The sequence below is a fragment of the Delphinus delphis genome, chromosome 1, assembly GCF_949987515.2.
Source record: "Delphinus delphis chromosome 1, mDelDel1.2, whole genome shotgun sequence".
NCBI lineage: Eukaryota > Metazoa > Chordata > Mammalia > Artiodactyla > Delphinidae > Delphinus > Delphinus delphis.
Genome location: NC_082683.1, coordinates 57,855,896 through 58,144,253, shown reverse-complemented (window position 1 = coordinate 58,144,253; position 288,358 = coordinate 57,855,896). Strand labels below are relative to the sequence as shown.

At 43.1% G+C, this 288,358-nt stretch overlaps 2 protein-coding genes across 3 annotated transcripts; one reads left to right on the top strand and one right to left on the bottom strand.

Moving 5' to 3' along the window:
• The first annotated feature begins 106,889 nt into the window (after positions 1-106,889).
• GNG12 (G protein subunit gamma 12) lies at positions 106,890-231,377 on the top strand. 2 transcript variants are annotated; one of them, XM_060023716.1, is made up of 4 exons: positions 106,890-107,251; positions 156,669-156,722; positions 224,755-224,872; positions 227,311-231,377. In XM_060023716.1, the coding sequence occupies exons 3-4, from the start codon at positions 224,780-224,782 to the stop codon at positions 227,434-227,436; spliced, it is 219 nt and encodes a 72-aa protein (XP_059879699.1). In that variant the 5' UTR covers positions 106,890-107,251; positions 156,669-156,722; positions 224,755-224,779; the 3' UTR covers positions 227,437-231,377. The 2 variants fall into 2 exon arrangements, with proteins under 2 accessions (XP_059879699.1, XP_059879694.1); XM_060023711.1 differs by having other exon boundaries at positions 106,892-107,247.
• Positions 231,378-245,567: 14,190 nt separating this feature from the next.
• GADD45A (growth arrest and DNA damage inducible alpha) lies at positions 245,568-248,745 on the bottom strand. The gene is made up of 4 exons (XM_060023701.1): positions 248,488-248,745; positions 247,856-247,957; positions 247,369-247,606; positions 245,568-246,253 (listed from the first exon to the last, which is right to left on the bottom strand). Exons 1-4 carry the CDS (start codon positions 248,529-248,531, stop codon positions 246,140-246,142), a joined length of 498 nt encoding a protein of 165 aa, XP_059879684.1. The 5' UTR covers positions 248,532-248,745; the 3' UTR covers positions 245,568-246,139.
• Between the last annotated feature and the right edge of the window lie 39,613 nt (positions 248,746-288,358).

The following is a 288,358-nucleotide window of genomic DNA, read 5'->3' as shown; positions in this document are numbered from 1 at the left end:
AGCTCTGTCAGCGTAGGACATTAGGAGGAGTTCCAGGTCAGGAGTGTCCAGGCCTGAAGAAGGGCAGAATTAGATCAAAGGAGCCTGTACACCATTGGGAACTACTGGACTGTTTGTTGCCTTTCTTTCTTACCCACTTGAAAACATACTTTGGTGTTCTTCTTTGTACCAGGCACTGTGCGAAGTGCTGCACACACAGATAACTAAAACGCTATCTGTGTTTTGCTTGGGGGAAGCACAAAGTCTAGTGAAGGAGACAGATGTTAAGAGAGAAATTATAAAACACAGTGAGAAGTGCTTCAACAGGACCCTGAATGCAGCGTTAGAAAGACAGAGCACAGACAAAAATAACGGCAATTAACATTTACGGAGCTCTCCCCATAAGCTCAGCACTGTGCTAAGCACTTTATGCATATATCTGATTTTTAATGATAATAACAACACTAATAGGGTTTGAGCCAGGCAATCTTCAAAATACTTTGCATGCATTAATTTAGTTATTTGTATGATGATAGCCCTAAAAGGTAAGTAATATTATTATCTCCATTTCTCAGATGAGAAAACTCAGGCCCCGAGAGGTTAAACAGCTTGCCCAAGGTCATGTGGCTGGGGAGTGGCACAGCCAGGATGTGAACTTGGGCCCTAACTCTGTACTCTCAGCCACTCCAGTGAGGCTGCCTCCAGAGAGCACCTGGCCACATGTGGGCAAAAGGGAAGGCTTTGGGGGAGATGAAATGATATGGACCTCTGCTGAAGCAGAGCAATAGGAGTAGAGAAGAGACGGTAGTTATCTGAGGCCGATCTGATTATTAGATATTGGTGAGAGGTGGAGGGGAGGCAGAGAGAACCAGGGAGCTGATGAGGGACCATGGAAGGTCTAGCATAGGAGGATAGGAGGACGGCAACGCCATTGATCGAAAAGATGAAAAAACAGACGTCGTACGGGAAAGACGAAGAAACTTCTTTGATCATGTTCCCTTTGAAAGTCTTGGTGGATATCCAATTGCATTTTAGGAGCTGGAGCTCAGGAAAGAGGATAAGGCCAGAAATAGAGATTGCTCTGTCATCAGCAAGGTGTGGCAGGTCCTAGAAGACGTGGGATGAGATCATACATGGAGTGATGTGTGAGGCAAGAATAGAAGAGAACCAAGAATGGAGCCAGGAGAAACCCTAACATTTAAGGGTAGACTGAGTTGGTGAGACCATAAAAGAGATGGTGTCAGGTAAAAGATTTCTCCTTATTGCCGTGAACATGGAAATAAATTCTGGGACATCAGCAGCCATCCTATAACCATGAGGTAACAAGAGGAGGGAAAGACCAAGAGAATCACAGATATATTGATCCTAACATAGTTAGGTTACCAAATCACACTAGTATTTGGCCTTCTACAGACTTTCCTTTCCTTTTTAATTGAAGTTTTGTTGACATACAATACGATATTAGTTTCAGGTATACAACATAGTGGTTTGACATTTATGTACATTATAAATTGATCACCACGATCATTCTAATAACCATCTAAAACGGTATAAAGTTATTACAATGTTACTGACTATATTCCCTATGCTGTACATTACATTCCCATGATTTGTTTATGATATAACTGGAGGCTTGAAACTGTTAATCCCCTTCACCTATTTCCCCCACACTCCCACCCCCCTCCCTTTCAGCAACCACCTGCTTGTTCTCTGTATCTATATCTGTCTGTATTTTGTTTTGTTTGTTTCGTTTGTTAGATTCCACATGTAAGTGAAATCATCAGTACTTTCTCTGATTTATTTCACTTAGCATAATATCTTCTAAGTCCATCAGTGTTGTCACAAATGGCAAGACTTTATTCTTTTTTAATGGCCGAGTAATATTCCATTCCATTGTGTGTGTGTGTGTGTGTGTGTGTGTGTGTGTGTGTGTGTGTGTGTAAAACACATCTTCTTTATCCATTCAACTATCAAAGGACAGTTAGGTTGCTTCCATTACTTTTATTGTAAATAATGCTGCAATGGCTATAGGGGTGTATATATCTTTTCAAACTAGTGTTTTTGTTTCCTTCAGACAAATACTCAGAGGTAGAATTGCTGGATCATATCGTACTTCTTTATTTTTTAAATACATCTTTATTGGAGTATAATTGCTTTACAATGTTGTGTTAGTTTCTGCTGTACAACAAAATGAATCCGCTATATGCATACATATGTCCCCATATCCCTTCCCTCTTGAGCCTCCCTCCCACCCTCCCTATCCTGCCCCTCTAGGTGGTCACAAAGCGCCGAGCTGATCTCCCTGTGCTATGCAGCATCTTCCCACTAGCTATCTATTTTACATTTAGTAGTGTATATATGTCAGTGCTACTCTCTCACTACATCCCAGTCTCCCATTCCCCCCATGTCCTCAAGTCCGTTCTCAACGTCTGCATCTTTATTCCTGCCCTACCACTAGGTTCATCAGTACCATTTTTCTGGATTCCATATATATATGTTAGCATACAGTAGTTGTTTTTCTGACTTACTTCACTCTGTATGACAGACTCTGTTCCATCCACCATGCTACAAATAACTCAGTTTCGTTCCTTTGTATGGCTGACTAATATTCCATTGTATATATGTGCCACATCTTCTTTGTCCATTCATCTGTTGATGGACATTTAGGTTATTTCCATGTCCTGGCTATTGTAAATAGTGCTGCAATGAACATTGTGGTACATGACTCTTTTTGAATTATGGTTTTCTCAGGTTATACGCCCAGTAGTGGGATTCATATGGTACTTCTACTTTCAGTTTTTTGAGGAATCTCCATACCATTTTCCATAGTGGCTGCACAAATTTACATTCCCACCAACAGTGTAAAAGTGTTCCCTTTCCGTCACATCCTCGCCAACACTTGTAATTTGTTGTCTTTTTGATAATAGCCATTCTGACAGCTGTGAAGTGATATCTCATTGTGGTTTTGACTTGCATTTCCTTGATGATTAGGGATATCGAGCATTTTTCATGTATCTGTTGGTCATCTATATGTCTTCTTTAGAAATATGTCTATTCAGGTCCTCTGCCATTTTTTAATCAGATTGTTTGTATTTTTGATGTTGAATTGTGTGAGTTCTTTATGTATTTTAGATATTAACCCCATATTGGATATATCATTTGCAAATATCTTCTCCCATTCAGTACGTTGACTTTTTGTTTTGTTGATGGTTTTCTTCACTGTGCAAAAGCTTTATAATTTGGATGTACTCCCATATTTTTCCTTTTGTTTCTCTTGCCTGAGGAGACATGTTCAAAAAAATATTGCTAAGACTGATGACAAAGAGCTTAATGCCTATGTTATCTTCTGGGAGTTTTATGGTTTCAGGTCTTATACTTAACACCTTTAATCCATTTTGAGTTTATTTTTGTACCTAGTGTAAGAATGTGGTCGTTTCATTCTTTTGAATGTAGCTGTCCAGTTTTCCCAACACTATTTATCGAAGAATCTGTCTTTTCCCATATATTCTTGGCTCCTTTGTTGTAAATTAATTGACCATCTAAGCATGGGTTTACTTCTGGGTCCTCTGTGCTGTTCCATTGATCCATGTGTCTGTTTTTGTGCCAGTACCATACGATTTTGATTACTCTAGTTTGTAATATAGTTCTTTCTTAAGATTGCTTTGGCTATTTGGGGTCTTTTGTGAATCTTTACAAATTTTAGGTTTATTTGTTCCAGTTTTATGGACTTTTCTTAGTAGGTAGTTATTAAACATAGAGATTATTCTTAGCTATAAAGTGAGAATAGCTGTCACAGAGGATGGCTGTCCTTTCACAACTCTCCTTTGTGACAGCTAAACCTAGAACAGTGCTGTGTATTCAATACTCCATAAACAGATGTGGCATCAAAATACATGGTAGTAAGATTTTCTTAAGCATTATCTGACAATCTGGGAACAGTACCAAAAAAAGCAAATGGTTGGATATCTCTTAAGTTGGGGACCAATTGCAAGGGGTAAAGAGAATCAGTTATACAGAAGAATTGGTAAAAATACAAGTTTTCCTTGACCATTGGGTCCAAACTGGGTAGGGAAGAAGGTGGATCCGGGTGGATGCTGACATCTTGGATCTTCCCATCTTGTGGAGAGGTTGAGTCCTCAATGAGGACAAACTATAAGACTAGTAGTTAAAAGGGGATAGAGGGCTACATCTTGTGATTAGAGAAAGGGATTCCCATAATTTAAGATTTCGGAGGTAAAATGGGTTCAAATAGTGACAAGTATTGGTTGGCCAAAAAAGTTCGTTGGGATTTTCTGTAACATCTTATGGAGAATCCCAAACGACCTTTTTTGGCCAACCCAATACAAAAGTAAATGGTTGCAATGGAGTGGAAGTGAAGTCTACCATCAGAATAATTAAAATTAATAGTCAACATTTTATCTCAGTTCTTTTCTACCAGATTCCAGATATACTGGAAATACTGTTCAGGCTGCTATAGCAAAGTATCACAGTCTGGGTGGCTTAAACAACAGACATTTATTTTACGATTCTGGAGGCCAGAAGTCCAAGATCATAGTGTCAGCAGGTTCAGTCTCTTCTGAAGCCTCTTTCCTTGGCTTATAGGTATTTGTCTTCTCCCTGTGTCTTTACATGGCCTTCCTTCTGTACCTCTGTGTCCTAATCTCCTCTGTTAATAAGGACACCAATCATATTGGATTAGATCCCACACTGCTGATCTCATTTTACCTTAATTACTTCTTTAAGACCCTATCTCCAAACACAGTCACATTTGGAGGTATTGGGGGTTGGCACTTCAACATGTGAATGTGGCATGAGGCAGGGAGTGGGACACAATTTTGCCCATAACCCCCAGGCAATGTGCTATTATTTTCTATACATGAGTGCTAAGTTACTCTATGCAACATTTAATTCTCACACAGACTTTTGAGAACAAAGGTACTATTTTTCAATTTTACATATAAAAAAACTAATATGTACTCAGGTTAAGTAACCTGCCCAATGTCTTATTCAGTTTGGGCTGCTATAACCAAATACTGTAGACTGGGGGCTTAAACAACAATTTATTTCTCACAGTTCTGGAGGCCTGGAAAGTCGAAGATCCAGGTGCCTGGAGATTCAGTGTCAGTGAGAGCTTTCTTTCTGGTTTGCAGATGGCCATCTTCTTGCTTTGTCCTCACATGGCAGAGAGGGAGAGATTTCACTTTTCTTCCTTTTTTATAAGGACATTTATACTGTCATGAGAGCCCACTGTCATGACCCTCATCTAACCCAAGTTACCTCCCAATGGCACCACCTTCAAATACCACCACAAAGGGGATTAGGGCTTCAACATATGAATTTGGGAGGAATGCATTCAGCCCACAGCACCCGAGCACGCACTGCCGTTGCCTGGTAGTGCTTTTAATCAAGCTCAGATCTGATTCCCAAGCCCATGTGACTTTTTTTTTAACCTTGTTTCTTCCTCTAACTTAAATTTTATACCCTATCTTCTTCCAAACCAGGTTAGAGGAGGCATCCTACTTTTATTTCTAACATGAATTTAAAGTAGTTTTTAATCCCCAAGTTCTGTGTTTTAATAGGTAATATGAAGTATAGAGGAGGATTCATCAGTCATGAAAGGGAACAAATAAGAAAGTTTTAAAGGAGACCAGTATAGGGAGAAGAAATAAGTGATCTCCTAAGGAGAGCCATGAATGAAGCATAACTGCAGGATGCTGCATTTCTGTTTGCCTACAGTATTAGTTTCCTATTTGTGCTGTATCAAATTACCACAAACTTAGTGGCTAAAAACACCACGAATTTCTGAGAGCTCTTGAGGTGTGTAGTCTGAAATAAGTCTTATGGATCTAAATCAAGGTGGTAGTAGGACTGTATTCCTTTTGGAGGCTCCAGGGGAGAATCAATTTCCTTGACTTTTCCATCTTTGAAAGGCTGCCTCTACTCCTTGACTCATGGGCCCTTCCTCCATCTCTAAAATGTATTCTGTCATATCTCCTTTTTCTCACTGTGGCCCTCCTTCCTCTCTCTTATAGGGACCATTGTGATTACATTGGACCTACCCAGATAATCCAGAATAATCTCCCCAAGTTAAGATGCTTAATCACATCTGCAAAATCCATTTTTCATAGGTTCCTGGGTATTAGAACATGGACATCTTTGTGGGGGCCATTATTCAGACTGCTGCCCCTACTAATGGTTGTCCATTAGTGAATAGTTGAACTAGGAGGGACAGTACCATGGATGTTATTAAAGCAGGTTGCAATCTCAGCATTTAAAAACTTTTGAAAGAAGAATTTGGGAGGAGAGTAGCACTGATAAATCAGTTGAATAATGTTCCTCTATATATTGAAGTATGCAATATGTATGGTGTGGCCAATTGTAGCTGATGATGATTGCTCTGAATAATGAACATCTCCAGGCATAAGATGTATGACTCTTATTATGTTAATGTTTGGGAGCTTAAAAGCAGAGCGTGAATTATGCTCATGATTCACTCTTCTATGTGAGTTGTGAAAGGGACAATAAAACACTGCTATTGTCAAGCACAGGACTTGATTTCTTTCTCTGCCCCTTATAGCAAAAGCCATCTTAGGCAAGGGAGATGTGCTTTCTCATCTAGAGAAATGAAATAATAATAACTTCTTTGTAGGGCTGCTTGGAACTTACACAGAGGTGGAGGAGGTAGTACATGAGAACACTTTGTAGTGTTTACTTTTGTTCGACTACCTATGGCCATGCCACCATTTTCAGGTATTTGGTACCCACTCCTTCCAAACCCACAGGAAAATTGTCCTTCTTGAAGTTAGAAGGAGTCATATAATTTGCTTTAGCCAACAAAGATGATTGAAGACTCTCAAGCTACACTTCCTCTGCAGCAGTGATTGTGAGAGCAAGTCTTGACATCCAGTATCACATACACAAAATACCTGAAATTCTGAGCCTGCACATGGAGGAAAATTGCACTGAAAAGCAGCCCAGACTCAAGCAAGATGGATACAAACAAGAAATAGACTCTTGCTTAAAGCCACTAAAGTTCTTGGTTGGGGGTGGTTTTGTATAATTAAACAAGCTTAATCTGGCTAACTCAGAGTTACAGAGATAAACCTTTGAAAGTGGGAGAGGCTGCTTCAATGAGATTTTGATGCTAAACTGCTTCAGAGCTTTAAGGCTTTCAGGTTAATAAGTAGTAGTAACGTTAATAGTAATATCATTGTTACTGGTGCCGATGAGACTGAAGGCACCATGTCAAGCACTTTAGATTCGTTGTACATACATGTCTGTATTGCTCATAGTGGCATCTGCAGTGCCAATAACAGTGTAAAAACACACAGTGGGCACTTAATAAATATTTGCTGAACTAGTAAATTTCTGTTTTCTATTAGGAAGAGATTTTAGCATTAAGTTAAAGAAAGCTAGAGTTTGATTATGTTGTAATTGGTAGATGTTCACGTTAAATGAAGAAGTTTACTCACTGCATGTAGGCATTCATTTGCTTTTCAGACTTTCCTCTTTACTACTGTCATCATCAACCAGTGAATTGAATGTTTGCTATGAATATATCTGCTTAAATCTTTAATGGCTTTCCTAGGGGTTTTAAGACTGTTATAACAGAGGTAAGGTGAACAAGCAAAAGACAATAGGCATCATTGGAGGACAGAGTAGAATCTTTTTTATAATTATTAAGAAATATATCCTACATTCAAAATAGTACATATGTGTATTTGTCTAGTTTCATAATAAAACACACATGCCAGGTACCCTCCCAGAGTTTCAAAGAAATTCCAGTACCTCTTAAGTCCTCTGTGTGCCCCAGCCTGATGGACTTCCCCTTCTCCATGCATACGGTCACCCTCCTGAACTTTGTGTTAATCATTCCTTTTTTCTCTTAAACTTGTACTTTCTATGTGTATACAGTATCCCTAAAGCATATATTTTTAAACTTTATATTATACTTCATGTCATACTGTATGCATTCTTCTGAGTCATTTTATTGTGCTTAATAATATGTTTTGGAGATTCAGTATTGACGCTGTATAGTTGTTTAATCACTTTCATTACTGCAAAGTATATTTTATGACTTTACAGAAAAAAAATGTATCCATACACTTTTTGATGGATTTAGGCATTTACCTGCTTCTTTCTATAATGAAAACTTGTGCTATGGATATTCTTGTACATATGCAAGATTTTCTCCAAGTATTGTTTCAATTAGGCTTGCTTTCAGCCATGAGTGATAGAAACCCAAAATAGCAATGGGTTAAACCAGATAGAAATGTATTTCTTACTTAAGTGAAGCCTGGGTGGATGTGGTGCATGACTAGTATTGTAGTGCTGCTCTCCTAAGTCCGCAGAGACCCAGGTTCCTTCTAGCTCATAGTGCTGCCATTTCTAGTGTGTGGCTCTCATTCTCACAGTCCAAGATGATGACATTCTGTATTGCAGCCAGTGAGATGAAGGAAGAATGAAAAAGCGGTACAAAGCACACAAATCACACATTAAGGAAGTTTCCTGGAAAATGTCACAAATATTTCTACTTATACCCCACTGGACAGAAATTGTGTGGCCACACCTAGCTGCAATGGAGGGTGAGAAATAAAGTCTTTATTCTGGGAAGGCATATGACCAGCTAGAAATTCTACTTCCATGGTGTAAGAAGAGAATGAATATTGGGAAAGAAATGAAAGGCTTTACCACAGGTACATACCTAGGAGTAAGACTGTTGATTGACAAGCTGTGCATATGTTAATTTGTGCAAGGCAATGCCAAATCATTCTCCCAAGTGTTTGTACCAGAGGGTAAAATCTGAATATATTCATTCATTAAACAAGTATTTACTGAGCACCTACTATGCATCAGCATTATTCTAAGAGCTGGGCTGTAACACTAAGCTCACATTCCAGTGGAGACAATCAATAAACAGGTAAATAAATAAATGTTATAATTTTGGTATAAAGTGAGTAGCAGTGAAGTAGAGTAGCAGGTAGAGATTGTGGGAGTGCTAGGTTTTAGAGAATGGTCAAGAAAGACCAGTCTCCAGAGGCTGGAAAAATAGAGCTGACAGAGCACAAGTGGACTAAATTCAGATCCTTTTGTGTCTTTCCTTGGCATATAAGAACAAACTTGTCTTTTCTAACAAGTGGCCTTCTTGTTTAGCACATCAAAAGAATTGAGCATGATGTTACTGATAATGCATTCAAATAATGACTATTCTGGTGAGGATCTCTTACCTGGAATACAATAGAGATGTCAAGTTCAGAGTCCCGTCTCTCATTTTCCATTTATTCGTCAAGTACATCACATGGCAAAGCATTGTACTGACTAAAGGGATATTAAAAATGCGCAGAACAAGAATGAAAATGCTAGCTTTCAGGCACAAAAACAATGCAGTTACACTGCCATTAAAGTGGGTACAGGAGGACAGGTAACCTGCCTGGAAATGTGCAAGGCTGGGGTGCATACTCCAGGAAGCAAGTCCCAGGTGCAGATGCTCATATTTAATTTTCCCAAAATATGCTAAGAGGGCTTCTTCAGATCAGCAGCCAAGCTGAGGGCTTTTTCTTTCCTACTGTAGTTATAATTCTACTACCACTAATCCAGCTCCCATTGACTAGGAAAATTATATAAGAATCAGCACAATTTGAACATTATATAGACACATTCCCTCTCTCTTTTTTTTAAATCAATCGTGTGTGAGCTATGTGGTATTATAAAAACACACATTGAAGCATAGAAAATTCTATTTATACCCTCATTGCATATTTCACACTTGACTATCCAGTCCCTGAATGTAAAACTTTTCTTGATATAACTCAACATCCCTGTCCCTATCGCACTATTTGACCATTGGTTGCTGGCTAAGCCTTTTCCTGAAGGGTCAAGGAACAGCACGATGCCAATCTACCCAAACGTGACTTGAACTTGTAGCCTTGTGATAAATAGGTCTCAGCTTCAGGCAACCGAGTGAACCAACCTTGAACAGCAGGGAAGCCAGAATGAAGAAAGCAGCCGCCATTCAATAAACAAACACCACAAGTGAGTGTAAAAAGCATTCTTTTTGTGAACACTGTTGACCTAAAAGAAATAAACTTCTAGATATTGCTCCAGCAATGATGGATTGACTTGGGATTAGCAGGGAAATACAATTCAGATTCTGCAATCACGGCAAACCACATGCAAGTCCCCGAGGCAAGGGAAGAAAACAAAGAGACCATGGCTTTTCATTGGCTGACTTGCTGCCAGGAACGAAGAGGGGTCTTTGATCTTGCTGGGCTCTGCTATCATTCCAGGACCTGAGAGCTCCTCCCCCTTTTTGTCTCTCAACTCTATTTAATTGAAGTTTCTGTTTATTATTTTTTTACATTTCCCTCTTTTGATCAAGATCTTTCTCTGAAAGCATTACTGATCAAGAGTTGGGTTTTCTAGTTTCAGTGGCTTTTGTCCCCCAGTGCCAGGAAGGACCTTTCCTGGGAGTAGTGTCTCACTTCAGAAGGAAAGTTCACAGATTGGAAACCTATTGAGGTCACATTTGAGTAACAAGGAGAAGTAGGAGTGAGAGCTCTTGGGCACTTTTTATCTGAAGTCCATATGTTATCAAGATCATAGACACTGGAGATCATCTGAAGCATTATATCATCATCAAAGGTCTGGCAACAACCTTCCAACAGGCCTGATCTAGATATCTTGGGAAGCTGTCTCATCAGATATCACCTGCTTCAATTCTGGGAAATCTTTATTTTCAGGTCACCAGATGATATGAAGGATCCAGTCAGTGTTTGATGCTTTCTTTATGTGTGTCGTGTGAATCCAAGAGTCTAGTCCTTGGAGTTTGGCAGCACAAACGTTGGTTAGCAGTGCCTGATAGGGGCCTCTTCAGTGAGGTTGAAGGGAATTCTTTGGGAGGTGTCTCTTTCCCATAGATGAAATCTCCAGATTACAAGAGCACACAGTGAAAATATTGCTCTACCAAAACATAGTTATTTTAATAGAAGTGATTAGGCCTTTGCAATATTGGAGTAACTCTCCTTTTATCAGTTGTGGGTCAAAAGACACAGAAGTCAAGTGCATTGGGCTTCCTGTGACCATCTAAAGGGTGAGAGTTTATGAGTTCTGAAAGAGGTGACTCTGAGATTTAGATGAATGGCTGGCAATCCTTTTGGCCAAGGTATTTGGAGGACCTCTACAAAGTTTGCCAGTTGAGTCCTAATAATGCTATTAGTACATTTAACTAAACCAGAGGATTGAGGATGGTAAACACAGTGAAAGTGTTGTAAAACCATCCACACATCACAGACTTGTCAAAGTGCCTGGCCAGTAAAATGGGTCCCTTGATCATTATGAAGTTTGAGAGGAGTTCCCCGGGTAGGAATAATCTTTTCCAAAAGAGCTTTAGCCTCAGAAGAGGCAATAGCCTGTCTACAAGAAGAGACTTCAGTCCAGTGTGAAAACATACAGACCATGACTAAAGCATTTATATACATGAGACAAAGGAAGTTGTATGAAATCTACTTGCCAGACCTCAAGTGATCCATTAGACAGTTAAAAATGTCCAGAGGCAATAAAACAGGCTTCCCCGGTTGTACTTCAAACAAACGGGACAAATGATGTAGGCACTTTTTGCAGCCTTGCTAACGTTTCCAAACCAATATTGACCATGAATACTATCATTTTGTCAGTAGACCAATGGTTTAATGCATATACAGTGGTGAGGAGAGGGACCTTTAGAATCTCAGATAGGACTATGTTGTTATTTGGTCCAAATCACAGCTTTCTCTTTTTATCAAACCAGCAATTGTTGGATTTCCAATTCTGTTTTTCCTTTTCTGACGCCAATTGTTGGGCTTCTCTAGCTAATTTTTCCAAGTTATCATTTGGGGAAATGTCCCTTTGAACCATGACAGAGTTTTGGCTGCTGTTCGTCTCTTTAAGGGCAGCATTCCTTGCAGCAATATCAGCAAGGTAATTTCCCTTAGCTTCCATAGAGTCAAGTGTATAATGCCCCAGAATCTTAATAAAAGCTAGAGCAGCAAGTAAGAGTATCACATCCAATAATTCCTGACTATAGGGGCCATTTTAAATTTCATTTCTGCTAGGAGTAAGGAACCCACTTTGCTTCTGCAACATTCCAAAATCATGAGATACTTTGAAAGCATATCTGCTATCAGTAAAATATTGGCAGTTTTGTCCTTGGCTAAAGTATAAGATTATGTAAGAACATATAATTCAGCCTGTATCAAGCCTTAGGGAAAGATGTTGCCTCAATAACATCGAAAGGAGTAGCAATAGCAAACCCAGAACAATATTTGCCACTGGCACCTTTTAAAAAAGAACCATCAATGAACCATGAGGACTCAGTGTTACATGGAGGAATTTCTTATAGATTGTCACAAGGAGTAAGAGGTGATCCATCAGCATCAAGCAGTCATGAAGGACTTCATCGTGATGGAGGGAAGAAGAGTAGCAGGGTTAAGGTTATTATAACGTAAAAGAGTTATGTGAGGAGCAGTTAACGAAAGGACTTCATAGGAGGTAAGGCAGCTGACTGAGAAATGTTGAGTGTGATAAGAACTCAGGAAAGCTTCTACCGCCTGAGGTACAAAAATGGTTAAATGGGATCCCACAACAATTTTCTTAGTGGCCTTAACCAAAAGGACAATGGCGCTAAGGCAAGGAGGGAATCTCTGTGCCCCAGTTTCTGGCTATAATACCCTGTGGGTTGCTGGTGGTCCTGTGATCTGGGGTGACTACTCCAAGAGCATTTCCTTCCTTTTTATATAGAAAAAGGAAAAAGGGAATCTGATAATTGGCATGCTTAAGAATAAGTGGGTTCATCAAACTGTCCTTTTAGGCCTTAAAAGCTATGTTCTTCCCATAAAATTGGGTCAGGGTTATTATTGTTTGGTAAAACATACAGAGGTTTGGCCATCAGAGGGAAATTTTGGATCCAATTTTGGCAATAACCAGCTGGCTGGAGAAAACTTTGCAGTCGGCACTTAGTGTTGGGTTTGGGGAAACTTAGAACACCATGAAGACCATCTGGATCTAGGTGTAGCCCTTGTTTTGATATCAGATGCCCTAAATATCAAACTTGGGTTTGGGCAAACTACAATTTTTCTTTGACAACCTTATGTCCTTTAAGGCTAAGAGCTTTAGCAAATGGATGTTTTCTTCCTTTGAGGAAGCTTAAGGAGGGTAAAGAAGCAAATCATCCACATATGGCAACAAAGTAGAACCTTCAGAGAACTGTATATCATTCCGATGAGCCTTCAGGATTTGCGAGAAATAAGAAGGACTCTCAGTAAAATCCTGAGGCCTTACCGTCCAGGTGAATTGTTTTTCTTCCCAAGAAAAGGCAAGAAGGTATTTGGCTAACTTCATCAACTGGAACTAAAGAATTCCCTGCATGAATCAATTACAGTAAAGAATTTGCTTCCAGTGGGAACGGAGGTTAGTAATGTATTACATGAGGGTTAGAAACAACAGGGTGTTGAGGAATAACAATGTGTTTATTGCTCAGGGGTCATGAACAAACCTCCACCCTCAGTCCTTAGGTTTTCTCACCAGTAAAATGGGAGTGTCACAGGAGCTAGTACAAGGCCTTGAGCCTTGTCATTTTCCATTATGGGCTTTATGCCTTAAAGGGTTTCTTTACTTATAAGGGTATTCATTAATTCTGGGAAGAGATTTTGAGACATCTATTTGAATTTTGATGGGAGGTGTGCTGTGAGTTTTGCCAATATCAGTTGGAGATTTTGCCCATAAGGAAGATGGCAATCGATTCGATAGGGACAAATGATCAGTGTTTCCAGAATCACCTCTAGCACTGTCAGAGACAGAACAAATAAAAGATGTCAAAGGGTCGTTTAATTCAGCTGGTTGGTTACTCTGATGACTACTGTCAAATTCTAGAATTATTTCCCCCTTTTGAGAGGAAGAAATTCTGACACAATAGTTCACTAAGAAGTCTCAACCTAACAACTGGGTAGGAGCAGAGGAACTAAGGTGAAAAGAGTATGTATCTTTCAAAGGGCCTAATCAAAATGGAATATATTCAGAAACAGGAACCTTTTGGGGTTCACTGGAGATTCCCACAATTTAAACTCTTTTAGTAACCCAAGTCAGGGGCTGGCTGCTTTATAGTAGTGGGGTTGAGCACCAAGAGTGTGTCTCCAGTATTAATTAGGACTGGAATAGATTCATACCCAATCTGGAGAAATGTTTCTCCAAGCTGATTAAGAGGGAGGATTAGGAATAGCCCCTGCAGTTTCTTAGAGCTCCATCATTAAGCATTGGGAGGACACTGGAAAGGCTGGTTAGAGGCTGAAGGCACTTAAAGTGCTTTCATTTGTAACAATCTCTTTTCCAGTGTCTTGGCTCTTTGCAATAATAGCAGAAACTAGGATGGTTTTGTTTTTCGTTTTGGAGCCTTCATTTGCTGAAGTTGAAGATTCAGAATTTTGACAGTCTTCATTTCTGGTGACTCATCTAGAGTGTGAGAGAGCTGGTTTTCCAGATTAACTAAATCTGAAGGAGACATAGTTTCTCACTCCATCCTGGTCCTTTATACTAGAAGGGAAAGGTCCCAGTACAGCCCATTAATAAACATAGAATTAAAAGTTGCCTGGTAGAATCAGCATCTAAAGGAAGACAAGAATTTTCTTTAGAAATAATCTGAAGTCAACTGTAATAGTCATGAACACGTTCATCAGATTTTTGTGTGCAAGCTTGAATTTTGTTCCAGTCAGCAGGCTTTGGAAAAGCCCTAGGTGTTGCATGATGAAGTCACCTAACAATTGCTTGAGTCTGATCATATAAGTTAGCAGGCTGGTCTCCCGGTTGGAATTCTAGAGATCTTTCAGGATTTTCCCAATTAGCGGTTTTCATCCAGTACTGGCCTGGCCTTTACCAACAAGCATACAAACTAGCTGATAAAACTCAGAGAAACCAGGTTGATAAGTTTGAATTACTACATTAAATTCCTCAGCAAATCTGTGAGGATCTTTAGCTAACTTTGGGAAAACTTTTGACTACGGCTTGCAGTTCAGGTTTAGTCCAGAGAATATGAGAAATCAAGGGTATAGACTCTGATCCTCAGAATGCTTAAAGGGACAGGTTCTGACACGTTCACAGGTAAAGGGGGTGGGGAGAGTTTAAGAGAAAAGGGAAAGTTTGATGGGAGAATTAGTATGAGAGATAAGGGTACAGAAGAAGTGTAGGTGGTACAGAAGCAAAGGAGGAAGATTATGCTGAAGGCAGAGTCTGGCCATTAGAAGCCAAAGGAGACAGAGACAAGATGGTGCTGGAGGAGAAGCCTGTGACAAAGAAGCCAGGGAAGAAGAGCCTGAGGCGTTGAGAGCCATCTTACCTTTCTTTAATCATTTGTTTACCTCAGTTAATCTTAAAATCTTATTTTGCAGGGAGGTAGCTTTAGCCTCCTGATAACATTTAGAAGACTCAAAATACTAATCAGAATAGGCATTCCACTCAGTTCTGGAAATTTCTGAGCTATTGTAATCCAACTTAGTTTTAAGAAAATTGAGTTCAGGGATTTTAGAAGTTCCCCACAATGGCCATTGATATTCTAAATTGCCTTTGGTCAGGTTGATTCATTTAGTTAGCAATGCACATGAGGAAGGACTGTGGTTTTTAAACATAAAATCAGCTGGAGTCCCTGTTGGGGGGGTACCCTCAAAATATTTAGATAACTAGGATTCCATTTCTCAGTGGGTTTTCTCTAGAGTAAAAGAGTAATTTTCAAACCGTTCAAACAGCTCAATTTAAACAGCTTGCAAGCTAGTACAAGCCAGTTCTAAGGAAACAGCTAGGTCTCAGAGGAGCCAGGCCAAATGCTTTTCAGCCAATTTCCAGAGAGTAACCCATTTTCCAAAGGAATGGGCTGCCAGCTGAACTGGCACAGTTTCAATGTAGTGGCTCCTGTTCCCAAAGGAATGGGCCAATGGCTTCTCATCCAGCTTCAGTTGAATTAGTTTGATCTCAAAATCAGACCAAAGTGTCAAATGAATACTCACATACAAAACAAGGTCTTAACCAGAAAGATGAAACCTTAAAATAGATTCTGAATAAACCCTGGAGAGCTTCAGATGCAAAGAGGGCATGAGCTTGGATCCAGGAGAAAGATGTATCTTCAAATTCCAGGGTTGGAGAGAAAAGCAGTGAGTGACAATGGACTCAATTGTGGGTACTGCACCTGTTTGCTCACCAGCCCCAGAGCCATCAGGGGTCTTCTCTGGTCCCTGTACAGGCCACCAAAATTGACCTAAAACAAATAGACTACCAGATATTTCTCCATCAAAGATAGGTTGATTCAGGATCAGCAGAGAATTACAATTTGGAGTCTGCAACCTTGGGTAGTCATGCACAAGTCCCCGCAGGCAAGGGAAGGAGAATGCTATTATAGAGGAAAAAAGGAAATTGGGAAGGTTATAGGAAAAAAAGAGTTCATGGATTTTCGCTAGCTGAGCCCTTGGGAGGAGAGAAGAGGGGTCTTTAACCTTCTTGTTGGGCTCTGCCTTTGTCACAGAGCCTGAGAGCTCCCCCTTCTGGTCACCTGACTCTGTTTAATTAAGGTTTCTGGTTTTTTTTTTTTTTTTTTTTTTTACAACACCACAGTGGATCTTACAGGGTGCCTGTCCTTGAAGAGCATAGAGTCTAATGGGGCACCAAATCTACACAGAACTAATATTATAAAGCACAACATGGGATGAAGTAAGTGCTGTGCAACCTGGTGATGAATCGCACTTACTTCTTCTGGAGCCCCATAGAGATGCTAGTGCAAGCCCCATTTTGCTAGTTTTGTAAGGTGGCTGGGACCATCTATTACATTGAGCCAGGCAGGGCTCCTTTACACTCCCTGCTCCCCCCTCTCCCCGCAGAACATCTTGGAAGCAATTTTGGCACACAGTTTTATTATAAAATGTTATCACCCTAAAATAATCTAAAGACATTGTCAGGAAACAGATTAAGACACTTGGCAAGCCCCTTTCCCAGGCTGCCAAATTTCTGATCTTCAGAGTACCCTTCACTTCACCTATGAGATACAGGCCTGGAGTTGAATTCCCAGTTTTCAGCTAGCAAACCATCATGCTGTCAGGGACACATCCTCAACTGAGTGGGTTACTGGAACCCAGGGGTCCAGACTATCTGTGAACGTCAAGAAAAGGAAATAGAGGCTTTCTTAGCCATCTTGTCATCTTCTGTCCCCTGCATTTGTCCCCCATCTATCTCTACCCAGAATACTCTTCACCACCCCACAAAAAGGGAGGATCACTTCCCATCTCTTCTGCAGGCCTTCACAATTCACCAATCCGCAGATCTTCATTTCCTGTCCAACCCACACCCCATAAAACCCCTGCATTGCAATAGCCAACAGCTGATACATCCTATAAAATCAGGCTTTTAACAATTATATGTTAAATTGAAGTGACATGCATTGGACTTGTTTAAAGCCCTACTGCAGCTACAGGATTACTGAAGAATAATTTAGTAATTTCTATGAGGAACTGGGGAAGGCCTCTGAGAGAAGCGGGCATTAGGACCATATCCTGGAAGATAGAGTTAGTCTTCTTAGGCAAAAAGGGGGGTCAAGGGCTTCCCTGGTGGCACAGTGGTTGAGAGTCCGCCTGCCGATGCAGGGGACGCGGGTTCGTGCCCCAGTCCAGGAAGATCCCACATGTCATGGAGCGGCTGGGCCCGTGAGCCATGGCCGCTGAGCCTGTGTGTCTGGAGCCTGTGCTCCGCAGCGGGAGAGGCCGCAACAGTGAGAGGCCTGCGTAATGCAAAAAAACAAAAAACAAAACAAAACAAAAAGGAGGGGGGGGGTCAAGGCATCCAGGTCGATGGAATAGCATGAGTAAAGGTATGTTCAGGAAACACTGAGACAGTGGTGACAGCACAGATTGTATGAAGTTGATGGGAAACAAACTGGAAGAATGGGCTGGAGCTTGGTCATGGAGATCTACATACCAGTTTAAGAATTTGGATTTGATTCAGTAAACAACTAGAAGCCATCAAAAACTTTTGTGGAAAGAACTTCACCTGTCCTTTAGAAAGTCAGAGCAGTTAGAGGTTACTGCAGCACTCCAGGTAAAAGATAATGGGGGTTTATCATAGAAGGTAATAGAATTAAATGGACGGGACCAGATTAGCAAGTCACTGGGGAAGCTAGGACTCAGCTGCTGACTTCCTAACTACTAAATTGAGATGGATTGTTTAACCTAAGGATAACTAGAAAAATCATGAGTCTGCCCACATTTTTATCCAGAGGCAGGGAAAGAACAAAGCCTAATGAATAAATGTATGGAGACATTGGGAGAAATAAATAAAATTGATTTGTAGTTAAATCCCATGAGTCACGCACCATCAGCGTACTGGTTACTTTAGGGTCTTTCTTATACACTCACCAGGGAACAGTGTTATCCTAAAGGCAGCTAAGCGTCCTTACTAAGTGGGAACAGCTTCATTTATTCACCCATCAAACATTTATTGATCACTTACTATATGCTAAGTGCTCTGTACATAATGAACAAGACACAGCCCTTGCCCTTGAGTTGTTTATCGTCTGGGGTGATGCAGGGAGTCACACAAATAAGGCAATTCCAGTGGAGGGGGAAGCAGTTAAGACAGAGGCAAGCACGGGACACCCACAGAACACCAAGGAGGCAGCTAACTGGATCCTGAAGGAATAAAGAAGCATCGGCCAGAAAAGCAGGAAGGCAGTAAAGGGAAGGATACTCACGTTAAGGAGAACAGTGGAAATAAAAGCCCCAAGGTGAGAGAGGGCTTGGTAGGTGTGAGGTGAGAATAGTGGGCACCAGGCTGCGTCCAGACTGCGCAGCCTCCCAAAGCGTCCCAGGGCCTTGGGACTATATCCCAAGGCCATGGGAGCCACTGAAACCTTTAAGCTACGAAATGACAGCCTCATGTTTTAGAACGCTCACTCTGGCTGCCGGGAGGAGGACAGATCAGAGGGGTATGAGGCTGCAGCTTGGGCGCCTACGATTCATCATGTGGCTGTCCCTGCCAGCGCTGCCTTCCACCTGTAGAAATCCACCTCATCCATCAACACTTAGCTCCTGGGACACCCTCTCTGTGTCTGCCAATCACAGTTAATTGCTCCTTCTTCAGCATTTCCATCATCCGGTTGAGTGTGCCTATGTTTCCCTTAATAAGCCCAGCTCTACAACACCTCTTGGGATATTGAAATCCTGAGAACGCCCTTTGTAAATTATAAAGTGTTGGACAAATGTTTGCGGTGTGATGACAGTAGCAATGAGGTTGTTTGTCTTCTCAGCTAGACTGAAAGACCTCTGAGAACAGTGATTGTGTACTAAATCTCCCAAGTCCTTGCTGGAGCAAGTCCTTATTTCAGAGAGTCTTTCGTGCTGAAGAGGCACTGAGATATATATCAGAGATCACTGCGAATCCAGACAGACCTGGGTTTGAATCCCAGCTCCTGACTGGAAGTGTAGTCTTAAGTGCATTTTACCTCTCTGAGCTTCAATTTCTGTATCTGTGAATAGAAACAAAAATACTTAACCTATGAGGTTGTTGTGAGGATCAAGAGTACATATAGAAAGTGCCAGGCACAGTAGCTGGCCCTCCACAGTAGTGGCCATCGTCTCCATTTGTATACCCATCCTGGAGAAACCAAGTCCCAATTTAGAAAATGATACTCTGAAGAAACTAGTAGATGAGCAGGAAAAGCTACAATCGGGCGAGATAAATTAGGAGTTTGGGACTAACATATACACACTACTATGTATAAAACAGATGACTAACAAGGACCTACTGCATAGCACAGGGAACTATATTCAATGTCTTGTAATAACCTATAATGGAAAAGAAGCTGAAAAAGAATATATATATATATATATATAAAAAAACTGAATCACTTTGCTCTATACCTGAAACTAACACAGCAGTGTAAATAACTATACTTCTATTTTTAAAAGTTACTGAAAAAAACTAAAATGAAAAATCATTTTACTAAGATAAAAATTCATAAACAAGTCCTAGAAAGACAAGTCGCTCATAGTGACAGTATATTCAAATAGAATTTTCCGTGATGATGGAAATGTTCTAAATCTGCACTGACCAACATGTAGCCACGAGCCACGTGTGGCACCTGAGCACTTGGAATGTGGCTAGTATGAATTTTTAACTTCAATTAATTTACGTTTAAATAATGACCTCGGGCTTGTGGGTACCATGTTGGACAGTGCAGGTAGATGCTACGTTCTCAAAGCCGGTGTGATGGCGAGGATGTACCAGGGCAGGCGGAATGGAAGGGGATATCTATTTTCAATGCTGTCCAGAAAGGTTGAGTCTTCATACAGCGGTTATAAGAAGTTATAATAAGGAAGGGCCAAGTGGCCAGGCAGCAAGAGAATAGGGGCTATGGAGGGCAGATACCACACCCCAGCATAAGGATGGAGATGATCATTACTATGTGCAAGGAAGGGAGAACCATCCCCAGAAGCCTGTGCTAAGTGCAGGCCCTACCTAGGTTATCTAGTATAACGTCCTTGTGGTGTCCTTGCAAGTGAGCTACATCAGCAGGATGGACGGTTTGGTGCATAAGAGTTTTATGATCTTGCTTCACAACCTTTGGCTGAACCTTAGATTCTACCCCAAAGGCAATCAGTTCTGGAGAGCAGTGAGCAACTGTCGGAGACTGCAGGGACAGATGAAATGCTAGAGCAGTATCCTGAATTCCAGAGGAGGAACCCCCTGCTCTGAGTTATCTCCTCTCACAGTGTCACATGTGAATTTCACTACAGAACAAGAGGGAAAAGGGGGCCGGAAAACCTGCTTCACTCTCCCATTCCTTCACCCACCTGCAGCTGGACGACTGTCCATGACATTCCAGGTCACCAAGGAGAGAGTCCCAGGGAGGCTCACCTTCCTCCCTCCTTCTTTGTGGGCCTATCAAACAAACCAGAGGGGGAAGGAGGCTGATCCCACACCCACTTGGTCATGTAGATGAGGTGACAGCAAGCCAGAGACTGGGAGGGAAGGGAAGAAAGAAACGGACAGAACAAGGGTCACATGTGGAAGGGGTTTCAGCTTGGTGGGATCTGAAATATTTTAAAATTCTGGGGAATCAAGAGAACATAATTCTATGGAATTATTATACCCACTTCCTCTCCTAATTTTTCTCCCTTGGTGATATAACCAACTATTGAGCTTGCATAGAAAAGTTTAGCTCAATTCAACAAATATTTATTGAATATCAGTTGAACCAAGCCCCGAAGGATACATTCAAATTAGGCAAAATCCCAGCCTTCTAGGAAGGAGCCAGGAGGAGAGTAACAGTTGTCAGAGAGAAATAAACAAAACACAGCAGGAACAAAGAGAGAGGGGCCCCGATAGGTGTTCAGGGAAGTCTGCAGAGATGAAAGATGCTGGAGTGTTCCTGGAAGGATAAGAAGAATTCCAATTAGCTTAAAAAATAAATCAAAAACATTCTTAGAAGAGAGATTAAATGAATAAAGGCCCAGAGACATGGAGGTGCCATGGGTGATAAGGGACAGAGTAATGCAGGGTGGCTGTGTTGTAGGCGACTACAGGATATGAGAGGAAAAGACAGTGGTAGGGAACGGAGCAGGAAGTGTTGATTACGCAAAATTCAGAAGGCACTTTGGATACCATGCCAAGATTTTCAGACATCAGCAAAGGGGGCCAATGAAGATTTTTGTGCAAATAAGTGACATGTTCACTAACGTTTTCTTTTAACAAACTTTGCTGAGGACAAATATTCATAAAGATGAAAAAGACTTAAACCCTTTTGTGGGGTTCTCAGGGCATGAATGACAAGATGCAGGCATTTTGGGAAGGACACTGGGGCAGCAGTGAATGCAGAGGTGGAAATGGAATATTAAACGACTGCAGCAAGAAAATGAGTCAGGAGGCAGCTGATGATGAAGGCCTAAACCAGGGGAGCAGTGACAGGGGAGTGGTGATGGAAACGGCAGGAAGATGTGGTTGGGTGGGAGATACCCAGCTGGCCAAGACTCAGTGGTCCATAGGATGGGGGTGTGGGGGAAGGGATCAAAGGGAGAGGCTGTATGAGGAAATAGGAGAATTTCTTAATCTGTTCGGAGAGAAATGAAAGGATCAACTCTACTCTCTCTCCCATTTACCCAGTGAAGTGAATTAAAAAAAAATAGTAAATTGAACCCCAAGGCAATCATCCACATACACCCAATACTGATCACCATCCCAGGGAAGACCACCAGTCATTATCCCAACATGTCCCAATAGCTCTGCATCTAAACGTATGTGCACATACATGTGCACACATGCATACACGTGCAACATGCTATGTGCACGTGTGCTACACAAATATACCCAAACTGCTACTTGTTTTCTCCTACTAACCACTCTTAAATTGCTGTCAGCTAGGGGCAGTCATTCTGTATTCCTTATGTGTCTATATAAGACAATGAGTTGAGGAAGAAAGGACCAGCTCAGGATTACCAACACTGTGGTATGTCACTATGCATCCAAGGTAAGCTTTGGCTAAAATTTGCCAAATTTACCAACTGAAGGCTGAAGAAAAGAGGACACAAGCAAACCAGGACAACACAAAAACAGTTTAAAAAATTGTTTTTGAATTTGGTATTCCATGGTTCCAAAAAAAAAAATATCTGGATACTATCAAGGAAGTGAAAAGACAGCCCAAAGGATGGGAGAAAATATTTGCAAACCATGTATCTCATAAGAATCTAGTATCAAGAATATATAAAGAACTCTCATAACTCAATGATACAAAGACAATCGAGTTTTTAAAATGAGCAAAGAATTTGATAGACATTTCTCCAAAGGAGATATATGAATGGACAGTAAACATATAAAAGCATACTCAGTGTCATTACTCATTAGGAGATGCTAATCAAAATAACAATGGAATACCCCTTCACACTCATTACAACAGCTATAATCAAAAACATGGACAATAACAAGTGTTGGTGAGGATGTAGAAAAATTGGAAACCTCATACAGTGCTGGGGGGATGTAAAATGGTGCAGCCACTTTTGGAAAGAAGTTTGGCAGTGCATTAAAAAGCTAAACATAGTTACCATATGGCCCAGCAATGCTACTCCTATGTATGTACCAAGAGAAGTGAAAACACATGTTCACACAAAAACTTGTACATGAGTGTTCATATCAGTATTATTTATAACAGCCAAAAAGTGGAAACAACCCAAATGTTCATCAACTGATGAATGGATAAACAAAATATGGTGTATCCGTTCAGTGGAATATTATTCAGAGACCAAAAAAAAATAAACCGGTACTGATACATGCTACAACACAGAAGAACCTTGAAAACATGATGCTAAGTGAAAGAAGCCAGACATGAAAGGCCACATATTGTATGATTCCATTTATATAAAATGTCAAAAAAAAAAGTAAATCCATAGAGACAGAAATTAGATTGTTGGATGCCAGGAGCTGAAGGAAGGGAGTGGAAGGAAGAGTAACTGTTAATGGGTATGAGATTTCTTTTGGGGGTGACAAACATGTTCTGGAACTAGGAGCTGCTAATGGTTATACAACTTTGTGAAGATACTTACAATCACTGAATTGTACACTTTAAAAGGGTGAATTTTATGGCATGTGAAATATATCTCAATTTTTCAAAATCATTTGACTCCTTGGTCTAGTACTCTAGGTGTTTTTTTGAGGATAATATGTCTTTCTCACTTGTTGATTTAATACACACTGTGATGTACCTAGGAGTGTATGTCTTTTAACTTAACCTGCTTGGAATTCATTGCCCTTTTGAAATTGGAGGATTAGAGTTTTTCATCAATTCTGGAGCCATTATTCTTCAAAAATTGCCTCTCCATTATCTCTCTTTTCTCCCTTTGGGACTCCAGTTAGACTCACGATAAATTGCTTCACTCTCCTTTCCATATCTATTAACATTTTTTTTTTGGTATATTTCAACTTTTTGTCTTTCCATGCTGCATACTGGTTGATTTCTTTAGATTTATTTTCCAGTTCTGTCTTCAGCTATACCTCATCAGTGTTAAATCATCAATTAAGTATCTAATTTAATTTAGTATTACCATCCAGGTGATGGGAATTCAGTCTAAATGAGGCCATATTGTGCTTGAATGTTCAAGCAGATATTTCCCCCCTTCTAATATGCATCTAAGCTCACACTAGGCAGTTTCCTTATGTGTCCTTGGTCAGGAAGCAGGTGACTATTTTCGTGTTTGTATATGAGCAAATATTTTTGGCAAAGAATAAGTGAATGGCAAGCATTAGTTAAAGATGGTGTATAACCCTGAAGAAATCTGCAAGTTTATCTCCCTTGGAGCTATTTGTCCAAATTTCAAAGGGTTTTGAAGAACTAGGGACTTTCCCCTTTCTTCCCAGAGAGGATCTGTTCACATCAGAGAGCAAATATTTCCCTCCCTCTCTGCAGGGGGGAGGGTGGCCACTGTGCAGCAATTCCTATATAAACTTGGAGAGTCATAATTTCAGGGCTCCTCTCCTGTAGGATAGACCCCTTGTACATGCAGAGTGAACACCTGCTCTTATCACATCACCCCAAGAGGGAAAATGGAGTCTGGGAAGCCAGCACTGTATTGGCTATACATAAATATTGGTCTGATCCCTGATCCAGAAAACTGGTGTTTGCTATCAAGATAAAATAACTATACAGAGACATAAAAAAACATTATCCCCTGAGTGGCCAGAGAGTGAGAGGCTGGTTTGTTTTCTGGTCACCTCTACATTAAAGGTGTAGGACTTTGCAGTGCAGCTCTGTACAGGTGCTCTCCTACTCACCAGTTTGAGCGTTTTCTCCATTTCCCATCACCCTGTGAAACTGAAAGGGAAAAATCAAGATCACTAGAGTTGAATGTATGTCCTCAGAGTAAAGACCCACCTCACAGCTGAAGTTTAAGTTTGAGTTCCTGGTATCACTTTGCTTTTTGTCAGTTAGTTGTTTTTGTTTTCTTTTTACAACCTTATTGCTGCATAATTGAAGTACCATAAACTGCACGTATTTGATCAATTTCAGCAGTTTACACTCATGAAGCCATCCCTATAATCAAGATAATGGACATCTCCATCCCCCCCAAAGGTTTCCTCCTGCCCCTTTGTAGCACATCCCTCCATCTACCCTCATCCCCAGGCAACCACTTTCTATCACTGCACTGTCAACTATCACCATAGGCTTACTTTCTATCACTGTACATTCATTTGAAGTTCCGAGACATTTATAGAAATGAAATCATGCCGTATGTACTGTTTTTTGCCTGGCTTCTTTCACTCAGCATAATGGTGCTGAGATTAATCTATTTTGCATGTATCAATAGTTTGCTCCTTTTTATTCACTTTAGTCTTGGACTCCAAGTATTCTCTATTCACTTTTTTTAAAAATATTTTATTCAGATGTTTCAATTAGTTTTGGTAGGAGGGTCAGCCAGAACATCTAGTTTGTTGTACTTCCAGACACAGAATTTCATCTTAATGTCCTGTGGAAAGAAATATCTTCTGAGACCTCTTGATGGCCATTGTGGGGGAAATGAATGAGGCATGCATAACAGATCCACTCCAGGATTCCTATCTCCCCTAAGTGTTTCATTTTTGCTATATTATACCAATGCATTTCTGGCATCTCAGTTTCATTTAGGTTACAGAAAGCATAGGGCTTTATTTAGAGAGTTACAGGTAGTTTGAGGCAGGCTTTATCTTCCCCCCAAATCTCCATTAGCCCTTTACATTTTGCAGGGACAATTGGTATTTTTTCAATCTTATGTAAAGTTCTAGGCAAATGAAGTTTGCCATGTATCCTTTCCCTACCAATTTGATTACCCCTCACAATTTCTTCCCATGTTAACCCTCTGAATTACAGTAGTATGTAGAGGAAACTTATGGGACCGTTTTTTTTCCATCAGTGTGTATTGTGCCAACAGGCAGGATCCAAGACACTGCAAGTTAAGGACATCCCAGGAGGGGTTTCAGAAATGCCAGAAGGCAGTGAGTAGCTCCAAGGCAATAGAATGACTATAAACAGGGGCATTCCTAAGGGACAGCAGACCTGGAATTTATCCCATATCTATAGCTCCATCAACACCCAACAGGTTTAAGCAGATAAAATAAGGTTAAAATGAAGCACTATGGGGCTTCCCTGGTGGTGCAGTGGTTGAGAGTCTGCCTGCCGATGCAGGGGACACGGGTTCGTGCCCCGGTCCGGGAAGATCCCACATGCCGCAGAGCGGCTGGGCCCGTGAGCCATGGCCGCTGAGCCTGCGCGTCCGGAGCCTGTGCTCTGCAACGGGAGAGGCCACAACAGTGAGAGGCCCGCGTACCGCAAAAACAAACAAACAAACAAACAAAACCACAAAATGAAGCACTATGACAGCCCAGAGGTGGGAAAAGAAGTCAAAAGTCATCCTATGTCAACTTTCTTCTACTCTTTGTGTATCCACAGAGCCAAGCCCTAGTCTTGGCATATAGTAAATGCTTAAGAAAAAATCAAATTTGGTGACTTAATATAGGGATAAATACCTCAAGCACTGGAGAGATCCTCCTTCCTTATGGTTGAGGTATAGACTTGTTTGCAAATGTTTGCCGAATTCAATACAAATGCAAAATAAATAATTTCATTGTTTAGCATGGGTCAGAGAAGAAGAAATTGTCAATATGGGTATTGTGGAAAGAATGGACATGGTGTCAGAAAACCTGAGTTCATATCCAAGCTCTGTCACTTATTAACCGTGTAGACAAGTCACTTTGGAGGGAGGGAAGAAGTATTTGATTCTTCATATTTAAATGAAAAACAAAACAAAACAAAAACAATCTGCCCTGATTATCTTATTACTTTGCCAATTGTTACAATCAACAAGTGAGAGAATAGAGATGGAATCTCTTTGAAAAGAATATGGTGGTAAATCAGTGTAAGGAATAATAATTATTATTATTGCTGCTGATAATAGTACTAAGCACTCAATATACTCTCTCATTTGAATGGGTGCTTTAGCATAGGAAACCCAGGCAGGAAAATCTATTTGTTGCTTTGGCCAGAACATACTCATTGACAAGGTATGTCTGAGTCATGGCCTTGGCTCCTTCTTGTCAACTTTATGAAAGATTGGAAAAGACCTCAAATTAGATAAGACAAAAAAAAAAAATTAACTGGCAACCTCATGGGCCAGATACTTTGAAGGAGAGTTTGCATGGATTGGAGCATGAAGGAGATGGTTCCCCTGATGCCGAGTTATTTTAATCCCCTTTAAGATGGAAGGTCACAGGCTTTTTAGAGCCAGGAAGCTCCAAACATAGGCAACTATCTCATTCTGACTCACAAAGATAATTTTCCACTCAACAGTTATTTTCCCATTCTCCTGGCAAACAGGGGTTACATTTTATTCTGGTGTTTAATCCCTTCCTTGCATGACTCAGAAGGAAAATCCTAATTAGTTTGTCATTCCTGATCCCCATTTCCCTCTCAACATATATTTATTGAGCATCTACTATGTGTCAGACACTGCTTGAGGTTCTGAAGAATCAGCAGCAACAAAACACAGTCCCTTCCCTCAGACTAGAGGGTAGATAGATAACAAACAAATAAAAATACATAACGTTGTATCATATGGAAAGAAGTACTTTAAACAAAAATGAAGGAGAATAAGGGCTCAAAGAGTCATGGAGGGTATGATTTTTAAGTCGTCAGTACGATTTTCAGAGAAGGTAACACTTCAGCAGAGACTTAAATAAAGACAGGTTAAAAAATAATTATAAACACACCTTGGTACAGCAGTACCTAAAGCACTTCCGGAATAGGTGTGCCTTCTATTTACACTTTTTATTAATACTAGTATTCAGAGTTTATTATTTCAATTTTTTTTTTAAATAAAGGAAGAACATACTAAAGGCAGTCTTCACAGATATTACTTCTGAGGCAGTAGAGGAGGCCAACCCACCATCTCATCATCGCCAAAACTGTGATTACGTGATTCGTCTGACCATCCCCCAGTGGGCTTGTTACAGGCAGCCATGTGACTTGGTTCTGCCCAGTGAGATATGCGCCAGAGTCTGCAGAAGGTATCTGGTCATGTTGGGAAGGGGGAAGCTGGGGTGAAGTGAGAGTAGCATCGACATACATACACTACCAAATGTAAAATAGCGACCTAGTGGGAAGCAGCCACCTAGCCCAGGGAGATCAGCTCCATGCTTTGTGACCACCTAGAGGGGTGGGATAGGGAGGGTGGGAGGGAGACGCAAGAGGGAGGAGATATGGGGACATGTGTATGCATATGGCTGATTCACTTTGTTGTACAACAGAAAGGAACACCGCATTGTAAAGTAAAGAGGTATTAAAAAAAAAGAGACACATATCTGAAAAGTTTACATACTGTACGACATTCCAATCATGACATTCTAGAAAAGGCAAAATTATGGAGACAGTAAAAAGTTATTGCCAGAGGTAAGAGGGGAGTCAAGGATGAATAAGTGGAGTACAGAGAATTTTTAGGCCAGTCAAACTACTCTGTATGATACTATAGTGGTGGATGCCTGCCATTATTCATTCTTCCAAACCTATAGAATGTACAACACCAAGAGTGAACCCTAACTTAAACTACAGACTCTGGATGGTTATGATGTGTCAGTGTAGGTTCATCAGTTGTAACAAATGTACCCCTGTGGAGTGGGATGTTGATGGAGACGGAGGCTGTGCCCTTATAGGGGAAGGAGGTATACGGGAACTTTCTACTTTCCATTCAACTTTGCTGTGAACCTAAAATTGCTCTAAAAAGTCCATTGAAAATAAAAAGGTAGAGAGGGAGAGACACATGAACAGAAATAGTACCTCTTCCTCCATTAAGCCATGCTGTGGTGGCAAGCTATCTTGGAAAACACAAAGACAGCCAGGCGAGGATGGACGAATAGAAACTTAGATTGTTACATTTCTCCATTAACCAACCCTAGTGCCACCCTAAATTTCCCTATAGTTTAAGCCTGTTGGGATTTTCTATAACTTGCAACCAAAGCACGCTAATTAATATAAGGCTAATTAATACAAATAATGCTAATTAATATGAATATAAATGTCCCAGAGTGAGAGGAAAGGAAGGGCCAGTGGCTGGGGAAAGCCAGGGCACAAGCCAGCCTCCTGTGTGGTCATTGTCACTCAGGACAACGCCCACTGGGCCACGCTCTCTTCCCAAGATCCCCTCCATGCCTGAGGAAGCCGAGATGAGTCACTGACCCTGTGGAGTCACTGTTCTTGTTCCCAAGAAGACTCTGACACTCTGATTTTTTTAAAGGTCCCCAGAGGGCAGAATCATAGAGCACTTAAGGGGAGACCATTCTCAGACAACACTGTGCCTCCCCTGATTGCCAGCACCTACCCAAGCCACCTCCAATGCGCATTTCTCTACCCATGCTCTGACCGTTCTCACATGTGTATGACACATGCCTGGTGCACCCATACTTACATGTGGTCCCATAGAACCACGTGTGCAACTGCGTAGGTATATTCATCGGACAAATATGTATTTGTGCCACGTGCTGTTGTGGCTCCATGGTTTGAGGAGTGAAAGGATTAACCAGACAGAACGTTTTTCCTTTCTCCTATCTCTTAAATGTTGCTTTATCAAGGATCTTCTCCTTAGCCTTCAGCCCTCATATTTCCCTCTTCAGGCATTGTTCTTCCCCTGATCTCAGCCTCGCTTGGGCTTCTGCTCCCTCCTGGGCTCTGAAAACCTCTAAGTCTCTATTCTCCAGCCTAGATGTTTTTCCAGTTTTATTGAAATATAGTTGACATACAGCACTTTATAAGTTTAACATGTATAGTGTAATGATTTGACTTACATATATTGTGAAATGGTTACCACAATAAGTAATTAACATCTATCATCTCATATAGATACAAAAAAAAACGAAAAGGAAAAAAAAATTTTTTTTCATGATGAGAACTCCTAGGATTTACACTTTTAACAACTTTCATATATACCGAACAGCAGTCACCATGCTGTACATTACATGCCTGGTACTTATTTTGTACCTTTTGACCGCCTTCCTGCAATTCCCGCTTTCCCATCCCCCACCTCTGGTAACCACAAATGTGCACAAATCTTCTCTCTTCTAGGAGTTTGGATTTTTAAATTTTCTTAATTTTCAATTTTTTTTGCCTTTGTGTTTTCCTTTTTTCCCCAGTTTTATTGCAGTATAATTGACATATAACATTTTATAAGTTTAAGGTGTACAATGTTATGATTTTATACATGTATGTATTGAGAAATGTTTACCACATAAGGTTAGTTAACACAACCTTCACCTCTCAAAATTACAATTATTATTGTTATGGTGAGACCATTAAAGCTCTACTTTTTGGGCAACTTTTTTTTTTTTTTTTTTTTTTTTGCGGTACGTGGTTCTCTCAGTGTTGTGGCCTCTCCCGTTGCGGAGCGCAGGCTCAGCGGCCATGGCTCACGGGCCCAGCCGCTCCGCGGCATGCGGGATCTTCCCGGATCGGGGCACGAACCCATGTGCCCTGCATCGGCAGGCGGACTCTCAACCACTGCGCCACCAGGGAAGCCCTGGGCAACTTTTAAGTATACAATATAGTATTGTTAACTGTAGTTACCATGCTGTACATTAGATCTCCAGAACTTTTTCATCTTATAGATGAAAGTTTATACCCTTTGACAACATCTCCCCTTTTACTCCATTCTTGAGGCCCTGGAAATCATCATTCTCTGTTTCTATGAGGCCAATGTTTTTAGATACCACATATAAGTGAGATCATACACTATTTGTCTTTCTCTATTTGACTTATTTCACTTAACATAATGCCCTCAAGGCCCATCCATGTTGTCTCAAATGACAGGATTTCCTTCTTTCTTAGGGCTGAATAATATTCCATTGTGTGTGTGTGTGTGTGTGTGTGTGTGTGTGTGTGTGTGTATCACATCTTCTTTATCCATTCACTCCTAGATGGACACTTAGATTGTTTCCATATCTTGGCTATTGTGAATAATGTTTCAGTGAACATGGGAGTGCAAATATCTCTTCAAGACAGTGATTTCATCTCCTTCAGATATATACCCCAAAGTGAGATTGCTGGATCATATGGTAGTTCTACTAATATTTTGCAGAACCTCTATACTGTTTTCCGTAGTGGCTGCACCAATTTACGTTCCCACCCACAATGCATGAGGGTTCCCTTTTCTCCATAGCCTCTCCAGCATGTTATCTCTTGCTTTTGATGACAGACATTCTAACAGGTGTAAGGTCTTACGTGGCTTTTTTTAATTTTAATATTTATATTTCATGTATAAGTCAGATCATACAGTATTTGTCTATCTCTGTCTTATTTCACGTATCCAGCCTAGATCTCTTTCCACCCTTTCACATGCAGTTAAAAGAACCAACTCCACTTCTGTGGCTACTACTGCACTCACAGTCACCCGTCAGTCCCAGAGTTTGCTTTTTTTTTTTTTTTTTTGCCTCACCTACAGTGACTAACTCATCCTGGTTTGCCTAGAACTCTCCTGGCTTTATCACTGCACGTCCCACGTCCTGGGACCCCTCTCAGTCCCAAGCAATGGGAACAGTTGGTCGACTTAGTCACACCTTCACAGGATCTTTTTTTGCAAAGGTCATCATATCTTCTCCATTTGTAAATCCAATGGACACTTTTTAAACATCATCTTATTCGAGCTCTCTGAATTTTGACACCGTTCACCACATCCTGCAGCTCCTATGACTCCACTCTATCCTGATTCTCCTTCTGCATCTCAGTTATTCCCTCTCAGAGGCTCCTCTTTTTCTTTCCTCGCTTTAAATGTTGTTTGCCCAAGGTTTGGTCCTCAGCCTGCTTCACTTCTTACTAACCCTCACAGTCTCTCTGCGAGCAAGTGACCTCATTTGCTCTATTGACATCAACTCCCGTCTCTGTGACTGCGATTCATCAATCTTTACCTTAGAACCTCTCAGGAGCCCCAAACCCCTATATTCAACTCTTCTGGAGCCTCACATCAATATTGGGTGTTCAGACTGGCAGGCCTGATAAATAGTCCCTCTTTGCAGACTATTAACAAGGCTTGTTTACATCAGAGTGTAAGACAGGTTACACTGGGAGATACACCAAGATAAATAACACATGTTATCTGGCCTTAAGGTACTGTTTTCACAGTCTAGTAGGAAAGAGTGATTGTTTTGCAATTACCACTAATTCAAAAAGAAAGTACCACAGTGAAGTCCAACTACAGTGATAGGGAATTCACAAGAGGAAAAGTTTGCACCTAGCTGGAAAAATCAAGAGTGCTTCAAAGAGTTAGGTATTTAAGCTGGGACATGAGGTTGAGTAAGACATGCAGTGACAACATGAAGGGCAATGCAGATGACAGGATTTATGTGCACAAATGCACAGAAGAAAGACAGCATGGAGAGTGTTTGGTATAGAGGGCTGCCTGGGGTGTATATGTGTCCTCACGTGTGCACAAGCCCTTATAAATAAAAGTGGTAAATTAGAAATTGCCACAGCTACTATTTATCCCCATTAACGATGATCACCAACAGCTTATAAATTATTTTGATCCTTCAGACCAGCATAGTCCATTCAGAAGCAAACTCCAGTCTAGGGGAAGCAAATATCCCATTGGTCTGAAGCCTCAGACCTAATTCTCTCTCATTTGCCCCTTTTAACTATTGTTAAACAATTTATATTTTAGTTCCTTATACATACATGTTAGTGAGATATTTCCTTATCTTTAAAATGTATCTTTCTACTCTGCAAAGGGGTTCCAGGAGTTAATAAGGTATTGAAGACAAATGTAAACATACAGCTGCATTGCTTTGCCTCTTCATAATTGAGGTATAATGAATTATGCAAGATAAAAATCTGCATTTAGAAAACAACTGCCACGTGCTTAGCCCTGTCCTAGACCCACTATGTAGTATGCAAAAGAAGTAAATGACTGTGTTTCACATCCTTCAGTCTTGTTAAGAATACAAGATGTACAAAATAAATCATGTAGAAAAGTAAAGGGTAGCCTGGTTCGGATCATATAGAATTCCTGGGTAACATTAAAATCAGTGCCAGGTGAAGTAAGTTAAGAAGAGCTCTTGATCATCAGAGCTTAGAGTAGGACTCTTTTACAAATAGTCTAGGTCATGGTCATTAAAGACACTGACCCTATCTCTTGTCCCTGGAAGCCATCACAAAATAATCACTGCACTCTTCCTGCTGAGCTCAGATTCAATAGAAAAATCCTTGTCAACACAGAGCTCTTGGCAGCCACAGCTGGCCAGTTGAGACGGAATCTGCTCACCATCCTATTTACGGACTAGGAGTCCAAGATGCAGAGAGATTAAATTACTTGGACAAACTTAAGAACATGCCAGGCCAAAGCTCAAGTTTCACAACTCCTAGAATCACAGGGAAGTAGCTAGCGGAGCTATTTGGCATGGATGTTGGAATGAAAACTGTCCTGGATTCTATCATTTTCTGTATCATATTAGACAAGTGAGTTAACACTCCCCTACCTCAATGGCACATCAAAAGCAGAAAATACTACATACTTTATATAACTGTTGTGAGGATTAAATAAGGAAAAACATGCAAAAAGCCTGGCCATCAATAAATATTGTTATTATTGCAGACTTACAGGGTCAACAAGCATCTTGGAAGAAATCTAGCTCAATAGCACAATCACTTTCAGAAAAGATAGGAGGGAAGGAACCACGATATACATGGTAGAAAGAGCGCTGGCCTGGGGGGCACAACATGTGGGTTCAGCCTCAGCCCTGCTATTTATAATAATAATACTTATAAATAAAGTATTACAAGCTGCAGCTGTGTGATTGGGGGAAGTTACTTCTCTGACACTATTTCTTCCTCTCTTCTATGGGGATATACTCAACATTTTATGGGTTTGGTCTGAAGATTTAATAAGGAAACAAATGTAAAAGGCATCTGCAAACCAAAAACTGTTATACGTTATAGGATTCCTATTGCTACTCTTTTATTTTCCTTTTTAATATAAACTTGTCTATACAGATTGTGACCATTTGAAAGGCATTCACCCCCAAGGAAAGGAAAAGTATGAACCTATATAACTAATTATAGATTTTAGCCAAGCCCCAAACAACTGAGGTAGCATCTGCTTGTGATTCTAATACCAGCAGCAGAATGCCTCGCTGGGAGAACAGATGTATCACACCTATCCATGGCTAGCGTGATCTGGCCCCTGCCTGTATCCCCATCTGCATCTGTTCATCTGCCATGTTCCTCCTCACTCTCTCCTCCAGCCGCGCTGGTCTTCCTCGACTTCCTTGGACATGCCAAATTTGTCACCCCTGTGTCCTTTATACATGCTGTTCCCTCTGTTTGAAATGCTCCTTTCTCACCCATCAGGCTCCTGACCATCTTCAATAAAACAGATGCCTACCCCCAACCCCATCCATCCATCTCTTTCCAGCCCTTCCTTCATAATGCTGTAAAATTAGATTCTTTTTTCATTAACTTGCTTTTTGTCCATACCCTCTATGCAGTGTATTCTCCACAAACACAGGGGTGGGGTCTGTATGTTCACCATTGTGTTCCAGCATCTACTGTGTAATATTTTGAATTAATTATGAATGGCACACACTGCGGTTGTGAGGCAGGGGCTACAGCTGAAGGGAAAGCCTGTGGTGATGTTTATGCCACCATCAGACTCCTCCATCTCTAGTTCCTTCTGTGGCTAAGCAGGTAGCAGGTCTCCCAGCACATGGCCTCCCGCAGGCCGGTTTTCCAGATTCCTGCCGAACCTTAAATGTTTCCAAAGCCTCTTCAGGAAAGCATGACAGTTTCATGATGCTCTAGGCAAGCCACAGAGCAACTGCTTTTTTGTAGCAAGAGTGAGGCCTCTCTTTCAGGCACCTGGATGCCTCCTCCTTTGCCTGCAGCTTCTCTTTAGCTCTCTCCATTTGTCCTGTCTCTCTGGACCCTGACAATTATCCTCTACATTAGGGGAGAGCCCAGGGAAAAAGACACCCCCAGCATGACCACCACAGGGTACACTACTTTATTAAGTCAGAGATTATTGAACACAGCATGCAAAATTATACAAATGTTCATGCATATGCATGTGAATGTTAATTATATGGAATTTATGTTCTGACCGCCTGGGGCTGGAAATATGGTAACTTTAATCAAGGGTTCCCTGAGGGAGGTAATGCTGACAACTTGCCTGGGACCTGAGGGATTCCAGGTGTGTGTGTGAAGGAACTGTTCTGTAAGCAGCTGCTTTTTATTTCTACCATCAATCACTGTTAACCAACAGCTCCCGAACCCCTTTCGTGAACTGGGTACTGTGTCAGGCACTACTATCTGCCTGCTTGCATCACTCTCATTTGTACAATGTACATGTTTCAAAACACTTTGGAATGAGGTAGTATGAATTAGCTCATTCAGTTCTCAGACTAAGTCTGAGGTGAGGAAGAAGGGGTATTATTACGCCCCTTTGATAGATAAGGAAACTGAGGCTGTTCAGATGCAACGGCACTATAAGGAAGCATATGATATACACCAAAGCTGATGCCTGTAACGTATGCTCCAGGTTGGACCCTACACACCTAGTGCTGTGTTGGTAGCATAGTGTAGAGGGAAAGGCCAGGCCTAGGGTTCCAAACATCTGTGTCCAGTCCCAGCTATTCCCAAACTAGCTTGTGAAACTTCACCACCCTTCAAATGTTTGTTTCCCTGACTATTACATGAAGCCATTGGACGAAGCAGTGGTTCGCCGCCTGGGCTGCATATTAGAATCCCCAAGGGAGCTTTTAAAAATTCCTGTGCCCAAACTGCACCCTGCACCAGTAAAATCCAGTCTCTGGGCCTGCAAGATTCAGACCCACCCATGTTTGTTTAAAGCTCCCTTGGCTATTCGAAAATGTAGCCAAGATTGAGAATATTGGCTCTGAACTAAATGATCCCTTAGATTTTTCAAAACACTGTAAACTCCCATCTGAAGACAACTTGCAGCCTCTGATCAATATAAATGTTTACTGAGTGAGCCATCCCCAAAGAAACCCATTTAACATTGTTTAACCAAGCCTCTCCCGATCAGGTGTGGCCACAAAAACCTCTCCTCCTGTGATAGTTATAAAGATCCTATTAATATCCCAGAGTACTGATGTATTCTGGAAAACACTCCATTCAGAGTCCACCTTGACAAAAACAATTTTGAAGAATTTGATTCCCTAAGCTGTTTGGGGATGTCGATTTATGCCTTAGGAAACACTCTCTTGCAAAGTTCCAGCACCTGCCAGCACATCCCCAGATGAGATGATGGACACTGCTGCTTACCTCTCCTGGGTTTGGGTGTAGCTAAATAATTAGAATTCTCTTCAGATGTTCTGCGTCTAGAGTAAAGAAGAGAGAACCTTGTTCTCATATTAAACATATGTTTAATATGTTTCAAATGTTTTAAAGACCATGAAAGTAAAAGCATAAAAGTATAAATTACAGCAGAATACACAAAGGCACAACATGCAAAAGCAAGAAAGGCAAATACACTTGAATACATCCGACTTTTAAGTGGCAAAAGACCCCACAGACCACAAATATAAGAAAGTATAGACTGGGAGGAAATATCTATCATATATACAAAACAGAAATGCGGACTATGTAAAAAAGTCTAATAAATCAACAAAACAAAGACACGTAGCACCAAATAAAAGCAAATGAAGACATGAGGAGGTAATTTGTAGAAGAAAGCCAACTAGCCAATGAGAAAAGATGCACAGCCTCACTAGTAATCAAGTGAAAACAAATTAAATAACAACAAGGCATCATTTTTCACACAAGATTGGCACAAAATGTAAAAAGATTGATAACAGCAGGTCTTTCTGAGGAATAGCGAAAGGTGTATTCTTGCACACGATTGGTGAGGAAATAAATTGAAAAAGCCTTTTTGGAGGACAATTTGGAGTAGCTAATCATTTTTTTTTAAATTTACATTCCCTCCCACCAGCAATTCCACTTCCCGGTCTCTACCTTGAAGAACGACTTGCAATGCCGTGCTGTTTACAACGGAAAAAAACTGGGCCAATTCTAAATAGCCATCAGATGCCCATATGTAAATGCATAGAGAAACATTTGGAACTCCAAGGGCACTGGTATGTGGTGGTCAAAGTGGACTGCTTTGGGAGTTCCCTGGAGGTCCAGTGGTTAGGACTCCGGGCTTCCACTGTAGGGGGCACGAGTTCGATCCCTGGTCGGGGAACTAAGATCTCACGTGGCCATGACCAAAAAAAAGTGGACTGCTTTATCTGCATTATTTCCTTTTTTTCCCCCTCTTTTTGCATAAAATTGTCTTAATGACAGTGCCCAACTCATACAGTTGCAAGTTTTAGATGAGTGAATATACGTAAAGCATTCAGTGCCTGTCCCACAGTAAGTATTCAAACACATGTCACTGGTAGTATTTTTGTCATCTCTAGCCACAGAGATTTAATAACTGCCTGTTACCCAGGCATGTCTTCTTGCTTCAGCTCTGGCGTTGCTGTGGAGGGCCTCTGTTACCTACCCTGGCTTCTGGGAAGTCCTTTAAAAGTCCCTTCCTTCTCCATTCATGCAGTGATCACTGCAGTCCTCTTCCTGGGTCAACATGACACAGCACATGTGCTTTCTCAAGCCTCTGAGGCGCAGCGTCGTGGGAAATCTGCAAACCTCCGTCTTCAGGCTTAGTAATGGTGCTTTGCCGACTAGCAGGTCGCTTCTTCCAGAAAACCTGTTTTCCTCTTCTTCAGGGAAGATCCCCAAGCCCTGCTGAATGTGGGATGGGGGCCAGAAGTGGGGAAGGCAAAGAGTGAAGGAGCATCACATTTTGTTTCAGACAAATGCTTAGTGAGACTTCGGAGACCGTCTTTCTCAGCCTCTTCTCCGAAACGCATGGACAGTTTAGCCCTGGAAGAATTTAACCGGCAACCACAAAGAAAGTGCTGTTCAATAAATTAATTTTTCTCACAGCACTAATGAGGCAATGGCCTAGGATGGGGGAAGGACTGTTAGAGCTTGGTAAATTGGCGCCGCCCCGACAAGGAAATTACACCGAGGACTCCCGCGGTGAATCGTTGCTCAGGAAACGGGGAGGAAAGTGAAGAGCCGCAGGCTCTAGGAAATGTGCAGCGCCTTACTGGAGATCTGTTTATTTCTTTTTATCTCCAGTTGCTTCCTCTAACATACTTTGTTTTTTTAAACTTTAGCTTTGCAAGTAGGAAGACCAGACATTTCAAATCAAGCCTATAAACTTTTCCTCCCTGCTCACTTGAAACCCTGCTTCCTTTTTACCTCCTTTACCAGGAGCTGCTCTGACCTGTATGAGGGCTTTATCCCATTCACCTTTTGCTGAATTTGACTTAGTGGACTTCTCATCCCCTGAGGGAGGTTTTACCCAGAGATCTGTGCCTACTCCCTGCCTTTCTTCTCTTCCTCTCCATTAGGGAATCTCTCCATGCTCAAATTTTCATTTCTATTGGGAGGCAAGTGGTCTCAGATTCCTTGCAGACTATCAATACAATTCTGAGGCAAGGCTATCACTTCCAAAGCTCTGTTTCTCTAGCTCCATCTCTCTGGGTTCCTGCCAAAGTCCCAGCTGTCCTCTGGGCACTGAAGTGTTCGGGAATATCCCCCTTGTTTCCCCTTGCCAATGTAAATCTCACTAGGTCTTACCTTGTCTAAGAAGCCTTTTGGGGCCCTCCCCACCGAAGGGATTTCTCCTAGTCTGAATTCCTATGGCACTTAATGTCTGTATCTCTTAAACACCCCACCATCTATGTAATCTTTGAAAAACTACAAGGAATATATGAGGTGCTGACAGATGAAGTTGTATGCATGTGTTCAGGGAAACAGCTCTACCTTCTAGGTGTAGTGCTAGGCATAGGGAATGCAGAGATGATCAAAAAGGGTCCCTCCCTTCGTGGGTTCTTTATAGTCTAGGAAAACACAAATTTAGCCACATTTTCTCCCTTGGGTGAATTGAATGGTTGGAAGTATTATCATTTGGTCCTTTTGGGGTCACTTGCACCTAATGCCTGAACTAGTCAGTATGACTCAGGCCCTTTGATGAGATAACATGTACAGAATACCTTTATCCAGACAATTTTTAGATTAATTCCTCGAGGCAGTTAGTTTCATGGCCTAATAATAATTTCTCATTGGTATATTTCCCTAATTTCTTTTCTTACCACTATAGGAAATATTAGATATACAGGGCAAATAGCTGTCACAAAATCATACTAAAATGTATATTTAAGAGAAAATGCTATATAACATACACATTTCATATTAAATATGCAGATCACATCTAGACACTGAGAATCCCTTTGTGATCCCAGCTTCTAAACCTGATTCACTTTGCCTGCCAAACTGCTACCCTAACAGTCCTAACAGACTCATTTCCAAAATCTTAGATTTCCAATTTTCTTAGCTGTCCTAACTCTGCTATATTTGTTGATTTAGATTCTACCCAAACCTGCGCTGGAAGCACGTATATCAGATTTTTATGTTGCCCTTGCCCGTGAGATACTCCAAATATTCAGACTGAGCAGAAAATGCTCCCTGAGTTTAGAAGTACTATTTCTCTATACCACCTAGATGTTAGTGGCCACTTTTCAGGCTCTTTTCCTTTGGCTCAGAACTTTCAAATCTATACACATTCTTTTTTTTAATCCCTTTAAAATTTTTATTTGTTTTTTAATTGAAGTATAGTTGCTGTACAATATTATATGTTACAGGTGTACAATATTGTGGTTCACACTTTTTAAGTATTATACTCCATTTACAGTTATTATAAAATATATTCCCCATGTTGTACAATATAGCCTTGTAGCTTATTTTATATCTAATAGTTTGTACCACTCAATCCCCTACCCTTATATTGCCCCTCCTCCCTTCCCACTCCCCACTGGTAACCACTAGTTTGTTCTCCATATCTATAAGTCTGTTTCTTTTTTGTTATATTCACTAGTTTGTTGTATTTTTTAGATTCCACATATAAGAGATATCATAAAGTATTTGTTTTTCTCTGTCTGACCTATTTCATTTGGCAAAATACCCTCCAAGTCCATCCATGTTGCTGCAAATGGCAACATTTCCTTCTTTTTTGTGGCTGAGTAGTATTCCATTATGTATATGTGTGTATATATGTATATCTCACATCTTCTTTATCCATTCATCTGTTGACAGATACTTAGGTTGCTTCCATACTATATACATTCTTTTAAAATGATCATTTCAGGGCTTCCCTGGTGGCACAGTGGTTAGGAATCCGCCTGCCAGTGCAGGGGACATGGGTTCAAGTCCTGGTCCAGGAAGATCCCACATGCCGCAGAGCATCTAAGCCTGTGAGCCACAACTACTGAGCCTGTGTGCCACAACTACTGAAGCCCGCACGCCTAGAGCCTGTGCTCCGCAACAAGAGAAGCCACCTCAATGAGAAGCCCACGCACCACGATGAAGAGTAGCCCCGCTCATGGCAACTAGAGAAAGCTCATGTGCGGCAACAAAGACCCAACACAGCCAAAAATAAATAAATAAACAAACAAACAAAAGATCATTTCACTGGTTGGAACTCTTCCACTTCTGTTCCCCCTTAGATATGTTCTCTCTCTCTTTTCTCTCTATTTGCTCCCCTAAGTGATTTCAGGTTTTCCTTGGACTGTTCTCATAGCCAATCAATTTCAAAAGGTTTTTCTCTACACATAGCATTCCCATACTATGGCCTCCTTCCAAATATGTCATGTCATGTTCCATCTCTTATTCCTCTGTCTAGCAGCTCTAAGTTATCCCTCCTGCATTAGAACTCCTGTAGAACATTTTGATTCTCTTGTACTTACCACTTTCTGCCTCAGTGTGGAATTACTCAGCTCCGTAGCTGGTATCTCTAGTGTATTGGAAATTCCTTGAGAACAGGATCTGTGGCTGCCTCATATTTCTATTTGCCACAGCACCTAGTACAATGCCCCGCTCATGAGAGGCACTCAGATATTTTCGTTGAATTAATTAAGGATTAATTGGTGGCTGGGTGGGTGGATGGATGGATGGATGGTCAGGTAGAGAACATGAGATGAAGTGGAAAAACTCTGGACTTAAATTCCAAAGAATGGAGCTCAGATCCAGTTCTTCTACTTCTCCTACTTGTGACCCTGGACATGCCATTATGCCTCTTCGGGTCTCAGTTTCTCCAAAAGAAAAATGAGGATAATAGAAGCTGCCTTACCTAAGGTTGTTCTGAAGATCAGTTGAGATATCTTATGTGAGAGTGCTTTATGAACTCTCTTTAGAGTAAAGAACCTAAAAAAAAAAAATAGAAGGAATCAAATGGTGACTTGGAAGCTTTCCATGTAAATTGTATTTAAAAGCATTCAAAGAATTTCTTTATCTGGTACCACGACAAGAACACTCTCATCCTCGGCAAGCTAGGTCAAAGACTAAAAACATAAAAACAGTTCAGTATATTAGTATCCATCACCCTCTAAGTTGTCCTTCCAGTAGCAAGTAGGAGTGAATTTTGATAATTAGGTGAGTTTACAGCACTGTTATCTTATATTACAAATCAGTTACAATATATTATAAATTTGTGTTGAAAAGCATAAAAAATCTTCCATGTGTTTTACAAACACAATGTTGTTTTTATCCTTCTACCTTTGGGGACAGTTGGGTGCTCTGCTTGTCATAGAAATGCAACATACACACCATATTTCTCAGGCCTTAGCAGCCTAGAGGGAAGGTCGGGGCACGTAACCGAGCTGTAGGCCTCTGGCTCTGCCTGGATTTCTGAGCTGAGAAAACTCCAGCAGACACCCCTCCCTGCTCAGACCCCAGGTCTCTGGGTCACTGTGATTCTCCTCCACTGCTGCTTGGGCACCGTTGTTCTTGTGGGGTGTGCAAATGGAATCTAGAGTGATGTGTCCTTCACATGGCTACCAGTGATCTTGAGGAACCCTGGGGCCTATGTTGTGGCTCATGGGAGGTGATCTGGGAGGTGTGGCTCCCTGACCAGTCTTCCATGGTTCTCACCCTTTGTGATGTGGCCAAATGGGGAAATACTTCTCACCTACAGAGTAATTCTATTCTTGTTTCCGCTCCCCTTTCCAGGTCTTGGGCAAAAAGACCTGGTGCAAAGGGTAGAACCAACAGAAGTGTGAGTAGGATACCTCCTATCATATTCCGCCCCCAGTAATGATCCTTTGTCCACAACCCAGGCATGCCTCTTTCAGTAGCCTCTCCTCTTATACTGAATTCCTTCTCATGAGGATCCTTGGACCAATGAACCCATCCCTCCCATTGATAAGTTTGCATAACCAGCTCCCATCATAAGACCCTGAAAACAAGTTCATCGTGTTTCACCTGTGCTAAGTACAGGCTGTCATTCGGAACAAATATCATAAGATATCAGATATAGGACCTTTTATAGAGTCTGCCTTTTTTTCCTCTTGTGGGTGGAGTCATTATAACATGGTGGTTAAGAGGATGGACTTAAGAACCAAGATGCCTGCATTCAAATTTCAAGTCAACCTTGAGTAAGTTTTTTTAGCCTCTCCAGTGCCAGTTTCCTTACTGTAAAATGGAGGGATGACAATATCTGTCTCATAGTGTGGCTGTGAGGATTATCAAAATTGTTCATAAGCTAGATCATAAACCAAGCCTCAACTAATTTTGAAGTATTGAAATTATTCAAAGTATGTCCCCTGGGGGTTTCCCTGGTGGTGCAGTGGTTGAGAGTCTGCCAGCCGAAGCAGGGGACATGGGTTCGTGCCCCGGTCCGGGAAGATCCCACATGCCGCGGAGCGGCTGGGCCCATGAACCATGGCCGCTGAGCCTGTGTGTCCGGAACCTGTGCTCTGCAATGGGAGAGGCCACAACAGTAAGAGGCCTGCGTACCACCAAAAAATAAATAAATAATAAAAAAAAAAGTATGTCCCCTGGAATTAAGTTAGAAATTGATAATAAAAAGACTACTAGAGGACTTCCCTGGCAGTGCAGTGGTTAAGAATCCACCTGCCAATGCAGGGGACATGGGTTCGAGCCCTGGTCCAGGAAGATCCCACATGCCGCAGAGCAACTAAGCCCGTGAGCCACAACTACTGAGCCCACGTGCCACAACTACCGAAGCCCGCGACCTAGAGCCTGTGCTCTGCAACAAGAGACGCCAGCACAATGAGAAGCCCACGCACCACAATGAAGAGTAGCCCCCGCTGACCACAACAAGAGAAAGCCCATGTGCAGAAACGAGGACCCAATGCAGCCAAAAATAAATACATAATTTTATCAAAAAAAAATACACTATAGAAAATCCCCAACTGACTGGAAATTAGGCAACCCATGGCTCAAATAGGGTACTCAAGCTTTGTCTGCCTGGTTTTCCTATGTGCACTGTATACCTCAATTATCAATAAAAGTAAATAAAAGCTGCCTAAGCAGAGAGCCTAACTAAGTGCTACCTAATGGATGCCTCCCTCAGCCATCACATGTAGACAACTGGGCGATGTAGGACTCTCAGAATCGTGGGCTTTTGCTTCCTTCTTCACGTGGGAGCATATGTTCACACTAAACAGGAGAGTGTCACCCCTTCTTAATACACACATTTGCACAAACACACAGCTAGGTGAATTTCTGTAATCATTTTCCAAGGAAACAAGTACATTTTTCTAAGCAGTGCACAATTTACCCAGTTCATCTTTCTGCTCAATAAATACAGGAAGCACAGGAAGACAGAACTGGAGATTAAAGACACTGTTTCTGAGTAGAATTCATAGACTGGAGGCCTTGTGGGCCAGGAGGGGTGCTAGCTGATTCACTGGTGTGATAACTGTAGGGTAGTGCAAATGTTTCCAACTTGCTAAACAATTTGCACTTGGCTGGGGCCAGGACATTTTGTATTTGCACCCATGCCCAGTATTTCCGTTAGCACATATGCTAAGGATATATCTCCTAGGAAACATGAGGAACTAATGATAAAAATGTGAATCATCATCCAGGGTTAGGAATTAACCAATCCTATTCCACTCAGCAAACATTTATAGAACAACTATATTTAGACACTGGGCTAGGGTAACAGTGCCACTAAATGCAAACATCCAGATGGACTTGTTATAGAGAAAGCATTGAGTCTCAGATCAATTTCACAGGTAGGCTGGTCTAAGAAATGAACAATGGATGTGGTGTTGGAAGTTTTGTGTCCTGGCTCAAGCTCCGAAACTTTCGCACTGTGTGTCAGCAGGCAAGTTTATTAACCCTGCTTCTTGTTGCACAACAAGGAAAGAGTAAACCAGTCATTTCCAAATACGATAACGAATGTGAAAGCTGTTTTAATACAGTTGAGGAGGCTCTTTGTGTAACGCTTGGAATGAGCTCTAAGAAAGTGTTGTTAGTTTTTTTTGGAAAAGGGTACAGAAAAGTGCTTTTCCATTTTTGTAAAAAAGAGAGAAAATGAATACACCTGTGGACTGTTAAGTACATAGAATATCTTCAGAGGTATACACCAAAAACAGTGATATTGCTGACCTCTGGGGAGGGTTACAGTGTGGATGGTTAAAATGACAAGAAGGCGAATTTTTAAAATAGGGGAATTGAAACATGCAGAGGTTAAATAACTTGCCAGAGGACACCTGGTGAATACCTCAAAAAGCAGGGATTCAGAATTAGGGAGTCTATTCATAGAACTCAGCCTTACCACCATGCCCTGCTGCCTCCTGCTGTTCAGACAAGGGGGTAACTCCATGTTGGAAAGGTTAATAGCCTCTGCTCTAAAAGCACTGCCGTCATCTGTAGAATTCAATCTACCAACAATTTCCCCCTCATTTCCAGACTGATGTGCTACCCTGGCTGAGAACATTATGTGTTTCATTAAATTACACTTTATTTCTCTGGTACAAATCAATACAAAATCACAATGATTTCTCTAAAATCATACACAACATTCCTGTCCCTGGTCTGTTCTTCAACATCATATCCCTGAGAGCTAGAGAAGAATCACTTATTTTAACAGAAATGATCCTCCCTGAATGACACTGATTGAAGTGTTGTTCATGTTCAGAAGATGTCTGAACAGAAAATATGTCTAATTTGTTGATGACTTTCCAAAAGCCACCGTCCACCCCAGGGATCTTTGACCAGACATCCCTTGGCTCCTTTCACTTAACTGGAGATGTTTGCAATGTATTTTGGTTGTGCCGGTGGTTCCTGCATTCTTCTTGTCTCTCTAGCTGCCCTGTTTAAAGTACCCATCAGCCCAGTTGGAGTTCTTTCCAGAAATTTTCAATGTGACCTGCCTGTTTTAAGATTGGAGCTAAAACTGCTGTTCCTCTTGGTTTCAGTTATCTTAGCAGACTTCAAATTGATATCCTACTGGGTCACTTCAGTGATCAGAGTCACTCCCACCCCCCTTCAAACAAAGCCTACATTTTCTGGCCCTTCTTTGTGCCAATAATTTCGTTTCCATCTTATTACAGGAATCTCCTCACTCCCATGGCCACACCCAGGCCTTAGCATTACCATTCTCTTGATTCCCACCTCAGAAATACAAGATTTAGAAAGCCCACTGTCTGATCACAGCTTCTTGAGCCTCTACCTGTAGAGCTATAAAACCATCCCAAAGTACTCTTCAAGAATCCAGTACCCTCAAGTCATCAGTCCTCATCTGCCTTCACTTTCCTGTTCAACCTGGATCCCAAGGTCAAAGGCTGCAAACCCAATAACTGCACCATCACTTCTTCACTGGACTATTGTTTAGCTGCCTCTGCTAGAATGGCTCCCAAGTCTTGGAGAATTCATCAAGTCTGTGCCTCCACTTCTGCTTCCAGGCTGCCTATAGTAGAGAAAAGATTGATGACTCCCTCCACTGAGGCCTCAGCTCATGAATCACTTTCCCACTCACCATAGAGAATGTACTAAAGCTTTAATAAGCTCCTGTTTCAGTTAGGATTGTATTTAGGTACATATAACTGAAACACAAAATAACAGTGGTCTAAACTTGATCTAAGTTTATTTCTTAACTAGGTAAAAGAAAATCAGAGATTGGCAATCCACATGTGCTATGGAGACACCACCACAAAGTCATCAGAACCTAGCTATCTATCTTTCTGCTCTGCCATCCTCAGCAGATGGCTCTATCCTGAAGATCACCTCATGACAAAAATGGCTGCTGGAGCACCAGTCATCATGTCCTAAACAGCCAGAAAGTGAAAGGCCAGAAGAACAAAAGGGTTCCCTTCAAAGCTGAGTTATCTCCCTTTAAGAAGTCTTCCTAGAAGTTCCATATAATTTATGTATACACACATATACATACACACACACACACACACACATATATGTAAACACTATAGTCACACAATCACATTTAGTTGTAAGGGAAACTGGGAAATGAAGTCTTTTAGCTGTCTATGTCACTTACCTAAACAAAATCAAGACTCTATTACTAAGGAGGAAGAGGAGAATGGATTGGGGGTAAGCATCTAATTGCCTCTATCACATCTCCTTAATACCTCAACTCTCACACTACCATTCTCATTTCAATCAGATAACTCTTACTGAGAAATGAGACCATCAGATGTCAAAACCCTTAATACCTCTCCCCTCTACTTCTAACTTATCTATTTATAGAGCCCACCCTTAGTTTATTTCTATCTCAGAGGAAGAAGTGCCTATACTCTTCCCCAAGGCTAAATAAAACCTGTGCTTTTAATACGTGCAGTTTAGCATACGTCAAGTATACATCAATAAAGCTGTTTAAAAATTTTAAATTTTTCTCCCGTTGCGGAGCACAGGCTCCGGACGCGCAGGCTCAGCGGCCATGGCTCACGGGTCCAGCCACTCCGCGGAACCTGGGATCCTCCTGGACCGGGGCATGAACCCATGTCCCCTGCATCGGCAGGCGGACTCTCGACCACTGCGCCACCAGGGAAGCCCAAATTAAAAAAATTTTAAACTCATTTACTTCTTAATCCCTTACCATCCGTTTTCCAGTCATTATTCTCCTGAAACTCTTCTAGCTAGGATCAACAATTAATATCAAATTGCTAAATCTGAAGTAAGTTTTCAGAAAACAATTTGGTAGTTCCTCAAAAAGTTAAACGTAGAATTGTCATGTAACCCCACTATTCCACTCCTACAGGTATACTCTAAAAAAGTACATGTTCGTGCATATCCATAGCAACACTATTCACAATGGTCAATAGATAGAAGCAGCCCAAACCTCCATCAATCTACTTCCCAAATTCTTCCTTCCCTTGATTTCTTGAGCATCAGTTTTTTCTGTTTTTTCACCTGTTCCTCTGACCATTCTCACTGTTTCTTAGGCTGCTCTAACTTTTTTTTTAAATCATTGATTTTGGAGAATTCTTTAGACTCTTTATTTTGGTCCTCTTTTATTCTTGTTCTCCCAAGTTTCTAACATCCATTATTTCAGTTCTATTAGAGAAAACTTTACTCTCCTATCCTCATGTTTCTGGATAAACATCTTTCTATTCAGGGAAGAAACAATATTGGAAAACCCCACGTGAAAGGAACCTTTTCTTCCCATGGAAGGAGAATTGATGTATGTAATTGAAGAGTGACAAAAATCTGACACCCATTTTTATACAGACCTTTATTAGGGAGAGGTTAAGATGTTGAAGCCCGTGGTTCCCATGTGGCCTGTCCTCTCTCTTTTTGTACCAGCCTCTGTGTGGAAAGCAAAAGTCCTGCTTTCCTCCATGTGCTAAGCTTAACTTTTGAAGTTGCAAAGTATACAACCCTCTGGAGAATCAAAATTATTAAACATCAGAGCATTATACAATTGATGACACAAAATTGAGGAATCAAGGATGGCAGGATCTAAGGAGTCATTTTTTCCATATTCTTGATCTTGAAAAATGGCCCAGCATCCACCCAGTCTCAAGAACAGAAGATGAATGGCAAAATCTCACAGGAGCCTGAAACAGAAATCGGGAAGCCATTAAGAACCAAGACAGCTGACCTTGTCCTTTAAAACTCTTCTCATTATTCCAGGAGCTACTGCAGTGTTCTTTTCACAAGTGTTTTTCTGTTACTTCCAGTTAGAAACCCTCTGAAGGGTTTCTCCTACTTGCAACCAATATCCGATGTTTATTATGTTATTTATACTTTTCATTTTTCTTCCAGGAAAACCTTGAGCATGTAATACTTACTTAAAGCATGTTTTTAAGTATAAAGTAACACACCCCCATATCTTAATCTGTTTGGGTTGCTGTAACAAAATACCATAAACTGGGTGGCTTATAAACAAAAGAAATTTATTTCTCACAGTGAAGACTCCAGTCTTCTGGAGACTGGAAGTCCAAGATCAGAGCACCTGCATGGTTGGGTTCGGGTGAGAAGTCTCTTCTGGATGGCAGACTGTTGTCTTCTCATATCTTCACATGGCAGAAAGCAGAGAGAGGAAGGAAGCTGTCTCGTGTCTTCTTATAAGGGCACTAGTCCTATTCATAAGAGCGCCACCCTCATGACCAAATCACCTCCCAAAGGCCCTACCTCCTAATGCCATCACTTCAGGGGTTAGGATTTCAACACATGAATTTGGGGGGCCACCAACATTCAGTCCGTAACACCACACTACACTTCATTTGCTCCCTGTGATGAACTGATAGACTGACTCCCTGTTCAGCCTGCTTTCCTCCCTCCTGCTGCCAGGCCTGTCTGTACTGCAGAAATTGGAAGCCTGCATTTCCAGACTCCTTTGCAGCTAGGGTGTGGACACAAATTGTGTCTCACCAATTAGAAGCACTTGTGCAAAATACAGAAGGCATAAATTGGGCAAAGCCCTTCTCCTTGCCCCTTTCAGACTGCTTTTCTTCTGGCAAACACTATCTCAGAGACGGGAGATTTTGCTATAGCAGGGTCCCAGTGTCTGTATGAGAGGCAGGGGGGTGGGTAGCCTCTTGACTTTGGCTTCCTGATCCTTGGAAGTGCCTCTCAGATCATGCAATGCAGGGTCCTGGCTCCAGGATGGGGAGTTTTTCCACTCAAAATTTCTGGGGGTGGCCTCAGAGGTGGTAAGTATCCAGGGATTGGTCCTGCTGTTCTGTAAGAAGGATTTTGCTCCCCCTATCCTCCCAGTGACTTTTACTAGCACCTAATTTCCTTCATTAAATTCCTTCTTGAATAAATAGCTAAAGTGGCTTCTCTTTCCTGCACTGACCCCTAACCAATACACTATACTACTTTCTAGCCCCAGGAGCAGCAAGGAGTTAAAGTGAGGTATTAATGATCTTATGGCCAGGGACTCAGGAATGCCCAAATCCTGCTCCACACATCTCCCCCCTTCCACTGGAGTTCCTGAGGGAGCCATCTAAAAAAGGAATAATAAGTAAAAACCAAAGTACCACTTCATTAATTGTTGTTCCCAAGCCTAAAACCCAAGTGCAAGGGCTTGATAAAGGTTACAGTGGGGCCTGGGACCTCCTGCCCTACATTTCCATCTTGATATCTTATCATTTTGGCTGAACACGGGCAGGAAAGAAGTTGAAGAGAGAGTGAACCAACAGAATTATCTAGAATTCACTTACTCATCTAGAGCTGTGAGAAGTAGGAGAGTAAGAGAAGGGGTTCATGCATTTTAAGGTGTAGTAGCCTCACCCACTAGTCACCATGGCCCAATCAGATGTCCTGGACCCTGACCACGCAAACAAAAAGCTCTCCCCATGGGGGAATTAGGCAAGGCACTGAGATAACTGGGTCAGCAGTGGGAAAAGCGGGGGATGTACGAAAAGGGAGTGGCCCGACAGAGCAGAGGGGCAAGGACTAGTGAATCTCCCTCAATGAGTGTATGGTCTCCTGCCCCATGTGAATGCTCTAAAGTAGGTTTACATCTGCTCTGTCCCTGCAAAGTCACTTGCAGAGCTAAGTCCTTCAGTTTTCATGAGCTTGTAACAAATGAGAGTGTGTGTGTGTGTGTGTGTGTGTGTGTGTGTGTGTGTGTGTGTGTGAAGGAAAGGAAGATAAGAGTGGTGGGGAAGCTGACCTGTGGGTAGTGGTATTAATAAAACAGGACAGGGCTTCCCTGGTGGTGCAGTGGTTGAGAGTCCGCCTGCCGATGCAGGGGACACGGGTTCGTGCCCCGGTCCGGGAAGATCCCACATGCCGCAGAGCGGCTGGGCCCGTGAGCCATGGCCGCTGAGCCTGCCCGTCCGGAGCCTGTGCTCCGCAATGGGAGAGGCCACAACAGTGAGAGGCCCGCGTACCACAAAATAAATAAATAAATAAATAAAATAAGAAAAAATAAAACAGGAGGTATTGCTCATCATCATCAAATGTGTATGAATTTTTAAGATTGATTTGCCTTAGTGAAAATACTAGTAGAGACACTGCTAAAATACACTGATTTTTCTGGGAGGGAGAGACTAAAAAGAGAAATCTTGGATGTACCTATAATAGGATGTTTGACTTAACCTATCCAGGAGGGTAATATGAACTTTAAAAAGTCCCTTTTAAAGTTTTGCACTTCTACTCTGTACTCCAAACTGGAAGCACCTCAGAGTTTTTGCAGTCTCTTAAAAGCTTCCTGAGTCAAATAAATCAACAAACACTACCCTCTATACAGGTAATAACTACCTCCTTAAAGACACCCCTGTCGATTCCCCTCATCTTTGCCTGTGCTAAAGAAAAGGATACATCTTTCTGAAAACAAAGAAGGTAGACTTTGGAATTTCTTTTTTAATTCAAATTGATCCTTTGTGAAAAGAGGCAGGAGAAAATCAGAAAAGTTATATTTGCCAGAAAATAAAATTCTATTTTGTCTATATTGTTGAAAATATTGTTTATATTGTTGAATGGTCTGATCATGAATGACTCAAGTTTACAGCCAAGCCCTTAACTATCATCACTCTGACAATATTTAAGGCTTTACTTCAATACTATCCTTGAGAATTTATCTCAAGAATTGTGTCATCTCCACCAGAGATGAAATTTCTTGGGGGCAAAAACTGTCTCATTAACACCTACATCCTTCACAGCATCTGCGTGCCATAGTAGATTCTAGGAACCATTGGATGAATGAAGAGATGGTGGGGTGGAAGATTAAACAGATGGTTGCGCAGATGGCTGGGTGGATGAATACGATAAGTTATTTTTGTTATCTCAATCAATACACTCCTTTGGAAGGGCTTCAAGAGAAATCTGTCTAATATTAAACTCTGTTGAAAGAGAGACAGGAGGAGCCAGGGATGATAGTAGAACCCAGACAAAACACAACAAAACATACTAGTATTGAAAGTTTTTTTAAAATTTACATGCTGAAGTCAATAACCCTGATTCAAAGTTTTTCTTATAATACTTTTAAATTTTATTTTTCATTTCTTATTTTTCAGTACGCTTAAATAATACCATGTCAATATGTGTTCTGAGGAGGGTGTTTGAATACAGCTATGCTCTAGTCTGGAACTCAGCTACTCAAAGTATGGTCCACTAAACGGCAGCATCCCCATGTCCTGGCACCATGTTAGTGTGGACAGGGAATGTTGCCTACCATTCCAGAAAACAAGAATCAAGCTGTCAGCCACCGCAGCTGCCCTCCTCCACCATGGTGCACCCAGAAGGGAATTCAGGGTAGAGAAACACAGGAAATGTTATGTGCTATGGATACTGGCCCTAGACAGTTAAGATGCATATCTAAGGAATAATTTCAATGAGCCTGGATTCTTGCATCTTTCTGTACATAGAAGAGCACTAAAATCATTAACTTGAGATGTCTGGTTTTTGTGATTCGCTTTAATCTTTTGATGTTTGACCACATGTTTGGTTTTTTTTCCCCAGCAAAAAAACTTCTGTAAATCTTGGTTCCTCCCTTACCTCTCCAGAACAGTTCTTCAGAGATATCTGAGAGGCTATGCTCCCAGGCTAAAGTCCTCAATAAGGTCCCAGAATAAAACTTAACTCACAACTTTTAGATTGTGTGTTTTTCTTCAGTAGACATTAGAAATGCCGAATCTCGGGCTCCTCCCTAGACCCACTAAGCCAAAATCTGCATCTTAACAAGTACCCCAGATGATTCCCATACATAGTAAAATCTTAGAAACACTGGTCTAGATTCAAGATAATAATGAATGAAAAGCCAGGGCCTCTGGCATCAGAGACTTAGTCCAAGCAAAGTATGATAAATCCCAAGTACTGTCCTGCTGGCGTAGAAGAATGAGGTGCTGCGGAAGAGAGTTTGATATGGTGGAACATAAAATGTGAGCTTTGGAGGTGGAGAATGGAGGATGTGGGGAGGGGGGACAGTGTGTATGTGTATGGGGTGGAGGGAACAGTAGTAAAATTCATCTCCTGGAATAACAGGAACCACAGGAAATGCAGGAGGCAACAGTCAATGCACTGAGATACAATGCAAGGCCTCCCCTAGGTTGTACTGCACTAAAAGAGGATGGAAAATCCTATGGTACTCAAGTTGCCCCAAAGCGCCCTGACTTCTCTGACGTCACTGCTGAGCCCTTCAGCCTCAGGGAGGGCAGCCAAGTCCATGGCCTGCTTGGGGAGGGGGACAATTGAGAATGAACAGCCCAGCCACAGCAGATTTTCTAATTTGGGCTAGAGGCCAAGTGTTACTGAACCAAACTTAGGTCTGCTGGCTGGCATGCAGTAAAGTCATCTACTGACACCGGCTTATGGTGATGGAGAGTGCGGTGTTTATTGTAAGGCACCAGACAAGGAGTCCGGGACAGCTAATGCTCAAAAAACCTGAACTCCCGATGGGTTTCATGAAAGCAATTTTAAAGGCTAGTTGAGGGAGAGGAGTCACAGGGTATGTGATTAGCTCATGCACAGTTCTCTGATTGGTTGATGGTGAGGTAACAGGGCGGTGTCACAGGGGTTAACATTATCAATCCTTGGGCTTCAGGAGGCCTGGGTGCTATGGGCTCATGGTCATTAAGGAGTTTACAGCTCCCATTTGGTGGGGGTTTTAGTATCTGTAAAAAGGCTCAGGAAATGTACATCAGGTACTATTAACTAGGTACTTCAGAGAGGAGCTAAAGCAGAGGATATGGGGAGGGGTCTGTCCTGCTCATTACACAAGTAGCCTGCAGTATACTGGGTGCTCCAAAGAAGTAAGTCAGATGTAAGATGGGAGATCAGAGCCTAACAGTGAGGATGTGTGGCTGGTATTAATATCCTGAACTGACATATGAAGAAACTAAGGCAGATAGGTGAAATGTCTCGTCATTCCCACTAGCTGGTTAGGTGATGCTGTTCAAATCAATTCACTTCTTAACTCTAGTTTTTGAGTTATTTTCTTAATGATTGCTCTAGGGATTACAATATACATCTTATTACAATTCATGTCATGTTAATGCTGGCTTAATCCTGGTAACATATAGCAGCTTTGTTCCAGTGCCTTCTTCGTTCTTGGTGCTATTATTGTCATTATGTGTACGCAGGTTGGTTTCAAGGCTGTCCCAGCTTTCACTTTCTACTAGGCACCCCCAGGACTTCTTGTGTGTGCACATCCTCTCAGTCAGCCAGTGATATGTAGAGAGCTTGTCTAATTTCCAAGGTCTCTCTGTTGGATTTCTGGCCACAGCCTCAGGCAGGCAAGGCTATAGACGTTTCCTATTTGTTTTCCAATGAGTTTTCTAATTTTACGGACAGTGCCCTCCACCCCAAATCAAGTCAGTCCCCTCTGGCAGCTAAGCTGCAGGTTTTCACAGGCAGCCCCGCCGTAGCAACACTTTTGTTCCAACAGATCCGGGGCAGGGGTATGGATCAGTCCCAGGCAAGCAAGCTACAGACTCCCGTTGTTCTTACCCAAAGTTCAGCAGCGTCTCATGAATAAATGTTTATCAATTTGTTATTTGCCTTTGTCAACTTTCAGAGCCCTGCAGTGGTTGTTGGGGATCATTGTTTCCAGTTGTTTTCGAGGGATAGAATTTGTCATCTTCTTTACTCTGCATTTCTGGAAATCCTGCCTCTCATTCATTTTAATGAGCCTTCAGTCTCTCATCAATAAAATTAGGTCTCTTCCTTCCTAGCCTTGTGCTAGGGACCAGAAAACCAAAGGTTTTGAGGAACTAGAGGAGTATTAAAATATGGCATGAGATGTATTACCTAAGGTTCAGATATGAGCAACCTCGCCTGTATCTGGCTGACATATTTTAGAAGGATATGGGGCAGCTCAGAGACAAGGCTGCAATTAGTACAAATGAAAAAGGATGCTCCTTCAAATAAAAAAAATTGCTGTTAGTTTATTATTGTACAAATAAACACCATACCACCCAGGGAAAGTAGAAACCAGGCATGTAACTGTCTCATCGGTAAAGGAAGGAGAAGAGCAGGGGAAGGGAAAGGAGTGAATAGGTAAAAAGGAGGGGCAGGATTCTATCAATCAAACTTATTTTTTAAATTGGCCCAAATATATATGTCCACTCAAAATAAAGTAAAATTAAAGCCTCTTGCTTGGACACTGCTATAGTCTGAATGCTTGTGCCCCACAAAATTCACATATTGAAATCCTAATGCTATTAGGAAGTGAGTCCTCTGGGAGATGACTAGGTCATAAGGATGGAGTTCTCATAAATGGAATTTGTGCCCTTATTAAAAATGCCTCACAGAAATCCCTAATTTCTTCTACCATGTGAGGGCACACAGAAAAGTTGGCAGTCTGCAGGTTGGAAGAGGACTTTCACCAGGACCCAGCCATGCTAGCCCCCTGACCTTGGACTTCAATCCTCCAGAACTGTGATAAATATATTTATGTTGTTTATAAGCTACCCAGTCTGTGGTAGTTTGTTCTATCAGCTCAAACAGACTAATACAGACACATACCATTGGTTTTCCAGACCCTCCTAAAGGAAGTCTGCAAGGTCCCTGGCAAGCAGAAGCGGTAATGGCATGCACACATGTACGTGCTCATAGTTCTAGCTGCTCAGCCACATCCTGATACGGGAGCATACACACCCTGGCAGTAGGCACACTCCATGCCCTCAGGACTGCTCCCCAGCCAAGGGGACTGTGTTTAGATGGGTAGTCTCTCAGATGTGTCAGTGCATCTGAAGGCAGTGGGGGAATAGGAGAAGCAACCTCAGGGAATACCCAGAGTTGCATAGGAATAAGACCTGTTGTGCATGTGCAGGCATCAACAAATGGACATACGGGTCTCCAAAGTGAATGTACATTCCTGGATGCCAGTGCAAGTTTGTTGTATTGAGAGCTTTCCTCTGCTTCAAGATGCAGCCAGAAGTCCCAGACTCTCCATAATCCACCCCCATTCTCACAGGAGTTAAAATAAATCCATAAGTTGAATGCTTTCCTTCTCTTAGAAATAGTGCCCTTATACAGTGCACAACATGAACAATCATACAAGGGAAAGCTGAATAACCAAATATTGAAAGCACAAGAAAAACAGCCATTTGAAAAATCCCAGAAGCAGGACACCACCACTGGGATAAATGAACTTCAACTATATTTAATTACTACATTGCTCTACTCAAGATACAAATTCCAGAGAGAAAGCATCTGATTGGCTTTTCTTGGGCCATATGTCCATACATTGGCCAGGGCAGAACAATCTGATTAACAGCACTCCAGCACTGTATCCAAGCAAGAGGAATAGTTCCCCAGAACAAAATTAGGGTGCTGTTCCCAGAAATGACAACACATACTAAACATGTAAAAATAACGGATGGCTAACTCAGAACAATTAATTCGGGATCAGATTCTTTACTGTAGGACTTCTCAGAGCCTTTAATTAGCAAATTTTGTTTTTATTAACTTTTAATAGGAGATAAAATACGGAACATTTCTCAATTATTTTACCAAAGAACTTTTTTTTTTCAACAGAATATTTCAGGAGACTAATAAGTGATTAAGACAGCAGAATAGGAAGACCCCGAACTTACCTATTCCCACAGGCACACCAAAATTACAACTGCTTACAGAGCAACTATCTATGAAAATGACCTGAAGACTAGAAGAAAAAAAATTTCCACAACAAAAGATATAAAGAAGGAGCCATAATGAGATGGGTAGGGGGGTGGAGATGTAGGCTAGTCAGGACCCATATCTCCATGTTGGTGACCTACGAACAAGAGGAGGGATATTGTTATATAATCACAAAGGTCCTCCCCAAGGAGCAAAGGCCTTGAACCCCACGTCAGGCTCCCCAGGCCAGGGGTCCTGCATTAGGAAGATGAGCAACCAGACTGTCTAGCTTAGAAAACCAGCAAGGCTTACATTCAGGAGAGCCAGAGGGCTGTAGGAAACAGAGAGTCCACTCTTAAAGGGCACTTGCAAAATTTCACAAGCTCTGAGTCCCAGCACAGAGGCAGTGCTTTGAAACGTTCCTGGATAGACCCACTTGCTGATCTTAGAGAGCTACCAGGAGGCAAGAGGCAGATGGGACTCACCCTGAGAACAGGAATGCAGGCAGCAGCCATTTTGGGGATCTCATCTTACCATGCTGACACTGGCACTGGCAAGAGCCATTTTGGAATCCTCCTTCTAAGCTATTAGAGCCAGGGACCTACCCCACACACACAACCAGGCCCACAGCAGTTGCACGTCACCAGGCATTGCAAACCACCAAGCTGAGGCAAAGCCTCTAAGCTACTGGGCCAGGAGCCGGCCCCACTTACCAGCATGCCCACAATAGTTGACTGCACTACAACAGAAAGACACAGGCAACTCACATAGGGGATAGCTCTGGAACATCTAGCTCTGATACCCAGAGAGGAGCATAGAATGGCCTCCATAGGTTGTCCCCTACATAAGGCTACTTCTCCAAGACAGGGAAATGTAACCAACTTACCCGTTGCATAGAAATGAGCATAGAGAATTAAGCAAAATGAGGACACAGGAAAATATGTTCCAAAATGAAGGAACAAGACAAAACCTCAGAAAAAAACTAAATGAAACAGAGGTAAGCAATCTACCCAATAAAGAGTTTAACATGATGATCATAAAAATGCACACCAAACTCAGAAGAAGAATGGACAAATACAGTGAGAATTTCAACAAAGAGAAAATATTAAAAAGAAACAACCAAAGCTGAAGAATATAATAATTGAAATGAATGCATCTTTATTCCCATCTTGCCCCTACATTCTTCTGACCATTTTCTTTTTTTTTAGATTCCATATATATGTGTTAGCATATGGTATTTGTTTTTCTCTTTCTGAATTACTTCACTCTGTATGACAGCTTCTAGGTCCATCCACCTCACTACAAATAACTCAGTTTCGTTCTTTTTTATGGCTGAGTAATATTCCATTGTATGTATGTGCCACATCTTCTTTATCCATTCATCTGTTGATGGGCACTTAGGTAGCTTCCATGTCCTGGCCATTGTAAGTATAGCTGCAATAAACATTTTGGTACATGACTGGTTTTGAATTATGGTTTTCTCAGGGTACATGCCTAGTAGTGGGATTGCTGGGTCATATGGTAGTTCTATTTGTAGTTTTTTAAGAAACCTCCATACTGTGCTCCATAGTGGCTGTATCAATTTACATTCCCACCAACAGTGCAGGAGTGTTCCATTTCCTCCACACCCTCTCCCGCATTTATTATTTGTAGATTTTCTGATGATGGCCAGTCTGACCGGTGTGAGATGATATCTCATTGTAGTTTTGATTTGCATTTCTCTAATGATTAATGATGTTGAGCATTCTTTCATGTGTTTGTTGGAAACCTGTATATCTTCTTTGGAGAAATGTCTATTTAGGTCTTCTGCCCATTTTTGGATTCGGTTGTTTGTTTTTTTGTTATCGAGCTGCATGAGCTGCTTGTATGTTTTGGAGATTAATCCTTTGTGAGTTGCTTCACTTGCAAATATTTTCTCCCATTCTGAAGGCTGTCTTTTCATTTTGTTTATGGTTTCCTTTGCTGTGCAAAAGCTTTGAAGTTTCATTAGGTCCCATTTGTTTATTTTTGTTTTTATTTCCATTTCTCTAGGAGGAGGGTCAAAAAGGATCTTGCTGTGGTTTATGTCATAGAGTGTTCTGCCTATGTTTTCCTCTAAGAGTTTGAAGGTGTCTGGCCTTACATTTAGGTCTTTAATCCATTTTGAGTTTATTTTTGTGTATGGTGTTAGGGAGTGTTCTAATTTCATTCTTTTACATGTAGCTGTCCAGTTTTCCTAGCACCACTTATTGAAGAGGCTGTCTTTTCTCCACTGTATATTCTTGCCTCCTTTATCAAAGATAAGGTGACCATATGTGCATGGGTTTATCTCTGGGCTTTCTATCCTGTTCCATTGATCTATCTTTCTGTTTTTGTGCCAGTACCATACTATCTTTACTACTGTAGCTTTGCAGTATAGTCTGAAGTAAGGGAGCCTGATTCCTCCAGTTCCATTTTTCTTTCTCAAGATTGCATTGGCTATTCGGGGTCTTTTGTGTTTCCATACAAATTGTGAAATTTTTTGTTCTACTTCTGTGAAAAATGTCAGTGGTAGTTTGATAGGGATTGCATTGAATCTGTAGATTTCTTTGGGTAGTAGAGTCATTTTCACACTGTTGATTCTTCCAATCCACAAACATTGTATATCTCTCCATCTATTTGTATCATCTTTAATTTCTTTCACCAGTGTCTTATAATTTTCTGCATACAGGTCTTTTGTCTCCTTAAGTAGATTTATTCCTAGATATTTTATTCTTTTTGTTGCAATGGTAAATGGGAGTGTTTTCTTAATTTCACTTTCAGATTTTCATCATTAGTGTATAGGAATGCCAGAGATTTCTGTGCATTAATTTTGTATCCTGCTACTTTACCAAATTCATTGATTAGCTCTCGTGGTTTTCTGGTAGCATCTTTAGGATTCTCTATGTATAGTATCATGTCATCTGAAAAAAGTGACAGCTTTACGTCTTCTTTTCCAACTTGTATTCCTTTGATTTCCTTTTCTTCTCTGATTGCTGTGGCTAAAACTTCCAAATCTATGTTGAATAATAGTGGTGAGAGTGGGCAAACTTGTCTTGTTCCTGATCTTAGCAGAAATGCTTTCAGTTTTTCACCATTGAGGATGATGTTGGCTATGGGTTTGTCATATATGGCCTTTATTATGTTGAGGAAAGTTCCCTCTATGCCTACTTTCTGCAGGGTTTTTATCATAAATGGGTATTGAATTTTGTCAAAAGCTTTCCCTGCATCTATTGAGATGACCATATGGTTTTTCTCCTTCAATTTGTTAATATGGTGCATCACATTGATTGATTTGCATATATTGAAGAATCCTTGAATTCCTGCGATAAACCCCACTTGATCATGGTGTATGATCCTTTTAATGTGCTGTTGGATTCTGTTTGCTAGTATTTTGTTGAGGATTTCTGCATCTATGTTCATCAGTGATATTGGCCTGTAGTTTTGTTTCTTTGTGACATCCTTGTCTGGTTTTGGTATCAGGGTGATGGTGGCCTCATAGAATGAGTTTGGGAGTGTTCCTCCCTCTGCTATATTTTGGAAGAGTTTGAGAAGGATAGGTGTTAGCTCTTCTCTAAATGTTTGATAGAATTCACCTGTGAAGCCATCTGGTCCTGGGCTTTTGTTTGTTGGAAGATTTTTAATCACAGTTTCAATTTCAGGGTTTGTGATTGGTCTGTTCATATTTTCTGTTTCTTCCTGGTTCAGTCTCAGAAGGTTGTGCATTTCTAAGAATTTATCCATTTCTTTCAGGTTGTCCATTTTATTGGCATATAGTTGCTTGTAGTAATCTCTCATGATCCTTTGTATTTCTGCAGTGTCAGTTGTTACTTCTCCTTTTCATTTATAATTGTATTGATTTGAGTCTTCTCCCTTTTTTCCTTGATGAGTTTGGCTAATGGTTTTTCTATTTGTTTATCTTCTCAAAGAACCAGCTTTTAGTTTTATTGATCTTTGCTATTGTTTCCTTCATTTCTTTTTCATTTATTTCTGATCTGATCTTTATGATTTCTTTCTTTCTGCTAACTTTGGCGTTTTTTTGTTCTTCTTTCTCTAATTGCTTTAGGTGTAAGCTTAGGTTATTTATTTGAGATGTTTCATTTCTTAAGGTAGGCTTGTATAGCTATAAACTTCCCTCTTAGAACTGTTTTTGCTGCATCCCATAGGTTTTGGGTCATTGTGTTTTCATTGTTGTTTGTTTCTAGGTATTTTTTAATTTCCTCTTTGATTTCTTCAGTGATCTCTTGGTTTTTAAGTAGTATGTTGTTTAGCCTCCATGTGTTTGTATTTCTTACAGATTTTTTTCTGTAATTGATATCTAGTCTCATAGCGTTGTGGTCGGAAAAGATACTTGATACAATTTCAATTTTCTTAAATTTACTAAGGCTTGATTTGTGACCCAAGATATGATCTCTCCTGGAGAATGTTCCATGAGCACTTGAGAAGAATGTGTATTCTGTTCTTGTTGGATGGAATGTCCTATAAATATCAATTAAGTCCATCTTGTTTAATGTATCATTTAAAGCTTGTGTTTCCTTATTTATTTTCATTTTGGATGATCTGTCCATCTGTGAAAGTGGGGTGTGAAAGTTCCCTACTATGATTGTGTTACTGTCAATTTCCCCTTTATGGCTGTTAGTATTTGCCTTATGTATTGAGGTGCTCCTATGTTGGGTGCATAAATATTTACAATTGTTATATCTTCTTCTTGGATTGATCCCTTGATCATTCTGTAGTGTCCTTCTTTGTCTCTTGTAATAGTTTTTGTTTTAAAGTCTATTTTGTCTGATATGAGAATTGCTACTCCAGCTTTCTTTTGGTTTCCATTTGCATGGAATATCTTTTTCCATCCCTTCACTTTCAGTCTGTTTGTGTCCCTAGGTCTGAAGTGGGTGTCTTGTAGACAGTGTATATATGGGTCTTGTTTTGGTATCTATTCAGCCAGTCTATGACATCTGGTTGGAGCATTTAATCCATTTACATTTAAGGTAATTATCGATATGTATGTGCCTATTACCATTTTCTTAATTGTTTGGGTTTATTATTGTAGGTCTTTTCCTTTTCTTGTGTTTCCTGCCTAGAGAAGTTCCTTTAGCATTTGTTGTAAAGCTGGTTTGGTGGTGCTGAATTCTCTTAGCTTTTGCTTGTCTGTAAAGCTTTTAATTTCTCCATCAAATCTGAATGAGATCCTTGCTGGGTAGGGTAATCTTGGTTGTAGGTTTTTCTCCTTCATCACTTTAAATATGTCCTGCCACTCCCTTCTAGCTTTCAGAGTTTCTGCTGAAAGATCAGCTGTTAACCTTATGGGGATTCTCTTATGTGTTACTTGTTGTTTTTCCCTTGCTGCTTTTAATATTTGTTCTTTGTATTTCATTTTTGATAGTTTGATTAATGTGTCGTGGCGTGTTTCTCGTTGGATTTATCCTATATGGGACTCTCTGTGCTTCCTGGACTTGATTAAGTATTTCCTTTCCCATATTAGGGAAGTTTTCAACTGTAATCTCTTCAAATATTTTCTCGGTCCCTTTCTTTTTCTCTTCTTCTTCTGGGACCCGTATAATTCGAATGTTGGTGCATTTAATGTTGTCCCAGAGGTCTCTGAGACTGTTCTCAATTCTTTTCATTCTTTTTTCTTTATTCTGCTCTGCAGTAGTTATTTTCACTATTTTATCTTCCAGGTCACTTTTCTGTTCTTCTGCCTCAGTTATTCTGCTATTGATCCCTTCTAAAGAATTTTTAATTTCATTTATTGTGTTGTTCATCACTGTTTGTTTGCTCTTCAGTTCTTCTAGGTCCTTGTGAAATGTTTTTTGTATTTTATCCATTCTATTTCCACGATTTTGGATCATCTTTACTATCACTATTCTGAGTTCTTTTTCAGGTAGACTGCCTATTTCGTCTTTATTTGTTAGGTCTGGTGGGTTTTTGCCTTGCTCCTTCATCTGCTGTGTGTTTCTCTGTCTTCTCATTTTTCTTATCTTACTGTGTTTGGGGTCTCCTTTTCGCAGGCTGCACATTCGTAGTTTCCGTTATTTTTGGTGTCTGTCCCCAGTGGCTAAGGTTGGTTCAGTGGGTTGTGTAGGCATTCTGGTGGATGAGGCTGGACTTGTCTTTCTGGTGGACAGGTCTGCATCTGGTGGTGTGTTTTGGGGTGTCTGTGGCCTTATTATGATTTTAGGCAGCCTCTGTGCTAATGGATGGGGTTGTGTTCCTGTCTTGCTAGTTGTTTGGCATAGGGTGTCCTTCACTGTAGCTTGCTGGTCATTGAGTGGAGCTGGGTCTTGGCGTTGAGATGGAGATCTCTGGGAGATTTTCACCGTTTGATATTACATAGGGCTGTGAGGTCTCTTGTGGACCAGTGTCCTGAACTTGGCTCTCGCACCTCAGTGGCACAGCCCTCACGCCTGGCTGGGGCACCAAGAGCCTGTCCTCCACACGGCTCAGCATAAAAGGGAGAAAAAAAAGAAAGAAAGAAAGAAGAAGATAAAATAAAATAGTTATTAAAATAAAAAATAATTATTAAGAAAAAAAATTTTTAAGTAATAAAACAAAAACAGAGAGAAAGAATCCTAGGACAAATGGTAAAAGCAAAGCTATACAGACAAAATCACACACAAAAGCATACACATACACACTCACAAAAAGAGAAAAAGGAGAAAAAAAATATATATCATTGCTCCCAAAGTCCACCTCCTCAATTTGGGATGATTCGTTGTCTATTCAGGTATTCCACAGATGCAAGGTTACATCAAGTTGATTGTGGAGATTTAATCTGCTGCTCCTGAGGCTGCTGGGAGAAATTTCCCTTTCTCTTCTTTGTTCGCACAGCTCCCGGGGTTTAGCTTTGGATTTGGACCCGCCTCTGTGTGTAGGTCGCCTGAGGGCATCTGTACTTCACTCAGATAGGAAGGGTGGGACGGAGGGGTACAGATGCGGGGCGAGCCTGTGGCGGCAGAGGCCGGCGTGACGTTGCACCAGGCTGAGGCATGCCGTGAATTCTCCTGGGGAACTTGTCCCTGGATCACGGACCCCTGGCAGTGGCGGGCTGCACAGGCTCCCGGGAGGGGTGGTGTGGATAGTGATATATGCTTGCACACAGGCTTGTTGGTGGCTGCAGCAGCAGCCTTAGCGTCCCATGCACGTCTCTGGGGTTCGCGCTGATAGCCGTGGCTCACACCCATCTCTGGATATCCTTTAAGTGGCACTCTGAATCCCCTCTCCTCACGCACCACGAAACAAAGAGGCAAGAAAGAGTCTCTTGTCTCTTTGGCAGCTCCAGACATTTTCCTGGACTCCCTCCCGGCTAGCCGTGGCACACTAGTTGCCTTCAGGCTGTGTTCACTCAGCCAACCCCAGTCCTCTCCCTGGGATCTGACCTCTGAAGCCCGAGCCTCAGCTCCCAGCCCCGCCCGCCCCAGCGGGTGAGCGGACAAGCTTCTCAGGCTGGTGAGTGCCGGTCGGCACCGATCCTCCATGCGGGAATCTCTCCGCTTTGCCCTCTGCACCCCTGTGGCTGCGCCCTCCTCCGTGGCTCCAAAGCTCCCCCCGACTCCCTGCCACCTGCAGTCTCCACCCGCAAAGGGGCTTCCTAGTGTGTGGAAACCTTTCCTCCTTCACAGCTCCCTCCCACTTGTGCAGGTCCCGTCCCTATTCTTTGTCTCTGTTTCTTCTTTTTTCTTTTGCCCTACCCAGGTAGGGGAGTTTCTTGCCTTTTGGGAGGTCTGAGGTCTTCTGCCAGCGTTCAGTAGGTGTTCTGTAGGAGTTGTTCCACTTGTAGATGTATTTCTGTTGTATTTGTGGGGAGGAAGGTGATCTCCGTGTCTTACTCTTCCGCCATCTTGAAGCTCCTCGCAAGCATCTTTTCTGACCACAAGCGTAAGAAAGTAAAAATCAACTACAAGAAAAAAACTGGAAAAAACACAAACATGCGAAGTCTAAACAATATGATACTAAACAACCAATGAGTCATAGAAGAAATAAAAGAAGAAATTAAGAAAATATTTTGAGACAAATGAAAATGGAAATACAATGTTCCAAAATCTATGAGATGCAACAAAAGAAGTTCTAAAAAGGAAGTTTATAGCAATACAGGGCTAGCTCAGGAAATAAGAAAATCTCAAACAGTCTAACCTTACACCTAATGGAACTAGGGGAAAAAGCATTAGTAGAAGGAGGCAAATAAAAATCAGAGCATAAATAAAATACAGGCCAAAAAACAATAGAGAAGATTAATGAAACCAAGAGCTGCTGCTTTGAAAAGATAAACAAAACAGACAAACTTTTAACCAGACTCATCAAAAAAGAGAGAGAGAGAGGGCCCAAATAAATAAAATCAGAAATGAAACAAGTTACAACCAGCACCACAGATACTGCATTTTTACAACTTGAAGGTGTGTGGCAACCCTGCATTGTCAGTTGATGGTTAGCATTTTTTGGTGATAAAGTATTTTTTAATTAAAGTATGTTGCACCCTTAACTACAGCATAGTGTAAACATAACTTTTATATATCCTGGGAAACCAAAAACTTTGTGTGACTTGTTCTATGGCAATATTTGCTTTATTGTGGTGGTATATAACCAAACCTGCAATATCTTTGAGGTATGCCTGTAAATAAGTCAAGGGGATATATTGTACATCATAGGTAATATAGTCAACAATATTGTAGTAACTTTGTATAGGGACAGATGGTTGCTAGACGTATCATGGTGGTCATTTTGTAATGTATTTAAATGTTGAATCACTGTTTTGTATACCTGAAACTAACATAATATTTTATGTCAATTGTATTTCAATTAAAAAATAAATGACTTCATCAAATCTCAAAAAAAAAGAAAAAAAAAGAGAGAAAGAGAAAGTATTAAGTGTCCCCAAAACACCTTTAGGGTAATTAGACCACGTCACCTCTGTGCCCATATGTATTATAGCCCCTGAGGGCAAGAAATTGCCTGTCTTATTTACCATTCAATCTCCTATGCCTAGAATAGGCCTGGCACAGAGAAGGCACTCAATAAATGGAGGCATTGAAGGAATATGTTTATATTATCTGTGTATTTCATCCCTGAAAGTCTGAATTGCATGAGGCATTGCAAGAACCATGCTCATCAAAGGGAAATTTAGTTAGGTTGATTTTATTGTGCTCAATAAGGCCTGAGCAAACTGTTCATCCTCTACAGAGCCCCAGAGTTATATCACTAAAGGGAAAACCCTACAGTCCCTCCTACACCTTAAACTCTCTAATACTTGTCTCAGGCCTACAAGCATAAACTCTGGAGCATTATACACACAGCTTTCCTGCGCCCCTGTGCCCCTGTGCCCCTTCTGATCACATATCCTGCATCTCCCCAACCCTCACATTAGGTTCCAGAAAAATGGCTTATGAGTCCCTAAATATGGAGGTTGTTTTACTCCTCTGTAACTTTGCAAGTACTGTTCCTATGTCTGAAATGCCATTTGCTCCTCCCCTTAGCCACTTAAAAATTTCATCTTCAAAATCCAGCTTAACTGTTAACTCCCCTGTGAAGTTTTCCCTGATCTCACCCAGCTGCTAGCCCAGTCCTTCAAATAATCTCTCTCCTCTGAACTGTGCACATTTGTGAGTTGCTGCATTCATCACATGTTGCTGTTTTTTCTTTTCTTTTTTTTGGAGTATAGCTGACTTACAATGTTGTGTTAGTTTCAGGTGTAGAGCAAAGTGATTCAGTTATACATAGACATATATCTATTCTTGTTCAGATTCTTTCCCCATATAGGTTATTACAGAATATTGAATAGAGCTCCCTGTGCTATGCAGTAGGTCCTTTTTGATTATCTGTTTTATATAGTAGTGTGTATATGTTAATCCCAAACTCCTAATTTGTCCCGCCCCCGACCTTTCTCTTTTGGTACCCATAAATTTGTTTTCTAAGTCTGTGAGTCTGTTTCTGTTTTGTAAGTAAATTCATTTTTATCATTTTTTTAAGATTCCACATGTAAGTGATATCATATGATATTTGTCTTTCTCTGACTTACTTCACTTAGTATGATAATCTCTAGGTCCTTTCATGTTGCTGCAAATGGCATTATTTCATTCTTTTTTATGGCTGAGTAATATTCCATTGTGGGTGCCCCCACTATTATTGCATTACTGTTGATTTCTCCTTTTATGGCTGTTAGTATTTGCCTTGTTTATTGAGGTGCTCCTATGTTGGGTGCATATGTAATTACAATTGTTATATCTTCTTCTTGGATTGATCCCTTGATCATTATGTAGTGTCCTTCTTTGCCTCTTCTAACAGTCTTTATTTTAAAGTCTATTTTGTATGATATGACTATTGCTACTCTAGCTTCTTTTGATTTGCATTTGCATGGAATATCTTTTTCCATCCCCTCACTTTCAGTCTGTATGTGTCCCTAGATCCGAAGTGGGTTTCTTGTAGACAGCATATATATGGGTCTTGTTTTTGTATCCATTCAGCCAGTCTGTGTCTTTTGGTTGGAGCATTTAATCTGTTTACATTTAAGGTAGTTACCAATATGTATGTTCTTATTGCCATTTTGTTAATTGCTTTGGATTTGTTTTTGTAGGACTTTATTCTTCCCTTCCTCTTTTGTTCTCTTCTCTTATAATTTGATGACTATTTTTAGTGTTGTGTTTGGATTTCTTTTTCTTTTTTGTATGTATATCTAGGGTAGATTTTTGTTTCAGTTACCATGTGGTTTTGATATAGTAGTCTATATATAAAAAAGATTGTTTTAAGTTGCTGGTCTCTTAATTTCAAATGCATTTCCAATATCCTGCATTTGTACTCTCCTCTTCTCATGATTGCTGGTTTTGATATCATATTTGTATGTAGATTATTTCCTACCTTTACTGTATGTTTGCCTTTACTGGTGAGCTTTCCCATTTGTAATTTTCTTCTTTCTAGTCGGGACCTTTTCTTGTCCACCTAGAGAAGTTCCTTTAGAATTTGTTGTAAAGCTGGTTTGGTGGTGCTGAATTCTCTTAGCTTTTGCTTGTCTGTAAAGCTTTTGATTTCTCTGTCAAATCTGAACAAGAGCCTTGCTGGGTAGAGTATTCTTGGTTGTAGGTTTTTCCCTTCCATCACTTTAAATATATTGTGCCATTCCCTTCTTACCTGCAGAGTTTCTGATGAAAAATCAGCTGATAACCTTATGGGGATTTCCTTGTATGTTATTTGTTGCTTTTCCCTTGTTGCTTTTAATATTTTCTCTTTGTCTTTAATTTTTGTCAATTTGATTAATATGTGTCTTGGTGTGCTCCTCCTTGGTTTTATCCTGTATGGGATTCTCTGTGCTTCCTGAACTTGGGTGACTATTTCCTTTCCCATGTTAGGAAAGTTTTCAGCTATTATCTCTTCAAGTATTTTCTCAGGCCCTTTCTCTCTCTCTCTTCTCTTTCTGGGACCCCTATAATGTGAATGTTGGTGAGTTTAACGTTGTCCCAGAGGTCTCTAAGACTGTCCTCATTTCTTTTCATTCTTTTTTCTTTACCATGTTTCACAGAAGTGATTTCCACCATTCTGCCTTCCAGCTCACTTATGCATTTTTCTGCCTCAGTTATTCTGCTATTGACTCCTTCAAGTGTATTTTTCATTTCAGTTTACTTATTGTTCAACTCTGTGTTTTCGTTCTTTATATCCTCTAGCTCTTTGTTAAATATTTCTTGGGTCTTCTTGGTCTGTACCTCTATTCTTTTTCTGAGATCTTGGATCATTTTTACTGTCATTACTCTGAATTCTTTTTTGGGTAGATACCCTATCTCCACATCACTTAGTTGTTCTTCCGGAGTTTTATCTTGTTCCTTCATCTGGAACATATTCCTCTGCTGTCTCAGTTTGTCTAACTTTCTGTTGCGTTCTCCATTTCACAGGCTGTAGGACTGTAGTTCCTCTTGCTTCTGGTGTCTGCCCCCCTGGTGGGTGAGGCTGGTCTAGAGGCTTGTGCAGGCTTCCTTGTGGGAGGGACTGGTGCCTGGCCCCTGTTGGGTGGAGCTGGGCCTTTTCCCTCTGGTGGGCAGGGTTGTGTCAAGTGGTGTGTTTAGAGGTAGCCGTGGGTTTAGGAAGACTTTAGGCAGCCTGCCTGCTGATTGGTGGGGCTGTGTTCCTGATTGGTAGTGGCCTGAGGCATCCTAGCACTGGAGCCTACAGGCTGTTTGGTGGGGCCAGGTCTTCGTGTCAAAATGGCAGCCTCCAGGAGAACTCATGCCAATGAGTACTCCCTGGTACCTCCACCACCAGTGTCCTCGTCTCAACAGTGAGTCACCTCTGCAGGAGACCCTCTAAGACCAGCAGGTGGGTCTGGTCCAGGCTCCTACAAAGTCACTGCTTTTTCCCTGGGTCCTGGTGTGCATGAGACCTTGTATGTGCTCTCCAAGAGTGGAGTTTCTGTTTCCCCCAGTCCTGTGGAGTTCCTGCAATCAAGCCCCACTGGCCTTCAAAGCCAAATGCTCTGGGGGCTCCTGCTCCTGATTCCAGACCCCAAGACTAGGGAGGCTGATGCAGGGCTAGAACTCTCACTCCTGTGGGAGAACGTCTGCAATATAATTATTTTCCAGTGTGTGGATCACCCACTTGGTGGGTATGGGATTTGAATATATCATGAATGCACTTCTCCTAGTGACTCCTTGTGGCTTCTTCTTTGTCTTTGAATGTAGAATATCTTTTTAGGTAGGTTCCAGTCTTTTTTTGTTGATCGTTGTTCAGCAGTTAGTTGTGATTTTGGTGTTTTTGTGAGAGAAGGTGAGCTCAAGTCCTTCTGTTCTGCCATCTTGTCTCCAACCTCTCTTCACACGTTGCTGTTCTATAAGCTTGTTTGTCTTCCCTTTTAGCAGATGAGCCACTTGGGGATAAAGGTCATGCTTGTTCATCTGAATAGTTGTGGTAACTAGTACCTAGTTTCATCTAACCAGGATAAGAAAAATCCCTCTAGGAGTTTCAAACAAAAGGACTGTAATGCCAGGAACTGGATATATGAGTGATAGAAGAAGCTGAGAAGCCAACCAGGAACAGTGAGCATCTTAGTTTGGATTTCCAAGAAGCAGCCTCTGAGACAATATTCAAATGCAGGCAATTTATCAGAAAATGCAAGGAATATAGGTAGATGGGGAGAAGTGCTACAGGAAAGGAAGGCAAGGCAACTTGCCCACAAGGGCATCTATTTAGCCAGATACCAAAGTGGGCAGCTGGAACTTAATTCCACATGGACACTCTAGAAAATAGCACAAAATACACATCTCAGAATTATCCTCACCAAGGGGTAAGGGAGCTGGGGTATTTACCCTAGTCAGTCATTGGTTAAGGGCTATCTCCTGAGGAAATGTTAATAATTCTTAGGCACTTACAGCCTGCTATACACACCAAGGGGGTGTCAGCTGCTTGGGGGTAGCTCTCCAACAAAGATGCAGGCAGGAGATTACCTTTGGAAGTCAGGCTGGCTGACTAAAATGGTAAGTGGATTCTTAGAGATGTGGACAGAGCATTGATAACATCAGCTATAGTGAGGCAACTCAGAAGTTAACAGAATCAATAGCTGACCTTGATGTCCAGAGTCTGGGGCTGGAGTACTGGGTCCCAGAAGCCAGGAATACATGTAGAAGCTGGAATGCTCATTGTGGGCTTGTTCTTGTTTGGCAGACACTAGAGCCATAGAGGGCATTTAGCCTCTCCCAAAGACTCCCACAGGAGGCAAGCAGAGGCTTCTTCCTTCCTCCTGTCCTGCAGTCCCCACCAGTGCCTCCCTTGGCCAGAACCAGCTGGAAACCACTTGACAGGAGCTTGGGAAACCAGCCTGCTCTCCAGGATGCAGAGCAGAGTGGATCAGAGTAAGAGCAAACTGGCCCCAGGACTGGCAGGCTACCGTGACACTGTGACATACAGAGCTGTGTTCCCCCCCAAACCACCAGCGTCACAATTACCTGGGCAGTTTGTTTAAAAGGCAGATTCCTGGGCCCTAGTCTTGGCCTGATGAATCCGAACCTCACTGATGAGGTTGGGGTCCCAGGAGTCTATTTTTAACAGGTCTCTGAAGAGGTTCTTATACATAACTAAATTTGGGAACTACTGTAGAAGTGACTCAACAAAAATGTTTTGGGGATGTAAAAAAATTAAAGTGAATGAAATAGGTAACAAGCTGAAAATTCGATTTCTTGCCAATCCAAAAAAATCAATTAACAAAAATGGTCCTTTCCAGTTAATCTAAGTTTAACGGCTTAAAAGTAAGTCTTTGATTTTCATTTTACAAAAAAGTAATCAAAGTCAAAGGATACTAGAAAATATATCCGTAAAAGCCTGAGGTAGCACCAGGGAGCAGGATCCGAACTGTAGATGCTTTTGTTGACACACTTATACTATATTGCTATTATCGTTGTTGTTGTTATTGTTGTTGTGTTGTCATGCCACCTACCCTCTACTAGACTCTGAGTTGAAGGGGTGTGTCTTGCTACTTTCTGCACACCCAGCACAAAACATGGCTAATTACACAGGAGGGGTCTGAAAAATGCATGTAGAGTTGAGTTCAGAATCTAAAGCTTCCCCTTAGCCACTAACGTCTCTGAAGCTGGCTCTTTCAGCTACAGGTCAACTCAGAATGTGGCCAAAGGATTTCTTTTTTTCTTTAAATTTCCAAAACCCTTTCAGGTTTTCCATAAAATTGGTCTTTATAAATTTTTCTCTTGGTTTCAAACATTCATGTGGTAAATTTGTTCAGTGATGCATTACACATGATATATTGTGTTTATTTTGGAATAATTAAGCAATTGTTATCATAGAAATTGCATTACTCAGTTTTATTAAGAAAAAGCTCCCCTTTCCTAAAACGGTAATATATTCGATTAAAAAATATTCCAAGGCAAGAATCAGACAAAATAAGCATTCAAAAGCACAAATCCAAAATAAGAAAAAGATTAACTGTGTTCCAAAATGAGATGAACAAAAACAACTTATCAATTTTACTGTTTCAAGGGAGTGGACAAGAGGATGAAAACTGCATTAAAAAAAATTCCATTACCATAAAAACTCATATAGGGACAATTTATTTACAAGGAAATAAAATAGAAACACAATGCTGCATGTAAAATAGGAAGCCTGTGAGCATCAAACTAGATTCACTTAGGAGACAGTTCCCAGAAAGTAAGAGGACACACTGAAATCAGTCAGACATGGGTTGAAATCTAGGATCCAGCATAAAACACCTACATGAAATTATAAGATCTGTACCTTAATCTTTTCAAAAATAGTAACAATAACACCTACTTTTTAGGGCCGGTTAACCAGTGAGCTGTCTCTCTATTAACTGCTTTCTCAGTATCTATAAAGTCTGGAGCTAAATAAAAATACAAATTTCCCCCATAGAATTGGCTTCTGGCCATCTAACATACCTAATGAAATAATCTGGCATGGAAAAGGAACTTCAGGGACACATGACAGTGAAGGAGCATGGGTTTGGGGTCCACCACAGAGAGACATCAACTAAGGGGCAGAAGGGACATAGGAAGGGAAGTTATTCCCAGATCAAGCAAGCTAGGGGGCTTGAGTTTGTGTATTGGTCTATACTGGGCAGTTACAGGATAGTGATGGGGATCAGGGACTTTTAAGTTACTCTGGGTCTTAATCCTCGCTCCATCATCCACTAACTAGCTGTAGGAAGTAGAAAAAGTTATATATTCTCTCTGTGCTTCAGCTTCATCATTAAAATAAAATAACGTAACTCATTGGATAGCTGTCAGAATTGTGTGATCATGTGTGTAATGTGTTTATCACAATGCTTGGCACATAATAAATGTTCAGAACATGCTAGCTAGTAGTAAGAGATGTAGTAGAGTTTGTTTCCTTGGTTCAGGAATAGAATGCCTGCTCCAACATGATGAGAACTGAAAAGGAAAAATTACAGTCACAATTCTACATAGACCGTGTTATCAAGGTATGCACTCCACAGATACAGAAACAAGGTACATGTGGGAGATCAGGTCATAATAACAGGGTAGAAATGCAGTAACTAAAACTGGGACAGATAATCAGCTTTGAACTAGCAGCAAGTGTGACACAATGGTTGGACCAAACCTACTCACAGAGATCAAGTTTTCAGCTGGTGGTAGAGAAGACATCTGGGAAAGGCAGACAGGCAACTCATAAACATATCAAAACTGAAGTCAGTAACTCCGTATCTATCCAGAGTAGTCTCATTCAGTAGCCTCTTTGGCTCCATAAGTAAGCAGACAAGCCTTCTGAGCAATCTTATTCATTGTCATGAAGCCCGTGGAAAAAATACTTATCTTTTACTCATAGAAAGCTTTTCATCCCCTCATTCAGACCGTGTTTACTCTTTTTGAAACTTCTTAAACTGAAGTATAGTTGATTTTCAATATTGTTTTAGTTTCTGGTGTAGAGCAAAGTGATGTAAAACAGACCCTATTTACTCTTATTTTACATGCAATTTTTTTTTAAGAATCAATTTTATTGATTTATTTATTTTTGGCTGCGTTGGGTCTCCATTGCTGTACTCAGGCTTTCTCTAGTTGTGGCGAGCAGTGCCTTCTCTTGTTGCAGAGCACGGGCTCTAGGCACGCAGGCTTCAGTAGCTGTGGCATGTGGGCTCCGTGGTTGTGGCTCATGGGCTCTAGAGCACAGACTCAGTAGTTGTGGCGCACGGGCTTAGTTGCTCCACGGCATGTGGGATCTTCCCAGACCAGGGCTTGAACCCATGTCCCCTGCATTGGCAGGTGGATTCTTAACTACTGTGCCACAAGGGAAGTCCCTTTACATGTGATTTTAATGAACAGTTGTATTTGGTTTCCTAGCCCATGACAGGTTTTGGGAGAAAGGGGAAATTTCTTTGGTGGGAATCCTGTCCAAAAAAAAGTACTATAAAATTATGTAAACTAGAAATAGCCTTATTTTTAATTTTGTTTTATAGTTTATTTATAGCTTAAAAACTTTGAATTTGTCCCACTTAGAGTATTTTGACTAAATACTGTTTTTTTTTTTACATCTTTATTGGAGTATAATTGCTTTACAATGGTGTTTAGTTTCTGCTTTATAACAAAGTGAATCAGTTATACATATACATATGTTCCCATATCTCTTCCCTCTTGCATCTCCCTGCCTCCCACCCTCCCTATCCCACCCCTCTAGGTGGTCACAAAGCACCGAGTTGATCTCCCTGTGCTATGCGGCTGCTTCCTACTAGCTATTTTACGTTTGGTAGTGTATATATGTCCATGCCACTCTCTCACTTTGTCACAGCTTACCCTTCCCCCTCCCCATATCCTCAAGTCCATTCTCTAGTAGCTCTGTGTCTTTATTCCTGTCTTACTCCTAGGTTCTTCATGACATTTTTTTTTTCTTAGATTCCATATATATGTGTTAGCATACGGTATTTGTCTTTCTCTGTCTGACTTACTTCACTCTGTATGACAGACTCGAGGTCCATCCACCTCACTACAAATAACTCAATTTCATTTCTTTTTATGGCTGAGTAATATTCCATTGTATATATGTGCCACATCTTCTTTATCCATTCATCCAATGATGGACACTTAGGTTGCTTCCATCTCCAGGCTATTGTAAATAGAGCTGCAATGAACATTTTGGTACATGAGTCTTTTTGAATTATGGTTTTCTCAGGGTATATACCCAGTAGTGGGATTGCTGGGTCATATGGTAATTCTATTTGTAGATTTTTAAGGAACCTCCATACTGTTCTCCATAGTGGCTGTACCAATTCACATTTCCAGCAGCAGTGCAAGAGTGTTCCCTTTTCTCCACACCATCTCCAGCATTTATTGTTTCTAGATTTTTTGATGATGGCTATTCGGACCGGTGTAAGATGATATCTCATTGTAGTTTTGATTTGCATTTCTCTAATGATTAATGATATTGAGCATTCTTTCATGTGTTTGTTGGCAATCTGTATATCTTCTTTGGAGAAATGTCTATTTAGGTCTTCTGACCATTTTTGGATTGGGTTTTTTGTTATTGAGCTGCATGAGCTGCCTGTAAATTTTGGAGATTAATCCTTTGTCAGTTGCTTCATTTGCAAATATTTTCTCCCATTCTGAGGGTTGTCTTTTGGTCATGTTTATGGTTTCCTTTGCTGTGCAAAAGCTTTGAAGTTTCATTAGGTCCCATTTGTTTATTTTTGTTTTTATTTCCATTTCTCTAAGAGGTGGGTCAAAAAGGATCTTGCTGTGATTTATGTCATAGAGTGTTCTACCTATGTTTTCCTTTAAGAGTTTTAGTTTCTGGCCTTATATTTAGGTCTTTAGGATTCTTTAGGATGCTCTATGTATAGTATCATGTCATCTGCAAACAGTGACAGCTTTACTTCTTTTTTTCCGATTTGGATTCCTTTTATTTCCTTTTCTTCTCTGATTTCTGTGGCTAAAACTTCCAAAACTATGTTGAATAAGAGTGGTGAGAGTGGGCAACCTTGTCTTATTCCTGATCTTAGCAGAAATGCTTTCAGTTTTTCACCATTGAGGAAAATGTTGGCTATGGGTTTGCCATATATGGCCTTTATTATGTTGAGCAAAGTTCCCTCTATGCCTACTTTCTGCAGGGTTTTTATCATAAATGTGTGTTAAATTTTGTCAACAGCTTTCTCTGCGTCTATTGAGATGACCATATGGTTTTTCTCCTTCAATTTGTTAATATGGTGTTTCACATTGATTGATTTGCGTATATTGAAGAATCCATGCATTCCTGGAATAAACCCCACTTGATCATGGTATATGATCCTTTTAATGTGCTGTTGGATTCTGTTTGCTAGTATTTTGTTGAGGATTTTTGCATCTATGTTCATCAGTGATATTGGGCTGCAGTTTTCTTTCTTTGTGACATCCTTGTCTGGTTTTGGTATCAGGGGGATGGTGGCCTCATAGAATGAGTTTGGGAGTGTTCCTCCCTCTGCTATATTTTGGAAGAGTTTGTGAAGGATAGGTGTTAGCTCTTCTCTAAATGTTTGATAGAATTCGCCTGTGAAGCCATCTGGTCCTGGGCTTTTGTTTGTTGGAAGATTTTAATCATAGTTGCAATTTCAATGCTTGTGATTGGTCTGTTCATATTTTCTATTTCTTCCTGATTCAGTCTTGGCAGTTGTGCATTTCTAAGAGTTTGTCCATTTCTTCCAGGTTGTCCATTTTATTGGCATATAGTTGCTTGTAGTAATCTCTCATGATCCTTTGTATTTCTGCAGTGTCAGTTGTTACTTCTCCTTTTTCATTTCTAATTGTATTGATTTGAGTCTTCTCCCTTTTTGTCTTGATGAGTCTGCCTAATGGTTTATCAATTTTGTTTATCTTCTCACAGAACCAGCTTTTAGTTTTATTAATCTTTGCTATGGTTTCCTTCATTTCTTTTTCATTTATTTCTGATCTGATCTTTATGATTTCTTTCCTTCTGCTAACTTTGGGGGTTTTCTTGTTCTTCTTTCTCTAATTGCTTTAGGTACAAGGTTAGGTTGTTTATTCGAGATGTTTCCTCTTCCTTAAGGTAGGCTGGTATAGCTATAAACTTCCCTCTTAGAACTGCTTTTGCTGCATCCCATAGGTTTTGGGTCATCGTGTCTCCATTGTCATTTGTTTCTCGGTATTTTTTGATTTCCTCTTTGATTTCTTCAGTGATCACTTCGTTATTAAGTAGAGTATTGTTTAGCCTCCATGTGTTTGTATTTTTTACAGATCTTTTCCTGTAATTGATATCTAGTCTCATGGCGTTGTGGTCGGAAAAGATACTTGATACAATTTCAATTTTCTTAAATTTACCAAGGCTTGATTTGTGACCCAAGATATGATCTCTACTGGAGCATGTTCCATGAGCACTTGAGAAGAATGTGTATTCTGTTGTTTTGGGATGGAATGTCCTATAAATATCAATTAAGTCCATCTTGTTTAATGTATCATTTAAAGCTTGTGTGTCCTTATTTATTTTCATTTTAGATGATCTGTCCATTGGTGAAAGTGGGGTGTTAAAGTCCCCTACTACGAATGTGTTACTGTCTATTTCCCCTTTTATGGCTGTTAGTATTTGCCTTATGTATTGAGGTGCTTCTATGTTGGGTGCATAAATATTTACAATTGTTATATCTTCTGCTTGGATCAATCCCTTGATCATTATGTAGTGTCCTTCTTTATCTGTTGTAATAGTCTTTATTATAAAGTCTATTTTGTCTGATATGAGAATTGCTACTCCAGCTTTCTTTTGGTTTCCATTTGCATGGAATATCTTTTTCCATCCCCTTACTTTCAGTCTGTATGTGTCTCTAGGTCTGAAGTGGGTCTCTTCTAGACAGCATATATATGTGTCTTGTTTTTGTATCCATTTAGCCAGTCTGTGTCTTTTGGTGGGAGCATTTAATCCATTTACATTTAAGGTAATTATCGATATGTATGTGCCTATTACCATTTTCTTAATTGTTTTGGGTTTGTTATTGTAGGTCTTTTCCTTCTCTTGTGTTTCCTGCCTAGAGAAGTTCCTTTAGCATTTGTTGTAAAGCTGGTTTGGTGGTGCTGAATTCTCTTAGCTTTTGCTTGTCTGTAAAGCTTTTAATTTCTCCATCAAATCTTAATGAGATCCTTGCTGGGTAGAGTAATCTTGGTTGTAGGTTTTTCTCCTTCATCACTTTAAATATGTCCTGCCACTCCCTTCTGGCTTTCAGAGCTTCTGCTGAAAGAGCAGCTGTTAACCTGATGGGTATTCCCTTGTGTGTTATTTGTTGTTTTTCCCTTGCTGCTTTTAACATTTTTTCTTTGTATTTAATTTTTGATAGTTTGATTAATATGTGTCTTGGCATGTTTCTCCTTGGATTTATCCTGTATGGGACTCTCTGTGCTTCCTGGACTTGATTAACTATTTCCTTTCCCATATTAGGGAAGTTTTCAACTATAATCTCTTCAAATATTTTCTCAGTCCCTTTCTTTTGCTCTTCTTCTTCTGGAACCCCTATAATTCAAATGTTGGTGCCTTTAATGTTGTCCCAGAGGTCTCTGAGACTGTCCTCAGTTCTTTTCATTCTTTTTTCTTTATTCTTCTCTGCAGTAGTTATTTCCACTATTTTATCTTCCAGGTCACTTTTCCATTCTTCTTCCTCAGTTATTCTGCTATTGATCCTATCTAGAGTATTTTTAATTTCATTTATTGTGTTGTTCATTGTTGCTTGTTTCATCTTTAGTTCTTCTAGGTCCTTGTGAAATGTGTCTTGCATTTTGTCTATTCTATTTCCAAGATTTTGGATCATCTTTACTATAATTATTCTGAGTTCTTTTTCAGGTAGACTGCCTATTTCCTCTTCATTTGTTAGGTCTGGTGGGTTTTTATCTTGCTCCTTCATCTGCTGTGTGTTTTTCTGTCTTCTCATTTTGATTATCGTACTGTGTTTGGGGTGTCCATTTTGCAGGCTGCAGGTTCATAGTTCCCATTGTTTTTGGTGTCTGTCCCCTGTGGTAAAGTTGGTTCAGTGGGTTGTGTAGGCTTCCTGGTGGAGGGGACTAGTGCCTGTGCTCTGGTGGGTGTGGCTGGATTTTGTCTTTCTGGTGGGCAGGTCCACGTCTGGTGGTTTGTTTTGGGGTGTCTATGGACTTATTATGATCTTAGGCAGCCTCTCTGCTAATGGGTGGGGTTGTATTCCTGTCTTGCTAGTTGTTTGGCATAGGGTGTCCAGCACTGTAGCTTGCTGGTCATTGAGTGAAGCTGGGTTTTGGTGTTGAGACGGAGATCTCTGGGAGATTTTCGCCATTTGACATTACGTGTAGCTGGGAGGTCTCTTGTGGATGAATGTCCTGAATTTGGCTCTCCCACCTCAGAGGCACAGCGCTGACTCCTTGCTGCAGAACCAAGAGCCTTTCATCCACACGGCTCAGAATAAAAGGGAGAAAAAGTAGAAAGAAGGAGAGAAGGAGGATAAAAGAAAATAAAATAAAGTAAGATAAAATAAAATAAAGTTATTAAAATAAAAAATAATTATTAAGAAAAAAAATTTTTAAAAAGGATGTATAGAACCCTAGGAAAAATGGTGAAAGCAAAGCTATACGGACAAAATCTCACACAGAAGCATACACATACACACTCATAAAAAGAGGAAAAGGGGAAAAAGTCATAAATCTTGCTCTCAAAGTCCACCTCCTCAATTTGGGATGATTCGTTGTCTATTCAGGTATTCCACAGATGCAGGGTACATGAAGTTGATTGTGGAGATTTAACCCGCTGCTCCTGAGGCTGCTGGGAGAGATTTCCCTTTCTCTTCTTTGTTCGCACAGCTCCCGGGGCTCAGCTTTGGATTTGGCCCCACCTCTGCATGTAGGTTACCGGAGGGCATCTGTTCTTCGCTCAGACAGGACGGGGTTAAAGGAGCCACTGATTCGGGGGCTCTGGCTCACTCAGGCCGTGGGGAGTGGGTGGCATGGAGTGTGGGGCGAGCCTGTGGCAGCAGAGGCCGGAGGGACGTTGCACCAGCCTGAGGCGCGCCGTGCGTTCTCCCGGGGAAGTTGTCTCTGGATCCCGGGACCCTGGCAGTGGCGGGCTGCACAGTTTCCCCGGAAGGGAGGTGTGGATAGTGACCTGTGCTCGCACACAGGCTTCTTGGTGGCGGTAGCAGCAGCCTTAGCGTCTCATGCCCGTCTCTGGGGTCCGCGCAGTTAGCTGCCTCTTGCGCCCATCTCTGGAGCTCCTTTAAGCCTAAATACTGTTTTGTTCTTTTGTTTAATTTTCTATTTTAGATTAGGAATAGTCTTATAAAGCATAGCAGTCTTGCACTATTCATACTAGGGCAAATTACCCCAGGTGACTCATAAACAAAGAAAGCACAGTGGATAATTTTGAGTGCCCTCATCAAAATAAACGGTATCAGCACCACCCGGCAGATCAAGCCAAAAAACCAAAAGTCACCTTCTTTGCCTAATTGTATAAATCCAATCCATCAGCAAGTCTTATCAGTCATAAGTTCAAAATGTGTTCTGGGTTTGTTCACACACTTCTCTTTACTTCCACTTTCACCACCCTAGTCTAAGCCACCACAGTCTCTTGCCTGGACCGTAGCAATGGTTCTGTTTATAATAGCCAGGTCATGGAAGCAACCTAAATGCCTATCAACAGACGAATGGATAAAGAAGATGTGGCACATATATACAATGGAATATTACTCAGCCATAAAAAGGAACGAAATTGGGTCATTTGTTGAGACGTGGATGGATCTAGAGATTGTCATACAGAGTGAAGTAAGTCAGAAAGAGAGAAACAAATATCGTATATTAACGCATATATGTGGAACCTAGAAAAATGGTACAGATGAACTGGTTTGCAGGGCAGAAATTGAGACACAGATGTAGAGAACAAACATATGGACACCAAGGGGGGAAAGCAGTGGGGGGCTGGGGGTGGTGGTGTGATGAATTGTGTGATTGGGATTGACATGTATACACTGATGTGTATAAAATTGATGACTAATAAGAACCTGCTGTATAAAAAAATAAATAAAATTAAAAAATAAGATCAGGACTAAAAAAATAAAATAAAATAGATAACAAGGACCTACTGTATAGCACAGGGAACAATATTCAATATCTTGTAATAACCTGTAATGGGAAAGAATCTGAAAAATAAAAAATATATGTAAAACTGAAAAACAAAAACACACCATCCTGTAAGTCAGAAGTCCCACACAGCTCTCTGGGCTAAAACCAAGGTCCAGGCAGGGCTACTTTCCTGTCTGTAAGCTCTAGGGGAGAATACATTTCCTTGCTTTCTGCAGCTTCTAGAGGCTGCCCACATTCCGTGACTTGTGGCCCCTTCCTCCATCTTCAAAGCCAGCAGTGTTGTGTCTCCCTAACCCTAGTTCCATCATTGAATGTCTCTCTCTGACCACAATTGGAGAAGGTTCTCCACTTCTAAGGACACTTGCAGTTAGATTGGGCCCACCCAGAGCAACCAGGATAACTCCCCATTGCAAGGTCCTTAACTTAATTAAGTACATATGCAAAGTCTTTTTTGCAATGTAAGATAATATTCACAGGTTCTGGTGGTCGGAGTATGGACATCTTTGGAGGGCTGTTATTCTGACAGTTACATGAGATATCCCATAGATATTATCTATTAGAAGTAATGTTTTAAAATGGTGCCTACTCCCTGTTTTGTAGCTGGATTCTCCTAGTAGCTACTCAGTCATGGGAGGAAGAGAAAAATCAAAAACTTGACTTAAACAATTTTATTTTTAACTTTTTAGAAATGTATTTTATTGCATTTATGCATATCCCCAACTTGTTCTAAGAGGAATTTAAGGACCCTTAAGGGTCCTTAAGAATATGATAAGGATTATGTGTCAGGTACAGGAATGGTAGCCTCCTGTCTTTCCCTATTTTCACAGAAACCATCCTGCAAGGTAGAGCCTAACAGTTCAGAGCATAGACTCTGGGGCCAGACTGGGGCAGGGACTGGACCCATGCCCAGCTCTGTCACCTAATAGCTCTGTCTTTTTTTTTTTTTTAACATCTTTATTGGAGTATAATTGCTTTACAATGGTGTGTTAGTTTCTGCTGTATAACAAAGTGAATCAGCTATACGTATACGTATATCCCCATATCTCCTCCCTCTTGTGTCTCCCTCCCACCCTCCCTATCCCACCCCTCTAGGTGGTCACAAAGCACCGAGCTGATCTCCCTGTGCTATGCGGCTGCTTCCCACTAGCTATTTTACATTTGGTAGTGTATATAAGTCTGTGCCACTCTCTCACTTCATCCCAACTTACCCTTCCCCCTCCCCATGTCATCAAGTCCATTCTCTAGTAGGTCTGTGTCTTTATTCCCATCCTGCCCCTAGGTTCTTCATGACCATTTTTTTTTTTTTTTAGATTCCATATATATGTCTTAGCATATGGTATTTGTTTTTCTCTTTCTGACTTACTTCACTCTATACGACAAACTCTAGGTCCACCCCCCTCACTACAGGTAACTCAGTTTCATTTCTTTTTACGGCTGAGTAATATTCCATTGTATATATGTGCCACATCTTCTTTATCCATTCGTCTGTCGATGGGCACTTAGGTTGCTTCCATGTCCTGGCTATTGTAAATAGAGCTGCAATGAACATTGTGGTACATGACTCTTTTTGAATTATGGTTTTCTCAGGATATATGCCCAGTAGTGGGTTTGCTGGGCTGTATGGAAGTTCTATTTTTAGATCTTTAAGGAACCTCCATACTGTTCTCCATAGTGGCTGTATCAATTTACATTCCCACGAACAGTGCAAGAGGGTTCCCTTTTCTCCGCACCCTCTCTAGCATTTGTTATTTGTAGATTTTTTGATGATGGCCATTCTGACCTGTGTGAGGTGATACTTCATTGTAGTTTTGATTTGCATTTCTCTAATGATTAGTGATGTTGAGCATTCTTTCATGTGTTTGTTGGCAATCTGTGTGTCTTCTTTAGAGAAATGTCTATTTAGGTCTTCTGCCCATTTTTGGATTGGGTTGTTTGTTTTTTTGATATTGAGCTGCATAAGCTACTTGTAAATTTTGGAGATTAATCCTTTGTCAGTTTCTTCACTTGCAAATATTTTCTCCCATTCTGAGGGTTGTCTTTTCGTCTTGTTTATGGTTTCCTTTGCTGTGCAAAAGTTTTTAAGTTTCATTAGGTCCCAGTTGTTTATTTTTGTTTTTATTTCCATTTCTCTAGGAGGTGGGTCAAAAAGGATCTTGCTGTGATTTATGTCACAGAGTGTTCTGCCTATGTTTTCCTCTAAGAGTTTTACAGTGTCTGATCTTACACTTAGGTCTTTAATCCATTTTGAGTTTATTTTTGTATATGGTGTTAGGGAGTGTTCTAATTTCATTCTTTTACATGTAGCTGTCCAGTTTTCCCAGCACCACTTATTGAAGAGACTGTCTTTTCTCCATTGTATATTCTTACCTCCTTTATCAAAAATAAGGTGACCTTAGGTGCATGGGTTTACCTCTGGGCTTTCTATCCTATTCCATTGATCTAATAGCTGTGTCTTAGCACATGTTCCCTAATTCTCTGTGACTTAGCCTCCTCATCCATAAAATGGGAGTTCATTCATTTAACCAGTATTTATTGAGCACTTACTATATGCCAGCATAATTCTAGGCACTGGGGATTCAGCCAGAATACATATATATAGTGTCACTTGTTATTAAGAAATTCACCCACCCTCAGCCCCAACTTCATGTCTGCCTCAACCTCTACCCCAAGACCCTCTGGACTTCCCACAATCTAGTGACTAAAAGGATGAGCATGGTACAGGTTGGACCCTCCAGAAGCCTGCCCCAGTGCTTCTGCCAGCATCTTTGGGTACCTGTGTGGGAGAAATCGTTAATTGTGTTTTAATATGGCCTCTAGATTCGACAGTGAAAAAGGAGTAGCCAAAAATGCCTTTAGGATCCTGATAGAGAAGACAGAAAATAAGTAAGGAATATAAGTGTGTCTTTATAAGTAAGGAATGTAAGTGTGTGTTTGTCATATATATATCTTGCATGGTAATAAGTGCTGTGGAGAGAATTCTAGCAGGGAAGAGGAGAGAGAATGTCAAGTTTAAAATGTAGCAAGAGAAGACTCACTGAGAAGGAGACATTGGAGAAAAGACCTGAGGAAGGTCAGGGAACAGGGCATGTGGGCACACGTAGGAAGGAACAGGACTTTCAGTGAGGAGCAGGTCTGGCCTGGCCTGGCCTGGGCACCACGTGCAGCATAAGTGAGCCTGGAGCGATGGGAGATGAGAAAACATAACACTAGGACCTGCCTTAAAGGATAATTATGAGGATTAAATGAATTACATTTAATTAATTAATTGAATGACCCTAACCCTAACCCTTAGAGCAAGGACTGGCATATGAAAAGTTCTAAATTATATATATATATTTTTAAAAACCTATTATTTTTACCATTATTTCAGAAGTATGTCCCATTGAACAAAGTTCAAATGTTTTCCTCCCAGGGCTATAAGTTCATTCCTCAAAACACCCTCCAGGGGTGTTTCAGTACCTCAGGGTTCCACTGTGACCTGCGTGTCCTCATTCCTGTATGGCCTCGGCGTTAGCCCATATCTCTGGAGATGTCCAGACTTGGAGTGACAGAGATCCTTTCACACCCAGGACCTACAACATCAGATTTTGCTTGCTCTTCCACCAAGGAGAGATTTCATGATATTTAGAAATTAAGTTTGAGTGGGAATCCTTAATAATCACCTTCCACGTATTGTCTTGGAGATTGAAGTTAAAGCTACATCTTCTACCACTCTAGTTTGCTGTTCTTGTCTTTTCTTCTTCCCTAAATATCCTGCCCACCACTCTCTATTTACCCAGGGGTTTCAGAGCTTTCCCTAGGGCTCTTTCTAGGCTGTGCTCAGCACAGTACCCTGGAATCCTCCCTGTCAGCAGTGCCTTTTCCATGATAAGAGTGGTGGCCCTTATCTCAGTCACTAGGCGGCTCCATTTCTAGGAGAGGGTGATCAGTTTGTGATGCAGATATGGGGTGTCCAAAGAGTTGTAAAATCCCAGTTGAATCCCCCAAAACACACACACACACACACACACACACACACAGACACACACACACACTGCAACTAGTATGTCCTATCCCACAAATTCAGAGTACAGATATGGTCACATCACCTTTCTTTTTTACTTGAAGACACCCTCATGCCCGACTAGCAAGAAGTGATATATAGGGATATTCTCAACTCTAACTAGTCCAGTGATCTCCCAGGAGCTTACACGAAGCAACAACATTCAGACCTGCCCCTCCATACCAAGTTGAAACAAGTGGACGGATGTGTCCAGAGCTGCCATGTCTTCTACCCAGTGTCACCATGGGGGCTGGTTCTGCCCATTCCTTCCCATGCCTGCCCCCTTATTTTAACTCTGAAGTTACGGGTCTTTCCAATGACACCCTTGCTCTCAGGAATTGTCTCCTATATTCTTTTCACTGTGCTAGGATAGTTAGTCCAGAAAAGCCATTTGATGCACTGTGTAAGACCTAGCCCTATGTCACAGACTGTAAGGTCTTGGTCCCAGGTCATCAGCCTAGAGGTCTCCTCTCCATAATGTTGATTTTATTTTAGGAATCTCATAGCCCTTCCCTGTCCTGGGTTAATGGGAGCCCTCTACCCACCCTTCTTCAGCAGCTCTACCCAACCAGACCTCAGGGAGCAGAATTTAGAACCTTGGCCTCTTGTCTTCCAAAACACCTTGGGCTCATATGCAAATCAATTGTCATCTTCACCCCAAATCAATTTCCCCAAGTAGCAGGCTTACTGGATTGACAAAATTCAGACATGCCCAAAACCCAGAACAATGGCTCCTTCTTAGCTCTATATTAAAGGGGCCACTCAAGAAACAGCACAGCAGACAGACAAGCCTCACTTGCTAATACATATATATATCCAGACGTTTCAGATGAAAAAGCAAAGGCTGAGGACAAAATCAGATAATGCAGTGTGAGCTATTTGTATCTGACACATTTTTATTTGATCTGTCTAAACATCATAATACATTTCATTAATCTCCTCTTTGGTCCAATTTGGGTGTGCTCTAGAAGGCTTAAATAATTAAGATGTGCAGATAGTAATATAGATAGTGTAACTCTTCTTTAAATACGTTGGTTACTGACAGAGTTTTCAGGAAGATATTTTGATATAGAAACTCTAAACTCTCCTTGGTTAAAAATATTTGTTAAAAGCCAATTGCTGGCAGATGGAAGCCCTCAAGACCTCCTGAAGCAAGAGGAAAGCATTGCTACTGTGGGTAAATGATGCGCTAGGTCCAAAGACATCAACCTGTTTCCTCTCTGTGCTGAAAGGAAGCGATAGCAGGATGTGTCATTACTCTTGATTGAGCATCACAGCACAGAGATGTAATGTGTTAAGATGTGCAATTTGAATAAACTGGGAGAAACACATTCCACTCAGCAGAATTGTTAAACAGTTTACGAAACAACACTTTGGGAGAGTCTGATCCCTGGCCAACAATATCCGTGGCCGTCTTAATCTTCAGATCCATCTCTGCATGTCTTTTAGTCTGGAACTTATTGAAAAACCTCAATTTCCTCTCAGAGGGAGAACTGATTAGGAGTCAGCTCTGTCAGACTCTGAATCATGTCCGCCTGAGCCAGGGAGAGCAAACAGATTTTCATCTAAAGGGCCAACTCTGATCAATAACGGATTCTGCATCTACCTCCAGCCGACAGCCAGGAGTAATGTCTGCGTAGGCACAGGAGGGACGTGCGTAGGCTGTGGTCTGACTCATTCACCTCCGTGCTCCCAGGGCCTCAAACAGTGCGTGGCTCACAGAAGGCGCTCAGTCACAATGTGTGAATGAATAACGGATGAACCAATTAATCTATCACCTCCGGCTCCTATCTTTGAAAAAGTGCAGGGTTGTAGAAATCACACTGAAATAGGAGATGTTAGTTGCCAGGCTACCAACTACCTGGTTAAGTCTCTTTACCATTGAGTCTCAATTTCCTTCCCTATAAGATGAACACAGCAGCATCTACCGTGATTAATAAGCAGTTGAAATAATGCACTCTGCTGAAAACAACCCAGCACCATTTTTTTGTAGCTGAATCCATCAATTCGCCACTTTGCCATCAACGTCTCAGAATGAACCTGCCTCTTTTAGCCTGTCTGATCTCAGGACCTCCTGGAGACATGATTATCTTTCAGGCGCAGCCCCCTCTGGGAAACCAGCCTCAGAAGGATGGAGAAGGGCTAACAAGAAGAATAGGGAATTTGCAATGAATAGATGCATCGGTGATGAAATTGTTAACTCCTGCACAAAATTACATGGTGAACTTTACAATAACATAATAAAAGGAGAACATGAAAAATCTAAGTGCTACATCGTGACATTTAGATACAAGAGAAGAGGTTTCCAGAGGTATCTCCTTGACAACCAAAGGCAGAGTGGAGGGAGTATAACCTTCTGTAGCCTGTTTCTGTCAAAACAAACTATCACATCATTACACCTGTTCTAGGTTGGGGGGCCTCTCTGAGTTCCACAAAAAAAATCATAGTTATTCATTAGAGTAGATTTCATCCTCTGTTTAAAGATTCAGAAATGAACATCGCAGGGACATTACAGAATCACATTCAAACTTCTTAGAGCAGCATTCCAGCTTCTTCATGATCATGCCCCATCTATCTCCCATTCTCTCTCCTCTGCTCAGATCTTCCCAAAGGCTTTCCATCCACGTGGAATAAAACCCCAAACCCTTACAACACTGATAAAGCCTGCAGAATCTGGCCAGGCATCACCTCCCTACATGCATCTGCTGCTGCATTGCCCCATACCTACTCTGCTGTAGACGTGCTATTCTGTAAACAGTGATCCCCCCTCCACATGTTTGCATGTGCTGTGCCCTCACCCTGGTACACTTTCCACCTTCCTCCTTTCAGGTCCCTGTTGATGCGTCACCTTATCAAAGAGGATTTCCCTAGCCATTCTATTTGAATTAGCAATTCCCACCCCATCATCCTTGGTTCTCTAACCCTTCTAATGTTTTTTCTTCATTGTTCTATACCACCTGACATTTTGTCATATGTGCATACATACATATGTATGTGTGTGTGTATATATATATATATATATATATATATATATATATATATGCCATCATGCACTGTTGCCCCTCCACGTAGGATACCTTCTCCCCTGTTCATCGTTCCCAGGGGGATTCTGTCTACCAGATACGAGTGGAACTGACTGGGAGGAAAGGACAGAAGGTGGGAAGGAGGAGCCTGCCAGAAAAAGGTTGCAGCAGAAAAGAATTGTGATAGGAAACGCAGGGAGAATGGAAGAATCATTTACTCTAGAGAAAATGAAGGCAGTGAGGAGGAGAAACTGAGCAACCATCCTCACTAACATCAGCCTCGCTCCTCAGACATGCGTTTAAACGTCTGCTTTGTTGCCAGCATCTAGAATATAGCCTCTCATCTCTCCTCTCTTCCACCTTTCCATCGACCAAGATCTTTCTTTTTTTTTAATTTATTTTTTATTGAAGTATAGTTGATTTACAATGTTGTGTTAGTTTCTGGTGTACAGCAAAGTGATTCATATATATATATGAATATATATAGTGATTCATATATATATGTATATATACATATATATATGCTTTTTCATATTCTTTTCCATTATAGTTTATTACAGGATATTGAATATAGTTCCCTGTGCTATTCAGTAGGACCTTGTTGTTTATCCATCCTATATATAATATTTTACATCTGCTAATCCCAAACTCCCAAGATCTTCCTTACCCTTTCAAGATCAATTTAGATGCCCACACAGAGGCTCCCCTGCCCAACCCCTCAGAGTTCATACAGCCCGGAAACCTTGGTTAGATCCTCTCTCCAGCTTTAGGGAGATTTTTCTTTTTCCACTTTTTTTTTTTTCCAACCAGATAGTAAACTTCTAAGGAAGCAAAGGTGTATAGACTTTTGAGATATGTTTGAATCCTAACTCCAAAACTTAGTACTGTATTTCATTGACTCAAAACTGACGTAAGACACAGCATTATTTTATATACCAATAAAAACAAAAATACTGCCCATTAACTACAAGACACCATCAACTGTAAAATGCATCCCGATTGCAGAGATCTGAGAACGTGAAAAGGGTGCATCAAAGAATCGATGACAGATGGAAGCTGTGAGGTCTTAAACAAGAGGCTAAACTTCTTTGAACTTCAGACTTTCCATTTGTGAAATGAAAACCAGGCTTTTTCATTTATTCAACAAATATTTATTTGTGCTTACAACTTTTTATTAAAAGGAACAGGAACTGGCTCTGGTTAACTTAAACAATTGGAGATTTACTTAAGGGAGGGTACTGGGAGCTCAGGGCACTAAAGAGAGGCTGGAGAAGCAGGACCCAGAGGAGCACGAGGCCAACGAAACAGGAACCACGGCAACAGTCTCCCACCAGGAGGGGCCTGGTTAGGACAGAGATACTGGTACTTAACACTTGCTCTTGCATTGGGTAAACTTAGGAGCCTCTGATGGATGGAGCCTGCCCCCTGGTGTAGGGGTCCTGGCCAGCTTCTGCCCATTTTGACCTCCAAAGTAGGAGACAAGCGCCTGAATTTGCCATCCTATCAAGGCTACACACAACAGGACAGAGAGAATTACCCAGAGAGACATGGGACGCTATTAGGAAGGCAAGAAAGGAGGAATGGATGCTTTGTGGCAAAACAAAAACCCAAAGAAAGATACATTTCACAATGAGTTCTTAATATGTGCCAGCTTTCACAGGAGTTACTATCCAGTGAAACAGGCAGGCATTACCATTTTTTTTTCCCAACGGAGAAAAGAGACTGCTATGAGAGAGGATAACTCGGGAGACCTACTGCCTCATTTCACATGAACTGTCAACAGCTTTTTTTTTTTTTTTTTTTTTTTTTGGTACGTGGGCCTCTCACTGTTGTGGCCTCTCCCATTGCGGAGCACAGGCTCCGGACGCGCAGGCTCAATGGCCATGGCTCACGGGCCCCGCCGCTCCGCGGCATGTGGGATCTTCCCGGACCGGAGCACGAACCCATGTCCCCTACATTGGCAGGCGGACTCTCAACCACTGCACCACCAGGGAAGCCCTGTCAACAGCTTTTGACACAATTGATGACTCCCTCTCTGTGAAGCATTTTCTTCACTTGGCTTCGAGAAGATCATGTCCTTGTGGTTTTCCTCCTTCCTCACTAGCTGTTCCTTCTCCTTTGCTAGATCTTTCATCACCCCAGCCCTCAAATACTGGCAAGCCCCAGGGTTCAGTCCTCAGACCCCTACTCTGTCTACACTCCCTTGGTGAGTCCATCTAATCTCAAGATTTTAAATAATATCTGTACACTGAAGACTGATATATTTATTTCTCCAGCCAGAACCTCTACTTTGGACCCCAGACTTATATATCTAACTGATGTCTCAATATCTCCATTGAGATGTCTAATCACAGGTCTAACCTATTGGGTCTAAATCTAATTCCTCATCTTCCCTCTGCCAAGCCTGCCCATAGTCTTCTCCATTTCAGGCAGTGGAAACTCCATCCTCCCACAAACCGTGGTGTCACCTTGGACTCCTGTCTTTCTCTTATACCCCACAACTAATCCATTGGCAAACCCTACTGGCTCCAGATCCGACCACTTCTGATACCTCCACCACCACCCTGGTCCGAGCCAACCTCGTCTCTGAACTATTGTAATAGCCCCCTAATTGGCTGGCTCATTTCTGCTCTTGCCCCCCTACATTCTAATTTCAGCACGATGTGTTGAGTAATCCTTTAAAAATCTAGATCAGATCACGCACCCCTCCTCAAAATCTTGTGACGGTCCGTAAGTCCTCACACAATGTTCCTTCTAACCTCCCCAAACCTTATCCCCTGGCTCTGTCTCATTTATCCACTCTGCTCTAGCAGGATTTCTTCCTCCAAGTTTTGCAATTGCTTGTCTACTTCCAGAATGTTCTTTCCTCTAGGTTTTCACATGGCTTCCTCCCTCACCATTTCAGGTATTTGACAAAACACAATCTCACCACCAAATTTAAAATTGCAACACCACCACCCCCAAACACACACCCACACACAACCCCGTGCCTGATTCCCCACTGGATTTCCTCCATGCCTCTCATCACTATCTGGCATATTATATACTTTATCTACATGTATGTTCCCCATTAGAATGTAAACTGTGTGAGGGTGGGGCCTTTTGCTCACTGCTTACAACATTGCCTGGCATATAGTACGCTCTCAATAAATATTCATTTAATGAATCAAGTTGCCTAATCTATCTGAATATCAGTTGAATAAATGTTAGAAATAACCCATGCCTACAATATAAGATTAACCTAAGAGGCCAGTGAAATGCTGTGCCTTGTAAACTGAGCTATGCTGTATAAATGTAAGGAAGTATGAGAACCTGAGTTCCACGTGGCCACGCTTTGACACTCTGCTCATTTAGCAGCCTTTTACATGGACTGAAAACATAAAAATTGGTTTTGCTACCTGCAATACAAGTTAGAGACCAAAAAAATCTTTTCCTTCCCTCCACAAAGGTATATTTCCTATCCTCTTCTCACTATACCCTCATTACCTGTCCCCCCCAAAACCCCATATGAAATCAAAAGAGGCTGACAAACACCTATAAAGCAATGTTACTGGAAAATAATAATAATAATTGGTAGCATTTCTGAAAACGTGTTTTTAAAACACACAAATATTTTAGGCTTTTGTAAGGGAAAGTGAAGCATCTGGCAGGCTGAGCTAGAAGAGGAAGAAGATAAATACAGTGGGGGGTGGGTGGCTGGCTGACCCCTGCCAAAGAAATATTCCCTGTAGCTGAACCACAGGCACTAGCATCGTGCTGGCTTCCTCCCAAGACAAATCGGAGCTGCATTCATATTGTGTCAGCCTCCAAACAAAACGAGTGCTTGGACCTATCCCACCTGGCAGGCTGGGAATATATAATTATAAGTCCTCTGATAGCAATTGTACATGTTTCAGTAGATTAGGAAAAGCAACTAAACAGAGAGTAATTGAATTCAATGCAGCGTGTTAGGAAGGGGCTGATTTTCTGGCATTTGTGTTCCGTTCAGGCGCTTCCTCCCTCTCCATCTTCGTGGCTTGCCTGTCCAATCAGACAAGTCAATTACAGAAGGACTCTATCTTCCTGTAAATGCAGTGGGGAGGAAGGATTATCAAAGAGGAGCACCTGCCATGAGGCAAAGCTTAAGAGGACCTGGAAGGGAGTCTACCATCTTGCTGGGACTCACGTGCTTCCGTTGTGAGTTCATGCCTGGAAGCCTGCCCATGACCGAGGCTGGCAAAGGGTAGAGCCTTGAGGGAGGGAGAGAGGGGGTAAGGGTCACTGTGGGGATAATATGATAATGATTTGTACCAGGACTGTGCTAGGCACCTTGTAGGCATGCATTATATAATCTCATACTCGCCCTAACCTAGTGAGGTTGGTACTAATATGTTCATCATTCTACAGATGAAGAAAGAGGCTGGGAGAGGTGATGTGAGGCTTCCAATGTTACTCATGTGCTAGCACTTAGGATTAAGGGACTGTTTATGATACGAAGCACCTGGTCCCAGTTAGCCCAGGCGCCGGCCCGCTCACACACACACACACACACACACACACACACACACACACACACACACACACACGTCTTTGTCTCCTTTTAAGAGGCCTCAGAAGGATCTGCCACTGTCTGTGCACATTACTAGAAGTCAGCAGGCAGGGCTTCACTTTCAATGATTTGGACTAGACTCTGGCTCTGTGCCCCCCCCCAAGAATCTACCTTGATGTAGTGGTGCCCAAGGTATGGTTTCTAAATCTGGGCTTTTATAAAGAAATATTGCCATCTGGTGGACACCTGCCCACACTTTAAAAAAATCTCCATGAAAAAAATGTCAAAAGCAAGGGGAAGGGTGAGGATGTATTTTGAACTTGAGTTGTTCTCTTTTAGCCTCAACTCTTTCAGACTCAGTTGTAGGTTTCTTGTATGTGCTATGCTATTAAATAGGCTTATTCTTTTTGTAGACACACACCAGTCTGCAGAACTCACATGCATCTAAAAGGAACATGACCACCATCCACTGCCTACCACCCCCATGCAAATCAAGTCCTCCTCTTGTTTTCACCATCTTGGTAAAGTCACCTCCATCAACCTGGAAGTTATTTTTGACCCCTCCTTCCTCCTCACCTGTTCTCTCTGCCCCCCAACATACAGTCCCTCACCATGTCTCATCAATCCTATCTCCAAAACATACTTCAAACTATCTACTTCTCTCTCCATTCCCTTGGTTACAATGCTGATTCAAACCACCATCTCTTGCTTGAACTATATAGTAGTCTCCTAACTGATTTTTGTGCTTCTTATCTGGGTCCTGCCTACGTAGCTAAACTCATCTCACATTACTCTTCTGCTGTTGCTCTGTATCCCTGCTGCACTTGCCTGCTTTTGGAGTTATACAACATCCTCAGCTCTTTCCTTGCCTCAGGACTTTCCCACATGCTGTTCTCATGGGCTTAGTTGCTCTTGGCTCCAAAGTACTTGAATATCACCCATTCATTTTTCAACTACAAATTGGAAATACTTGACTCTCAATGTAAATTAAGTCTCCAGTATTCTTTTTTATGACATCTTTTTTTTTTTCTTTTAGGGCACATCATTTGTGTAATCACACATTTGTGTATTTGTTTTTTAAAAAAACTTTTCCAATTCCTCACCCACCTCATGAGTATAAGTTCCATGAAGGAAAGAGCCAGATCTGTTTGGTTAACCTTTGTATCTCTGGTGCCTAGCATAGAGTTTTATGCACAGGAGGTTTTTTTTAAAAAAAAAGAAAGATTGAAACTTATTGTGACCAATATTACTACCATTGTTAATAAAAATATCCCACTTTCCTTTAGCACATGGTTTATTTAAAATGCTGTTGCCACTTCACTGAAGAGGATATACAGATAGTGCTATGGACTGAATATTTTCGTCCTTCCAAAATTTATATGTTACATCCTAACACCCAATGTGATGGTATTAGGAGGTGGGCCTTTAGAAGATAATTAGGTCATAGGATGGAGCCCCCATGATAGGATTAGTGCCCTTATAGGAAGAGGAAGACAGTCCTTTTTCTCTCTGTCATGTGAGGATACAAAGAGGAGATGGCCCTCTGTAAACCAGGAAGAGGGACTTTACCAAGAACCCAACCATGCTGGCACCCTAATCTCAGACTTTCAGCCCCTAGAACTGTGAGAAATAAATGTTTGTTGTTTATGCCACCCAGTCCGTGTTATTCTAGTATAGCAGCCTGGACTAAGACAAATGGCAAATCAGCACATGAAAAGACATTTGACATTAGGTGTTAATAATCTCTCTAACCATATCTACTCATATCTTAATTGAATTATCTTTCACAGTTGTACCAAACTACGTGTTTGTCAGCCACTCATGTCCATTCTAGTCTCTAATTCCTGTCTTATGTGTAACCAAAGGGCTCACTGAAGTGTTCTACAAATAAAAGTCATTCTTTCTTCCAAAATTGTGTCAACAAACCTCCCAAAACAATGTTTTCAATTTGAGGGTCCCAACCCATTAGTGGGTCAAGAAACCCATTGGGTTGCAGCTAGCACTGATATAAGAATAAAATAGAAAACCTAGCTACAAGTGATGTTTAAAATAGCGGCATTTTTATCTCCACTAAACAGAAACATTGAGAAGAGAAACTATTTTTTTCTTCTCCCCACATTTCCACCTCAACCCACAGCAAAGAGAATGTTTTTTCCTGGCTTCCAGAAGAAAGAACATCTCCACCCACACTTCCAGGCCATTTCACAGTTGTCCTAAAGGAGGAAACCAGCAGGTGCTAATGCAAAAGGTTGGAGCCTAATTCACATTGGGCCACTTCTTAATGGCTGCCTGATCTGTTACCAGCATTCTCATCTACGTTGTGTGCCCTTGCATGGTGGCAGTCATACCCTGGACACAGCTGTCCCCATTGGAGGTAGACCGAGCAATACTTGTGCTTTCTGCCCAGGTTTTTGGTCTGCAATGTGAGGGTGAGGCAGCCAGCCTTTCTCTCCTGCACAGCAGGTTAGGTGAGTGAGTTAGAACCTGCTGCACTGGCCTCGCCCTTCTAGACTCAGCCAGTCTCCACTTGCGGGACCAGGAAACCCCTTGTTGGTTTCTAGGCCCAACCCTCCATCACAGCTAACCAGACATCCCTGCTCTTTTATTAGATAAATCTGGTACTTTGTTTTCTAATTGGCTATTGATATGTAGTTCCCTCAGCAGGGAGCCTTAGAGGTTTGGGGCACCAAAACCCCACTTCAGATTCCTAATAAAGGACTTCCCTGGTGGCACAGTGGTTAAGAATGCCAATGCAGGGGACACGGGTTCAAGCCCTGGTCCAGGAAGATCCCACATGTCGCGGAGCAACTAAGCCCGTGCGCCACAACTACTGAGCCTGTGCTCTAGGGCCCGCGAGCCACAACTACTGAGCCTGCTCACCTAGAGCCCGTGCTCCGCAATAAGAGAAGCCACCACAATGAGAAGCCCACGCACCACAACGAAGAGCAGCCCCCCTGCTCACCACAACTAGAGAAAGCCCACGTGCAGCAAGCAAGACCCAACACAGCCAAAAGCAAATTAATTAATTAATTTTTTAAAAATTCCTCATAAGGAGTACCTGTGACTTTGATAATAAAGAAACCAGATTCATTTCATGAATATTTAAAAACTTCACTCATTTGCCGTTAAGACTTTAGGCAAGTTTTTAATCTCTCTTAGTCTTCTTTTTAATTAATTTTTATTGGAGTATTGTTGATTTACAATGTTGCGGAATCTCTTAGTCTTGCATTTATAAAATAAGGTGATAGAATCCAATATCTCATCCATAAAGTGGAGATGATAATATCTATCTCATAGGAGAATAGTAGAATTTCATAAGATAATGCATGTCAAACTCTTAGGACAGTGTCTTGCACACAGTAAGAACTTCATAAATGTTAGCTACTAGTCTTCCTATTCCTTCCAACTTTAAAAAAAAATACTATTTTACTGTATAACAATACATATATGGGATAACTAGGAATGTAGTCTGAAGTACTTTCTCACCATGGGTATCAAAGCAAGGAAAAGGTGATAGTCAAAGATACGGGACTTCCCTGGTGGTCCAGTGGTTAAGACTTCGCCTTCCAATGCAGGGGATGCAGGTTTGATCCCTGGTCCGGGAGCTAAGATCCCACATGCCTCGCAGCCAAAACAAAACAAAAAAACAAGACATAAAACAGAAGGAATAGTGTAACAAATTCAATAAAGACTTTAAAAAAAAATGGTCCGCATCAAAAAATCTTAAAAAAAAAGATAGAAATAAAAGAAAAGAAAAATATGATTTGAGGAATAAGAAAGTTAAATGAGACATGTTCTAAGGGCCAAGAGAAAAAGAGAAAGAAAATGAGCCATGATAATAGAGGCCTAGAAACAGTGTGTGATCTCATTCTAAATTCAAGCAATACAGCTTCACAGAGATGTGACTATCAGAAAATCTAAACGTGATACTGCCACCGTCCAGGGTAGCACCATTTTTGCCTGTCAAGCAAGCAATTTTATGCCTGTAGAGAAGAGCTGAGAAGAGTTGCTGGTATGTGACTAAACAAAGTTAGTCAAACACAGAATTATCTCTATTCCTTCCCAAAAGCCCCACTAAAATAATATTCAATGAAAAACAAGAAGGTATAAGTCACAAGAAAAAGGAAAATGGGAGAGAAGACTAAAGCAGACAAGAAATAGAAAGTAGATGAACAAGTGACAAGGCAACCAGCTTAGCAGAACCAAGAGAGTGGAAATCTGAATGTCTGTGAAGGGTGGAGGATGTGAACATAAAGCTGGTCCATTCCACCAAAACCTAGAAAGGCTCAGAATTGGAGCCACTGAGCACTTTCGAAGATAGGGATGTGAAAATGGGACTGAAAATAGGAGGACTGGTTGAAAGTCTTTATAAGGAGCACTTAGACCTCCAAATCCCCCCACTTCCTTTTGCAGCCACCCTATCCCCACCCCCACTCTGACAGAAGACTGGAGATGTTGTTTCTATTAGAATGTAAGCTCCATGAGGGCAGGACTTTCATCTGATTTGATTACTGGTAGATCCCAAACACCTAGGATTATGCTTGGCACAAAGTGCTAAGGGGGTACTGGATAAATATTTGTTGAATGAATAAACGATCAGGCATCCAGAAAGTATGACATGAGTCACAGTTGAGGACAGGGTACTCAAAAAACAAGGTCAACTGAAAATCTAGATTTAAAAAATAAAACAAAACCAAAAAAAACATGATGAAACTTCCAGGCTCCTAGAATGATGGCAGCCAGGCTTAAACCTTCCCCACCCACAAGTGCAGTGTCTGATCCTTTCTGGTGTATCCGACTAGCCCAAGAAAAGGGGCCTACAGAAACCAATAGAGGTCTGTAGGCAGACAAAAGAAGCAGATCTACACTACATCACCTACTCCCCCTATGCAACAAGCCCTGCACACACACACACACACACACACACAGACGTTCTAATCAGAATCAGCTAAGGATCAGTAGACATTTGAGGAAGGCTGCCAACACAAAAGGCACAGATTTTAAAAAGGAAATAGAAATTTTTTTAAAGAGAAAAGAACAGAGACAATGAAAATAATAGAAAACACTCAAAAAATCATTAATACTCTCAAAGAGATGAGCAGATATTGCATCCTTATAACCAAAACATTTATTATTAAAAAATAAGTGTGTATGGAAGGGGACAGGGTTGGGAAAGAAGACAGAGAATAAAAGAGTTTTTTTTTTAATTCCAAGAAGACAAAAATAACTGTCAGTAACAATGGACATAATTAGAATGTATAATTCTTAGAGGGGAAATTTATAACAGGAGATGCATTTTTGGAGAAAACTATGGCCCATCATAACATCTAATTGGAAAAACTTGTAAGTATTATTCATATATAAAAGAGTATACAATACCATTAATATACCACAGTAAAATACATGTAAAAAAAATAACAATATATATTTTATAAGGACACATACAAATAAAAAGAAACACAACAGAATTAGAATGTTTGCCTGTGAATAGGAAGGGAATGGGAGTAGGAGTAGGGTAAAAAGGGTATGAATGAAAATTCAGTCAATCAGTCAAGTAAGAAGGCCCTTGAACGATTAATGATGAGAGTAAGTCAAGAACTGAGAATTATGATTAGCTGAAGCTTCTGCACCTGAGTGAAAAGACAGAGTGTCACTGTATCATTCACAATTCTCCTGACTGGAAATGGCAGAAACTCAACATGTACTAGCAAAAACAAACTAAAAGGAATGTACTGGCTCACTGCAAAATTCAGGGGTAGTTCTGCTTCAGGTAGAGTTGGATCCAGGTACTCAAATGATGTCTACAACTCTCAGCTCTCCTGTGCCAAAACTTAACAACTGAACCATTTTACTCTGTTCATAAGCTTGTATGTTAGGAATTCAGGAAAGGCTCAACTGGACAGTTCATTTCTAATCCACTTGGTGTCAGGTGGTATCTAGCCAGGGCCAGAAGTTCCTCTTCTACAATAGCCTTCTTCATTCACATGTCTGGTGTGTTGGTAATCCTTGTCCCCCCTCCTATGCACTCACACACATGTGCGCACACACACACACAAACACACAATGTGCTGGGCTTGGTTTCTACTCAGTTGCTATTTCTGTATACTTAGCACGTCTAAAGTTCATTATTTCCATCATCTCTTCAGTAATTCAGTCTGTTAACACTCACTGATGGAGTCTCGGGAAATATTCATGGCCTTGCAGTTATTGTTCTGGGTCCAGTCTCTAACTGGGCCTAACAGGCTTCATAGAGTAGAACTAATTATACACAAATCTTGGCTGAGAGCAGACCCATGTTCTGCTGAAATCAGAAGGCCTGTAGGCAAAGTTCAGTGCATTTAAAATTACGTGTTGTACAGATGTGAGGGCTTATTAACAGTTGTGGACTGAATGCGTCTCTGCATAGAAAAGCTCCCTTCTTTTCAACTGTCACTTACTATAAAAATTGTTTTCTTATATTGAAGCCATAGAACATTTGGGGGTTTTGGGTTTTGTTGTTTTTATTTGTTTGTATTGGTAGAGGAAAGGAGCACAATTAGAGGTGCCTTCTAGGAAGAGTAATCTGGCCTCACTTAGGGTGGATTGGGAGAGAGACTAGATCTGTGATCTCTAAACATTTTTATTGTGCACTCCATCAGTAAATATTTTGAGTATGCAGTCCAATATATGCGTTACTTATATATTTAATCCCTGAACTATTGTACTAACAAAAGGAAAAAACACAAAATAAGTGTAGCTATAATTTCTAATTATTTATTTATTTATTTATTTATTTATTTTTGTGGTACACGGGCCTCTCACCGTTGTGGCCTCTCCCGTTGTGGAGCACAGGCTCCGGAGGCGCAGGCCCAGCGGCCATGGACCACGGGCCCAGCCGCTCCGCAGCATGTGGGATCCCCCGGACCGGGGCACGAACCCATGTCCCCCGCATCAGCAGGCGGACTCCCAACAACTGCGCCACCAGGGAAGCCCTAATTTCTAATGTTTTTATCCTGCCTCCAGCAGACTGTCTTAAAGACAAGTCAGAAAGACCAGAGGAGAGACTTTTACAATTATCATGTGAAATTTAAGAAAGTTGCTTGTCAAGCTTATTGTTAGGACACTAATTAATTTAAGAATGTTGGTAAAGATAGTACCCTAACCTTTCTCTTTTAGGAAGGAGGACTAAGCATGCTATTATGGGACAGAAGTGCTGAACACTGGTCTCAGTGATAGCAGCCTAAGAAAAAAGGTCAGGGTGGCAACTCCATTGTGAGACATAATTAATATTTGTAAAGGGCTTAGAGCCAATCAGATTAAGAGGCAGGGTCAAAGGCAAGATTCATTATGACTGCCAGGTTCCTAAGTTCCAAGCAGATTCCAAAAAATGTGACCTAATCTACCAAGAGCTTGGGCAGATTTACACAGAGAGGAGCTTGAGTGAAGTCACCAGCATTGCACCCCACAATGTCCTCAAATTGCAAATGAATAGAATTTTACTTATGTCATTCTAGTCTTGGAATAAGAGCCTCTGCTCTCAGCAAAACTTGTTCAGTTTCCTTGCTGGGCATTCAAAGCCTCCCATGATCTGGCTCTGGTCTAGCTTTCATTCATTCATTCATTCATTCAGTATTTAATGAGCATTAGAATACATCAGGCAAAGTTATTATAGCTGAGGACACAACAGTAAACCAACAGACATAGTAAGTTCCCTCATATAGCTTATGGTCTGATGAGGGAGACAGACACTAAACAAATAAATGTGCAAAATAATGTGATATAATGATAAGTGGAAAAGAAGAATAAGGCATGGTTTCGAGTGACAGGGGAGACTGCTGCTTATAGTCTAGATGGAGTAAAAAACTGGTTTTATCCTCTTACCTGAAGTAACCTAAAAACAGACAAAATATATGAAACAACAATTTGCAAAACACTGTATATCAGGTGACAAAAGGACAGTGATCCCTGAGAGATGGAAAACAAATGGAGTCTTACAAGTCCCCTAACTGACTGCTTCGAAGGAGTTTCCAGGCAAAGCAGAGACGGGGGAATTCAGGAAGAGCTGGTGGGCTCCTTGGGTCGAGGAGATGGGGATGCAAGCTCAGGGAGATCAAGGCAACTAGGATTCACTGGGAAGAGCACCAGACAGAAGAGAGCTGAACAGAAAGAGAACCCAGAGACTAGCTGAGTGTCCCCCCTGAGTATGATGATGTGTATGATGAGTAAGGATGAACTCGTGCAGGTAAAGCAACTACTCAAGGCGAGGGAAGAACCAGCTGGAAGGGTTAGATGTAACGGTACCCGATGCTGACACAGGACCAGGACCAGAAATGCTGCCTCTTCCCACCAGCCGGACTGGAAAACCTCAAGATTTAGGGATCATTGGGTAGACAAACAATTTGCCTTCAGTAGGGGAAAAATTAGCCCTAGAGTGATAACTGCCCTAATCCTGCCGAATTATCTTAAAAGCAAGACCTAAAAGGATAAATTTGGTTCCAGTAACTTAACTATATTCCAGAACAAAGATCAAGGCTATTTATAGCCATACAAAAATATCGAGCACAATTCATCAGAGACCTCTGGAAGTAGATCCGTGCCCAAATTGGTACTAGGACCACACATGACTAATAAATACAAGAAAAGATGCTCAGCCTTCCTAGTAACCCAGGAAATAGGAAAGAAAATAACAATAAGACACCTGGGGAGTGTTTAAACAGGAGAAGAGTATGGTCAGAACACTCTTTAAATGAATGCACCTTTATTACATTCAAAATTTGAAAGTGTATGTAATTCGCAGGGTAGTCTCAGGATAGAAACAGTTCATATTTTTATTTTTAGAAATACTGAGATAATGGAATAATACCAACAACGATGCCAGGTTTTGTATTTAAATCCTGGTATTGTTGTTGGTATTATTCCATTATCTCAGTATTTCTAGAGTAATACTGAAATACTACAAAAAAACAGCATTTTTATCACATTTTTCTGAGATTCCCCCACACTCTGAAAAGAACATTTTAGATATTTTGACAACCATGCAGTGTAAATTGGAGTCACAGAGGTTGCAGGCTTGGTTTTTTCCATTCTCACCAGAATATAAAGCTAAATGAAATTAACAAGTCTGTTATCAGAGTGCCAGAGAAAATACTTTCCATTCCCATCACAACTTAGCTCACAGGTCCACAGCTATTAGACTGTGTCTGAATCAAAGCCCTGTAGCATAGGCTATAGATGGACCAATAATCTAATCATCTACCAGGCTGCTTCTCTTTCTGACACTGCAGGGGCTTTATATTTTCTTCAGGGAAGGTCTGGGGCGAGTGGTTGACAAAGGGAATGTTTCTGTTGAACCATTTAATTACTTAGCATCTGAGCGCATCCCACATCAGGGCCACCATCCAGCTCTTCTGGCCAAATTCTGGCAATGAGCAAGGGCCTGGCATGGCCAGACTGGCAATAGCTACCCTTGCTTGTGTGATTTCAGTAAGTGAGAGTATTGATGCTGGGTACCACTGACGGTGAAGGAGAAACATCCCAAACCTCCTCTGTGTACCTGGAGACCAGATGGATTACGCAGGAAGGAAAACTGGAGCAGAGTGTGACGGAGGAATGTGGGGAGAGAGAGAGGGGATCTGCTCCGTCCAGTTCCCAGCCTTTCCCCTTGGAGCCTGGTAGTCTCCTATCCTCCACAACTCCCCTGGCTTTTTTTCCTCCAAGTCTGGGTTGATTCTTTGGGAGCTTACCCTCCTCTTCCAGGATAGTTTATTCTGTCCAGAACTTCCTCAATCATTTTATCTTGGAGAGACCCAGCCAGAAGGAGAGAGGAACCTCAGTCCTCTACCTAGTCCTCGCTCAGGCGGGACAGTGTCTGAGGGCAAAATGGAGAACACGTTGCTTACCCTATCTCATTGGAAGAATGGGAAGGAGCAGCAAGAGGAACAGACAGAGAAAAAGGGGAGCAGAAGGAAAAGAAGAAGGAAAGGAAGGAGGGGGAGGAAGAAGGAAAGTATGTGTCGTCTCTTTGCTGCGCTATCCTAATCACTACTCAGAACTGGGAGGTACTTTAAAATATACAGACCATGTTTGGGTTTTGTCAGATATGTTAAAATCTGAAGAACTAGTAAGATCTAGGCTGCAATTTGCCATACTGAAAAAGTTTTCTAGTCTAATTGTCTGCACCAGGGGTTACCACAACTCTAAAGAGGCAGATACATATTTTAGGCCTTGTGACCCATAAGGTTTCTGTCATAACCATTCAGCTCTGTAAGTAGAAACAGCCAAAGACAATAGATAAATGAATGGGTGTGGTGGTGTTCCAATGAAACTTTATTCACAAAAACAGATGGCCGATGGTCTGCCCCCCTTGGCCATAGTTTGCCAACTGCTGGTCAACACAATGCCTTTTTTCTTCTTTTTATAATATGAAAAGAGATATATTTCTAGTATGGGGAAAAACCTCACATTATTCAAAGAAAGACTATACTTTCGTGGTAAAAAAAAAAAAAAATTCATGCAATATAAAAAAAGTGTAGGTTACCCAAAACCCTACCACCTTGATAAAATCACTTTTAACATTTTGCCAAACATCACTGCAGATATACTCATACAGACATTTGTGCTTGTGTGTGTATGCTTTTTTTATACATGAGTGGGAAATTCTATTCATGGTCTTCTGTAACTTGCTTTCTATGCTCAAAAATATATTTGGGGCATCTTTTCATGTGAATATATTTAGATCTACCTCTTTTCACAGAGTGCTTTAGATGGAGGTAATATATCTCCCCTGGTGAACGTTTGGGTTGCTTCCCTTGATAACATCTACATCTCTACTTCCTAGTTGACCACTGGTTGAACCCCTTCAATGATGGGAAATTTGTTCATTCTTGAGCCCACACATTTGACCTCTATACAACAGTGTCTGGGGACTTCCATTCTCCAGAGCTAGAGAGCCTAGCTCTGTAATAAGCCAGAAAGCTAATTTTGAGTAAGTAATCAACTAACTTGAGTTAGTGACTCAATTTTGGGCCACTCCCACCCAGGCCTCTGGAGGCTTCCATCCATTTGAGGGTGGAACTGCATTGAACTATCTACTGATCTGTAGTCGCAGTTTGGGTCATAGCTCCTGCCTCTGCTGATACGTGTTTCAACAAGTTACTTGGGGATTTCCAAGACTGTGGGTGCTTTTCCCTGACCTAACTTCTACATGAGAAGATGACAGCCTCTGACTGAGCAGAAAAACCAGTTTGTGAAAAACTTACCCAGGTAACCTATTCAAAAGGAGGAAGCTCTCTTCATAACTTTTAGGGCAGGTTCAGGCAAAGAGTGTGGCCATGTGCATTAGAAGAAATAAAATCCTTAGGAAGCAACGCTGATATCCCAGATAAATTGTTGTGAAGTCTGTGGAGACCTGATCACCAACAGACTGATTGATTTGCCTCATTTCTTTCATTCCTCTTTCCCCATCTCCTTCTGACCGAGCCTTTAGCTAGGGTGTTGTTATTGACTATTGAGTAGAAGTTCATAGAAGAAGAGCTTCACCAACGAATTGTAATTAATTTAAAAACAATCAGCTGTCCTGAGTTCTAAAACCATTTCTCTTGCTTGCTTTATAAGGGATTATATAGCAGAGAAAGCCATCTTTTAAAAAATGTTTAAATTTCATAGAATTGGGACTTTAGAGACCATTGTAAATCTCTTTATTTTAAGGACGAGCCACAGCCCAGTAGGGTGAAATGATTGCTCCAAATTCACACAGATTGTTAGTGGCAAAGCCAGGACTTAATCTCAAAGGTCTTGCCTCGTGCATAAAATTTTACTTCACGACACCGTCACTCTTTCATAAGCAACTGATTGATTGATTGATTTGTCTCGAGTGCCATGGGAGGGTGGAAGACGTTGGAGCAGAAAACAGAAAGGGAAAGAAAAAAGAGTTTTGAAGAAGTCTGGAGAAAGAACAAATTGGAAATTAAATAGGTTCATAGTATAAAGAAGGCAAAATGCAACCAAGCATTGCCCAGGTGCTACATGGAAGACCAAGGGGTCAGGTCCTCCTGGGATGGGCTGAGAATGCCAGTTATGACTGACTATAAGCCCAAGTGAGACCTTGGAGATAACCCACCTATAGTGTATACTCTGGAGCTTCTCCCAGACCCCCTGTTCAGGGGTGACACACCTGTTCCCGAGTTGCTGGGAATATTGGTTCCTGACCACTCACAGCTGTGTCCATCAGTGCGCATTACCCTTAATGAACTGCTTTGCCTAATGCAACACCTCTTCCCAGGAGTACAGGATATGGAGATACAAAAGTCCAATACACTGGACTCAATACGGTCCATTTCAAAAGAACCACCTGCCTCCAGTCCCCCCTGGACTGCAGGTCCAGCTGTAACCATGTTGAGAGGCATCCTTGTCCTCTGCCCTATCCTGCCGGCCTTGCTTCCTTACAGGTGTATCTTTCTAACCACTCGCCCATAAGTCTTCTTCATGCAAGGTATGTTTCCAGGTAACTCAATCTAAGATACCACCCAAATTCACACTTTGTGTATCATTCCATGTCAGAATTGAGAAGAAAACCCACGTTTTCTGCCCCATCATTTGTTAACCTAAACCATTCTCAACGGCTATACCTCTTCCTGTGGCTCAAGCTCTTTTTGTACAACTTGACATGACCCACCCTTCTACAAGGTGGGCTCCCAAGGTGTGGGATGCTGACCACCAGTGTATTATACAAGATAATTTTGGTAGTACTTGAATGCGCTGGCTTTTACTTTAATAGTTGTTATCTTAGCTTGGGATTCTCCAGAAGCAGACCCTGAGATAAGAACTTAAGTGAGGGCTTCCCTGGTGGCACAGTGGTTAAGAATCTGCCTGCCAATGCAGGGGACACATGTTCGAGCCCTGGTCTGGGACTATCCCACATACCGCGGAGCAACTAAGCCTGTGCGCCACAACTACTGGGCCTGCACTCTAGAGCCCGCGAGCCACAACTACTGAGGCCTGTGCGCCTAGAGCCCGTGCCCTGAAACAGGAGAAGCCACTGCAGTGAGAAGCCCATGCACTGCAACAAAGAGCAGCCCCCGCTCGTCCATCTCAACTAGAGAAAGCCCGCGTGCAGCAATGGAGACCCAACGCAGCCCAAAATAAATAAACAAATTTATTTTTTTAAAAGAAGAAAAGTGAAAATGACTTACTAGCATCCAGGCCTAAATCGTTGTTGTGCAGCCTGTAAAGTCACACACGTGTGTAGTCACACATGTCCCCCATACTTGGTTTAATAGTTGTTGCCATCTTGAAATTCTTAATGATTTATGAGCATTTTTAAATCTTGTATCAGGCTCTGCAAATTATATAGTTGGTCCTGATTAGGATGCGTTCCTAGGTGGGGGAGTGGGAAGTAGGTCCCGGAAGGGTAAGAAGGACAAGCAAGAATGTGGCATCAATTCCCACAGAAGTGGGGAGAGAATTTCGCTCAATCTCGTAGGGAGCCCTGTAGACAGTGGAGATTCACCCTGAAGTTGTTCCAACTGAGAGCAAAGGAACTGGCGTATTTATGTGGCCATAGTCCTTAGTCACTGGTTAAAGGTTGAGGCGGGGATGGGGGAACATCAATTCCCAGGTACTTCCAGCTGCCCTGTGAGCCAGCAAAGTAAATCCTGCAGCTGAGGGTGGTGTTCTGACAATGACATGCAGGTGCCAGTCGATTCTGTAGTCTGTGGCCAAAAGATACAAACTCCAGTGTATGATGGTCTCAGTCCCAGGTGCCAGGATCAGGTGATGGGAATGAATGCACACCTGCAGCCAGTGTGCACGAAACTGGAGAAGGATCAGAGGGGATACGGCAGAACACTGACAGCAACTGCTGGTGTTAAGCATCTACTTTGATGTGATCTAGAGTAAGAGACTGATGCTAGCTCATCAAAGTCATGATTTCACAGGTGAGATTACTAACAGCAAGCATGCTATGTGTAAGAAATAACAAAAGTAAGTCAATCAAAAATATAAATTAAAAAAATCATATAGGAGGCCCAGTGATATGTAGATGAAATGTGAATGACTGAAGTTTGGACACAACAGAGCAGAAAGAACGACTGGATGGAGGGTCGTGGGTAAAAGAACGACTGGATGCAGGGTCGTGGGTAAAAGCACAGTCTGGAGTCAGACCCCTTGGGTTGAATTCTGGCTTTGCCACTTTTGGATTGCATGGCTTAACCTCTCTGAGCCTACCTGCTAGGGTTGGATTAATAGAGTTAATATATGTTAAGCACTTAAAGCAACATCTGCCATGAAAGTGTTAGCTCTTATTTTTCTTGCCTTGCTCCTGACTAGATCAGTGCATCTCAAACTATCTGTGGGATTTTCTTTTCAATCTGTTGCAGGCTGATGCTTTTATCCAACATGATAAATACAAAATGGATAACGAGAAAAATGAAAGAAACATACAGAATACAAGGCCATCTTTTATTCTTAATTTCAACAGGCAGAAAATTACTCAAATTGCTATAAAAGTTTTTACATGCTCACCTTCAATTTCTGTGCTTATCCCATTACAGATGGGTAACAGTTCCCAGATGGTCATTGTTCCGTGGACCACACTTTGAATAGCACTAAATTAGAAAAGCTTCAATAAACCCCTTCAGTTCTTGGTGCCTCAGTTTCCAGATGAGAATTACATACATGAAAGCATTTACTAGACGATAAAGGGCTCCAGAAGTGCAAATCAGTGGTGGGGCTATAGGAGTCGATTCTGTAGTCTGTGGCCAAAAGATACAAACTCCAGTGTATGATGGTCTCAGTCCCAGCTGGCATCAGGCTGCTCTGTTTAGAGTGTATTCATGGAACTGTCAGTGTCTGTGAATCAGTCAAGCATTTCCTGCTACTGTACCAAGCGGGGAATAAAGAGCTCCCCTGGCAGCCTGTGGCTTGCACACCAACAGCTACCGCCATCCACAGGTTGCAAGAATCACAGTCCTGGGGCAAAGCATCCAACCACAGACTTCCTATACCCGCAGTACCCCTTCTACAGCCTGGTCAAAAGATTTCACTGAGAATGATACTTGAGCAGGGGTCAGGAGGGAAGAAAGAGTGAAGATAATGTCCTCACTGCAATCCTTGGCTCCTGGCTTCCCTAGGCCTCACTTCTCCTCAGTTGGTGAAACTCAACTCACAGACATCCTTCACCAACGCTTTAAGACTCCATTTCAAGTCTGGACTCTGCCCACACTGGTTTTAAGTGAGCTACTTTGGCCTTCTCTTTTATCTCCACCCTGTCAAACAAGAAAGCAGATACCTAGGAACCTGCAAGAAGTCCACTGAGTGGTAAGATTTCTGCACATCCAACTTTTTGACTCTTTCTGGACTCTTTCTGGACTTTTTGAGGGTGAGTCCCCCGTCTGATTCATCGTTGTGTCTCTCCAATCACCATTATTGCAATGCTTGGCACACAGCAGGTGCTCAATGAGTGTTCGTTGAATGGCTCTATATACGAATAGTCAGAAGTCTGTGGAAACAGAAGTGGCTTTTCAAACTACCCCACCCTGAATCCATTCATTAAGCAGAACTCTACCAGGTACTGGGCGTTCGGAAACACAAATCTCACGGCGAGAGATGGAGGGGATGCACATGATGAGTGGATGTACTAAAAATTCAACAATCCGCAGTTATAGCTCCATTTTCTGGAAAGCAAAATCTCTCTGTGGCCCCAGGGCCCTTTAAATTTTACTGTGACTGTTTTCTTAAGAAATTCCTGGAGCAGAGCCTAACTTTTGTGTAGGGGGTTGGCGGCGTGCGTATTGGCGGCCTAAGGGACGGCTGGCTTAAGAGTTGCCGAGCGTTCGAGCGTTCGCACGCGAAGGAAACTTCTCAGGAGTCAGAGCGACCCGGTGGAGGGCTGTGAAGTGGGGCGGCCCGAGAATCCTTGAACTTCAAGGCTACGGGGAAGTCGGGGAAGGGAAACTGGGGGTGTCCAAGGCAGCCAGCCGTTTGCAAGACTTCAACGCTCCCAACTCTTCCCCTCTGCCGGCCCAGACCTGACGCGGGTTCGGCGGCCGAACCAGGGAACAGCCAGGGCGTCTGGGCAGGAGGGAGGAGGGCCGGGCCTGGAGGAAGGAGTCCGAGGCTGCCGCCGCCCCGCCCGTCGGGCTGTCCGCCCCGCCTACCCGAGCGAGGCGGAGCCGGCGCCCGCCCGGAGGAGCAGCAGGAGGAGAGGTCGGAGTCGTCTCCAGGAGCCCTTAGAGACAGAGTCCCCGGCAGCGGCGGTGACGGCAGGGGCAGCGCACCGGCAGGCGAGTGAGCACCGAGCGGCGGGCGCAGGTGGCGGGTCCGGTCCCCGAGGGGACAGGGGCGCAGCGCGGGGCGTCGGCTGGCCAGTTCGGGAGCCGCCTCCGAGTTCCCGGTGCTGGGAAGCGAGATGGAGGGAGGGAACGGAGGAAGGAAGGAAGGAGGAAAGAGTGTCCCGGAGGGCGGGGACTGGTCGGGGCACTGGGCGCCGGAGACCGGGATGGGGGAGGGAGGGCAAGGGACGCCGAGACCCGGAGACAGACGGCGCTCTCGCCCTCGACGGGCGGCGGTCGGAGGGCGCAGGAAGCCAGGGGCCCTGCGGGGCCAGGGCTGGGGGCGCGGCCCCCGGGACGAGGGCGGGAGTGGGAGGAGAGGTCTCCCAGCTCGCTCGCTTGCTTCCTGGTCTGCCCGCGGCCGTGCGCCCCGCACCGGGTTGGGGCTGGAAGGTTCCGGCGTTCCCCGCTCGTGCTTGCGGTGGTGCCAGGTTCGGGAGGAGGGCGGACAACTGGGGGAGACCGGGGCGCCACGCCCCTCTTCCCTACTTTCTTCCGTTCTTTCTGGGGACTAGGCGGCGTGTGCGCAGACCTGGAACCCGCTCGGCGCTGGGGGTCTGGCGGGGAAATAGCGGGTCACAGCGACGACTCAGATCACACATCCCGCGAGGGACCCCCGAGCAGTGAGTGGCCTGGAGACTGTATTTGCGGATGGTATGAGGCGGTCAAGACTCAGACGTGAGTCTTGCGTGATTTTAAAAAGTACTGCCCTGACACTTATTGCGTGGATCAGAGTGACTTTTTTTTTTTTTAATTTTAACTAGGGCATATCAATTAAAGCTAATTCTAAAACGCTGTCACTGAAGTCGTCCGACACTCACTTGTCCCTCGCCTTCCATTTGTGTCTTGTAAACTTGACTTAAACCATTCATAACTTTCGAAAAGTACCCCGTGATTCTCGTTAAAACCCCGCCGTGGAGTGAAACTTTGGGCAGCTAGAAATCTGAGTGAAGGAACTGCCGAGGCCTGTCATCTTGTGGTCACCCCTGTCCGGGCGAGGTTGTATACAAACAAGTGCACAGAGAAGGAAATGGCCAAAAACCGGCGAGAAGGGAGGTCCCCCGCGCCCACGTGTCAGGGCACGTTTAATGGCTGCTTTGAGTGGAAACAAACCGGAATGTATTAGACCTTGTGGAGTTGGGCAAACTTCACATGATTAGCTTCCTTCCCATCAGTTGTTTCCTCCCCCGCCCCGCTACTGTCTTTGTGGACACTTTATATTTCCTGGGGCTGTTGTAGCTTCGTCTGAATAGACTGTCTATAAGGAATCTTTTGGACCTTGTCAGAGGTAGGGACTGTGTCTGTGTGTTCTCTACTTTAAAAGCCGAGTTTGGCTTTGTTTTGAAAGTGCTAGTCACCACACTGCACCATTGCTGATGCTTCGCAGCCCTGCGTGTAAATTATCGCAGGATGGCGGCCCTCACCTAGGAGAACCAGGAAGGCCAGCAGCGCTAGAATGACGGGGTTGCGTTTAACTGTTGCCAAAACAGTCACATTCAAGTAAGGAGCTGTTTTGATTCTTTTAAAAAAAAAAAAAGTATATGTGTCAGCAAGACCTGTTTTCAATAAACAAACATATGATTCACACATAATTTTTTAAAGTAATCAAACGTTTTACAGAGACTTAAGTGATAAAAGGACTTTGGGATCAACCGTTCAGTCTCTTTGCCTTCTCTAACGGTAAACTAACACCATAAAACCCTGGTTTAAGTCCAAAAAATGCTGAAGAATCTAAGGGCTGCGTCTTTAGGCCTTATAAAAAAAAATGCAGTTGTATTTTTACTGTTTTTAACCCAGGTAATTCAGGAAGGTGTTGAATCTGGACAGCATTTAGCTTTGTGTAGAAATACATAAAAATGTGGATCTGTGTTTCACAAGAAACCGGACAGATTAATACTCTAAAAAGTTTCAGTGTCACAAGCTCCAGTCTCATTTGAAAGCTCTCTAATGAGATTTGCGGTGTTGGGCTTACGTTGTCACTTGTTGAAGGACGTGGGTGGTCGTCATGTCGTGACAGCAAAATCTGCGTAGTCGAAACACTTGAAGAACTGGCTAGCTAATATCAGATTAGTTTTGTTTACCTCTTTCTGAGAGAAGAAAATTTCAGATTTGGAATTATGTCATTTATTGTGTTGGATTTTTATTGGGTGTTTTTTTTTTAAGTTTTATATGTCAGCTTAAGCTTAATTTAGGGAGGCAAGTTGTGGAAGTCAAATTTTTCTGGAGTCTGATTTGGAAGAGAAGCAGCCTAACAGTGGTTTGAGGTATGGTTTTGGTGTGACAGATGTGGATGGGAATATTAGTTATTTAACCGTTTTCAGTCTGATTTGTAAAATGAGGATGATAGTGGTCTCTGTCTTGACGGTTTTTATGAAAGTATATGAAACAGTATTTGGAAAACATTTTGCACCTAATACACAGATAATGTTCAGAATTATTAGATATTTTATCTACTGACCAGCAGCCGGCTATTGGATACATTAAAAGATGGCAGTTTGAACCTTCTGGAAACACTGGATAGAGCAAATAAATCAGGTAAAGAAGGTACCTGATTTTATAGATAGATGGATAGATAGGTAGGTAGATAGATTGGTAGGTAGGTAGATAGGTAGGTAGATAAAGCTTCTGGAATGCTAGAGCAATTAAATTCCAAAGAAGTTACCTGGTTTTATAGATATACAGAGCAAGATGTCTATCCATCTATCTGTCTAAAATATCTAAAATAGTTGTTTACATATGTGTGTCATGTTTCTACCACAGTGGTATGAATAATTATGATTACTGGAGTAACAGTTTTAATGCGTTTTTAGTGTGAAGTTACAGTCGTATAATATTTTTAGAGCCAGACAATCATTTCATTACTCATATTTTAACTTTGAAGAGAATTTATATTTAAAATAGTCATGCTTATTAGCCCTGGGTAGGACGTTAAACAGAAACAGAAATATTTGTCTTTTACCAAGTATGATTTTTAATTGAAGTATGAAAAAAATGTGACCTGGAGTATACAGTTATTTTTCACGTACTGATGTGCAGTGCTAACAGATAAGCCTCAAGAAGTGTTTAGGGGGACTTACCTGGTGGTGCAGTGGTTAAGAATCCGCCTGCCAATGCAGGAGACACGGGTTCGAGCCCTGGTCCAGAAAGATCCCACATGCCGTGGAGCAACTAAGTCCGTGTGCCACAACTACTGAGCCTGCGCTCTAGAGCCCACGCCACAACTACTGAAGCCCGCTGCCTGGAGCCTGTGCTCCTCAACAGGGGAAGCCACCTCAATGAGAAGCCCGTGCACGGCAGCGAAGAGTAGCCCCTGCTCGCCGCAACTAGAGAAAGCCCGCATGCAGCAACGGAGACCAATAAATAAATAAATAAATAAATATTTTTTAAAAAAGTGTTTAAGAAAGGACTAGCGGCATTTCATAAACGTATTGTAAAAGCGTTGTGACTGATGGTAAACTTTTGTGAGACTGGGTGTTCCATTAATTCAGGGAATCTACTCATCATGTCATTGACTCATTTGCAAAATTTAAAAAATGCTTCCATCTTGAAAACAAACCCTTTTACGTGTCTGTTGTTTTCTTAATGCATGTCAGGTGCATAGAATTGGGCCAGTTGGAATCGTGGCTTGTGCCACAGATGACTTCTCATTTACTAATTGTTCCACAGGGACTCAGATCATGCTTATAATATTTTTAAATAACTGTAAAGGGTACAGTATTATTATGAATCATTTCTTGCCTATGACATTATACTCTGAAGCAGCGGAGGACTCGATTGAATAAATTATTGATTCTTTTCTCTCTTAGAACATCATAGCATAGTGATGGATTCCAGGCTCATGCTTCTAGGTGTGTAGCGTGTGGGCAAGTTACTTAATACCTCTGTGCTTCAGTGAGGTGTTGGGAGGGATAAACGAGTTAATCTCTCTAAAGCATTTAGAACAGTGCCTGACACATAGTCTATGCTCAACAAATGTTAACATTAAATTGTTACTTACTGAAATTTTCTAAATGTTATGAGCATACATTACTCTTCTAACAGGAAAACAACTATATGAAATTTTAATGTTTCCCCCAAATCTAAAAAGGCTCAGTAATTTATATAGTCCTGTCAAGCAGCGCTTAAGAAGTAAGAGAATACAATCAGGCAATTCTCATTGTGTCTTTTAAATATGAAATGGAGTGCAGTGTTCATTTGTTCAACAAATTAATTCTCCTAGATCTCAGTCCCATTTTCCTTTCTTATTAGAAACTTGAAAAAAAAAATCGATAATCCATGAAGTCCACCCTAGGTTAGGTTAAGTAGGGGAAGGGTGGTGTGCCCAGTTACAGTGCATTATTACACTTACAACTAATAAAAAAAAAATTTATGGGCTTCCCTGGTGGCGCAGTGGTTGAGAGTACGCCTGCCGATGCAGGGGACACGGGTTCGTGCCCCTGTCCGGGAAGATCCCACATACTGCGGAGCGGCTGGGCCCGTGAGCCATGGCCGCTGAGCCTGTGCGTCCGGAGCCTGTGCTCCGCAACGGGAGAGGCCACAACAGTGAGAGGCCTGCGTACCGCAAAAAAAAAAAAAAAAAAATTACGCATAGAAAAGAAAGTACAGACAAATGGATCGTGGGATTGTGGCGCTTCTCCCCATATTTTCGCCAATGAGCATGTATAGAAAATAAAAGATAATCCATTGGTGTAACAATTACTCAGTAAAACCTGGTTTTGTTAGCTTCAAATAGCAGGATTTTGGTTTTGTTTTAGAAAAAACACCAGCTTGCATAGCAATCGAAGGTCTTTGAGTTACATGTGAGAACTATTTAGCAGTAAAAGAGAGGCCCTTTTGGAAGTTTGCAGGTTTATCTAATTAAGAGATGTTTGAAATTTGGGTTTGCCTGCAGACGCAGTTCACCAACCTTGACTTTATGGAAACTGTCACTTCCCAGATCCCTCATGTCCCAGCCCTGCATCGAGGAGCTGTGTGTATACAGCACCTGCCGCGTGTCAGAGGCCTCTAAGACAGTCACAAAGAAGACATACCTGCCATTAGTTTAGTGGGAGAGTTCGATAGGTAAAAAAATATACCTTCAGCACAGTCGTGTGACTCCATTTATGGAGCTGTTCTACATCCTAGGCCCCAGTCTAACCCCTTTACATTTATGATCTTGACCAGTCCTCACAGCAGCCCAGGTGAGAAAGCTGAGGCTCCCTAAGCGGCAAGATGAGGATGTGACCCAGAGTTGTTCTGACTCCATATACTGGGCACTAGGAGCTCTGCCAGGGAGCTGCAGTGGAGGTGCTTCCAGCTAAAGGTGCTTCCTTATGGAGGAAGTTTCGTTTAGAAGCTGTAACTCAAACCAACAGAAACAGGAGGAGAGGGCTCCTCTTGGGGGTGAGATGGCCGGCCTGAGGAGTATTACCAGTGCCTTGCCATTGGGCTCATTGGGCTTCTTGCCCTCTGCAGCCATAGAAGTCAAATCGAAGCTTCCAGAATTGCCTCAGAGACCCAGCAGGCCTGAAGGGATCTGTAGAGTCAGTCTCTCCCATGCCTGGATTCCCCAAGAGGGCCTTGAGCGGAGATGGGGCCACCAGCTGAGTCCTGCTCTAGAGCCAGCTCCCACCGACAGGTCCTGTCTCCCCGCTTCTCTCTCAGGAATAAAGGGAAGAGCGGTTAGGCCGGTGCTTTGGACCCAGGGCAGAGGGTGGAGGTGATTTGACTGAAGATTACTTCTAGGTGGATTATTACATTTAGTGCCCAGTCTCTTGAAAATCATTTCTAGAGTCACTTAAATGTCTGGTTTATTGCGTCAGGCTTTATTGGGTGTCGTAAAAGTGAAATTTTTTTGCAAAATTTAAAAAATTTAAAATTTTTTAATTTAATTAAAAATTAAATTAAACCATGTCTGGTTGCCATCCCCTGACAAGGGGGGTTTTTGTCTTCTCTTAATGGGTCTGTATTTTGGAGGATTACTGTATAATAAAAACCAGGGTGTTGTAGACTGTTAAAAGACTTCTGATATTTTCACCTCTGCTGGAGAATTAGTAGCTCAAAGAAGATTTTCTTTTAGGTCTGCTTTAGTGAATCAGTTGCTAAGAGTCTTTTGTAATTTTTCACATTCATTGATTGTAAGCACGTGACTTTGGGGCCAGAGGGTCGGGAGGCCTTATATTCCATTTGCTTTCTTACAGAATAGACTACCATTCCTCTTGCAGTCAGTGTCACGTAACTGACATGGTATCCCCGTGGTTGACTGAGAAGAGGAGCATAAGTTCTGATTTAACTTGGGTTGCTGTCATCACAAATGCTCCCCGGGTGGGCTCTGAATCAGTGGTCATCGCCGCGCTTGCGTGCCACGTAGAGAGCATTGCTTTCATCCCCAATGGCCGTGTGCAAACCCACATGAGCCCGTGGGGGTAGAATCTTAACTTCACCCATGTAGAATAATCAGGCTTTTACTTAGCTACAGATGCTACCAGCCAAGATGTCCCTGAGCACTGGACATGAAACCTTTAGCCCCCCTGCACTGGAGCCCTTTGACTAAGATTCCCAAGCTTGCAGTGACCTCAAAGTTTGCCTGCTTTTCAGAGACGAATGATGGCAGTTTAGCTCTCGGTGTGAGCTAAACAAATCTAAGGACGGAAAGAGGGATCAGGATCCAAAAGCTGCTTGGACTTTATCGAGGCGTAGTGAGGACTTTATTGATATGAAACCATCACACCAGGTTTATTCAACCAGAACCTCAGGCAAATTGGAAAAGTGTTGAAGCCAGCAGACTTGGTGCCTGTCCTGTACCTGAACTACCCAGACCTTTTGCAATGTTAGACCGTGACCTGCACATTAGACCATGAGGCTTCATGTGGGCGTGTAAGGTCATGATTGGCTGCTCAGACAAGTTGTCAGGGGAAGGTTGAATGTCTGGCCAAGAAGCAGAAGAGTTGGATTGTGACTTCTTGACAGGGCTGCTTTGAACTCTTGTACAGATTGTTCACTGCACAAGACTAGCTGGCCAAGGAAGTTAAGTGGGGCTCAGATCTCTCCAAAAACTATGTGTCCTGGGCTAGAACTGCCTCTGCCAGGAGGAGGGGGCACTTCATTCTGACTCCGTCAAGCCTGCAAGGCTGGTGCACTTGGAGGGGTGGCCTTTTCCTAAGTCACACAAAGGCACAATCTGGCAGCACAGATTAATAAGCAACCACAATAACCTGCAAAATGACATGAGCCGGCTGAGTCTGGCACGTAGTAGGTGCTTAATAAACGCCAGTGGAATGCAGGAGTAAAACCACATTCTCTGTAGTGTGTGCCAGTGAAGTGGATGAGCCAGTGTTCTTTTTAATCAAAAGTAAAAGTGATGGTATCTACTAGGAAAGGCACATTCAGTGGTGCGTGTTCCCTGTGACAGGCTTCTTCCTCTTTAGTTCATCATTTCCTAAGGGGCGGGTAAAGCCCAGCACTTGAGGGGTCGTTGGTGTTGTTTACTCTGAGTCCAGTACCAACAAACGTGCTCAGCATTGCCTGGTACCTGCGGGGCTTCTGCAGTGGTGCCTCCTGGGAATGGACAAAGGGATCCATGGTGTTTATTGACCAGCTGTGGGCCCTCCTCTTGGGGACAGGATGCAAAGGACACTGGCTGCAGGAGCCTTTGGAATTTACCTATGAGTGGCTGCTTCTTGTGTAGAAAGACTTTTCTAGTTTAGGGTAAGAAGTGGGGAGCCTTGTTGCTAAAGCCACTGACAGCTGAGGAAGGGGGTTTGTCTGTGTCCCTTGCAGTGCCAGCTGCTGCTTGCATGCCTCTGTTTCAGGTTGATCCTTTAGAAAGCAGACTCTCAGAGTTAACCTCCTCTTGGCTCCCCTCCTGAGGGGCAATCCGCACAGCAGGTAGGATCAGCCATGTTTAGTGGGTCAAACTGCTAAGACAGTGGTTCTGTGCATAGAGGTGCTGGCTTGCACTTAGGACCTTGGCCTTCTGCTGTTTTATGTAGAGGCCACACCTTGTGAAAAATGCCCAAAGGTGCAGAAACGTGAACGCCTTTCCCATTTAGGCTGGTTAAATGCAGCTTTCTTCAGGCAAACTCAGATTCCCAAAACAGGACTAGCAGGAGATAACAATTCCTAATAAGGATTTCCCACAGAACTTCTTTCGTTCTTTATTTTGGCTGCGTTGGGTTTTTGCTGCTGCGTGCGGGCTTTCTCTAGTTGTGGCGAGCAGGGACTACTCTTCATTGCGGTGTGCGGGCTTCTCGTTGTGGAGCACGGGCTCTAGGCACATGGGCTTCAGTAGTTGCAGCACGTGGGCTCAGTAGTTGCGGCTCGCGGGCTCTAGAGCACAGGCTCAGTAGTTGTGGCACATGGGCTTAGTTGCTCCATGGCATGTGGGATCTTCCTGGACCTGGGATCGAGCCCACGTCCCCTGCCTTGGCAGGCGGATTCTTAACTACTGCGCCACCAGGGAAGTCCCTCACAGAATTTCTTGAGAGAGCAAACTTACCTGTTGCATTTATGATATGATTTGATTTTACAAAATTCCAGGATTCTCAACTTTTCAGGAATATCTCTCTGTTGAATTAAGCAGAATATTCCGGCACATGCTTTGCCCTCTTTTTTGACATAAATATTTGATGAGCAGCATGCTTCAGCCATTACTGTCCAAATCCAGAAAGCAAATAAATGTGCCTGGCATGCTGCCTGGGAGGGAATCCTCATGTTTCTGCCTTTGCCTCCCATTCACCTCCAGTTCTCTGACTTCTCCTGCTGTAATAAATGTCAAGGGGCTCAGGGACACCCACACCCAGCAGGTGATATCACACAGGGCAGAGACCACCTCTCCATGCGCGCCTCCTGAGCTCTGGATCCAGGTTCCTCTGATTTACTGATGCCAACGTGAGAATTCACCTGCCTCAACCCAGGTTTCCCAGAAGCCTCCTCAGCTTTGTCTCTTCCAAGCTGGGATTGTCCTATTCTTCACACTCCTGTGAAAAATGGTTTATACAACCTCTTCATTTTTAAAAAATCGGTAACGTATTTATATGGTTTACCCCCATATAAAAAGGTAAACACTGAGAAATCTTGCTCCCATCCAAGCCTTTTCCACATTCTCTGCAGGCTGCAACTTGTAAATACGAGCAAACGAGAGTGTGCATGTGTGTGTGCGTGTGTGTGTGTGTGTTTGTATTTAATGCTTCCCCTTTCTTTCACAAAAAGTGGTATATATACTGTTCTGTGTCTTGCTTTTTAAAATTAGCAGTCTGTCCTGGAGATCTCTATCAGCACGCTCGTTTTCCATTGTGTAGACGTAGCATGGTTTATTCGACCAGTCCCCTAAGGCTGGACCTTTGAATTGTTCCCAGTCTTTCGCTATTACCCACGGCACTGCAACAAATAAAGGTTTCATCTTGCTTTTGTGCGGGTGGACCTAGAGGATTGATTCCCAGGAGCGGGACTGCTGACTCGCAGGGCCCTGTCAGCCCCTTGGGAAGGGTTGGCTCATTTTGCCCTCTGCTCAGCAGCGTATCAGATGGCCTGTCTCCCCATAGCCCCAACACACGGAGGGTGTCAGCTCTTTTTATTTTTGCTAATCTCATTGATGAGAAATGGTAATTAGGGTTGGTTAAATTTTTTGAATTGTGAGTGAGTGAGAGGATTGGGGCTGTTTGTACATCTTCTCCTGTGGGCAGTCCAGGCCTGCCGATCCCCCCGTGGGCGTTTATTGACCTTTCCTCCTGAAGCTAAGCCTCTTGCCTACACCACTGTCAGAATCTCTAAAATACAGACTTAAGAATGTGATAGCTCTTTTGGGCCCAAGGGTAGAGTGGGCTGCCAAATTGTCAGTGCAAATTCGAGAGAAGTGGAAAGTAGGGTTTTATGCCAGTTGCTAATGTCTGATTTATAAATAGTTTTCGGCTAATGGTATCATTAAACTGCGGCTTCTCCAAAACCATTATGAAGATGACCTTCTAGTCTAGAATTTCTCCCTCTCAAACAAAAACAAGAGAGATTGAGAATATATAAACTCCAATGGCATTTCCTGCAAAATCTTCTAAGAAATCTATATTTTTCCTTTCATATGCATCTCCTGAAAGGTCATATATGCCACATTTTTTTGTGTGTGTACCTGCTGACCTGCTGAATAGGGCTCCTGTTCGCCCTTTGATTTAACCATCAGAGAGCTGTCTACTCTTATTTCCAGGGTGAAAGAAAAGAGGGAAGTAAAAGTACAAGGTAAAGAGACTGGCCAGAGTTCAGGGTTCGACGAAGGGTGCAGGGTTGGAGTTCCACAGAGTCATCTTTCTTTTTTCTTTTTTTTTTTTTTTTTTTTGCGGTACGCGGGCCTCTCACTGTTGTGGCCTCTCCCGTTGCAGAGCACCGGCTCCGGACGCACAGGCTCAGCGGCCATGGCTCACGGGCCCAGCTGCTCCGCGGCATGTGGGATCTTCCCAGACCGGGGCACGAACCCGTGTCCCCTGCATCGGCAGGTGGACTCTCAACCACTGCGCCACCAGGGAAGCCCAGCCCCTTCTTTTTGAGGTGCTCTCTCAGTCAGCTCTTGGGATGCTTTTTTAATATAAAATTAATTTTCATCTTCTTAAAAATGAAATCCACCGAAAGAGAAATTTTGGTTGAGGGAAAAGATGACTGTGTGTGGCTTATTTTTTTATTTTTTGCTTTTAGAAATTCAAATGAGGCAGTCCTGTATAAAGTTAGCCTCCATCTCCATCAAAAAAAAGAGAAAAAAAACAAAACAGGCAAAACCCCAGCACCACAACAAATTCTCCTTCTCAGAATTCCCACATTTAGAAGAGGCCCATGAAATCTCTAGAAAGGACGCTATGATCTTCCACCCCCAGTGGAAGATCAAAAACCTCTCTTTTGAGCTCCAAAATGTGTGGATTATTACCTTGTGAAGTTGGGTTTTCAGCTCTCTGGATGCTTTGTTTTCCTTCCAGTGCTCCTGTCGCTGTAGTGCTGAGCTCCTGCACTGTAGTCTCAGCTCTGTAAGAACAGGCTCTTGGTCTGTTGTTCTAGCCCAGGACCTAGAAGGGTATCTACACCTTGGAGCGCTCCATCAGTGGATAAATGAATGCTGCTGAGGGTAGCCGCCTTATGGACCTGGCTGGGTCTTTGTGGTCAGCCATGTTAGTGATCCCATGTTAGCCAGGGGCCCGGTCTGGGGGTCACGTTAGCCATTCCTTGGCCTTTGGGCAGGATGCTCCAGCCCTTGCGCACCCTCTGACGGTGTGCGTGATGGCTTAAGAGCTCAGGCTTGCAGTCTGATTCACCTGGGCAAGTCACCTGACCTCGAAGAGCCTCTGCTTTCCCATTTGCAGAATAAAGGTAATGACACGATATTTCAACAAATCTAAGGTGCTGTCAATTATGAGATGTGCCGTTATTTTATGAGCCGCTAAGAAAGAAAAGGGAAATTGCCGCCAATTCAGCTGTGGCTCCCATTAATCCTAAGAATGTGTTCGTTTTCTATGGCTGCCATAACAGATTACCACAAATTCAGCCACTTAAAGCAACACACATGTATTATCTCACGGTTCTGACATCACAAGTCATCACGGTTTTAGCTGGTTTCTCTGCTCAGGGTTTTACAAGTCCGAAATCTTATTGGGAGGTTCTGGGAAGAATCCATTTGCAGCGTCGTTCAGGTTGTTGGTAGAATCCAGTTCCTTGCAGTTGTAGGATTGAGGTTCTTGCCTCGTTGATGGCTGTCAGCGGTGGGCCACCCTCAGCTCTCAGAGACCTCTCCTGGGTCTTTGCACTTGCACCCTACATCTCAGGTGATGAGTCCTTCTCATGCCTGGAATCTCTTTGACGCCCCCTCTCCTCCATCCCTCTGCTTCCAGCCTACTCTCCCTTAACTACATCTGCAAAGTCCTTTTTGCTGTGTGACATAACATATTCATAGGTTTCAGAGATTAGGGCAGGGACATCTTTGGGGTGCCATTCTGACTACTGCAGTCATCCTACTATCAGGGATGTTAAAATGTGAACAGAATATGTTTCTTAGAATTGATGAAATACTATCTTTGGTTTAAAAATTAAAGAGCTACTAATGTATGTAAAGCATTCAGGGTGTCAATAGTAAGTGCTCAGGCATTAACTATTATTATTATAATTAATAGTATGATCACAGTGCTCATATAATGCCCATCACCTTTAACTTCAGTTGAAGTTACTTAGATGCACTTGACAAACACTAATTGAGAGAGTGTAGTGTGCGGGCAGCTAATTTGATGACAGTGATGGTGATAGTTACTGCTTGAGTGACATCTATGTGCCGACATGTGCTAGGACCTTTACACACTTTCTCAGGCCTTGCAGTAGCCCTCTGAAGTAGGCAGTACTGGCTCCATTTACAGGTGGGGAAGCAGGTTCAGGGAGGTTGAATACTGCTTAGGAGCTCAGCAGTAGTAAGTGGTGGTGGCGGCATCTTGCTTTGAATCCAGGTCTGCTGGCTCTGCAGTCAGTGCTCTTTGTGGCACCATATTACCTGTCCCGGTGTCCACCAGGTGTGTGGGCTGGAGGCGGTGGCCTCCTGGAAGGGAAGGGAACACAGGGGAAGAGGCATTGCCCTGAGATGTGTCTCTCTTGTACTCAGATGTTTCTTTGCTCTTAACTGTTTAGCTTATCAAGGAGAAAGGTCCTCTCTCTTCATCCTTTTTTCCAGTTTTCAATAAACACAAAAAAGATCTTTTTTCATGCAACAGGTATTTATCAGTTACCAACTCTGTGAGGATACAGCTGTGAACAATATTGTGACTTACAATGAGAAATATATATACGATCTTTGTATAGTTCCTGTCACAAAACTCCTGAAACCTTTGGAATTTCCCAAGTGATGAGAGCGATAAAGGTGTCTTTTGATCTGTTACTGAGGTGACTTTGGGACCACACCTAAGGATGGGGGATGTTTTCCTGGGACTCAACCATGTGATTAGAAGGGTGGAACTTTTGGTCCCACCCCTCAGACCTCCGGGGCAGGGAGAGGGGCTGAAGGTTGAATCAGTCACCCATGGCCAGTGATGTAATCAGTTGTAGCTATGTAATGAGGCCTCCATAAAAACTCAAAAGGACAGGGTTAGGAAAGCTTCCGGTTACTGAACAAGTGGAGCTATGGGAAAGGTGGTCCCCTCCAAGAGGGCATAGAAGCTCCGTGCCCTTTCCCTGCACCTTGCCCTCCGCATCTCTTCCATCTGGCTCTTCCTGAGTCATATCCTTTTATAATAAACCTAGTGATCTAGTAAGTATAATGTTTCTCTAAGTTCTGTGAGCTGCCCTGAGCCCTTAGCCTGTGGAATCCGATGCTATCTCCAGGTAGATATGTCAAAATTGAGTTGAACTGTAGGACACTCAGCTGGTGTCAAGAATTGCTTGGTAGTTTGGAAGCCTCTGCCACAAATTGGAATTGGTGACCAGAACCCTTTTATATACTGTGTGTGGCTTTCAAAGGGAGGAGAGTTAGCATTGGGGAATTTCTGCTTTTTAAACTATTTTAAGTGTAACTGGGGCAAAGGGGAAGGGAGAAGAGGAGGAGAGTGGTTTAGCAGAACTGGAGTAAAAATAGTAGCTACCTGAATGCAGTAAACTACTCTAAGATTGCAGTCTGCAGCATTTTCCCAAGACACAACCGCAGATTATCTTAGGCTCTTCAAATTCAGGTAGACATTCTTGAAAACCAACCTCATCATCTTGCCCTCAAAGCCTGCTTTTCTTCCTGCCTTCTTTAAGTCTGTAGACATCCCCATCCACCCAGGATGCCAAGCTCTGGACCCCTGAGTCCTCTGAAACCCCTCCCTCCTCTTCCTCTCCCTCCAGCTCAGATGCCCCTGGCCTCCACCATACCCTGCCACATCCACTTCCAAACTAGTCCGCATGCCTGGTCTGCTCTCCTCTACCCCCACTGCCTCTCGTCCAGATTGTCACCGTGGCTTCCTAACTGACCTTTCCCCTGCACGCTGCCACCAGGGTGATTTTTCTAAAACATGGGTTTGAATATGTCACTTCCTGTCTGGCAGCTCCCCAAAGGCATCACAGGCTAGTGGTTAAGGGTTCACACTGTACAGGTTCAAGGCTGCCTGTGCTTCTTACGTGCTCTGGAATCTTGGAAGAGTTATTTAGTTGCCTTGTGCCTCAGTGTCCCCATCTCTAAAATGGGTGTAATAAGCACCATCCTCACAGATAGGTTGTGGAATTTAAATGAGTTATATGCATGGAGCACTTAGGACAGTGCCTGGCACACACAAAGCCCTCCATGAACATTATTAACCCACAGTCCTTGATACCGCGACTGTAGCTCACCTTCCCGACTGCTCTGCACCTCATCCTCCCACCCTCTCAGTGCCGCACAAAGCTTGCTGTGCGGACAGACTCTTCGCTAATGGTCCGACGCTAGCTAAGTACCCACATGGAGAGAACACATTTAGACATTTTCATAGCAAGTTTTACATCTCCTGAATCTAATGAAAAATTTGGCTTGCATTTTATATTTCATTTTTCTATCAGTTCTTTTTATTGCATCTTATAAAAGTATTGGTCGATGGTGAATTAGAAATAAAACCGAAAAGCTGATCTTTCGCCAAGGATAGTTTGAAAAGCACTTCCCTGTTCCCACACATCCCAGCTATTGATTCATCCTGGCCAGGTCACCCATATTCACTGTGTAGCCTTAAATCTCTCTGGATTTCTTCACGCTGTTTCCTCTGCCCAGAGTTTATTACACATTTACGCAGCACCTATAAGTGCTAGGTTCTGGGGATATAAGAGTGAGTAAGATACTGCCTCTACTTTGAGGAAGTTTCCCTCCAACTACCCAGTGAGTTTTTGCCTGTGTTTTGAAACCTAGAATAATTTTGTTCTTTCTTTCACCCATTAAGAAAACATTTATTAAATACCAGCTGTTTACGAGGCACTTGATGCATTCTGCTCCTGCCCTTGAGGACCACCAAACTAATGGGGGTGCGGGACACGTGTGAACAGACACAAAAACAATGATAATAGGATGGGAGGGTTAGAGAGCTGTGTGAATAAAGACGTGTGAAGTACAGAGGAATGCGTGTCTGACTTTCCCTTGGCCGGGCAATGACTTGGGAGCTGGGATATGGTTTCACAGGTACAATGGAGGAAGTGTCATCAAAAACTGAAGATCCAGGTCCTGAGGTCAAGCCCAGGCCCAAAGCCCAGATCTACTACTCACTAGTCATGTGACTTTGAATGACTGACTCTCCGTCTGTCAGGCTGCTATAACAAAATACCATAGACTGAGTGGCTTATAAATGATGGAAATTTATTTCTCAGAGTTCTGGAGGCTGGAAAGTCCAAGATCAAGACACCTGCAAGTTCAGTGTCTGATGAGAGCCTACTTCTGGGTTCATAGACAGCAGTCTTCTCACTGTGTGGGGTCTATTTAATTTTTATTGAAGTATAGATTTACAATATTGTGATGATTGGCTTAAGAAGGTGTAATGTACACACACGGGAGTATTACTCAGCCATAAAAAGGAATAAAATATTGCCATTTGCAGCAAAATGGATGGAACTAGAGAATATTATATCACTTGTATGGGGTCTCTTTTATAAGGGCACCAATCCCATTTATAAAGCCTTCACCCTCATGACCTAATCACCTTCCAAGGCCCCACCCCCAAATACTATTACATTGGGTTTAGGATTTCAACTTGAATTTTGAGGAGACACATTCAAACCATAGCACTCTCTGAACTTCAGATTCCTCATCTGTAAAATGGGGATAGCAATACCAGTCTACCTCACAAGACTGTTTTGAGGCTCGCCTGAAATTACTATATACATAATGTGTTTAGAACCAAGCCTGACATATACAGCTCCATAAATGTTAGATGTTATCACTCTTGCGGTTACCTTTATTCCCCTACCCTTCCTACCCCTATCTCGGGGACATATTTAAACTTTCCCTTGTCTGGGTTTCCCGTGGCAGGCTTTTCAACCAGCACACTGATTATTACATTGGATTGTGTAGTTTTACCTGCATGTCTCTGCCTCCCCTCCAGAATGTACTGTACCTCTTGAAGCCAGTGACATTTTTTCCTCTGTCTGTTGCCAGTGGCAGACAATGTTCAACTCATAGAAGACTCAATGAATATTTAGAGAATTTATATTGTATTTAAATTTGAGCACTTCTTGTCAAAAAGCTTTGTGAAGAGTCTGGTTGTTATGGACTGAACGTTTATGTCCTCCCAAAATTCGTAGGTTGAAATCCTAATCCCCACAGTATGAGGATATTAGGAGGAGGGGCCTTTGGGTGGTAATGAGGTCATGAGTGTGGAGCCCTCATGAATAGGGTTACTGCACTTACAGAAGAAGCCCCAGGGAGCTGCCTTGCCCCTTCCGCCATATGGGGACACAGTGAGAGGATGGCCATCTGTGAACCTGGAAGTAGGCTCTCACCAGACACTGAATCTACCGGAAACTTGATCTTGGACTTCCAGCCTCCAGAACTGTAAGAAATAAATGTTTGTTGTTTAAGACACCCAGTGTATGGCATTTTTGTTATAGCAGCCTGAATGGACTAAAACACTGGGCAAACATTAGTTTCCACTTTGCAGATGGGGAAACTGAGACTCTAAAGTTTCTGTTACTTGCCTAAGGTCAGGGAGCTAGTGAAGGGCAGAGGTGAGATTAGAACCTTACGTCTCTTGTTTTCCTGTTTTGTGCTGCCTTGTCAAGTCCACCCTGTGAGCTGGGGGTATGTCTGGCTGCCGGCCAGACTCAGAAGCTCCTATCACCTGGTCCCACCTGTATCAGGATGGCTGAGTAGGCAGGAACCAGGCCTGGAGAGACCTCTAGACACACCCTCTCTCCCCACCCATCTCGCTCACTGCTGCCCCAATGGTATTTATGGGTCACACCGTTGGCAGTGAGCGTCCACCTAGAAACCTGGGGTGGAAGTGGGGGACAGAGGCAGCAGGCTGCTGGAGAATGGAGGAGAGAGGGAGGGCCTTGTCTAAGAGTGAGTGATTTGTAACAAGGTTACAGGGATGAGTCAAGGAGGAGGAGCCCAGTGAAGTCAAGAGGTTGGAGAGTTGGGAAAACTCTTGTAAGGATATCCAAAGGCAGTGACGCTTTCTTAGACTTCTTTTTCCCTCCAGAAACATCTTGATGCGTCTCCCTTCACACCCTCTATGAAAGGGGCACCCTTTACACTCTGCTGAGGAATATCTTCTGTGCTCTAATCACTTCGATTGGGTTGTAGTCTTTATTGTGGAGGCAGGGCAGGGTGGTGAATTCACAACGAGGACTCTGACCTCAAACTTTCTTGAGAAAAGTTTAAAATGTATGACTTCGTACATTTTTTTTTTATTCTTTCATTAGGAAAAAAAGGAAAAGAATTCGCAAAGGGAATAGAATCTAGTGGCTCAGGTAGCCTGGAAAGCGGAAGAGCCCAGGGTCATGGTTTGCAGACTTGTCTGCATATTGGCATCAGCTGGAGAGTGATTTTTAACAATCAGAGAGGAGCCCTGGCTGCACCCAGACCTGTGAAGTCAGCCCCGCGGGCAGGGGACCCAAGGGTGGCCATTCCTGTAAAGCTCCCAGGTGGCCCCAAGTGCACAGTGAAGGGTTGGTAGGGGTGCCCCGAGGGTGGCCTTCTTGATGCCCGAGGTAAGGCTGGTTCTCTGCAGTGCGGATGATTGACGTGAGGAGAAGCCGTGACTTGGCCGTCGGTGAGTCTTACGGCCTCTGGCTCATTTCCTCATCTAACTATGGGGTCTGGGAGCAGCCTTGGCGATAAATCCTCTCTCCGCATCAGCTCGCAGAGCCCCTTCCTTGAAACACGCTGAGCTGTACCCTTGAGCTGTCTAATCCAGCTCTTCCCACTAATGAACAAATTATCGGTGTATCCTGTTAGGTGAAAACAGAAAGGAGCATCTTTGAAGGGACAGTGTCACCATTCCCATTTGGACACAGTCACCCACAGTGGAAGAGCACGGCACCTCTGGGTGCGAGAGGGCTCTCGGTCCAGGCCTCTCTCTCTGGCAAATCACACCACCCCATGGATAGTTTTCTGGAGAAAGGGAATCCGCTCAACTCATGTTACTCACGAGTCATGTTCAACGTGTGTTACTCATGGCCGGGTTTGTCACGTGGAGCCTAGGAACAATTTAGTGTTTTTGAGGAGCATATTGCAGGCTCTTGACTTTTGACTGGAAATGGCTTTAATGATCAACATTCGTTCTGTTTTATGTCCAGTAGCATATTTTGTTTTTATCAGGGATTTAGTAAAGGAAAAATTGTGAGGGAAGGTGACCTGTAAAATTCACATTCACAGAAATGATTTGTGGGTTTGTTTCGCTGGATACAAATACAATTTCATTTTGAGAGAGAGGTTTTTTTGGATTGCATGTCCATTCCCCATAGATTTCCCCATTCCCCCTTGAGAGCTAGAAGCCTTCCGTATGGTAATGCTTTCCAGAAGCATCTGAAAGTGAGAGTCCCTCGGGAACTTTTATGGTCACGTGCCAAATTAAAATGAAAAATGGAGTCTCAGGAGTGCTCCTTGGTTTTGAAACTAACTTCACTTTTTACAGCTTTGACAATGAGAAGGAGAGGGAAGTAACGTTCTTGTGTGCCTGCTTTTGACCAAGTGTTACAACCTTATAAAGGAGGTATAATTAGTTCACTTTACGGAAGAGGAAACTACAACTCAGAGAGGTTCAGTAATTTGTCCAAGGCTGCACAGCTCATGAGGAACAAAGCCAGAATTCAAACCTGTTTCTGTTAGACTATACCATGCTGATCTCTGGTACTAAAAAAAAAAAAAAAGCAACAACAACAAAAAACGCACTTAACTCCTTAAGTGTTAATTTTCTAGTACCTTTCAGAGACTTTTCTTTTATCGTCCACAGAAGATTGTCCTGAGAAGCATATAAAACATAGAAGTGCATAAAAGCATTGTAAAACCTGAGGCTTAACAGAGTCCGCATCTATCGGAGGACAGAAAGTCCAGAGAAGAGAAAGTGGAACTGCTTCCTGGCAGGTACCATGTTTATAAAGAGCCCAGCAATCACTCATGTGAATTTGTTTTTAAACTGACTCATGACAGCTGCAAAGACTGGAATTATCAGTTCTCAGCTCAATTGTCTTTTTATTATCTGTGACTTGCCCTTGTTAAATATGCGTTGTAATAGGTAGGAACAGCTTTGCTGATTGTTAATAGGCTTTTGGGTGACAGTTGCATTGAATGCGTGCGTTTTGGTTATTTCACCAGAAAACGATGCTGAGGAAGTTTAGAATAAATGTTGGAAAAGTGACAGAATTAAAGTGTTGGCGTTCTCCAGAATTTCTAAACAGGAAAGGCTCAGGGCTGGCAGGCTACAAGGGGTATGAGGGGACAAATCTGGAAGTTGTGTTTGCTAAACAAGAACAATTTTTTTTTTTTTTTACTTTGCATGTTTTTCTAATGTTTTCTAAAGATGTTTTAAAATTTATACTTTATAAAGTGAGACAGTGTTTACTGTCCATATTGAAAAAAGGGTTCCTGCAGTGGCAGAGAGGAGGAGCCTGACTGGCAGAGACTAATCCCAGCGCTGCCACTTGCTACTGTGTGACCTTAAACAAGTTACTTCACCTTTCAGTGCCTCAGTTTCCTCTCCTGGAAGATGGAGATGATATTGCACCTTCTTCCTGGGGTTGTTGTGAGGCGTAAGTAAGTGAACATATATAAAGTGCATAGAACTGTGCCTGACACTGAGTAAACTAGACGCCCAATAAACGTTTGCCATTGTTCTTTTAATTAATTGGAGTTTAATCTAGTTGGAAGGTCTGATGGAGACAGTGGTAGGGAGGGGGATGTTAAAGTTCTTCCAGGCCAGCCTTTTGAGAATCCTGCCAGAATAGGTAATTCTGTTCAGCCCGATGATCTGAAGTCCATGTTTTTAATTCTCACAGTACTCCAAATTTGTATTTCTACAATATAGTATAGTGGGAAGATCATTAAGCTATTTATTTTTTAAACGTGTTGTAATTCCAGCTGTACTTTCAAAAAGTGTTAGATGCAACCTCTGTTGAAACTGTACAGTCAGTGGGGCAGAGCGACAGCCGGAAGCTGTCAGGACCTCTGTGCAAGAGACGTCATTGATGCAGGTGCTGGGCGGAGGGGCCCCAATCATCTGTTCCTCTGAGAAACCAATACCTCGCCACCAGCTCCCCCCAAGTCAGAGTGAACAATGTAGTTTTCATTCTGTGGTGCAATGAAATGTTTTCTGGAGTTTTCTGGAGAAATATGCTTTTTTCTGGCCCTAAACGCCAACAGATTTGTCATGTAGGTCCTTACGTGAGGAACACTGGAGATAGATTCCCGAGTATCTTCAGCAGTTATTCCTGGGGAACATTTGGAGAGACTGTTCTTGTGGCCATTTCTCCTGTTAACCCTTGAAGTAATTAGAAGGATGTTATTTAATTCTCATTCAGTGACTGTGCTTCTACAAGAAATAATTAAGTCCAGGTCCATTGTTCTCTTGCTCTAATTTGATACAGGGTCAGCCAGGAGGTCCTAGGGAAGAAGAGTGGGGAGAGTTAGGAGCCTAGCATCGGGAGTTTTCGGTACAGAATTAAGGAAGGTTACAGTGGAAATGGGCCATGGTGATCGTGGAACCCAACTCCTGCTTTTTACAAATGAGGAAACTGAGGGCCAGAGGTTGGCCTGAGTTTGTAGAACTAATTGGTGGCACCCCCCGGGACTCTTGGCTCCAGGTCCAGCTGCCTGGTCTACCCAACTACACACCTGTCATAAGTGTGTCTTCAGAGCAGCTCTGTGCAGTAGGACTTTCTGCAGGATGGAAATGTTCAGTCTGTCCAGGATGGTAGCCACCGGCCGCATGTGGTTCCTGAGCGCTTGAAATGTAACTAGTGAAACCGAGTTGTATTTTTTTTTTGCTTTATTTCATTTTAATTAATTAACATTCAAATGTTTATAGCTGCATATGGCTAGTGACAACCATTTCGGACAGTCCAGCCTTGGAGACATTGAGGAGGAGAAAAAGGCCTGTCCTCACCTCCTACCTTATTCTCACAGGGCGAGAGGCTCACCTTTCCGGTGGCTCAGGTACACTTGGTCTTGTGCCAACCCCGGAGAGTCAGCCTTCGCCAGTCACCCCCTCTTTTTGGATGAAAGGTGGGTCCTCTGTGAAGTAGTGGGTTGGATTGTATCTCCCTCCAAAGTCTCATTGCGTGCAGACGTGGCTCTCCACTGATCAGCAGTGTGACCTTTGGAAGGGTGCTTAGCCTACCTCTGCCTCAGTTTCCTCATCTGTCACCTGAAGTTAGCTGCTCCCTCATCTCAGTAATATGGGGAGAGTCTTAGAGTAGGAAATCAGTGAGAAGAAATCCCTTTGAAAGCTTTCTTTTAAAAATGGTCTTTGGCGTCTGGAAATATTTTTGGCTTTGACACAAGTCGTGGGTGGGTTTTCTTTTCTCTAAGGTGCCGCAGGTGATGAACTTCCTGTGTCGAGGTGATCCTCATGGCCAGAGTGGAGACAAATACCACGCAACCCCTATGAAATACAAGCTGGGAGACATTGTCCTGATGACAGATGACTGATTTGATCAGTGGGTGCTAGTTTTTCCTAATAATCTTGCTTAACGTGGCATTCCCTCATCTATCTCTGCAGAGTCAGCTGTTTCATCTGAGAAAACAAAGTGGATCCCCTCTCTTGGGAACTGTGGCTCCCCTCTCGGCTTCTCTTCCTTGTGCTCCTTTTCTCACGGCAGCCTACGTAAGCCCCGTGTGGAATATAATCGTCAGTAAACAGATAAAACCCTCTCAGGGCTCCTTAGTGATAGCCTCTCCGTCAGTGGTTCTCAAACCTTGTTCCCAGGTGGTGATTCGCCGCTGGCACGCCCACAGCTCACTGGCGGGCCTCGAGTCTCTTCAGAAGTGTGCCACCACATTTTGATCAAGGCATAAAATGTACTTTTGCTACCACGGGATAAGTAGGTCTTCTAGCCTGCTGTGAGTGGAGTAAAACTTGCTCTGAGTAGCAGGCAGTGAAACATGAAGCTGGGGCCAAAGAAAGACGGCTAGGTTGGCAATCGTGGGAAGTTTGCCCCCAAGCACATGAGACAGCCGGGTAGGGCCAGCAATGCGGTCAGCGTTGGAGGGTGACTCTTGCGGGGGGTGACCCAGGGCGAAGTGGCTTAGCTGCAGATGCCGTGGAAACCCCGGGAAGCATTATTTTACTGCAGCTGGGTGTGCCTTGTGATTATGGTTGAATGGTTTAGTGTCGTGTTGAGTCTTTTAATTCTTTCAGTGGTGCCACCCAAAATTGTAGCGTCTGTAACTAAGCCAGAGACCCCGTTTCCCGCCCCTGAGGTCCCTTGGGATGGCTGCGGGGAATGAGGCAGGATCTTGTCGGAGCTGTCCCTACCCAGAACCTTCAGAGCTGTCTCAAATATTCATATTTGGGGTTTCCCTGGTGGCACAGTGGTTAAGAATCCGCCTGCCAGTGCAGGGGACACGGGTTCAAGCCCTGTTCTGGGAAGATCCCACATGCCACGGAGCAACTAAGCCCGTGTGCCACAACTACTGAGCCTGTGCTCTAGAGCCCGCGAGCCACAGCTACGGAGCCCATGTGCCACAGCTACTGAAGCCCGCACGCCTAGAGCCCGTGCTCCACAACGAGAGAAGCCACCACAATGAGAAGCCCACACACCGCAATGAAGAGTAGCCCCCGCTCGCCACAACTAGAGAAAACCCACACACAGCAACGAAGACCCAATGCAGTCAAAAATTAATACAAAATTAATACATAAAAATAAATAAATTTTTTAAAATATTCATATTTCACAAATCAACCTGCTGAAAAACCTTTTGTAGAAGGGATTCCTCGGCTTATTTTTTTTTAAGTTGAAAACCAGTACTGTAGAGCAGTGTTTCTCAAATTTTAGCACCAGAGTCACCTGGAGGACTTGTTAAAACACGTAGTACTGTGAGTCAGTGCGTCTGCATTGAAAATTGCATTTCTAACCAGTTGCCAGTTGACGCTGATGCTGCTGGTCCAGGGACCACACTTTGAAAACTGAACCACTGGTTGATCGTAGAGAACTTACGTAATCATAATAACTACCTCTTCTGTGTCAGGTACTGTGTTACATGTGATAAATTCAGTCCCATTTGAAGCTAAGAACCTTATATGACTATCCCCATTTTACAAAGGTGAAAACCAAGGCATTGCAAACTGAAGTTTCAATCACTTACCCATCATTAAATTGCTGGGCATCAGAGAGCTGGAATTTGAACGGAGGTCTGGGTAATGCCAGACCCCTTCCCCATCTAGGATGTCATGTGCCTTTCTTGTAGACCACTTGTTCCCAACCTGTGGTCCAAGATGGGGATGGGGTTTGCAGATCCAGTCTGCATGGCCCGCAGACTGAATGTCTCACATATTGGATGTCTGTTGTACACATGCATTTTTGTGATAAAGGCACTGTGAAGTCATATTAAGTGTCTCAGCTGGACACAGTTAACGTGGAGCGAGCATTTTCTCACACAATGGACCCTGGAACGACAGCTACTATTACTAAGGGCCTGGGAAGTTGTTTTGTTTCTTGTTTCTGATGGCAAGAAGTCATCTAGAAAAGATTGGGAATGATTTCACTAAAGCAAGGTGTCCAGTTACCTTTTCTAAATCTGGGCCTTGGGGAAAGAGGAGGGAGACATAATATGAACAGATTCTCATTCGAGAAGATTGCTGCAGAGAGTAATGCAGTGGTGTGGATTGATTCCGCCAGGGACTCGTGCAGTCTGCCCTCAGCTGCCGGCCCCAGTGAGGACAGGATTTGTCCACTCCTTCTGTCCCCCAGGCCCTGCCCCATCACCTCCCCCAGCCCTGAACCCGCTTTCTGCGCTTCCTTCCTCCCGCCCTGCTCTGCTGCTGGAGGCTGTCACGTCCAGTCGCCTGGATTCCTTCCCCGTCAATTGTCTCCTCTCCCAATTGCGTTTTCGCTTCTCCGCTGTCTCATTCAAATAACATTTTTTTTGGTACACTCACCATGTAGCAGACACTTCTTCCCCTCTCCGCACATATGTGTCCAGTCCTGCCAGCTCTGCTCATAGTTACAATGTGTCCAACCTGGGCTAAGGACTAAACTTGCATCATTTACCACTGACCACTCATGGGTCCTTGGATAAGCTACCTACATTCTCTAAGCATCTTTAAAAAGGGAACATAACTTCAGAAGGCTGTTGTGAAGATAAAAGTAAAACACTACAGGTACAGTACTTCCTGCAGGGCCTGACGTGTTTAAGTACTCTGTGGTTATAGATCAAGAGGCTTACCCACGAAGGGAAGGAGCAAAAGGGCATTATCACTGCAGTTTCCTCCACCGTTCCCTTCTGCCTTCAGTCCTTACAGGGTGCTCTCCTCTCACCCCTTTCACTGAATCACCTTCTAGATCAGTGCTTCCCAACCTTTTTTCATTATCACCCCATAGCAGAAAGAGTAAAATAAGTTTAAGTTCATTGGTTTAATTAAATTAAATATTAAGGAACACACATTTTATTATGTAGGGTTGAGCTTTAGAGGGCCACAAACCATTGTCTTATTAAGAATTTTTTACTCCCCCCCAAGAGCCAGTTTGCACCCACATTGGGGAGGGGGAGTGAGCAATACCCCTTCTGATGAGAGTGCATGCTTTAGATCCCTAATAGTCTTCTACTTGTGAAACCCACTAGCTTCCTCTGGACCTGCCATTCTTGGTCTCTCCCCACACCTCTGGCCTGTGGTATCCCGTCCTCTGCCTGCGGCTCCTCTAATGGGACCTTCTCTATCTGTTTTCCTGGCCCACTCAACCAACTGAGTGGGACTGAGTATCTGAGACTTCCAGGACAGGGTCACATCTCGGGGAAGAGACACACCTCTTTCTACTACAGCAGAAGAGTGGTGGGCAGAAGGAACAAGGTCCAGCAAACCAGCCAGGAGAGGCAAGTGTGTGGTGGGGCTCAGAGGACACAGCAGCAGGGCGGAGAGAGGCAGGACTAACCCAGGGGGTGATGAGGGAACCAGAGCTTCAAAAGTACCACTCTGAACACTGCCCTCCGTAATTGTTTTGTTTTGTAATATTACATATGTAATATTAACATATGACCTTAAAAATCACAAGTACCACTCTTCGAGAAACTGTGCTTCTGGGGAAGAGCAGTGAATGCCTTTCAGACAGTGAGGACAGTGTATGAGAAGTCTGGTGGTGTGAACGCGTCAAATGTCAGGTTTGGCGGAGCGGGAGTGGCGGGCTGGAGATGGGAGAGCCTAAATGTGCCTGGCAGACAAGGGTTGGGAGCTGATGTGTGTTTTAAAGCACGTGCTTCCTTTTTGTGTCTCTGATCCGGTTTTCTCCTTTTTTCCCCTTTGCCCTCATTTACCGAGCCGCATGTCCCATAGACGTTAATCGATCCTTTACTCTGCCCTTCCCTGACTGTCTGCGTCTTTCTTGGAAGTCTGACCCTTCGGCATCCGCAGAGCCAGCCTCCTTGGCACCTCCACTTGGATGCCCTGTGGTACCTGCCTATCAGCTCATTCTTATGGTCCCCCAGGCTTGAAACCTTAGAATGATCTTCTTTCTTATTCTCTCTTATTATTGTCTTAAGAAACCACAAGCAGGGCTTAATAGATTCTCTCTCCCTCTGGCACTGCCCACATTCACTTGGGCATTCAACAGATATTTCCTTCTCCTCTCTGTTTTTTCTTCCCCTTCCTTTCCTTCCCCCCCCCCCACCTTTTTCCCCTTCTTCCTTCTTTTCCTGCACCCACCCTCCCTCCCTCTCACCCTTCCTTCTTTTTTTTTTTTTTTCGTAGCTAATATGGAGCCAAGAACTGTGGTGTTGCTTTGTGTGCTTCTTTTTCATTTAACACTCAAGATCACTCTGCGAAATTATATATTATTATTGGGTTGGCCAAAAAGTGCGTTTCGAACATGTCATGGAAAAACCCGAACGAACTTTTTGGCCAACCCAATATTATTCCATTCTGCAGATAAGGAAGGTAAGGATCAAACAGGAAGAGTAACTTTCCAGATTCACACAGTTAAGTGTCATAATTAGGTCATGCTTTTCACGTAGACCACTGAAAGAATCCTAATGTGTCTCTCCTCCTGTCCCTCTCCACTCCAAGCCTTCCCGGATCCCGCTGGGTTTGATCCTCTACAGCACAAATGTGATCATGTAAATCCTTTACTAAAAATCCCTCCGTTCATAAACCACTAGTACTGACATCCAAGCTCCCCACAGCAGCATGGCCCTGGTTTTTATCACTTTGAAGGCATCAGGGTATGGCGAGAACAACATGGAGTTTGGTGCCAGAAGACCTGGGTTCAGTCCTGGAGTCACCACTTGCCAGATGTGTGATCCTGAGCAGACAGTTCATTTCCCTGAGCCTCATTTGTTTATTTATTCAGTGAATATGTATTGTGTGCCTTTGATGTGCTGGTCACTGTGTGGGTTTTGAGTATTATTAGTGAAGAAAACATACATGGTTTCTGCCTTCAGAGAGCTTCCAGACTGACCTCAGTTTCCTCATCTGAACAAGGACGATGATGACACTTAATCTCACTGGGCTGTTGTGGGAGTTGACAGACATGACGGGCGTGAACATGCTTTGCTACATGGGAGGTGCTGGTCATCTGAAGTTGTATTTTCTTCTGCTTCTGTTCCAGGAAGGTTCCCTGCACATTTCTAGCTCTGAATCTTTGCTTGTACTCCTCCCAACCTTTAAACCTCCTATGTGGTCTTGATTGCCCAACTGAAAAGGTATCTTATCCAGTAAACCTTTCTAGAACCTCCCTGCTTAATATGAAGTTTTATTCATTCATTGATGGATTCAAGAATATTTAATCAAACACTTTTTAGAACGGTGTTTTCCAGGGTGGTCCATAGACCCTGAGGGGCTCAAGAATCTTTCAGGGAGTCCACAAGGTCAGATTTCTTTTTATAGTATTAAGATGATATTTGACTTTTTTTATTGTATTGACTTTTGAAATAATGCTGCAAAAGCAGTGGAGGCTAAGACTCCTTGTGCCTAATTGTTAATCAAGACAGTGGCACCAAACTGTATTAGAACCCATATTCCTCACCACTACACACCCACAATAAAGAAACAAAGCAAAATGCCATTTTCACTGAAGAATGTCCTCGAAACAGTACAAATTATTATGTTTATTAAGTCTCAACACTTGAATGCATATCTTTTTAAGATTCTGTGTGACACAGAAGGGAAAATAAAGCTCTTCTGCTAAAACTAAAGTGTGATGATTGTCTCAAGAAAAAACACTTGTGCAATTATTTGAGTTACAAGCTGAACTAGCCGCTTGTTTGAAAGAATGTCTGACAAACTATGGCTATCTAGACTTGAGTATTTGGCAGATGTTTTCTCAAAAAAAGAACAAAGTCAGCTTGTCACTTCAAGAAAAATGACTGGCAGTATTTGTTGCCAGTGATAAAATTCTAGCTTTCAAGAGAAAATTAGGATTTTTGGAAAACTTGTGTCTGCCCCCATGAGCTTGACAACTTCTCAAACATACTTTTAAGAAAGTATACTTAACGACTTCCCGAATGAGATCTGTGGTAATGTTAACGAGTATTTTTTCTTGGTATTGTGTGATGAAATGTGTCAAGATATGGAAAACCTGCATAACTCAGTAAACTGATGTTTTTCAAAGTCTAGAGTGTGATGTTACAAGCCCTGTATAAAGGTCTATTCAAATGCAAGATGGACTAAGCAATTTTAATACAGCAGAACATGAAAAGTTCATTGAAAGGGTTTCAGCTAACCTTTAAGAAATCATCACTTGTGTAAGTCTTGGTGTAGTCAAAAGCATCCACCATTACCTGAAAAGGCTCTCCATCTATATCCACGTGAGGCCAGACTTTCTTCATTTACTACAACCAATACAACATATCACAACAGATTGGGCTTAAAGGCAGAAATGAGAATCCAGCTGTCTTCTATTAGATTTGCACAGATATGACATTAAAGAGATTTACAAAAAGGTAAAACAACTCTACACTTCTCACTATATCTTCTTTTATTTTGGAAAACATAGTTGTTTTTTATAAAGTACTGTTTTTGTTAGGATCTAATGGATCTATCATTGTTATATTTTTAGTCCATTAATAAATACTTTCAAAATTTCCGTTTTAATTTCCAGTAGTTTGTGTGTGTGTGTGTGTGTGTGTGTGTGTGTATCGATAGAGTAAGACAAATAAACAAAAGCCCTTTGGTTTTTTATTTATTTTTGGCTGTGTTGGGTCTTCGTTGCTGCATGCGGCATTTCTCTAGTTGTGGTGAGCAGGGGCTACTCTTCATTGCGGTGCGTGGGCTTCTCATTGCGGTGGCTTCTATTGTTGCAGAGCACGGGCTCTAGGCACGCGGGCTTCAGTAGTTGTGGTGCACAGGCTCAGTAGTTGTGGCACACAGGCTTAGTAGTTGTGGCTCACTCAAAAGCCCTTTGTGATCCTCAGTTTTGAAGACTGTAAAGGGATCCTGAAACCAAACAGTTTCGAGAGCTGCTGAATTAGAACAGTTCTAGTCGCTGGCATACATCAGTGAAAACTTAAATCCCTCCTACAATGAAATTTATCCACGAATATCACTGTGGTTCTGGGTTTTCTGGCACGATCTAACTAGGTACAAAATCACTTCAAATAGGCATGAAATGATTTAAGACTAGTATACGGTGCTCTGTCATCCATACCATGGCTGGAATGCATGTTAATATAAGTACATTAGAGATGTGAAGAAAAGCAGTTCACCCAAGAGACTAATAAATGTGTCTGCCATGCCTACAGCTCCTTCTAAAAATTCCAGTTTCGGCTGAGGGAAGCAGCCCGGACTATTAGTTAAAAATGGGTGGCCATGTTTCTAACTAGTAGGACTTCTTCTCCCCCAGTCCTTCTTCCTTATTAGCCTCAGATGATTGGGTCAGGAAGAGGCCCTGATCGTAAGGCAGCCAGTCTAACAAGCATTCTGGTCTGCTGTGAAAATGTCAGCCCAGTTTAAAGGCACCATGTGCCCAATTGGGTTCTGTATAAGAATTTGTGAATGAAAGACACATAGGACTGGGAGAGTTGGCAGTTGGTACTCTAACCTGTGGCTGGGAAGACAGTCACAGAAGCCGCATCACAAGCTCTGAGTCAGCAGAAACTATGAGGAAGCAGAAGCAGAGGGGAGACCTAAGGTGCATGGCAGGAGCAATCCAAGCAGAGGAAGAAAAGGCTGAGTCATGACACTGGGGGATCCCATAATTGCTGCCGTCAATGGGAGACCAGGGAATTCAGTCCCCAAAGCTGCCCTGGCTCCTCTCAATTCTTGAACTGCTTTTTTTTGGTCTCAGGGAGGCCTGTCACCATGGTCCTTATTGTTTTGTATATCTTTACAGTAAACCTCTAATATGTGAGGTCACCGGAGGGAGTCTGTTCCTTTCCGCAGCAGAGCTTAACGTATACGCAGGTGATTGGAAGTCAGTCGGAGTGGTGGGGTAGGGGAGACGCCTTAGAGGAAATGGCATCAGCAGGGCCTGACGGGACTTGAGTGGACAGAGGGCATTCCGGGCTGGGGCACCAGCATGACCGAGAGGCATGTGTGAAGAGAGGAAGAGGATGGCAGGGGAGGTCCCCAAAGTAGAGTAAGGAAGGGATTGGTTGGTTAGTTTAAGCTGTTTAGCTCAAGTGGCCTCATGCAGACAGCACTGGAAAGCACCAGAGGAGGGCAGACTGAGGCAGAAGGTGAGAGGGACCTCCTGTAGGTTCTTGAACAGAGGACTAAAAATGGAAGTGGGGGAAGATTAGACTGGCCTGGTGACTGGGGAAGGGTCTGAGGAGAGAGCATTTGAGTCAGGGACCCTGGTTTCAGTGCCTTTGCGGTAACCCCATAGTGTCCGTGGACGTGCTGGTCGCCTCAGCCCTGCTTTCAATAGAACTTGAAGAGCCTGGCCTGTCTGGTCACCCGGGAAAGGTCTTGGTTCTGAGGGACTGGTTTTCTTGTTCAAAAGCCTTGTGGCCACGTGAGGAATATCCCAGAGACAGCACCCACGTTGACTGGAACGGGGCTGATCCTTCTCTTTTCCACCTCCCACCCCATTTTCTAGGTAAGAACTTCTTCAGGAAAAGTATGAAAAGTTTCATGGGGAATCATTTGAATACAATCAATTGGAGATTTTCCAAAAGGCAGAACGATGACAGCAAGGGGTCCTTGGCCCGAAGCCGCCTACTCCCGGTTGGGCTCCTTGAGATTTCAGGCGTGAAATGTTAACGTTTTATTTTTGTGTTATGTATACTTGAGTTGTTGTTGTTGTTTTTCACAGTCAATTTAATTTATGGTTTTGCGCTGCCTGACTCAACTGTGCTTATGAATTTAAGCGCTCAGCAAGCGGCAGGACTACCTTCCCCTATCTACGTCCTCCTCTTGTATGCGGTGACATCTTAGGAGAGCATTTCATCCTTCCAGTGAGGTTGAAAGGGTAGGGGGCCCCTGCCTTTCAAGGGCCTGTATTTTAATGGAAGGACAAGCTGGAGATGAGTAGAAAAAGAATCTTAGAGATGATTCTGGTGAGCATGACTTTTTGTGTTTTGCCAGTTAGTTTTTAACTCACAAAAGTGTGATATTCCAGGCTTCCCTGGTTGCGCAGTGGTTGAGGGTCCGCCTGCCGATGCAGGGCACACGGGTTCGTGTCCCGGTCTGGGAAGATCCCACATGCCGCGGAGCAGCTGGGCCCATGAGCCATGGCCGCGGAGCCTGCGTGTCTGGAGCCTGTACTCCACAACGGGAGAGGCCACAACAGTGAGAGGCCCGCATACCACACACACACACAAAAAGTGTGATATTCCAAGTTAGAATGAGCTGGCTTTTGAGTTGGGGTGAGCTGAGGCAGGAAGCTAACTATTTCATTTTATTAACCTTAGCAAAATGTTAGCTACTAAGCAATTGACTTCTCTGCATCCCATCTATAAAAAGTTGATAATTATAATACCTCCTTCTTAGTGTGGACATAAGAGTTAAATGAACTAAAGTGTAACTCAACTAGTAAACAGGTATTTATTGAGTATCTGCTATATGTCATATACTCTGTGCTTGGGGTTATAGTAGAAACCAAGATTGAATTCAAATGGGGCTCACAGGAAAGTGCTTACAAGTGTGCCTGGTACATACTAAAATGTTCAGTAAATGGTACCCATTGTTATTATTACTGTTATTGAGGGAAGTGTACCCAAGTTCAGAACAAGCCAGAGTTAGCCAGAGGAAAGGTATAGCAATCCAGGCCTCAAGCAGAAAGCATCCTGAGGGTGCCAGTCTCAGCAAAGAAGGGCTGTCCCTGCAAAGAAAAGGCTGGGTTATCTGAATGTACAGTTTGGAAAGAGTCCTGTATTATGCTTTTCACACACATACACACAGAACATTATCATGTGGCCTTCAGGCACCGAGAACAATGAATATGTTTAAACTGGCAAATAAATGGGTGTCTTTTATCACTAGGGCATTCATTTTCATGATAGGAACCCAGAAGGCATGTTTTTCAAAATTGGTCACGTGTTAAATTGTGAACATGCATTTTGTAAGAATTCTGTAATATGGATCTTAAGAAGGGCTGTGGAGATAAAATAGAAGAGCCAATTGTGAGTGGTTTTATTAAATTCTGAATCTTCCTTGGACGCTTAAGTCCTCACATTCTAGTGCCAGTTTTCCCAACGTGCGTATTTTTGCATAGTTGGGTCAGTATGTACTTCTTCTTTGTTGGTCTACTTTTGCATCTAACCTTGGTTGATGTCGCCCTTTTCTTGTGTCCTTACACTCCACCTCTTTCTCCTTGGGATGGCAGTAAAATGATCTCCTCTACTGATAAGTAGCCGTGGGTTTACCTTTGTATCCAAACACTAGACATTTGGGTTGTTGCCAGCGTTCCACAGGGAGGAACATACTTGCTATAAACAGTGTGCAGATTGCTTAGTCAACGACTTATTATGTGCCTTCTGGAATGGCACTCTCTGGCAAGGTCTTGGAAGTGATATCAGCTCATTAAACTAAGAGTCCTAAGAACTGGCACTCAGGAGTTCCTGAGACAGCATGGCTTATTTTTCTTTATATAATTAGGAGATATGTAGGGAGGACCTGTCATGTGCAATGGAGTACCAGACGCTGGTGAGCAAGGTAGAAAAGGTCTCCAACTGATGGTGCATACAGTGGCCAACAGATGCAAGATGAGTGCTGTGGAAGCAGGCGTCATCATGGTGACATTGCCATCCTGTAAGCACAGTGTCAGACTTCAAGGCGAAAAGTGGATATTTGGTCTGGGTGGGTCTAGATACAGTATACAGTGTAACTACGTGAGATTAACTGCAGATGGTGGGGTGAGAGACAATCAAAATTGTAGAATATTAAAAAGCAATACAATGTTTTATTTCTAAATTGGGCTAACAAAGTGATGGCTAGGTTCGAAGCTGCATGGTAGAGTGAAAAGCACAAGGCCTGTGAATTCAGACAGTCTCGGATTTGACTCTGAACTCTGCCACTTGTAGACTTGTGGTTTTGGGGAAAACATTTAAAGCTGCTGAAACTCAAATGTCCTTATCTCTAAAATGGGTATAGTATTTTCTGTCTTTTGGCATTGTTTATATTTCCAGTGCCTAGTGCAGCGCCCAGCACTGGATAGAGGCTTAGCAGTTGGTTGTTGGCAGAAAAAAAGAAAGGATGGATGGATGGATGGATGGATGGATGGATGGAGCCATTACTCTGGATTGATAAAAACTGAGAGCCTCTGTGCTAAATAATATAGGTACATTCATAACAAGTCATATTTGCCCTGTTGGCTTGAGGTTTGCCAAGCAAATTTTCTCGCTTCTAAGTTAGTGGGGACCAAATTTAGAAGCCATAAACCTCTCTTATGTCATCTCATGTATATCGAGGCTATAAGTAACAGAAAAGAAAACATGACTAATTGTGGCCCTAACAAGTAGGGGGTTATTTTCCACATATTCAGAAAGTGTAGACGAGGTAGTTACTTCTGCCATTTGCCACTAAAGAGCTGTGCTCTTTTCATTCATTGGATCTGCCTTCTTTGCTGTGTTGTTTTTGAAATTCAGACTTGCTTTCTCATGGTCACCGATGGTGATCACAGTTCTGTGCTTTACTACCAGTTTCAAAGTTGAGAACGAAGGAGGCACCTGGCACATGTCTCATGTCTTTCGTGAGGAGGCAAAATCCTTTCCCAGCAGACTCACAACATGTCCCCTCGGGCCTTACTGGGTGGACAGAGCACACAGCCTCCCTTAGGCCAAGGCTCCCACTTTTCCTGAGCTCACAGCATCTCCACCCAAACAAACGGGGGTTCTGTTAGCAGGGAAATGTTGAGGGCTACGTTCATTTTCACGTAAGTGAACTGGTTAAAAAAAAAAAAAAATTCAAGTTTAATGGAGATGATTTGCTTGTAAAACTGTGTTATCTGCGCCAGGAGATTCAGGATTTGCAAGCCCCCAACTGGGGTGTAATGATTCTGCTGGTTTTAAGCTGGGTAGAAATGTTTTTGTCTCTTGGTTGTGTGTGTGAGGGTTTTTGTTTTGTTTTGTTTTGTTCTCTTCTTCCTTTTTGAGTGGCAGACGCAAAGAGGGGTAAAAGAGTTAAACCAGGAAAGTATTTTCTGGAGTTAGTGCTAGGCCTCTGAAATGCTGCAACCCTGACTTTTGCCAGAAGCCCTGTGCTGAAACTGGCCAAAAAGACTGTTAACAAAATACTTCCCAACCAAGCTAAGTGAAGAGAAGAAAATATAAAACAGTATTGGGGCGGGGAGGGGGGCAGATATTCTGAAAGGAGGGTTGTACAAGTGAAGCTTTACAGGAGAGTGTAGGAATTTGAGAGTTGTACGCTAGTGTGTGGTTTACATTGGCTCTGCCCAGGTTCAGTGCTCAGAGAGCAGAGGAAGAAAGGAAACCACTTGCCTAGCCTGAGAAGGATGTAAAGACTACAGTGGGATTAAGTCCAGACTTAAATTGCACACACACACACACACATTCTAGGAATCCAGATTTGTGGTTTAAAAAATATATATATCAAAGTGTTTTTGTGGGAGCTTTTGACTCGGATGACAAAATGCTTAAGAATCAGTATCTGCCATTTTCCTCTTTTGGAGAAGCCACCCAACCACTTCCATTCCTAAACAAATATTCCTAAATAAATAGGATTTCATGTCGCAGACATCAAAACTTTTAAGATTTAAAGAAGTACTCACACATGTCAATAAAAGCTCACCAAGGCTTGCATTTCATTTATTGCATTTCATTTATTGAGGAGGTAAAGGGGCAGAACTGATACTGATCAATGCTTTCTATTTATCTTATCTCTACTCTTAGAATTTGACCGTATCCTTGAACTGTGCTGTTTCTCAAATGACTGGAGATTAATAATATCCTGTTTTTATACAAGAATTTAAAAGTCTCACATACAAAAGCTCCAGACAGATGATGCTTTAAGAAAAGGAGAAAAGACACAGTAGATAAATGCCAGTTGACTAGACTCTGAAGCTGAGGTTTGCTAAGAGGCCAAGGAAAGGAGAGAAAGGTGGAATTCAGAGAGAGATACTGGGCTCTGTGAGGTTGCATTCAAGGCCACGCTGGGCAAATGCCAGAGGGCTGGGAGAATGGCCGTCCCCTCAGAGCTAACACTGAGCACTTGGTGCCTCATAAATGGGGCTCATTCCTGAAGGAAACACTGTTCTTCTGAAAAGCGCCCATATTGAAGAAGCAACCGGAAAACCCAGATGTATAGGAGATGCCTGGCAAGAAGGCTCTGTGCCTCCTCCTTCCCTCTGTCTCTTCCAAAGACTTTTCTTAATATTCCACAGTATTTCCTGTGGCCGCTGGGCCCAAGCTGACTGGAAGCATACAGCAAAAGTAGTTTAGCCAACCACTTGGCACTAAAATCTGAGCCAGCCGTACTCAGAATTAACTGAAAGAGACACTGCCACTGCCATAAATAAGGCAGACAGTTGCTTTATGAGTTGAATTCTCTGAGCATTTTTTGAAGGCAATAAAGCATTAAGGCTTTAGTAAGAGGCAAGAGACTGTAAAACATGTCAGATGCTTATTAGTAAAAACTCAGGGTGCAGCCACGAGTTTGTGTACGTTGAACTGGGGGACCACACCATTGACCCTCAAGGGGATGGGATGCCCTAGCCCACCCCCTGGTGCGGTGTTTCAGAGAGGGCAGACATATCAGAATCAAAAGTGCGTGTGTGTGCAGGGGGGTCGTTGAAAAATGATGTCTTATGATTCATTTGGGAAAAGGGGAAAATATTTATTTTCATAACACATCCGAAAATCAAGTTCAACAAAATACTTCTGGTTAGTTGACAATATGCATTTATTCAGTAACAAAAAAAAGATTATTTTATTGAATGCCTCGTCTTGTCAGGCGTCGCCTCGGGCACTGGGGGTACAGCGGAGAACAAACAACATCCTTTTCTCGCGGGGTTTACATTCCAGTGGAGGACAGGGCTAATAATTCAGTGGAATAGAAAAGAGAGTGTTAAGTACTATGAAGAAAAGCAAAGCGGAGTAAGGGAAGAGAGAGCAGGGCCTCTCTGAGGAGATTACACTTGTCAGAGACCCAGAGGAAGTGAGGCTGTAGAGTGTGCAGGCCTGCGGTGTCTGTGAGAAGAAGTCCAGCAGCGGGAAGGATCAGTGTCATGGCGTATCTGAGGAGACGGGGAGGTCGGTGTGGCCAGATAGAGTGACCCGGGCTGGTTCCTGTAGAGCCAGGTAGGCAAAGGGTGGGTGCGCTAAGCCTGCTGGGAAGCCATTGGAGGGTTTTGAGCGAAGAATGAGGTCATCTGAGAGCACGAGTGCCCCCTGCTGACGGGGAGCAAGAGGGAAGCCCAGAGATAAGCATGGAGGCTGTTGATGTCCTCCAGGTGACAGATGCTGCCAGTTTGTACAAGGAAGCGGGGAGGGGAGGAATGCGGAGATGTGATAGAATTGGGGAGATGTTTTGGAGGTGGGGCTGACAGAGTGTGCTGACACATTGACTGGATGTAGAGTAGGTAAAAATGGAGCCAAAGATGACTGAGGATTTTGCCTTGAACAAGGGGCATGAATGGTGGTGTCCCACTTTTAGCACTAGGAACCCTAGGGGAGGAGCCGTGTGAGGAGATTATTAATTTGGCTGTGGCCATTGTTACAAGTTTCAGATGCCTAATAAGGCATCACTGGGGAGATGTTAAGTCAGATAAAAGACTGGGAATGGAGATGTAGATTTAGGGAAGAGGAAAGGGGGTGAGAATGCGTGTCATAGTTTCCCAAAACAGCTGAGGAAGGGCACATCAAAATCTGGTTGGGGAAGGGAAGGGGAAGGCTTTATGGTTATCAGAAATGAGTGTGAGTTTTAAAAGGTTAAGAAAGACTGTCTTACATCATCAGTATCCACAGCTCTTCCTAGAATTAAGGGAGACATACATATTCATAGGAACAAAAGCCAGCTTTGCCAATAGAAGATAAATAGGAACTGAATTTCTGAATTAGCTGTTCTCTTACTCTTTTGCTAGGCTACTGTGAACATCTTAGGTATAGATAATTAGATATAAACATGTACATCTGTCTAAAAACATGTACAGATTGTTTTTTTTAATTTATTGGAAGCCTGGGGTATGTTAAGAACTCATTCTTGTGGGAAGGAAAACAAATACCTGGAAGTTTAAAGTACAGCCTGTGCTGTCAGAAGACCTAATAGTCAAGTTGTCCATGCAGATACATGAACAAATGAGAAGCATGAGGGTCCAAGGAGAAGGCTGGGCGTGGAAATGACTAGCTTCACAGTTAATGCCCTGGGCTGCCTTTAAAATCCTCCCAGTGGTATGGGGAATGACAGATTTTTTTTTTTTTTCTTGGCTCTGGGTGGTGGTTGTTGGTTTTTTGTTTGTTTGTTCTGTTTGTTTTTTCCTGGTGCAGTGGGTATATATTTGTATATTTCCCTAAGGAAGGGCCAGCAGGTTGTGTCATTCAGAATGTATGTAAAACGGGAAGCTCCCTGAGAATATCTGGAGGGGGTGCAAACTAATGTTAGAATAGAGGCCGCAAAGGTGGCTTTACCCAGGAAGCAAGTGCAAGTGGTAGGTTTAAGTACAGGAAGGTTGTACCGATTTTCTTAGGCGCTATCTTCTCGTTGAATTGTGGCATTAAGTGGATTATATTGAACATAGTTGGATTTGTTTGTGTGTTTGTTTGTTTGTATAAGCTGTTCACCTCTTTCTTGACGATACAGGAAAAAGATGGACAATCCTTAGAAGATTCTGCATGCGCAGCCTTGTTTGGGTAGCTGCAATGAAAGACTCTACTGAACCATCCAGTAGAGTCCAAGTCCCGAAACCAGGGTGATATATTTCATAGCATGTGCTCTAAGTGCCTGTAAACATGTGGGACTTGGAGGGAGCCACTTGAGGACTACTATTCATTGCCTTCTGCCTCTGAGTCCAAGGCCTGCAGAAGTATGTTCATCCACAGCAGCGGTCTGGCAGAGTGAAAATAAAACCTCTCTCTTGTTTTTCTGACTCAGGCTCAGGGCAGTGCCCTTTGCTGCATCCTGCCCTCATTATGCTGCCTGACTCTGTGCAGCGGACATAACCTGAATATTTCTGTGATGAATCTCTCTGTCTCAGTGTCTGACGGAAAGTGTGTCACGGAAAGGAGTGATACGATTAGAGAGCTAAGCCTCGTGGACAAAATGATTATTTTCAACATAAAAGCAGAATCTCAGTTACCCAGAATGCTCCCATAAAACTGGACTTTTTAGAGGGAAACATTGTTCTAATATATATTCCTGGTGATAAATGCTACTAAATTTTACTCTTTTTTTTTTTTTTAAGTTTTCTGAGGCTAATAAAATTCAACCCTATTGAATCGTTTTTTTCCAAACATGATTGGATCTTAAAAATACTTTTTTCCTTGAAAACTAATCAGAAATGTGTTGGAGATCATTGTCTGTTGCCGGAAAAAGAGTGTAAGGTCATATCTTCATCCATTCCTGCTTCAGGAGTTCTCACAAAGAGCACTGAGCCTGGCTAACATTAGCTGAGCTTTGGGGGGTGGGAGGCGGGAGCAGGGGTGCCTTTGAATCAGGATTTAACGGTGGGCCCTTGGCTTTTACCACTTTGAAGTCTTTCTGCGTCTTCTGCTGACTGCAGACCACAGGGACTGTCTTACTTATTACCCTGTTGCAAGGAAAAGAGTGCCCTTGAAGAGCTTACATTCCCTTTTATCAGACAAGAACCGTGTGCCGCAGCTGCCCGAGTCAACAGCACTGTAGCAAAAGCTCAAGGACTGCCATCATCTCATCCACAAGCCCTGGTAATTTTCTCTTCTGTGGTTCTCCATGGCCCAATTTTTTTTTACCGTCAGTCATTCTCTAAAGATTTATCAGCTACCCTCTGCCTGTCAAATATTGCCATAAAGTAATATCCTATTGGGCCTGTAGTTATTGGAAACTGTGTTACTATTTTTGTCTTCTCAACTTTCTTAACTCTCTATTTACCAGTAGGAATGTAAGCCATTGCAATGGATATGGTCCCTAGTTAACAAAGATATATGAAAATATGTTTACTACTCTGGATAGGTAAATAGATTATTTAAGGATGATTTTCAGTGTTAAATTTGAAAGGTATTTGGTTAATTCTCAGTTAACAGCAAGAAGCACAGAAATTAAATTCAGACCCTCTTTTGGCTGATTACTGTTTTCAGTAAGCGTTCGGTGAGTGATTCCCTTCAGCATGACAGCTGGTGATCACTAGGCCCTAAGCTAGTCTTTGTGCTTTGCAAATATAATTCAGCACGAATTATTGCAAATGATATAGGACCCCCAGACAAGCCCCCAAGATATCCAGGAGGGTCCTGAAGCTCAAAAGGTCTAGGTTAGCTTCCAGGGAGTTAGATCACACTTAACTTTGCACTGGTTCTAATATAAAAACCTAGGGCATACGAACTCTGAGTAGGTGACCATCCATCTTGGTTTGTATGGCACTGAGGGGATTCCTGGGACGTGAGACTTTCAGTGTTAAAACTGGAATGTCCTAGCCGTACCAAGATGAGTTGGTTTCTCTAGTCAGAAGAAGAGTCAGTTAACAGAAAGGAATATCAATAAATACTGTCTTCTAAAACCAGCAACTTATCTGTGGAATGGGGATGATTCTCTCTTCCGCATGGGGTTGTGATAAGGCCTACTCACTCCTCCTCTCTGGGATAGGAGTAGGGGTTGGGTAGCTGGCTATGTGTTTTTCCTTGGAATTGGGGACAAGCATCATCTCTGACGGGCAGTCTCTCTCCTTGCCCTCCTCTAGAGGCCTTTTGCCTAAGAAGGCATTGGCTGTTCCCTCGGGGTGAGACAGTGCCAGCTGTTTCTGACGTGAGGATGCTAGAGATCCAGGGTTCTTTCTATTGTCTTTATGTTTCTCACTGTGGTTACCCCCTTTGGGTTTTACCTGCTACTGCCTCTTAGGTAATAAGGCTTCTCGCTGATTTGAAACTCTTTACTCATTTTTTTTTTTTAAATATATGAAGTCCTTAAGTATTTCAATTTACCACATCACTTGGCATGTAGAGTTGGGTTGAGAAATGCTCAAAGATTTTTCAGCTTTTTTTCTCATTTTTTTTAAAAAAAATATTGAAATATAGTTGATTTACAGTGTTTCAGGTGTACAGCAAAGTGATTCAGTTATACATATATATAAATATATATATTCTTTTCTTACATTCTCTTTCATTATAGGTTTTTACGTCACATTGAGTATAGTTCCCTGTGCTATACAGTAGGTCCTTGTTGGTTATCTATTTTATATATACTAATGTGTATATTTTAATCCAATTCGAAAAGATACATGCACCCCAATGTTCACTGAAACTTTTTACTTTTAAAATTGCAGCCCCGAGCACACACAGGTACTCGCTTCCTCTCCAGCATTTTGTACAAGCTGTGTCATCTGCCTCACTCATGCCTCCCTCCTTTCATCTTCTGGCTAACCCTGGTCACTCTTCACACTTTAGCTTGGATGCCACTTCCCCCTGGAAGCCTTCCATGATCACTGCAGACTGGTATTGGTGCCTGTCCTCTGTGCTCTCAGAGCTCCTCGTACTTAGCACGATAGATTATGTGCCTCTGGAGCTGTAGTTGCCTGATCAGTTGTCCGTACGACTCACTGTAGGCTCCTTGCAGAGAGGGACTGTGTTTTGTTCTCTGTTATACCCCCAGAACCTTCCACATTGCCAGGAACATAAAAGGCATAGAGAGGCTTATAAGGATCAGGATAGTGGAAGAGCCTCCGAGGAGCAGACCGTCTTTATGTACAATTGGCTTCGGCTTTGCAGTGGCCCTGACTATCCTTGCAGTCCTGCTTGGGAGACATGAGCCACTCTAGATCTTTCTCAGAAGAGCTCCAGCCTCTTCATCCAGGGACCGCCATCTAATTTAGTTAGGTCTTCGTTTGCCCTGTCAGACACTGAGCACATTATGAAAACACACGTGCAGTAAGCCACCCACCTGCCCAGCACTGCATAAATATCAGTGGGGAGACATAGGACCCAAGAATATATGTAGGGTGAGAGCCTTCAATTTCATGTTGATTTGTATATACATGACATAAAGATATCTCTACTCTCTCAAGTTTTAATAAAATGTGAAATCTTCCCCTCAGTTCTGAAGATGTGATGATTTGCAGGCTATACTGTATTAAATTGTGAATTTTGGATGTTTCGTTTCATAATGTGATCCAGATTATTTTTCTTTCTCCCTAGTGGACATTAATCGTTTCCTGTGAGTTTTCCTGATATTAGGAAACAGATGTTCCATATTTTTATCTGAGTTTTTTCCAGATGCTGAACCGGGACTTTTGTGTGTGTGTGTGTGTGTGTGTGTGTGTGTGTGTGTGGTGTATGAGTGTGTGTACGTGTACACAGTGAAGTTTTGAGGAATGAGTTATATCAGAATTTGCAAGTAAAACCATAACAGATATATCTACAGAATTGTACAGATGTGTCCAAGGCTGGAAATGCTTTTGGACATTCTGGTTAATGTAGTGTAGTATTGTTTAGCTAATGCAGACTGCTGGCTTAAGACTGCATTAGAACTGTCCCATGATAGTGTGCTTGCCAGAATAACGAGTGGTGTAGCAAAAAGCACACAGTTCATGCAACCTATGATATTTTAACCGAACTGGAATTGCTTTTACCATTGTCTCTCAGCTGTATAAAATTCTTCCCTCATCTCCCCACAAAACACTGACTGAGTGCCACCTGTGTGCTGAGCAGGGTGCTAGGCTCTCTGGGAGATACAAACACAAATAATATATGGACCCTTGGGACCTTATCCAGTAGAAGAGCTGAAACGCATTCTGAAGCATCTGTAATGACAGGTAGAAGGTGGTAAAGGTCGTAGCAATTCAAGGAGAGGAGTGGTTTCATGGAGCCAAAGAGGAAGGGAATATTTGGGGGAAGAAGTGGTACTTGAGCTAGGTTAAAAAAAAATAGTATAAAACAACACTTGCTTTAGGTCTAAGTTATTTAACTTATTGTAACTACATAAGAACTGTGTAAGGGTGGTCCATTACGTAAGCCATGGTTTTGGTGGATTTGCTAAAATCATACTAACATTTCTTGAGTGCTTCCAGTGCAGCAGGCACAGGGCCCTGATGCTCCATATAAAGGATTTTTAATCAGAAACAATGTGGAATTGGTGCTTTGTATAATAATCTGTTTTGCACAAAATGCATCTCTTCATTTTACCTTGTGACCTTCCTTTCACGAGGAGGCCTTGGGTTCAGAGAGCAAAGGACTGAGGCCAGTCTTGGCCAACTCCAGGATTCGGGGACCCTCTGCAAGTCACCTGGCCTGTCTGGGTCTCACTTTTCTCCTCTGTAAGGTGGGGATTGTCATTCTCCCCAGCTCACTCACAGGGTAGCTGGGAAAATCAAAGTGGGTGTAAACGGAGGGTGAAAAGCAGTCAAAAGCCAAACATTTTGCCATGAAGCCATGTCATAGCTCATGAGGTTTATACAAAATACGGCTGTTGCTTATTATTAAAACACTGTATAAATGAAAAGATGGTTATCTTAAAATTGCCAAATATCAGTAATATATTTGTAGCAAATACATATACTAACTCTTGATTATCATGCACTATAAAGAACTCATGCAAATTCAAAAGAAAAATATCAAGACCCTGCTACGCGAATAAGCAAAGAATATAGACTTATTGTTTCTCAAGGTAACAAACCATTAATAAACAGGAAAAAATGTCCATCCTCACTAATAATCTTAGAAATACACATTAAAGAAGCATTAGGAATACCATGTTATGTATAAAATGTCAAGGTCTCAGAAATTCTCCATTATTTTGTTGGTGGTATTATCATACATTAATTAAAAAGCCCCTTTAAAAGCAAAATCTACTAATTCTACTGTTAGGAATTTAGGGAAGCTAGGGAAATAAGTTAAAGGGATGAAAAACGCTGAAGCATGAAGGTTTCCAATGTAATTTATAGTAATAAAAACTGGCAGTAATTTAAATATCCAGCATTAGGGGAGAGATTTAGGTCCCTTAAACAGTCATTATGAATGTATGTAGAAACACACAAAAAATATTTGAAATTGAAAGTAAAATGGAAAAAGAAAATAACAGCGTCATATATAGGGTTTTTTCCTGATGGCTCTATCCTAGTGTCCTCCCTTTTTTTAATCCTTAGAGCAACAATGTGCAAAAGTCATGTTAGTCCTACCTTACATGTCAGAAAATTGAGGCTTAGGCGTAAATTGTCCCAGGACTTGCAGGTCATTAGCTGAGGACCCAGCATCAAACCTAGATCTGTCCAACTCCAAAGCCTTTGCTACCAATAGCATATAAACTTTGGCCATAGTCATATAACACATGTCTATCGAGGGTAACAGAAAAAAATAAATAGTAGCACTAGTATGGTGGGAATATGGGTCATTCCAAAGAATGCTATCCTTTTAAAACTGCCATTGGGGGAAACAAACCAACAAAAAACGGCCATTGCCCTTTCAATAGAAAAGGAGAAACAAAATATGTGGAGTGTAATATCTCACAATTAATTGTTCAATCTGACTTCTTTATATTCTCTTAAAGTTTGGCAAACTAGGAATATATGTGTATTTTTAAAGATTTCTCACTGGCATTGACATCATGAGGATACTTTCTCTCCATCTTATCCACAAATTAGTTGAGGACATATACCACCAAGCTCCTCAATTAAAAACAAATATTAAGTCACTAGAAGCTCTCTGAAGATTAAGAACAGTGACCAGGTGGAAGAGTTTCTCCCAGTGAACAGCCCAGACCAACTCTTTTGACCAGGACATAGTCTCAAGGTGGGGAAAATGGTGTGGCACCATTTGGCTAAAATAGGCCAGTTCACCAGCTCCAGGCGTGCCCTTCCCAGGGACAGAAGCCTTGCACAATAAAGGAAAATGTCACCATTTTGCTGACTGTTTACTGTCTTTCACCTTTGGGGATCAACACTTGATTCTTGATGCTTTAACCCATATGGCATTACTTTATCAAGTCAGTAGCCCTGCCAACGTGTCAAAACACACGACTTTCTGTGGTGGATCAAGGCACAGGGCATATTTCTTTTGCTTTGTCTTGTCTTTATGGAACATGTGCCTTTTATGCCTACTGCAGGGTCCTTTATATGTTTCAAAGGCCCTTTTATATCTGTTTTGCCATTTGAGATAACATCATGTCAGTATTTGCAAGTGAAAACATAATAGACCTGACCAGAGAGAACAGTGGAGCCATCTGGAGAGCTGGAAACATTCTCCAACATACTTCTCAATATAATCCATTCCAGATCACTCCCAATTTTGTAGGTGGGGAAATTGAGGCACATAGAAGTTTAGTGATTTTGCTGGAAATCACTGACAGTGAAGACAGCTGGAAGCCAGGTTTATAAATCTAGTGTTCACTCTCCTCCAGTGCCTGTATTATGTTATTTTCTAGAGAATTAAAATGAGACTAGGAACAAATATGTTCAGACAGATCATAATCCAATTGCCATTCAAAGCTAAATTAGGTCTCCAAGGACTATCATTTTGTATTTTATAATTGCAATAAGCTTTATAATAATGAAAGGAGTCTAGCAGGTTATCATGTTCATTCTAGACAAGTCCTGTCCAATAGAGCTTTTTATGGTGATTGAAACATTCTACACCTGTGCTCTTCAGGACAGTAGCTGCTTCTGTGTCCACCTGACCACTTGGATGTGGCTCATGCACTGGGGGAATGAGTTTGTAACTGTATATATTTACATTTAAATCCCTACATGTGCTAACGGCTATAGTATTGGACAACACAGTTCTAGACTTCTCAGTATTTTTTTGCCATCTCCACTTGGATGTCTCCAAGTTAACAGGGTCAAATCAGAGTTCTTGATTTTCTTTCCTCTCTCAACCCGTTTCTCCCTCAAGGAAGCCATCATTGACCCAGTTGCTTGAACCAAAACCTGTGTGTCATCTCAGCCCCTTCCTTTTCCTCATTGGCCACATCCACTTCATCAGCAGGTCCTAGTTGTTTTACCTCCAGAACCTGTCCTGAATGCATCTGTTTCTCTCCATCTCTACTGCTACCATCCTAGGCAAAGGTACCATCATATCTCACCTGCACAATTGAGTAGCCTCAGAATTGGCCACCATTGATCCGTTCACTCACTGTTGCCTTTTTGAAACTTCTCCATTCAGCCTCCAAAGAGACATTGTGAAGCTCTCCAGGGGGTTGCATCACTCGCTGCTTGTAGGAAAGAATTTGTAGAACTTATCTAGAAGTTCTCTTATTTTTCTTCTTTGTATCCTTGTTTATTTTCTGTTTCCTATTAAATGTAAGGGCCCCTATGTCAGGAACCTTATTTACCTCATTCACTGCTGTATCTCCAGCACCTACAACTGTGCCTGGCCCTTAATTTGCACTCAGTAAACCTCTCAAGAATAATTAAATTACTGTTCATTGTGGAAGGAGATGAGAGAGCAAGATCAAAAATGCAGATTTATAATGTGGTTGTTAATATCTGAGAGGATGCTGACATCCGTATCCGTGGGAAGCTGGTGGTCTCTTTTATATTCTGGATGCAAGTAGGAAGGGTGGGTATTATGGCTAATTGTATTTATGTCTGAGTAGGTGGGCTGGGCGCAGTCCTGATGCAGTCTCTGACATGAGCCAGAAGGAGGTCTCTTTTTCTCTAGAAGTCTATGTATGTCCTAGATCGTGAAGCTTTTTTCTTTCCTACTGTTAGAGAAAGAGAGTGTCCTCCTACAAGGACTTTTATATCCATCCAAGGGAAGTGTAGGTAGTGATGGAAGGAAGCATCTTATGGAACTCTGGGGTAGAAAGTGGCACAACGACATCTGAACAGCAAAAGGAGATTTTCAACATGAGGCTGTTGTCTTTTAAAAAAAAAAAAAAAAAAAAAAAAAAGATGTTTGGAACATACTCATAGCCAGTTATTGGAAACCAAGAAAACTTTATAAATAGCATTTTCTGTCCTTTTTTCCTTGAATATTGCATTTTTTTAAAGGAAAGTGTCTTTTCTGGTATTTCTTTATAGTGGCCAGCCAAGGCATGTTATTACGTAAATCCATGTGCAGTGTAAGATGGAACTGATGAACTTGTTGGGGGTATGATCAAGTTAGCCATGCCCTGGCCTGCATTGCTTCTGTTTCCTCTGGTATTAAACAGACCTAGGAAATGACCATTCCCTCAGCACAGGCTGAATTTAAAAGATGAAGTTAAAGCTTGCTTTGTTGGGCTTCCCCGGTGGCGCAAGTGGTTGAGAATCCGCCTGCCAATGCAGGGGACACGGATTCGATCCCTGGTCCGGGAAGATCCCACATGCCGCAGAGCAACTAAGCTCGTGTGCCACAACTACTGAGCCTGTGCTCTAGAGCCCGTGAGCCACAACTACTGAGCCCGTGTGCCACAACTACTGAAGCCCACGCGCCTAGAGCCCGTGCTCCACAATGAGAGAAGCCACTGCAATGAGAGGCCCACGCACCGCAACAAAGAGTAGCCCCCGCTCGCCACAACTAGAGAAAGCCCGCGCGCAGCAACGAAGACCCAACACAGACAAAAATAAATAAATAAAATAAATTTTTAAAAAACCATTTAAAAAATTAAAAAACAAAAAGCTTGCTTTGTTCAAGTGCATATCTGGAGACTCTTTCTCCTGGTGTGTTTTTATTAGGCCCAGGTTTGTACCCCTGACCCCTGTCCTTCCAGTGCTGTGCCAGTGTTTTCATGTGTGTGCCTTTATGGAGCACCTGCTGCATACCAAACACATTGCAAGGTCCTGGAAAGACAAAGATGAGTTAGACACATTCTCAACCTCCAGAGATTCTGCAAACAAGTGGACAGAGAGACCAGTAAATAAAAAACTGAAACACAGGAGCCACTTGGATTAACAGAGGGAAGTACAGGGGCAATGAGAGTAGAAGGCAGTGGGACACAGAGGGAGTCAGGCCCGGTATAGCGTTAAAGAGTCCAGGCTCTGGCACAGAAAACGAATTTATGGTTGCCAAAGAGAAAGTGAGGGGAGGTATAAATTTGGAGTTTGAGATTAACAGATACATACCACTACATATAAAATAAACAACAAGGATGTACTATATACCATAGAGAACTATATTCAATATCTTGTAATCTATAATGGAAAAGAATCTGAGAAGAATATATATATATTCTTTATATATACAGTATAGAAAACTGAATCACTTTGCTATACACCTGACACTAACACAACACTGTAAATCAAATTACGTCAACTTAAATAAAAAAAAGAGAGAGAGTGCAGGCTCTGGAACCAGGCTGTCTGGGTTTACAGTCTGGCTCTGCCATTTATAAGCTGTGTGACCCTAGACGTCTGCCTCTGCCATTTATAAGCTGTGTGACCCTAGGCTACTGACTTGACCTCTATGCCTCAGTTTGCTCACCTGCTAAATGGGGTAATAACCCATTTCATGAGATTACTGAGATGATTAAAGGAGCACGTAAAGCCCTTGAAATGCTCCATAAAAAATCAGCTTTTATTATTATCAGTAGTAGTGGTACATAATTATCAGTTGAGTTGAGTGAATACTACTTTACTACTGTTACTGCAGAGAAGTTGCCCCTAAGCCAGCCGAAGGAGTTCACACAGGCTCCCCAGAAGTGTTGAGTTTTTAATTGAGACTTGAAGGCAGGCAGATACTGTAGGGAAAAGACGTGCTTGACAAAAGGAACACAATCTGCAAAGGTACAGAGAAGTGAGAGTGGCGGGGGGGAGCATTTAGGGACCTGTAAATAGGTTTGTGTGGGTGAAGGGCAAGTGCTCACAGGAGAGTGCCTGAGGGGCAGGTACGAGGTCACTGGGGCTTTGGAGACTGGGCTAAGGGGCTTGGACTTAATCCTACCACCTAGAGGAAGCCACTGAAGGATTTTCAGCAGGTTCCGGGGTCGCCTTGGGAGACTGGGAGGCAGCACCCCCAGTGGCCTCAGCCCACAGCCTGTTGATTCTAAATGATGTCCCTCACCAGCCTCCTTCCCTATCATTTGGGCAGGAAATTCATGTGTGTGGATTTGATTTTGCTCATTGGGTATGATTTCTTTGGAGGGGGACACAGATTAATAAAGTGAAAGGATATGTGTATGTAATTCCTTTCTACTCCCTACCCCTGCTAAGACTGATACAGAGATGTCTAGCTTACAGACTCATTTGAGAATCAGATGAAAGTGATAGACTCTTCCCTCAGAAAAATCACAAAGACACGATTTTCCAAAGACCCCACCTTAACCTCTCCCTGCACCTCCATCTTGGTCATCCAGAAAGGCCCCCTAGACACAGTACAGTCTTTTTGACCCCAGGCTTACCTGTGGTTTTTGTGTTCCCACCCCAAATTATTTTAAATTTAATTTGCTAGTACATCCCATCAATTCTCCATCTGCCATCAGTGCTATTATCTGACCATGTATGATGGGAGCAACCTTGGATCATTTGACAGTTATAATTAAAACTGAAAGTAATTATCTTATTTTGACCCGTTCAAATTTAATTGAGAATATAGTGGCTAAGGGCATGGGCTCTGGAGACCAGCTACGTAGATTAGAATCCCAGCTCTGTCAGTATCTTATAACCTTGAGTAATTACTTAACCTCTCTGTGCCTCAGTTTCCTCATTACAAAATGGGAATGATAATATACGTACCTCGTGAAGTTATTGTGAGGGTTCATTAAGGTAACATGGGAGCTTGCCGAGAACACATAGCAAGTACTATACGGTATTTGCCATTATTATGGGTTTTTTTTAACATCTTTATTGGGGTATAATTGCTTTACAATGGTGTGTTAGTTTCTGCTTTATAACAAAGTGAATCAGTTATGCATATACATATGTTCCCATATCTCTTCCTATTATTATGTTATTATTTCTACTAAATGACATCATGGAATGTGGTAATTAATGATGAATTCCTAAGAGCAGGAAAATAGATAAACAAAATCTCCATGTGCATTTCACTCACTTTGGATCCTTACCAGTACCTGAAGGCCAAGGATAGGTTCCCTAGGCCCATGCTGTCTGATACGGAAGCCACTAGCTGCTGTGGCTGTTGACTACTTGGACTGCTGCTAGCCCGAGTTGAAATGTACTGGGTCTTGAAGATTTAGTATGACAAAAAAAAAAAAAAAAAGCAAAATGTCTCATTAATCATTTTTTATATTGGTTGCATGTTGAAATGATAATATTGTGAGTAAATTCAGTTAAATATTAAAATTGTCGTCTGTTTCTTTTTGCTTTTTTAATGTGGCCACTAGAAAATTTAAAGTTATATATGTGGCTTGTGTTATATTTCTGTTGAACAGCAGGGCTTTAGGCTCACCATTATCAATAAAATAAAAAGGTGTGGTTATCTGTGATCAGGTGATCACTATTGAAAAGCCTGGTACACTCCTCCTATTGCCCTTCAAGTTATACTGGACCATCCGTTTTTTAATCGGTTCCATAAAGGGAGTCATGGCTTGGTGCTAGCAGAAGGGAGTGGAGGGACCAAAGCAAGAGCAACAACCCGGGAGGCTTCCGCTGACTTGGAGGGGTTTGGACAAAAACACTACCATTTATAGTTATACTGGCCTCAGACTTTGAACACTCCCTGAAGGAGATGAGAGAATGCTCTCTGTTCAGGAAGTTGAAATATGTAGGCAAAAAACTCCCCCTATTCCATCAGGAGCCAGAAAAAGCTTTGCTAATCTTTAACTAAAAGAATAAACACTCAATGTGATGGCAGTCACTGGGATCGAAGGCACACCTTTCCAAATGTGATTTACTTACGGAATGCTTGTTTCATTCTATTTCAGATTTATTCCATCACCTAAAAACCTGGTAACGGTGGGCCACACAGAGTCTTACTGGTAAGTGCTCTTTCATTTTTAAAACAAAGTGACCGTTTGACATCACTTTTGAAATGATACTCACACTGCTAAGTTAGATGCATCTCTACTAGTCCTTTGATTAGATGTCTATTTATTTACATTTTTTTTTCCTCTGAAATGATTTACGATGTTTCCATGCCTTAAAAAAAAACAGATCAATCCATGTTCTTTTGCTAAGAACATGATCAGGGAAAAGATCTATGATTGCATGCCAAATACTATTAAAATAAAAACTTTTTTTGTGTGTTGAAACTATTTCCAGGTCCCTGTTGATAGTCTGCTTGTTTCAAACAGTATCCAAAACAACAAAGTGATATTTCAGCCAAGGAATTCAGACAGTTCCTTGCAGTGTGTTGTAATGAAGACTGGCTCATAGATGTAACATTAACTTTCTTATTGCCCTATTTTTTCTCTCATCTCTCTTTAAACCTAAATGTGACTGTCATGAGATAACAGTTCTGTAGTGGTAGAAAACTTCCTTTAGAGCTGGGAAAGTAATGTACTTCTGAAGTGAAAAAGCTTCTGAGGCTTCAGGTAACACCGCTCCCTGATATGTGGCGATAATGTTATTTGCATTGTGTATCAGTTAGCTTTTGCTGTATAACAAACCTCTTCAAAATTCACTGACTCAAAATAGCAATCATTTCTTTGTCCCATAATTCTGTCAGTTGGCGATTTGGGCTGGGCCTAGGTGTGTGATTCTTTTGGTTTCAGCTAGGACCATTCATGTGTCTTCAATCAGCTGCAGGTCCAGGTCACCTAGGCTGGGGGTCACCTGGCTGTCCGCTGGAGTGATGACAATGACTAAGACATGTGTCTCACTGTCCTGCAGGCTACCCTGAGCTTGTGCACATGGCATTTGGGCAGGGTACCAAGAGACACAGCAGATGCGTCTTGAGGCCAAGGCTCAGAACTGCCACAGCGTTGCGTCCACCACATTCTGTTGGCTAAAAGAAGCTATGTGGCTAGTGTAGATTCAAGAGGTACAGGAATAGATTCTACCTCGCGGTGAGGCGAGCTGCGGAATCACGTTGCAGGGAGGATGGTTACAGAGAGGGGAAGATTTGCGGCCATTTTCACAATCCACCCTACAGTGTTTATGGGTCTCACGGAAACAGCTGTGATGGGATGAAAAGTGCCTGGAGAGTGAGAGGGCTCAGGTCACGCTCCCATCTCACAGCCCGTCCCCTCGGCCCGTTCTGATCGACAGACCCTGGGATCCTGGTCTTGCTGACTGCCGCCTGGCATCCCGGTCCGTTCAGCAGCATCCTGGGTGGTCTTGCCAATACCAGCTTTCCGCTCCCAGCCTCGCTTCATGGTACGCAGCACCGCCACACCAGTCTTCCTTCAATTCAACTTTCAGGAAGTTCCTCCTTTGCTCAGAGACTGTCAGTGCCCCCATTTCATCCACCACACCAGCCTAGACTCCTCTCTGGCTTCTCCACTTCCATTATCTGGCCCAGTCCTCTCTTGTTCAGCTCCCACTATTCCTTTTCCTCTAGCCAGACTAGCCTGTTTACCGTTTCTCCCGAGGACACCTCATGCAGCTCACCCCTTCTCTGCTTGGAAGTCCTCCTCATTCTGCAGGGCCCAGTGGAATCTTCCCTTCTCTGTAACGTGGCCTTCCCTGCCTCTTCCCACCATCTGTGATCTTCTCTGCTCCGAATACTTCAAAGCCAAACACTGTCTTCTGTCACGCACCCTTCTTCAGCTTCCTAGTCTTACCTCCTCAGTACCTGTGTCAGTGCCTTGAGAGCAGAAGGTTCCATGTGTCTCCCTTGTAGTACTCAGCACAGGGCCGAGAGGACAGTGGGTACTTAGTCAGCCAGGACCCTGCACCTGGTCACCCACCAGCAGCTCCCCAGGATCGCATGAGGTACCTGTTGAACTACAAGTTCACAGTCCCTTCACTGGGCCGTCTACGTTCATTAGGTGAACCTGGGGACCTTGAAGCACTCAGATGATTCTGATGTAATAGCTACAGAGTTGGCAACCACTTGTTGAGGAAAGAACAAGAAATGAGACTGGGGTTTGAGTCCTGGCTCTGCTACTTCTTGGCTCTAGGACCTTATAAATGGGACCTTTCTGAGCTTCAGTATCCTCATCTGTAAAACGGAAATAACATTTAACTTGAGGATTGCCAGGAAGATAAAAAAGGATGATGGAAAAGGGAATGAAGTACTGATACATGTTACAACATGGATAACCCCTGAACATGTTATGCTAAGTGAAAGAAGCCAGTTACAGATGTCCACATATAATGTGATTCCATTCATATGAAAATGCAGAATAGGGGAATCCTTGGAGACAGAAGTAGATTATTCATTGCTTAGGGCTGGGAGGTGAAAATGGGGGACGTGGGGAGATAGCTAAAGGTATAGGGTTTCCTTTTGGCGTGATAAAGACGTTCTAAAGTTCATTCTGGCAGTTGTTGCCCAGTGCCTGTAAATGTACTAAAAACCACTGAATTGTACATGAAAATGGGTGAATTGTATGGTATATGAATTATATCTCAATGAAGTTGTTCAAAAAAAGAATAAAAAGAAGTGTTCCCTCTTAAAAAAAAAAGGATGATGTATACGCAAGTGCTTTATAAACCATAGAATGTAATTAAAATACATTAATTGATTATGGATCTGTGGCTAGCAGTTACCTCTGTGGTGGTAGTCATGGTAGTGATAGAGGAATAGACAGTGAGTAATCCAGTGGTGGAAGGATTAATAATTATAGCAACAGTAGTCATAATTAGTGTCTACTGTTCATTGAATGCCGACTGTATGCTGGCCACTGTGGTAACTGCTTCCCATAGAATTATTGGAAATTTACAAGAAGATCCCCTTGTTCAGTTGCATCTGTATCATAATTACAGCCTATTCCACCATTAGTGATTTAGTCCTTTGATTTCTCCCTCTTCATTCCTGAGAGAAATAGTTGGTTGAGCCGCTATCAGCCATTGACAGCTTACCAGTGTCAAGTACAGGGACCTGTAGAAGTGTGATCTGCTTTGATTGGTGGGAGAAGTTGGGGAAGGGAGAGCAAGCAACAGTACTAGGGAGAGAGTAGGTGTGGGACGTGCAGGAATGGACCACAGGGCACCCAACTGCCTGAGGAAGGATGGAGTAGGGGGAGGGGAGTGCAGGAGGGTTGGAGGGCGGGCGTGGTCTGAGACATTTGCTGACGTGACAGTTTGGCCCAGGGCTGTCTCTGGTCTAAGGCCCACCACATGCTCACGCTGCTTGCTTGGAACTTCCCTGGAACAGCTATCACAACAGGCAGCATTTATAAAACTGTCCTCTGTTCACTGTCTGATTCGTTGTACATTATTTTGATTGCTATTGATCTAGTGTATGTGCCTGTCTTCTTTCAAAGAGTTTTGAGGTAGCTTTTAAATACACATATATTAAGATTCAGACAAAGAAGGAAGGAAGGAAATTTGTGGGGAAGGAAAAGTAAGGTGAAATCCGAGATTAGGTTAGGCCCCCAGTTCTTAAGTGAGAGCCTGTACGCACACTAGCAGCCCCCATGGTCTGGCCTCTGAGTTCCTGAGCAGTCAGTACTAGGAAAACGTGCTCAGTTGGGAGTTCTTGGTGGCTAGAGGATAAAAGCACTCTAGTTACTCAGAAGAAGCAAGGTTGATTGTGATTCTTTCGAGACGTAGAGTAATTGCCCCCTGGGTGCTCAGGAGGAGGACGCCACCTAAGGCAGCGAACAAGATCCCTATAGAAGTGACTGATGAGGACTGCCCTCCATGTAGACCAACGATGTGTGACACCTGAGTGCTGCCCAAGAAGCGCCTTCCAGCCCAGGTGTGCCTTTCTCTGCTGGCCTTGCTTCACCCAAGTATAAAATGTAACATTTTCAGGGCTTCCCTGGTGGCGCAGTGGTTGAGAGTCCGCCTGCCGATGCAGGGGACGCGGGTTCGTGCCCCGGTCAGGGAAGATCCCACATGACGCGGAGCAGCTGGGCCCGTGAGCCATGGCCGCTGAGCCTGCGCGTCCGGAGCCTGTGCTCCGCAACGGGAGAGGCCACAACAGTGAGAGGCCCGGGTACCGAAAAAAAAAAAAAAGTAATATTTTCCGCTGTAATAACAAGCGTATATATTCATCCCTCCTCTCTCCCGTGTGATGCATGTCACAGACCGTCATGGCTCTTGATGCTGAGCCCAGACGTTTGGCTATGGCCCAGGCTTGGCACACGAGTTGAGATCTCCTTACCATCCCAGTTCTAAAAGAATAATAAACAACTTCCTGGGAAGTACTCAGTGAAAGTTATTTCTCCCAACTCCAAATCGTGCTATGCCCTGACTCAGTCTGCGGAGTGGCCTTTTGATGCACAGAATTTACACGGACCCTGTCCCCTGTGACCTGTGTGGCCCACTTCGCTTGCTCCACGTTCATCTCTCCTTCTGTTTTGAGCCCTGTGGCTCTACGTCATTTTAGGTACCAGAGTGTTCTGTACCTTTTGAGGGAAGCAGGGCAGTTTGAGAAGCTCACTGGAATAAGATTAGTAGACTCCAAGGATGTATTGGATGGCAGCGAACTATAAACTGAGCTACTATTGTCCACTTATGTGATTTTCTTCTTCTAGTCGGTGACTTTAATAATTTTTGCAGCAGTAGTGTCTGAGGGGTTGGCAGCACTGGTAAGGGAGCAGAGGGTGATATGAAAGTAATGTGCATAGGATGAAAAAAAAGTTAATTCAGTAAGGATCATTGTCAGAGAGGAGCCCAGAATTCCACGAGGACTGTCCATAAATGGGAATTTCCTTTTGGGCTTTGTCTTCATTTAGATCAGGTTTCTTAGTTAGAATTATTTTGGTAGCAAGTAACAGAAGTCCAACTTAAACTAGTGTCTTGACTTAATGACTAACATGTCCGTGTTGGCATGGACTTCAGGCATGGGTGTATCCAGGTGTTCCAGAAAACATCAGGCCATTATCCTTCACTCTCTCCGTCTCTTGATTCTGCTTAACTCTGTCAGCTTCATTCTTAGGCAGTCTCCCCCTCAGTACCTTGCAGAGGTAGCCATCAGCGTTACACTTCCATCATCTTCACAGCTGTGGATCTCAGAGAAAAGAGAGTGCCTCTTTTGTCATTGTTCTAACAATAGTACCAAGGAGGTCTGGCCCAGTTTGGACTCCTTGCCTGAATCAACCTGGCTAGAAGTAGGCAGTAGACAATAAGCAGTATCTGCTTGGCCAGGGCTTGTTCATGTGTTCCTTGAAAGAGGATGAATCGTACCCGAAGCACATGGCACAGGGTCCCTAGGAAAAAGGAGGAATTTTGTTACCAGAAGAAAGGAAAGAAAGAGCATGCCAAGCAATTAAAATTTCTAGGTACCAGAGTGCACTGATTTAGAAATTCTTAATTTGGCGTCCATTAAACTTGAAAGGTTTAAAATTAGATTCAGCTTCAGTTACATTGACTACCTATTCCAAGTTTAGTATCATGATCAGACTAGCAACAGTGAGCATACTGAGAGGAGGAGTGTGGGTGACCCCACTGTGGGGTCACGTAGGCAGCTTTTGGCCTGACGACCTCAGGTCGTGTCCCTTGGATCTAGATTATTAACCTGAAGATGATGAATAGACTTCAGTGGATCTGTAATCCATTGAATGAATCAATGAATGGGCTTCTCTAATTATTTGCAAAATGCTGTGTATGTACTTTTTTTTTTACTGGAGAAAGGGATCATGCTTCCATGATTTTTTCATAGGACTCCCTAGCCCCCTACTGCTTAAGAGAAGACTTACTCAAATTGTTTTAGATTTGGCTAGCTTAATCTTATGTGTTCATTTCTTTTCTTGGCTCAGCGAGTAGAGTTTAGCATCCATGATAAACACAGCTCCCTATGGAACAGACACAGTGATGTCAGTGGCTGAGTATGTTGCATCAAATTGCATGTTGAGGGTTTTAGGCGTATATGTAAACTTTTCACAGTCGTAGTTGCCATTTACCTAATGCTTTTACTCTGGTGTTCACCCTGTGCTAAGTGCTTTATGTGCATTGTCTGAACTGTATATTTATACACGTGACTGTAATTCTCTGAACCTCAGGTTTGTTTTGGTACCACCTGCTGGAACCAGCTCCTTCGGCTGCCTCTCTGGGAACACAGGACACAAAGTCTGGCTTTTCCCTCTTCCCCGTGTCCTCTTTTGTGGGTCCACACCTCTCCACTCCCAACCCCCACGTGATAGAATCCTAGAACCCCAGAGTTGGAGGAGACTGCTGAGATCGTGCAGTTCAGTGGTTTTCAAACTTGGCTCTCTGCTTTTCTAGCTCAGGGACTCCTTAGAGGGAAGGATGGAAAGATCCCAAGATCCCTATCCTGCTTTTGTCATCACTGGCTGCTGAAAACTACTCATCTGGGAGAAGAGAGTCCAGAGTTCAATGTCAGACTTGTGGTTGAGTCCGAGCTACTACTCTGCTCACCTCCCTGTGTGACTCTGGGAAAGTTGCCTTACCTCTCTGAGCCACAGTTTCCTTTTCTGTCAAAGGGGTGATAATACCTGCCTCACAGAGCTGTTGGGGGCCTGGATGAGGTCATGTCTGTAGAGTCCTCGTCCCAGTGCCTGGCCCACAGGCACTGCTGCAAAGGTTAGCTGTGACTGGGACGCTGTACAGCGCAGCTTGTGAGACATAATTAAGACACGGCTTTATTCTTGTCTCTCACCGTGCCTTTAAAGTTGATTCACTGGGGTGTGTCTTTCCCCATTTCCTGATAAAAACTTGATCAGGCCTATGACATTTCTGGTTACTCTTAGGTAACAAAAAGTCCTACGACCCCTATAAGTGACACACATACACACACACACACACACACACACGCCGCATACTTTCTGGAAATTGGAAATGCTCACTTTAATCTATGAACGGTCAGTGTTTACTCCAAGAGGAGACTTCCCTCCATCTTGCCCACCATTCCAGGCCTGCCCAGGTGAGGCAGAGAGGGAGGAAAGCTCTTACCTGACCACTGTTGTCGCGCCTGACACTGGGTTCTCTGAGCCTGGCTGGTGGGTGAATGGACTCTCTTTTGCTTTCCTAGCTGTTTCCATGGCTGTCCTGAGGACTCCCACACCAGCACATTCCACCAGGACCTCCCAGGATTCGGGCAGTGCCTCTCCTTCTGCTGGTTGCTACCATCCTCCATCAGCTTCTCGTTCCCATACAGATTCTCTCTTTGGGGTTCCCTCATCCTCAGTCTGAAGCCCTGGTGGGTAGAGCCTGTTTCAAAGAGACCAGAGCTGGCATTCCTGGTGCCCTTTAACCCCCCATCGTGGGAGGGGGCGAGCAGGCCCTTTCTTCTACTCTGTCACCTTATATTGCTTCAGCTCCCCTCCCACATTTTGGTTCCTCAAGCAGGTGTCACATACCAATCCCCAAACTCGAGGAGCCCTCCAGGTGCTGTCTTTTGAAACTCTTGTCTCCAGGTTTGAGATGAAAAGTGGACTCCCACCACTCCACCCACCTTGGGGAGGCCAGGAATCAAAGCATTTCTGAGGAATCTGCCCCACAAAATCCTCCATCACTTTCCACTGTCCTGAACCTGTTAATATCCTCCTTATGGACCTTTGAACCAGCTAGGTCAACTTCTTAGGAATTTCCATATAGTGGTCTGGCCCCGGCTTTGGAATTTCCCATCTGCTGAATCGTGTTGCCACAATGGAAACTTCCACCTGAGCATCTTGTTATATTAACTGTTGGCCCAGTTCGAGGAACTCCTCTGCAACACCCTGAAAAGCGGTCCTTTAGCCTGTGCTTGAAAACTGTCCAGGCATGGCAAGCTCCCTCCCTCCCTCTCTCCCTCCCTCCCAAGAAGCATCCCATTCCGATTTTCAGATGCTTGGAGTTGTTGGAAAGATGCTGCTCCCGTGAAGCCACGCCTGAGTCCCTGTAACCTTGCCTTTGATGGGATCCGAAGTGTGCACGTGAGGCTCGTCTGAGTAAATCTGCCTGGGCTGCAGGGATTCGAGTGGCAGCCAGGTTTGCACCAACACTCTGTTCTCTAAAACCACAGGGAAGCCTCTGACCTTGTCTCTGGGCCGGTTTTCTTTGCTGTCGCACCAACAGCACATAACCCCAGCAGAAAGCTAGTATTGGGAAACTCTGTGCTCAAGCACCATTTCTCACGCTCATTACCCTAACTAATATCCTTTCTCTTGATCTGAGAGCTGATTTGCCTTGCTTCATGGGGGCATCTGGATCAGGGGTCCATCCACAGTTGATGAACTCCCCAAAATCAAGCCTTGCCGAATGTGCCCTACTGTCCTCCAAAGACACCCCATCCCTGCTTTTTTGCAGTTTTTCTCGTATGTTTAAGTGTCCTTTGGACTCAGCTGGTTGGTTTGCCTTCTCCCCAGCATCGGGAACTGGGCCTCTCTGCCAGGTGACCTTCTTTGTCATGTGCAAGTTGGGCCACTGTGACGGTGGATCCCACAACAAGTTGATCACTCTGTGTTTATGTTCCCCACCCCGTGGTGAAGGCAGCGTCTCAGATGAGCGAGCGACATGTGCTAGCAAGCCTCTTGGGTCAGCTAAAGTTGAAGTCACTTTGGGGACAGTGGCCTAAGAAAATACTAAATGCGTTTTGGGTCGTTCCATCATGGACTGGTTCCCCTGGCAAGTCTCAACCTTACGTATCCAGATGTGAACCTGGTTTACATGCTAGTGTTACTTTTCATGCTGTCTACAAAGATGTGAGGTGCAGCTCCCTCCCTGTCTCCCCCGTCCCTGTGCCCTTCCTCCTGCCCCACATGATGCTGGAGACAGAGGCCCGGAGGGCAGAATTCATCTCCCCTAGCACTGCTCACCTGTCTTCTTCTCTTGGCATGAAAGAATATAGTGATTTTTACTGGGCCATTCAAAAATCTCTATATATGAAATAGCTTAACGGGCTGTTACTGAAAACAAACTTTCTATTAATATTTGTGTGCATTTTACAGTAGGGAGGTGGCATAGTATAAGCAGAGAGACTAGAGTTCAGACCATTCCTCAGCTGCTTGAGATGCTTTGGGCAGAGTGGTTTAGCATCTTTGCGCTTCAGTTTCGTCATCTGTTAAATGGGGATGACAGTTGCCTTGCAAGAGAGCTGTATTAAAGGAACCAATGCATGTAATGAATTCAGCACAGTGGCCTGTCACATAGTATATATTCAATAAATGGGCTGTTATCATTGTTTGCATTTGACGGTTGTGATGATTTCTAAAAAACTTTTAAAGCCTTGAAAACAAGTGTCAATCCTCCAGCAACAGTTGAGCAAGTCACTTACTCTTAAAGTCTCAAATTTCACATGAATAAGTGGAGGATAATCCTGTACCGGGTTACTGAGAGGATTAAGTGAACTAATCTATATGAAATGCTCAGCACAGGCCTGGCACATAGTAAGCACCCCAATAATGGTGGCCATTAAATGATATATTCCCATCACAATATTAGCTCCATTTTACAGATGAGAATTTGCAGGACACTTTTCTCCTTGTGATAAATGGCTTCATGAAGACACTTTTATATGTAAGAGGTTGTTCTCACTGTTTTGTTCAAGAAAGAACAAGAACATTTAGCAGCTGGTTTGCTTATAAATACCAAACTGTAGCATATATGAAAGTAAGCTATATAACTAAACCAAATGGCTTTCCATTTTTTTAGGCTTCGCCTCATTTTCTTTTAAGTTTTGAGTAAGTGATTTTGCCGCTAGATTAGGAGAGTTTATATATTATTTTTACAAGTCCCGTGGAAACATGCAAGCATAGCTATATTTAGCTAGATACTCTAAATTCACATCAATTTATTTTGTGCTCTTGCAATAAAGATGCATGGTGGGCACCTTCCTGGCATCCAGGGAGGTCTTGGAAGGGGCCATGGAGGAGAAGACAGGGCCAGACTATAACAAGATGACCCAAACTGGAGATCGCGGCTTGGTCAGGAGGGTGGCGAGCTGGCCAGGGCGGAGCAGGGATTCCTGACAGGGAGGTTTTCTCCTCTCACAGGGCAACACCTGCACTCCGTTGAGCAGTTCGTCCCTAGGGTCCTCTTGGAGCACTGGGCAGTCCTGAGCAACAGAGCTCCTGTCCCCTTGCTTCCTACTGACCAGGTGCCCGTGCTGCACCAAGTAGCAGGTTTGCGAAGAATGATGATGACATCATTGTTTGTTGGGCTGATACTGAAGTTTGTGTCACTCATGCCTGGACACCTTCGGTGAGGAATGGTCCAGGTGAGCAGGAAACCTGTTCATAGGTTGGGTCTGACTTACTCACCCCTGCAGACAGACAGTTCGGCAGTAATCTTCCTCGATGTGGAAACTTGAAATGTGGCCGGGAAGCCAGAAAGAAGGGAGGGACGGGTAGGGGACCAAGCAGTGGGGCCACTTGAGTTGGTGGGTCAGCAAGTGTGTACGGAGCATCTGCCACGCGTGCGGGCAGGATGAAGAGGAAGCGGAACCGAACCTCCTGCCTTCTTCCCTGCCCAGCTCCGTAGCCCACTCCCTGAGGCAGGGACTGAACCAATGCACGTGGCCTTAGAGAAACCCCCCATTGCCGTTTTGTGGGTAAGGCTCACGAGAGCCCCCTGCCGCCACACATGCTCAACTCCAGGGCCCGCGAAGGAGCTGATGGCGGTTATGAAGCTTAAGCCTCAGGATCTCTCATCGGCAAGGACCCCTTCTGATGTCCTGTAGCTCATTCCTAATTTTGCATTCTTTTTTTAAAGAGGCCCGCAAATTGTACAAGGCTCAGGATCCACAAAAAACTGGATCTGTCCCCAGACCTGGGAGAACTAGCACAGCGTTCCGCGTCTTTCCCTCCACCCCATTTTGCCTTCACCAAGACGCTAAAATTCCAATTTGCTTCTGAACTCAGGAACAGGCTTTGGCCCTGTGTGTGTGTGTGTGTGTGTGTGTGTGTGTGTGTGTGTGTCCTCTGCTGCGGCTTGACCCAGCTAGACCTGAGTTCCCTCCCAGAGCTCCTAACCCCGTGAGTGAGGGGGAGGGAGGCCCAGCCAAGAATTGCTGTCTGGGCTTCTTCCTGGCCACCAGACACCCTCCCCCGGGGTGGAAAGGTCCCACCGTTCCTGCAGGAGGGCAGGGCGGGTGCTCTCAGCCCTCCCGTGGCTTTGTGGTTGCTGGGAGGGAGGCCCTGCAAAGGAGCCGGGCAGGAGGGAACCAGCCCCGTGTGAGGCATCAGCTGGCTAAAATACGCCTGGTGGAAAATTCTCCTTTAAGAAAAAAAAAAAGAGTAATATCCTTGAAACTGTATCAGCTTTGGCAAAACCATAACTCTGATCTCAAGTTTTGGGAGAATGGGCCTGCCAGCCTACAGGACTGTGCCGATAATGTGTGCTGGCTTGCTCTCAGCCATCATCATGACCCTTCCCTCTCATGCTGCACAAGGGCTGGAGTGCTTTGCTAATCAGTCAGGATTAAATGTACTGAGAAGAAGCGAAAGGAGGGGAAAGGCCCTTTTTGTATGTGAACGTCTTTCTACCACTATGCAAAAGGATACCCAAGTTTGAAATTAATTTTCTTTCAGTCAAATGCTGGCCAACTTCCCCCCCTGGTGGAGAAATAGAGAACTGTGTAAAATGAGCCATCAGGCATCCTTGTCATGACTGATAATCTGGAAATTCTCAGCCTGTGATGAGTTAGGACAGTGAAAGGGGCTGGGTGTATAAGGTTTGGGGGTTTTGGGGTGGGTTTTTTGCCTTGAAACTAACTGTTTCTAAACTTAGGGTTAAATTTTTTTTTAATATCTGTAAAGAGTGAAATGGTTAAAATGCCACTAGGTTTAAGGCTCACACCTATTAAACTGTAGTGGGCTTTTTTGCCAAAGCTCTGCCACCAGTGCTAGTTATGGCCAATCCTTACCGGTCTGTAGGCTTCTTTTACTCCTTGAGATTGTGGCAGAGACATAGAACCAACCAGAAAACAGGGATTTCAGCCACCAACTGGATATCTATTAGTGATCCTGACTTTCAGACTCCAGCTCACCACGGCCCACGTTGACGTCTTTTGCTTTAGTGCTGCGAGTTTAAATTATTTGCCTTAGTTCATTTACACTTACTGCTAACAGCTTCCAGAAAGTCAGATTTGGGCTAACTAGGTGATAGCCATTTCACTACTATTTCCTACATATTTTTAAAAGGAAAATGCAAAACAAGGATAATGATTGAAATATAAAAACCTTCCCATATATGTTATCTTCTGTTCCTGACACCTTTATCAATCTTTTGTTAATTACTCAACTGCTTTTAATGACCAGAACTGACCTGACTGTTTAGCTTCTGTTGTGTCTTCAATAATCAGAGCCTTCCTAATAGAATCTCATCTGCTATCTTTCGTTCACCAAGTGGTAGTTCGTGTCCCTGGTGAATGTTTATCATCTCCATTGTCCTGGATCTCCATCCCCCAAGTGGAGGATACAATCGTAGTGTTTATATTAGTAATGCTTTTAATAGTTTTTTTTTTTTAAACCTTTCTCTGTTCTCAGAAACCCTTAGGTGTACTTCAGATTTGAGAGCCTGGCATTGTAAGAGGCTGTTTGTTACTCATACATCAGATTAACTGCCTTGGGGCTGTTTTTCCTCAAAAGAAAGATGTGAAAGAAAATGAATGTGCACACACACCTTGTAGGTTCATGTAATTGTTTTCAATATTTAATAGAGTTTTCTAATGATTATTGATCATATTTTTATATATATTGTCTAATTTTTTATCTCACGAAATTTTTATGTAAGAAAAACAATTTTTTGATGGTATCGTCTGTTTGCTTTTTCCCCAGGTGTATGGAAACCAGTTGTCCTAAGCACTAAATAGGCATTATTTGGAGGTGGGGGGGTATGTTTCTCCCAGGATTAGTTCCTGGGAGAATCCTCTGTTTCTTGCCTTTTGACTCACTCTGACACAACCCAGAGGAGGGAATGGGCCTGGGGAGCTGGACGTGCTGCTGGCCCAGCCTCAGGCCACAGCACAGCACAGACTGGTTGCTTTTCTTTCCTTGCTCGTGGCTGCAGCCACCACCCCAGTTGTTTGAGGAGATCACACACACACACACACACACACACACACACACACACACACGCACACACACGCACACACACTTCTCTCTTCCTGGCCATCTGTCCCCTTTCCACTGTTAAAACTGGCCATTAATCTAATGTTGAGACAGCCTGACTCATTAATGATTCCTTGATGTCCAGGTAACTGCAAGGCTGAGCAACGTCAGAATGGTTTGTAAGTTCCCTCTAATTTCTGGGCATTTTCAAGCTTTCATTATTATTCACAAATGGCCGCACCCTGAAGTTCAGACTCTGCTGACCAGGATGAACAGGAAGGAGAAGGGCACACTTTAGAAATGCATATTTGGGTTTGGTCGATCTGGGGGTTCATGTTTTTGGTAAAGGGCAGGTTTTACAGACATTTTGAGGATAGTCGTGATAAGTATTATGGGATGGAACTGGAGAGGCTCCCTTTTTCCTCTGTGCGTCCCAGCTGCAGCCATAGCGCCTCTGTGTCTGTCTCAGAGCACCAGGCTCTGGCCTGCTCCATCTGGAGCGCCCCCTCTCGTTATTTGATACCAGGGTGTTTCATAGCCCTTAGAATAATCTGTATTACCATGTTTATTTCTTTACACGAGAGCTTGATGTCAGCACCTAGAAGAATACTAGCACAAAGCAGACACTCTGAAAATTTCAAATGAATGACGGAACACACAAACAAAAGAATGAACAAGTGAACAAACGAACACATGTATTCAGGGTCAATCATGAGAGGAGCAGTGCTGTTTGTAACCATACTTTAAGACAAAGCTTATTGAAACAGCAGTGCAATATTATTTTTTGTCTCCCTAAATGAAAATATATCTTATAATATGCCAGTGTGCAAGGCCGGTTATCAGTTGTGGGACTGCACATGGACAGCAGCATCTTAGAACAAGTTGTTAATATCATATCCTTAAATATAGAAGTGAATGGAGAAAGGCCAATGGATAGTTGGTAGGCAGAAAGAGAAAGAGCTTCACTTTGCAATTACAGCAAAATTATAAAAGAGCCCAAGATTCTGCAATCAGGAAATGCCTATGTAAAATGGAATCTTACTGAAATCATTAAAAATTATGTGTATTCACTTCTGTGGGCTAGAAGTGCAAAACCTGAATCTGATCAGGAAGAAACAGCTGACAAACCCAAATTGAGGAGCGTTGTACAACATAACTGGACCTTTACTCTTAGAAATATCAACTCCGTGAAATATCAATACAAAGACTTAGGAACCGTCCCAGATTAAAAGAGACTAAAGAGGAAAGACGAATGCCACATAGAATTTTAGATTTTCTTTTGCTGTAAAGGCATTATTGGGAGAATTGCCGGAATCTGAGTAAGGTTGCAGATTGGATAACGGCAGTATATTAATTGTAGTGAGGTTGTTTAAGAGAACTCCTTGGTGGTACAGTGGTTGAGAATCTGCCTGCCAGTGCAGGGGACACGGGTTTGAGCCCTGGTCTGGGAAGATCCCGCATGCCACGGAGCAACTGGGCCCGTGAGCCACAATTACTGAGCCTGCGCGTCTGGAGCCTGTGCTCCGCAACAAGAGAGGCCGCGATAGTGAGAGGCCCCCGCTTGCCACAACTAGAGAAAGCCCTTGCACAGTAACGAAGCCCCAACACAGCCATAAATTAATTAATTAATTAAAAAAGAAAAAAGAGAACTCCTTATTTGTAGAAAATACACACTGAAGTATTTAGGGGTAAAAAAACATCATGTCTCTCTCTTCCGCCCTGCCCACCCCGCCCCGCCCTCAGAGGGAGAGTGCAGGGAAATTAAACTAAATATAATAAAATGTTGACATTTGAGGAATCCAAATCTGGGTGAAGGGTATCAGAGAATTCTCTGTACTATTCCTGCAACTTTTCTCTAGGTCTGAAATTATGTCAAAATAAAAGTTTTAAAACAGGATGCTTATGAAGAGATTATAATCACTTCAGGAAATGTCACTGCTGAAAAGGAGCAAAACATGAAATTGTATAATAGAGTGTGATTTCAGCTACTTTAAAAACTCATAGAGAAAAGATAAGGAAATATAGCAACGTGTTAACTTTTGTTATCTTGTATCCATGTTAACGTATCTCACACGTTTTTCTCTAAGTAGCATCATTTCTTGAAAAATAAGGAGGAAACCAAACTTCTCAAGAAAGGTGATGGCTAACTCTCAAAGAAAGAAGACCTGAGTGGATCTTGTTCTTTGTGTCTTTACCCCCATGCGCTTCATTCTGGTAGAAGGATGCCGTATATGTATGAATGTACACACATACTTTTTAAAACTTTTGTTTTTCTTTAATGACATTTCAAAGGAAATCCTATATTGGGCAGGAGCTGAAACGAAATGACCTCTGTAGCCCTGGAATTCCTTGCTCTACTTTCCAGTTCTTTGCAAGTCAGTACCTCTGCAATCCAGACAGGGTGCTGGGTACCGAGTGCATAAGGATGGGTAAGCCACCCAGTCCATATTCTGCGTTCACAGTCCACAGACAGACAAACCAGTGATTTTGATCTCGTGCTAGGTACTATGGGAGCATAGCAGCTCTTATGATGGGCAGGCCTGGCTTGCGGCAGGGGTAGTGCTTGGGCAAGGCAGGCATGGATCTCTAGACCTAGAAAGTTAAGTGAGATTTTGCCATTCGGAGAAGGGTAGCAGAGCATTGCAGGCTGAACATTTCAGTGTATCTAGCGTATGTCCTCACTCTGGCCCACTGGAGTGTCATTCTGGAGACCCTGGCCAGGGAGGTGAGGGTTTTACAAAACTGGGAAGCTCCAGGTCCCACAGGGTCTGCTTTCCCAGGTTTAGGAGGAAGTGGTCCTGCTGCAGGAAGCAGGAGGAGGCTCCCTGTGGCTCTGGAGCAAAGGCCCCCCATGAACCCAGTGCCTCCATTTGCAGAATCACTGTGGGAGTTTGCCTGATCGCTCCCACCACAGATACAGCATAGATACACCAGGGAGGACAGAAAAAAGGTGATGGCAATACCATGTTGGAGAGTTTGCTGATCTCTGATGTACTCAGTGGAACTGCTGGAACGTGCTTTATTCATTTGGTATCAGAAATAAAGCCAAGGGGTCGGTCTGCCTGCACGTGGCCTCGCAGGCTCTGCAACTGTTTTTGGAGTCCCAGAGTTACGCCGAAAACAATGTTGCTGTTGAGAAGTGTGCTCCTTATTTTCCTGGACAGTAACTGCTCTTTGAACCATCTTTTGCTTGGGCCCATTTTCCATTCTAGTCCTCAGAGCCTGAGGACACCAGTACGTAAGTAATTTTAATCCACCATGTAACTAGATCAGAGACAAAATAGTGGTTAAGAATCCTACACCTGGTTTGGGTTGGAAGCTTCTCTCCATTTATCTTGGAACCTTTTTTTTTTTTAACCATTTTAGATCATGATTTTTTTTTTACTCAGGTATTATTTCCATTTTAAACATATCTCATAGTTTGGAAAAGGGATTGCACGAGCTTATATTAATTCAGGATGTAACATATAGTAAGTATTTGATAACTATCAGTTATTATTAATAAGCATTGATTAGCACTGTGGATGAAGAGAAAGCCCTAGATTCTTGGTTAAGTGACATGGTTTCTAGTCTAAGCTCTACCCCGAAAGTCCTAGAAGTAAAAAGAAACAGCTGGAAGGAGGCCTTAGAAATTTTTTAGCATCTAGTCCAACAACCTCATTTTCAGAAACTTAGAAAGGTTTATTAATCATAGCTTACATGTTCTCCCACTCATTTTTTTAAAAAATATATTTTTATTTTTGGCTGCGTTGGGTCTCTGTTGCTGTGCTTGGGCTTTCTCTAGTTGTGGCGAGCGGGGGCTGCTCTTCGTTGCGGTGCGCGGGCTTCTCATTGGGTGGCTTCGCTTGTTGTGGAGCACGGGCTGTAGGCGTGCGGGCTTCAGTAGTTGTCTCCCACTCATTTTTAAAGCGAGAGTAATAATCAGAGAATAAGTCCTTGATTTATATCAACTAGTGTTGTCATGTTGATTCCCAGTTTTATTATCTTCCTCTCTCATTGGACTATGAAGATAGACTTGTCCTCCTTGCTTATTGTCATGTCCCCACCATCTGCCACAGCAATGGGCACGTAGTAGGTGCTCAGCCAATGTCTGTTGAATGATTGAAGGAAGCATCTTGCTGAAGGTGGAATTTAGGCAAAGTCTGAATCAGAACCATGTCCTAACTCTAGGGTGCAGGTTTTCCACACTGTTCATGTTGGCTTCCTTCTCTCTTTAACTTTAGGCAACGTGCTTCATTCATTTCTCTCTTTCTTCACCTTGGATTTGATCCGTCAGGTCCCTCCTGCCGTTTGGGAAGACCTATGGTTGTGTGCTTGAATGGCCACTAGGTGGCAGGGTTGGACAAAGGGGAAAAAAAAAAAAAAAGGACTCGTTGCCCTACCAAGAGAATAATGGGAGTGATCTTATACCCTTATAGCCTTGGATGAGTTGGGGGAACTTACCTTGAGAGGGAGGCAGGTATCCCAGGGTTTGTGTGCATGGATTTAGGTTAGCTCTGCTCCCACCAGCGGACCTCAGACACCCTGAAACTTCCCCAGGGCCCTTGTTTTAGCTATGTCATGCATATAACGTGCTCAGCACTCTGCCAGGGTAGAGGAAGAGCTCTATAAGGTTAGCAGCTGAGTCGACTTCTGGTGTTTGATACCACAGAACACCACTTTGCTGTTCCCTGCCAAGCCAAGTGGACAGGCCTTAGAAGCATTTGCAGGAGAAGCACGTGTGCCTTGCTCCCTGTTTTACAAAGCCAGAATTTTAAATAGCTGCTTAAAGGGAAAAGTGGATGGCATGTCAGTATCAGGTTAAAGGGAAGCCTGGAATATTTGGAGGGACATCAGAACTCCTGAGAGAGTCACTGTGGATCTTACTCAATACAAAGCACAGTGTTTTGCGCATAACTGGGTGGAAGGGGGTGATGGGGGGAGAGTCACAAAATGTCCTTTGCTCAAATTGTTCAAAGAAAGAATTTCTTTGGTGTCTTATTTTTATAATAATTTGGGGAGGATCTTCTAGGAATAGCAATGACTAGCATTCATTACACAGCTTACTATGTGCAAACTATTACGCTAAACACCATACATTCATTATTCTATTTAATCCTTACAACAGCCCTATGAGGTAGGTTTGGTTATTATGCCCATTTTATAGATGAGGAAATTGAGGTGCAAAAAGAGTATAATAAGAATAGCCAACAGGTATTGAGTACTTACTTACTAGAGGTCAGGAGTTACTCTAAGTGCTTTAAGTATCATCCTTACAACCATCCTATAAGGTAGATGCTATTATTACCTTCATTTTACAGATAAGGAAACAGGCACAGAGAGGTTATGTAACCTTGTCAAGGTCACACAGGGAGTGAGTGGAAGTCAGAACACAAACCCTGGCCCACTTGATTCCAGAGTTGTTTGTTTGTTTGTTTACCTATGTACTATGCTGTCACCCACAATGCTTTGTATGCAGTAGGAACGTGATAAGTGTTTATTGAATTGAATAGTTCTCAGACTATAATTAGCCAACACAGAGAAGCCTCCCTAAGGAAGAACTATACAGGCCTTCCCACCCCCACTCAAAACCACACCGGCCTCCATTAGTATTATGGGATACATATGCAGCCCCACGAGCTGGATTTTGCTCCTGACTCTTCGTTGGTAGAAAGATACTCTTTCATTGGAACAGTGAGGAAAAGGCTATCATTGTGGCAAATGTTTCCAGGAAACACTTCCACAGGGAGCATCTCAGCGCATTTTATCTGCTTCACGCTTTTCTGGCAGGTGTTTCTTGGGCTTGTTTGTTCTGGTAGAGTGGTGTCTGGCAGCATCTCTTTAGCCTCAAAAAGCCAAGGCCGGAGGGTTGCAGGGTGTCAAGCCAGCCCTGGAGGTTGTACCATCAGTGTGTGCACCCAAGCAACCCTCGGACGGGCCCACTCCCTGGTCCTGACGCCTGGCCGGTGCCAGGGGACGTGAGCAGCTGAGGGGACCCGCTGCCTCTGTTAGTGAGCTGACCGCTGAGACCGGCCAATATTTTCGGTCATCACGGTGCCGATGAGGCCTTAGGAAGAAAAGCAGGACCCAGGCCTCATAAATTATTCTATGGTTACAATAATTCAGTCCCAGGGCTTTGCTTGCTTGTTTTTTTATGTGTCCCTGCAATAGGAAACCCAAAAGAAGTTAGACTAAAACCTCCTCCTCAGACCTGTGGCTCTGAGCACGGAGACTTGGTTTTGGAACCCTCCATCCGCTGCTGCTTCTCTGTACGTGAACTGTGCCGTCTTGAGTCTTCCTCAGAACTTCTCAGCATCTCTGTGGGCATGTGTGAACTATAGGCCCCGGGTTCAACCTTCTCGAGGAAAGCAATGATTTCTCTCTGAATATTTCTCCCTTGAAATAGAAGATGTTTTTTCACTGTAACCAAAAGTATGCATGTCAAAGGAGACACAGGGAGAGTTTGGAGCTGTTGGAGGGGGAGGCGGTAGTCCATAGAACAAATTCCCCGAGCAGGCAGAGGTGGAAGGTTGAGGGCACAGGTAGAAGGGCTCCCATCTGTCATTGCTCCTTCGGCCGCATGACTTGTCACGTTCTGGCCATGCTGGTCTTGTGCTCACCTTCCCAGGGTGTAGTTGGAAGTGGATGGATGTCTGCTGTGTGTCATTAACAAAGCTACTAGACACTTTCAAGGCAGAAGAGGTGGAAGTGAGAGGCCGAAGGTGATGCTAGGTTCAAGTGGGTATTTTCCCGTCTCCTGTCTGGAGCAGTGCTTCCTGCATGTTCTCTCATAATGGCTCACCTAGAAACGTCATACCGTGGTAGGGAGGAAGATGGCCCCAGTTCGAGGCTCTGGACAGCCAGGCAGGGCATCAGCCCCAGAACCTTAACCCGGGGGACTGGCTGAGAGGCTCTCAGCTAGAGAATCGTCAACCCCCAAGTGCAGATTGCCCCTGTGCTCGGTTATCCAGGACCCTTAATTTACCAAACCCTTTTGCTGCCCAAAGTTGGAAGTTCAAGGCAGGTGTTTGATTTTAGAGATTCTGAGGTCCAGCCCCTTCATGGGACTTTTAAAAAAACTGAGGGTCAAAGAGGCCTGAGCTGGGTCACTGTGTTGGGACCAGGATCGTCCCTGCGGTGCACGTGACCATGGGATAGGTGTGAATGAAGGGGCATGACGTCACACACTCACGGGCACGTGTGCACACATGTACATCCATATACACACACGCCAGGTTCAACAGGGCTACTCTGCTTCTTTTAAAGTATCAGGCTCTCATATTTAATTCTAACAAAGAGTTTTACCAGCAGGTAGAAATTTTAAACCACTAGGCTGTGCCATGTTGCCTCCAACTCAAACCCATTCTCTGTCCTGAATTCAAAAGATGGGAGGCTTGGTATCCAGAGCTCTCACCCTTTGGGCAACGTCCACAGCACCACGAGCTCTTAAAGACCCATGCCTGATGTCATTTGTCATCAACCTGTTTCTAGCCTGAGAGGAGACCTCTGTTATTCTGCAGTAAATTACTGCAGTAGCCTCCCAACTGGTCTCCCAGAGTCCAGCCTTGCCTCTTGCACCCCATAATGTAGCCAGAATGGGCTTGTTATAAACTACAAGCCTGATCGTGCTCCTCCTTTGTCCTCCTTTCTTTGTGCCCCTTTGATTAACTGGCTCCCCCGCTGCATTCAGATGCAGCATAAATGTTCCTCTGGGGGGCCTCCCCGACTCACCAAGTCTGGCCTGGGCATCCCTGTGTACCCTCTACCTAACCTCTTATAACAGTGACCACACTGTTTGGAAGTTGTCTGTTTTTCTCCACCCACCCTGCAGGTGCAAAGCCTCTTAGGACAGCGGGCCTGTCTTATCTGTGGTTGTGACCCCAGGGCCTGGCACAAACAAGATGGGCATTCAGTGCACACTCAGCAGGCACGTCTGCTGCTTGCACTTTAGTTTTTGCTTCATTCTCCAATGCCTGGCTCTGCTTGTTGTTCAGTTTTAAAGCCTCAGCATCTTGGTGGGATCAAGGCTCTCATATAAACAAACAACAACTTAACCACTAGTGATGTCCCAGGACCAGGATATATTTAGCACAGTTTGTTCATAATTACTGTTCCTCATTATGAGCCTAGGACACTATAAAAGTCTTAAGTGCCCTCGACTCATCAGAGGCAAATTATTCATTTAGCAAACATTTTGAGTGTCTACCTTGTACTAAGCATGTGCTCGGCACTCTAAGGTGTATAAGGATGGATGAGCTAGGTTCTGCCTCCTGGAGTTGACCATAGAACTTTTATATTTTTTGTTGAACATTCGAAAAACATAAGCAAAAACAAAACAAATTAAGCCCCTGAGGAAGGTGAGACCCATGTGAAGGGTATTGGCACCTCACAGTATGACGCCCAGAAGACAGTGCTTGCTCTTCATTCAAGCAAGGAGTGGGATAACCAAGCCTGCCTTTGGGGGCTACAAGGATATATCAAATGCAAACATGGCCTTTAAAAAGCCCATGGTCTCACAGGAGAAACAAGATTTATACCTAAGTGCCTCTAAGACAAAATAGAAAGTGAAAATGCCCTAAGAAGCTGTATCTGTTTGGGCTACAAGTAATAGAAAATCCAACTCAAAAGGGCCTAAACCAAAAAGGGGACTTAGTATCTCACCTAAAAAAAAAGTGTCCAGATGTAGGCTGTCCCCAGTTGCCCAATTTAGTGCTCATTGACAACATCAAGTTCTATCTATGTGTCAACCTCAAAGCATCAGCTAGCTCTCCTCATAGGTACCGAAAGGCTGCAGGCATCCCATCCTCTCACACCAGTGCCAAAGCAGATAAAGAATGGTTTCTTATGCATCCCTGTTTAAGAATGAAGAGACCTTTCAAAAGCCACCAACCAACTTCCCATTATGTCTTCTTGGCCGGAACTGAGACATGCTCACCCCTAAATTCATCCCTGACAAATAGGATGGGGTCATTTCCGTGCCCTAGCCTAGACCCATCTAGATCTGCCCTAATCACATGAGGAAATGGTGCCTTCGTTCTGCCGCGAGGAGGAAGGGGGAGATGGCCACTGAGTGGCGGGCTGGAGGGCCTGCCAGAGGGAGTGATAAAGTAGCTCATGTTGTTCAGAGGAAAGCAAGGTGCGCCCTCGGTGGAGAAGACCAACAGGCATGCTCCTACAGGCGCCGTGGAAGCATATCATCGAGGCTTCCGGGAGGAAGCGACAGCTACGTTGGGGAAGAAGTCTGAAAAGGGGAGGACACGATCAGATTTTTCTTTCAGGAATCAGTGGCTGTGAGGAAGGGATTGATCGGGATTCGGAAGGCAGACCAACCAGCAAAGCTGTCACAGTGTTGCAGTAATCCCGTGGGGAGCTGCCCGTGGTCCCAGCCAGCGTGGTGGCAATGGGGATAAAAGCGTACCCACCTGAGAAGTATTGGGGAGGTCGAGCGAGCAGCACGAGGAGCAAGAAGCTGTGGTGCAGAGTGGGAGGAGGCCCGGGTGACTCCCGAGCGGCTGCTTGGGCAGCTGCCCGGATGGTGGATGGTGACGCCACTCCCCGAGCGGATCCCGGCGGTGGGCGTGAAGGATGAGTGGTGCAGGTGGCACCCGAGCTTAGCGTGGGCGGCGGGTGGGGTCGGAAGGAGCTGAGAGGTAGTCAGCCGGAAGTCAGCGCAGGGCTCGGAGGGTCCCCCTGGGAGGCTACGCCTGATCCTCCTAAGAATCCGTGCGGAGAGGTGATGAGGAGAGGAGGCGAGAAGACGCCGTGAGCAGTGGTAGAAAGGCCACAGCTCCGCAGGCTGGGGCAGGGCATGGCCGGTTCTCACGGGGGACGGTGGAGCGGGCTGCACAGGGACTGGAGGACAGCGGGCCGGACCCGAGGGGGATGGGGATGTGCTGGTGACAGCCCGGGGCCCCGTCCATGGGAAAGGAGAAGTGGTAACCTGCTTTTCACCTGGCACGGTGCTTAAAGGCACTATCACATTTTCTGGGTGCCGCCGGGCCTGCTAGGGCAGGTGTTCCCTCGTGAACAAGCGCAGAAACCGCGGCGCAAGAAAACTCCCCGCGCGGGAGGGGTGGGGGGCGGTCCCGGAAGCAGCTCCCTACTCTCCCCACTCAGGCCAGTGCTGTTTTTACTAAAAATCTCTGCAAAGAATCTTTATGCAGCACTGCACAAGCATGTTAGTAAGTGCTAGGATTACAGAACTGAGGCGAACACGATCCCATTTGGAAGGCAGAGAAAGGCACACACAAAAAATTGCAGTGAAGAGTGAAGGTAGAAACATAGGAGCAGAGAATGAGGGACCGCTCAGAGGAGAGTGAGGCCAAGAGCAGATGCCAGCAGGCCACTGGGGGCTGCCCCGGACCCTGCCTCATTTCTGCCCCCACCCCCCTCCCGCACCCGCACGCCTTGCTGTTAGGATGTTAAGTAACCACCAGAGGTAGCAGTTGTCACGGATCATCTGTTCAGTGTAGAGCATGAGTTGGAGCTTATTTGAAAACAGGAGCTTTAAAAAAACACACAGAAACAAAAACATTCTTACAACATATTTATCAAACACCCACTATGAACTCAGCCACGTGCCGGGGGCTGTGCATCCAAAGGTGACTAAGACGTGGGTCTTGCCTTCATGAAGTTGAATAGAGAAGACGAAACAGCCACATGAGCTTGCTTTTGTAATACAACAAGGGCAGTGCAGTGGTGGCACTGGAGGAGGCTAAAGGGAGGCCACCAGCTCAGCCAGGGAGTCACCAGGGAAAGTTGCTGGAAGCTGTGATACAGATCAGGTTCAAGCTACCCTTGCCTGCTTTGGGATTTTTGTAAGGACACACAGACATAAGTTGGCACTTAGGCATTAAGTGTCTGGCACACAATAAACATGCAGTGACCGAGAGCTAATATTATTTGCAGCTCAGATTAGCAGAGGGATAAGCTGAGAATAGAGAGGTTGTTGCTAAAATAATGATACCTTCAGTCAACTGGTGCATTAAAGGTAAAAAATTAAAGTACTAAATCAACTAGAACAGGACTAGCTAATTGTTTGCAACTTATGTGTCACCTACAATTGATTGGAGCCGGGTGTTGAAAAGGGTATTAATTAACTCATGTCTGGGCCCAACAAGAAAGAGCACTGCGATCCATTAGTGATGTCTGCCAGGGGTGCAGGGGGGAGGGGCAGCATGCATGCCAACATCTGCCATCCTCAAATTAGAGTGATAGTTCAAATAACTGGGATCTGACTACATAAAACTTATCAATCCCACCCACGCACACTTGGCATTTTTCAGAGACAACAGTACCCTGTTCATGTGTGAAATTTTTAAGAGTAAACAATCATACTTTCAAAGTTGTCTGTTGGAATTCAGGTTCTTTCAGCCCAGTCTCCTATACTTGTTAGACAGTTGCCCTCTTGTCACTGATCAGAGCTGGAAGCAGAGCAACATCCGGAAACACCAAGGAAAGATGAATATTGGGTAATTAATCCCTGTCCTGATTAAGTTATATTTTTCCCAGTGGTGGAGGAGTAGAGGAACATGTGTTAGCTTTTCTTTAAGTGCTGATGTAAGGAAACGGCTGCTAATAAGAACATCCAGTTATTCAGAGCTTCCCATTAAAGGGTCAGCCCAATCAATCAATCAAGGATGAGCCAGGCGCAAAGGGGTGGAGAAGAGACCACAGTTCCTTGTGTCTTGGTAATAACTCTTGCTGAAAGACAGATGTGATACAAATGCACTGGTACTTCTCATACTTCACGGTCATTAACCTGACATCTCTGCTGTGCTGCGTTAAATGCTGATTTGGGTTAGAAAGGCATCCGTGAATTCTGAAACCTGGGGAGAGGCACATTTAGTACGTGAGTTTATTAGCATGTGCGGTTTGGGAGAGGTTCCTGTTTGCCTGTTGTTTTGGTTTGGCTCTTCTAGGGTGTCCACAGGAGAACCCTTTCTACCAGTCTTGCTTTTCATGCTGGAAAATCAATTAGGTGTATCTGGGGGATGCTGTCGTATGAGCACAAGGGCCAAGGTGTGGCTTTTTTGGTTACCTAAGTGTCCGGGGAATATTTTCGGGAGCAATACAACAGCAGGCATTTGATGCGTGTACTTTTTTTTTTTTTTTTTTTGGTGCATGTACTTTTGTACTCATGGTCCCAAACACAGCAACCCTGACTGGCTGGAAGGCCCCATCCTGGACAGAGCTGCCCCAGAGCACATTCATATTTATACAAAAACATAAATGGCCATTCTTGGAGGCTGTGATTCTTACTACAAGGGTGTGTGTGTGGTTGAATGTTTGTGTATGTGTCTATGTGTGTGAATGGTTGGGTAAGTCCAGGTGGCCCAAGTAATAAGCAGTTAAAAACTGTTGAAAAAATATTTTAATACAAAAGCAAAAACACAAGTGCATGCGTCTTTTTTTAATGATGAGCAAAAATATTTCTTTCCCTCTTAATGTTATTTTTTTAAGTATCTAATGTGTTACCTGATGCTACATAAAGTGTCATATGAAATACATCCAGTCGAGGTGGGAATCTGCACAAGTCCCTGATGCTTTACTAAAATGAATCATTAAATTGAAAGAACTGAAGTTTATTCGCACAGGTACTTGCCAGTCTAATGTGAGTCTGAGGCAAATGATGTGGCTCAATAAGAAAGTCTGTAAATATGTGTAGGATATTCTGAGAAACGAGTGGGCCTAGAAACCTAACCCCCAGTTATAACACTGTTTCTATGGGAAAATATGCTCCCTAAGTGCCTTCTTTGAAACCAACTTTCGAAACCCTGCCGATTTATAAGTTGGGGGTTAATGATATGAAGCGGTCACCTACTGATGTGTAGAATTCTCAGCCCGAGTCCATCATCAAGCGTTTACTGAGTAACTGCTGGGTGGATTACACTCTGATAAGCATGGCAGGGTAAAACAAAAGAAATAAAGGGGCGTTTCTGCCCTCAAGAAGCTCATACCTAGCTGGAGAGAGAAAGTATGCGTGCAGAGCAACCTGAGAGCATTCCCGGTGCCTGAGCCACAAAGCAAGGGTCCTGCAGGCGGCAGCGTGAAGGAGGGATGTGAGACCGTGTGGTTAATCAGGGAAATGTGGGGCTCCACTGGCAGAGCATGTCCCTATTCATTTGTAATCCCCAGAGGCACACCAAAGACTTTCCCATTCTTCCCCGGAGAGCCTCGCACAAGCGTGAAGCGATGGCTGCAGTGAATGTCACGTGATCCCAGGGTGCTGAGCAATTCAAAACCACAACTGGCATGTGTTGTTTCCTTATTAGGAAAGGTTTGGTCTTCTTTCCTTCTTTTTTTCTCCCTCCCTTCCTTCCTTCCTTCCTTCCTTCCTTCCTTCCCTCCTTCCCTCCTTCCCTCCTTCCCTCCTTCCCTCCTTCCTTCCTTCTCTCTCTGTCTCTCTCTGTCTCTCTCTCTCTCTCTCTCTCTCTCGAGAACATAGGTAGGCTCTTGGCAATCGGGGCAGTGGTGTACCTCCTGTGCCCCAAATTCCAGTTCGGAAGCACACCCTAGTGAATCAGAGTCTTGCTGAGATTTGGAGCCTGACTTTGTGTGTTTAGTGTGTCATTTTCTGGGAGACTCTTACAAACGAGGCAGGCCTTAAGCAGTGATTCAGTACCAGCAGGCAGTTTCCTGGCCTTATTTGTGAGGCAGAGCTATTGCTTTTCATTTAGCGCCAGCCTCGAGGTCACCAAGAGGGAGAAGGGACATCAGGAGGGGGGCAAATTGACTGTAAAATTCCTGAGTCTGGGGCTGTGTTATATCCCCCTGGGAATGCTGACAGCCTGCAGAGAGGGGGCTATGGCTGAGGCCGGCCTGTCAGGTAAAGCATTCAGAGCGACCGCTGTGTCCTGATTGGAAATGCCTAAAAATAGGCCCGTTGCTCCCTTCTGTACACTTCCTCTGAGAACTGCTACCCAGGGGCTGGATCAGCAAATAATTGTACCCAAGCCTTCCTTATGGTACTGTTCTTTAGCTTTTAGAAGCGCTGAGTCCTTGCTACTCTTTATGCTTTGGGGGAGGGGGGGTGTCATTCCCATCCAAAAGGTGTAAGTAAATAATAATAATAATACAGCAGCAAACATCTGTTGAGTGTTTACTATGTTCCAGGAACAGGAAGCATTTCATGTGCTTTGTCTCATTTAATTCTCCTTATAGCCCTTAGCAGGGTTTTTACATTATTATCTCCATTTTGCAGATGAGAAAACTGAGGCTTAGGGAGGTCATGTAACCTGTCCAGAGCTTTACTGCTAGTAAATGACAAAGCTGAGATACAAACCCAGGTCTGTCTACCTCCACCACGATTCTTGCTCTCAGACAATTTTCTATTTACAGTTTCTTACAGATCTTACTCCTACTTAATTCTCCTGCATAATTTGGGAAGGAGAGGAACTTTTTTTCCCCAGGGTGGTGAGAAGAGGGAGAGGCCTTGGAAAAAATAAGTCAGAGATGAACTTATTTTGAAAAAGGAGGGTTTGTGAGAGAAGTGTTGAGTTGGCCGGCAGAAAGGGAGAGGCTATTCTGGACTCGGCGTGTGTTATGGAAGAATGCATGGAAATGAGTGGGAGAAACAGAAAGTAAACCAGGATAGGGCAGGACCCAATAGAAGGAAATGTGATAGTCAGCAAAGAAAGGGGCAGCCCTGCCTTCAAAAGCAACGTGTTAATGATTAGCGCTCTGTGAACGTTTCAGGCCTCACGTGCTCTCCGAGGTATGCAGAACTCCCTTGTTTGGGGGAGAGTTTTGCTCTCCAGAAAACAAAAGCATGACATTTAATTCTGAGTTTCTGCAGGGACTGGATGAAATCACCACTGGAAAAACAAGAATGGCAGCACATGTTAATTATTTCAGGAACTCTTGGAGGGTGCAAATAAAACACCCGCCATCCCAAGGAGAGACGCTGCAGCTCTTCTCCACCCTCTCTCCTTGCTGTGAGCCCCCTGCCCCACCCTTTCTTGGTTGAAGATCCCACATCCTTTGAGTTTCTCTGAAGAAGAAAAAAATGCATAAAAGAGATTTTTGTAAAGCAGACTCCATCTTCCCAGAAGCCTATGGTATCCTCCCTGGCCTTCTCTGACCTTCCTGTGGCATCGATCTTTGATTGGCAACCCGCCTCCTCACACTACTTCCTCTGCCGCCGTTGTCTGAAAAGCCAGGGATTTCTTTATTGATCTTTAACCCACTCTTAAATACCCCTCTTCAGAAGCACCATTTTGCAAGCAGAAGAGTCCTTTGAAAATTGAACTGTAGTCCACTTTGCAGGTTTTCTCCCCGTTTTTTCCTCCCTAAAAGAAAGGCTCTTGGGCTTCCCTGGTGGTGCAGTGGTTAAGAATCCGCCTGCCAGTGCAGGAGACACGGGTTTGATCCCTGGTCTGGGAAGATCCCACATGTCGTGGAGCAACTAAGCCCGGGGGCCACAACTACTGAAGCACGTGCGCCTAGAGCCCGTGCTCCACAACAAGAGAAGCCACCACCATGAGAAGCCCACGCACCGCAACGAAGAGCAGCCCCCGCTCGCCACAACTAGAGAAAGCCCACGCACAGCAACAAAGACCCAATGCAGCCCAAAAAAGAAAGACGAAGGAAGGAGAGAAGAGAGAGAGAAAGAAAAGAAAAGAGAGAAAAGAAAAGAAAGAAAAAAAGAAAGAAAGAAAAAGAAAGAAAGGAAGAAAGAAGAGAGGAAGGAAGGATGGATGGAAGGAAGGAAGGAAGGAAGGAAGGGGACTCACTCGTCTCTGGTTTTAATATACCAAGTTCTGTAATTATTTGTCTTTTGCAGATTAGGAGACTGAAACATTGCAGCCACTCTCCGAGGGATCCCACTTGGCCCCAGTGACTAAAACTATGCCCCACCATCCTTGTCCTCATGGCCAGCAGCCTCAAGTCCCACAATATCTCTGCCTTGGCACAGGGAGCCGACATTGTTTGCATAGCGTACATTCCTGGACAATTGAACTATCCAATTTAACCTTCAGAGCATCCCTGTCGGTTTGTGGGTGTTTGTTCCGGTGAGAGGGGGAGGAGATGGTGACTTTCATGGTTCACACATGATGCTACCCACACACACCCCAAATTCCAAATCTTTATTCTCTAGAGGTTAGCTGCAAATTGCATCTCTAAAATTCACAAGTGAAATCAAACATTTAATGTACTTAAGTCTTTTTGTCCAGAAGCAGATAGCATTAATACTTGCTTCTTTATAACACTCCCCGATCACGCCTGTCCCATTATATGAAAGTCTTTTAGAAATAACCCCATTTCACGTGAAATTAATCTTCGTTAATTAAGATGCTATAATGACACATCGTTCTTGAAATATGTTCTGGTTATGATTGGTGCCTAATCAGGGAAACTTTAAAACTGTTACCCCCAAAACCAAATCTTGTACCACCCAACGTTTGGAACAATCTTTATGCTTTTAAAGGTGCATTTTTGCAGTTTTGTGTGCATGAAGTTTGCTTCCAGAAATGACGTTAGGAAAGGTATGAGTAAGTTGAAATTCACCAGTTTTTCTTCCATTTATTTTGAGTGAATTATAGGCCCTCCCCGCCCCTGCAAAAAAAAAAAAAAAAGAAAAAGAAAAAACACTTTTAAAATATGTTATTTGCTTTAGGGTTATCCAGCTACCTTCTGCTTTCAAACTGGAATTTAAGCCTTCTACATCCTTATCACCTTCCTCTTATCTCCTTTCACCTTTGGATTCTAAGAGAAGAAATGTTTAGAACCTTGAAATCAAAATAAAATTGCAACCTCCCTGAATTACTTACCGGTACTCACTAGGGTTCAAGCATGATCCTCTGCACATAATTTAAAAATCAAAACACCAACTGGCGGATTTAAGCCAAACCCCCTATTTTTAGAACAGTATTAAAAAAAAAAACGGCAGATTTTATTTTCGGCCACACAGCCGAGTAGCAACGGAGGAGGCTCCTGGGCATTCCTCCATCCCTCAGTGCAGAGCTGGGCTGACCACCTCCTGGCCCGGGCAGCTGCCTCTCTCCGGATGCCTTCCCCAGGCACAGCTACTTCCGAGCCTCGGTTGAACTGGTTACTGGGAAGAAAGGATGTTGCGGGCTTAATTTAAAAAAAAACAAACCAAGGGAAAAAAGTGTTCTGTAACTTTCCTTTTAGTTGTAGTGGATCTGTGTGCTCCTTGAGCTTAGGGGTAACATGGGACTTTTTTTTAATTAAGAATGGAGGAGAAAAGTTTCCTTCGGTATTCTTACAATTATGCCTTTGTCAGCAGGTAGTTTATAGGGGAGTCAATTTAAAAAAAAAAAAAAAAGGAGAAGGCTGTAGCCTTTAATTATCCCAGTTGGTATTCAGCTTTACAAAGTCAGTGTACCTGCTGAGTATGTTAATTTAACCACTTTATAGTATCTTAACTCTGCCAGTCTCTCCCACCCAAATCACCTCCTCAAAGAATTCAGAGGAGTCTGGAGATACATGAGAGCTTTGTACCTGCGTATCTTTCTTTCTGTTTCTCAGTACTTTGGGCTTTAATTAAAATCTTTAGGTCGGTATTTTTTCTTTTCTTTCTGCTCCTCATGCCACTTCAAAATCATTTATTCATTGATTCATATGTTCCCACTTTCTACAAATTCAATCAAATATTTCTTAAGTGCTTACAGGGATATTGACAGAGATGTCCTGCCTTCATGGACCTTAGATTCTAGGCTGACAGAGAGACAAGTAAACAAATAAGGTGGGTTTATTCCAGGTCGTGGTAAATGATAAAATCGTTTTCACAACTAGTTGTTAAGTGTCCATCTGCTAACCAGAAATGAGATGTCCTTGTAGAACCATCTATGGAGAGGGGCTCTCAAATTTGTTTTCTTATCTGTCTGTAACCCTGTAAAATATGGGGAACAGGTTCTGTTTTCTTCCTCTTAGAGGAAAGGAAATTGAAATTCAAAGAGACGAAGTTCTATGTTGAAAGTTACAAAATTCCTATGCAGGAGAACCAGAACCCAGAGCATGTGGACCCGTTTCTGTCCCCTCTCCCCTGTGACAGGTCACCTGGTCTCCATGGGAGGAACCGAGGCCCAGAAGAATGAAATGCCTTCTCCAAGTCACATAGCTGATTCATGTCCAATCTGGGACTAAAGACTAGGACTTTATTCCCAATGTATGCTTCAGTTCAGCAATTCAGATCAAAAGCCAGCCCCACAGCCAGTGTTTGTGGTGGGCTCGCTCTGTCGGCCACTGCGAGAACTAATTTAGATATTTCTTCCATTGATAATATATCCACCACCCCTGCCTGGTTTGTCATCTGTATATAGGTACTCACTTAAGAGAGAGATTTGTCTTTTTGTTTATGTCCCAAACACTTACGTAAATAAACATTCTACAAATATTAACTCATTCACTCCTCAATACAACCCGAGAGGACACGTGCAATTATTATTCTCATCTTACAGATGAGGAGAGAGGCACAGAGAAAATGAGTGACTTACCCTCACTTATATAGCTAGTAGGTGGCAGATCAAGCCCTGACAGCCTGTGAATGTAGCCACTGCTCCCTGCTGTTGTTTTAAATGGGATCACGTATTCCCTTAGCCGAAATGCTAGGAGGACAGAGTGTGATGCTAGAGAGGCGTAAATTCAAATCCCGGGTCTACCCCTAGCTAGGTGTGTGATTTGCTGCAAGTGATTGAACCTCTCCAGGCCTCATTCTTCCATCTGTAACATTGGACTAATGCACACTTTGTAGGGTTGTAGCGAGGAAATGAGACAGCACTTACAGAGCCCCTCAAAGACACCTGGGTCCTCATAGCAGCTGCCCGTTGAGTAGCGGTTACACATTCGTGATTCTGGAACTGTGCCTTGCCTATCCGTTTCCATAAACCTGGACTAAGATATGTGGTCTCTCTCGGCAGACCACAGATTGGCCCCCCTTCTCACGAACATTCTTTACATGTCTGAAAATCAGTTATTTAGAGAGGTGCCTGCAAGGGTGTGGGACACAGTGAAGGAACACCACGGGTAACCCCGAGAATTTCAGCTCGGACCCTACACTTGCGTACAGCGGCTGGCAGTTGCAAAACCCTGCAGCTTAACCTGGACCCATCTTGCTTAGAAGGCAGCTAAGGGACCAGCGTTGAAGAGTGAAGGTTTGGAGTCATTCTGTCTAGGGTCAGATCCCAGCACTGTGGATTTCTAGCTCCAATCTACTTAGTTTGCCCATGCCTTAGTTTCTCCATACATGCAAGTGCAGATGGTCAAGGTTCCCCCCATGGGATTAGGGTGAAGAGTAAATGAGGTAGTCCTTGTACAGCACTTAGCACAGTGCCTGCCACTTAGTAAGAACCCAGTAAACACTGTTCGGATTATTGTTAGTATTATTATCATTCAAGCAAAGCCCTTTGATGGTCCTCCACCTCCCTTCCCCACCTACACGCCTTTCTCTTTCTCCTGCCCACCACTCACACACACACACACACCAAGCGGCTTCTGACATTATTATACTACTCACCGTTTTCAGTACTCTACTTACAGATAAATACCATTTTTTCCATCTTGATACATTTCCAGAAAATTATTTAGCACCTGACTGATGTTCCCATGCCTCTTTGGGACCAATACCTTTGAAAAAAGCTAAATGACTGGCCTGCCTCCTAACTTATTAGCTCCTGTTTCCAAAAACAAAGAATTCAGTTTATTGATAAACAGAAATATAAAAATATCTTAAGCATCACAGCAGCCTTTATTCATTGCTCTTTGAGTTTTCTGAGGTTTAAAAAAATATATGTCATACATTCAAATAGGGCTTTTTTTTGGGGGGGGGGGGCGGGTGACAGGGTCAAAAAGCAAATTCAAACATAGGCAGATGTGAGGAAACCTAAATGTCTTCTTTCCCCGGGGACTCACCTTGCAAAGTGTCTTTATATCCAAAGGCATTCTGGCCTGTTACCCTCCTTATCTAATCCAGCCATATCTAGGTTTCACTTTCATTCTGTTGCCTTAGGCCTTGTTAGCAGGAAAAAAAAACCCCAAAAAACAAAACTCTGTCATCTGCTCTATAGAAACATTTGTGCCATGGGATTAGGTACAGTTTTATGGTTTGTTAACAAAAACTTGTTGCATTTTGTGTTATTTAGCTGTGTTTTGACATTGTTTTGCCTACCTAGCTGACATGGTCAAGAAGAACCTTGCTTCTGCTTCAGGTACTAAGTACAATACATACTAAATCTTGATGCTGCAAATCCAAGATTCAAATTCCTAAAATACTAGGCAGCATTTTGTTTTCACCCAGCTTCCCCCATTCCTTCCCTACTTCGGGTCCCAGAAAGTAGCTTCAGTGGTAATGCTCTACCCAGAGACGCTATTGTTAGTGAATCCCATGTGGCTGTGAATTTTGCACTAAGCAATCAGAGACCTTTGTTCTTCCTGATTAATAAATAGACAGCTTATATCTTTACTCTTCTAATGAATATAAAACACCAGTATTTTGCATACCACCATCAAGAGTATTTATCATACCTGTATATCATCTGACATCCTGTGTTTAATGTTTTTCTTTAAATCTATTTTTAAACTAACTCACTTTTTAGTCTTTTCTCAAACGATATCATCAGTAAAACCACTGGTCTGATGTATAATTATCTTTATTTTTTTCTAACAAACATTAAAATAAATACTAGCCATTATTATTAAAATGAAGAATGTGTGTCTGCATACTACCAAACATTATTGTAAGTTCCAAAGAGTTGAAAATAGCACTCTTTGATGTACAGACTGATCAAATGGTATAATTTGCTAGCAATCTCACTGCAATGACTTTATTTATAATAAAAAATATTTCTTTTTTTTAAGTAGTGTGTGTCACTTTGCACACACTGTTCTGCACTATTTTTCTCCATTCTCTTTGGACTCTACCTACCATTTAAGGCTCTAAAATGTATTCCTCTTTTGAGATAATAATCATACTTATCTCATAGAGTAATTGGAGGATGAAAGCTCTGAGCACAGTGCCTGGCACAGAGTTAGGGCTATTAGTTCCTCTCTGGTCTGTGTGGGTGTTTTCTTCCCAGCTGAATTTATCAAATCCTAGGGATCAAACAGTTCCTGAATTCTTTGTGAGTATATAGTATACTGGTTTGCCTTCAGTAAATACCCAGCACATATTTATCAAATGATTAAAAGTTGAGTAGTTGTAGACTAGTGGGGGAAATAAACAGACACTGGGGTCATGAGGATAACGCACTTCTTGATGTAGGTTTATTAACGCACATTGTTGTGGATGAGTCTTTTTCTGTGACTACCCTTATTCAAGTCATCTCTGAAAGGGTATTAGAGAATCTGTCTCTGGCTAGTTCCCCCTCATTCATGCCGCCCCTAAGTGGAGAAGGAGAAAGAACTGAAATTCAGTCTCAGGACTTTGAGGTTTTTGATTCCTAAACTGTCATTGGTCCCATCACCCCTTGAAACATTGGAACAACTTTCCAAAAGGACGTTTACCCCACGGTCACAGACTCAGATACTGAAGGGGCCCCGCCGGCATAGCAGTGAATGAGGCTGGGCTCTACCCCGAATCTGCATCCACATGGGAATGTGCTCTCTCTAAAAAAAGCCAGAAATCTGGGTTTTTATGTGAAAACTCCCAATATCTAAATGTTGGCTCCGTTGCTGGTTTTGTTTTTGTTTTGTTTTGTTAAATAATTCTCTGTGAGCCAAATAAAACAGGTCTGCTGCCAGCTCCAGCTCTCCAGCTGCCAGTATGTGACTTTTGACTTAGATTTTGCTTCCTTGATTGATTTGAGGGTTTATCTATAGACATACAATATTTTTTTTCAGTAATTTATTCTCATGTCAAACAGCTAGTTTAATTATTTTAAACTCTTAAGAATGCTGGAATCAAAGGAGGATTTGTAACTTTGGTGGTCAGTTTCTGTGGGGGAATCCCAGCTCCTCCAAAACAGGAGAATAAGCTACTGACCCTGAAGCCTGGGCTCCAGTCTTTCCCCTCTTTGCAAACAAAGGAAACAGATGCCAGGCAGTTAACAGCACAGGTAACTTGGTGGGAACTTTGCTTAGAATATGGTGAACGCTCTTCCAGGGTCAGTGCATTTTTATAGAGCAATAAGGAACAACTTGGAAGGAAAGTCCATGTTGGCTGCACGTGTCAATGACCTTACACCCAAGGTAGTGGCCTTGAAGTCCAGGTGTGCAATCAGTCGGAATAACCAGGAACTCTGACTTGTTTATTGTTCCCAAAAGCCAGAGAAGCTTTAAAAAGCAAACAAACAGCAAAAAAAATTTAAAGCATAAGAAACGCTTTTTCAGTTCTCAGCACTAATCTTTAACTTAAGATGCATTTCTCTGTCTCCTTTCCTCAGTGTGTATTTTATAAAAATGAATTGAAGTCCAAATTAGATAATAAACTATATGATTAATACAGGACCTTCTTATCCAAGTTGAAGCAGAAACAAACAGTAGGGAGAAGTATTTGGGGAGGTAGTTCATTTTATTTTATTTTTTTTTAAAGAACTAATGGGTGAAAGTATAAAACAGGCAATTCCCTATTTATTTATCCATATTCATGGAATACCTGTTAGGTTATATATGTGGTAGACTTGTGAATGGAGCCATGATTTTTCTTTACTCTAGATCAGAGGTTGACAAATATGTTCTATAAAAGGCCAGATAGTAACTATTTTAGGTTTGGTACATCATCCATTCTCTGTCACAGCTACTCAGTTCTACCATTGTAGCACAAAAGCAGCCATGGGTGATACATAAACAAGTGGGCGTGCCTATATTCCAATAAAACTTTACTTGCAAAAATTGTCAGCAGGCTGCATTTGTCCCATAGGCTGTAATTTGCAGACCCCTGTTCTAGGTAACTGAGGAAGAAGTATGGGAGGGATAATTTATTTGCTATATTCTTTTTTTTTTTTAACTTGGAAAAGTACTTTATTATTTTTAATCATTTTTTTATTAAAGTATAGTTGATTTACAATGTTGTATTAGTTTGGGTGTACAGCAAAGTGATTCAGTTATACATATATCTATATCCTTTTTTAGATTCTTTTCTGTTATAGGTTGTTACAAGGTATTGACTATAGTTCCCTTGTTGTAGGTCCTTCTTTTTTATCAATTTTATATATAATAGTGTATATATGTTAGTCCCAAATTCCTAATATATCTCTCCACCCCTGCTATCCCCTTTGGTAACCATAAGTTTGTTGTGTCTATAAGTGTATTTCTGTTTTGTAAATAAGTTTATTTGTATCATTTTTGTTTTTAGATTCCACATATAAGTGATATCATATGATATTTGTCTTTCTCTGACTTACTTCACTTAATATGATAATCTCTAGGTTCATCCATGTTGCTGCAAATGATATTATTTCATTCTTTTTATAGTTTTCGCATATATATATGTGGTGTGTGTGTGTGTGTATATATATGTACAGACACAAACACACACCACATCTTCTTAAGCCAGTTGTCTGTCAGTACACATATAGGTTGCTTCTATGTCTTGGCTATTGTAAATAGTGCTGCTGTGAACATTGGGATGCATGTATCTTTTTGAATTAGAGTTTTCTCCTGATACATGCCCAGGAGTGAGATTGCAGGATCATATGATAACTCTATTTTTAGTTTTTTAAGGAAGCTTCATACTGTTCTCCATAGTGGCTGTACCAATTTACATTCCCACCAACAGTGTAGGAGGGTTCCTTTTTCTCCACACCCTCTCCAGCATTTATTATTTGTAGACTTTTTAATGATGGCCATTCAGACTGGTGTGAGGTGATACCTCATTGTAGTTTTGATTTGCATTTCTCTAATAACTAATGATATTGAGCATCTTTTCATGTGCTGGTTGGCCATCTATATGTCTTCTTTGGAGAAATGTCTATTTAGGTCTTCTGCCCATTTCTGGATTGGGTTGGATTTTTTCTTTTTTTAATATTAAGCTGTATGAGCTGTTTGTGTATTTTTGAAATTAATCCCTTGTTGGTTGCATCATTTGCAAATATTTTCTCCCATTCTGTAGGTTGTCTTTTCATTTTATTTATGGTTTCCTTTGCTGTGCAAAAGATTTTAAGTTTAATTAGGTCCCATTTGTTTATTTTTGGTTTTATCTCCATTACTCTAGGAGACAGAAACAAAAAACTGTTGCTGCAATTTATGTCAAAGAGTATTCTGCCTGTGTTTTCCTCTAGGAGTTTTATAGTATCAAGTCTTACATTTAGATCTTTAATCCATTTTGAGTTTACTTTTGTATATGGTGTCAGAGAACGTTCTAATTTCATTCTTTTATGTGTACCTGTCCAGTTTTCCTAGCAACACTTATTAAGCATACGGTCTTTTCTCCATTGTATATTCTTGCCTCCTTTGTTGTATGTAGATTAGTTGACCATGAGTGCGTGGGTTTATTTCTGGGCTTTTTATCCTGTTCCATTGATCTATGTGTCTGTGTCTGTGCCAGTACCATACTGTTTTGATTACTGTAGCTTAGTAGTATAGTCTGAAGTTAGGGAGAATGATTCTTCCACCTCCGTTCTTCTTTCTCAAGATTGTTTTGATTATTCGGGGTCTGTTTGTTTGTCTTACAAATTAAAAATTTTTTCTGTTCTAGCTCTGCGAAAAATGCCATTGGTACTTTGATAGAGATTGCATTGAATCTGTAGATTGCCTTGGGTAGTATAGTCATTCTAACATTATTGATTCTTCCAGTCCAGTGACATGGTATATCTTTCCATCTGTTTGTGTCATCTTCAATTTCTTTCATCAGTGTCTTAGAGTTTTCAGAGTACAGGTCTTTTGCCTCCTTAGGTAGGTTTATTCCTAGGTATTTTATTCTTTTTGATGCCATAGTAAATGGAATTATTTCCTTAATTACTCTTTCTGATATTTTGTTGTTAATGTATAGAAATGCAACAGATTTCTGTATATTAATTTTGTATCCAGCAACTTTACCAAATTCACTGATGAGCTCTAGTAGTTTTCTAGTAGTGTCTTTAGGATTTTCTATGTGTAGCATCATTTCATCTGCATACAGTGACAGTTTTACTTCTTCTTTTCCAATTTGGATTCCTTCTATTTCTTTTTCTTTTCTGATTGCTGTGGTTAGGACTTCCAAAACTATGTTGAATAGAAGTGTCAAAAGTGGGCATCTTTGTCTTGTTCCTGATCTTACAGGAAATGCTTTCAGCTTTTCACCATTGAGTATGATGTGAGCTGTGGGTTTGTCATATATGGCCTTTATTATGTTGAGGTAGCTTCCCTCTATGCCCACTTTCTGGAGAGTTTTTAATCATAAGTGGATGTTGAATTTTATCAAAATCTTTTTCTACATCTATTGAGGTGATCATATAGTTTTTATTCTTTAGTTTGTTAATGTGGTGTATCACATTGATTGATTTGAAGATATTAAAAAATCCTTGCATCCCTAGAATAAATCCCACTTGATCATGGTATATGACCCTTTTAAAGTATTGTTGGAGTTGGTTTGCAAGTATTTTGTTGAGGATTTTTACATCTATATTCATCAGTGATATTGGCCTGTAATTTTCTTTTTTTGTGATACCTTTATCTGGTTTTGGTGTCAGGGTGATGGTGGCCTCATAGAATGAGTTCAGAAGTGTTCCTTCCTCTGCAGTTTTTTGGAGTCATTTCAGAAGGATAGGTGTTAACTCTTCTCTAAATATTTGGTAGAATTCACCTGTGAAGCCATCTGGTCCTGGACTTTTGTTTGTTGGGAGTTTTTTTAAATTACTGGTTCAATTTCAGTACTGGTAATTGGTATGTTCATATTTTCTGTTTCTTATTTGCTATATTCTTAATTGTTCTTATTGCTCAAACAATAGCAAGAGTATTCATAGTCCTAGCTAGCAAATAAGTTCATCTTTCCATGTTCTGACCACTGATTTATGTACATAGACAGTTGACCCTTGAACCACATGGGTTTGAACTACACAGGTCCACTTCTTCACAGATTTTTTTCAATAGTAAACACTACAGTACCACATGATCCGCAGTTGTGCAGGGCAGAGACCTGCTGACCTGAGGTCACCGAAGAGGTGGACCTGCTGGAGGGACAGAGGTCTATGGGTCTTGCTGCAGCCCAGCTGAGCCGTCTCTCAGCTTTGCTTAGACTGTGTGCTCCCTACAAGGCCTTCCAGTGTCTCGTTTGGCACATTCCCTGAGACAGCTGATCCCATGGAGGGCTGCCCTGTGCGGTGAAGAGGGTCCCCACGGGTGTCTCTGTTTGTCTCTTTGAGCTTGATATGCATGTTTCATTCCTGAGAGGACCCCCTCCGGGGGCCCTGATGGTGGTTCAGAACCCGCCCAGCTGAGGCCTAGACCCGCTGGCAGGGTCCTTGCTGGGTGCTGCCCAGCCCAAGCACGCAGCAGCGTGGCTGGTTGTATTCCTTTGGGGCACTTCCTGTGACCCCTTCCACCTGTCTGAGGACTGTCACTCAGCCCTAAGGAGAGCTGGCCGTGTGGTCAGAGAATGGGCTGTGGAGTAAGGCAACCCCAGCGCCTCTTTATTAATAAGGGAGAAAGAAGCCATCGTGAGTGGGAGCTTGCAGGACAAGAAGACAGGACTTGCAGGAGAACCTGCGGATGAGTAGACTGGTCCAGCCACGGGGCAGCCAGGAATTCAGAGTTCCGGACCCCACAGTCACCACCAAGTCTATTTCAGGAGTTATTCCTACTTCTTCAGTAGCTGCCAGAATAATTTCTGTGATCTCCTTCTCACAGAACGCCAGGATCCCACTAACTGCAGGCCCACCCAGCAGAGTCACTGAACTACCCAGAAACACTGCCATTTCCTTGGCTTTCTTATCTCACACATGCAGCCTAAACCCTGGATCAACCCCTGCTTCACCAGTCGGTGCCTGAGACGCTGCAGACAGTTTACATACACTTTCTGAGCACATTTTGTCATCTATGGAATGTCTGTATTATACACCTTGTCAGGTTAGTGTGAGGATTAGAGATAATGTGAAAACAGAAGCCGGCATATAAGACACAGTTAACGGTACTTAGAGTATTGTATCACCCAGTCCTTCATGCAACGTGTACATACCAGGCCTTGTTCTAAGAGCTGGGCAGAGAGCATTGAAAAAGACAGACCTTGTCCTCATGGAGCTCAGATTCTGGGGGCAAAGACAGACCACACACACGTAGACTATAATGTCATGAAGTGACCACCCCGGTTCAGAAGAAAATTGAAGCAGAATAAGGGGAAGGAAAGTGACAGGTAGAATAGGGGGTTGGCTGTTTCAGGCGTGGCAATCAAAGAATGTCTTCCTGAGCAGATGATGTGAGCAGAAACCTAAAAAAAAACAACAGAGTATTCCGTATGCACATATCTAAGGGAGGAGTATTCCAGGCCAGGGGAACAGCAAATGCTAAGGCCCTGAGGTGGGAGCAGTCTGACATATTTATGAAAAAGCAAGTAGACCTTAAGGATTGGGAGAGGAAGGTGGGATATTGGCCAGGGGCTAGATCTAGGGTGTCCTAAACCATGCTAAGATCCTGGAATTATTCCAGGAAACGATGGAAAACCACCGAAGGGTTTGAGCAAAAAGAACAATGTGATCAGATTACATTTAGAAAGCTTCACTCCAGCTGCTAATTATAAAATAAACTGTAGGGTAGCAAAAAAGAAATAGGAAAGGACAGCAAAAAAGCTGTCTCAGGCATCTAGGAGAGAGATGAGGGTGGCCTGGACCATGCTGGGAGCATGGAGGTGATAAGAAGCCACTGGGCTCAGGGTGTGTTTCTGTAGGTAAGGCCAGCAGAGCTTTCTCTGGGATTAACTGTTGGGTATGAGATGAGGAAAGGAGTTGATGCTCCAGGTATTTTAGGTCTGAGCATTTGGATGTTGCCATTTCAGAGACAGCGGAGGCTGAGAAAAGATGGATTTTGGCAGGCAGGGGGACCTAAATCTGGAGGTTGCTTTACACATGTTAAGTTTGATATGCATTGTATCGATAGGTATCCAAGTGCAGATGTTGAGCAGGCAGGTGGATATTAAAATCCAGAAGTCCACGGGGAGGTTGAAGCTGGACATAAATAGAAGGAGGGCTCAGGATCATGGGAAAGACCTGACAGAGACCAAAGCTGTGTGAGGACAGGGACCGTGTCTGTTTAATTGAGTTCTGTATGCACAGCATGAATATTCAGTATGTGTCTGGTGAGTAAATTAATCTGTGGCTATTAAACTGTTACATGATGAATGTGGTTTCGTGCAAAACAAAAGCACTAACTGAAAATTTGCTTTATTATTCCAAACCAAAAATAGAAACCTGGTGTGTAGTTTCTTAAGAAATAATTGGCATATGATAAAATCAAAGCTTGACACTGAAAGGAACCTTTGAGGCCATTTAATGCAAAAGTTCAAAATTTGTGGAGGAGAGGGTGGTAAGGGAAGTAGATGGTTTATTGCCAAGGGTGAGACAGTGTATAGGGCCTGCACACTGACAATAAACTGAATAAATAATGTCTTGACCATCAATGCACTACTCTTGTTCAAGCATATGAAGATGTTGCAATTAGTAAAATAAGAGAGAACAACATAAGCTCCCAAAGACCAACTGTCTTGGGCGGGGAGAGAATTTAGTGAGTGTTTGTACATTAGAAGGAGTCTTTGTCTTGAAATGGGTGGGAAACTCGGATCTAATCCAAGCCTTTTGTTTTACTGATACAGAAAGGGAAGGGGAGTGGGATTAAGTGATTTGCATAAATGACACAGCTAATTAATGACTGTGCCTAGATGGACTCCTAGGTCTCCTTAACCTGAGCCCAAAACTCCTTCCACCACACATGTGCTCTGAATTTCAGCACCAACTTTCTTCAGACCAGTAATTGAGGTATTGCCTTAGAACGGAACTCATTTATTTTTGGCCATGGAATTATTTTAGTGATCTATTTTGCCGGCAATTTAATATGAGAATTATAATTAGACTTTGTTTTAGCTAATTTCAAAATCCATCTACAATTCCCTAAGCATGTTCCTTTTGGCAATGCGAAAGAAATAAGTAGTCCAAGGAGGGTCGCTGAAAGTAAAATGTTTAATTTGCAATAGATAATTTACCAAGTGAGTAATTCTCGTGTCGAAAAATTAAAACTTGATTTGAGCTGCAGACATCATTTTAAGGAAGCTGAGAAGCCCGTGTAGGCCTTCAGGAGGGGACACATCTGAATATCCACAACTCTCGGTTCAAATCCTGGCTCCACAGCTCAGTTACCTGTACAGACCGTGTTGGCCAAGCTAACTCACTCCTCCAAGCCTCAGTTTACACATCTGCAAAATGGGGAGGGAGACACTTCCTTTCTAAAGAGGACATTAGAAAGCACACCCATCTGATGCCTGCACGGACGAGGCCCTGGGGAAAGAGAGGAACCCTTCGAATCTTACATGTGGGGAAACTGAGGCCTGTTAGAAGTAACCCAAAGAAACCATTGTGAGTTGAGTCCGCAGTCCAATCCCCTAGCTTTTAACTAACTACCCTCCAGCTCAGTCACCGTCTCCTGATGTTCCTGGCTCCTGACTTCCTCAGGCTGCGTTTGCCAGGAAATTGCCCAGCCATACTGCCTGGACAGCTTCCCTGGCGGAGGAGTGCCCACTGGGGGCGCAGGCCCCCAGGGCTGGCATCACAGTCTGAGCCTGTGGGCTGCTCCAGCGGGTTCTGCTGAGAGGTTGCCCCGGTGGCTGCATTACTCACACATCCCTGCCACCCCGCGCAGCTGGCCCCGGCCTGAGCACAGGCTCGTTTACATTGTGGCACAACAGGAAGCAGGGCCGGTGTTCAGAGCCGCGTTGGCTCACGGAGAGCCGTGGCTCCAGGTGCTCTGGGTCCTGCAGCTGTGGCTGTGTCCCTCGCCTCACGTTTGCCCCGGGGTGGGGGTGGGAGTAGCAGTCTTTCTGCGGCAGCTTGGTGGGGCTTTAGTGGGGGACGGTTGAGTGTTTTGGGGGGTGAGAGGTTGGTTTGCTTTTTGTCCGCTATCACGTGCTTGGCAGGCATGACCAGAAGGCGGGACGGGGGGGTACCTTTTGTGGAGTCAGGGTTCCTACACAGTTCTCCCACAGCGGCTGCAAGTGAAATGGCAGAGGCGTGAGTCACCCTGTGAGACGGGAACAGGAAGACATCCTGTTGATGCCAAAACATTTTCAGTTCAGTTATGAGAATTTACACCCTGCCCCCCCCAAAAAAGACAAAAAATCAGCATTCGGCATGCGTCTCCCCGGGCACAGTGGTCTGGCACTGGCTGTGTTCCCTGTGAAGGACGGCCCGGGGCCCAGCTTGGTTTAGTGCTCAGGAAATTGGCCGTGTCCTTGGTCTGCTTTGTCTGTGACGGTATCAGAGAACCCTCTTTGCCAGAGAAACTTTCTGTCTGAGGTTTTGTTTGTTTGGTTTTTGATTCTTGTTTTTATTCAAATATTTTCCCTTGTTTCTCTTCTCGGGATGGTAATGCACTGTATGGTTTCTTAGGATTTTCTTTTGTGTAAACATTTTTCATGTTTTTCTGACAGGAACTGTTGCTTATGAAGATCAACTAAGAATTTATAATATTTGAGGGATCCTCTGCTCCTTTTAATGGAATTCTCATAACCCCCTTGTTCTTAAATTATCCTTATAATAATGTATTGAATGCTTAGAAGCAGGCATCCTTTTAAAAACTTCACATCTACATTAATCCTCACAAGAGCTCCATGAGGTAGAGGGACTGTTGTTATTCCCAGTGTGCTGGGACTGAGGCTTGGGTTGAGCAATTTCCAAAGTCACAACGTTAGTTGAATGGCAAGTGCCAGCCCTTAAGCCCCGTTTCTGTCTTGGCCAGCACTTACTCAAAGTATGGTCAGCAGAGCACTGACCTCATGAGATGTTCCTAGAAAAATGTAGCTGTGTTCAAATAATTGGAGGAAATGCTGCAAACCGTATGCCTCTTGCAGATCATAAACGTATCTTAGTGTGGGAAGACCCTGTGTAGTCCTATGTGAAAGAAGCCTACTTATCTTTGTTTGAACTAGGACTCTCCAAAATAGATGTGACATGGACCCTTATTTCCATGTATACCTATTAAGTTGTAATGCGTTTTGAGAAACACCACGCTAGCATACAAAAGCATATAGCCAGGTGATTGAGAGCTTTGGAGCCAAAGTACCTGGGTTGGAATACTGTATCTGCTACTTCCTCTTCCTCACTTTTCCCATCTGTACAATGGCAAAATATAATAGCACTCTCTCACAGGGTGATGGTGAGGACTAAATTAGTCAGTGCATCTAGAAGACCTAGGAGAGTGTTGTATACATGGAGAAGTACTCGATGTTCCAAATGTAGCAGGATGAATCAAAACATTTGCTACTACCTGTGGGGTCTGGCCGAAGCCAAAATGCTATTTCATGGTGCTTAGAAAACACATGAGACAGGAAGCATTGCCCTCCCTCTTTCCCTTGGTGCTCTCTCTAGCTTCCCTGGATTCTCTCTGCCTCTCACCATCTGGTTGGTCCAGATAGCTCAGAGCTGGGCTCAGGTCTCTGCCCTTGAGTCAGGATTAGCGTGCACTCTTGCTGGGACAGGGGACAGCTATCGGCATTAACCACATGCCTGTGGGTAGCCCCAGCAGAATCTGCAGAGAGAATGTGCTGGTAAGAAAGGAACTCAGGTTCCCTGTGTTTTTAAACAAGGCAGCTGCCCTTGCACACTGTTGGCTCCTGGACTTCCGGAAGGGGAAACTGTTGCAAAGCATTGCACTTTCACTGAATTTGCTGCTCCCCCTGTCACCTGCCACTAACCAGAGCAGCTTCTCCAAGGGGGTCCAACGCTGGATGAGAAGCCTTGCAATTCTGCAGGCTCGGCTTCTGGTCCTGGTGTCTCAGCACCCAGCCAGCCTGAGCCGCCTCATGCAAAGTCCTGCAGCAGACAGATAGCACTTGGTGGGGCCCGGTTCTTCCCCTCCTCTGCATGTTCCAAAGTTGGTTGTGCATTGACTCCCGGGAAGGGTCAGAGAGAAGTCCACTGGAGAGAAGTAGAGCAATTACAGGAACTTACTAGTTTTTAAAATGAACGCCGTATGTTTACATTGCCCTTTGTGATTTTTCTCTAAATTTTATTTTATTATTTTTTTAATATCTTTTATTTTATTACTTATTTATTTATTTTGGCTGCATTGGGTTTTCATTGCTGTGCGTGGGCCTTCTCTAGTTGCGGCAAGCGGGGGCTGCTGTTTGTTGCGGTGTGCGGGCTTCTCACTGTGGTGGCTTCTCTAGTTGCAGAGCATGGACTCTAGGCACGCGGGCTTCAGTAGTTGTGGCACATGGGCTCAGTAGTTGTGGCTCGCGGGCTCTAGAGCGCAGGTTCAGTAGTTGTGGCACACGGGCTTAGTTGCTCCGCGGTATGTAGGATCTTCCCGGACCAGGGCTCGAACCCTTGTCCCCTGCGTTGGCAGGCAGATTCTTAACCACTGCGCCACCAGGGAAGTCCTCTCAAAATTTTAAATGTCTCAAAATGAGAAGTTCAAATTAGAAAAATGCACCAACCCTCTATGTGAGCAAGGCTGGTTGCCCGTAATATATTTATTATTGAGTGAAAAAATGAAATTTGCAGAACTGTATGTAAATATGGCCCCATTTGTTTGAAAATCCACATATATGTGTATGATGTGTGTGTTTGGAAAGGCCAGAGGAAGGTGTGGAAGGAAGAAGGAAAAAAACTAGGGACAGTAGTTACCCCTTTGCCCTTTCGAGTGAAATTAGAAGCAAAGAGTTTTAACTTTTTATTCGATTCACATGCCTATAGATTGAATTTTTCAGCATATTCCTTTTGTTATTAAAAAGAAGAAGAAAATAATAAAAGGGAAACACCCCGAGGTAGACTCCAAAAATAGGGCTAGACTAAATAGTAGTGGTTAATAATGGGTGTTGTCTGCCTAGGCTGGGAGGCTTTGCAGTGAGAAGGAAGGAAACAGACCAGACCAGAAAATGGGCCAATTCCAGTCCCAGTGAGTATGGTATAGGCTCGGCTCAGCAGTGCAGTGGGTGGCTTTGGAGCCTGTGCAGTTACAAGTGGTGCTAAGTTTTGTTTTCCCTTTCCCACGCCTTCCCTCCTGTAGGCCACCCAGGCTGCCCAGGTCCTCAGGGGTTCAGCTCCCCCTGTATTGCCCTTGGCCATGATAAAGCACTTTAATCACCCAGGCCCTGACCAAACGGAGGGGCCATTGCTATCACTGGGTCACCTCTGCAGAGTCCTCACTCTCCGTGAGAGTTCCACAGCCAAAGTTTGGAGCCCTGCCCAGCGGGGAAAGATGCGAGTGGGGAGAGGACCTTGACTCAAAAGTCAGGAACTGGGGTCTTTTCCCAGTTCTGAGGGGTCTTAGACAAATCAAATTTCCTTCTGCCTCAGTTTTCTCAGATGCTAGACATACAAAGTAATTTAATTACAGGGTGGTTGTGAGATGTGATAATAGGAGTGAAAGAGCTTCAAAAGGTAAAAGGTGGTGATTTGAAAAGAAAAACTGGCCCCCGGATGTTACCATTAGCAGTACTATGCTGGGGGTGGGGCAGGCAGGGTACTCAGTGCCTGAGCTGATTTCTCTCCCAACACAGCATTCACTTTCTGCACTGACTTGGAGGCAGAGCCCCTTCCTTTGCAGTATTCAGAGTACTTGCTGTCCTAGGAATCCCCTCTTTGTTGATAAGAAACACACACGAGGAGGGCCTGAGAGGGTGAATGGTCTGTCTCTTTTTCCCACCTTGCCAGATCCCACTGGAAGCCAGGGAACAGGGCCCAGGGTGAGGCTGGACTCTCGGATTCCACATTCTAGGTGCTAAGCATTTAACTGGACTGTCCTGCTTCAACAGTCACTTTATGGTGAGGGCACCTCTAACTGACTGATGTCAGTGTTTGTTGAAGAATGACACAGAGTGGGACCCCACTCCTCACATACACCTCCTCTAGGGTTTAAGGAACTTTAAACATTCTCCTATGTGATGACAGGTTTTCCCTCCAGATGTCAGTCATTCAGTGTAGTGAACAACTGGGCCCAGACATCAAATCGTACAGGTGAATGGCACACCTGAACTTGTTCAGCTCATTTATGCTATGCCCCGTGGTTTTTTTCTGTCCCACCTTCCCACTCTCTTTCCTCACTCACTCAAAACCCATTTTAAGGAGACGTTGCATATTCATTTATTAAGTAAATTTTCTTTTCTTTTTTTTTTTTTGCGGTATGCGGGCCTCTCGCTGTGGCCTCTCCCGTTGCGGAGTGCAGGCTCCGGACGCGCAGGCTCAGTGGCCATGGCTCACGGGCCCAGCCGCTCCATGGCACGTGGGATCTTTCCGGACGAGGGCACGAACCCGTGTCCCCTGCAGTGGCAGGCGGACTCTCAACCACTGCGCCACCAGGGAAGCCCTATTAAGTAAATATTTATTGAGTGCCACGTGCGTATGACAGTACACTAGCACTGAAACCATATCTGTCTTTCGTTAGCTGAAGTCCAGTGGGGTGAGGAGCACCAGAAGATAAGCACACAGATAACCGCATTACAAGACAAGAGGCAGTTAAGTGCCAGAGGCAGGACAATGTGTTCTAGACCCTCAAAGGAGAAACAGACCATCTCCATCCATCTGACCTACCAAGGAGGCACATCTCTGTTCATATCAGCCCCTGCTTAAAATTTTTCAGTGGCTCTCAGTTGCCTCCAGCATAAAATCCAAACTCCTGAGCCTGGCAGCCAACCTTTTGACTCTATTCCACACCCCTTCCAGCTCTTCTTCATGGTGTCTCTGCTCTGCCGAACCTAACCGCTACCTGCCTTTCCCTGCACAGCACCAGGGCTTTCATAGCCTTTGCCCCTCCACTTGGAAAGCCCTACCCTCCCAGCTCCATAGCCTGCAGTGTGGTGCCGCCTCTCCCATAAAGCCTGCCCAGATTTCCCCCAGCCAGAAGGAGTCACTCCCTCTTCTGAACTCTCCTTGTACTGACCTCTCTGTCTCTCCTGATGCAGCTTTTCTGCTTCAAGTTGTTTGTGGACGCACCAGTTTTCCCTCTGCTGGATGGAAAGCTCCCTGAGGGTTTATTTGTACATGCTCAGTGCCTACCAAAGCATCAGAGCAGCCTCCTGACCAACAGCTGTGGGATGGAGGTGGGGGGAGCTTTAGGTTGGAGGATAAACAGAGACGTGGTGATAGAGGCAACCTGACAGGACCTGGAAGCAGGGGTGGCATCTCAACGGGGGGCCTGGGAAGGGCAAGTCAGAGTTCAATTCCAGGGGCCATTTGAGGAGCTACAAGTCAGGTTATTTTCTCCTACCTCTTTTGGGTTGTGGGTCCCCTTCGATTAATGCTCTGGACCCTCTCCCCAGAAAATGTACATACCCACAGCATTTCATAGAGGGTACCTGGACCTTCTCGGGGGAAAGAATCCCAAAGCAAAAACATAGTTGACGACTGGAAATGTAGATTACAGCCATATTGTGAAGGGTTTCTGGGCCATAGTGAAAGTTGCGTTCACTTCAACAGTTAATCGGGAACAGTTGATGTTTTTTGTTTCTTACTTTCTTTTCAAGTGTTATATCTCTCAGCTGCTGACCCAGATCGTATGCATAATGATTTTTTTCACAAGCTAAACACACACATGTAGCCAGCAGTTGGAAAAGTCCCTTTGTGTCCCCTTTGCCACCTTCCCCTTCAGGAGTAACCACTGGCCTGACAGCCAACAGCATAGATTAGTTTCACCTGTTTTTGTGCCTTAATGGCCTCGTACGGTAGGTACTTCTTTTGACTCTTTGTGTCTGGCTCCTTTCACTCAACATTATATTTGTGAGATTATCCATATTGTTATACAGTTCCCTGGCGGTCCAGTGGCTAGGATTCGGGGCTTTCATCCATATGGTTGCATGTATTTGGAGCTTGTCATTTGCTATGGAATATTCCATCGAGTGAGATATTATTCTCCTGCTTGGGTCGTTGAGGCAGTTTCCATCTGGGGGCTGCTACGAACATTCTAATGCATGTCTTTTGGCCGATATAGGACTAGAATGGCAATATGTAAATGTTCTGCCCAAGTGACTATTGCCATATTTTGTGTTCCCTCCCCCCATCCAGTTGATGATTTTTGAGGGGCATCATAAGATTAGAGTTGAATTTTAGGAAGATTTATTTGGCTGTGGTATCTTTGATGTCTCTGAGCAGTGGTTTCAGAGAGCCCTGGGAATCTGCAGAGTCGCCTTAGGGGCTGCCACCGGGCAGAGAGAAGGGAGGCTGAGTTTGTGGTAGTGCTCTGAGCTCCTCGTTCACAGCCACCCTCCAGCAGAGCAGGCGCGCTCGTATCTGTTTCATTAGCTTTTGCCATTATCTAGGATTACTGGTCCATGGCCAGCAGTCTGACAAGTTGACAGCTGTTGGGGGAGAGCTCAGGGAAACCAAGAAAAGTGAGGCGGTTGTAGTCATCTCCAAACACATATCGAGGGAGGGCCTTAATAAGAGGTTGATGGCAGGGGCACCAGAGAGGAAGGTGTGGATAGGAAAATAGAACCTGTAGGACTGGTCACCTCTTTGGATGTCAGGGAGCAAGGGGGTGGTCTCAGAAACAGAACTAATGTTTTGAATCTAAGTTACTGTAATAAAGGTTGCTTTCTTAGCAGAGAGTTTGAGAAGCCAAGTCCAGAGAAGGGCCCCCGGGGAGAAGAAGAGGGGGAGCCTGACTTCTGACAAGTTTAAGGAACAGGCAGGCTATGTGGATGAGAGGGTCCCGCAGACAGCTCCGGGACCAGACACAGGTGTAAGAATCCTCTGTAAGGGGCTTCCCTGGTGGCTCAGCGGTTAAGAATCTGCCTGCCACAGGGGACCCGGGTTCAAGCCCTGGTCCAGGAGGATCCCACATGCTTCCGAGCAGCTAAGCCCATGTGCCACAACTACTGAGCCCACGCTCTAGAGCCCGTGAGCTACAACTAGCCCGCATGTGTAGAGCCCATGCTCTGCAACAAGAGAAGCCACCGCAAGGAAAAGTAGCCCCCACTCGCCACAACTAGAGAAAGCTTGCGAGCAGCAACGAAGACCCAACACAGCCAAAAATAAATTAATGAATGAATGAATTAAAAAAAAAAAAGAATCCTCTGCAAGCCCTTGGAGGGAGATGGAAGGAGGGAGGACAGAGAGAGGAAAAATAAGCACTCAGGCCAAGTCTTCAAGGACAGCTGAGCTTGGAGGACTTGGAGAGGGAAAGATGTCAGCCCTGGAGACAGAGCGGGACAGTCGGAGGCATGCAGACGCGCCCAGGGGAGGATCGGGGCTCAGAGACCGAGGGCAGAGTCAGGAGGGTGGGACAGTCCAGCAGTGTCAGTGTCAAAAACTGGACTTGTTCCAAGAGTTCTTCAGCTTTATCTGGAATCATGACATTTCACGGAAGTGCCTTCTTAACCATCAGTAATGTTCAGGGTTATGTGCGTCCTGTGCTGTTATCTCTGAAAACTGGCAACAGCGTGCCCTTGCACATGGTAACTCGCCCAGAAATTTCAATTCACTCTGATAGCCCTTCCCAGAACATTCTGGCTAAAAAAGCTTACTGTATTTGTGAGCATGGCTTTATTTTAAAACATCCATGAACAGTATTTTCTCCCCCATATGCTTGCTTGCTTCAGAACCCACTTGGTAAGGAAAGCTCCCCTGCCCATCCCTCCCCTATTTGGGCTGATCCCCACTTATAAAGTCTTCTGGGGATTCAGAAGCAGCTCTGTGCTGACCACACACCCCCCCCCCCCATGTGCGTAATTCTTTCAGGGCACTAGATTCACCTGTTCGTGTCCCTACACGGTTTACTTTAGTGACTTTGTCCCTGCCGTGATCATGATGACAATATATAAATATTAAGTGCTTAAACCAATGATCTGAGGAATTCTAAAGAGCAGGAAAGAGAGGACCACTCAGAGAGAAGCAAAGAAGAGGTGCAGAGCGTGTACATTGTTGTCCTTTGCTAAGGATGAGGAAGCTGAGACCCAGAGAGGGCAAATGACTGGCCACCAGTTCGGCACATGAGGAGTCAGGGAGTCCCAGGTGTTGTGCTGAGCAGCCCTGATGTATTCTAGTCCCTGCGGCTCTTTTATCCGAATGTACATCCAGATCACCCGGAACTTTTTCAGAACGTACTTTTCCCAGGACTTACCCTGATGTTCTGATTCTGGAGGTTTGGGGGTGAACTTCAGACCTGGGCGCACTGACAGAACTGCCCAGGTGATTCTGAAAGCAACCCTGTTAGGAGTCCAACGTCTAGTCACTTTGTGGTTTCTGTGTTTCACTCCACGCTACCTCTTAAGTGCAGGTATAATCTGCATCTAAGAAAATGTCATTAAACGGGTTGTGTCTCAGAGAGGAAAAATTTAAGAAGTATACGGGGGCTTCCCTGGTGGCGCAGTGGTTGAGAGTCCGCCTGCCGATGCAGGGGACGCGGGTTCGTGCCCCGGTCCGGGAAGATCCCACATGCCGCGGAGCGGCTGGGCCCGTGAGCCATGGCCGCTGAGCCTGCGCGTCGGAACGGGAGAGGCCACAACAGTGAGAGGCCCGCGTACCACCAAAAAAAAAAAAAAAAAAAGTATATGGAATTACTAAAAGTGAATGTTACACTAAATATTAAGAAGGGAAGCACCTGATAGGCTACTAAGAAATAAGAGTCTTGTAGGGCAAAGGATTCTGATACTTTTCCGGTTATCTGCAAAAGTATCTTACCTGTTGACCATATACATTTGCATGCTAAATTCAAGAAGTTCAACAAGTCCATAAGTAGAAATTAAAATGAAATTAAGTATTTAGTTGAAGCTGTCTGATATAGATGGTATATGAGAAAGCACTTCATAAATCGGGGGCATTATTGGGATACCAGGCTTACCCCATTAGAAATAGAATACCAGATTTTGACATTGGGTCGAGGCAGAAGTGACGTACAAACATATGGCAGCATCTGTATGTGACACATAGGTATGTTTCCCCAGAATTTAGCTGGGGATGGTTTTCATTTATAAATGAAGGCACAAGCATCCTGTGATCATGTGAGCACTGGGTCAGTTCATTTATCAATGTTGACACTGACAGGTCATGGCTGCTTATAAGACTTGAATATGTTTATTTTTTCAATCGACTAAAATCAGTCTCATAATTTCTACATGTAATATAAACACGTCATTTATTTTGGCTTATATTATACATAAAATTGTTCCGAAGAATCTCATGTGCTTCTGAAAATACCCCAAGGACAAACTTTTGATAGAATCTACTTCAACCTTCTGAAACTCGCATTTGGTCACAGACAACTAAGTGCTGATTTCTTATGATCTCTCCCAGGAATTTAGTCCCTGGACTCATTAAGTGTTAGAAAAGTTTAACTTTACAGTTAAATGCCTGAATAAATAATAGGCACTAATGTTGTCATATTGGTATTAGCATTTGCTGGAAGGTGTATGTTACTCCCAGTGCCACTCATAAGATGAATTACCCTTGGGAAGCAGCCCCCTTCCCTCCACGGTAAGCACCTGACCTGCAGAAGCAGACTTAAGCAATGGAGGCATCTGGGGGTAGTTCTTTCTTTCCACAGCTTGCAGCATCACAACTGTACTTTCCTATATTCGTCCTTAATATAAGAGGAAAAGTGCCACCGAGGCCAGAGGCCAGATAAGGAGCTGCTTATGAAACCAAGGGTAGCAGGTAGCCTAAAACCAACATCTATGTCACCCTCCTTTCATAAGTACAGGAATGAGGAAAGTATATGCCCTAGTGTTCACTTTGGAAACTCAAGTAAAACTGTGCTTAAGACATAAGAAGGAGTTGTGTAAAATGTTATACTTCAGAGATTTTTGTTACGGTTCCTAATTGATATATAATCAGAAACAGAGCTAATACAGTGAGTTTCTCTGACTTGACCTCTTCATCCGGAGGTAACGCATCTGGGAAAGTATTACCTGAAGGAATCCTTTTGTAATGTGACATGATCCGCATTTGTTTCAGAAATTCTGAGTTTTATACATTGGGTTCAGGCCCTTATCATCGCTCATCTAAAATACTGCCACAGATCCCTGTGTCATAATTTTATTGGAGAAAGCATTGAGTTCCTGCCGTGTGTCCAGCCCCAGGAATATATTGCGCCTTCTGTTTGCTGAATTAGGAAAAGGAAAAATCGCGAAGCCATTGCTTCCTGCCGGGGCTATCCATGTGTCTCGTAACAAACCAAATCAGTGTGTGTTTATCTTGTGTGTATTGTGTATGGAAGAAGTAGAGAACTGTGTAATATGGGGTGGCTGGCCTCAAGGGCCAGCCATCAGAGAGAGAATTAGACTTAAAGAAGGACTCTGGTGGGTGAAGTAGATGCAAAATATTTGTGAGAAGTATGATGACTGTAGTCGTAAAGCCAGCCCTTGGGACGTGTGGTCTGGTAAGTTACTAGAACACCAAGAGAAGCAGAATATTTGAAATAGTTCTGGCCTGGAAAATCTGGGGCTGAGAGTGGCCATAGAAATGCTTTATCTGGGCTTACAGGCAGCATCCTTCCCCACTGCATTCCATTTGATGTTCTCGTTTTGTGAAATTCTTGTGTTTAAGAGAACAAACCTTAACAAGCAAGCTGTTGGTAGTAACATGCTGTGTATTTAAATTGATGTCCTCTTTCCAGTGGTCTTGAGTGTCATTCTGTCATGATCGATCTTTGGCTTGATTCAGCCCTCTTTCTCAAAAGTTCTATATCTCATTGAAAGAAAAATTTTAATGGATTTGAATTAATTCATATTTCTGAGGAATTTTATATCCCCTGTTAAGAAATATTCTGAAATTTTACAGAACCCAGTGAGCTGCGGTAGAAGTGTGCCTTTTGGGTGCCAAATTATTTAAGTTGCATTGATGTTGCTGATGAGGTTTGGACCTTAAATGACTTGCCTTGGTTTCCTAGTCCATGTTTTCCCTCAAGTAACTTACTTATTTTTTGGAAAAGGAGGGAATCAACAAATTTGCTTTGGAAGGGAGAGCTCTAATCCTTTTACATAGAGAATGAGTTAGAACTACAGGAAGCTTCCTTGGGGACCCCTTGTATCTTCAGTTCTTTCCTTTTGAAAATATATGAACTTTTAGGTTCCATGAGTCTCAAAACAAACAGGTACTTTACCTGTGAGGGCCAGCATGGAAAGTTCATCTTGCTGGTCATTCCAGGAATTCGATAGACACTGCTTTTCCCCAATGCAGTTATCAAGTCCAGACGTGTTGGAAAGGAGGTTGGGCATATTCCCTGGCTGTCGTTTCATGGGAGAAGGTGAGATGAAGAAAGAAAGAAAAATTAAGTATCCTGTTATGTAGTCGGTAGCATGTACGAGTTATGGGACCAGAGTTGGGCCTTTTGTTTTTTGGTCAGTGAATGCAAGGAGGGTGCGAAGCTTCCTGGCAAGTTAAACTTTGGCACCTGTGACTCAGGGCCTGAGTGCCACGTACAGTGGGCAGAGGGCCCAGATCATGGCTGTTTTAATCCCGTCTGTGCCTCCTAAAAAGGCAATTAAATTACTTCCTCTGTACTGTGGACATACTTGCTAGATGGTAACCTGGAAGAGGAAACAGTAGATAATAATTAACGTATCTTCCACTCTTTCATGACAGAGCTCATCTTATGGTGTTGGTCATTATCATGTTATAGGTTATGAAGTGTTTAGGGTCATAGAATTTTACTCAACTTTTTATCCTTGAAATTTTCAAACATACACAAAAGCAGGATGCACTCCGTGTACCTGCCACCGAGCTTCAACAATTAGCAACAAATTTCATAGCCAGTCTTGCTTCATCTACCTCTTCACCCACTCTCACTACCCTTCTCGTTTGGCACCATAGATTAGTTTTGCCTTGAACTGTAAGAAAATGGAATCAGTATGCACTCTTCTGTGACTGGCGTCCTTCACTCAGCATGATGCCTAAGGGATTTGCCCATGTTGTTGGTGCGTCAGTAGTTGGTTTCCCTTTTTCCTCGCCTATTAGAAGGCTTTCAGCCACGTTCCTCTCATATTCCCCTGCGCTCACCATTCCTGAATCAGTGCTTCTCTCTTGGTCCCTTATCCTTCGACCTCCCTTCCCTTCACACGGTGGAAACCACTCACTCAGGGGCCCCCCCATCACCAAGTTCCATGAGCTATGCTTGCTCTCTCCTTCCTTTATCCCTGTAAAGTGACTAATAACTGCCCCGCCTCCTGGTTTTGTGAATAACAATTACTGGGATTTTTTTTTTTTTTTAATCATAAAAGCATCACTTGTGGTTGAGAGTACAGACTCTGGAGCCAGGCTGCCGGGATCGCAGCGCTGGCTCCTGCACTTACCTTTGCTCTGACCTTGGCTGTGTTCTAAGCGTCTGCCTCCCTCAGTTCCTTTAATCCTAAACTGGGAAAAACAATAGTAACAACCTCATAGTGTTGTTTTGAGGATGAAGTAAGTTAATATCTGTAAAGCTCTTAGAACAATGCTTGGCAAGTGTAAGTGCTGTACAAGTATTAGCTATTAAGAGCAAAAAAATAAAAACGTACCCACTGCAGGAGTGCATAAAAACACTGAAAATTCCCTAAAATTCTCACCACCTATCTATAGCTACATTGTGGACTATTCCAGTGTGTTATTTGGATATATTTTAACTAAACATATTTATAACTAACTGACTAAACATATTTACACAGCAGTAACGTGCCCTTCCTGCCTCTCTTCCCCTAGCTTTTGTGACGGTGTCGCCCTGCCCCTTCTCTGCTCCTTTGAAGCTGCCGTTATTGTCCCCCGACACACGGGGAAGGCCCAAGGGTGCGCCCTGCTCTTTTCTTCATGCTCTCCCTCCAAAGTCTAGCGCTCAGCCACCATTTCCGGGCTGTTGATCCCCATCCAGCCCAAAGAAAGAAGTCTTGTTCATTCTTACATTTCCTATCTCTTGCATCCAGCTTTTTCTTTACATTCCAATTGCCTCCATATGTTTGAAACATTATGCTCTAACTCCTAATGGCAGTAATGATGCTGATAGATAACATTGAGTGGTTTCCGTGTGCCGGGCTCTTTTCTATATGATCCCATTAAATCATTACAGTCCTATGAGGTAGGCACTCTTGTTACCTCATTTTACAGATAGAGCGCCTCGGGGTTCAGTGAGGCTAAGTGACTCATTCCACATACACACGAAGTGGCACAGCCCAGATTTGAACCCAGTTCCATCTGATCGTAAATATGACCTATACCAGGCTTCCCTGGTGGCGCAGTGTTTGAGAGTACGCCTGCCGATGCAGGGGACACGGGTTCGTGCCCCGGTCCGAGAAGATCCCACATGCCACGGAGCGGCTGGGCCCGTGAGCCATGGCCGCTGAGCCTGTGCGTCCGGAGCCTGTGCTCCGCAACGGGAGAGGCCACAACAGTGAGAGGCCCGCGTACCGCCAAAAAAAAAAAAAAAAAAATGACCTATACCGTATTGCCTGCCCTCTAGACCTTCCATGGAAATACTCTACTTGTCTCTCTCTGTCCCCCACTTCTATTCCATCCTACAAAAGGTTTTTGGGTTGTTTTTCTGATAACACTTCCTATGCCTGTCATTCTGGTCAGAAACCTTCAGTGGCTCCCATTTTCACATAACAGAATCAGCTTTCATCCACTCTCTACTGCTCCCCTCAATAACCGTTCTAAATTCTCCCCAATCCTTTGCCACCACCTATCCAGTTCGTATCCTTAAGGGACTGATCCATTTAAGAACTGTATCCTTCGTGCACGTGTCCTTGCTCAAGCCCTCACTGACTCTGTCTTCTCTAAGCTCCTAATGCTTGCGCTTGGCCTGCCTTATGGGCCCACTGATACTCCTTATTCATATTCAGGGCTTAGTCCATCTTGTTGGAGTCACAAGCCCCTTAATCACCAGTGTAACAGCCCACATTCATTGTTTGTCGGCCATGCCCAGCCCAGCTGGTGACTGTAAATGTCAGTGTGCTGCACACACACGGCTCAGTCCTTCTCAGCCTTTCTCTCTCTCAACCCCCCCCCCCCCCCACTCCTACGCCTTCAAGCAGCTGTGCTGTTCAAAGCAGGAGAATGACTACTTAGTTGCTTCTTAATCGAAAATGGATGTAACGGCGTTTACCTGTTGCCTCACTTTCAGCTCTCCCGTTAGGTGTTCGGTTGTTTGTCTTAATTCGCTCTGGGCATGTAGGTGAGCTCCTCTCTGCTTAGCAGGATTAGAAAGCACGTCCTCTGCTCAAAGTCAGGGAGATGCTAGGCCTTTATGACCAGAATCCTAAATATCTCTGTTCTGCTGCTTTGTCAGCCCACCAGGAATGAGGGTGGAATGGCTGTGTTGGGGACAACAGCCCGGGTAAGGGATCTCATTGCAGACAGCATCCAGCCCTGCTAGGGGAGGTAGAGGGGGTGCAAGGCAGATCCCTCAGGAAGGCTGATGGGGAGGAGGGGGCTTCCTCACGTCATATAGCATCGTTTGCTCCCCAAAGCAGTGAGCCCTTTGAAGGCAGGAATTCAGTCTTCCGCTTCTCTGATCATTCCCACTTCCTCTCTCCAGCCCCGGCAAGCTTCTCCTGTAGAACCTGCAGACAGATGTGATGTGTGCAGTGATGGCTAGGAACACCAGGGTTGATTTCAGCCCTGGAGAGCTTCAGTTTCCTCATCTGGAAGATGGGCTAATAACACCACCTTCACCATAACCCCCAAATATATAGTTAAAATAAAAAAACAGGGTACAGAGCAATGCATGAGATGCTCCCGTCTGTATTTTTTGGAACAGGTATGTGGGTAATCACGTTTGTGTATGCGTGTGATGTCTTCAGAAGGAAACACGAGAAACTGGTAACAGTGATTACCTTGGGAAGTCTAGACTAGAAGGACAGCTATTTTTTGTTGCCTACGCCTTTCGACTGTTTAAAATTTTGACTATGCACATATATTCTTTTCAAAACTAGTTAATGAAATAATAGTAATTTCTTTTTCAGAGGTGCTGTAAAGAGTAAGTAAGATAACTTTACATAAAGCCCTGAACACAGTGCCTGGCACAGGAAAAGCACTCTGTTAGTGTCAGCCTTTGTCTTCAGTATTAAATAGTTGTGGAATTCATCCATTCATTTATTTATTCATTCATGAATAAACAAATGGGACATGCAGCTGTCCTCAGCCAGCCACGCAGATATGAGCAAATCATTTCTCAGCCAGTCTCACTATGCTAGGTAGAGAGTAAAACTTGTTTGTAAAAGTCACTCGCAGTCTTGATGGTAAACACGTGCCTCTGCATGGCTGGACCCTAGCGCGGCATACATGGTGGGGGGAGCTGGACCCTGCACCTCTGCAGTGCACGTCAGAGAGCTGCTCCCTCGGCCCGCCTCCACTGGCTGTGAACCTGTTTGGGGCACAGTATGGGGGTGCAGAGCAGCATTGCCCTCAGAACCTGGGCACCACGCAAGTGGCCAGCCCACGCTGGAGGTGAATGTTCACAGTCCCAGAAACTGGCCCTGATCAGGTGCATTGGAGTCCCAGGGACTCCAGCCCAGCTCTTCAGAGCTGTGAAGGGTAACCTTTGGCTTGGAACAGGCAGTCTTCTGCAGGGTACATGGGGGAAGGAGCAGCAAGGTGTATCCTGTTTCTAAGAAGACAAACACTGTACACAATAACACAACTAAGGGTAATAGGTTCACACTGGCTGATGTGTTGTATTGGTTGCTATATTGAGTGTCTTAACCTAACCCAGGTATTTATTGAGGCCCCATTCTCTGCATTAGTCACTACGAGAGAGAAGATGGCATGGATAACGCACCTGCCTGGTTAAGGGCGTGGCTTTGAAGTAGGAGAGTTCTGGGTTCAAATCCTGTTTCTACCACTTTCTAGCTGTCTGATCTTGGCAAATGATTTAACCTTCCTGAGCTTCAGTCCCAATAGGTATAATAAATGTGACCTCTTACAGTTGCAGGCAGTATTAAGTGAAGTATTCTCTTTAGAGAGTACTTGACATAGTAGCTGGCACATAGTAAGTAATGAATAACTGTACTTGCTATACTATTATTATTGAGCTAAACTTCCCACAGTTTAGTGGGAAGACGATTTTCACACACAACGTAAGTTACATAACAATAAGCATTAAATAACATACAGTTAAGCATTGAAATAAATAAATGGTGTTGCAGACCCTTTTTGAGAGCTTGATGATAGCTATAAATCCTCACTTCAGAAAAAATAAACATAGGCACACAACCGAATTTTGCATGCAGTTTTAGGGGCTTCCTTCACATCTCCCCCTGCCTCTCCATCTCATGCATGGGCCATCCCTTAGGGGTCCTTGAAACCCCTGAGCTTCAAGCATATAGCAAGAATTCGTAAGGGGAATTAGTCACTGTAAGCAAAAGTATTGATAGTTAGGGAGCCCTTCCTGGAAGAGTTAAAAATGTGAACTAGCCTAAAAGAAGAGAGAATTTAAATTGGCCAGGAGAAGCAGGCGGAGAACTTGGGTGGAGATTTGCAGATGGGACTTGAAAACGCAGCCCACAAAGCCAGAGGATGGGGTGACAGCCCCCTGAGGCTACAGCAGTATACAGCAGGTGAGGTTCCAGCTGGGCCCGTGGAGTCAGACTGCCTGGGCTCAAATCCCAGCCAAGCAGCTTGCTAGCTGTTTGACGCTAGGTACATATTTAACCCCTCTGTGCCTCAGTTTCTTCATTTATAAAATGGGGGTGAAAATACACAGAATTTCTCACAGGGTGATTGTGAGGATGCAGTAGGATAACGTATTGACAGTGATTGGCGTATAGGCTGGTGTCTGGTGTAAGCTCTGTGTAGCAATAAGCTGCTTTTATGATTAGGATTTTTATTATGGGGCCAAAATACTAGGGAGGATCTTGACTGCAAAACTGAGCCCTTTGGACTTTTTCTGGAGTTCCTGGCGAATCCCTGGAACTTTTTTGAGCCAGAGAGAAATAAACTGAAAATGGTACTTTATCTGAGCATATGCTGGTCAGGATAGATTAGACTGGAGGAAAATAAGGGACATAAGTGGTTATGAGGCTGTTGCAATAGCCCTCACTTGAGGTGCTGGGAGCCAAGACCGGAAAATGGGGAGAAATTTCAATGCGGGGTTTGTCAGTGTCGGAATCAAAAGAATTTAGAAAGTGCCAGAGTCTAAGGTTACGCTGTTCAGTAAAGGCCGCTTGACTGCTGCGCACTTGAAATGTGGCTCATCCAAATCGAGATGTGCCGTAAGTGCAAAACGCACGCTGAGCTTCAAAGATTTAGAATAAAATATCTCGATTTTTTTAACATTGATTTACGTTTCAATTTTGGTCATATTGGGCTAAATAAAATATATCGATTTCACTTTTTAATTTTTTTTCATGTGGCTACTAGAAAATTTAACCTCACATACGTGGCTCACATTTCTGTTGGACAAAGCTTGGTTTTAGGAATTGGAAGGAGGGCTAATGCAAAAGGATGCCTCGTGATCAGGACAACGGTGGTGTCACTCATTGAGAAAGGGACATGAGAAAGATTGGGGGCAGGCGGCTGTGTTGCATCGGGGTTTAGGTGTGTTGTGTTTGAAGCAGCTGTGCAGCATTCGAGTGTAAATTGAAATAGGCTTTTTTATTTAGACATTGGAATTAAGGTAAAGAGTCAGGGCTGTGTGCACAAGAAATGTGTTGGTCTTAGCTAAAGTCCTTAATGGGTAAGGCATCTGCCGTCACTGAGGCCACTGCAGGTCAGGCAGGTGCTGAGTAATTTACGTATGTTCTCTCATATCCTCCTGGTACAACCCTGTTAGGTAGGTACTATTATTATCCCTTCCCATTTTACAGATGAGGGAACTGAAGGTCAGAGAAGTGAAACAACGTGGGGTAGTCCGTGATGAGCCAGGATTCGAATTTATCTGACTCTAAAGGCTCTTGTTCGCTCTGTTACACCAGCCCTCCAGGACTGGGCCCCTGAGAAAACCAAACTCAGAAGAAGGAACAAGAGCTGTAGAAAGGAAGAGCGTTAGACAGGCAAGAACATGATGGTCTGGCGTCTCGGAAACCAGGGAGGAGGCACTTTCCAAAAGGAAGTAGCTGTTAAGGAAAACAAATTTAGACTTGAGTTACAAAGGATGTTAAATGCTAAGAACTGTTTCAAACTGAAGGAGGGTTAATCCTGTAGGTTAAGGTCATTAGAAGGAGTTAGAATTTTCCAGGACTTGTCCAGAGCTTTGAAAAGTTAAGCATAGGTAGGAAGTGGCATTCTTTTAAACTGACCTGTTCTAAGACCCAGGCAGAAATAAACATGGGTCGAACCAAGAGGCAGAGACTCTAATAATCATCACTGGTATTTCTCAGGAGGACCTGTATCGGAATCCTTTAGAAAGCTTGTAAATACAGATTCTTGGGCTCTGCATCAGATATAATGAATCAGATTTTCTTTAACAAATGCCCCAGGTGTTCTAGATACACAGTTAAGTTAGGAACCAGCTGCTCAGGCTGCGCAGCTCTCTCCTCTGGATTTATTACCCAGGATTGCCTCATTCTCATGGCTCCCTGCCAGCTTCTCTAGGGCACAGGAGGATGATGGGACCATCCTGCATCTTTAGCAGTAGTCCTACCTGGAATCTGGGGCAGTCCTTCTTTTAAATAAGAGCAACCAGCTCTCCTTCGCTTAGATCTTCTCTCAAGGCCATTGAACTCCCCACTTCTACCGTCATTGCTATGGAAACCACCTATCTGAAGGAGCAACAGGCCCTAAAGGGAGGCCTTGTCTTCTTTGTCCAGTGCTTCTGGCTGACGTTTGGCCTTGCTTTCTCCCGATTCCTTCCTTGTGTCTTTGATGTTCAGAGGCCTGCAGTAGAGAGTGGCGATGGAGAGGATGACCTTGAGAGTCAGGTGGCCCTGAGTCCCAGCTCTGCTACGTAAATCAGCGTGATCTTCGGCAAGATCTTTTAACCTCTCTGTGCTTCATCTATAAAGCAGAAATGATAAAAGAATTCATCTCTAAGAAGATTAAATGAAATGATTCTTGGAATTTACTTACCTGGCACATACTAAGTACTCAGTAAGCGGTGGTGGTTTTTTGAATTTTATCATCATAACGATAGCAATAACATCTTCATCACCATCATCATTATTCAGTGACATGTGCCCTGGATGTCAGGTAAAATCTACTAATCAAAGATACCAGACAAAGACTTCAAAGGGTTATTAGCAAGTTTAAAAGCATCTGCTTTTAGAGGAAGTGCTCTGTTGAGGTTTTGAGAGAGAATTGTTCTCTTTCTTTTTCACTGCTGATTCTGAGCCCACACATACTTCTCTTAGAAAGGAACATCACTGTCACTTCGCTGTCTCTTCCCCACCGCAAAGCACGTCTTCCACCGTTCTATGCAGCCCTCCCTCATCTGTCCGTCTTATTTTCCATCCCCCCTAGGCCAGCAACTCGTTCCTTGCGCTCTGTGTTCTCGGAACTGGACAGGAGCAGGGCAGCACATGCAGCCAGCCAGTCACAGGTTCAACTACCCTTGACCTCATTGCCTGCGAGCTTTGTTTGGGGTGGGGGTTAGGACTACACCTTGTGAATTCTGGGGGGATACAACTCAGCTGATAACACTGGGAGAGGTAGTTTACTTTCCCACTCCAGGAGGGGGGAACACGTCAGGGCCTGCGGGTGCTCAGAGGGCTTCCCACGGGCTGTGATCAGCGGATGCAGCTACCAAGCGCTCCGCAGGCGTGTCCTCTGTGTTTACTACACTCACATGCTTATTTTATCTGATGCCTTAACAGTCCTTTGAGATAGAAAAGTATTATTATCCCCATTTTTCCCATGAGGAAGTTGAGGCTTAGATAGGCTACAGGTCCCGCCCAGGGCGCCAAAGGTAAGAAGGGGCAGGGGCAGGGATGAGTCCAAGTCCCCTGGCCTAATCCTTGAGCATGTCCCAGGAACTAAATATCCGAGGCACAGTGTAAAGGCTGTGCCACAATTTAAAATAGAGGGCCTGGCAGGTGTGCCTCTGCTCAGATCCAGCCCACTTGTGTAAGATTTTCTGATTTTTCCAGAAATTTTTCTTTTTAAGGTGAAATCTCTTCATTTTTCAAGTGTTGACAATTAAAACACACACACATTCTCTCTCTCTCTCTCTCTCTCTCTCTCTCTCTCTCTCTCTCTCTCTCTCCTCTCTCCCTCTCTCCCTCTCTCCCTCTCTCCCCCTCTCCCCCCCTCCCCCTCTCTCCCTCTCTCCCTCCCTCCCTCCCTCCCTCCCTCCATCCACACACACACACACACAATTTAGTTAACCCTCTGTGGGACCCAGCCAAACACATCTGCAGTCTGCATTCAGCCTGCAGGCTCTGATAGAAAATAAGAAGTGTTCATGAGAATAGAAAACCGGTTCTTAGGGGCCTGACTGTCCACTCCCTGAACTCCTGCCAAGACCCTATCAGTAGATGTTGCTACCTGATCACATTACCTTGAAACTCTTCTTTTACTGTCTGAATTTTTCCCTTGTTTCCCACTGAACACGTGGTTTTCAGTATTAACCAGCCTGGGGGCCCAGCACTGGTTACATGTCTGTGTGTACCGGGTGCACCAGTGCCAGGCGCTCCGGTTTGTCTTTCCAACAAGCCTGTGAGACAGACTGCTGTCCCCTTTGGCAGAGAGCTGGGGTAGGACATTGATGGTTGAAGGCAGGATCAGAGGGTAAGTGGTAGCCTGCTGGCTTTTTTTTTTTTTTTTTGCAGTCTGCTCTTTCATTACAGCCACAAGGGGTGTGTTTGCTCAGAAAGTTGGCGTCACTCCAGTGATTCAGTTACTGGCCGGGCCATGACGACTTGTGATTCAGATCCTGGGGCTTCCTGGTGCCTTCCCCGCAGAGTGTGCTCTGTGACACACTTTCCATCCCCACCCTCCTCTCCCTGCTTCAGGCCCCACTAGACAAAGATTAAAATGCCCACATTTCCCTAAAGTGACATCTTGTTCCTAGGAATTTCTAGGAAACTGAGAATTCAGATGAATAATAGCATTAAAACCAATGCAAAGTATTTGAATAGCTAAATACTACTTATGTTTATTCAAATCTCTCAGCCACATGTAAAAGTGGAAACAAGGCTGCGGACGCAATAGCCAGAGTTTTATCAAACCTGGGTGTCTGCACAGGCAGGCACAGGCCTGGGCCCTTCTGGGTGGGTTATCCAGTGACTCCAGAAGTCGACCTCAGTCCTTGCCTAATAGCCACAGCGAGAACATTCTCACTTAGCTTATGGATATGAGAGGGGAGACCTGTCTTCCAGGGCACTAGACAGACAAGCAGAGGCCTTCTGCACCAGAAGGGGTGTTGCACAAACGTGAAGCCATCAGCAAGGCCACAACTCCAGGTCATGGAGTGTCAAGGTCGCCCTTGATGAGAACCACATTGTAGACTGTTCAGTGATGTTCAGAGTGTTTGCAGATCAAATTAATTGGAATTGCATCCTTTCCTTGATACAATAGGAAGTGTGGCTTCTGGGGTGGAGAGGCTTAAAAGCTAGTTCAAGGCTCTGAGCTGGATTAACTTGGAGCAAATTTTTCTAATTTTGGTTGCCTCATCTATAAAACAAGGATGAAAGAGTAATTTACCTTTCAGGCTGAGAGTGAGGCTTCACAGACGAATGCAGATGAAAGTATGTGTGTGCTCTAAGGTCCTATACATCGGGCGCTGTTTGTCTTGGAAGCTATTTTTGGAGTAAGAATAACGCAAGTTTTTTATCCAAGTAGTAGCACAAACAAACAGCCAGACATCCGTGCATTGAGGGAAGACCAAAGACACCCTCTGAGGGTGCAGAGAGGCTCAGAGATGTTTGTGTCCCAGCCTCTCGGTCTGGTTCTGCCCCAGCCCAGCTGTTGAGGCAATGCAGAGCAGCTGCAAGTGGGGAGGACGTCCTCAGCAAGACCTCCTGCTCCTGTAAACACCACCCACCGCTCAGACGTCAAGCAGCCGTGACCCTGCTTTCGTACACGTGAGGCAGCTCAGCCCACCGAGTTCCTTGAAGAGGTTCCTTAAGTTAAAACGACATGATTTTGATTTGACTTCTCCATTGGACGCGTGTTATCATAAGTTGTTTTTTTTTAATTAATTAATTTATTTATTTTTGCTGTGTTGGGTCTTCGTTTCTGCACGAGGGCCTTCTCCAGTTGTGGCAAGTGGGGGCCACTCTTCATCGCGGTGCGTGGGCCTCTCACTATCGCGATTTCTCTGGTTGGGGAGCACAGGCGCCAGACGCACAGGCTCAGTAGTTGTGGCTCACGGGCCCAGTTGCTCCGCGGCATGTGGGATCTTCCCAGACCAGGGCTCGAACCCGTGTCCCCTGCATCGGCAGGCAGATTCTCAACCACTGCGCCACCAGGGAAGCCCAAGAAATTACGTTCTTTACCAGTGGCCCAGTGTACAACTTTTTCTAGAGGGATCCCCAGCAGAAGGGAGCGGGAAGCTATCTGAGGGATAGGGAGGGGGCTCTCTGTGAAGGAGCAGGTCAGAACACAGATGTCAGAAGTGGGGAAAGCTGTAAGAGCCCCAAGCTGGCAAGCATGAACTGTGAACCGCTGGCTGTTTATAATCGTGACTATAATACAGTCAGGAAGTAAGTCGTCCGTGTACCAGATGCAAAGTTTCTCACCAATTTTAGGAGGACCTACCCAAGCATTTTATAACTAAAGCCAAATTGTGGTCTATTTCCTTACAGCTGTATGGGTGGGAGGAGCCATGGCTGACCCAGTCCTGATACGTGTGTGAAATGTTCTGCAGTTACAGGAAAACTTGCTCAGGCCTTGGAAACTTTATGCCCTAGAGGTTGAGAAGAAGAGACTGCTTGGCGTTATTTTCCTGCAAAGGGAACATTTAGAAAGTCCTAAGGGTGCAGCCTGGAAACCACAGGCCACTCAGAAAGGGTGTCACGTTCGCATTCTGAAGGCTGGGGGCCAATCCTCAGAACCGGCACCAGCTGGCAGGGGAGCCCAGTTTAACATGCTACAGGGAACAAAACGAGGACCAGCGCGCTGTGAATCAGGGCACTTCAAACTGTTCGCAGAAAGGCTGCCTGCTGCCTTAGACCCATTTCAAAGGCTCTGTTAACAGGTGCTTGCTGGGAGCGCAGAAGGGCTGGGCCAGACCGCTGGGTGTGTGCAAAGTCACCGGGAGGAGACCCTCAGCCTCTCCTTTGGGTGGGGCAGGATGAGTGTGGAATCTGAGGAGGAGGCAGCTTGTCTGGAAGTGTGTTGTAACCGGGTCGCCCAAGGCAAGGCCAGCGTGCCCTGCCACACACTACGGCTCCTCCCAGTTTCCTGCAGGGCTTGGGCTCCCTTATGCTAGGGGAATCCTCAGAGGGCTGTTTCCAGCCATTCTATTCTGCCCTGACACCAGAGTGCAGCAGAATTGCCTGGGGCCCATGCCCACAGCCCACCCAGACCCATCGGTCAAGACGCCTGGAGGCCCATTGACCAGGTGGAGGCAGGTAGGTACACAGAGGATTCCCATTCATTGTGCTGGGTGTGACCCCCAAGGATAAATTCAATAGCAGCTGCTGTGTATGGAGTGCCTTGGTCCTATGCAAAACACTGCATGTGCACCAGTGAATTGAATCCTCAAAAACAGTAGTATCCCTATATGACAAATGAGAAAACATGGGCTCATAGAGGTTCAGTAACTGGAAGAGGTAGGGTCCAAACCAGGAACATGAAGCTTGCTGATTAGGCTGGACTTCAAAGTTCCGCACGCAGTTAAAAGCACAGTTTTATTTGGGCATTTGATCCAAAGCTGCCTCTGACTTAGAAGGTACAAGCCCTACCCGAGTCCTTGAACTCAGCATTCTGAGTGCAGTAGAACTCCGTGCACACCGCAGGCGCCGTGGGTGGCTGTTTTCGGCAGCCTTGTCTAACGTAAGCCTTTATGGCAGATATGCCTTGTGCACCCGCGGCCCCTCCAGAAGGTTGAGTCAGCCTGCGTTTGCTGCTGGTGCCACGGTGCCCTCAGACGTTGCTGAGTCCTTGCCTGGCGCCGGCGAGGCACACCTACTGTCCACCTGCTCTGACTCATAAAACTGCCAGGGCTGCCAGCTCTGCGATGTCTTCCGCCACCGTGCCGAGAGAGAACTTAGCCACATATGGCAGGGGCACCGGGCAGTGCTTTTCCCCAGCCCGCCTTCCCCTTGGACTATGCCATTGGGCAACTAGACCGGTCGAAGCTCAAGGTCCGGGATGTTTCCTTTGTTTTCACTGGGAGAGAGAGGCAGAGGGCAGGCCCACGAACATGTGATGGGGGTGTGGGATTAGCCAGTGCCCTGGCCACCAGGATGAAGCCAGAGAGGTCAACGGGGTGGGGCGGGGCGGGGGGGGGGGGGGGGGCGGGGGGGAGGTGCTGATGTAATTCCATTAAATATTTCAGGCTTGAGGCTGTATCCTGTGTGACTTTTGCTGTGGATCTGTCATTGAGAGTCTTTCAGCTGAAAGGTTCCCACTTTTTCCTCAATAAAGGCTTCCTTATCTGCCTAACTTTCTCCAAACGACTGCAGATCTTGATAGCACCTAAAAATGCACCCTTTGTGCAGAGTTCTCCAGAAGCACTCTCTTCTGCCCTTTTCTGTTGCCAGGATTTGTATCAGTGTAATAGTTGGGTAAGAGAGCCAAAACGAAATGAAATCAAACCTTCTATTAACGTACAGGGCAGTAATGTTAACCTGCACGTGGAGCATGGCCCGCGTTGGCCGGAGGCCTGGTAACTACCACGGATGTGTGTGTGTGTTTGTTTCCCCTTAGAAAATGCTACTTTATGCTGTATATGGGGCGCATGGATTAAACTACTAGTACTGGGTTTCTGCAGAGGAAAGATTCATGAAGGTGCTCAAAAGGATTACAAGCTTAGAAACTGAGGCCGCCACTCCCATTGCGGAGGGGCTTTGTGGTAGCAGCCTCCAAGAGGCTGTGGTGACCGGGAATGCATCCTTTTCCCCTCAAAGCATTATGAAGGTCTCAGCAACTTAAAGATGACTGTTCTTCACCTTTCACAGAAAAGTTCTCTTCAGATTTCAGGTGAAACCGTAACCGAAGATGTCGACCAAGACAGCCAGCACCAACAACATCGCCCAGGCAAGAAGGACCGTGCAGCAGTTGAGAATGGAAGCCTCCATCGAAAGAATAAAGGTAAGAGCCTTGAGTGGGTCAGACGTGTTTTCTGACCGGCTCCCTCTGCCCTCCCAAGGCCGGGCCACATTTCTGAGAAGGTGGATGCCATGTAATTGGGCCAGGTGCCAGGCTGTTCCCTGAGCCGGCTGAGAGCCTCCGAATCTTAACTTTCATTTCAACGTAGCACTGGCGATACAAAGTGTCTGTGTGAGGCTCTCTGTGGACAGAAAACCTAAAGCCCGTGACAGGATTTCCTGAGGACCTGCCTTCCCTGAGCGCACATGGTCGAGCCCCCTCTGTCACCGTGTTCTCCCTCGGGACAGGGCTTCCAGGTGGACTTTGTAAACACCCTCGTCATCCCTCTGGAATGTATGAAGTGTTCTAGAGTTATCAGTGCAGCCAAGGTGGCCTTGCATAAGTCAACACCCAGGTGTCCTTTTTAGGAGAAGGTGGGTTTTTCAGTGTGTGCAGACTTGGACAACCACAGTCTGCAACCCAGGGTAAGTATCGCCAGCGTTAGTTGAGATCTGGAGGAAACCAGAAGGCATTTGTTGGGTCACCTGACTTTGACGTCTTTTCCCCCCAGACCCTCAGAGAGGGCTAGGCGGTGAGTGCCTTGGAATGTTGTGAGTAATGGCCGTCTCCTAGATACTGAAGCAGTCACCTGATAAATTCCTCTGGGCCTAGAGATAGTCACCTGTCTTCAAAACAGGAGGCTGAAAAAAAACAAACAACAACAAAAAAAAAAACAAAAAAGCTTCCCTGGTGGCGCAGTGGTTAAGAATTTGCCTACAGGGCTTCCCTGGTGGCGCAGTGGTTGAGAGTCCGCCTGCCGATGCAGGGGACACGGGTTCGTGCCCCGGTCCGGGAAGATCCCACATGCCGCAGAGCGGCTGGGCCCGTGAGCCATGACCGTTGAGCCTGTGCGTCCGGAGCCTGTGCTCCGCCACGGGAGAGGCCGCAACAGTGAGAGGCCCGCGTACCGCAAAAAAAAAAAAAAAAACAGGAGGCTGCCTGTGCCCCTGGCCTGAGGACACTTATCTGATTATTCTAACGGGTCTCCCACTCAGACTTCTGAACAGGGTGTGGTATTTCCATTTTTAACTCATGCCGAAGTAAGGTACTGCATCTTCCCGTGCTGGCTTTGTCCCTCTTTTTATTCCCCCAAGTCCAGTCTTTACCAGTAAATCTTGAAGCTCTACTAGAATTTGGCTCCATTCTGAGTTTTGGCTCCGAGCCCATAATTCGGTTCTTTAACTCTGTTCTGCATTCTCATCGATTTGTTATTGGATAGAAACTAAGATACAACCTTCCTTTGAATCACAGACACTTTTCTTGTTCCCCTCCCCACCCCAGCTTTTTATTTTGAGAAATTTCAAACCTGTGGAAGAGTTGTAACAAACACCCATATACTGTTTACCAAGATTCACCAGTTATTAGCATTTTACCCACTTGTTTTCTCTGTCTCTACACACACACACACACACACACACACTCACAAAACTGACATAATTTTTTCTTTAAATTTGTTGCAAGTTATTTGCAAACATCGTGACGCATCGCCCCTAATACTTCACCATCTGTCTCCTAAGTATAAGGGCATTCTTCTGCGTAACCACAGTACAGGGATTACATTCAGATCAGCTGCTCATAGTATCTAACACATAGTCCAGTTTCGAAGATTCCAGGCCACTCACTTTTCAGAATGGCCTTCACTTTAGATGGGATTGTTTGCTGACGATCAAATTCAGGCTAAAAGTTTGGGCAGAAAGACTAGCTGGCTGGTGGCAAGTCTTCTGCACTCACTCCAAGAGACATCTGATGTCAGTTTGATCACTTGGTTAACGAAGGCCTTATCTGCCAGATTTCTCCATTTAGAAGTAACTTTTCCCTCTTTAAGTAACAGATAATCTGGGAGTGATACTTTGGTTATCCTGTCCTCCAACAGTCTTCCACCCAGTGGGTTAGCATTCAAATACCTTTCAAGTTTGTAAATATTTAAAAAAATTTTTTTTTTATTGAAGCATAGTTGATTTACAGTTTTGTGCCAATCTCTGCTCTACAGCAAAGTGACTCAGTTATACACATATAGACATTCTTTTTTTATATATTCTTTCCCATTATGGTTTATCACAGGATACTGAATATAGTCCCCTGTGCTATACAGTAGGACCTTGTTGTTTATCCAACCTATATAGTAGTTTACTTCTACCAACCCCAAACTCGCACTCCATCCCTCTCCCTCCCCCCCTCCCCCTTGACAACCACCAGTCTGTTCTCTATGTCTACGAGTCTGTTCGTTTTGTAGATAGGTTCATTTGTGCCAGGTTTTAGATTCCACATATAAGTGACGTCATACGGTATGTGTCTGTCTGACTTACGTCACTTAGTATGATCATCTCTAGTTGTATCCTGTAAATATTTTCTTTGTTTGCTTTGGTCTGTCTGCACACCAGGTTTCAAAGGCATCAGCGGACCTCATGTCCTACTGCGAGGAACATGCGAGGAATGACCCTCTGCTGATGGGGATACCAACTTCAGAAAACCCTTTCAAGGATAAAAAGACCTGCATCATCTTATAGAGGAGTAGTGAAGTGGTTCCTCCCCTCTTCTCAACAAAGCAAACGATGAGCAGCTCCTTGAAAAGATTTACCTTCGGCTTATTTGGTAACCACTGCTAATAACTAAAATGCTCTTAAGTAACTTGGAATCATGGACTCTGAAGTCTTTGTTTTCCAAGTTGTCCTCTCTCTAAAATGCCCTTTAATGAATTAATAGAGAATAACAATCTTGTTTTCCATTCGTTAACTCTGGTGTCATATTGGGTTACTGCTGAAGGAAAGTTGGTCTGGCCTTTTAAAAAAACAAATATGTGAATGATCCAGTTAAGACCTAAATTACCTAAGGACTCGTCTCGATTAAAATGCCAAGAATAACTTGTCCTAAAGCCTTTCTCTCATAGTATATTCTTAGTAGGGTTATGCCAATCTGTACAGTATAGGTGGGTGAGGAGTGTTTTGTGTATATATATATGTGTGTTTGTATATACACATCTCAAAGCTTATTTCCCTATTAAAATGTCTCTCTCTCCAGACCATCAGTTCAACTCCAGAAGAAGTTATACCTTTATCTTGAGCTGTGTGTGGGTAGAATTAAATTCTTTTCTCATAGTTATTGTACAAAAAGTAAAGAACACCCTGAAGACTGCATTCATTGTCATTGAGTAATGAAGGCATCTCTCTCCTCTTGAAATCGTGCTGACCTCTTAGGCTACACTAAACTGTGCCAATTAAAATTTAAAAACTGAACTAAAAGCCCTTTTATGATATGACTATTAATTCACCAAGGGCTTTCGGGCTTCAGTGATCCTGCATCTAGAAAAGGGGAGGAGGCCCTTGGGGAGTACCCTGGGCAGCTGTGCCCCAGGGCTCACGTTCTCTGGAGCAGGGGTAGACACCTCTGAAATTTCCACTCTAACGAGGGGAGCGAGACAGAGCAGCCGTGAGCCGGGCCAAGAGAAGAGCAGGAATGCGTGAAAAACAGCTGCTCTCCTTGGCCCAACTTTGTGATTTAGCTCACTTTCTCTGCCTCCCCTCTATCTTTCCTCTGCCACCAGAGCATGTCCTCAGAGGTAATGTTCACCTCCCAGCCCCAAGTGAGCAGATCATGATGGGGAAGAAACATACATACAGAAAGAACGTAAAGGTATCAGACACTTACTTACTTAAGCTCTTTTCAAATACCTGCAGCGTCATCGTCATCCCTAGCTTGTCCTCACACCATCTGAGAGAGGCTAGGATCCAGTGGTTCGCTACCTGGGCCCACGGTTCCAGCAGCTGGGTGTTGGGCTCCTTGATTTTCCTCTGGGCATGATGGTCCTGCCACACATCCTTAGAATTTCCAGTGGCGATGCCAAAAGAAGGCATCTCCTGTGGCCAGAGGGTATGTTAACTTTATCAAAGAGGAAGAGAGGGTCTTTTAAAATGCTTATTTATGGGCCCAAACCATACATTAGACCTTTGATATTTTAATTCAGCTTCAGTTCATTAAAAACAACTACTAATGAACGATTTAAAATATTCTCAGAAAGGATCCCTCCCCAAGAAGGAATTATTTACAATGGTTTTCCCTAGTTCTGTAGTCCTGCCCTGTAGCGCAAGCCCCTTTTAAAATCTAATGTCTGAGCTTTGAGCATTATGCTGATTGTGGGTGAACAAATGCAGTACTGTTTCCAAACTGCTCAAATATATTCCGTATTTCTCCAAGTCACCTGCCTATTCAGCATTGTGAACGGCCCTCACTCTTCCAGGACCACGTGGAAATCACGCCACCGCTGTTACCCTCTTGTCATCTATGCTTAGTTCTGCAAAACGCCCAGTTTCCAAGTAAATTATAGGCACCTGTTGGAGAGAGAACGGTTTTTCCTTTCAAAAGGTGATATTTGAAATGTACATTAATAAGACAACTTTACATTTACAGCTTCACTTAATGAGACATTCTTTTTTTATAAGTATATTTTTCTACTGATAGTTTCAGAACACTAATCTTATTTTCACTCTGATTTTTACCATGTTTCTTTAAATATTTATAATGTCGCTTGTTACAAAATATTTTCGTGAAATTACTTTTATTATACTGCTATGTACACATTTTTGGTAGCAAGCGTAGTTTATGCTTTAGTACTAAAACATGTTCTTTTACCTAACAGAAAACAAATATGGTTTGCTGTATATTTGTTAACATGCCTGTAGTGGTAAGGAATGGACTTGAGGTCCCAGGAGATTTCATTTTTATTTTTGCTGGCCAGATATCATAAAGGCTACGAGTATGAAAATCATGTAACTTCCTAACCGGGTATAGGGTATGTTTAAGAAAAGTGATATCAAATCCTTTGATGCTGGACCCGAGGGGGAGAAAAATTGTAGCTAAATGTTGATTTACTTATAACTAGACATCTATGTGAGAAAAATATAATATATGTATACATATATATGATATGCAGAAGTCACTTTTATTTATCAGGCTTTATTCTACTTGTAAAGCCACAGTTTATTCGGCAGCAACTGGTTTTTGATAATGACAGACAAATGCCCAGTGTGTGTTATTTTTTCCAACTACCACTATAATGACACACCTAATCACTTATGTGCATGCAACTCCTTGCCTTCATATCTATGAAGCTATTTAAATATGTTCACTCTACTTTGTCTGCAATGCTGCTTCTGTTAACAGTGATCTCTTCTTCCATGCTTATATCTTCATTAGCGCGTCGTGAATCTGTCCAATTGGGGCCTCAGGACCATGGCAAGATATGCTAGACAGAATTTCATGACTCCAAAGTATTTTACAGAAACACTTTTTTTTAACTAGAGAAACACTTTCTATACCAGGTGGTTCACAAGCTGTAGGTTTTTTTCTAAATAAGAATCAGGTTTTTACATTTCTTGACCTTATTATTAAAATGAAAAGTGCCATGCTTACCCTTTAAAGGAAAGACCTGATTTGCTTTCTCTCTATTGGGACTACGTCTGTGCTTTACTAATCTTTCAACTGTCAGAAAAAAAAATTATACCAACAATTTAGTAATTTTGAGGCATAAGGTAGTTAGTTTAGGTAGTGCAGGATGTGCCAAACTTTCCCTTCAGATTCCTTCTTCTCAGTCAGTTTGCACCTAAGAGAGTGTCATCTGAGTGATTACTCCGAATTTTAACAGCTATATAGTCCCAAGAAGTAAATCACAGTACATGTCAGTCCTTTCTCAATAAACATAATACCAGAGTGTGTTAGGACTTGTATTGACCTTTTATGGTAGATCTGTTAATAGGAAAAAAAATACATTGAATCAAGTAGAATTATCTGTATGTTAAAATAGAACACTTACCTAGAGCTGGGTGGCCTGGATCATTCGTTGTCTAGCCAATCCTGTGTCCCTGTGTTGTGTGACTTTGAACAAGGCACTCCATCTCTCTGGGCCTCCATTTCACCATCTGTAAAACGGGGCTTGAGGTAGATGATGGCGGAGATTCCCCCCGTTCCATCCAGCAGCCTATTACCCCTCTACTGGTCCTGCCAACATGTTGGTGCTATATGCTGCTTCAAATATAGAATTGGTTTGTCTATTGTGTGTGCTCATTTAATAGCTTATGAAAGGCCTTTTTGTTATATGGCTTTTTTTTTCTAGTTTTATGGACTTGATTACTGTAATAATGTCTTGTTTATAGCCATGTAACTATAAACTTACATTCTCTTGATGTCTCAGTAAATTTGCATTTGGTATATAGTTGATGGAATTGTTGTTTTATAACATTCTTTGACTGACTACTCATCTGTCCAGCATCTTATTAACCTAAACATTGTGATTATTCTTTGGAAATCTGTTCTGCAGAAAGAATAAAAGCATTTACTTGATAGCTAACGTGTTCACAGATTTGAAAGAAGTTTCATTAAAGCACTGTTGCTCTCTTTACTGGATCAGTGCCTCCTTGAATCTTCCTACTGTACTTTGCTCAATAAATTAACAGAAGACCAATTCTCTTCCCCTTTTCCTGCATTCATTCAGTTAACATTTTCTGAGCACCTGCTGAGAGCCAGGTATGGAACTCAGGCTCTGATTACACTCAGATGAATAAGGCTCACACCAGCCCGTGAGAAGCTCACAGTCTAGGGCAAGGAAGGGTGGGAATAACCAATATATAAACTAATAATTATAGTACCATGTGCAAAGTGCCTGAACTCAGGTGAACACACAGTGCCGTGAGAGCCCAGGGGAAGGAGGGCTACCTCCGTATCAGCAAAGTCTGAGAAGGCTTCCAAGGGAGGTGGTGTTTGAACTAGGTCTTGAGAGACGAAGAAACCCTGTATGTGTTGGAATGAAGTCTTGGGAGGGAATGACAGGAGGAGGAGAAAATTGAGCTCAAAGCTAGTGTGCAGAGCATCTCCCATACCACTTACCCTGCAAGCAGCCGGAAGGCAGTGGAAGTTGTTAAGGAGGAGTGGCGTAGTGATTCACAATGTGTGGAAGGCTCTTTCCCATCCTGAGACCCGGCTGTGACCACAGAAACAGACAACAAATGGAAAGGTCATCAGACTTGCAGACTCATATTCACCAAGTGTTTGTTGAAGGTACCCTGCCTCCTGCCCAGTCCCTTCCTCCAGAGCTGGGATTCCCACAGAGATCAAGGGAGGGACAACGTCATCCAGAAAGCCAGAGAGAAGGCAGCCAACAAGGTTATGGGCTGGGCAAGCTAAAGAGCTGCCCCCTGCTTCCGAAAACCAGCACACACACACTACAAAGGGTAGGGGCAAAAGATAGACAGCCACTCAGCCCTTCCTAGGAAAGGACTGAAGAATTTAGACACGTTGGTCATGAAAAACAGGCAGCAGCAACTGACCAGGACTTTCACTGGCTCAGACCAAATTACCAGAAGTCCCTGTGACTTTCATTGGAAGACGGGCTTGGGGGTGGTAGATGGGACCTGGGTAGGGATAAGGGGATGGAGGACAGTGAAGCTGAAATGGGTAGACTAAGTAAGTAAACGTGGCAGATGAAATGGTATGCAACCTTAATGGTGTGAACAAAGAACTCAAGCCTGCTGGTAATGTGGGAGCTAAATGTGGAGATGCAGGTCCAGCTCTCCAGGACATGCGCTGTGACCAGCTTCTCATCGGCAATGTTACACATATACATAAGGACATTCACCATAAGCCTTCTTACTTGGGGCTAGGTGGACAGTCTTTTGAGTCCCTATGTCTACATTTATAAACTTTGGGCTCACGGCTCTGACTATGTAGAACCTGTCCTGCCATCAGCTCTAAGCCATCTTTGCACAACCTGACATGACTATTGCCTATAGCTTGCTTTCAGAGCATGGCCCTGCTTGCTACTTTACCCCTTTGCCGCTGTGAGCAGCAAATAACGTTTCCCTTCAGGTGCTTCCCCCATTGCTGTTTCCTTATCTGAGTCAATCATATCTATTAAAGGCCATTTAGCTATAGGCCAGTCCTGGGCAAACATATATATACAGCTGGTCTCAGGAACCTTCACCTCAACGATTAATTTTTTAAGAAACCAATATTTTCTCTGCACTGGAAGAAAATGCAGTCCAAATAAATGTATCCTGAAATGCTATATGACTTAATATATTAATCTGTAGAAGACAACTGATGCTATAAAATAGAACTATGGAGAGAGCAATGCTTAGCACAAAGGAGCAGAAGTTAACGTTTGAGGTGTATTGAGAAGTAATTTTACATACAAAGCATTTTTATACCCTGTAAATCCTCCTAGGTAATCTATTCAATAATGAAAGCAAGTAATTGGACTGGCCGAGATATATAATGGGAAGGTCTCGAATCTGCACGTTAAATCTGCAGCTGAGACATCTATGTGCAAATTGCTACTCCTGGTCTCTAGATCCAATCATGCCATCTTCACACACACACACACACACACACACACACACACACACACAGCTTAGTGATAGAAGAGAGAGCTCCAGCCACAAAAGACCTGAAATCTGGTCCTGACATAGGACATTAACCATGTGACATCACAAAGACCCTGTGGATCTGTAAGTTGATATGCTGGGGGCAGGGGAAAAGCAGTCACTCACTGAGCAAGTTGTGATATAAAGTTCCCTTCTAAAACAGATTTAAGTAAAAAGTAAGCCAATTTATATTTTCAAAAATGTGGGTATATAATAGCACAGCTTGTACTTGGATGTGGCAAAAATGGTAAAGAAGCTTCACAGTATATCTGAAGACAAGCATCCCTTTGGAGAATCGTCCATGTGCAGCAGATCCTTCCTACTTTTAACCTTGAGACATTTTCCCATGGCCAACGCATTAGAATTGCTTTATTGTAGATAAACCCTTGTAGATCTGACATCAATGAAGTACATTTCAATATAGCTCATACATCTGTCGATATTTACAGACATCTGTGTGAGGCCCTGGGGAAAGGAGGGACCAAACACTGACACTGGGCTGGACACTCCACATGTATCCTCCCATTTAAGCCTCACAACAACTCTTGAAAGGAAAGTAGACTTTATTTAACTGTATGCTACAGATGAGGAACTGAGGCTCAGAGAAGTCAAGTGAGTAATGCAGGATCCAACAACTAAGAAGTACAGACCCTAATTCCACACACCCGCGTCAGCTAGATTCTACAGCCCATAGTCTGTCTTCATAACTGTAGCATGGTTTGAATGGGGGGGGGGGCAGCAGGGAGGCAAAATAACTTCGGGAATTTTAAAATCAATCAACTGAGAAATAAAACTACCATATGACCCAGCAATTCCACTCCTGGGTGTGTATCTGAAAAGAACAAAAATACTAATTTGAAAAGATACACGCACCCCAATGTTCATAGCAGCATTATTTACAATAGCCAAGATATGGAATTAACCTTAGTGTCCATCAACAGACAAATGGATAAAGAAGATGTGGTATATAAATATAGTCAATGGAATACTACTCAACCATAAAAAAGAATGAAATTTTGCCATTGGCAAGAACATGGATGGGATTTGGAGGGTATTATGCTAAGTGCATTTAGAGAAAAACAAATACTGTATGATATCGCTTATATGAGGGGTCAAACTAGTGAATATAACAAAAATGAAACAGACTCACAGATATAGAGAACAAACTAGTGATTGAGGGGGAGGGGCAATATAGGAGTAGGGAATTAAGAAGTACAAACTACTATGTATAAAATTAGCTACAAGTATATATTGTACAGCACAGAGAATATAGCCATATTTTATAACAACTATAAATGGAGTATAACCTTTAAAATTGTGAATCACTATGTGGTACACCTGAAACATAATATTGCATGTGAACTCAATAAACAAAAAAATTTTTTTTAATTTAAATAAACTTAAGTAATGTAAAGTGAGCAAACTGGTTCCTTAGTAATCAAGAGCCTAATGTACTGGACCTTAAAAATAAACAGTACTAGACTCCAGGCACTTACTATGGGCAGGTACTATTCTCAGCATTTTGCATCTCTTAATTCATTTAATTCTCACAACAAACCCATGAGGTCGCTACTATTATTATCCCTACTTTACATATGAGAAAATGGAATTTCGCAGAGATCCAAAAGTGCATTCGATATGCTTTTTTTAAAAAACTGCATTTTTTCATGAGTTGTCAGTATGAAGTAAGAGAAAAAACATCTTAGACTCAGGAAATGTGGGTTCTAGTTGGACTGCCACTAATTTGCTGTGCAACCTTAAGACTTTTATGACTCCTGTTCCTGTTTCCAGAAAAAAAAAAAAAAGGAATTTTTTAAAGAAGGATTTAGGCTAGGTAATTGTTAACATTTCTTCTAGCTTTAAATCTTATACAAATATGGGAGAGGAGAGCAATTCACTTCGGGTCACTTTTTTGCCATCTTTACCCCCAGTCATTTTACATTTTCCTCCTTGAATCGAAAATCAGGAGGAAAAGAACCAAAGTCTAGAGTATGGGGTCAGAGAAGGGTATGTGGGTTTGCCGAGTATAATTATAGATATTTAAAAGATATTTTAAAAATCACTTCCTGATACTTCAGCTACTGACTCATCATCAGGAAAGGAAAGAATTTTTAAGGAAAAATGAATTGTAGAAAGGTATTTTGTATATAAGCAATTAATAGAATTAAATGAGCAAAGTTCTTCAACAAAGTATCAACAATGTCTCATGAGTTATAACTACAAAAAGAAAAATACCCTACTCGACATTAAATGTGAATAACACAGCATTTGATTTTTAGAAGCAGGACAAAGAGGAATTCATTCATTTGTTGAGCTCCTCCTGGGAATATGGTAGCTCCTACTAGCTAAGTATGTCCTAGGATAAACCCAGAAAAGACTAGGATCTCCCAAGATAGTGAGGGTGGGGATTGGGGTGGGCATTACTGTGCAATGTGATCAATGCTATTATAAGAAGTCGCCCTGCCTAAATGAGTCAAAAAAGGTTTCACAGAGGCGGCACTGTATCAGTTGGGCCTTGAAGGATGAGTAGGAGTTTGTTAGTGAAGAATAGGGAAAGGTTATTCTCAGCAGCACAAAAAGTGTGTACAAACGCTAGGTTCTAAAGAAGTCTGGGTTATCAGATAACAGATCTCTGTGGCAGGAGTATGGGGAGAAGAATGTTGATGAGGCTGGGAAGGAAGTTTGAGTAAAGTCAACAAAGGCTAAGAGTTTCTACTGGTTATAAAAGGCAAGGGGAGGGAGTTGGTAGAGTGGTTTAAGCAGGGTCTTGACATGATAAGCCTTGTTTTCTTAAAGACAGAGTGAAGAAGGAGAATGAACTAGTGGAGAAAAAGTGGCAGTAGTGTTTCTAACCTCTGCTGAGCCTCCAGCAGCATTTTATAATTCTTTTATTGGTCCTTGTTCAACTCCTCCATTCCAAACCTTTAACACCCTACTCAAACCCCCCTATTTATCTCCTTCCCATCAAGCAAATAATCCTGCCTTCCCCATCAAAAACATGCTGGGGCCATTTGGCCTGAATTCTTAAAACTTCCTACCTTTCCACATCCAAATGTCTCCATCACACCCAAGCAAATAACTTCCATCAGTCTCACAGGTGAGCAGCAAGTCCTCCAGCTATTCCTGAAGCCGCTTATCCTCTTTTCTCCTTTCTTATCAAAATGTCCCAAGAGTAGTCCACCTTCCCTGTCTTCTCTTCCTCATCTCCCATCTTCTCAATCGACTGCAGTGTGGCTTTACTCACACCAACAGAGTGAAACTGATGTCATCCAATAAAACGGCCAGTGAACTCTTTTTTTTTTTTTTTTTGGAGGGGAGCTGTGTTGGCTCTTCGTTGCTGCACACAGGCTTTCCCTAGTTATGGTGAGCAGGGGCTACTCTTTGTTGTGGTGCGCAGGTTTCTCATTGCAGTGGCTTCTCTTGTTGCGGAGCTCGGGCTCTAGGTGCACGGGCTTCAGTAGTTGCAGCACACAGGCTCAGTAGTTGTGGTGCTCAGGCTCTAGGGTGCACGGACTTCAGCAGTTGTGGCACACGGGCTCACTAGTTGTGGCCCATGGGCTTAGTTGCTCCACAGCATGTGGGATCCTCCCGGACCAGGGATCGAACCCATGTCCTCTGCATTGGCAGGCAGTTTCCCAACCACTGTGCCACCAGGGAAGTCCCAGCCAGTGAACTCTTAATTTCGAAATTCAGTGGAACATTTCAATCTCTGCTTCAGGGACCCCTCTAACAGTGGGAATTATTCTCTCCTGTAAACTCACCATTCTGCCCCACTAGCTTCTGTGACATCAGACTCATTTTTCCCCTCTGTCTCCTCTTCCTATGTCTGCCTTCTAAAATCCCACCCTCAGTCCCAGGTTTCTATCCTTGACCCACTGCTCTCTTCTTGGAGAGCTCATCCACTCTCACTGTTAGTATACACTGAGGATTCCCAAATCCAAACATCCAGCCCACCTTTTATCCAAGCATCCAACTTACCTATTCTACTGGACATTTTTAACAGATAGTCACACAAGGACTTGAAACAAAATGTGTCCAAGACTAAAGCCATCTCCCCTTGCAAAACTTTAACTGACATCAGTATCATCGTTAAATTGCCCCAGCTGGAATCCTGAGAGTCATTCAAGAATTCCCCTTCATTCCTTACATCTGATCACCCAGTCTTGCCTATTTCATTTCCCAAATATTTCTAAAATCCACCCCTGACTTTCCTCATCAGCTGCAAGTTCAGGCATGTATCACCCCTTGACTGAACTACTAGAAAACGTCCCATCTAGACTCCAGCCTCTGTGGTTGCCCCTGGTATTAGGATAGCCAACTGTTTCTGTTTACTTGGGACTGTCTCAGTTTTGGCCCTGAAAGTCTCGCATCCAGGAAATCCCTCAGTCCTACTTCTAGTTGCAAATAAAACTAAAACCCAAGTTTTAGTTGAAAATTAAATTACGCATAATAAAAAATCCATGGGGCTCCCTTCAGGTACAGCTGGATTTAGCTCTGCTTTCAAGTGTCGCCTCTGCCCTTTACTCTCTAATTGACTTACTCTCCGCAGCAGGCAAGCGGCTGCCAGCAAGCCTAGACTCATCCATGAGCTTGGTGGCACTGCAAAGAGACTACAGACTTTTCTACTCTGGCAGAAAATTCTCAGGAAGATTTCTGATTGGCCCAGCTGAGTCACATTATCTATCCCCACACCAATCACCATGGCCAGGAAGATGAGCCAGGCCTATATTCCAAACCTATTTTTGAGGCTGGGGTGAGGGGTGCTAACAAGAAAGAAGGTTCATGGAAGGAAGGAGGGGAGCAGGACAGACACGAACAATGAACAGTTGTCCCTTTACATTACACTCCCCTCAAATCCCATTGCACTGATCTGGGCAATTAAATGCCTCTGAGAAGAGTAAACCATAGACGACTGTTAGCCCATTTTACTTTTCTATATAAAATCCTCGGCGTCCCCTCATTGCCTGCAGGGCAAAGCCATGCTCCTTAGAAGGACATACAAGACCTTCTATGAGCTGGTCTCTGTCTACCTTTTCAGCCTACCTTTCTCCACTCCCTTCCTTAACAGTTAATCCTGTAGCAAACACCACAGACTGAAAGAATCCCTCGTGCACCGCATTTTTCTCCCCTCTCTTCTAACCGTGCTTCAGGATTCAGGTCAAGCATCACCCTTTCCTGGAAGGCTTCCTCACCACCACCACCCTAAACACACACACACACCATGCCCAAAATGCCAAGGTACCACACCACCTTAAATTCTCTGTGTCTGTCAGCTCCCTACACTAGACTGCAGGTAGAAACTGCACCATAATCATCTTGCTATAGTAAGTTCCAGCACAGAACTTGGCACACAGTTGAGCTCAATGTTTGATTTTGAACAGAAACTGCTCTGATAATCCAAATGGGTGATAAAGGACCAAATTAAGTTAATGGTAATGGAGAGGAGAAACTGGATTCGTGGAAATTAACAATTTAATTGGATAATGTCTTTCCATATTCAGTTCTGTTCAGCTATGTAGTTGGCTGGAGGGTTTCTTTTTCACTTAAGTCACCCTCTAATTTACAAACATAGAATAATGATACAAAATACATACATAACATACATGCATAGAAAATTACCCACTCGTGGGAGATGTAATTATCATGGGAGATGCAATTATCGTTAGGTTACATATATCCAGTACTTCCAGGAACTGAGCCGAGTGCTTTGCTTTCTCTGCATTGTTTCCTTTAATCCCCACAGAAAATCAATGATATAAGCCTTGTTTATTTTCCCATTTTCTGGGAGAAATAACTGAGGCTGAGAAAAGTTACACTACTTTCCCAAGCCCTAGCTGGGATCCAGGACCCAAGCTCAGCTCTTTCTGGCTAGAAAAGCCTATTGTCTTAACTGCTGAACTCTTATTCTTGATCTTTTGCCAGCTCTGTCCTTAACAGTTATACAAAGAAGCAAAAAAATCAGAAGGCTCTTCTGCAGATGAGTCGTTTTGCAGAGTGCTTATTTTGATGGTTGCAGTGTGATTACAGTGTGGTGATGTAATCAGGTATTAAGTGGGGATACTAGGGAACTTTGCAGCTTTTCTGCATAATAAGTTCTCAGACACTTATTTGTAGAAAATACGTTAGCATAAAGTACCCAAGGACACAAAAATCACTTCTTCTGTGATGAGGTTACAGGATGAAAGAGAACAATTCTTAGAATTCTCTCCTTTAGTTTTCCGAGGGCTCTCTCCCATTTACCGGGTAAGTAAAAGATTAGATGCAATTAGTTTCAGCCTCCCGGGTTAACCTGTGCTGTCTGGTTGGTGTCTTTGAGAGATGGAGTTCACAGTAGAATTTTGATTTTCACCTTCCTCTCCATGTGGCTCTGGACGGGTCTCTTGGCTTCTCTGAGCCTCAGGTGCTTTGGCAAGGAATCAAATGGATTAATAAATGTGAAAGCAGGGCTTCCCTGGTGGCACAGTGGTTGAGAGTCCGCCTGCCGATGCAGGGGACACAGGTTCGTGCCCCGGTCCGGGAGGATCCCACATGCCGCGGAGCGGCTAGGCCCGTGAGCCATGGCCGCTGAACCTGCGCGTCCGGAGCCTGTGCTCCGCAATGGGAGAGGCCACAACAGTGAGAGGCCCGCGTACCGCAAAAAAGAAAATAAATAAATAAATAAATGTGAAAGCACATTATAAGCCGGAAAGTGCTAATGGCTATAACAAAAATAGGAACTCCACTCACTCTCCGAGCTCCTTACCTTGTGTCTGATGCCGAGCAACACTCTGTACAACAGGTTGTTTTTATCATGCTGTCAGCTCCTTGTCCAAGTGCCCAGTGCTGTGTCGGGCCCATAACAGGTCTGTTGATCGGTCAGTTCAAGGCAGTGCTAAGAGCCAACCTGTTTGTGGACCTCCCACCTTTTGTAGTTCTTGTAATTTGTACAGTAATCACCTTAGTAAACTAGTAAATTCTAACTCTGTCCACACGTAGCAAATTGTTCTGGTTATACCTCTTCCCTGAGAATCTCTTCAACCTTTGCAGAGAAACATGTATCCCTCAGCTCCTGGTGGGCTAACATCAGGGAGACTGGAAACTGATGTGAAAGCTGCTCGCTGCTCCCTGCCCCTGCCCCTGCCCCTGCCCCTGCCCCTGCCCCTGCCCCTGCCCCTGCCCCTGCCCCCGCACCAAACTTGTTAAGCGTGATTCTGCTCAATTTCAGCTGGAAGAACTCCAAGAAAGCAGGCAGTGTTTCTCTTCCCTGATAATAAGAATTACCTGAATTTACTTGTTAAAAAAATAAATTCTGAGAATTTTCCCAGCCCCACTTAATCTGAAGCTCCTGGGAAAGGGTCTTAAAGGTGTATTTTTAACACTATCAAAAATGCTAGGTCTTCATTATGATCGGAACAATGTGAGAAATTCTGGAGGGCAAATCCCTCACTTTACACAGGAAGAATCTGAGCCCCAGACTGAGAGATATTTGTCATTGGGGGGTGAAGTGTGGACCTCACATGCCTAAAAGGATTAGGAAGGAAAGCCTAAGTGAGTCCAGCAGGCTTAAGTTAACAATAGGGAGGGGTGAGGTCTGTGGCAAACCGGAAATCTTTGTCTAAAAGGGAGGCGCCTCCCTCAGCTGCAGCCAATTGCTGCCATGCAGAATGTGGGCCCACTGTTGCCACATACAGCAAATTTCCAAGTGACAACAGAAATAAAGATTTTTCGAAGAAATTTCTCCATGTTTAAACGTTGGCAAGTGATTCCTCCCCAAAATTGTTTTTAAACATCACGTGAGCCAAATTTCTCTTGGCTACCAGTTTCCAACCTCACATTAGGACTTTGTGAGCCACAGTTTCATCTTTTCCTAGCCCCTGTCATGGTGGTAATAGCACCCTGCCTATTTTCTCAGTTTTAAGTTTTTAAATGGCTTTCCATCACCTAATGAAAAAAAGGCTGGCTTGCAGGGCCCTTCATGGTCCTCCCTACCACCTTTTCCCACATTATCACCTGTCATTGGAGAATATGGATTCCAGGACCAGACTTCTTCAGCGTGCATCCTGGACTTGCCACTTACTAACAAACTCTGGGCAGATTTCTCTCTGTGTGTATCAGTCTCTTCACCTTCAAAATAGAGGCAATAATAGTACTGATACTTACGTCCATAGAGTTGTTGTGAGGCTAATGAGTTACCATAAGGTTCTTAGAGCTGTGCTCAGCGTGTAGTAAGCCCTATGTGAGTGGTGTGGTTGCCTCAGAAACTCGCCCCAAACATGCCTCAAACATACACTTGAGAGCTGCAATTCCTGTCCGGGAAGACGTGCCCTTCACAGTCCCCTGGCAGATCTCTTCATCCTTTGGGTTGCACTGGTTGCATTGGATCTGGCAAACCTTCCTGACCCCCAGGAACACTTAGGCCTTGAACATAGCACATCATCGCTGATCACCCTGCATCACAGGTGTCAGTCTTCTACACTAAATTGCACACATCCTTGAAGGCAGAGACCTTATTTTTTCACTTCTGTAGCCCCGGGACCTAACACAGTGTCAGGTACATGATGGGCTTTCAATAAATAGCATTAAAGAAGTGAATGTGCTAACCTTCACAATTTCCTTATTTGATGATAAACTTCTTAAGGACAAGTGCTCTTATAGGCTACATCTGTGTATTCCCCACAGCACTTAGCAGAATTACATTCAATATTCAATCAATTAAGTAATTTGTGTGGTTGCAAAATACGATGCTAGCTTCTGATCAAAGAACTTACAGACTTTTGGGCTTCCCTGGTGGCGCAGTGGTTGAGAGTCCGCCTGCCGATGTAGGGGACGCGGGCTCGTGCCCCTGTCCAGGAGGATCCCACATGCTGCGGAGCGGCTGGGCCCGTGAGCCATGGCTGCTGAGCCTGCGCATCCGGAGCCTGTGCTCCGCAACAGGAGAGGCCACAACAGTGATAGGCCCGCGTACCGCCAAAAAAAAAAAAAAAAAAAAAAGAACTTAACAGACTTTTGCTACTTGTCATCCCCATGTGCCCTCCAGAAATCTCTACCCTTTGAATTCTCATAGCATTTCTCTGGGCCTTTCTTATGTTACTGGGCACTTTTGCTTTGGATTACATCTATTGATGTGCATGCCCTAGTTACTTCACTAGGCTGGGAACTCCTTGAGGCCAGAGGAAGTGTCTGATTTTTCTTAGATTTCAATATAACCAGCATAGCCCCTTGCCCATAATAAGTTCTCACTAAGTACTTCTTGGTGATCTTCATGACTATAACGTTTTACACAGTTTCTTATGTTTATCTAGGTATTGTTAAAAAGGAACAAAAAAAGATTCAACTCAACTTGAGGGACACTGGCTTGGTGTTAAATCATGCCATTGAGAGTTTTGTTCATTTAAAGGAAACGCACCTCACTGCTTACAGCCTTCTACCACATATCAAAGAATAAAATTTAACCCATATAGTTGAAAATTGGGAAACTGATTTTAGAAGGGTTACAGTAAGGCATCTCAAAACAAGCTTTGAAAATACTTCCTATTAACAATATACAAACAGCTCTTTCCTAGTCATGACCCTTTTTTCTTTATTTGGGAAATAAAACATATATTATGGAAGATTAGTTACCTTCATGAGTCCTTTCATTATATAAGTTTAACTTACTGAGGGCCCTGGTGAACTGTAGGCAGGAGAAGTCAATGCTATTTACAACACTGAGGTGAAGCTGCCAGTGGAAAAAAATAGGTATTTTCCACAAACAACACACCGTAGGTAGACGAGGGGATTTTTGTCCCTGTTGTAACATTTTCACCTATTCGCAATAAGTAGGCATTTAAAGCACAACTGAAAAGTATTAGCATCATTTAGAGGCAGAATCTGCCCTGGTAATTGCACACTTGTTTACAATTAACTCAATTGTTTCAGATTGGATTTTTCAATGCCTTGTTACTTTTGGGTTATGTTCAATCAGGAGCAAATAACAATAGTTAAAACTTGAAAACCAAAACAACAACACTGAATTAATTGTTGAGATTTTTCTGAAACCAAACAACCTGAAGGATGCATACTACCACTTCATATCTCTAAGTACTATGAATTGAGAATACAGATTCAAAACACTTTTCTTAAAATATATATACCATGTTATAAGCAACAGATTTCTCTGATGCCTTAAAAGTTTTTCTATTGCTATCGCCTAAGTTTTAGTAATAGACACACTGTATTGGCACCTATCAGATGCCAGGTAGTTTGCATCTATTATTTCTAAATCATTTAGTCAACAAATTTTTTTTTTTTTGCCACGCTATGTGGGATCTTAGTTCCCTGAACAGGGATCGAACCCACACCCCCTACATTGGAAGGGTGGAGTCTTAACCACGGGACAGCCAGGGAAGTCCCTAGTCAACAAATATTAATTCAACACCTACTGCTTGCTGAGAAGTGTGCTAAGTACTGGGCTACAATTATGAACCAGACATTGTTTCTTACCTTCAGGGAAGTTACAGTCCTGTAGGAGCGAAACAACGCTGCAAGATGGTTAATTTTATCTCCATTCTGCTGATGAGGAAAACGGGATGCACTGGGACTGATCCTGGCTGTACCCCATGTTCTTTCCGCCAAGCAATGCTGCTTCTCCCCACTCTGCCTTCCTACTTTAATTCACTCATCTTTGCAGAAGCGTTTTTAATCAAGTAGTTGTGGGAAAGAATTGAAAATATTTTTACTTTGGTGGGAACGAAAAGAAATTCTGTTTAAAACTCACTGCTCTCAATCTTTTGATAATGTAAGAAACAAATATTAAATACCAGTTATGTTTTGGACCAGGCACTAGCTTAAATAAGATACAAGTCTAAACAAGGCCTAAAAACCCACATTTCTAGTAGATGTGAAAAACAGAAACTTAATTGCAAGGTGAAGGGCTCATGGGCCTATGTTATTCCTAAAATATGCAGAAATGTGGAGCTTTTAGTTACTGTTAGCTGGTTTTCTCTCCTCTGACTTCTACTTTTTCCTGATTGTATGTAGTCATGACAAGGGTGGGAGACAGATGGCAGGGGAGCCATGGGGGCTTATGGTTTGAGAAGGAGGCAAAGAAAAATCATGTAGACCAAAGCTATATTAGGCTTCGCCTCAGTAGGCATTTTTGCTTTCTTTGGCTGTATCTACAGGAGGTTATTGCAGTTAATTATCAAGTGACTGTTCCAAGTAAAAGATGACTGTTCTGCTGAAGCCTTTCATTTCTTTTGCTCTTTTCCTCCACCTCTCCCATCTAATTTAACCAAACCCCTCAGAACCATAGCAGACATGTTCAGCTGGAAGGCACACAGCTCTAGAAAGAGAATAAGGGTACCAGAGTATTTAGCAGGCCACTTTCCTGTTTGTTCCCTGAATATGCTTCTGCAAAATGCACAGCCTTGGACTGTTCCAGTCACTTTCTAATTGGCCTTGTTACCTACAGCCGATTATCCCAATAACCCGTCTTTCAGTCTCCAGTGTTATCTTCCTAGAACACTGATCACGTCACTCCCTGCGTGAAGGCCTCTGCAGACTGGCCAAAGTTTACAGAAGGAAACCCAAAAGCTAAGGGTGACACAGAATGCCCTTTACAGTCTGGGCCTAATCGCCACTTACCTTTCAGCCTTTTCTCTCCCTTATCTTTCTACACCAGAGGCACACACAGAATCACTTTGTTCCCTGAACAGGTTTTGGTCTTTCGGGCCTCCACACCTTTTCAGAAACTAGTGTGCTGCTGCTAGCAATATCCTCTTCCTGTTTTAAGATCCAAATAAAATAATCTCTCTCCAGGAAAAACTTCACTGGTCTTACAGGTACCTTTGGTCACTCTCTCCCCTCTGCTTCCTTAATATGTTGCATATAATCTTATTACAGCACTAGTATCATTGAACTATAAATATTTATTCAGGTTTTGCAAGTGCAATTTCTAACACTCCTGTTCCCTAACTCTAACCCCAACTCCTCTTAAATCTTCGTTTTTCTGACTTTGGATGTAGGCTAGAGCAGGGCATCACTAAAATGTCCACTAAAGAATGAATGAAAAGCAATATTATGCCCCCATGTCTGGCCCAAATGTTTAAGAGTGGAAAAGAATTATATATACATACACACACACATCTATATATACAGACACATATATGTATATAATTTCACAAGGGTTTTAATTTTTCCATATTAATAAGAAACTTCTTTAAAAGAAAGTCCAAGTTAAAAGAAACAAAACACACATAAAGAAATGATGCAATTATTCCATACCAGTTTATTGTTAAGTATTGTGTTTCAAAAAATTTATAGCATAAATAACCTTTCATGTCATAAAATAACTTAGTACAATTTATAATAAAACTTTGAGAATTTAACATCTCATCAAAATACAATAAAATATGGTTTTAAAATATGATTAACCCTTTCTGCTTTTTTCTTTTTTACTTGAGGGCATATAAACCAAAATTACCCAAACTACTGCCGCACATTTAAACTTCAACAAAGCATATTTGGTTTATTTAAATGTAACTCAACCATCCTAAATTAATACATAGTTTTGTTTTCCTTCCTGCGTGGTTCTTTGTAATTTTTGTTCCTTTTGACTTGTATTTCTGTTTCCACACAGCTTCCTTCTTCATTTTCACCTCTTTCCATCTGCAAAGTCATCTATCTCCGGGCTCCCAGAACATGTAGTTGAACTCACTCAGCCCCTTGACATCAGTTTCTGTAATCCTTGCATCAGTGTAGGGAGTAACTGCTTGAGTAACTACAAAGGTATTTCAAAACTTCAGTGCAATTTGGTTCAGTTATTTTCATTCAGATGCCATCACCGTTCAGGGAGATTAATCACTGGAACCCACTGATCCATGTAGCGACTTTCCCGGCAAAAACAAATAAGTTGACTTAAGGCAGGATCCTTCCACTGTGATGAATGTGGATTCTGGGAACAAATTTAGAAAAAATAAATTTACTATTAAAAAAGTCAGCCTTTGCTACTTATTACACCACTTTTGAGGGGAAGACACTCGAACATTCTATACTTTGGCTGTGTGACACAGAGACCTGTTACAACCATAAGAAATAAAATTTCTTCTAGGTAGTTGGGTTTCCTGCAAAATCATTCAGGGTAATTCTCTACTAAGCTGTACTCTTCAAAGTCTGAGTATAGTCTGAGTACATGAAACCCACTGAGCCATATACATATATATATATATATATGTTTTCATAATATTTATTCAGTTTTGCATGAAAGTATTATTCACAGGCTTGCCCTACCAAACTTGTACCTTGGCAGAGACCTGAGTGAAACAACTGTGAGAAATATTTCCATGCTGGGCTACCAGGAGGTGAGAGCTGCATAGCAGTTAACTAGAACTGCCACCTGTTATCCTCCCAAAAGAGACAGTAGTATTTTTTCAGGAGTAGCAAAATAATTAGGCTGCCACTTAAAGAGATCAGTCAAAAAGTAGTAAAATGTAAAAGGCAAAACGATCACATTTACCTCTGTAAACACAAGTTATCTACCTACCAAAGGTTTTTATGGGGGTGGGGGGAGCTCCATTTTAAAATATGCAAGATTGCAAAGAAAAAATTTCCACTCTATCCTCTCAATACATTTCTAGGGAATTAATAAGGTCTGTCTCCCACACCATTTCTATTTTTAGCTCTGACTGGCAGAGAATGAAGCTGACTCCTTAATGAGGGTGAGCCAGGAATTTATTTGGCTTTATCTAATCTGCCCTGCTAAAGGAATTAGTCACGGGAGGTAGTGCAGATGTAGGTAGGGAGTAGCTGGGCTGACAATGCTGACTCACAAGGATCTCTTCCGCTTCTGGCAGCCTCCAACGTGCTTAGACACGTTCCGTACCAGAGAAAATCCCAAGGATGAAACTAGCACATCTCGGCTGAAAGTCCAGCCACACTCTTTGATGGGGCAAAGGCGCCCAGTTGTTGACCCTCAGCCATTCCAGATCTGGAGTCAGGCGACTTTCAGCCGTTGCGGACTTCCTGCCAGGACTCTAACCACGTCCTGCCCGCAGTCCCCTTCTCCCTTACCGTCACCAGCACGCAGTGCAAGTCCGGGGGCTGCTCCGCGCCCTCGCTCAACGCGGGGCCCGCGTCACTCTCCAGGAGCAGGAGCTCGGCCAGCCGGCCAGGGTTGCTGACGCGCAGGATGTCGATGTCGTTCTCGCAGCAGAACGCCTGGATCAGGGTGAAGTGGATCTGCAGAGCCACGTCCCTGTCGTCGTCCTCGTCCGCCGCCAGCAGGCACAGCACCACGTTGTCGGGGTCGCTGCGTGCGGGCAGGGACGGGGCTGATGAGCCCAAAGGCAAAACCCGCCGCGTGGGCGCCCGCATCCCGCGCCCACGTCCCGGGGGGTCGCGCCCCGGCCCGCTTGCTCCCCTTGGGACAAGCAACCTCAGGGCAGATGGAAAGCGGCAGGAAGTGGCACTGCTGGCCGAGGGGGCGCCCCTGGAAGGCGACCTCTCCGGGCTGGGGCGGGAAGAGAAACCACGAGGGACACGCGAGGGTTCCACTTACACGTTGAGCAGCTTGGCCGCCTCGTACACCCCGACGGTGATGGTGCGCTGACTCAGGGCTTTGCTGAGCACTTCCTCGAGGGCATCCCCCACCTTATCCATCCTACACGCAGGCAGAGCAAGGGGATCCCGTCAGCCCGCCGCCCCTCGGGGCCGTCGCGGCCCCCTCGCCCTGCGCCGCGACCCTCCCTCCCGAGTGCACGCGCCACGGCGCACCTGGGCCTTTGCAAACCCGGGGTTCCCGGCCTGTCACCCCCCCCCCCGCCGTAACCCCTCGCACGCCCAGAGGCCAGGCGTCCAGTGAGAAGCCCCGAGAGTGCCATCCGCCACCCTCTCCCGAGGGCACTGCCAGTCCCCGGCGCTGGGCGAAGCCACAGGCTGCCGGCCGCAGGAGCCGCACCGGCAGGGACGGTCACTTCTGCCCTTTGCAAAGGCTCGAGGGGCTCGACCGGCGTGGGAGGCACGCTCTTTCTGTCCACGCACGCCTCTAGTGTCCCGAGGAAGAAAGGCGGGATAGGAAGTACCCTCTGCAAACTTTTAACCGCTCGCTCCCCGCAAACCTTGCACAGCCTGGCAGCACTGGGGTGCGCGCAGTGGGCAAGCAGAGTTCAGGGAGAAGCTCCGCTGACTTGCCTTTCGGTCTTCTGCTCTCCAGCCGAGAATTCCTCCAAAGTCATATTGCAACTGCAGGTGCCCTACAGAGAGAGAGCGGCTTGCGGGCTGCTCCTGCCACCGTGGGCGCGCGGGTGCCTGCTTTCTGCACTCCTTCTCAGGCTCCTCCAGCGCCCGCCGCCGCCGCGCCGTCCGCCCCTCCTGCCCCCTCGCACGCTCGCCCGCCGGCTCTCGGCGCCCCCCCTCGCCACAGTCCACTAGAGCGACGCGGCAGCTGCCTCACAGCCACTGAAGGACAAAGGCCCCCCTCGCCGGAGTTATCCTGCCAACCCCCAGCCAACCACCACCCGCCTCATTTGCATGCGCGCAGCCATTGGGCTATGCAAATCAGCCTGCTCCGACAATTTGACCTCAGCTCCTGGAACCCGGCTGAGAGGAGCGGAAGAGGGAGGGGCCACGAGGAAGGCGAGCCTGGGGCGGGGGCGGGGATGGGGGCGGGGTCCCGAGCCTACTCTCATCCTGCTGGCAGGGCGGGTAGGAGAGGAGGTCTTTGTGCGGGGGACGGAGGGTGTCTTAGCTTGGGCTGGAGCTGGCTGCCAAGTGTTTTTCTAGTTGGTGCACATTTGTTTTTTTTAATTGTCGTTTCATGTCTTTTGTTTTGGGGGCCTGCTATTAAAATCTATTTTCAGGGTTAATGCACCCAAGTCTAGTAATTATTAGTAAGCTGGTTACATAAAAAGAGTGTGTCCAGACCTCTGGGGCAAAGTTTACCTCAGAAGTGTTGTTTATGTAAGTCTAGGCAAAGCTGCTTATTAGTAGTAGTATTATTTCGGTCCCCTGATGGCTGGTTTGATTTATTTTTGGAAGGTTGCAAGGGTTGGGAGCTCAAAAAAAGAAAAATCAACACATTTGTGTTTGGTGGTGGCAGGGAACCAAGTTGGAATCTCTTCCACAGAAAGCAGAAAGGCTTCCCACCTGCCCAGGGTAACTCTGGAAAACCGTGTGCACCAGGAGCTGGTTACCACATGTGTGTATCCTAGTGTATCCTAGCCATACAAGCCCAGTTCACCTTTCTCAGACAGCCTTTCCCGAAGGAGGATCCTTCTGCAGGGCACCAGCTAAGAGACAATTGTCTGACACCCACACAAGCTGCATATCTAAATTCAAAATGCTCTCAATATGCCCTCAGCTTCCTTTCATAAGGCAAGTATGTCACTACCTTCCACAGGGGGCCTGTGATCTCACTGTGAATTATTAATGTTAGATGCTGAATCATGAAGCAGCAGCTATCGGACCTTTTAGTCATATGCTAAAATTTCAGCTTTGAGATAACGGCAACTTGTGGGTGTAAAGAAAGCAGTAGTTATGCATTTTTGAAAAGCAAACTTCAATGCATAGACTTTCACTGAATAGGTTGAAAGTTCTTTCCTTTGTTTCATGAGTTTATGCAATAAATGCAAAAATATGTGTTAAACCTACTGAAGTCACCAAAAGTGGTAAACATGCTCCCATATGCTTGCATTCAAAACAATGCTTGCATTATTAAGGTTACTGTACAAAGGTCACAGAAGTAATTTTTTGCTAAGCTACCTGGGAGTTTTTGCAAACTCTCGTATGTTTGTATCATTCTAGACAAAATATTCTCCAGCTCTCTTGATCTCAATTTAGTGGAAAAGAAAAGTGATAGGTCAGTTTTCTGGCTCATTTATTTGAGCTGCCATTTTGCACTTAATCCCTAACTGCGTTGTCAGCAAGGGACAAGGTTTGAGTAAAGGAATGGTGCTTGTCAATGCATAACTTACCCAGGAGTGTAAGGTATGTTTCATATCTATATCTTAAATTCTAACATGTAGTGTCTTTGTTAAAGAATTCCTTTACATTGAAATTTAGGGAGATGCTGAAGCCCGTTCAACTTTGCAAACAAAACCTGAATTATGCAATCTGGCCTGAGTCATCATTTGGAGGTTGTTGAACTGTGTTCTGTGGAACTCCAAGGTTCTATCCACTAGGTATTTCTTAGAAGTTCTTTGGAAGGAAGTGTGATCACAGCAAGCTGACGATGAATTAGGGAATCGAGTGAGTTTCTTGACAACAGGGACTGTGACCTCATCAACTTGGTGTTCTTGGCACGCAGCACCATTTCTGCATTTAGTAGAAGCACAGTCAATGTTCACTGAGTTAAACAGAATCTGAGGGTTGAACAAAAAGATCTCCGAATCCTGCAGTCCTGTGTAATGATTGAATTCCCTCTAAGGTATTCCATATTTAAATTTAATTCAAAGAAAAAACTTCTTTGATGTCCTACAATATACCAAGAATGGTACAATTCCTGGTCCTTTGCCTTTAAAGTGCTTACCATCTAATTGGTATGTCCATGCTTGAACTGGATTTTGGGACAAAATAGTATGCACTGTCATCAGCCAGCTATGCTGAAAGTCCCATGACTTTGGTCATCTGAACAGAAACTGTAGGACAGTAGAACCCCTGTATTGTTTTTCCAATTCAAACGAACCACAGCCCTAATAATGCCCCACCCAGGTCAACTACATGCAGTAAAAATGCAGTATAAAAGGATTACTTCTTAATACAGGCCTGGTCCCTCACTCGAAAATTATACTGAATTCTATATTTGATCTATAGGGAAAGTGATTTGTTCATGTGTTGTTCGGTTGTTCCCTATGAGATAAGCCTAGCCTTCCAGTATTCAAAAATATTCATTTGTCATACTTTCTGACTCAGATATGTTACACCATTTTGCCTCATTGCTGAGTCTACCTAGATGGTTTCATCAGTGATTATTTTCAAAGCTGGTGTTTCCAACTGGAAGTAGAAGCTGAATTTAGCTACAGCTAGATTGCAGTTATACAATAGGATGATTGTAGATGATACATTTCATAAGTGCTTATTAGTCCTAGGAGAGGATGGTATCCAATGATAAATCAGAGGAATATCCCTAGATCAGTATATATGTGTATGTATACTTTTTTCATGTGTTTTAATATATTTGTATTTTAAAAAATAATTCCAGCATAGAAAATCATTTTTAAAACTATCCCCGGTAACTCCAGGTACTTCAACTGCACAGGACTGGAATGACCTTCTAGTAACATTTATAAGGATGCTAAATGGTTATATTTGGAAATCAGATGAAAATATATACTCAGAAATTGTTAAATTATTTTAGCACTGCTACCTGCTTTGCATATTAAAAGGCTTTTTTGATATTTTCTTCACTATTATCATACATATATTCCTACTACTGGTTCTATAGTTTAGAATGATAACTTTTCTTTCTTTCAAAAATTAGTCAATCCTTTAACATCTGAAAGAAGTATGATGCTTATTATTACTGCATTAAACAGATCATTGTTCACATTGAAGGAGATCAATTAGTCTATGATGGGTGTACTAACTACCTATCTACAACTGTATTATATTTTATTGTTAAAGATCATAAGGTTCCTGATGTATCTTTTGTGTAAGTCTGGTGAAGTTAGTTTCTAAAGGCAGGCTCTAAATTTCCCTCAGTTTTTTTCTCAGAGAAGATCATTCAGACAAGATTGACTTTACACCTAAAAACATGTCATTTCTTAGGATCAATACTTCCATTTTGGAATTTAACGTAAACGTTTAGTTTCTTGGACTGTCTGGTGGGCACATTCTGAGATGGCCTCAATGATATGTAAACCCAGGTGTTAAGCTCTGTATAATCCTCCTTCTTTGAGTATAGACAGAACCCATTCCTTGTTTTTAACCAATAGACTATGGTAATGGTTTTGGGCTATCACACGCATGATTATGTTACATTCTATGGCAAAGATAAAAGGACTTTGCAGGTGTAATTAAGGCCCCTATTTCATTGACTTTGAGTTAATCAAAAGGGAGATTAGGCTTGGTGGGCCTGACCTTATCAGATGAGCCCTTTAAAAGAGGGTCTTCTCTGAAGAGAGGCTGGAAGCATCAGAGACTTTCTCCATTGCTGGTTTTGAAGAAGCCAACCTCCATGAAGCTGCAAGGAAATGGATTTTACCAACAACCTGAGGGAGCTTAGAAGTAGATCCTTCCCCACTCAAGCCTTCAGATGAGAATGTAGCCTGGGAAACACTGATTTTAGCCTTGGAGACCCTGAGAAGAGAGCCCAACTAAGCCACTCCCAGACATCTGACCTGCAGAAACTGTGAGATAATGGATAAGTGTTGTTTGTTTGTTTGTTTTTGCAGTACGTGGGCCTCTCACTGTCGTGGCCTCTCCCATTGCGGAGCACAGGCTCCGGACACGCAGGCTCAGCAGCCATGGCTCACGGGCCCAGCCGCTCTGCGGCATGTGGGATCCTCCCAGACCGGGGCACGAACCTGTGTCCCCTAGCATTGGCAGGTGGACTCTCAACCACTGCACCACCAGGGAAGCCCAAGTAAGTGTTGTTTTAAACCACTAAGTAATTTGTTATTTGTACTTTGTTTCATAGCATCAAGGCCTAATACAATACCCTTAATGCCATCTTGTTGTGTGTTCAATAACTTCTTACCCTAAGGAAATTTTCTTTAGCTATTAATATTCATGGCAATAGCTGCGTGTTGTTGCTTTGAGCTTTAGGCTGACCTCCTTGTGTTGCCATCAGCTGTTCACATTTCACCAGCCATGCAGGGGCCAGCTAGTTGAGGTGTCAGATAAAGAGACTCACTAGGGCACTTTTCAAGGACCCCCTCACTCCATTTCCCCACCTCCCCACTGAGTTAAGTGTGTGTCAGGAGGTTTCTATTGTTGTAGGAATGTTCTCTCTGTGAATGTCTCTTCTTGGTGGGCTAATCAAAGGTGAAAAAGGGCTTCCCTGGTGGCGCAGTGGTTGAGAGTCCGCCTGCCAATGCAGAGGACATGGGTTCGTACCCCGGTCCGGGAAGATCCCACATGCTGCGGAGCAGCTGGGCCTGTGATCCATGGCTGCTGAGCCTGCGCGTCCGGAGCCTGTGCTCCGCAACGCGAGAGGCTGCAGCAGTGAGAGGCCCGCGTACCGCAAAAAAAAAAAAAGGTGAAAAAGATAGGTGTTTGGGGTTGGTAATTGGCCCTTTGTAGTTTGTTCTGGTACCTTGACCAAGTTTCTAAATTTTCTGTCTCTGAAATAGAAGAGGTGATTCTTTTCACCCATCTACTTCATTGTAAAGTTCTCTTCTTCCTAACTCTTAACAGCTTAGTTCTTCTCTATCTACACTCACTCTCTTGGTGACTTCATCCAGTCCCATGGCCTTAAATATTTATATGCTGATGACTCCCAAATATACTTCCAGTCTGGTCAGTCATCTCTTCTGAATCTCAGGTTTACTCATCATCTTTGTGTTGATATACAATAAGCATCTCAAACTTAAAATGACTTAAGGCCACTTAAAAGGTGGCCTCCTGATTGTCCTCCTATAGGTCAATGGCAACTCCATTCTTCCCATTGCGCAGCCCCCAAGCCACGGTGCATCCTTGACTTCTTTTCTTCACAACCCACATCCAGTCCATCAGCAAACACTATTGGCTTACTTCAAAATGTAAAATAATTCAACCATTTCTCAGGGCTGCCAACACCACCACCATCATCTCCCACTTGAATAGCTGCAACAGCTGATTTCTCTCTCTCTGCTTTTGTCCTTCCTCTAATCACCTCCAGCAGACGAAGTATTCTATACATTATAGAATATTATAGTACTTTATATACTATAGAGTACTATAGTACTATAGATGCTATATAGTGCTATATATACTATTTATACTATTTCTATAAAAAGCAAGTCAAATCATAGTCACAGCAGTGAGAGGCCCGTGTACCGCAAAAAAAAAAAAAAATCTGTTCACCATGATGAAAAGGTTCTAATATTGATGGTGGTGATAACTGCACAACTCTATTAATATACTAAAAACCACTGAATAGTACATGTAGGGTGAATTGTAGAGAATGTGAATTATATCTCAATAAACCTGTTATTAAAAAATATTGAATCCCTAATCCAATCTCTTCTTTTACTATCCTCTGCCATGCGTATTACTCTCAAACCACATTGGCCTTCCTTTTGCCTCTGGGCCTTTTTACTGACTGAAAGCCAGGAATAATCTTTCTCCTGATCACCACATTGCTCGCTCCCTTCAAGTTCCCTTCTCAATGAGGCCTACCCTGCCTACTCCTGGCATTACTGATCCCCTAAACCCTGTTCTCTCTCTTTTTTAAAAACTTTCTAACATACATATTTTATATATATATATATATATATATATATATAAATATATATATATGTATATAGTCTGCATTATCTGGCTCCCCTATCCTACCCCCTCTACTCTCCAAGTATAAGTTCAATGGAGTAGGATTTGTTTTGGTCACTGGTTGATCCCCAGTAGTTAGAAGGGTGCCCTGCACAGGGTAGACACTCAATATTTATTGAGTCAGATATTGTTGAACGAATAAGTTGTACAGATTTAGAGATGTAATTAATGAACTAGAACATAAAACTGTACATCTTCTGGTCTCTTCTTATATAGAAGAGAATAGAAACCATTATATAGAAACCATTTTTGATTGAATCATAGTTTTGTTGGTTGTACTTTTTTAATTACAGAGGGTTATACACCCTTATCTACATATTATATTCTTCTTTGTACACCTTTCACACCCACCCCAATGATTTTTTTTTTTTTTTCCCAGTATGCAGGCCTCTCACTGTTGTGGCCTCTCTCGTTGTGGAGCACAGGCTCCCGACGCCCAGGCTCAGCGGCCATGGCTTACGGGCCCAGCCGCTCCAAGGTATGTGGGATCTTCCCGGACCGGGGCACGAACCCGTGTCCCCTGCATCGGCAGGCGGACTCTCAACCACTGCGCCACCGGGGAAGCCCCCAATGATTTTTTATATATTATTTTCAGGAGCTATAAAATGGCCCATTGTGTAACTACGGATTTGTGACCTCTACCAGTCTGTACTGTATACACCTATAAAACCCAACAGATATAAAGGTGCTTAATTGCCAAGCTTCAAGTCTTGTTCTTTGGATGTAGCATAAAAAGATTATAAGGATGAGGGCAACAACCTTGAAAGGTTTTTATGAAGGTGAGTTTTGAAGTGGGAGATTTAAAAGAGCAGAGATGGGGTGTTTTGTTATAGAAGCAACATATAAGAAACACAAATGGAGATGAAATTGAAAACATTGAGTAATACTTAGGATACTGCAAACAAAAGAAATAAGGCACAAAGGAAAATAAAAGCCTTCTTTACTAGTATTTGAACTTTTACCTCTTTCTCTGGCTTTAGTGCTTATAAGCATTTAATCTCTGTTCACTGGAAATTTCTGCCGGGAGAACTTATACTCTGAAATTGCTTGTAAGATCTATTCTGTGAATAATATGCATTCTTATATTTTGCTTTGGTCCTCCTTTACTTTGGCAATGAAATGTCAGTCTCCAGGTCTGGAAGATATTAAATATTAAAAAAGGATAATTTACGATTAAACCCTATAAGGCTGTGATCTTTTGAAGAGGGTATGGGACACAGTCTTTTGAAACACCTATTTCTGTGGGCTGGTCTGGAGGATGTCTGACAGTACTCTGTCTGGCTACTGTTTGACTTTATATTCTAAAGGTCCAAAGTAGCCTCATTTTTAGTAACCAAAGAATGCAGTAAGCACACCGTTATCTGACTGTCCATTATGAACACTTTACTCTTGTGCTTCATGGACCATATCAGTTTGTGGCAAAGTGATGGATTGTGTTTAACATTCTGTTGTTGACCTATAAGGATTTTTGCCATATGTTGTAGCTCATCCCCTTTAAGATAGAGGAGGGGGAGGCCCTATTAGTATCACTGGCCACTAAGCAGAAATGTGTCAGGGATTTTGCTTTCTCAGCTGGAATATCACCCTTGGCAAGCCGTCCTCCCTATTTTAGGGAAGTGTCACCACCAAATATAAGTCCTGTGTATAGATTCATTTGACTGTTTATATTTTATGTCTGTATCTTAGGGATGTTTTGAAGTGATGCTATAAAATTAAGATCTATGTGGCTACTTTGCATGCATAGCCAGCATGATAAATCTAACTTGATGTCCTTCTAAGAATGTGGACTGAACGCTGCATGATCTCAGGCAGGTTGTTTACCCTTTTTGTACCTCAGTTTCCTCATTTATCTAATTTTTTTTTTGGAAGAGAACTGCCTTTTCCGCAAAGTAGTAGGTATAATCCTACACATAGATAAATAAAAGCAGAAGTGTTCTGGCTGACATGGCCAGATGGGGGTGGGGCTGAGGGACAGAGGACTGCAGGTTTAGGCCTCCTCTTACCAAGGCCCCAACACCCCAGCTCAACTCACAGTCTTGGAGACACACACTGGTCACAACTGGAAACTGAAAACTTTGTTCTATAAGACCCTTCCAACCCTGACATTTTTTGCTTAATAATTTTTTTATTCTAATAATCATTCTATAATTTTCAGCAGCCACCAAAAAACGTTTAATATCTTATTTTACCACACAAAAACACGTTATTTTTCTGGGCCTTAAAAGCTTAGTCACCAGATAATCTGTCTAAAGAATTAAAAACACATTCATATCCCTCTGCTGTGGTGTCAATTTTTTAAAATCTCAATTCATTTCAATAGGTTAGTCGAGATTATGTTACAGCTTGCCTTATTAACCTTAATATATTGCCCAGTTACCAAGTGCTAACTAACCAAATGGAGTATGATTTGGCACTGTGTCTTAATAAACAGGTCGCACCTGGGAGCTAGTGGGAACTCTCCCATCTGAGAAGAAACAGCCACAGCAGATGGTAAAACGACTGAAAACCAGGTGGGGTCATTGTTTAATGACCATCTGAATTAAGTTTGGTTAATTTGGCGTGTCTCTCATTATCCCTAGCAACTGGACCCTCTACTCCATTTTATAAGTTTGGGTTTATATCTTTTACATAAACTATCAAAACAGGTCCATCTGTGATCCGGAAGCTATACTCGCCCTAAATCCAACCACAATGTAAATCCTAAAGTCTTTGGGTCTGGCTGTGGGAGCTCTTAAACGCAGGCCTTTGGCAGTACTCTGCAATTAACTTTTTCTCAAATGCCTTCTTGTCATCCATGACATGGATAAATATCCCTTTACTCTTTTCTGAGTGTTTATTGAGAAAAAGAACCTCCTCGTAACCTAAAACACTTATTAGCAAGAATTTCCAACAACCTGAGATGTCAAGATTTCAACCCATGTGCAATGCTTTAGAATTTCTCCTAAACTCTGGATGTGACAGCAAGTTGGCTTCCAGGGATGTTTCAGAAGATTTCTAACTAGACTTGTGATTTATTAATAAAAAGAGCTGCTTCGTTAAATGCTTGTCATTTGCTTGGCACTTTTTATTTATATGATATCACTTGACTCTCACGACCATCTTTGAGGTGGATACTGTCATCTTTACGTTATTGCTGAAGAAGCTGTGGCCTATTGGAGGAGAGTTAAGCTAGTTACTAGCTCAGAGGACACACAGCTAAGGGGCAGAGTCAGGATGCAAATGCACGTCTGCGAGACTCCAGATCTCACCTCCTTAGCAGCGGATCATCTTCCTCTAGAACAGCTCTCAGCATCAGAGCATGGTATTCAGAATGCACACTCTTGAGTCAGGCTTGGGCAAATCACCTAACCTGTTTTGTCTCTTTCCTGAGTAATCATAGTACCTATTTCATGAGTTTATTATTATGATGAAGTGAGATAATATAGACACAGCACTTATAGTGTGCAGCACAGAGAATACCATAAGTGTTAATTATTTGCCACCCATTTTCCAATTCCTTCATCAAAGTAAAATGTTGTATTTTCATTTTCTCTAAACTTTGGGGCATCGTTGCTGATGGTAAAAGTACTGGGCTTCCTGGTCTTCAACTAATGCTGTGAAAAATTTCACTGAATTTTATTGTAATACAGTCACAGATGAATCCAACATACGTGTTCCTCTCTAGCTACAGAGGAAGCAAACTTTCCCCGTTTGTGCACTTTAGATCTTTATGCAGTTTTGATAGCCTGAATGATGTATTTCTGCGTGCTAAGGAACAGGGCTTGATGTTGTTCAAAACCCTCCTCGTGTGTGTGTGTATGTGTGTGCATGTGTGTGTTTTAATACAGAACAATGTGTTCCTCAAACTATAGAATACTCTTAATGTTTCTTTTATCCTCTGAGAGCTTCCTGTATTTGTGAACTCCTTTCAAATCAGCAAGTGCAGCCCCAACACCTGGCTCCTTCCTGCTGCAGGGAACATAAATTAACTGGTAGCGTCCTGTAAATGTTATGAGCGGGAGCTCGGGGAGCACACAGAGGCAGGCCAGGGTGCTTTCAGTATCTAGCAGTTGGTCCTGATGTAGTGCCTCAGAACTGGTTTTAGTTGACGTCAGATAACGCTGATATGCACCAGATTGACTTGTAGTACCAGTAAAGCTGATCCCTCCCACTTCCCCTACTGCCCCTGTGCTTGCCAGGACGCTGGAGACCATTATGAACTCACAGTTGTCATTTGATCTCCATCTGGCTGCTGTCACTAAAGCTGCCTTTTATCGCTTGCCAAAAGTGTAACGCTAACGACATTTCTCTTTCTCACAGATCTTTGCTTCTAGTCCTTGCTTTTCTAATTTTCTGGGTAGTTCCAAATAATTCTCCTGCTGTCTACTATGCACCACCATCAGGAAACTAACAAAGGACACACCAGAATATTTACCCAGATGTCTTCTTGGTGAACAAGATTTAGCAATAGATTTTTTAGGAAGTGTTAGAGGTGGGCTCTGGCTTTGTTGACTTCAGATATTATGTCTTAAGTTTGATGTGGTTTGAATTTCTGATATAAATGTGAGGTTTGTGTGTATGATCTCATGCTGTGGTAAATTTCATGGAGCTGTAGATCACAACAGTCTAGCCATACAATTATATGGGTCCCTGTATTGGATTAGAATCTACACAAATTAAACAATAGATATGAGTAACATGCCATAAATTGGATCTTGTAACAGCTTAATAATCTGAGGAGGATAGAAGAATGGATCCTGAGGTGATGTTTAATGTACTTAGTTACTAGACTGTTCTTAGTTAAATGATCATAAATTTGGAACCAGCTTAAAGATTTACTGTTAGTGATCGTCTAGCAGCTAAGATTTAGCAATCTTAGCACCACAGACTGAAGAACATTCTTGGTCAAGAAACCTCTTTAGGGAGGGCCTTTCACATTCAGTAAGTGTTGCTGTTGGTGATGATGATGGAGTATCATAGGCTTTAAAAGTTTTGAAAACAAATTTAGGACCCTGATTTTTACTTAGTTTAGCAAATTAATCCTGTAAGAAGTAAATATAAAGAATCTTTTATGTTTGTTCTCAGTATACTGCTCATTAAAAAAAAAACAAATCAGGAGGCACTACATTCTGTATGAATCCATCTTGTGTGTTGATGTGTAAGAAATGAAATAATTTGCAAGGACATATATCACAATGTAAACACTGTTCCTCTTTGAGTGATATGATTACAGGTCATTTTGATTTTCTTATTTTTGCTTACTTTTATATGATAATGTTTCATATAATAAGCATGTGTTACTTTTTAAAAGTATTTTTAATAGAAGTAGAATTTACCTTCAGTGAAAGACACAGATCATACAACTTGCTGAGTTTTGGCAAACGTACACACTCATACAGCCCAAGCAACATATAAAGTCCAATCAAGATATTACCCCAGTCAAGATATGTAACATTTCCATTGCCCCAGAAAGCTCCCTTCTAACCCTCTTCCAGTCAATCTCTGCATCCCATAAGCAACCATTGTTCTGATTTCTATCATCATAGATGTACCCGTCACTTTTAAATTAAAAAAAAGCATAATTATTTTTGTTTCTGTTTTTTAAAGAAACTTCTGTATAAACTGAGATAGGACCCCAAGAAAAGTTGACACTGTCCCCTACCTTGTCAGTGAGGAGATAAGAAAAATAATAGAGCAAGAGCTTAGGAGAGAGAATTTAAGAGTGAAATCATGTAGCTCAAGAAAACTCAGAGAAGAGCAAGATTGTATAAGATTTTATAAGATCTTAGATCCATTATTTCATTCAAGTAGACAAAGGGAGAAAGTCTACTGGACTATAAGCTCTAAGAGGTCAGGGACTATATTTATTTTGTTTCGGGTATCCTCACTGCTTTACACATTACCTGGCAGAGCTGCTGACTCAAGAAATATCTGTGAGCTGAATAAGTGGATACTATTATTCAGTTAGTCAACAAATATTTACTTACTCTTCCAACAAATATTTATTGACTTCTTGCTATGTGTCATGGATTGTGCTAAGCTCTGGAGATAGAACGGTAGACAATGGCCCTTAAAAATGGTAGAGATGGTCCCTAACTTCACAGAGCTTACAACGTGTCTTGTCAGGAAGACTGATATTAACAGAGTTCTAGAGGCAGAGAAAATGACACAAGTGAGGGATTAGAAAAAAAGGAGCTTGGTAAGCTTGGAGACTGAGAGAAGGCCAGTACAGTGAGGGGTGAGGAGGCAGGAGGTGGGGCTGCAGAGTTAGCCAAGGACCAGATGATACAGATAGGACCTTGCTGGTTGTCAGATGGATTGGGGATTTTATCCCAGGAAAAACAGGGAGCCATTGAAGGATTTTAATCAGGGGATGGACCTGATCGATTTTGTGTTTTAAAATATTATTCTGGGGACTTCCATGGTGGTGCAGTGGATGAGAATCCGCCTGCCAGTGCAGGGGACATGGGTTTGATCCCTGATCTGGGAAGATCCCACATGCCGTGGAGCAACTAAGCCCGTGTGCCACAACTACTGAGCCTGCGCTCTAGAGCCCATGAGCCACAACTACTGAGCCCACGTGCCACAACAACTGAAGTCTGCACGCCTAGAGCCTGTGCTCCTCAACAAGAGAAGCCACCGCAAGGAGAAGCCTGCGCACCGCAACGAAGAGAGTAGCCCCCGCTCATCGCAACTAGAGAAAGCCCGTGCACAGCAACGAAGACCCAGTGCAGCCACAAATAAAAAATTAAATTAAATCTTTAAAAAATATATTACTCTGGATCTTGAACAGAGAGAGGATAGCTTGGACAGAGGCAACAGTAGACAATCAAGAGGCTGTTATAATGTTGTAAGAGGGAGTTGAGGGCCTTGGGGAGGGCGGCAGTAGAGGAAGTGAAAAGAAATGGAGTGAAGGCCTATTCAGAGACAAAACTGAGCCTTAACAAGTGATTGGCTGTGATGAATAAGTGAGTAGAGGTGTCAAGAGTGACTCCAGGTCCTGGTACGAGCACCATCTTGGTTGATGGTGGAACCATTTACTTTTTTTCTCTCGGATCATTATGCAAAAGATACCATGGTGAGGGTCAGACCTCTGTTGAGCAGAGCTCAGACCATGCATCTAAAATGTGTCCATTGCAGACCTGAGGTGCACAAGTAGTGATTTGGAATGGCTGGTGCAGGCAAAATGGTGATGGTGGAAGGATTTTGATGCCCACAACCTGTTCTCTTGGGTATCTTTTCTTGATCTTGTCCACATTCCTCCTTTTCTTTTACCAATCCTCATATCCTTTTCAGATATCTGATAATTCATCCCTGCTACGGTGATTTCTGATAATTGTGGCTCTAAGGGGGGCCGCCTTTGTACCACCTCTTAAACCGCACATACCTTGAGTTTTTGCCTTATAAGAGTAGTGGGGAGATCGGACGGGTCACAGTGTCAGTTGTTGCCATTGTAATTTCTTAGAAAAACGAGGCTGCCCTTAGCCTGTGTAGGCTGGGCCCATCCTATTTCTCTCTATTTCCCCTATTATTTTCTTCCTTGTCCTTTTCCAGTATTTTCTTTGCACTCCCTGTCTATCAGTTATCTTTATTTTAGATCCTAGCTCTGTGTCTTTGGAAAGTTTACTTAAGGTCTCTGAACCTCAGTCTCTTCAACTCTAATTGGGGGATAATATCAATGTCAGTGGATTCAGTGTCTTCTACATGGCAATTTCTCACTGCTAATTGCTTTCCTCCACCACCCACTCATTGGCTCCATTGCTGGGAGCCATCAGGAAGTCACTCTCCGGTGTACTCAATTTTAATAGGCAAGCTTAAAGGTGCCACCACAGTGCATTTAGAAGGTCTTTCTTTCATTTCTATTCCCCTCCTCACTTGCCCATTACATGAGGACATGCCAGATTTGTGAGATAGTCATTTGTCTCACCAACTTGTTAAGTGTAAGCCACTGGACACTACAGTTATTAAGGGGGAGAGTATGGCTGGAACTGCACAAATACCTCCCCACCATGAGAAAAGCAATTCAATAAGTGCACTGTACTGGCTGCCGCTCACAAACATCCTTAGGTATGAAGCCTAGTCCTCTGTTCAAGGTGTACACATACGAATCAAGCAAACTAACCCATATCATGTATAACTATGAATACTATTTGTGTTTATCAGTTAACAAGGACCCAACACCCACTCATTCATTTAGTCATACGTGGTTGTTAAGCACCTACTCTGTGCAAGAGGGTGCACTGGGAGCGGGCCCACAAGTGATGAACAAAACAGAGTTCCAGTGGAATCCATGTGCTGTTGAAGGAAATGCACATGAAACAACTAATTACAGGGTTAATTGCTCAATTATAATTGTGCTAAATTCTACAAAGAACCATTTACAGGTTGTTAGGCGAACTTATAGCAGGGGATCTGATGCAGTAGAGAGGTCAGGGAGGTGGGGGGAGACTTCTGGGGAAATTAATGAGCATTGAATGTGAAGGCTAGAAAGCAGTTCCTGGTAAGGAAAAAGAAGAGTTCCCAGCTGTTTGGAGGATAAAGATTCTGAGTTTCCCAGTGCTGCTGGTGGGTTGTCTCAGGTTCCACCCTGGCAGTGTATTCCAGCCTTGGTGACTGGTTGGTGTTCTGAAGCTGGGATCTGTAAGGATCTTCCCACCTGGTTACACCCAAAGGAAAAAAACCTACTCAGGTATCCTCAGAACCAATCAATTAACATTGGGTAGAGAGGGAGTTCCCTGGTGGCCTAGTGGTTAGGATTCCGGGCTTTTACTGCCGTGACCCAGGGTTAATCCCTGGTCGGGGAACTGAGATCCCACAAGCCATGGGGCACAGCCAAAAATAAATAAATAAATTTAAACAAAAATAAATAAAATTGGGTAGAGAATAAAGAGATATTAAATATCACTTAATTTCCCTTACCAAACACACATACAGGCCACTCAGGAGCCTCACTTTATTGAAGGTCTTTTTTGGGACAACCAATTTATACCTCCATGAGATCACTCAGTCCTCTATTAAGCTTGCAATGCAAATATAAACTCCACTTTACACCCCAGGTAACACCCAGGGTCAGGGAGATTAAATAACCTGTCTAAGATCACACCTGTACCAACCCTTGTCCCACGAAAGCCCATGTCCTTTCAGCTACACCAAGCTCCCCAATTGTTGGCATATTGTCAGATGATTGCTGTCCTCTCCAGGGACACTTAGAACATTAAAGAAACATTTTAAGTGACAGTCCTGGAACTAGAGAGTAAACCCAAGTACAATCTGCAATGTTGCCATTTTAAAAAATTGTTATTTAACAAAGATGATGATGACTCGTGAGCAGGTCCATGCTTTGACTACTTCAGTTTGTGTCTGCTGATAGTACGGTTCGCTAATTTTTATCAGCAAAGAGGTGAAAAGGAAGTTAACATGATTAGGAGAATTTCCACAAATGGGCTGAAAAACTGAATAAAAGAAAAGAGACTCAGAGGATTCAGGAGAAGCAGTGTGAACACATTAGTTCTGTGAAGCACCACCATCGTCCCAGGATCTGGGTGTTTTACCGTCTTCACGTAAATGAAACTGATATTGCTGTGTTTACATTGACCTTCTATTTCCAAATACTAATGTGTTATTTAAGTTTATCCTTATTGTATTGGAGATCACATTCAAATAGTGCCAGAAAACCAAAGAGAACTCAGGAAGATTTGGGGAACAGTTTGGCAGTTGAGAAATCACATCAGCAGGGTTCAAGGATCATTTCTTTTAGTATTTCATAGGAAAAACTTGAGTGACCCAAAAAAGCCATGGTTCTTTGGAAGGAGATCAAGAAACAAATAAATAGACTCTTCATGTGCCTCTTTGCTTGGGGGGGGTTGCAGAAGTGGAAATCTGCGCAAGGATTTCATTCCTTACAGTTTGTACAAGGATTGGGGGTGTCCCTGATATAAATGATGCAAAATAATTATATGAAGCATGGCTTTCAGTGGGTCTGGTAGGCCCAAGCACAACAGTGATGTGTTCTCTTGAACCCCACTCACTTGGTTGAGCCTTTGGTCCACTCCTCTTTCCTTACAGGCTCCTTGTGCACCGGGAGTGTTAACTCCGGCCAGCTGTACCTCCTACTCATCTCTCAGATCTACCTTTCTCAGACATCCCCACTGGAAAGGCCAAGTTCAAGACCTGAGCCTCTCAGACCCCGTCTAATTGCTACTGTTGCCATGCTTTTCCTCTCATCCTCCATCTGCTCCCAATAGGAGGGTCAGAAGAATCTTTTTGCAAATGAATCCAATCTGGTGGCATCAGTGCTGAGAAGCCTTCTCTGGCCTCTCGCTAATTATGGGGCAAAGTCCAGGGTGCTTAGCAGGGCATACCGTCTGACCTCTGCTGACCTCAGTAGTGTCATTTCCTGCCTCATAAAGTACTTCTGCCCCAGGTACTTCTTGTTCCAGCAAGGCTGAAGCATTTATGGTGCCCAGCTGTCTGGCTTCATGGGCAGGCAACCTGTGCCCTGCACTTACAAGGGCTGTTTGATTTAATGCTCTGCTATAACCATTTTGAAATTCTTAATAATTTGTGAACGAGGGGCCCTGCATTTCCATTTTGCTCTGGGCTCAGCAAATTACATAGCTGGTCCCGGCACCCAAACATCACATTGTTTCCCACCTCTGGGTGTTGCGTGTACTCTTCTCTCTGCCTAGCATATCCTTCCCTTCATCTCCATCTCCTGTGCTCTTCTTAGTCTTTCAAAGCTAATTTGAGGGCTTCCCTGGTGGCACAGTGGTTCAGAGTCCGCCTGCCGATGCAGGGGACACGGGTTCGTGCCACGGTCAGGGAAGATCCCACATGACGCGGAGCGGCTGGGCCCGTGAGCCATGGCTGCTGAGCCTGTGCGTCTGGAGCCTGTGCTCCGCAACGGGAGAGGCCACAGCAGTGAGAAGCCCGCGTACTGCAAAAAAAAAAAAAAAAAAAAAAAAGCTAATTTGAATACCACTTCTTTAGTGAAACCTTCCCTGAACACCTGTCCCTCTACCCTGACCACATTAACCCCTCCCTCCTCTGTGCTACCCCTTTATGTTACACAAACGTCTACTATAATCCTTCCAAGCTATATGGTGATGAGTCACCTATCTGCCTGTCTCTCTACCAATCTTTGAACTCCTTGAGGACAGGGTCCATGCAGGGCCCAGGCAGTGGAACATAATGGTTAGGAACTCTGGAACCAGACTGTCTGGCTGGGGATCACCTTGGAGAGGTCAGCTGGTTTCTCTGTGTCTTAGTTTCCTCATTTCACAACAGGAGGATACTTATAATACCTACCTTGAAGGGTTGTTGCTGTGAAGTTTGAATAAGATAATCCACATAAAGTGCTTGGAACAGGACCTGGCGTATAATGATATTCAATAAATATTCTCTTTTGTGTTCTGGAACCTGGTACAGTGGCTAGAATATTTGTTATTTGAACATTTATTGAATATCTAGCGTGCACCAGGCACCAGGCTCTGTGCTGGCTGCCTGAGATACAAAGTGAAAGAAATCATGACCTCTGCTCTCAAAGAATTTAATTTTAGTCAGGGAGAGACACAAGCAATTAACAATCACGGTCCAACGTGATAAAATCCTAGGTGAAAGTTACTTTAAGAGCACAGAAGAAAGGCATCCAGATCTTGACGTGAAGCTTGATCTGAATTGTGCAGAATGGGTAGGAGTTAGCAAACACTGAAAACGAGAAGATTATTCTAGGGAGAGGGAATAGCACACGCAAAGACACCCAAGTGTGGAAGTCTCACATGTTTAAGGAGCTACATGTCATGCGATGTGGCTGAAGCAAACGGTGTCTGGTGATATTCTGGGAGACTAGAGGGATAGATTGGTAGGACTAGCAAATAGATTTCAACTCTGGTCTATTGGTAGTGGCTGCCTGGAACATTGTATTAAGAAGGATTCTGAAGCCGTGCCCAACCTCTGTGGGAAAAAGTGATGGGATACAGTAGCTCTATGTGTTATGGGAGCAGACGAGGGGAGTGGGAGCCTGCATGTCACATATCTGCCATTGTTGATAGATTAGGTAGGGCCTCATATGCTGTATTAGGAGGTTGAATTTTATCCTGAAAACCATAGGGAATAATTGAAAGATTTTAAGTATGGGAGTGACATGATCGGATTACATAATAGGTGTTCCATAAGTGCTGGTTGAATTGAACTGACTACGAGCCCCACTTCACTTATTAATGATTTAGTGGATCAAATGCACTGAAATGATTGGAACCCAGCAAATAAAACATGTATAACTGAGCTGATCGTGCTCGGAGGCACTGTGCTAAGTGCTGAAAGAATTAGAGCAGCATCTAAAGGTACTTAACGTGCTCCTATGGTATGGTTTACACAGTAAAACGGTCTGGTTCACACTGTAGTTTCAACAGAGGATTAAAGTGGTATTAATAATTTATGCAGCTATAATATTTCATGCTATAAGCTGATGTTTCCCAAAAGAAAGACCTCCAGCGGGCTTTTTGCACCTTTAACCATCCTGCTGGTTACAAATCAAACAGTACAGAAATGATTGGAACAGATTGGAATGTTTTAAAATATAAATCTACTGATATAGGTTTTTATACATTTTTCTAATAGGTATTTATTTGTAGCCAGGTGAAAAGGGCTCTGAAATTTGGGTTACTGTAAAAAATAAATTCCCTGACCTATTAGTCTTATTAAGAAAATAAATTAAAATTCTATAAAGTTAGCATTTGTTATTGCAATCATTGTCTTTTAACTGTGACAGGTGAAGAAAATCTTGCGACAAGAATACACAAAGAGGGGGGTTATCATCTACAAAGATAGTATAGTAGCCAAAGGCACGTATTTCTATTTATTATTCCTTGATTCCAAAGGGGTTTAAGGTAGCATAGAATAATGCAAACAATATAGCAAGGAAAATGAATTTAAAATAACTACGAAATATAGGGCAAAGGGAATTTGAATGATTTGAACGCAACAAGATCCAATGGAGTCCACCTGTGGGATTAGAGCACAACACAAGAAAGTGTATGTATCTCAACACACTCAAACTGAGCAAAACTGGGGTTCTTATCATGGACCAAAAAGAAAACAGAAGTAAGTGACATTTCTGATTTAATGATTATAAGCAAAAAGACAAAAAGTAGATTTTTCAGATACTGCCTAGAAACGATGAAAAGAATCGATGAAGATATCGAGATTAAGAGGAAAATTTGTACCACGTTGACTCACCATGTCACTCTTTCTTGTGTGTCTATTTGTTTTGTCTTTGTAGCTTTCTGGTGTTTCCTCCCTTTGACTTCCTATCATTATAAAGGCTGACAATGGTCAGAGATCAGTACGGGAGAGTTTTGTCTTTGTATAAATATTCTTCTCTGCAGTCCCATTTCAGGGGTTGAGGGTAAGAGGAAAGGAGTTGGGCTGCAAACAAACTGAACATGCAGTGTTATGTCTATATTAGTGGGATCTAGGATAGTTACTAATATATAATTGATACTCTATAACTGTGAGTTGAAAGAAGAAATGAAGCTTCCCAGAATTTATCAATCCTTACAAAAATGTATAACCACTAAAGGTGTATGCCTATATGATACCTTTATCATAGCTTCCAAAACTCAGTTTTTAGTTTGTATGGTCATGTTACCTGGACATTTTGTTCTAAAAGTCTAGGCTACAATGAAGGCTTAAGAAGAAGGTACATTAGGAAGACAGAAATGGAAGAAAAAAAAAATCAAAGAGAGGGCACACAGCAATTAGTCTTCCTTGCTACTCCGTTATTTGTTGCTTCCTTTTTTCATGCTTTTGTAAAAACAGGAAGACCTTCAGGGCCTCAGACAACACTCTCCCACTCCCACCCAGCTGCCCCTTATTCTCAAAAAGGATTTTTTTTAGCTTCCTTTCACTGAGACTTTAGAACACTTGAGAGATTTGGGAAGGAAAGAAGAGATCACTTTTTTTTTTTTTTTTTGGTAGCTACTTTGTGCCAGGTGCTCCACTAAGCAATTTAGCAGTGATTATACTGTTTAATGCTCACAGAAATTTTTATAGGCAGGTATATTCTCACTTTATCAATGAAGAAACTACTGCTCACAGAGCTGTCTAGCTTCAAGCATCATAAATAATGGGATGGAGCTAGGATTCAACCACATGTCTACCCAACATCTTCCCCCTTTACTGTGCAGAAGTGCTTCTCCCACTCTCAAAACTTTCTCAGGGTCTTTCTTGTTTTAATTGTTGATCAAGATCCTCTATGCTCCATGATCATGAGGACATAGTATTCTTCCCCTGGAATGGGCCTTAATGTTGTTTGTATTTCTAATACATTTGGCATTAACTGTTAACATAACAGATTAATCCAGTTAGCCAGGTGCTTTACAATGATCTATTGTTTGAGTAGAGGAAAAGGAGGCCGTGGCAAGTATATAGAAAAAATACTTTCTGTACTGTCACTAACACAGTAGATCTCCCGTTCCATGAATTGACCAGTAGAGTGTGTTACTCAAATTACCAATATGTTATAATGATGATGATGAGAATGATGGTGATGATAGTAACACTCTTATTTACTGAGCATTTAACATGTGTCAGGGATTGTTTTAAACACTACTACTGTGTCATTTAACTTTAACAATAATCCTACGAAGTAGGTGTTATTGTCCTCAGTTTACAGAGGAGAAAAATGAAGCTCAGAGTTGTGACTTGCTGAGTTCTTACAGTACTAAATGGCAGAGCTGGGTTTGAACCCAGATTTGATGTTCATGCCCCTATTTTTAGTCATGAAGCCAAATAGCCTTCTACAATAACAACTGGCACTATGTTGCTATCCTTAGACTTTAGTTTTGATTTCGTGTCTCTACCGAAATTGCATTTGCAGGACTTTTTTTCAAGTATACTTTGTGTGTGTGCATGTGTGTGTGTGTGTGTGTGTTGTGCGTGTGTGCACGTGTAGTATGTGGTAGTAGTTAATTCTGCCATAATGGATAATTTACTAACATTTCCACAGCTTCAAGAGTCTTCTTGGCCAGGATATGCTGGTTTTGTCAAGTAGCTTAATTTTACTATAATTTATAATTCTTATTTCTTATAATAGTAACAGTCTTCAGAACATGCTATTATATTACTTTACTTTCATACATATGCATATATATACACTCATATACAGACACACCTCATTTTATTGTGCTTCACTTTATTGCACTTCATAGATACTGTTTTTTACAAATTGAAGGCTTGCAACAACCCTGCATTGAGCAAGTCTATAGGCACCATTTTCCCAACAGTATTTGCTTACTTTGTGTCTCTGTGTAACACTGGTAATTCTCAAAATATTTCAAACTTCCTCCTTATTATTATATTTGTTATGGTGATCTGTGATAAGTTATCTTTGATGTTACTACTATGACTCACTGAAGGCTCAGATGTTTATTAGCATGTTTTAGCAATAAAGTATTTTTAAATTAAGATATGTACATTTTTTAGACATAATGTTATTACACACTTATAGATTGCAGTATAGTATAAACATAACTTTTATATGCACTGGGAAACTAATTGTATGTGACTCACTTTATTATGATATACTCTTTGTTATAGTGATCTGGAATCGAGCCTGCAGTATCTCTGAGGTATGCTTGTATACAATATGAAAGACCTGTGCGTAAATCTCAGTGACATTATTTTGCCCTTAAGGTAAAATGATGTCCCCTCTCACAACCCAGCTTCTTCCACTTCTCACTCATCTAATATGTATTGAGTACCTACCATAAGTTTGTTACTCTGCTCTATATCCAGGACACAGAGATCAAAGGGCATGTTCCTCTACTCAAGGAATCCATAAAAATTTATTCTAGTTTATGTTTAAAGCACAGACAAGGGTGATCTTAAGTCAGTGGAATAGTCCAAGTATAATTAGTGAAATATATCCTGGTTGTCCCTCTCCCCACTCTCCACAGAAACTCTTTCATGATACGGCAACAATTTATAAGGTATCTCTCTTCAGTGTGCAGAGTAAGAGATGCCCAGTAGCCTATGGATACATTCTAGTTAGTTCCTGCTCCAGAAGTTCCCCCAAAGTCCTGGAACACTAGATAGTGAAGGGGTTCCAGGAACTGAGAGATCACCTTCATAACTATTGGAAGATTCTGTTATTTTAACTCTGTTATCCAAAGCCTTGAAAAACATGCCCTATAGTTGAATACTGGCTTCTTCATCCACTCTCTGTCTCATGTTGCCGTGTTACGTAAGCCTTCCTGAGCCTCTCCATCCTTATTTGTAAAACAGATAATAATGTCTTTTTTTTTGGTTTGCTTATATATTCATTCATCCAGAAAACATTTTAAAAAACATCCACTTGAGCTAGGCACTAGATAAACAATGTCCAGCACGATAGATGCTGTTCCTGCCCTCGTGAAACTTACGGCCTGGTGAGAGAAAGAGGCAATAAATGAACTGGGTGCTATGATAGAGAATAAAGAGAGGAAACATGCTTTGGAGTGGGTGGTCAGAGAAGGCCTCTCTGCAGAGGTGACACTTAGGCTGACATCTAAAGCATACAAAGGGCATGCTTTGTAAATGGCAAGTGGCAAAACTGTCTTGGGTAAGGGAAGTAATTTGTGCAAAGGCTCTGATTTGATAAAGAGGAGTTGAGAAACTGAAAGTAGCCTAGTAGTTCGAAAAATACAAAGGAGGGCATTATCCTAAAAAGTGGATATTGTCTACCCCCAAACCCAGTAATTCTACTCCTGGGTATATATCCTAGAGAAATTCTTGCATTTTTCTACTAGGAGACACATATAAGAATACTCCTAAAAAAAAAAAAAGAATACTCCTATTAGCACTAACCTTTGTGATAGTACAAAACTAAAGCCATCAAAACATTGACAGAAGGAAAGAGAAGTAAATCTTGGTACAGTCCCATGATGGAATGTTATACAGTGGTGAAAATGAGTGAATTGTAGCTACTCAAACCAATAAAGATAAATCTTATAAACCCTACTTTGAATGGAGAAAACAAATCATTAAAAAATAGCTTACCGTATTATTTATTTAAATAATCTTAGAATACCCAAAATATTTAAGAAATTTTATATACATATTATATTGTAAAAGTATTTTTAAAAAGCAAGGAAATTGAAACTTTTGTTTCTAGCCAAGGTGTTGGAATGGAGAGTAAATTTACCTTTCTGCCTTAAACAACTAGGAAACTAGAAAATTATATGAAACAATGGTTTTCAGAAATTGGACAAGAGCAAAGCAGGGCTGTAATGCTTGAATGAAGGAAAACAAACAAGGTGAGCTCTGTAATTGTACCAGCTATCCCCTGGAAGGAATTGCCATGTGGTAGCACAGAAAGGGGAAACCCAAGCAGAGCCTTGTTGAATGGGAAGCAGAGACTGGAGTTAGGGGAGAGCAAGGCAGCCACAACTTGCTGGGCAGAGTACTGCAGAGGAGGGAGCTGTGCAGAAAGAGAGCTCCAGAGATCTGTAGAAGGGTCAGCTAAATGTCTATGCCTGAGTACTTACCTACGCTTGAGTGAGACAGACTTATCCGAGGCCAGGGAAAGACCACTCAGAAAAGAATAGGCAGAGCAATTCCTGGACCTAACAGGACTGAGAAAAGTTCTTGCTCCCACAAGTAAGAGTGGAAAGATCTCATAATATGTGGGGCATCAGGTAGGAACCTTAAAGATCAAACATCTTAGTAATGGGTCTAAAACTATACTAAAGGCTGCTGTGGACCCATAATAAGAAGCTTAAAAGCAAGCTTGGAGAGATCCAGGTGTGATCCAATAACTTAACTGTGTGTCAGAAAAAATATAATAGTACTTAAAGCAGTACAAGAAAATCTAGCAACCAACAACATAAATTCACAATATCTAGTATCTAATAAAAACAAAAAACACTATAAGACATGCAAGACAAAAAAAAACAATCAATAGAAACATAGACAAAAATGATCTCAATGATTGAACTAATAGATAAGAACATTAAAACAGCTACTATAAATATGCTCCAAATGTTCAGAAGGTAGAAGAAAAGCCATGTAGCCATAATGAGAAGAGAATTTGAAGATATGAAAAAACCCCAAACAGAACTTCTGGAGATGAAAATTATAATATCCAAAGTGAAAAATCCCCTGGATAGCATTTGTGTCATTGAATTTAAAGTGCATCTCTGGTAGAAAACAGATACTGAATCTTGCTTTTTAAAGTATTATCTGGCAATCTCTGACTTTTGGTTGGAGTATTTAGTCCATTTATATTAAATGTAATTATCAATATGGTTGGATGAGGTAGGCCATTTTGCTATTTTTTTCTATTCATCTCATCTTTTTTTTTTTGTTTTTGTTGCTCTTCTGTTCCTCCTTTACTACTTTTTATGCTTAAAAAATATTTTTTGTATTCCATTTTAATCCCTGTTAACTTAATAGCTATATTTCTTTGCCTTATTTTTCAGTAGTTCCTCTAAAGATATAATATATATATATAAAAAGATATAATATGCATCTTTAACTTAGCCTAATCTACCTCAAATAAACACTTACGTACTTATGTACTACTGATAAAATATAAGAACTTATCACAAGTCTAGTAGCATGCCCCTCCCTTTTGTGCTATTGTTGCTATATATATCACATTTATATATGTTGTGAACCCTACAATAAAGTGTTAAAATGTTTGCTTTAAAGAGTCATATGACTTTTAAAGAAACCAAGAGAATAAAACAGAAAATATATAAATATGTATAATATTTCATATATGTCCAAATATTTACCAATTCCCATGTTTTTCATTCTTTCCTGTGGATCTGAGTTACCATCCGGTGTCATTTCCCTTTAGCCCAATGGACTTCCTTTAGCATTTCTTATAGTGCAGATATGCTAGCAACAAATTCCGTCAGATTGTTTACTTGGAATTGTCTTTATTTTGTCTTCATTTCTGAAAAATAGTCTAGATATAGAATTCTTGGTTGAGAGATTTTTCTCTTAGCTTCTGAATCATCATTCCAATGTTTTCTGACTTCTATTGTTTCTGAGGAGAAGTCAACCATTAATTGCATTGTTTTCACCCTTTATTTATTTATATATGTTTCCTACCTCTTTCTCTTTCTTCTCCTGGAATTTCAACTACACGTAGGATAGACTGCTTCACATGATCCACACAACTCTGAGATTCTGTTCAATTTTTATTTATTTTTGTTTATCTATTTTTTATTTTTGGTTGCGTTGGATCTTGGTTGCTGCGCACGGGCTTTCTCTAGTTACGGCGAGCAAGGGCTACTCTTCGTTGCGGTGCGTGGGCTTCTCATTGTGGTGGCTTCTCTTGTTGTGGAGCACGGGCTCTAGGCACGTGGGCTCAGTAGTTGTGGCTCACAGGCTCTAGAGCGCAGGCTCAGTAGTTGTGGCACAGGGGCTTAGTCGCTCCGCGGCATGTGGGATCTTCCTGGACCAGGGCTCGAACCTGTGTCCCCTGCTTTGGCAGGTGGATTCTTAACCACTGCGCCACCAGGGAAGCCCTCAATTTTCTTTCAATCTTTTTCTCTCTCTATTCTTCAGACTTATAATTTCTATTTTAAAGCTTGCTGACTTTCTTCTGTCAGGTCAAATCTTCTGTTGAGCGCATCTAATAAATATTTCCTTTCAGTATGATACTTCTTAGCATTTCTCTAGAATTTCAGCATTCTTTAGAATTCCCACTTGGACCTTTTTTATAGGGTCTGTTTCTCTGGTGTGTTTCCCTATTTTTTCACCTTTTTTTTGTTTGTTTGTTGTTTTTTTTTGTGTGGTACACGGGCCTCTCACTGTTGTGGCCTCTCCCGTTGCGGAGCACAGGCTCCGGACGCGCAGGCTCAGCGGCCATGGTTCATGGGCCTAACCACTCCGCGGCATGTGGGATCTTCCCAGACCGGGGCACGAACCCGTGTCCCCTGCATTGGCAGGCGGACTCTCAACCACTGTGCCACCAGGGAAGCCCCACCCTTTTTTTTTTTTTTAGCATATTTTCTCTTAATTATTTGAATACAAATATTTTAAAAATCCTTAGACATATTTACATAGCTACTTTGAAATTTGTGTGTGTGTGCTAAATCTAACACCCAGGGCAATTTGGAATGATTTTTTATTGACTGGTTTTCATTTCCTGTGCATGGATCATACTTTTATGTTTCTTTGCATATCTCATAATTTTTTGTTGTTGTTAAAAAGCAAAGATTGTAGATAATATGTGTAGTGATTTCAGATTTTGTTTTATTCTTCTTATGATTGTTATTTTTGGTTTCAGTAGGTAACTAACTTTTCTGCCCTCAAAATTGCAAAGTCCACTTCCCTAAAGTGTGCAGCTGTTGATGGCTCTGCTCAGTTTTGCTGTTTTGTTTTGCTTCCCGGAGGAGGACTACTGGCTCCCGAAGGTCTCTCCCACACCTACATAACTTACTGGTACACCAGTGATTTGGGCAGAGGTTATGTTTAGATACCTCAAGCCAGCAAGGCCTTCACTCTCTGCTGTCTGAGTTGTGGGTAGGCCAAGGAGCACATTTAAAGGTACAGCAAATTCACAGATTTCTCCAGACTTTCCATTTTCACTGGGTTCTTTGGGGTGCACATGTAGTTTGGCACCCATCCAGACTTATGTGATTTTATTATGTCAGCCCTTCTATGGCTCTCTCGCTTCTAAAATTTCCCCATATTAGTCCTTCTGCCATCCTCCCTAAACCAAGACAACCATTTTATCCAGCAGATAAAACTGTAGGCTTTTGCTACTCAACACGGGAGTGGTGCATGGGAATGCCTCCTGCCCCCTGACCAGCATGAAGGCCACAAACTTGTTCTTATTTAATATGGTGAAGTTTTCGTTAGCAAGACTTCTTAACATTGCTGCCTGAGTTTGGTCATCTTCCAGGGCTATGAAGTGTTTGTTAATCATTTTGTTCAGTTTTATATACTTGTTCTCTCTGGAGAGGAACTTCTCTAACTCTTCTTCATGCCACAATTATAGAAAGTAGAGTCTCCAAACTGGCTTTTTTAAAAAATAGAAATTGATAAGTTGATTCTAAGATTCATATGGAAATGCAAAGGACCTAAAATAGTTAAATAATTTTTAAAAAGTCAAAGAAACCTACTCTATATGACTCTGAGACTTATTATACAACTCATGTGGTATTAGCACAAGAAGAGGAATATAGATCAGTAGAAAATAGACCCGCTCATATATGGTCAATTTGTCTTTGACAAGCGTGCTGAAGGAAGGGACCCGACAAATGTGCTACAATATTTGGCTGTTACCTCACAACACACACAAAAATTAACATGAAATGTGTCATAGACCTAAATGTAAGAGCAAAAACTATTAAACTTAGGAGAAAATCCTTGTGACTCCAGAGCAGGAAAAGAATTTTTAGATGGGACACAAAAAGTATAAACCATAAAAGAAGAAAATTGGTAAATTGGATTTCATCAAAATTAAAAACATTTGCTCTCTGAAAGACATTGTTAAGAAAATGCAAAGGCAAGTCACCAACTTGGAGAAAATTTTGCAAAGCATATATTTGATCAAAGACTTGTATCCAGGATATATAAAGAATTCTTACAACTTAATAATTAGAAGACAAAACCAATTTAAAAAATGGGCAAGCAATATGAATAGATATTTCACCTAAGAAAAGATATGGGTGACAAACACATAAAAAGATGTTCAACATCATTAGTCAGTGGAGAAATGCAAATTAAAACCACAAGATACCACTAAATACCCACTGGAATGGCTAAAGTTAAAAAGATAGGTCATACCAAGTGTTAATGATGATACGGAGCAACTGGACTCTCACATAGTACTGGTGGTGATGAAAAAGTGGTGCAACTTCTTTGGAAAAAGCTGGGCAGTTTCTTATAAAGTTAAACGTGTACTTTCCGTAGAATCCAGAAATTCCATCCCCGGGTATTTACCCAAGAGAACTGAAAATGTATGTTCACACAAAAAAACCTGTACCTGAATGTGCAAAGCAGCATTAATCACAGTAGCCAAAACCTGGAAACCACACAAACGTTCCTCCATTGGTGAATGGATAAACACATCGAAGTATAGCCATACAATGAAATACTATGCAGCACAGGAAATAAACAATTTATATATATATATATATATATATATATATATATATATATATATATATATATATAACAACACGGATGAATCTCAAAAGTATTATTCTAACTGCCAAACACAAAAGACTACATATTGTAGGATTCCATTTACATAAAATTCTAGAAAAGGCAAGACTGTATTACAGAAATAAGTGGCTGGTAGAGGCTGAGGGTTGTGGTGGAGGTTGACTGCAAAGGGAAAAGAGAGAACTTTGGGGGTTAAAAAGTGTGCTAGATCATGATTATGGTGGAGGTTACATGACAGTGTATATTAAGCAAAACGCACTGAATTGTACTCTTAAATTATGTGAATTTCATTGCACAAATTATTTGACAGCATATCCGATAAAGAAAAAAGCAAGGGAAGGATAAAAACAAAATTCAGATAGTGGTTACCTTTGAAAGGGATGCAGGGAGATGGAATATGAGAGGTGCACATAAGAACACTGAATGGTGGTGATTTTTTAATAGTTCTTCTGTATATTAAGTTAAAATTAAAAACAATAGGGGGGATGAGTGAATAGGGGAGAAGAAACGTGGACACATATGCAGACAACTTTAGAGAATTAAAGCCGTGGCCACAGAAGAATGTGATGTCAAAGCTTTTTGGTTGTTGTTTATTTTTAAATATATGACACACTAGAGCATGTTTTTACACCAGTGAGAATGACTCACTAGAAAGGGGGAGAATAATGATGCAAGAAGAAAGGAACAAAGAAGGAGCAAAGTCCTAAGGGGAGGGCAAGATGGGATGGCTTCTGGAGCCAAGTGGAAGGATTGGCCTTTGGTCATGGAAAGGTCTCTTCCTCCATGGTAACAAGAGGGAAGAAGATGGGTACAGATTCAGCTAGGCTTAGGAACTTAGTGGTGGAAAGATGAAGCAATTTTCTTCTGAAAATGTCTATTTTCTCAATGAAGTATGGTTAAGACCGTCAGCAGAAGTGGGGAGGAGCAGGAAATTTGAGGACAGCGTTTGAAATGGCCAACTGGAGAGTGCACTGAGGATCCCACCATGAAGTATATGTTTAATGCCTGCTATATACACCTCTTCCTGCTGCATCGTGTACCCACTTTGGCTAGACTCTGTGCCTCCATTGGGTGAGGGATATTTACTCCTGTGACTGTGGTCTGGAGGAGAGAAGTGCTCAGTAATGAGTAAGAGTCAGCAGAGGAAGCAGCTGCCCTCCTGGCACCCTCCTTGTCCTGGATCTGTAGTCGAAAACATTGCTAGAGATCTGTTTACAGCCTTTTGCAATCCATGGAGGGTGAGGGAGTCCTCTTCTGAATGTTTTGCTTGCTAATCTAATGTTTCCAGCTAGGCCCCTGCTAAACAGAATGTTTTCTAGGGTAGTTTTTGTTTTGGGCATTTGTACATGGTATTTTTGCTGTGTACTGAATCAATCAGGTGATTTCTCCTTCTGTTATGTTCCCACTCTCCATATTATACTATAATATAGATTATACATATGTGTGTATATATGTTGTATGTTATACTATAATAGTATTTCCTACTTAGGATATAACTTGCACTTTGCCTTTCTGCCTGTCTGACACTGTACACATTCAATAAACGGGGAATGGACTAATCAATCAATCAAAATGTATTTATTGAATATTTATTGCAGTGCCCTGAGAGACAGGCTCTAGTAAAAAATGCAGACAGACACTGCCCTTATGTCACCTACAATCCGGTTGGTAAGACATATACTTGTTAAGGCGATGGCATAATATAATATCAAGGTACAGAATTTGGAGTTGAAGTCTACAGAAACCAACTAAATTTATGATTTGGGGAAAGTTGCTCTACTTTCTGGGTGTCAGTTTCCTTGTTTATAAAAAATGGGGACTTGGATTTTTGTGAGAAATAAATAAGATAATGTAGGCAAACTGACCAGCGTGGTACCTGAGTGTAGTCAGAACTCAATAAAACTAACCCTGCCATGGTGGGGCTCATATATCTAAGGCCTTAGAAGGGACAACTGGGCTGATTCGGCTCAGCTTCACACGGTCTCATCCTCCAAGAGGCTAGCTTATGCTTATTGGCATGACAGAAGTAGGCGTTTCAAGTAAGAGTAAAGGAACATAAAGTCTGTTGAGGACCAGGCCCATTACTAGTCCACCATCACTTCCGCATTTTAGGTGGTAAGGCCAGCCCAGATTTAAGAGGTGGGGATATAGGCACCATGTCTTGAATAGAGGAGCTGTTGAGTCACATTTTCAAAAATGTGGACTCAGAGGGGCTTCCCTGGTGGCACAGTGGTTGAGAGTCCACCTGCCGATGCAGGGGACAAGGGTTCGTGCCCCGGTCTGGGAGGATCCCACATGCCGCGGAGCGGCTGGGCCCGTGAGCCATGGCCGCTGAGCCTGCGCGTCCGGAGCCTGTGCTCTGCAACGGGTGAGGCCACAACAGTGAGAGGCCCGTGTACCACAAAAAAAAAAAAAAAAAAAAATGTGGACTCAGAGAATGGGACATTTGTGGCCACTTCTGTAAACAGTCTACTACAAAGTATTACAACCATTCATCCTACACTTCCTTGTTTTTTTAGGACCTTTTTCTATTTTAACACTAGTTAATTTAAAAATATATATGTAAATTGTGTTCCTGTTTATCCAGATTTGAGAAATGGATCTAAGTGCCAAGAAGTCTATTAAAAGCCAGATTTTTTAGTGCTAAAAAAAACCCAAAAAAACTAACCCTGCTGCATGAAATTATCTTGTTAATTAAACGCCACCTTAAAGGGCAGACAGTTGTTTTCTCATCTGTAAAATGGAGACTATAGCAGCATATACTTCTCAGGGTCATTATGGGAATTGTGCTACAACAATACGGAGTAGATTACCTGTAGCACTGCATTTGGTTCTTCATAGTAACTCTATGAGGTGGGAGGATTCTTATGACTACTTTACAGATAAGGAACTAAAATATAGAGAGATTAATTAATTTTCCAAAGAACATACAACTAATACATGGTAGAATCAAGGGACACAAACCCAGGCAGTCTTTTAACTACAGGCTAATAACAGTAATGGTAAGGGACTTCCCTAGTGGCGCAGTGGTTAAGAATCCATCTGCCAATGCAAGGGACACGGGTTCGAGCCCTGGTCCAGGAAGATCCCACATGCCACGGAGCAACTAAGCCCATGTGCCACAACTACTGAGCCTGCACTCTAGAGCCCATGAGCCACAACTAGAGAAAGCCTGTGCACAGTAACAAAGACCCAACACAGCCAAAAATAAATAAATAAATTTATTTAAAAAAAAAAAGAAAAACAGTAATGGTAATATTAGAACGAGCAGTACTATCAGTAGGAGTAGTAGAAGTAAGAGTAAAGAGAGATCACTTTGAAGGGAGTGGGCACAAAAGACCTCTTGGCAGTGGGATCTGAGATTGGCTTTTAAATATGGCAAGATTTCTACAGGCAGAGAGGGATAAAGTCTTCCCAAAGCAGAGGGCAATTGCCAGCAAAAGCTTAGAGTCTGGGCAGGAGCAGACTGGCTCGTGAAATTAGGCCCTTTTGACCCCTGCAAAGGGTCTGCCTTACAGGGAAGTAGTATAAAGTGAGGCCAGAAAAGATGGTTAGGGTCCGATATGGAGAGAACTCAATACTGAAATAAGACATTTGCTGGTCAGTTTCTGTGTGTGCCAGCCTGGAATTCCGGACACAGGCTAGGGGAGAAATAAAGATTTGGGATTTGTGTGCCCAAAAGTGGTAAAACTATAGCTTACATTTTCACAGAGCTTTAGAGTTTGCCTAGTGCTTTCACACCCCAGGTATTTGCTAACGCTCACAATAACCTTATCCTTGGGGTGGGCAGATAACTCCCATTAAGTGCATTACCATGTGTGAAATGCCTACTTTAAAGTGGGTGCTTAATTAAGGTCACTTCCTTTTTTTTCTTTTAACATCTTTATTGGAGTATAATTGCTTTACAATGGTGTGTTAGTTTCTGCTTTATAACAAAGTGAATCAGCTATAGGTATACATATATCCCCATATCCCCTCCCTCTTGCTTCTCCCTCCCACCCTCCCTATCCCACCCCTCTAGGTGGTCACAAAGCACCAAACTGATCTCCCTGTGCTATGCGGCTGCTTCCCACTAGCTATCTATTTTACGTTTGGTAGTGTATATATATCCATGCCACTCTCACTTTGTCACAGCTTACCCTAGGGGTAAGACAGGAATAAAGGTCACTTCCTTTTGATAGACAAGACAATGAGGGTCAAAGATGTTAAGCAACTTGCCCAAGTTCACAGAGCTAGTACTGTTGGAGCTAGGACTGGAACACAACTTCTTTCTCCCAGCTTATTCAGTTTTCCAGTTTACGTTGTCAGCCCAGTTATCAGTTCTGTATAATTCATCCGACAAACAGTTGAGCACCTATTGTATGTCTCATAAAGTATCAAGCTATAGAGATGCAAAGACAAATATGTGTCATGCTCGCAAACCATTGGGGAAAATAGACTTAAATTTTTTTTAAAAAGCAATTTGACAAGTGCTGAGATGGCAGTGGGTGCACAAGTGTTACGGAAGGGGTTGCATGGGGGAGAATGGCCTCACAGAGAAGACCAAGTTTGCGCTGAGCCACGTATCCAAATTATGCTCTCACAGATGGTCTGAGTCTTGCACTTAACCCTCATAGAATGTCAAGTGCTAGTGGACCCGCCAGAACCAGGGAGCCTCCAAGGGGAGGGACAAGAGAGAGTAGAGGATGTAGCAGCCAAGGGAGTGCACCCTCAGATCTCCCTCCAAGAGAACAGGATGTGAGGACAACACAGCCGACAGCTCCCAGCTGCTGCATCCCTGTCCCCCGGGGGTGCACGCAGCATTCACATGGAGGTGACATTTCCCGGGCTGCTCCCTGCTACTGTCAGAGTATGGCAAAGGTACTACAGCCAGGACATTCCTGCCCAACACAGCAATCCTCCAACAAATCCTCCAGAGCTCAGAGCTGCACAGCAGCAGCCCGGTCCTCCTTCCTTCCTCTCTGCCTTTACAGGTGTCAGACCTGCATCGTGCTATGTGCTACGAGGCTCTCCCACCTGATCCCGTTCCCTCTCCTTGAACTGACACACTGAGTTAGACAGGAAGAGACACCAAGGGCAAAACGATTGGGAAAGACCTTCATCTTGAGCAAAGAGAGGAGGAGAATGAAGGAGACCATGGAAATAAGAGGAAACCCAGCAGAAAGCCCTGTGACCAAGCCTCAGAGAGCAAATGTCAAGAGGATGATCCCCAGTTGTATCCTGAAGAGAAAATAAGACTAGTGAGAAGACTCATAGCTGCCTGCCTGGTACAACAGTCTAGAAGAGTGTTGACTGAGGGCTTCCCTTCCCTGGTGGCACAGTGGTTGAGAATCCGCCTGCCGATGCAGGGGACACGGGTTCGTGCCCTGATCCGGGAAGATCCCACATGCCGCGGAGCGGCTGGGCCCGCGACCCATGGCCGCTGAGCCTGCGCGTCCGGAGCCTGTGCTCCGCAACGGGAGAGGCCACAACAGTGAGAGGCCCGCGTACCAGGAAAAAAAAAAAAAGTGTTGACTGAACTTAGTGAATAGAAACGGAGAACTATCAAGGTATTTAAAGTCAGCAGCTGCAACAGAAAAATCCCCAATTCTCAGTTGGTTTAACCCCATAAAGGTTTGTTTTTCACTCACAGCAAGACGGGTGCTGTGGTTTGTCCACGTAAGGCAGGAGTTGCTGGTGATGCCAAGAAAGGTGGGGTGGGGGGATTTTTGAGGGTCTGACTTCGGAGTGGCTGGCGTCACTTCTTCTTATACCCCGTTTGCCAGAGCCCAGGTGCACGGCCCCAACCTAACAGGAAGCGGGGGGCAGCGGGGGCGCGGGGTGGAAGATCTGTTCCTGAGCGCCTGGGCAAACCCACAGCGTGATCCAGAGATGATTCCACGTGGAATATGCCAGTGTTTGTCAGTTAGGAGCTCATCAGAAACCTTCAGAAACGTGAGTGCATACACGAGGGGCGGGGCAAGAAGTGCCCGGGGCATTTAAACCTGTGAAAGCTTTTAGCAGAGTGAGCAGACAGTCCAATTGCAAGGAGTGAGTGAAAGGGGGGATGGGTGTGAGGAAGTGGAGGTGACTCAGTGCTGCCTCCCAGAATACTTCTGCTCACCTCCACCCTCCCACCCCAGGGTCGAGAGCTGCCGTCTCATCTCCCACGCACGTTTTGCATCTGCCCATCCTGCAGGAATTCACTTCAATGGGCCGAGAGCTCTGTAAGGAGCGGTGGTGTGTGCTGCGTGTCTGGACTCGCAGCCCCTAGCACGGTGCCTGGCACAGAGTCACTGTCTGTCGGATGAATGAGAAGTGTTCTCCACCTGGAGATTCTGACATCGGGCATCTGGGCTGGAGAAACGGCATCCTTCCTTTCATTATTATTATTTTATAAATTGTGGTGAAATATACAAAAAATTTCCCATTTTAACCATTTTTAAGTGTACAGCTCTGTGGCATTAAGTACATTCCCACTGTTGGGCATCCATCCCCCCCAGCCATCTCCAGAACTCCTTTCATCTTGCGAAACTAAAACTCAATACCCATTGAACAATAACTCTTCCCCCTCCCCGCTTCCCCTGACAACCACCATTCTACTTTCCGTTTCTATGACTTTGACTATTCTAAGTACCTCATATAAGCAGATTCATACAGTATTTGTCCTTCTGTGGCTGGCTTATTTCACTTAGTGTAATATCCTCAAGGTCCATCCATGTTATACAGCTTATGTCAGAATTTCCTTCCTTTCTAAGGCTGAGTAATATTCCATTGTATGCATATAGCACATTTTGTTTGTCCACTCAGCTGTAGACGGACTCTTAGGTTGCTTTGACCTTTACTATTGTGAATAATGCCGTTATGAACATAGGTGTACAAATATCTCTTCAAGATCCTGTTTTCAATTCTTTTGGATATATCTACACTTTTTTAAGGTGGTTCGGGTGATCTGAAGTACAGCCAAGGTGGAAAACCTTTCTTTCATGCAAAAGAGGAGAAGAGGGTTAAAGGGAATGATGAGGAATGTAGGAGTTTGGGAGAATGAGTGACCATGCAAGAGTCAGGAGGAGATGGGCACGGGTAGGATCCTGGCTACAGTGGAGGAGTTTATGTGGCCAGGAACCATGGGAAGACAAGGAGGAGAGTCACAGGACTCTGGAGAGGAGAGGATGTCAGATGACCTAATTCCTTAAGTACAGGTGATGTCATTTGCTGACTAGAGCAGGAACGGGGAGTGAAAGTGAGGCTGGGGCTGGAGGAAAGAAAAGATTCATAGCCATCGTGGAGAGGAGTGCAACTGGGAGATGATACAGGAAGATGAACAAAGGCCAGAGACAAGGAAAGGACCCAATGGCGTGTGTGTTGGAGGAGAGGGGCTGCAAGTATCAGGAATTCCTTTTTATTAAAGGCAGGGAGTGAAGAAAGTTGGTGGCAAGTGTGCTCAGAAACAGAGGAGAAATCTTTAGAAGGATGGCAGGATGTCTGTGAGGCAGATGGACATATGGCAGGCCAGGTCACATGGTAGGCTCAGGGATCCAGGGCAAGGTGGAGAAAATGGATCATGGAAACCATCCAGGTTTGGAACCCGGCCAGAGGATGTGGCAGAAGGTCAAGGGAGGCTACACGCCAAAGAAGTGCTGAGCACTGCATACCTAAACAGGCCCATGCTCTTACAGAGGCTTCCTGGTACAAATAAGGAGAGTCACTGTCACACACACAGACAATATTATTTAATCTTATCCCATGAGATCTGTCGCAATGCCCCGCAGAGCCTGCCTTTGAGGAGAGCCCTCTCTACCCCTAGACCGACCGTCTTCCTAAGCAGTGAAAACTTGTCGCATAGATCAAGGTCCTCCTGACTGCATTCGGGAACCAGAGTTCTCCCCTTGTGCCTGCCTCATTGCTCCGTCACTGCAGCCAGTGGCCTAATCTGGGGCCACCAGCAGTAGATATCTAAGACCTCAGGGAGTCCCCTCAGTGAGTCAAGACAGTGACTTTGCACTTCTAGAAGCCCTTGCCCTGTTACTATGGCAGCTGTGGGCTGCTGTGACAATGTCCCCAGTGATCTCATTTTGAGCTCATCGTTGTAAAAAGGAAAAAAAATCAGAAGTTTTCTAAGCAATTGTACTAGAAAATCCATTCCCACCCTCCTCCCTTCCTCCCCCTCCCTTCCTCCTAGAGGACCCAATCTATCTTTTTGATCTGGAACTTTCTTTATCTGGTATCCTATGGCACATAGGAAGCTTTGTTCACATTTCCCTCTGATGCCCCCATTTACCCCCACGTCTTTGTCGGCATTGTTCCATCTCTTTCCCTGCTCTGTGCGTCTGCGCTTCATCCCTGTGTAATTGCTCAGACTTCCCCCCTGCCTGCCCCGAGAAACCGTCAGTTGCTGCCTGCTGCTTGCTGTCTGTTATCTTTTACTTGCTCCGCTGGGCTTCTGGCTGCCCTCTGGACATGGCCGCTGTTCTAGGATCAGATATGGATGTTTGTTTTTCTAAGCAGTCTCTTATATGAGCATTTTGCTGTCCACATTTTATAGCCTTTCTCCCTTCCCCCCCCCCCCCACCTTGCCTATTTCCTGTTGAGAGCAGGCATGTAAGAGGCTCTCCGGGAGGCAGGCAGCCTCGGGAAAACACTGTCCTACTGAAGTCCTTGGACGTGTCCAAAGGGACAGTGTCCTTCAGTTGCAAATGTGTAGGCAGCCTGGCAAGTGTCCTGTCGACTCTGGTCCAACCCAATCATCAGAGGGTATAGAAGGAATAAACAGTGTTTAATAAATAGAATAGCCAGACAAAGTTACCTCTAAAAGATGTGAGGCTGGGAAGGGAAAAAGATGAAAAGGAAGTGTCCCTTCATTCTTCTGTGTGTAGCATGAGGCTTCTGATTGATAATGGGAAATGAGGCCCCTCCAGGCTCTCTTTGAAATGCCCAGGACCCTCTTTGCTCCATTTCTAGCTTGCTTCTACTTCTTTCCAGCTCCGGCAGAGCTGCTGAAATTTGACCTTTCTGTTTGCCTCTAGAAACTAGCGCTGGCCCTTGGCTTCCTGTGTTTGTACCGACAGCATGCCCTGGGGATTTAGGCTGTTTCAATTCTTGGTTCTTCAGGCAGAACATCCCACACTAATTTCGGTCCCATTCTAACCTAACACCAGGTGTTAGAGTCGGGCTTTCCCTCTCTGTCCAGGCCTTCAGAGGCTGTCAAGTTCGGGAAGCAGACGGGGTGGTGGAACACAGTTCACAAGGAAAATTTTTTTTTAATAATTAAAAAAAATTTATTTATTTATTTTATTATTTTTTGGGCTGTGTTGGGTCTTTGTTGCTGCACGCAGGCTCTTCTCTAGTTGTGGCGAGCGGGAGCTACTCTTTGTTGCGGTGCACAGGCTTCTCATTGCGGTGGCTTCTCTTGTTGTGGAGCACGGGCTCTAGGTGCACGGGCTTCAGTAATTGTGGCATGCAGTCTCAGTAGTTGTGGTGCACGGGCTCAGTAGTTGTGGCACGCAGGCCCTAGAGTGTGCGGGCTTCAGTAGTTGTGGCTCATGGGCTCTAGAGCGCAGGCTCAGTAGTTGTGGCGCACGGGCTTAGTTGCTCCATGGCATGTGGGATCTTCTCGGACCAGGGATTGAGCCCGTGTCCCCTGCATTGGCAGGCGGATTCTTAAACACTGTGCCACCAGGGAAACCCCCAAAAGGAATATTTGAAGGATGCCCTGGGTGGCAGAAATGTGAGAGGAGAGAGTTTCAAGAAAGGAGTGGAAAGAGGTTTAGAATAGGTTCTTTGCAATATGAGTAAAAGAAATATAGTGGAAAAAATTAGAGCATCAGTCAAGTGGTTAAGAATATCATGAATACAAAATTGGCAAAGGCCTTAAGAAATAGGGATAAATATTAAGTCAAACATTTGAGTTAAATGTAAGAATCTGTATAAGAATCAGATCTGTGTAAAATGTAGTAATAATCATCTAGACCATCAACTCACAACTGGCTTACACCATTTAAGTTAATTACTGTACCACTCCACGATCAACAAAGTGAGGATACCTGGCTTTGCTCTTTTGTTCTTTCACTGACCTATTCTACAGATTTTTTTCTGAACACCAGCCAAGTGCCTGCCTGGTACTAGATGCTATGAGAGATACAAGAAGTATAACACCTCGTGCATGCCCTTAAGATAGCTAGATGCATATAAATTTAAGATAAAAAAAAAAAAGTGCTGCAAGAGAATATAATTATCTATTGGATAAGTACCATAAGTCCTCATAAGGAAGCATCCCTGGGGGTTGGATGGAATCACAGAGGTTTCCTGGAGAAGGTGAGCCTCAAGGGACCTTGATGAATAGGACTGATAAAGGAAAAGCGGAATCCTTATGCTTGGTGACGATTTACTGAGTTCTCATGATATATGACAAACTATAGAAGAGCTGTCTCAGGTTAAAATCAACAAAGGACATCTTTACTATCTTCCAAGACCTAGAAGAAGAGAAAGCGAAGAAAACTCAATGGCGAACACCTGCTATCTGGTTGTTGGGGTGACTGGTCGGGCGTGTGTTTCAGAGGCTGTATGCTATCTTCACCATGGTACACACCTGGAAAGCACGTTCTGTAATGTGGAGAATACATGTTTAGAATGCATTCAGCTTCCAGTAACAGGATGCTTGATTAACAGTGGCTTCAATAATAAAGATGTTTAATTATCACACAAAACAAGAGGTCCACAGTTGCTATAGCTGCCCACATATACCCCGAGGGGCCCAAGGTTTTTTTTTTCTTACTCTGCCATCCTCAGTGAAATTGTTTTGCATGTCCTTAGGCTAATTTCCCTATGGTCACACGATGACAGCTGTGACTCCCACAGAACTTTATTCCAAGCGTGAAGAACGGGGCAAGGGCCAAGGATGTTCTCCTCCTGAGGCTTCCATCTTTCCAAGAAAAAAGTCTTTGATGGAAGCTCTTCATCAGACTTTCCCTGATATCTCCTTGGCCAGAGCTGAACCATATGCCTATCTCTGTAGCCACTTACTGGCAAAGATTTAAGCCACTCATGATTCATCTCCTTGGTCTGGGGTAGATGCCCGTCTTCCATGAGATTAAGAGATCTCTACTCACTTTCTGAATAGACCCAGACTTCTCTTTGGCAGAGAAGGGAGTGAAGATGGTGTATAAACAGACAGTCATTCAGCAGCATTAAGGGTCTCTGGCCCAAGTGTCTGCTCCAGTGGCTACGGCCAGCTTCCTGCTTTGCTAACAGCCAGACTTTGACCTTGGCCTTCATTCACAACTCTGAATTTTTTCCCACTTGTTGAAAATTATTGTTCTTGCACAATAGATCTGACTGATCACCACCAACAGGGATGGTAACTCAAAACTCCAAGCAGCAAACCCTTATTCAGAGAAAACCTCTTGACCATACCCCATAAAATTGCTGAAAGAATGTACTTTCATATGTTTTAAATTTTAAAAATGTTAAA

Excerpts from the sequence above, each read along its gene's own strand:
- GNG12 (XM_060023716.1), top strand. The coding sequence starts at position 224,780 with ATGTCGACCAAGACAGCCAGCACCAACAACATCGCCCAGGCAAGAAGG. Across the intron at positions 224,873-227,310 it reads CCTCCATCGAAAGAATAAAG|GTTTCAAAGGCATCAGCGGA; the intron begins GTAAGAGCCTTG and ends TCTGCACACCAG.
- GADD45A (XM_060023701.1), bottom strand. The coding sequence starts at position 248,531 with ATGACTTTGGAGGAATTCTCGGCTGGAGAGCAGAAGACCGAAAG. Across the intron at positions 247,958-248,487 it reads GGAGAGCAGAAGACCGAAAG|GATGGATAAGGTGGGGGATG; the intron begins GCAAGTCAGCGG and ends GCCTGCGTGTAG. Across the intron at positions 246,254-247,368 it reads TGCACTGCGTGCTGGTGACG|AATCCACATTCATCACAGTG; the intron begins GTAAGGGAGAAG and ends ATTTGTTCCCAG.